Below are 288358 nucleotides of genomic sequence, written 5' to 3'. Positions count from 1 at the left end.
CTGAAACAAAATCTAATGAGCATGTTAGCCCACTTCATTTGAGACAACATATATTTAAATGACATGTATAGCTAGTGTTATGTTATAGGGTTTAAATCTCATTTATATATTCAATTATTAAGTCAAAATTAAACCGGAGCTTCCAGGTTCTGTTCCAGAAGTGAGAAAACATAATTTAAAATCCATTGATGTTTGTATGTATGTTTAGATAAGGATGGTTGTCTTTTGAAAAATGATCAAATATCTTTGTTTATTCAATATTTATGTCTTAAATGAACATCGTTAAGCCCTAGATGTTTGTGAGCTAAATGTCACGGACAGACCATGAGCGACCATGGGTGAGTGGGTCACAGCTAGTTCAAACATGTCTGTAATAACAGCAGGACAGAGACGACTGAAGCTGAAGTCAGACAGCAGAGATTACAACTAGAAAAATGATTTCTGAAAAGTTGGTGAGTTTTGTGGCTATGGACCATTACCAAGTTGCAATGGATTCCAAATAATGGAGTCTCTTCTGAGACATTTTAGGGGTGATGAGCTGACATGAAGACCTTAATGAGGCAACCAAAACAATGGCATCACAATTAGGTCAGCTTTCCTTAATGAAGACAAAGGACTGCCTTTATTAGTGAGGGCACTTTCATTACTAAAAAAAAGGTGTCACTTGGCATTTAACTTGTACAAATTCAAATCATGTGCCACGTGAAGCATTTTGAATCACCAGTGTTTTCAGTGATTCAGATTCAGATTCATTCTTTATTGTCCTCAGTGGAGGAAATTTGTTTTCACAGTCTGTACAAAGAGCATCTTCAACATGAATTCTACACACAAACTACATATAGTACACATATACAGACAATGTACACATATAACACAGGAGTGGCAAAATTAACTTGTCTGTGAGTTTAATGCTCTTATATTGCAGGGCACAAAATTTTTTCCAAAGCGTGCCTCTTTGTAGAGCAGCTGTCTGTATCTACGGCCACATGGGATAAAGGTGAAGCATGAGATGAGAGGGTGGCTGGGATTTTGTACTGTGTTAGTTGCTCTGAGAGCAGTGGCAGTATTAATGAGGGCTGGCAGGTTGGGAGTGGGAAGACCTATTATTTTGGAGGAGGTGTTAGTGATTTTAAGAAATGTATTCCTATAGGTGAGAGAGAGCATGGTGAAGTAGCAGGCAGCACAGTACAAGAGGATGGGTTCAATGATACTACGGTACAGGAGAAGCAGTAGGTGTGGTTTGACTGAGAGAGTCCTGAATTTTCGTATGACAAAAAGTCTTTGTTGACAGCGGATGTCTGTGATGTTGTGATCAAAACTCAGTTTATTGTCCATAGTGATGCCAAGGAACCTGAAGCTGTCAACAATTTATACTGGCTGGCTGTTTATGGAGATGGGGCAGTGAGGGGTGGAGAGTTTACGGCGTGTGTCCAGGATAGGTTCCTTTGTCTTTACTGTCTTTATGCCATTGGGTGAAGTGGGCAATGGATTGGTGATATGCTGTAACTGATTCTGTGTTAGTGAGGAGGGCGAGTATGGCTGTGTCATCAGAGTATTTTAAGTATTTTGTAATGGGAGAAGATTGCTAAACATTAGTGCTTGGGAAATCAACGGCAAATTGAAATCGGTTCTATTTTCTACACTGTTGTTCTTTGTAGAGCTGGTACATTTATAACAAGAAAAAAGTTTCGCTGCTCTCAGTGAAAAAAGCTTCCAGCTCTAGTCTCTCATCAAGGGTTTAACCTCTGTAGTTTGGAGGTTAACACCACAGACAGAGAATCTAATCTGGGTCTTTGCATAATTAAAAAGAAAATGAATGTGGAACAATTTAGGAATATTTTGCAGAGATGTACTCCTTTCATTGTTTTTGTTGTAGACCAATGTGGTTAAAACTGCATGTGTTCAGTCTCTAAACACAATGAGACACAAAGAGTTTAATGTTCTAATATGTCCTTTCCCCATCTTTTAAATTGTGTGCTCAAAAAATGAGGAGTACACAGGTTGTGTTTCATAACATCACCCGTGTCGCTGATGCTACATTAAACATTTAAGTGACAACAAAGCAGATGAATGCACATCTGTCAAATCACTGCAAACAAGTCTTCGAAAAAACCAAAGGCCTATCCAAGTATGGATGACCTCGTCGCCCTACTGACCCCGACACAGCAATCTGTAGATTCATCCGAGCAGGACATACAAGTGTCAAGCCCTGCGGTTCAAAGGTGAGAATAAGACTAGTGCCGTCCTGGAAATTAGACCAAACTAATTGTCCATCAGTCCACATTAATTACAGTGGAATCAAAAGCAGGCCTAGTTCACCCGTTCCAGGGCCATGACACCAGTCATGGGTGGGGGTTATTTAGAATTGGAAAATTAAATTAAGTATGCTGCAGTCCACTGCACGCAGAAGCAAATTCCCAATTTAATTAACAAACAAAGACCCTTAAACATAAAGCATACACTGTAGTTGAGTTATAACAAATACAGTGCATTTTTCCCGAAAACAGACTTTTTTGTGTACCATGATGTATTTCCAGAAAGGAATTATAGAAAAATACCAAATTATTTTATCCTAAGAATGGATGAATCTACCACAAAAGTCTGTATTTTACTGATTTTACCCAATCATTTAATGTAAATCTAGAGGTGACCGTGCGTTTGCTGTGGCAGCTCCGAGACTCTGGAATGAGCTGCCTCTACATATTAGACTTACTGAGTCATTTTCTGTTTTTAAATCTCGTCTTAAAACTCATTTATTTTCTTTGGCTTTTAATACAGTTTGAGGGTTGTTCTTTCAGTTTTGTATTATTGTATTTATTTTTTGTGATTTATTGTATGTTGTTATTTATTTGTAGACTATGTTCAGCACTTTGGTCAACAGTGTTTTTTTTAAAGGTGCTATATAAATAAAGGTGGATTGGACTGGATTGGATTTAAGTTTCCTTTTGTTGTTCTGAAATACATTCTGTCCAATATATTGTAAACACAACTTGACATTCGCATAAACTTGTATTTTCACATTATAAATCCCTTTTATCTGAATAGATTTACTTCACAGATCATGTCAATCAACGTGGCTTTATCTTTATTCATTCATGCCTATCCCAGAGGTGAAGCCTGACCCTTGTTAAATTGCTCATTGCCCAGGCTAAATCCCTGCGTCTATGCAGGAATTGTGATTAGCATATTAACATTAGCATATTAGCATGCTTATTGCTAGTTAACAGTCCAGACAACCCCCTCCGTTTCTCCTACTGCTGTCTGTTTAACTCTCAGGGATCTGCAGACAGTGAGTGCTCCCTTGGTGAAAGGTTTAGTGCTCTTGCTTTGATCATATAATTCCTCATGCTGATGGATGCACCACGCCTTCCTCTGTCTACATTTTGAACCACCTCTGGAAGATAAAGCCGCTGCTCTACACTCTTACTAACCCACGCTGTAAATCTAGAAATTCTCTGGCATCCTAGCATCTTATTTCTGTGCAGAAGAGAACATGTGAAGCACTTAACCTCAAAGTGCACTTCAGTCTGTAGTGCTCTTTCTCTTGAAAGTGGCTTGGACATGTATGGCGTATGTGCTTGGTTGTTTTGTTGACCCCATGCATATGTCCAAGTATGCCCTAAATGTATTGTGCTAGTGGCCGCTATCATTATCTCTGCTCAAAGTTTGCGGCCCAAGATTTGTGCCACGTGCGGCTCTGGAGAACTGCTATAGAATATCATCCTACAAGCAATTCCTCACAGTGTGGAATGCCTATTTTTGGCTGGACTGCTGCATTTTTCTGCCTGAAAAAAAAAAAAGAGTCAACCCCTCCTGACAGCAGTGTGGAGTAGTCACAGCCAGCTGTGAAGTGTTGCTTTTAAGGACTCTTACTTTAAAACATGTGGCTGCTTTGCTTAAATCAAGCTATTTGTGGCTACATAATTATAGTCTAGACATGCTGCTGCTTTTTAACATGGATCTGGAGTTACGTCTGAATCTACAGATAACATACACAGACTTTGTGCAGTAAAAACATGGAGTCTGGTACCTTGCCTGTTTTGTTTAAAATGACTGAGGGGTTGAAGGAATGGTTTTGGGGTATAGACTTATTGTCTTTCTAGATGAGAGGATCAATACCACTTTCATATCAAATACAGCCAGGAGCTGGTTAGCTTAGCTTAGCTTAAAGACTGGAAATGGGGGAAACGGCTAGCCTGGTTTTATCCAAAAAGTCCACCTACCTCTAAAGCTCACTAAAGCCCCTTTCCACTGGTACCAACTCAACTTGCTTCGCTTTGGTGCCCGTCCTCCGTTTTGTCATAGCGACAGCGCACAAAACTGCTGTGACGTAATCTTGTATGATGAAGAGACGCACGATTTGAGTTTAATAACAAACTGGATAAGGTCATCAAGTGCCAGACAAAATACAACCATAAAACACAACAGTTTGGCAGGTCTGGGGCACCTCTGGTCCAACAGCACGGCCCTATTGATAAATGAACATTAAAAATTACATTGTGTCCTACCTGTTTTACGATGACTGAGATTAAAACCCTATCAAGAGGTTGACTCGCTGACGGTCAGTGTCCGCTGAAGAGACACCATCTATTTTTAGGATTAAAACTGCTTTAATCAGTGTTTTTAATATCTGTTTGTTTTTGGAGAGGAGATGGCTGCAATGGTCATTCGGCTGCCGGTTGAAACCTCCTTAACGGTCGACACGGCTAAGAAATAGTCCAACACATAGCCCCTGTAAAATATGCTAATTAGTAAGCTTAGAGGTGGTAGGCAGTTTTTATTTGATTCATTTGAACAGAGCCAGCCGTTTCCCCCGTTTCCAGTGTTTATGCTAAGCTAAGCTAACTGTCTCCTGGCTTTAGCCTTATATTTATGGTACAGACATGGGAGTGGTATCAATCTTCTCATCTAACTCTTAGCAATTTTCAGTATCTTACCATATTTCCCAAAATGTAAAACTATTATTTTAAAGAAAGAAAAAAATCTGCGTTAGTCTCTTGAGGATATCTTGATGGGATGGCAGTTAAGCCTGCAGCTTAAGGGGCGGCTGTGGCTCAGGAGGTAGAGCGGGTTGGCCGTTAATCGAAAGGTCGGCGGTTCAATCCCTGGCTCCCCCTGGTTGCGTGTCAAAGTGTCCTTGGGCAAGATACTGAACCCCAAATTGCCCCTGGCGCTAGTGTGTGAATGAGTGTGAATGTTAGTTTCTGTTTAAGCACTTAGGCTCAGTGTATGAATGTGTGTGACTGGTGAATGCAGATGCAGATGTAAAAGCGCTTTGAGTGGTCGAAAAGACTATACAAGTACGGAGCATTTACATTTACATTCACACTGACTCTAAACCACTAATTTATTTATTATATTTCTTTGTTTCATCCCAGTCAGATCTTTGTCACTTTGGAATTTGGAAATGGTTACCATACCAATAGGCTAACCATCTAACCCACCCAGGGTGAAACATCGCAGTATATGCTATCATAACTCACACAAAAGAACATTATTTTAATTTAATTGAGTTTTCATTGTGTAGCACTACCATTGTTAATCATTTTGAGATGTTTTTCCAACAGCATTGCACCAACCTTTGATGTGAATATAATTACCTCCTTCTATTGATGTGATATTTCACAACCTGAATAATTTACATTTCAACTGTGCCATTTAGCTGGCACTCTTTCTCATTACAGGTATTTACTGTATAACACCTGTGGTCACAGAATACATTTGATCTAGATCTAGATAGATTCACATACCACATTGGGCAAATTGATTAGCAGTGGCGGCAGCATAGGAGAGTCTTCAGTTCACAGACATCATGAAAACAATTTAAGAACATGAAAATCATTACAACTGGTATTTTCTGGTATTTTCGTGTAAAAGAGTGTAGTGTCTGGGAGTGGGGAAAGAAAAGATCCAGGCAGGAAAAAGTTTTATTTTTGCGACCAGAGCTGCAGGATCAGGTCCAAGGAAAGGACGAGGAGGTGGAGGGAGGGATGTGAAGAGTCCACACTGAAGGAGATGGAGGACTGGAAAAACTAGTCCATTGCTCAATGAAAATATATACACTTTATGAACATTACTCAGACATACAAAAGCCCTGTTATCTTATTTGTTATGCTCAAGGTCATAACATGTCATCACAGGAGTTTAGATTCTGATTTTCCCTATAGATATTGCATCTATCAAAAACATATGGCTATGTTTAATGGCCAGCAATTACGTCTGAGAAGTAAACAATCTGTCGATATAAGACGGATTGAACCTACACCCCTGAGAGTGGTAAATACACTTAATGCCAAGGATAAACAAGCAACATATGTTGGTGACATAATCTTAATGTAGACACCTAAATAAATCTGCTTCAACAGGGATTAGGTTTAATTTATGGAGGTATTTTTTAGATATTGTGAGCAACATATTCAGCTGACCTATACAATACGGGTAGTTCTACAGTGTTCGTCCTTCATATTAGCGCTGACAGAAAGTAATGAATGAATCATCATTAAGATCACTGATCCCTTTTAGCCTTTAGAAAAGTTAGACAAAGTTAAATTGCTAATACCAGTCCGAAGCATATCCATTATCTTGCAGACTGTGAAGCCATGAACTATATGACCGCATCCTCTTGTACACTTAATGTAAAAGGGAAAGTCCATCAATCAAAGTGTCCTTTAGTGGGGCTTTGAAAGGCTTGACGTTACGCAAATAGTAATTTGACTCATCCTACCTCTAAAGGGGCCCGAGCGTTGTCACGTCGTCCCTGAGGTTCACAGCGGGGGTCTATACAGGCCCGACCAGGATTCCTGCATCAATCTGGAAGTGTCTCCTCGTTCAGAGAAGAGAGGCCTAATGGGAGAAAATGTACCACCTCATCACCACCTCCCAGGGCTGCCATAATGGAGCATCCATGGTCATTAATGGAGCGTACCTCCCACCTCAAGAGTCTCTATTCAGTCTCTGTCATCATTCACGGCCATCACTTCCTCAGAATTTAATGGTTTTGGAGGTCCCTTTTATCCCATTGTCTCTACGCCTCTCTGTCCCTTCCCCATTTAGGAGCCCAAACTAGAGGACAGGCCTGTTAGTTGGGCGTTGGGGCTGACCTCTGCGCCCCTTCACTGGAGACTCCTTCAGCTTTGTTTTGGGCCTCTGTCCCCCTTGCCAAGGCAAATCAGACCCCAGGCGGGTCATGGAGAGAGGGAGCCACTGGGGGTCTCATTGTCTTCCCATTCACATCATAGATAAGTGGCCCGGAGTGGACATCAGACGCTCCCTATAGCCACACACACTGAAGGGACAATGTCCACACAAAGTGACAGCTCCTATTGGGAGTGGAATGCATGTGAATCAAGAAGGTTCAAAGAAGCACGCCAGCAAACCAACGACATGGGAATATTTGATTGCCAAGCGCTATTTCTCCCTCTTCCATCATCTTCATGCAACAATGAGGAAGATTACAGTCAGAACGATTTATTGTAATGTAAAGTTCATCATATAGCATACTTAATGCATTAGGAAAGTGTTCATATGACGCTGAACATTGCATTTTCCCCCTGCTTTATTCAGAATATCAGTCAGAGATCCAACAGAACTGACCAGTACATGCTGATTCTAGGTTTTGTGCTTTAGGGGGCAGGAGAGAACCAGAAGAAAAGATTGGCTGGACCGCACAGGCAGGGCTGAGGGGTCGGAGCGAGCCTGCGGCAGGGGGGTGAGATTAGGAGGCAGCTGAGAGAGGGCACGCGGCCATCCTCCAGTACACATTCCCGCCATGGCCCGAGGCCAGGAGCTGGGGATTAATACAGACTAAAGAGAAAGGCTGGCGTTGGCAAGTCACCGACTATCATTTCCATGCATGTTCTACTCGGTTTTTTGATGACAATGTGCATTTCAGTGCATGCAAATCAGGGTGCAAGGATTAATTTAGAGGACTGTGACGAAACTCATGCCTTGCTCATTTAATCATAGATTCATTCAATTACCCTCTTGGACACTTGGCAGGCTTTGTACATTTGCAGATCCATATAAAATATGGGATATGTTGCTATAGTGTGCTCTCTAATTTATCAAATGTCTTTTTTCAGAGTGCTTCATAGCAACATATTCTTCCCAGCCTGATACTATCTTCTTATCTCTCATTTTCTCATCTAATCTCATGTGGTACTGTAGTGAGATTACAGCACCAACGCCTCCTGTAGGTCTACTGACCATTCATACACTCATCACAGGACATAATGCTGTTTTGTTAGCCCTGCAAAAAGCAGCTTAAGAGGTTCATCCTTGGTGGTACCTGCTGAGAGCTACCGCTGAACCTGAATAGCAGTCCATAATAGTTTTTCCAGTGTCTGGAAGGGGTGCCTTCAATCTAACTGTAGTCACATCTGCAGAAGAAGAAGAAGTGAGGTATAAAGGCTTAAAATAATCCTTAATGAATCATTCTACCTTTTCTTTTTTCTTCAAATTAAACAAATCGCTTATTCAGATTAACTACGTTCTAATGTTTTCATAGTGAGATGATGCAATGGAAAATTTAAATTAAGTTAGTCATCCTCTGTAATCATTTACTAGATGTAACATGACTAGCAGTTACTGTATACTGATGCTAAAGCTTCACAGACAGCATCAAGCTCACTTAAAGCTGGAGTAGGCAGGTAGGACAGTTTGCCGTGCTTATGACAGTCCTGCAACACGCACAGAGGATTTAAACAAATAAAATACCCTAGCCTACCCTAGCTTGAACTCCCAGCAAAGATGAAGCAGATAATGTGGAGTACATAGAAGTTTGATAGGCAGTGACAGTAATGATCAGATTGCTGATTACATCTCTTTAACAGATCTCAAAACAGTACATTCAGGTAGGAGCCACGCACAATCTTGTGAATCATAGTTCAAGACAATCAATACGGAAAAAGTGGGTTGTTTTTTAATAAATCACATGCAGATAGATTCCATGTAAAAGGTTAACAAGGAGGAATGGTTTTTGGTTACGTGTGTTCTCTTAAAGCAGCATTTAATCTAATCGTTTCTATTTTTGCACTTAAACTGGAGATCATTTGTGTAATCAGCTGAAGCAGGGAGCTTTTTTTACTAACTTACTTACTAACTGATATTTTAGTTTTGAAAACCTGTTCACCAGGTCCTATAGTGAACCCAGACCATCATCATCGTTATGTCTTTGCAAACATCATATGGGCTTGAATCTGTTCACATGCATAAGTAATTATTAAGTCATATACGCCACAGGATATCACATACAGTGCTGGAGCTGTCACGGTTCATTATCTTAACAGACTTTGCTGCAGAAAAATACATGTCAGGGCGTGCTCTTTATGTATACGTGTGTGGTCATCCTCCCCTGTCTTTAGTATTCAGACCCAGTGAGAGGACAGTCAGTGCAAAATCATACTTTTTGGGGGGCAATTTGATGAACTGATATTGTTAAGATAGACAGGAAACATGGTCCACAATGTCATAACAAAATGAAAAAAAAATTACTCAATTAAATATGTGAATTACAAAATAAATCTATGATGCAAAAGACATGTAGAAGATTAAATCAGAAATATTGGTGCAGCCAAGTGAATTTTTGTATTCCACTAAATATAATTGTGAAAGCACTCGAACAAGCAGATGCAGGATTATTTTGTATGTGTGATGTTGTCAGGCAGTAAGGAGCAAACAGACAATATTAGGAACAGCAGGGTTTTCCTTTATATGTTTTCCCTCACAGGTCCTTTGTGGCTTGGAGACGATCGATTTTAACACAAAACCGTGGCATCTGAGCTCGCCCCCTCACGCCTCTCTGCCACATCGACGTCATGGAATGTGTGATGTCATCGCCAGGGCACACGCTCTCACCTGGTTTCTGCAGCAACCAAACCACAGCTGTTTCCTCCCTGCACATGTCGCAAGACGCGTTCAGTGAAAGGCCTCATGCATACCTAGAAAAAAGTAGATATGAAAGAAGAGTTATGCACAGGTTAGATGCGTGTGTGTGCTGTGCGTTCTGTAATGGACAACAATAGGTTTTTCTTTTTTTAGCTTTTCTTTTTAATCTCAAACCAGCGTGTCCTGTGTGTGTGCCTGTGTGACTCACAAAAGTTAAATGTTCAGAGGTTTTAGATTCAACACCTTTCACTAACAGCTTTCTAATACATCAAAGGCTCAATTTGTGACACATTTTTGGTCTCGCTTGCACGCTCAACAACAAACTTGCTGGTAAAAAAACCACTAACACAAAATGCATTTAATTTTAAAGCTCCAACAACTCATACAGGGGGTATAAAGTTAGTCAAGAGGCAGTTTCCAACACGTGATCATAATAAAAGAAAGCATAAACTGTAATCATACGCTACATAAATATTGCACACCAACAGCCGACAATCTTCTGCACGTATTTTAATGCTTTTCTAACATCAAGCAATGACTTCCATTCAAATCTCTAGAATAATGCCTCTGCATTTCTGGCACCAAATGAAACCCTACTTGCCATTTGAAATTAGACTCAAAATAACTATAAAATGTAATGAAAATGATTTGTGCGTAAATTTGGAATGCGTGTTCCAATCCACACACACACCAATACCAAGTAGTTTGAGCACATGTAAAAAACAAATGCACACATCACAACCCGAATAAGTATTAATATTTCATATTATTATTAGAAGTCAAACCGATTTTATTTTACATAATTTCCTTTAGAAAAGTTTACTGTGTGTACAAATGTCTAAAAATATTTGAGACATTCGTTTGTATTTATTTACAGAATGTTAAATGTGTGCGCGCCGTAGACTATATAAAGCATGGACGTCTTGACATCACCCATAAATATCTAAAGAGCCGTGATGAAGCTCACCGTGGGCGGCTCCTGGGGGCTCCGTCCGTGGCAGTGCCTGACTCTGGCAAATCCAAAAATGGGCAAAGAGGTGGAGTTCAGGTGGGCCAAATGACTGCTGTCTGCTGTGGCTAGCCACCTGTGAGAACACCCACCTGTCACTTGAAGTCACCCTAATTATGTCTAACTTTAAGTTAGGGGCAACATGTAGTTTTCAGCGGCCACTAGCAGTGCAGTTTTTAGATTGCAACCATCGCCTTCCAAGCAAGCGAGTGCTCGTGTGCATGCTCGAACTCATGAGCGAGCAGATTTCTTCACAAGAGACAACACAACACAACGCAGACAGCATCCCAAAAAATGCTAGAAACTCAGGTAAACTCCCACTCCAATTTTACAGTAATATTTTTATCAGCTTGACATTAAACTAATCGATGCTCGTTACATGATAATGTTACATGATCAGCGTTAGCTCGCCTGCTGCTTTTAAACAACTATTATTTATTATTTAGCTGTTATTTAAAAACTAAATGTGTTGGATGATAACAAAAATGACAGACTGAATATTACAGAATGTTACAGTTGTATTACAACAGTTAGACCGCAGTAAGTAACATTACTTCCGCTTTGTTGTTGTCCTGCGCCGTTATTTTGCATTATTGTAAATTATGTGTGCCACGTAAGTTACAGCGACTGAGTAGCAGTGAACCTGAGTATCAGTAAAACTACTAAATTGCTATAGACTACAATAAACAAATAACTCCACATTCGCAAGCCATACTACTGTAGTATTTTGCATCGAAGCAACTGTTCTGCATTAGCTGACAAGCTAACGTTATCTAAAGCCACCTGAACCACTAAATCATAATATATTTCACATGCTTTGCAGTAATGTTAGTTAACCTGTCCAGTAGGATGAAAGCAAACTCTGTGCCAGCTTTGTTGGTTCCAAAACAAAGCGGAGGTCTCTCTGTGATTCAAGCCTTTCTGATGTGTTTTTGCCTGACGTCAATCTGATTCTCATTTGGCCTGATGGGCTTTAGCAAATAAAACTTTATTGTTGTTCCAAGGGAGAGAGAAAGCAGTTGTGTGGGTTATTTTTATGAAGCCCGTTGACTAAAAAAGTGATTTATTGATAAGTGATATCATCAAAAAACTACATAGCCCTTATATTAAAGAGGTGGTATTATGCTCATTTTCAGGTTTAAAATCTTATTTAGGGGTTTTACCAGAACAGGTTTACATGGTTTAATTTTCAAAAAACACCATATTTTTCTCACACTGCACATTGCTGCAGCTCCTCTTTTCACCCTGTGTGTTGTACCGCTCTTGAGCTACAGAGTGATTCATCTTACTTGTACAATATCTTTGTTGGGAGTTGCACATGCGCAGTTGGGACCAGGTAAGAACTACTAGCCAAACAGAAGCAGAGAAGGGCGGGTCGTAAGAAACAAGGTAGTGTGATCCAAATCAAAGCCGCTTCAGACTGTGACCGTAACCTAGCAGATGGTATAAGTTATTACCAGTCCACAACCACACAACATCATTCTTCCACATCTTACCATTAGGACTAAACGTTGAACTGTTGTCGGTGTTCTGACGATCTATGCTGCTTTGGCGAAAAATGCTACCATAGCGCAAATCGATAGAATCGACTCTACTCGGCCCTGCTCCGTTTTCCATTGCAGACAGTACCGACAGATAGTACGTTGCTTGTCGTCATAGCAACGCCACACACAACTGTTGCGACGTAATGTTCAATGCGACACACACACCAGCGATCCACACAGCTCTTAAAATATATAAAGTCTACGGTTAAAACGTTTCAAGATTCCTCAGAATGTAAAGACGGATAAGCGGTACAACATTTCTACAATGGAAACCCAAACAAAGACGAGTCGAGCCAAAGGGCCTTCGCTCAGACTAGCCTGATTTGAGGGCGTGCCTGACCTAGCTGCTTGGCAAGCTTTATGATCCGTTTTCATTGTGACGTCAAGTTAAGGAAGTGAAGGGCTGAACTACGAACGAGCTGTTTTCAAGCGGTTCAGAGCAGAGCTTTCTTTGGGAGATGGGAACTCCCTTTGGGCTGGACTTTGGGCTTTTTCACTTTGTAAACCTGTTACATGCACAAAAAAGATATATAACTCAATAAAGGAGAGGGGGAAAGCCAAAAAGCATAATATCACCTCTTTAAGATAATAAAGAGAACAAACCAATTTTTGTACCAGGCTGTAAATATGTCTGGTTTGGGTGGCCATTTGATGAACTGCAGATTTTTCAGCTCCGAAGGTTGCCACTTGACGTGATCAGATATGCACGGATTGAGTTTCAACTCAGCAGGCATTTGTGGATCTGCGTGGAGCTGGAGACCGTTAAAGGAGTCTAGAAACTTCACATGCACATGTAACCTGATCTGTGCAAATCTGGCGATCCGTGCAAACACGTTGAACAATCTGAAAATAAATACAAAAGATTAGTCTTTATTAGTGAGCTTTAGAGGTGCTGGTTTTTCCTGTCTTTATGTTAAGCTAACTGGCTACTGCTGGTAGCTGCGTGTTTAACAGCCCAATCTCATACCAGGGAGTCAATTACCGTTGCTTTGAGAAAGCCTGACAAAGCATCGGTATTTGACGAGTGGCATATATTAGGCAGCAAGTGAACATTTTGTCCTTAAAGTTGATGGGTTAGAAGCTGCAAAAAATATGTCTGTATGAGGAACTTTCAAGTATCTCCAATGTAATCCATCTGCCATCAGGTAATGTACTTATTTCAACCCAGAACCCAATGTTTTCCTAAATCTAACCAAGTACTTTTGGTGCCCAAACCTAACTCAACTGCATATTCTGTACACCACATACTGTACTGAAAAGGTGTTTCATTCAGACACTGAAGGGTACCTTGTGCATCAAATTTCAAAGCTTTGTCAGATTTTCTCAAGGTGTCAGTATATGCGCCCTGGGATCAATCTTCTCAGCTAACTCGCAGCACAAAAAAACACTTTGCTGCGTTGAGCACTGCACACTGCTTGCTGAGCTTGCGCGCACGTCGCGGTTGAAGTTCAACATAGTTGAACACAGTGGTTTTGCACTGAACCCGGTGGCCAAAATGTCAGGTGACTTTTCTGTGTCTGGTAAGAACAATATCGGAGCTTCATTTTCAAAGTGTGTGTGGCCTGTTTCCCCCCATCAGTCCGGCACCTGCAGACAGGATTAAGGGCTGCACAGACTGTATGTTCCCCAATTAGACAATCAGACAAAAGACAACATTCAGTTGACTTCGACCAGCTCTCTTGTGCACATTGTGTCCAAACACAAACAGAAAGAAATACTGTACGTTGTGTAACCATGCACTCAGACTGACTAACAGCTGGTAATGGCAGTTAATCAACAACCTTGTCTTTCTTTGGCGGTTAACAGACCACTCGGTTTGACTTCTAATAATACAGACGCATATTATCCAGGCACACTCGGCGCACACTCACGAGCACACGCTCACTACACTCGGCCTGCTCGGCCCTGCGCCAGGCCTTATGTGTAACTGGCATGACTGGTTATCTCCATGGCAACGGGAATGTTGGCCCTGGCAAGTGCCAAGAGAGCAGCTGGTAGGTAGTGGCAGATTAGTCTCCAAACAGATTTACAGCCAGTCAAGTACTGCGTGCCCTTTGAACAGAGGAAGAAATGATAAAGAAGCCATTAGAGTGAAAGAAAACAAAGACGGGATTGTAGTTAAACTGAGTGTGAGGAGGAGAAACCCTTTCCTGGTAGATCGGCATCTTGCTCGAGGTGTTGACTGTGAGCGAGGAGCTCGAAAGCCATTATCAAAAAGAAGCTCTGGCTTTCTGAGAAAATAATAAAAGGCAGCTTGGTGCTCTGCTGTGACTGAGTCAAGAATGAATTTCAAACCAGTTGATTAAAATGTGAAGTGGGGGTATTAGCTGGTCTTTTAAGTATATCAGGATAAAGATAATTTTATACCTATCTTGATGTGAAGGCAGAAACACCTGCTGATGAATGTGATATGACTGAAAGCTGCAGAACAGTTACAATGTTGTGGTGAGATTGTTTTCTCAACTAATGTTTCCAAGGTCAAGCGTGATCTTTGAACCTCAGCTTTTGAGCCAATGTGGACATCTTGAATACCACGACAACCGGGTGAAACACATGTAATATGACCAGTGTTGGATGAAGTATTCAGATCCTTACTTAAGTAAAAAGACACTGTAAAAATACACTGTTACACATCCTGCCTGGAAAATGTTGTGTATAATAAGGAAAATGTACTTAAAATAAAAACACACTTAATGCACAAAAAATGTCCTTGCGACTGTCATACATATATTATAGAGTTTGATTATTGTTACTCATGCATTAATGTCAGAGCAGGATTTTACTGCTGTAGTTAGTAGCTAATTTTTAACTAATTGTGTAGGACTACAGCTAATAATTATTAGTTCTCCATAGTGCACTCAGCCTTGCTCAGTGACTTTCACTCTCTGTCACTGTGCACTTTAAAGGACACAATGCCAAAACAAGGCCAAAATAAAACCTCAGAGGTTTTAAACAATGTTGTTCCCAGTATTTTAGCGATTGTGCATCGTTCTGTCCACTAACCTTAAATGCGCAGTAGTTTACACGCTTCTTAAAAAAACCTAACCTTGACCCCGCAGATGAATTTTTTAGACCCTTATCAAAACATGTTTTAGGCTATTTGGTTTTATTATTAGTCTGTAGTATGTTTTATCCTGGTTTCAACCTTGTAAAGCACTTAATAAAGTTTATTTTCAATAAAATACATTTAAACTGTTTATTGATTAATTTAAATTATTGTTATTAGAGTTGTAGATTAATCTGCTATCTTCTATAACATGGCTTCATATTTTGTATCACAATACCAGCCTATCCTCCCCAGAAAAAAAGACCAAATAGGTCATTTGTTCAGCACATTTTTACGACCCATGTTTATATTTATTGTGGCGGCAACCGCTAGTGGCCATATGATGGAAGCAAAGGAGGAGGTCAGGTGACGTATTATAAATTGAAAGATACCCCACATAAGGAAGTGGATGGATGGGTCGAACCAACCCGGACTTTCACGTCTCAGAACGGTGTTCGTGTCCCATGTGAAACCCATAGACTGTATATAAGAAATGGACGTAGTCATCGTGACGTCACCCGTTGGTTTGTGGACTGCTGTTTTGAAGCCTTGAGTTTGGCTGATAGGGCGCCGCCATGTTGAGTTTTTGCAACCAGCGGCACTGGACCTGCGTGGAGCTAGTTAGCTTGCTTAGCAAGGTGCATCTGTAATTCACGTAAGCTGTCATTTTAACAGGTCTGACAACTTTTTCTAGCAAACAACAGGCTTAAAACTAAATGTACTCACCAGAGAAAGTGAACAGCCAACTCCTAAAATGTTTTTTCAACTGTGCTGGTTAATTTACACAGTGCCGTGGGTACGAGTCACTCAACAGGTCGCCATGGTAACGACTTGTCAATCATAGATAATCCCACCCTGTAGCATACTCTGCTTTATCGTCTATTTTCCTCTAAATGGGACCATAATTTACTAAATGAACATCATGTTGTATTGAAGAACACATGAAACTAGCGATTGAGACCATAAACTCATCAGGAAAGTGTTTACTGAGGTAATTATTCAGGTGAGAAGTAGGGTCATTTTACCATTATTTATAATGCAACCAGACTTCTTTTTGCAACCAGAAGAGTCGTCCCCTGCTGGCCGTTCAATAGAATACAGGTTTAAGAGACTTCCGTGTTGGATTCACGTCTCAGACCGGAAGCCTGCCACTGTGTGAAACCAAGTAAATTTAAAAAAAAAAAGTTTCTAAAAAGTTTTTTAGATTTTTAAGTTAAGCGTAACTGACTCACAGTCGTGATTAACGTGAATGCTGTCACATGTGTAAAGTCATGTGATATACATCACATGACTTACTCAAGTGACATGACATAATTAACTTTAATCCAAACCACAATGTTTTCTTCAACCTAACCAAGTACCTTTGGTGCCTAAACCTAACCAAACAGTGACCGTTTCACAGTGTTTACCACCTCTTTAATGTCATGTGACTTGCATCATGTGACTTCTGTAAGTAGTTAAGGTCCGGTCGCTTGTTGCTGGACTATTATGGAAACGCTCATATGTGTCATTTTGGGAGGCATGGATAAATGAATTATTTTGTTGTTTAGGTTGGAGTACTTGTTGCAAAAAATGTGTGTGCGTCCCAGCGTTTGATCCGCATTCATAAACCTACGGACGCTTATTTTCATTTCCCTGAGGAAATTCAAGGGAATCCAATCACGTTTACTGACGGGTGTGTCAAGCAGGCCATAGTCTCTTTGAATGTCGTGCAGAACTCTTCAAAGTAAAAGCTCTCAATAAACTTGTCATAAAGCATTGCTGCACAAAAAGTTGGTGCGCTTTCATTTTGGAGGCACAATCACTTGAGAAGAAGTGATTGTGTGAGTAACTGTATCTGTCATGACTGAGATCTATTTCAGCCCCAGCTGCTATCAATTTATTTATTTTTCTGCTATCAAAACAATCTGGCCGCAGGCCGATGTTGTTGCTGGCGGCCGCCTATTGCTGACCACTGCTCTATTTTGTAGTTTTAATGTGATGACATCATAGAAACGCTGCCTCTGATTGGTGCGTACTGAGTAATTTGCCCAGACTTGTTGAGATCATAACATAGAGATCAGATAAATTGCTAAATTCTTAATAACTCTTGTTAAGTTTTGTGTTTGTTTTAGTGGCCTGGGCTAAATTGTTTACCAAGCTACGTAATGTTCTAGTTAACTAAGTGACCCGAGTAGCAGCCCTCACAGTAAACATTTGCTTGCTACTTCCAGCCTATGTTGAGTTTTCATTGATTGTGCACAAAAAAAAGGCGTTTCAGAGTTGAGCAAACTGTTAGGTAAACATTAAACTGTCGGTTACTTTAAAACTAAACTTAATGTGGGTGATCACAGGGACATGTGAATATTTGATCTGTTAACTGGTTGCCTGTCAGATTAATCGCATGACTCGTTATCAAGTAGAAAAGTTGGTGCTATCAAACATTGTCCATTTAATCAACTGAGACAGTGTTCTGGTGAAGGGAGATCAAACAGGCCGATAGATAGAGGGTTTCTGAAGTGATTTCATGGCACCATGGAAAAGAATTTTAAGTATTTTTGAAGCATAAAAATTCAGTAGTTTATGTTAATACACCTAAAATTAGATTATTTGGTCTCTTATTTTGAAATGTTTTTACATGAAAAATGACTTAATCCATTTTGAAAATCTAATTGATTAATTTGCTAATCTATGGAGCTGTACTTAGGTAGTTTAATTTGTAATAAAAAATATTTTAGAAGCTCCTCATATGTTTTGTGAGAAAAAAAATCTTAATCTATCAAGTAACAAGTAACTAAAGCTAAAGATTATTGTAGTACAATATTTCCCTCTGAAATGTAGTGGAGTAGAAGATGGCATAAAAGAAAACACAAACATAAAAGTAAAGTACGTAAAGTACAAGTACCACAGATTTGTACAACTCTTGAGTAAATGTACTAAATTACATTCCACCACTGAATATGACTGAACGCACCAAAGTAGCTGCTGGTTTGATATTGTGGTGAGGATTTCTCTCAATTACAAATTTCCCTCAGCTGATTCTTACAGCATGTTGGGCTGTCAGCAGTATGAAATTAAATGCCGTGGACTTGTTGTCTTAAAATGCTCCCAAGTCTTGTCAACAAACCATTAAACCAGCTGTGTGACAGTCCAAAGACAAAACTTCCAACCAAGACTTATCACGACTTCATCATTATTACGTAAATGAACACCAACATGCTCACAGTGAGTGCTCCACTGAGAAGGTGAGTCTGATCCGAATTGATAATTAAAAATATTTATTGATGTTCTTTTGAGAGGTGTCAAAGATTTAGTACAGTTTGTATTAGTGTAGAGGGGTTTAAAATTTATTTACACCTGTCTTAGTGTTTGCAGGAGGATCACACACCTCTGCTGTCATATTTCTGCTTCATCTGTCTTGTCCTTTTGTCACTGAAACAAGTGAGTCTGCTTGGTTTTATTTTACAGCTCTTGTAAGAAGAGTGAAACGGATTTGACTGATGTTTCTTGTCAATCCAGACTGGGCTGACTTAAATCATAAGCGTGACTTTCATCATTGATGTCAGGATGCATTAAATATCAGCTGTAGGTTTATTCAAATCAAATCACTGCCAAACCTCCAAACCCAGATGATCAGATGACCAAGTCTGCTTTATGCTTCAGCCACAATGTGCCATCATATTGACAGGTCCAGTTAGATGCTTTATTCTGATGTCAAGCCAGTGTTGATGAACTGACCCAAATTAACTTTTTGGGATCGTTTGAGACGACGCAGCTGCTCTCTGCGTCCTCAAATTCAACTTTGAAGTTTGAAACTTGCATTGTGTTTGTTGTGTTTATTAACACATCATTCAAAATAAAAGCCAATGCAGCAGGTAATAATGTCACAGTGAGCTATGCGTGCCCTCCTGGGTAAAGATACATTTGCATACGCAATTGTTTTTATGACTTTTAAGAAAATGCCAAAACACATTTCTCATTCTGGCATCAGATGATTTAAATTCAAGTCTGTTTCAGAAGAGTCGGTGTCCATTAGAGTGTTTTATGTCTGCAGCTGTCACTGAGTTTTATTGCTGCATCACAAAAAAAGTAGAGAGTATGAGCGATGGAGACATCATTTTGAATATTGCTGCTTTGTGTGCTAATAAAATCCTTAAAGGTGCTGATAAGTATTAGACAGCAGCTGATGTTTTAGGTTTGATTTGATCTAAGTTGTCCATATTGTCATTTTCTGATTACTGCCACCAGACTGTGAGGAAACACATCAGAAAAATAAAAATAAGGAGCGTTTGAAAAAAATCTAATAATATTTAATATGTAATTATGAATTATCATTAACAAATGTTCCTATGATTAATATCACATCCTACAACAAATGTTTCTTATGCTGCTAGCTTTGCCAAGCCATCTATTACCTAGCAGAGTGGAATTGATGAAGACATTGATTCAGTTTGACTCGCTGCAGTATTCCCAATCCAGTCTGACTCAGGAATATCTGTTCTCGCTAACAAGCCTCCCTCTTATGCAGAGCTCATCATGTTCACACTTTACTGCATGCTCCAGCAGCTCGTCAGTGGCAGAACAGATAAAAGGGAGCGTAACCAACAATGAAGGCGGTGATTAGCTCACCATGTAAATCTGTATTTAGCAGTCAGAGCTTATTTGTGCAACTTCTTCTAATGTTTGTGATGAAATGAGGGCTGGTAATTTTTGTCAGTGGGTGTTCAGCTGGCGAGAGGTCACAAACACCTCGCCGCGGGCTACGCACTTGACATCACAAACTCCTAAAATGCACTTGACATTACTACCATTATCTCTATGTCAACATGATGTGTCAGCTTCTCAAATATAATCGCCTTTATGTGAAGAAACTACATGCACACGAGAAGAAAATAGATAAGTAATGAGCAGGATTTTAGCCCCCCCACCCTGATGAACAATTAGGAACAAGTCTAGGCATGTCTGGCGAGTGCCCCACTGCCATCCCATCAGTGGGTCATATGAATCCACAGAGTGTTGGGAGTTTGCACTCTTTCTACAGACCAGCAGCTGCCTCGTGCAGCTGTCCGGGGATGCAGCTTGTGAAAGATTCAACAGAACTGGTCAAAACTACACACCACAAAATCAGAACAGGTGAAAAAAATGGCCACCACAAAGAGGCTTGTTGAACAGATTCATTCAAGGATCCAGGAACTGAAAGCATGCTGTGCTTCCAAAACGTCTGCCAGTTAATTATTAAGCAGCAACAGAATCCATGGATGAATTACAGAATGTGCCCACCGGGCACCGACCCAGGGGGTCGACAGAGGCTCAGACCCAAGGGCTCCCTGACCCCTTGGGTCTGAGCCTCTGTCTATAGTGACTCTTAGAAAGAAAACAACCACAAAGAGGTGCTAAACAGCTACAAAGAGACACAGAATGACTACAAAGACACACAAGATGATCACAAAGAGACGTAATACAACCACAGAGATATAAAATGACTACAAATAGATACAAAAAGACCCCAAAGATACATAGAACAAGCACAAAGACGCACAAAATGACCACGAAGATGCACAAAACAAAAGAAGAGATTTAAAACAACAAGAAAAAACGTGGCTGTGTCTCTTTCCGTCTGGGTGTCTCGCTCCTATGTACTAGGAATGGGTGGTTGCGATGTCTGTCCCCAGGGGCCAGTTCTCTCATAATCTGTCAATGACAGGATGGACAATGAGACCATTTATTTCATAGGCCTTAGGCTCAATACTCCACTGTACAGCACTCATCATGTATCAGTAAGAACTTTAAAATAAAACTTTTATGACATGGAAACGCACAGGAGCCAGTGTCTCTTAAAACCTTCTCTTATGTAATTCTGAGCTTGTAGGCTCAGCGCCCCAAAAGCTAATGAAAGAGCTTACAAAGAAGACCAGTATTCATTTTAAAAAGTTCCAATTTGACACATTAGGGCCTTCAGCTTGTACTAAAGGAACAGAAACAATGGCTTTTAAATTTTGAATGCATAGAGAGGATACTGCAGACAAAGATAAGTAAGGTGCTTCTGTACAATTGCTAGCAGCTACTACTAGCATAGCTCGACACTCTCATGGAGTCCACAGAGGCAAAACAAGATGGTGTAAATTTACAAACTTAAATTGTACCAACAACTTAAAACTTGTAAGTTAAAGAAATAATTTTGCATTTTAGGAAATACAGGACATGTGTCAGTCATCATAATCTCTTACTGATATTTATTTCGGAAGATCGATACTACTCTTATAACCAGAACAGAGGAGGGGATGTTTTGAAATGTATTTTTTCTTACGAATGAAAATAAATCACGAATTTCAGAACTTGAATTTCTACTATTTTCTTATTTAACTTATCAACTTCCACTCCCAAGGATTATAGTCTAGTGGACACAAGTCTAGCCTAGTGTTGCAATGGATTGCAGAATCCGTTATCCCACCCGGTTCGCTCACTGGAGAAAATATCTTCTAAGTATTGATAGGCTATTGAACTGTAACCAATCCAACACAGTCTCACTCCCTACTCGTCAAATGTCTGACGCATGGTCAAGGCCCTTTGTCGTCGCTTTTTAAAGACTTGGGTAGCCCTTTTGCATCAATTATTGACGTTTAGGGATCCACAGTCAAGTTAGCAACGCTTAGCAACAATAAATATGCAATATCCGGTTACACTTTCAAGATAAAACGTAACGTTTCGAAACATTGCCATGTTGAAACGCGCATAATTAAAGTCGTGAAACGTTGCAGTTTCGTTAGGTTTAGGCACAGAAAGTACTTGGTTGGGTTTAGGCAACAAAACTACTTGGTTAAGGTTAGGAAAAGATCATGGTTTGGGTTAAAATAGCTATGTATGTCAATTAAGACTTAAGTTAACTAACGTTAATGTCAATTTACCTCACTCGCCTAAATAAAAACATTTAATGTTTTGTTTCGCACGGGACACAAACCCTGTTCTCCTGCTTCAAGGTCCGGGTTCTGGCCCTCTATCCACCCCAATCACCTCCTTACTTTGTCTTTTCTCTTAAATATCATACTTGCCTTTACCATCAAAAACTGACACAACAGAGCTTCCCTCAATACATCTAACTATGACGTCAAAGGGATTCCTAGTGCGTCACAAACTGACGATTATGGCTCTTGACCAAGCGTCCATATGTGACGACTTGGGAGTGAGACCGGGTTGACCAATCAGAGCAAGACTACAGAGTGTTGATTAAAGACAGGCAGCTACGTCAGAGCCAAAGTAGCACATTTTAAAATAAATTTTATCCTATCAAAACCATGGATCGTTTGAACCGTGAGTTTTGTGATCCGTTGCACTACTTGTGAAGTAGCATTGATCACTTTGAGGGGGAGAATACATGTTGAAAATAATACAAATGAAAAGTAACTCAGCACAGTAGTAGTTAGCGTAGCTCAGCATAAACACCAGAAACAGCTAAGATGTGCTGGTCTGGACCTTTATGTTTACCATACAGATGTGAGAATGGTGTCAATGTTCTTATTTAACTCTCTGCAAACTACAACTATTTCTGTTGAAAAAATGTGTTGTTTTCTCTTTCTTTCCAGCAAAGTGAGTCATGGCTTGTCCTGAATTTTAAAAAGCCATAATGGTGTTGTTGTTGTTTTATTTGATCTGACACAATGATTTCATTATTTCACACCACATGTTAAATTTAATGAAAGAGATGTTTTGTTTGTGAGACTCCTGGGTGACAAAAAAAAATAAGGATTGTCACTTTTTATGCAAAACAATTGGGTTTTTTTTTCAAAAGGGAAAGCAGAGGAGGAAATGAGAACCACATTTCTTTAAAGTTTTGCTCTGCAAAGCAATTGCTCAAAATGGGAAAAGTGAATCAAAATTGATCTCTGTTTTGAATATCTGTTTGTAATATTTTCCGTCCAACCCCAGTTACCTGTTTTGCAGAATTTCCATATAGTGTAATTGTAAATTCATATGAATCAGTGTGTGGTTTGTTCTGGGAGAAAAGTGAAAAAGTACAGGCACCGTGATTTCTGCAGCAGTGGTTAATGGATAAACAATGGACTGCATTCTCCACTCTCCTTTCCTTCTTCCTTGTCTTTTTATAGATGCCTTTCTTTCTTTTTAATGTCTCCCTGCCTCCTCCTTTGACATAGGTTTAAACCCAGCCATATCATTAGGGAGTCAAGAGCATCTCTGTTGTGCCTGTGAGGTTTCCCCTCTCAGTTATATAATGATCTTCCCGTAGGCCTCTTCTGGTGTTGGCGGCGCTCCCTGCCTGCTAACCCCGGCCCAGCTTTGGCCCGGCTCCAGTCCAAACAGAACCCACTTTGTCCTCGACTCTGTTTTTGGCACCAGCTGTTCGTGCACGACTCCAGCAGCTGACTCCTTTGTTTTAGTTATACAGCCGGCTTTTTCTTCTTACATCACCGTCTTTTCTTTTTTCTCCTTAGTTTGATCTGTTTTTCAGGCCTCGCTGTTCCCTCTCTTTCTGTTTTTCTCTGTCTCTCTTTTTGTCTCATTTGTATTGACATTTTTTTCCAGCTTTTGCCTGAAGCACTTCCCCCCCCACACTGTCTGTAGAAGAGGCTGTTAGTGCTGTGATGTATGAGGGCAGCTGACGCCCACCTGCTTCCCAGCAGTCAGTCTGTAGGGTGTTTCTAAGCTCCACCATTGGCTATTGGCTATTCACTCGGCTCTACGGATGAATCAATACCAACTGTCACACCTGTCGCAGCTCCTGGTAAACACTGGCTACGGTCACTGCAGTGAAACCATTACTAAAAATGACTAATGGCCTTGTAATTGTATTTTTCTATCACTGCCAGCAATGTCTCATGATTGGTTATTCTTTTACAACTTCATGATAACCCACTAAAGCTGGATTAAGTTGTGTTTTATGGAGGAAGGACAGCGGCATCATTAGCACTGATTTACAGCCTCAGTAAGTGCTTTGAAGCAGTAAGATTCATAAGAGGAGGAAATTGGCTTAATAATTGAGAGCCACTGAGAGGCAATTCTCCAATAATCTTTCTTTTTGGCAGAATCTTCCTCTTTGCTATCTCAGCTTTGCACAGGTAAAAGGCCAGCTGGTGACCTTCTCCTCATTGGGAATAAATGACCTGACAGGCTGATGAGTGGTCCTACTAATGCCCCTGAAGAAATAATTTTTTTGTTTACAATGTTTCTGCCTCACAAATAGAGCTAACAAAGGGACACCTTTAGTCTCGTTTGGTGGAGCAGGCGGGCATGACGTCTAATATCTGCAAAAGACCTTGCAGAAAAGAATCAATTAAAGCACTTTTGCAGATGTGGAATTAGATCCTGCTCAACTGTCAGCAGTCAACGCTAATTTCCGTGTTATCGCAAACAACAAGAAGCCGCTCAAAGAAATACTGAACAGGACATCAACACTGAGGTCAGATGTCACCTCCATCTTGACTTCATTATTGCCTCTATACATGTCTCGGCATCAGTCACTCGCGGGGTAATTGAGCTGAAGGGTATTGATTTTTGATGTCCAGGCTAATTGTGTGTTGAATAGCTTTGGAAGTGGAGGACGGGACATGTTTATGGGCCGGCAGTGTCTAGAATTTTATGTGGTACATCTGTCAGATTAGGTTGTAAGAGTGGCTGCCACCTTCTTTCTGTAACAGCTCATTTTGTTCAGTTGATTTGTGCTGCAGGCGTCATGCAGGTTTTATGAAGACAAAAATGGCTGATGGCTCTGGGTTAAATATTGCACAATCGAGTGGCTCTTGAAGATAAACAGTTTAAAGTGTTGACAGCTTCTGTTTTGAAACTTGGGATGGATGATTCATCTTGGTATTGATTTGCCCAAGGGAAACCTGCATCTTCTATAGTAACAGTAAGTATAGTAACTTCATTTTTTTTTTTCAGACATCCATGTTCTCCACATCTAGTGCCATCATCAGGTCAAAATTTTAATTTTGCCAATAGTTTGGTTTAGGACCAAATACCTGCAAAACAAATAATTTTCCTATCATTACCATGTGTTTTGTGCTGATATGTATCATCAAACTACAGACATTTTCAGCTGCGCTAGCAAAGTGGTAATGTTGGTTGGTCCACCACTTTGCTGAATTGGATGGATTACCATGCAGTGTGTTCAGATATTCATGGTCACCAGAGGATTCATTATACTAACTTTGGCGATCCTTTAACTTTTCCCCAAGCGCAACCAACACCAACAGCTTAACTTTGACTTCATCCCACAGTTTTGTTTACGACGTTCTCATCAGCCTCACCTGTACCTTGAGTTTAGTATGAATTAGAAAATATTAGCATGCTAACATGCAAAACTCAGATGGTGAACATGGTAAACAATATACCCGCCAAATATCAGCATGTGAGCATTGTCATTGGGAGCATGTTAGCAATTAGCTCAGAGCCCAAACATGGCCGTACAATCATAGGTTGTGTCCGAAATCACCACTCAGTAACTACATCCTACCCCCTATGTAGGGAGTTGTATGTAGAGGACTATATAGTGAGGTCACTTGCATTATTAAAACAACACTTTTGGACAATACTCCAATCATTATTTCGGCACCGTTAATTATGTCATTGCCGTTGGACAGTGACAGCGGCTGTGGCTCAGGAGATAGAGCGGGTTGGCTGTCAGCGGTTCAATCACTGGCTCCCCCAGGCTGCATGTTGAAGTGTCCTTGGGCAAGATACTGAACCCTGAATTGCCCCTGGCGGCTATTCCGCCAGCGTATGAATGTGTGTGAATTTTAGTTTCTCACACTGAGCACTTGTGTGTGGCTCAGTGTGTGAATGGTGAATGCAGATGTAGTGTAAAAAGCGCTTTGAGTGGTCAAAAAGACTAGAAAGGCACTATACAAATAATTTTGCATTTACATTTACAGTCAATTGGCGCAATGCACAATGGTATATAGGGCTTGGTTAGTGACCATCGGTTGTACACTACTTTTCAAAATGCATTCTGGGATACAATGAGTGGACTATATAGGGTATAATAATTATCACCATACATTCAGCAGCCCTACAAAATGGTAAGCTCACTATATAGTGAGTAGTGGGTGATTTCGGACACAGCCGTTGTCTACCAGATTTGTAAATCTGTGCTGTGAAGAATCAAATTACGTTGCTGTTGTTTCAAATCACTCTGCACTAATTTATCTATTTTGCTTTATCTAGCAGGATTTCTGTGTTTGAGGATGTTGCAGTGCTTAAATTAGTTTTGTATTTGTCCGACTATCCGCCTGTTGCTGCTGCTGCTGCTGATATTGACTCTTGCCAGGTTTCTCACTGCATCCACACTTCTTATTGACAACTGTGCTATGACTCTGTTCCTGCCACTACATTATCAGAGTCAGAATCAGCTTTATTTGCCAGGTATGTGTACACATACGAGGAATTTGACTCAGGATTGTACATTGCTCACAATGTGCTTGCTCATACAAAAATACAATTAATTCAGACACAGGCAACAGATATAGACAGATTGAGAGAGCAGTGAGCAGAGTGCAAAGGATGCAGGAATAAATTATTATTATCATAATAAATATTATTATTATGTACATGTCGGAGGTGGTTGGGATATACAGGTACACATATACACAGTGCGATGGAGCATAGCACAAAGGATGCTGGAATAAGTATAAGTATTATGTGCAGGTGTTATGAGCTTGAGGTAGGTGGATTTGGTATACAGGGTTAAGGTTATGCAATTGCTTTTGTTCAGAGTCTTTTCAGCAGTTGCTCTTGTTTGCGCAGGGTACACTGTGAAATGACCAAATACCCACACACACACACACACACACACACACAAAAACGAGGCTCTAAACATTTCATCTGCGCGGGAGGGATAGATGCCACTTAACAGTCAACAGTCGGCCAAACTGCTCAGGGAGATTAGAGAGAAAAGGAAACTCAAACACCGACATGCTCCGATATGTTCCGCTAATGGTTACCTCTGCCCCTTTCTGTCTGTTTAAATGTCTTCGCCTCTGCCTCCCTTGTCTCACTCAGAAGCACTACTTACAGAGTGATGAGGAAAAGGTTCCTTCATGATGTACCTTGTCAAGATCAGGGAAGTGTATGAATGTGTGGTTTGTGTGTGTGTGTGTGTGTGTGTGTGTAAGTGTGTATTTTGCGAACATTCACACTCCTGCCTGTGGGGAGAATTTGCTGTGTAATTACAGAGGAGAGAAAACGAGACAGCGAGAGATGGGGACAAAATAGAAAGTGTGTGTGAAGCTGAGAGGAATGTGCTGATTAATGTGCGATCGAAGGCAGCGTCCCTAAGCAGCCCGCCTCATTACCATTCAGTCTGACCCAACACTCCCTTCATTAGGCCTTAAAACAGCCTGTTAAAATACTGCCCGTGTGTGGTATCCTCATTAAAGCTACAGATGATAACCAAACAAAGACCAGATTCCCTTTTGTCAGTTCAGCCTGCTGCGCCTCAGCCAAAAAAACTAAAGAAGACCGCTTTGTGGTGGGTCATGTAAATGGGTTGTTTTTCACCTATTATTATTTTTATTTCATTAATGGAAAAGACAAATGAAAAAGTCAGCTCACCAAAATTACAAATATAAAACTTGCAGTGTTTCCCAACTTTTTGTTTTTTTACACCTTAAAATTGCAGTTTTTCATTGAAATCACTTTTCAATAAATCACTTTCTTACTGCTTATTTGGCAACAGGCCGTAACCTCACGTAGAAATGAACCACACGGCTGTTTTCTCTGTTGCTTGGAACAACCACGATTCTGCTTCTTATGTGAAGGAATCGGGTCGGATTTTCTGCATGCCTGCTCCCAAGCCTCTTGTCTCACTACAGCTAATGTAGTTAGCACCACAACACATGAACTTCACGTAAGGATAAAAAATAACAATAAAGTTTTTTGTGCTGAAGCCAGTCAGGTCAAGGGAGAATCAAATCGATGTTGGGTGGAAACAGTCAACATCAGAAAGGCGGGAGTCCAGTTGGCTTTCATCCTATTGGACAGGTAAACTAACAATACTGCAAAGCATCTGAAATATATTGTGATGTTGTGCTTTAGCTGGATCAAGTTAGATAACGTTAGCTTGCCGGCTAACAACGACCAGTTGATGACGTTGTCTGGTGCAAAATACTACAGTTGTTTCACTTTCCACATTACTTCACCAGCTAACACAACTCATATTACTATCTTGTTACCAACCGGTATTATGTCAAAGTGTTGATTTGTCTGCAAGAAAGGATGTAGCAGTACAAAGCAAATGTGGAGCGATTCGTTTGTACTAGCCTATACTCTATACTCAAATCAGAATCAGAATCAGAAGGGGCTTTGGTGATAAAGTGCTACACGTAGACAAACATAAATATATAAATTGACAAAATATAAAACTATAGAACAACAATGATTAACAATTAACAACAAATATGTGGAATGTGCCAGGTTTGTGCATGACATGAAATGAAGTAAAATTTAGATGTGCAGAGACATTTGTGCTATTTGAAAAGGGGGAGTGTCAGTGAGGGACCCGAGCCTTGTTAAATAGGCTAGCTTCAGACGGGAAGAAGCTGTTTTTGTGGCGAGAGGTTTTGGTCCTGATGGACCGCAGCCTCTTGCCAGAGTCTGAAACAGTTTGTGTCAGGGTGGGAGGAGTCTGCTGCAATCTTTCTTGCTCACTTCAGACCTGGAGGCGTACAGGTCCTGAAGTGATGGAGTTGCAGCCAATCACCTTCTCTGGAGAGCAAATGATACACTGCTGCCTGCCCTTGTCCCTTGCAGTGGCAACAGCGTACCAGATGAGGAGGTGAGGATGGACTCAATGATGGCGGTGTAGAAGTGCACCATCTTCAGCTGCTGCAGGAAGTACATCCTCTGCTGGGCCTTTTTGGTGATGGAGGTGATGTTCAGCTCCCGCTTGAGGTCCTGTAAGATGATGGTGCCCAGGACGCGGAAGGAATCCGCAGTGGCGACTGATGAGTCACACAGGATGATGGAGAGGGTGGGGCTGGGCTCTTTCTGAATCTCCACTGTCATTGGGCTCCAGACTGTTTTGGCTGCAACAGGTCACCAGATGGTCAATCTCCCACCTGTAGCCGGACACATCCCTACCAGAGTTGAGCCCAATGAGGGTGGTGTCATCCCTAAACTTCAGGAGCTTGAAGGACTGGTGACTGGAGGTGCAGCTGTTGGTGTACAGGGAGAAAAGAAGAGGGGAAAGAATGCAGCCTTGAGGGGAACCGGTGCTGATGGTCCTGGAATCAGAGTTCAGTCAGTCAGTTTTCCCATCTTCACGTGCTGCTTCCTGTCCATCAGGAAGTCCGGGATGATGGTTTTGAAAGCAGAGCTGAAATCCACAGACAGAATCCTAGCGTAGGTTCCTGGGGAGTCCAGGTGCCATGGGCCATGTTTACTGCATCATTTACAGACCTGTTGGCTCTGTATGCGAACTGCAGGGGGTCCAGGAGTGGGTCAGTGATGGATTTAAGTTGGGACAACACAAGGCGTTCAAAATAATTCAGTCGACTTTCACAGTTGTTATGCTGAATTTTGCATGCCTGCCGACAGTTGCATGAAAATGCATAAAAATTCTGCTTTTAAACGCTATACTATTCTTTATGGGGTTCATCAATAGTGATAAATGATCAGTATATCTTTTATGAACGTTAAGAATTGTAAATATATTATTACACTGTAGGTTACCCGCCAAGATTTGCATCCACCTCTTTCCTCAGCATAAAAGAGCGTTGCCTCCTGCAAGGTGTTTGCAATTCACAGGCATGCAGAATTCGGCACAACACCTGGGCTGCAAAACGTCACTAGACCTTGTGGGAGCAAGGCCTGATAATTGTTTCTAAGCTCACAGTAAGCTCACGCAGTCAACCGGAGGTAGATTGTGTCTGACTTGACGGCGCTGTTTTTATTCCCCTATCTATCAAGTCGGCGAAAGTCAGCCACAGTTATCTCAAACGCACCTATTGACTCCCAGTTATACAGTGTGCCAACTTCGTTAGCTGTTTTCCAAAGTTAATATAGATCCTTATTAGCTAGCTTCCTTGCATGCTTGCTAATAACTGTTTTGAAGATGGGTCTCACATTGACAGCGTTGTGTTGGACAGATTTGTGCAGTGGTGTTTATGATACCAACCATTCAATTCACAGACAGGTCCATTGTCTGTGTTTGCAAGAGAGAGAGAGAGAGAGAGAGAGAGAGAGAGAGAGAGAGAGAGAGATCGAGCGAACGAGTGACATGATGTGCGGAGCGAATATGTGCTGGCAGCGCTGCAATCACAAACAATTTTAAAATGGATCGCCAAATTTACTTGGGCAGCTGTTGAACTACCTGGGCGGCCCACCCAAGTAAAGCCTATGTGTGGGAAACACTGCTCAGGTACAAAGCTTCTCCACTGTCTCAGTCGCTGTAAATTACGGGACCCACATAATATACAATAATGCAACACAACGGCGCACACAGTGGAAGATCCATTCACTACAGTAAAGTTACTTTCTGCAGTATAACTGTGGCAACAATCTCATTTATAATATTCAGTCTAGCTCAGTAACCATTTCCTTATCATCCAATAGGCTACATTTAGCTGTGCTCACTCCTGTGAAAGATACACAAAGAGTCAGTATTGTAATATTGGCCAAAATGCAGTCAATGTAACATTATCTTGCAACGAACATGGATTATTTCAACCTCAAGCAGATAAAAATATTTATGTAACATTACATTGGAAGTAGGCTATACCTGAATTTTTCTGCATTTTTTGTGATGCTGTCTGAGTTGTGTCGGTCTCTTGTGAAGGAATCTGCTCGCACACAAGCACACACCTGGGTGCAATCCAAAAACTGCATCGCACGTGGCTGCTGAAAACTACATAATGCCCCTTGCAGGAAAACTAATACATTTTTTAACAAAGAAACACATGACAATATGAATGTGAACAGAGTCGCTCATCGTGATGAACCCACAGCGAATCAGCCGACTTTGCAGTTCCCCTCAGCTCTACCTCTAAACAGCTTATTGTTTTGGGGCAACCTTTTGGTTCATTCTCACTATACGTCAGCCAAAAAACCCCACTGTACACTACCTGCACACTGACGGCAGACGGACACAGTTAGCAACTAGCTGGTGAACATGGCAGTGCATTTAGCAGCTAAAGAGCCAGATGTTTACCTTTGGAGTTGTTAGCAACCAAAACAGCAAAAAGGAGAGTGAATATTGGACTTCATTCATCAGGTTGCTTAGACTTTGTTTATGAGTTTGAGGAGTTCCACCAAAGAGTGATTTTCTTCTCAGTTCTTTTCAATTGAACAATTTATACATGTCTGAATAGTGAAATAGACATTAATTAACAGTGTCATTTGTTGCACTTGTACGTCGCAATACATGTGAAGTTAGGAAACAAGGAGGTAACAAGCTTTACACTGTTGGTATTTTTTTACTACTGGGAAAGTGCTCAGGAAAGAAAAGAAATGGCTGTTTCCAAGGTCAATAATGATCTTTGAACTTCAGAAGACAAATTAGTATTCTTTGTATTCCTAAACAACATTGCACAGCAGCAAAGAAACCAATCTATATAGATTTATAGACAGACATTCCGATTTTGGCCAGTGAGGTTATAAAAGAGCAGAGATCAAAATGACATTATTGATGTCTCAGCATTGTCAGTGATGATTTAACACCAGCATCACAGCACCTACGTGCTCCGCTTGGTCGTGACTTCACGCCATCACAGACACTTAGTGGATTTCTTAATTCAATGAAAGTGATTGAACGTTTGGGTGTAAATGTTATTCTAGCTGAAGAAGATCTGTGGAAAGTTCCAGCTGAGGTCCATCTGTCCATCATGCAAGAACATACTTGTGTAGAAAATTACAATAGAAGTGAAGATCCCAAAGATTCAGTTTGGTACAAAAGGAGCAGAACTGCAGGTCAGCATAGGCTGTCTCGACCAAAGTGGAAATGTTTTGAATAAAGGAGGTCAGGTCAAAAGGCAATCATTCAGCTTTTTGTATTTGCTTTGGTCTAAACTAGGGAGAAGGTTGTGCCCTCTTTAGCTTTAAACTCTCCTGACCTTTATAAATATGTTCTTTTTTTGGATGATGACTAAGCTAAATGTGAAAAAGCTGAGGTCTAGAATGAAGTTAAATTAAAAAAGTCACGTCCTCAAGTGATGAAACAGCCACTGTGTGTCCATCAGCAGCTGAAATGTGTCTCCTGTGAATACAAGCTGTGTCACTGAACCTCTCCCTGCTCATTCAATGTGAGACACGCTACCTAAAATGAAAACATTTCAAATCTGTGACTGTGCCGTCCTCTGTGCCACCGTCAGGTCACATCGACCGGTTGATCAATCGTGCTGTGGGTGCTGTCTGGAGGATATATCGCCGTGGTAACAGAGTCGGCCACGCCGGACAGTAGAGGGGAAAGACTGACTCATCACGCTCAATAAAACAAAGAGCAAACAACAAGTGCGTCAGGGACGGTTGTGCTACAGCTATAAATGTCAAAAGCATCATTTCCCAGGGAGCGAGGCGGTTGGATCACAACAGAGCTCTCCAGGCGGGATGTTATGACAGAGAATATGTTACAGACGGCTGACCTGATGATCATTTTCCATACCTGAAAAAATAGCTTTTATGTTGAAGTGATAACTGGTGGATGGAGAGAATTTTTGGTTTTGTGTTTTTGTGTGGGGTGGGGGGTCTCTAAAGAATTTACAGTTATTTTTGCCATTCAGTTCAATTTTTTCTATATCATCATAGACCATAGACCAATATGGGTAATGTCGCTAGTAGGACCGGTGCGCTGTGGATGGTCGGTGATCGTTCCCTTTGGCTGGATGAAGCCCAACGCACCTGATATGCATGATCCATGGTGATCCATGGTGAAAAATAGAAATGAATGGCTGCAGTGCTATTGCAGCTGGAGGCTCTCCGCAGCGCAGCTCAGCTCAGCTCAGCTCAGCTCAGTGCAACTTTCAAAATTCTTCCATCTCACGGAGAAAAGAAAGGTCAGGTCGAAATAGAGAGGCTGCCACAGCCATTGCATGAAGCCTGCTGGAACTTCAGTACATTAGTTACGTGACCTAAGACACATGAGGTTTTACAGGTGGTAAAGGTTGTGAAACGGTGATAGTTTGGTTAGGTTTAGGCAACAAAACCTCTTGGTTAGGCAAAAGATAGTAAATATGTACATTATGTACGCCACCTACAAAATGTTATTTAACTTTAAACACCACTTTGACTTTCTTTCACACAAGAGTTCAAACCTCGGTCTCCTGCGCGAAAGTCCTTTTTTCACTTGACTCATCTCCCCAACCGCCTCCTTACATGGACTTGGTCTACTACGTCACCTGACTTCTTCTGACACTTTACGGTGCGGCCTAACAACAAACCTAAATATAGTTTGCAATAAGCTATAATGATCAACGTATACAGCTAGTTTTTCTGATGAGGTTTATTCACATCACACAATCTTCCTAAGCAGATGGATTCTGTTTATAGGTGTAGAGGAATACTTCTGCATCTGATATATTACCTCAAGTGATGTCACCTGAGTCAGCATTGGTTGCAGCAGAAGACTACAAGTTTTGGAAATAAACCAGGTCTTAACATGGAAGGGGAGGGAGAAAGTCTTTTGTATTTTCACAGTGTACAAGTGGAATGAATTTCGATTGTAAAAAATGTTTTAACATTTTTATGTTAAAATTTTATGTCTCATGTTTCTGTTTTAAAAAAAGATCTTAACCTCAAATTACTGTTGGATTAAATCTGCCCCAGATTGTTTTGAAAGGGCTGAAATGTTGACACACTTACATTTTCCAACAACTTAATTTCCCCCGCAGCAGCCCACAGTCAGCCTCAACCTCAAGTTTCTTTATCAGAGAAATCTCCTTTTAATAATGCATCGAGCAAAATCCAGTCTTTCTTGAAAACAGTGAAAGTATCCGTGGGAGGTTTGGTGCCAGTTGGTGAAAATAATTCCCTTGTTTGTTTGACGATACAGGATGTTTTGAAGAATCAAATGCTTTTACATGTTTGTCAAGTAAGGCAAACCATAAACAATGCAACATAATTCAATGGAAACAAGTACTGAAAAAGTACTCGCTCTTGTGTTTTTCTTTGGTTTAGTGTCAACAGTAGAGCATGTTTGTGGATGTGCTGCCGATTGTATGTTTACTGTCTGTAAACTGTCACAAGTGCTTTATTGCGCTAGAGGTGTCCTGATCCCCCTCCTCTTTCCTTGTGGCTCAAGGATTTTCTTTCTTTTTTACAATCTGAGATGCTCGACTGCATAAAAGACAGGACTCTCCTTATTTGATGTGAATTCTTGCTTTTGTTTGATACTTGGGATGCTGATGAGATGCTCCGTGATTCGATTCAATACAACTTTTTGAAAAACAATCCTTGTAAGAGTAATTGTATGCAGCAGCAGATACAAACACGGTAGATAGGAAAAGAATGAAAAACACTGTTAATCACAAAACTAAAAAAGGTTATGTAGAATTGGTAATATGAACATTTCTTAAGAAACAATGTTAACTGTTTCTTTGCAAGAAATGTAATGTGAGTTAAATTTGCTGTGTGTTGTTAAGTCTCCCTCCATATATATATATATATATAATGAGGACACTTGGTTGCTCATGTTGCTGAATAAAATTGTATTCCTGATAAAAGTATTTGAATCACAAACATTTTTATCTGTGTGAGCATCCTTCAGTTTCTCTTTTGGTTTTGGTTTTGGTAGATAGAGGGAGCTACTCTCCTGTAGTTAGCCTGACTCTCAACCTCTGACAGTTTGGTGACATTTCATGAAACAGCCTCTTCTCGTTGTGTGTCCCGGTCACACACTTTCCACCGTTATACAATATGCAGCTCTGACGTTATCAGTTTAAACGTCATTCATTTCACACTGTGGTTTTAAGGCAAATAATTTTTTCCTGGCTCTTACACTGACCTTCCTCCTGTTCAATTTTTAATGAGAGGAGATCAGCCTTGGCTCTTTCACATCCTTTCCTGTTTCTGCAAGTAGTGGTAGTGGCTTTATTTGATTTGAGGACAGTTCAAATGAATGCTCTGTACTCCAAATGGCCATCTGCTCTAACCTTGTTTCATCGACCATAAACAGGCCGGCTCCATCAGTGAAAAAAGGTCCTGGCCAAATATTTGCCGCTCTTCGACCCCATTTGGTTTAGTGTGTTCTCTGTTTGCATTTCAATGACCCACGGTCAGTGTCAGAACGATGGCACGTGTGTCCCTGACGAGCTGTCCCCTGATAAGACACCAGCAGATGAGAAAGGGACCGAGGCCTTGTGAGATAAGTGCAGGGTGAAGGATGGAGCAAATGCAGACAGGCTGCTGGTTCACACACATGCACACTCCAGCGCTGCTATCAGTGTGCTCACACACATCACACACCTTGCTGCACCGCCAGCCAGCTCTGTGATAGCTGCTTCTTTTGCCTTGTCTTTTGTTTCCTACTTTAAAAGCTCGTATAATATCCTAACTGAAGTGTCAAGAACATGCAGCGGGAGCAATTGCTATTCATTGCTTTATAATCTGAACTGCACTTGTCGATAAAGTGACGCCTCCCACCCTCCTCAGCCAAGCATACTGTAGTGCCTTTAATCCGCAAGCCTCCTAATTATTGCTCATGCAAATCACACATCAAGGCTCACCAAATATTTTGTGAAAGAGAGGGAGAGAAAGAGAAAGTGTGAGAGGATAAGGGAATGCAGGAGTGCCTCTGTGCATGCACGGGTGTGTGGCACTTTTTTTTTCTGAATTGCAGCAGATATGGAATTAGCTGAGCAGGACAGGATTGTGCGGATTAGGCGGAGAGAATTTACCAAACGCAGACTCCCTATGTGTAATTCATTTTGGCGTCCCTGAAATTGCTACTGTGAGAAATTCTGCAGCTGCTACAGCAGCACTCAGAGTCCTCAAATAGGCACAATCCAGCCCCCTCTACAACCACCCACAACACCCACCACCACCACTCCCACGTTTCTCTGAAGCATGCATGAAAGCCGTTGGGGGTGTGATGCAATGGTTTGGTTTTTTTGTGAATTTTGCAGCTCCCAAAAATTTTTGCCTTTGTGGGGAATGGATGAGACATCTCACAGTTTGATGCCTCTCGCCCTAATCCTGTGGAAGTGTGTTAAAGGGTTGGTTCACCCAAATCACTGAAAACATATATTCCCACTTCCAGCAACACAGATTGTTCTGGTTTCACCTGCAGAGGTTTTCAGATATTTGCGACTGAGGCTTCAGCTGCCAACTTTTTTGATGAAGGTAAATGGATTAAAAAAAATTTTGTGCTCACAACATTAAGAAATGACAATGGACTGAGCACCGTGGTGGTCTCAGGTCTGCCAGCCCTGAACTACAACCTCCCCAAGTACCCTGCCTCTCTCTCCTTTCATTTCCTGTTAAATCTCCCCCTGTTGCTGTCCAGTAAAGGCAAAAAATAAAAGAGAAAACTGAGGAATTCAATGACAGCTTCTTTTTCCAGAAACAATATCATGGTAACCCTCCATAATTCACAGACCTCTGGACAATTTTCATCTTGAACTATTGTCTCCCCACAAAGTATACTCCCAATGAAGGCCTGCATATTATCCCAAGTTACCAGGATACTGTTCAGATGTCATTTTCCAGGGCAGGGAGCACTGCTAACAAAATTAAATTCATTTTCATTGCATTTTTACGGCAGGCAAATCCTGAGAAGGCAGAGATCTCAAAACTGAGTGTTCAGGAGGTACACCTGCAGCTACAATGTGCATAGGCATCCATAACTATGCTGTAACCTCTTATTGCACAACTATAAGTCCTCCTTAAAGGAATATCTGTCTGTAAATATAAATTTATGGGATATAGCTTAGCTTAGCTTAGCCAAGAAATGGTCTGGCAAATTTATAATGTGTATATTATTGTGCTTTAGAGGTGCTCGTAGGCTTTTAAAAAAATAAAAACTGGGTGAACTGACCCTTTAAAAGGCTGCTGGACTCCAGATTTCTTCAGATTGTGGACTTATATCATAGACAAAAACCTCACACACCACCTAAGTTATTGCAGACAGTGTAAAACATAAAGGTTGGTAGCACAGGCGAGTCAGTCATAAAACATTATTGTCCTGTAGTTGCAAGTTAAACACTGTTACATTCCCTCTCAAGGCCACTTGGAGAAAAATAAAATCAGTGCCCGGGTCAACATCAGAGAACAGCGCTGTCACAAGTTGCAGCTTTAAAAATACAGATGGATGATGAGGTGTAGCGTTTCATCCAGCGTAACTCATCGTCAACATGGCCTCCAACGACACACCTGTGAAGGGGATCATAAAGTTCCCAGCTGCTACCATCCAATCAATAAAAATAAATCTGAGAAGTGTCTCAGCCTGTGTGATGTGTAAATTCAGAGTCATTCGTCATGTTTCTCTCTGTCGCCTCCGCTGTGGCGCTCTCTCCCGAGCCCATTGAGGTCTACTCGAAGTTTACCCAACCCATTACAGCGTACAGTAAGAGGATTATATCACCAATCCCCTGATGTCACTGTAAAGCCACAGAGGCCTTAGCTCATGGTGACCCCCCCTCCCCCCTTCCAGCCCCTCCCCACCCCTCTCCTCAGTCTCAATGGTGCCGCCCATCACGATCTGGAAATCACTTCACAGGTTCAAAACATTTTCCCCTCAGGCCGGCGATGATAGGAGCTTCTGCACATGCTCAGTTTCAGTCTTTGGCTGTTTGAGTGGCAGAAGAACTGACACACTGGCCACAGGAAACCCAGGAAGCCACATGGTGTGAGCAAAGGTGCCATAGAAAGCCATCAAGCCATTTGTTCCTTGAAATTACCATTTTGTCATGTTCAATCAGTCAGATCAGACAACCCCACATACCTGCTGATTACTGCACACACCTTCTACCTTAACCTACAGTGAAGCTTTTCCACCAACCAGTACTGGAGCTAGATCCCAAACCAAAATTTTGCAGCTCTGACACAAACCACCATGTACAAATACACACAAACAACATTTGTAGCCAGCAAGACAATAGTGCAATAAGAGTAATGATATTTATGTTTTTTCAGAAGCTAAATTACAACAATGAAAAAAATTGTAAATAGTTTAGAGGTGAAGTAGATGTTAGAGCCAGAGCGTGAAGAGCTAATGGGAAATGCAGACTTATTCTAGGCTCACAGTCAGACATCAAAGACAGAATGGGAAAGCTGCACACTCATAACTGAGATGCAGGCATTTACTTTACTTAGTTCTAAAGACTGATGTTTTTGACGTTTATTTGGTTTGCAGAAAAGTCAATCACTTTTTCTAGAAAGCCAGAAAAGGTCTTTTGTAGTAAATCGTAGTCTTTCTTTAGACTAGACAAGTCTTTGAGTGCAACTTACTGGATAGTTTCACGTTGTCATCCCTTTAAAAATGATTAAAACAACAATCAGAGAATTAAGAATCACCTTTGCGGTTTAACTGCTCACAACTCATTGACATAAGTAGCCTGTCACAAGGGGTAACAAGACCTATTTGGGAACAACTGCTTTAGGGATAAATTTAGCATTATATTTTGTTTTTACAAATCCCATGAAAAAAAGTGAAACAAGGGATGCTGACATTGATGCACATTAAAGTCCAGTTCTTGTGCAGGGATGTCTACTCACTCAGCTTGTTGTACCCACAGACTGTAAAAAAAAGTGGACGTAGTCACCATGACGTCACCCATTGGTTTGTGGACTACTTTTGAAGCCTCGAGTTTGGCCATGTTGATTTTTTGCAACCAGGAACCGGACGTGACGATATTTGGACGAGGCAGTGACGCTAGCTAGCTTGGTTGGCTAGGTGCAGCTTTAACTGCGATTTTAACTGGCTAGCATAAAAACAGGCTTAAAACAAAACGGACTTATCAAGAAAATGAACAGCTGACTCCTACTAAGCTTTTTCACCAGTGTTGGTTAAATTGACACAGTTCAGTGGACACGAGTTGCTTCAAGCCTGATTGACAGGTCGCCATTGTAGCGACTTGTCAATCACAAGTTAGTCCTGCCCTAAAGTATACCCCGCTTTATCGTCTTTGGCGTTATTTGTAATGGACTTCTTTTTGCAACCAAAAGGAGTCGTCCCCTGCTGGCAATTACAAAGAATGCAGGTTTAAGTTACTTCCGCATTTCCAGACCTGGAGGTTCCTGCTTGGTTGTCACAGCAGTCCCTGGCTTTATGATTCCAATGAGAGGTATAAAGATTTTAAATTGGGGAAAAAATGACTGGACACTGGTTTTGGATAGGTATTTGATATTGGCAGATATTCTGGGTTTAATCTGTGTTGGGAGACAAAAAGTAACCAACAGCGAAACCAACAATTCATTTTCTCCATAGCGCTTCTATGCCATAAGACGCCCTCATAGTCCCAAAACAATTAAAAACACATTTCTAAAAAGCCATACTATAGCCTTTGGGTGACATGACAATGCATGTTTTCACACATATTGCGAACAAGGGCCAAACCCAGCTCTCTGTTGCTGTCAATGTCAAAGGCAAGGAGGACCAAAGTCATTGTAATTGGCTAACCTTGGTCTATGAACAGCCGTGCATTCGCCTGGTTCTCAGACCAGCTGTACTTTCCTGTCCAGCTCAGTGCTCTTAAGCACAGATGGCCCTCAAGAATGACGCCTGCCAGGTGACTGAGGCTTGGACTTTGCAACTCAGCATTTTGGTTGAGGTTAAGTGAAGGGTGTTCATTGTGCTTTGGGTCCAAGCGTCTGACTCTTACCTGGGATTAAGTCCCTCCATTAGTTAATCACCCTCACACTAAACCCCCTAAGCCCTGGGCTCAAACAATAGAAAACATCTCACACAATCAATCAGCATTTTACAAAGGCGGTGCTCAGAGAGATCGCTGCGCCGGGCGTCGTATTATTCATATGGGCAATAAATTGGTCATCTCTGCTGTGACATCTGCTGAGTTTTATCTCTAAGAATGAAACCTGGCATCCACATGGCCGACATTTTAAGCAAATTACTAAACACTTCCCCCCCGCCCTCGTGATCACTTTGTCGTCATTAAAAGGGTTCTGCTGCTTTGATGTCTGAGGAGTTAACACTCAGCAGCAGGCAGTAAATGTCCAAAACGTGGAGGGAACACGATTGCGTAGATCAGGATAAGAGTTTCTGTTCTTTTCAGATAGCAGTCCTGTATCACTCAACCACGCTTGACCAATTGCTCAATTTACCCAGAGTTCAAAGCAGCGGGTCACTCTGACCAGGTTTGGTGGACATCACAACAACATGAGCTCATCATATTTGGTAATGATTAACGTTTTCCCTGATATCGGGACATATCCTTTTGTCATAGAAAGCATATATTCAGGACTTTATGCAGTGAATGGTGATGAAAGAAATGTACGCAACAAATAAAAAACTGACAAAAACTGCAAATTAGCAGCTCAGTAAGCTCTGAAGTTTAATAACCCCCGAGATCTGCTTTATTCCTGCTATGCTCTTTTCCAAGGTGAGAGGGGGGGGGGGGAGAAGAGAAGCCATGGGAGAGTTTTAACTGTCTTCTGTAGAGGCATTCATAGTCTCTTTTCTGCTGGAATTGCTGGTGAGGAATTCAGGGAATGCGACTTCTCAGCAGAGATCAAAAGGGTTGTACATTAACCACGCTGAACTCTTCAGCCCTCCAGTGCTGCTCCCAGGGTCTGCCTCTCAAGTTCAAGGGTCCCGCAGGAGCCCTGTTGAATGCTCAGTGTCAATAACAGGTACGTCACATGGAGCGGTTACACATGAAGCTGCGGGCCACCCCCTCTTCCTGGCCCCAACGCCCAGCCAACCCACTTCAGCCTCACACAAACACATACTGCGAAATATACACATGCACATACACACCTGCCGCTGCCACTATTGACTTTCAGATTGATGAACACAAACACAGAAAGAAGCAGATTTCTGAGGAAAGTTAGAAGCCCAAAATGTTTTTTCCTGTGAAGGATTAAAGCATGCAGAGGACAGGACATGACACACAATCATCTGAAATTCCTAGGCTGTAGTTTTCCCAGTTATTTGAACATTGCAGTTTTGCAATGACTGAACATCTATTATGCAAGAGCTGTCAGGTCTTAACCCGAGGTGACAACTGTTCTTCGGATGTGCTCTCAACACCAGTCTAACACATGCAGTATTTGAGGCCTGAAATTGATTTGGCTGATTTGTCTTCGTCGGACACTTTGAATACAGCCGGCAGACTGGGTGCCCCCCATATCTAGGAACTGTCAGAGCAGGCTGCAAATGAGTGGGGCTAAAGATAAAACATCCAGATTAGGGACCATAAATAAGTGATCTTTGCACTGGGATGCCTCTGGTCTTTTCAGTCCACCTGCTGATGACTGTTAAAAGCAGTCATTCAGATCGCATTAGTTAATGAGCAAGTCGGAAAATTCATTTCAGTCAAGGTAAATTCAATTCACTTTATTTCAGACCAGAACTCCACCTAAGGAGAAAATTAAAGAAGGGGATACTTGTCAGATACACACATCCAGCATTCACAAAAACACACACACACACACACACACACACACATAATACAGCTGAGCCGGTATAAGTGTCAAATGCTACAACTATTGTACGTATAGTATCTCTTTGCGGAGGCCTTGGCAGTATTCCCAGGTAGTAAGCAGCTACTACTGAACAGGACTTTGGATAGGTGCCATGTTTTGACAGTGAGGGATGGCGACATCCATGCAGCAGCTGTGGGTCTCTGTCACAGGGCAGAAATGGGAGGTAAAAGGGTTCACTGGGTGACGCTATGGTAGAGGCGCCCTCACTTGTAAGAGGCTCAACCCGCTTCCTGCTGGGGGCCTGAACAGATTTATGACCCCGCAAATGAAATGTTAAAGCAGGAAGTTCTGAGGAGCCCGAAACTTTGGCGTAGACATTTCTCTCTGCTACGCTTGAATTTTTTTTACATATATCCAATAGCTTGTGTATATACTGTCCGATAAAAACTGCAAAACATGTAAGGACCCTGTTTTTAGGAATACATTGGTCAGCACCTCACCACATAGTTTTAAAGCAGTGGTTCTTTTTCACGTTAAGTACCCCTAAACTGACACAAATTAGACCCTGGACCCCCATTTGATAAGATTTTGTCCCAGGATCACCATCTGATAGGATTGTGGCTTTTAGATGTTTTATTCCAGAAAAGTGTATGAACTCCATGACCACCCGGGAACCCCCTCAAGGAACCCTGGGGGTCCCCGGATCCCACTTTGAGAACCACTGATTTAAAGTATAGTAAATTTAAAGTATGTGTGTGTCTGTATGTTTTTGTACATTGTTGCCCTCTCTGGTGGCGAGATGTAATTGAAACAATGTTTATAACTACAACAAAGACGACCTAGAAGGGTTTCGTATACAAACACTACTGGATGCACACGCAGCCAGGGGGCAAAAGCGCTTTGGTAGCCGGTCAGAAGACTGTAGTCAACCACTGTAATCACATAGATTACGCATTGTTTGTAAATTCTTGTTGACTTAATAATAAACTGCCATTTCAGAGTTAGATCTGTTTGTTTGTGTTACATTTTGCATATTAATAGAACATGCGCGACCGCGCTGCAGGTTAGCGAAACTGGACGTAATGTTTTTTAAGTGAGCTGCTAGCCAAAAGGCTAATGGAAGAATGAGGGAGAGAGGTGTTCTTTCCACAGCTGTGAGGACTGCCATTTGGTCTAACTTAGCTGTGTCACACTCAGAGATGCAAAGAACATGGTCTTCTGTAAACATTGTGAGACCAGCAAAAAGCTGTCTACCGCGCATAATTTTGTATTGAAGCATCTGCTAAGAACGTGAAACTTGTAGGGTGTAGAAAGAAACTCCGGCTGCTAACGTTACTGCCAGTGAAGCATCCACTCGGCAGGACAGAGTAGCATTGTGTTTTGTAAAAGCACTGAATACTCCTCTTATAAATGCATGTGCAAAACAGTAATGTTAGTTCAAAAGTCGAGAATCTTGCTTGATTTTGATCTCACAGTGGCGTTAAAAACGTTATAGGTTTCGTTAAAATCATATTCATTGTTGCTGTTATGAATACGTGATCAGTAAAAATTTTGGGAGGGACCTGCTTTGTTTTTTATTATTTTTAAAACGCCCACATCCATTTCCCATCACTTTTAAGGATGGGGTGCGGTGGTTGAAAGAAATTGTAACGGAACGAGTAACGTGACTATTTACTTTAAATACACAGTAATAAGTAAAGTAATATTATTACTTTTTAAATGAGTAATAAGTAAAAAGTAAGTCATTAGAATTTCTGAGTAACTTGCCCAACACTGCTGCTAGATATGCTGTAAAAACTGATGTGCTGCGAGGACAGAATGCTGCTTTCTGCACCCTGGTTGCGTGCGCATCTCGGTGATGACGTTGCACAGAAACCCGTCTATACATAGTGAATACTGTATTCACACATGCATGGCTAACAAGAACCACAGATTTGATTTTGAGCTAGTGCATCAAACATTTGATGCAAAAACAAAAAAGTGTAGATTTGCCTGTTCGGGGACTGTTGAATGCTGATGAAATTTAGCTAGCTTGCTAATTCTGTGACAATTAGTGACTCTCCATTGTCCCTGTTAAATAAACAAATACAAAAAAATAAAAATTGCCTTCTCTGCCTCATGTTTGTATCCACTTTCTCACACACCTCTGGAGCAACTAGAAACCTCTAGTGTCTTGCTCAGGGACACATTGGTGGACGTGTCACAGTGGGGAGTTGAACCTGGGTCTCTCACACTAGGTCATATATTATGATTAAGTCTGCACAGGGTGTTTTACATTGAACCGGATTCTCTATGCCGTTCTGTGTCTGACTTCTTGGCTGGTTCAATCTGCTCTGTGCTGCTTGACAAGGTTCCTGTCAAAAATAGACTTGCTGCGTATTCTCCGTGGAATGGAGAGCTGCTTCTGGGACGAGTTGCGTTTATAGATAAAAAAAAACAATTGTGTTTTTCTGATCATAACGACCGTATTATTATTGTGTCCACCTACATTAGAGTTGTTAAAAAATGTTTGGCAGCATAATTTGTCATATTTATTTATTTAGTTGTCTGATTTTAATCCTTATCAAAACCAAAGTCAATCTTTTTGAAGTTAACAGCAGATTTTGGTGAAGGGGCCACCCTTTGTTTACATTAGTTTTACAGACTGTGCCTTCACGGATACACAAAATTATTGTATTTAATATTAGAATAAGAAAGATTTAATTTCTAACAAACTCAAAGACATATTTTTTATCAATAAGATTTTATTTAATATAATGTTATATCCATGGACAGTCAATAAGCATGTTCCTGTTTTACTTTGCATACTCAGATGGTTTCTGATCAAAAGCTCCTGAAAACACCTTCAGTGGCTCATGGGGGACACCGGCACACTCTTGCATGAATATTTGACAACCCATCAAAGACAAATGAACAGGGTAAAATGCAAAAGAGGCAACTCATAATTATCAAGGGCGCTTTTTGCCCCCTCATTTTACAGGCTTTTTATGAACCTTCAAGGACACTTTGGCCCTGAGCCCTTGTTAATTACTGACCTGTGTGTGTGTGTGTGTGTGTGTGTGTGTGTGTGTGTGTGTGTGTGTGTGTGTGTGTGTAAATGTCTTTATGTCTGTTTTCCTCACTTATCATGCAGTCTGGTTATTAGATGACTGTAAGCCCTGCAATCACTCTGACAGACGACGGTCACGGAGGGGTGGGATATATTTTGCTGATAGTATAGGGTTTCACTCAGGTGTGCACTTTGAACCATCTCTTTCGGGAGAGAGCAGGTTTAGAAAAGTTTACATCTGTTTGTGGTTGTTTTGTGTCTTTGTCGTAATTTAGCTTTCTTTTTGTGGTCATTTTATGTACCTGTGGGTCATTTTGCGTCTCTTAGTGGTTATTTCACATACCTTTGGGTCATTTTTTGTCTCTTTGTGGTTGTTGTGCGTTTCTGTGTGATAATGTTTCAACTCTTTGGGTAATTTTTTGTCTCTTTGTGGTCATTTCGCGTTTCTGTGTGATAATGTTTCAACTCTTTGGGTAATTTTTTGTCTCTTTGTGGTCATTTCGCGTTTCTGTGTGATAATGTTTCAACTCATTGTGGTAATTTTTCATTGCTTTGTGGTTGTTTTGCATCACCCTGTGATACTTTTGCGTCTCTTTGTGGTTGTTTCATGTACCTTTGGGTCATTTTTCATCTCTTTGTGGTAGTTTTGAGTGTCTCTGTGATAACTTTGCGTCTATGTGGTTGTTTGATTGACTTTCCAACACGAATTGTTAACATTTGTCATTTCATACTAAAAAGGCTGTGGAATGGGAACCATAGGCCCATATCCAGTAGACCCATTGAGTAATGCATCCATGATACTAATAAGCCTCGCTGTGACTCTGCCCCTCCACCTCCCCCGGAGGAGAGGCTTGTTCTTACAGAAGAGAATAACATGAATGACGGTGGCGGGTCAGGTTTGTGGACAGTGCAGGTCAGGGCTCAGCTGAGGTGGCCTCAAGCCCAAAAACCCAGAGCTGTGAAGTTGTTTCAGTCTAAAGTTAGTAATGAGATGCATACTTGTGTGCACGGCAGAGACACAGAGGGCCCTTCATGTACACAGCATCCCTGAGTCTCCTCCTCTGTGAGCTAACACAGCCAGCCATTCACTGTCTGTCACACTGCAGCACATGATCCTTACACCCACAGCCCTTCTAATCAGCCTATTTATGAACGTGGTGGCATATAAAAAAGACATTTCGTCTCGTGGCTGTGACTACGCACAAAGACAATAATTGATTTATTCAGTATAAATAATAAAGGCTTCTTCATGAGTTCAAGGGCGTTATTCCCCCAGAGTCATCGGTGTGGACGGAGTCATTTACTGAGTGGTGAATCATCAAATGTTCTCTCTTAGTTGACCTTTTCCTGCTTCTGCATTTGATCACTTGATGGCAAAAAAAAGAAACTGTGCATTAATTTCAGACGCTGCAGAGTTGCACTCTGTGAACTGTCTTTTTAGCCTGAGCTGTCATTTGTGGATGCACATGATTCTATGCTGCTTCTCCAGAACTATACTCATCCTGAACAACAGGCGCTACATTAGATGGGAGATGCCTAAACGCCACAGCGCTGAAAATTACAAGCTTTGATCCAGTAGTGGTTTCTGTGTGTGTGAGTGAGAGTGAACTGTTTTTTAGCTCTAATGTCACAAGGTCTCTGCCCATCAGATCCCTAACTAACAACAGTGGGTGGAGAGAGAAGCTGCTTCTTTTTATTCTCGTCGTCTCCACAATTTCTGAGACTCCACAAGTCAAGTGAGCTTTCCTTATTGAATAAAATGGATGGATTAATGTGGCTGCACATACTATTAAATCAGTCCTGTGATGTCATGTTCGATGCAGAGTGTTTGGAAATATGTGGTTCCCTCCATCTGTAATCAACTTTTGTCAGCAGTAGATTGCATGCAGCCCCTCAACAGAGCTGCCTACTCAGACAAGAACTGACGAATCAGTGAAATTACTGTGACCTGGAAACCCTGCATGCCCTTTTGCCCTAGAAAATCTATTTGCGCTGAGGTTTTCCAAACTTCCGATCACAGGTAAGATTTTAATTTAACATCAGTCTTTCTACGCAGGATATAACTTATTAATATATTGTTTATAACACATTGTAAGCAAATATAATGGCGTATTTGAGTGTTTTAATATGTTCATGTGTCACCTTTAAAGCATCTGTAACTGATGTATAAACAGTTAATGAGTGATTGGCAACACAGTATGACATAGTTATTATCATATGTAATCATATATAAACAATCAGAAATGAAACAGTTATAACGGGTTATAAATCATCTATTAACTGTTTCTACTAATGAACAAGTTATTTATAAAGGCAGATTTATACATGGGTTCAAAAGACATCTTGAGCTTGAAAGTTCATTCTTCAAGTCGCTATGTTTCTACAGTAGCCCAAATGGAGAGTGCGTTTTGTCACTACGTTGAATACAAACGAAGAAAAGAAGGGGCAGTAGTAGTTGTAGTAGTCATCTTGTTTATTAGAAGAGAGAAGTGACTGGTGGTGCATTCATGTGGTGTCAAAATAATTTTTTTAATAATGTTTTTTCCTCCTTTATGCAAAAAAAGGAATAAAGTGTAAGAAGTATCCAGAACAGTATACAAATATATAAGAAAACACAAATAATAAAAACTTTGCCGGGATAGTCTATGTTATATTAAGATATTAAAAGAGGCAAAATGTTGAGCGTGTTTTTTATAGGCTCTGATAATGTTAATCCAACATATCTTTGAAGTAGCAACCATGTTGATTCACACTGAAGTCGGAAGAATAACTTCACAACTCTGGGAATGGGACCATCCGAGGAGCACGTGAATGCACCGTGAGCCGTTGGTCGCAGTTTGCAACCCTCACAACTAGATGCCACTAAAACTTAAACCCTCCTTATATTTACTTACAACTACACTGTAATGTGTTTCTTTCATTATTTGATGACATATGTCTTATAAATGCTAAAATTGATGCCAGTATAATGCCAGTATTTCAATCTGCCCTAACGGGGGAACGAGGAGCACAAAGCTAAATACTAACCTGCTCGTCTGTGAAGTGAATCCTCCCAGTGCAAGCTTCAAAAGGCTTGGTCATTAATAATTCTGATTTGGGAGCTGGTCCGCTTGATGTTTGCAATTCTGATAACCAATGCTTGAACTGCAGGAGAGGACAGAGGGTGGGATGGGGGGTGGGGGGTGGGGGGTGTTGGGGGTGATTTGGTGTCTGCTACTGCAGTATTTCCCAAATTAAACCTCAAAATGCTGACACCCTCTGGAGCACTGCAGCCACAGGGGATTTCACCAGCTATCCTTACAAATATCCCTAAATTATTCTTAAACAAATTGGTCTGTGTGTTTTGTTGATGCATATTTCATGCACCTTTCTTAATTCATTATGGTGAGTCCTGTATATTAACATCTGACTCATTACAGGAGCCTGTTAATTAGCCCACTTTGAAAATATAAAAGTGATAGTGACTCTATAAAAAGTAAATGTGCATTTCAAGTAAAGCGGAAACTGCTGTTATTTTAGGTCCATGCAACAAGAACATGCTCTACATTCTGCGAATGCGTGACAACCATCTTTCCTAGAAGTGTCAGTGGGGTGATAAACGTTGCAAGGACTGTGGCGTGAACTTAAAACATATGCACAACATGGCCTCCATTCAAGATAGTGATTTTTCGCAGAGTTGCAGAGTAAAGTGGTTCACCACAATACATTGCACGCTGACTTCTCCCTGTAAAGTCTATGATGCAATTCCGTATTCTGTTGTGCAATTTAAATGTTAAAGCATGAGTCTGTAGTATCCTACAGCAATAAAGATACGAGGCAGTTACTTTTCTTAAGCCCCCAAAGTTGCTTTTTTATAACTTTAAATGTCTCAAAAGTGAAGGCAAGTTTGTTGTTTTCTACATTTCAAATTCCATCAGCTGTAAAACCGGCGTCAGAAAGCAGCTCTGAGTGATGTTAGTTTGCTTAACCAACATTCACACCCTCACCTGCTGACCCATTCCCAGGGAGAGACCAGGGAGGGGGGCAAAGAGCAACAGTGACACCCACTAACACAAACCCAGCAGGTAAACTGACAAGCGAGATGTGCCATCCTCTCATGGGCCGTTATGTTAGCCCTTAACAACACACTCTATACCGTAAACAGAGAATTTAAGCCGAACAAAATGATTCACTGCCTGCAACCTGATCACCCTTTCTTTCCCCTTTCTCATGGCCCTGTCTGAATGTCAGCATCTGTGTAAACGCTAAGTTAATTCACTTGCCAGCTCCCTGTGGTGGGCGTGGAAAGAGCAGAGGACGAGTGAATCTCTTTCAGAGCATCCTCCTGGATCAGCTGCTGCTGCCTCTGATGCTAAATACAGTGAAAAGAAAAGTCCTGTCGTTTTATGGTTTTCGAGGAGATACCAGGTGACATTTGAGTGCACATTTCTGGTATGCATACTGCTGCATAATTTAAAAGAAGAGTGTTGAGTCAGATGTGGTAATCTTTTCCCCCTTCAGTACAATACACATTTTCATTGAGGTTAATGGAGCGATATAGTGAGTGGTTACACTCTTTGCTTAGCAGAAGTGAGAGCCTGGCTGACCAGGGGAGGCCCCAACGCAGACAGTATAATTTCTAAGTGGCACCTTTATAAAAGCAGCGCTTGTTTTCACAACCAGTACACATGCATAAAGAGAGCGCGAACTTCCCCTAACCATGACTCAGAGTGAAGATGCTGAAAAAATTTGATTAAGCAAAGCTGAATTTTTCAATACCTATATGGCTGTACATTTTCCACAGACATCAACGGCATCTTGTGTTTTTTCTCTGGAATCCAAAAATACCTTGTTGAGTTTTATGTAGCGCCTATTGTATGAGAGTGTGAACTGACTTTCTTTGTGCGATGGTGTGAAATGAGTTTAATGTACATGGTTGACATCTTGTCAAAATGTAACCACATTTTAGATGAACAAAAACATACATGCTTCTTGAGAGTCCAGTACCAGGGAATAGAAAGTAATTTAAAGTAAGTGATTACATGAAATCATTACACTTAAAATACAATCTTGTGAGCAAATAGAGAAAAGTATGATAAAACATGGTCATCTTTGCATATAAAGTCGATGCAAAGATGCAAGTGTACACAAATTTGCCTTGATTGAAAGTGTTTCGACTTGAACAAGCCGCATGAATGTTCAAAGACATGAAAAGGGGAAAGGGAAAGGGGTCTGGGCAAAAAGAACAGAAAGAAGTTGAGGTCTTGTTAAGTTTTGAGATCTGTCAGTCTGAAATGTAACACAAACACAGCAAAATTAGCTTAGCTTAGCTTAGCTTAGTTTAGCTTAGTGTAAAGTCAAGACGCAGGGGGAAACAGCTAGCATGGGCCTTTCTGACATTAAAAAATAACTAACATGTTATATGGCATTTGTTTTATACGCACATACAAACAGAAGTGGTTTTATGGGAATTGTGTGATGTAACTGGTTTTTGGCAACCAGCCGTCAAGCACAGTGACTCCCTGGAGTCTTGTTTACATTTCTGTTTGTGTACAGATTATCAAACAAGATACAACATACCTTTGGAGGTGTTAGTAGATGTACTCTGAACTTTGGACAGAGCCAGGTTAGCTGTTTCCCCCTGTTTACAGTATTATATCTTTAGCTTTGGCCAAGCTAAAAGTTAAAATAATTGACTGAGAAATGAGAGTGGCATCAGTCTTTTCATGACTCTGGACAACAACGCAATAAGCATATTTCCCAAACTGTTTTCCTTGTCTGTGTCACAATCACTGCTTTAATCATCATAGTTTAATCTGCAACCTGCAAGATAAAAAGGAAAACTAATAGGGTTTGTCTGCAGTGGATGGACACTTAGGGTTAAGGGTTAATTTACTATTTTTATCATTTCCTCTTGGTCACTCTGATAGAATCACAACACTAATATTCATCTTATTTGGGATGTTTTTCCTCTTACTAAGGCATATGGAAAAACAGAGACTGTTCTGGGATAAATTCCAATTACTACTTCGTCATACATCCACATTAAAATGCAACACAAGTGAAAAGCTCAGCAGACATGGCTGTGAACAGAGCCTCTATTTCAAGCAGGGCTCCCAAACAGAGTCTTTTGATATAGTGCGCTGGAAATGTGGAGCGATTTAAATCTATACAATGTGTGACAGCTCTGTATACTGTGGCTTGTTCAGCAGTGTTTAGGGTGCGCTAGCAGCATTAAATTCACTTTCGCTTGTATCATCGTTATTTGTGACTTTGAGCCAAGCCTTTGATTAAAGGCCGCTGTTTAAATTTACATTGGAACTTTATAGCTTTTTACTGTGCCTTACAGTACAGAATGTTATTTTAAGAAATCTTTTTAACCCAAACAAAGTGATGGGTTTAAATGAAATAAAAGTGCCTGGCTGGGCAAGGAGATCGGTGGAGCATGATTCCTGGAAAGTGCTTTCCCATGTGTGGGCGGGCAGATCAGTTGAACAGGAGCAAGTGGCAGCCTGTGCTGGTGTTTGACTTAGGAGAGGGCATACTTTTGAATGCACTCCTGCCAAGTTACAGGCACTGAGAGACCTCCCACAGCTGTCTGGCTATTTTATACACCGAGCCTGGGAACACTGGGTTAGCTGCTCACCTGCAGTGTACAGCATGTCTGGACACTTTTTAATCTACAGACTCTCTGCTTCAGGGAGTTATGGGAAGTACTGTACCTCTGAGATCTGAGCGAAATGGGGGAAGATAAATCTGTAGGATGTATAATATTACTTGATGGGGAGATAACAAAATGCAGGCACACAGAAACATAAAGGTGCACACCCATTCACGAACGCACACACGTATAGGCACATTAGTCTTGTCAATGTGGACCAGATCCTTTAGATAAAGGGATTGAATGACTGGAGGTCTGAGTGGTTATTTTAATTGAAGATTTGCTGATGAAGACATACTAATGCTTAATGGGCCTGTTCTATTTTTATCTCACTACACCCTCACTGACCTTTAGTAGTAAAAATAATGTGCAGCTGTAGAGTCAGAGCAAACTTTATCACTGACTTTAACTAACATTAAATAAGTCAGATCTATGCAGCCACATGTAATGGAAAATACCGGTGCACGCTGTCACTTACTTGGTAATACTATCTTTAAGTTCAGAAAGCAGTAGATCAAAAGCTAACATCTTGTAGCAGTGTACTGTTATTGCACACAGTTTGACAAAAAGTATTTTAAAAAATCAATGGTTCAATTAAACATTTTGCCTATGCATGAACTATATATGCATTTTTTACAGTAACTCTGCACAGGAAAGGTGAAATACTGTCCTTTTCGTGCATGAGTTTACAAGTGCATTTTGAGAGCTGCAAGTCATGCATCCACCGGGTGCTGTCATGGGTTCAAAGAGTGCAAATTTGTGAATGAAGCGCCTTCCTTTTATGGTGCTGGTGAAGTTGTTGAGTTGTTGTATGGTTTCCTCTCTTCAGTTTCAGCTGTTCTCTCTCCTTGTCAATGAATTGTAAAACCACTGCGGCATGAGTTCACTAACAGTACATGTTGCTGTATTTCCATTTATTGTGTTCACGATTAAGCAGCCCAGCCTATTGTGATAAAGCAAACAAAAGTTAAAAAAATGTAAATATTGAATTATTTGTGCTTTCATTAAGTTGTTGCCTCGCAGTCTGGAACACATATCAATGAGGAACTATTGTTTAATCTAATTTAATCTAATCTAATCTAATGTTATTTTTAATTGTTCCTGGTTGAGATGATTCATAAAAGGTTTATGTCTTTCAGCTATAGTGGAGACTTTCCTGTTCACAAAAAAACTTTTACTTTTCTACCTCTACTAGAAAGGATGAATTCAACCCTGTGATCAACCGTCCCCATTTCCTGAATAATATTTGAAAAACTGGGTGTAGGCCTATGCATCATTAGGGAGTGACTCGTAGTTTCAGGTGGTTAGATCTTTTTATGTAGTTATTGTTTCACATTTAAGACTTTTGCTTCGATAATCACTTTTGAGTCAGGGAGACACTTTTCTTCTCCAGGTACAGTAAATTTTTGACAGCATCTGAATTCATCAAAGACTCTTCTAACTGGAACAAAAGATCTTCTTGGCTCTACAATAAAGACACATTTTCAACCCGCTTTCCCACATTGTAACTTGTTTAGCCAACAAACAACAATGTCACACAGTCATCTCCTCCCTCATCACTGTGTTTTAATCTTTTTTTATTTTAAAATGGTATATTTTGTGAATCAGAAAATGTATTGTTTTCCATAGTTGGACACCAGATGTCTCCGCCTTCACTGTAAAGTCCATTCTCAGTGTATGTGCACTGGAGGTCTCAACATCACACTTTGAGGTTTCATAGTGAACCACGATGGGCTTCTGAACTAGTTGTGATGGCACAAATAATGTTCCTACATATGTGTTAAACCAAGATTTAGGGTGAGCAATGAGACACTTTCCCCCTTCAGTTGATGAATGTGAAAAACCGCCTTCCAGGGTCAAACTCGACTTGATTTTTGTTTAAAGTCCAACATATAGATTGTTCCAGCTGGATAGAAAAACTGGAGCTTTGCTCGGAGAGGCCCAAACAGGGGCTATAGGTTTTTCAGATTTCAGCTTGAGCATTAGTGATGACAATGCCGGCTCTCTGATGAAGCCTATACTGGGTTTGAATGCAGGTGAGAAGTCACACCTGATTTTCTGCAGAATGAACTCTGCAGCCGGATCAAGGCTTGAGAGACGTGAACGAGACCGCAAGTTTCTCACCTCCTGGTGTAAAACGCAAACAATGCCGCTGCAGCCCAGTCAGAGTGAGGGATTTAGCAAGTGGCAGATTGTTGAATGGGAGCGAGCAGACTGTTGGCGCTGGTGAACAAACAGAGCAGCCACATCAAAAGGCAGAGGGCGTGAACCGAGGCTGGACAACTGATGATGAGGTCAGATAGTCTGGGCATTTTCCAACTGAAAAGCTCTGGATGATGATGATGATAGGAGCTTCACTTATGTATCATCATTCATTTACACTGATGGCTGTAAGAAGATCAGGATTTAGTGGAACACACGATGGATTAAGAATGACATGTTTTGATGTCTTTATACATCTATATATTGTAGATCTACAACAGTGGTTCCCTAACCAAAAATAGCCAGGACTTAGTACCAGGATCTACTTTTCAAGGAACTAAAAGGTTCCTTCAGCCCATTGTTGTGTGCATTTCCACCACTGTCTAAAGACCTGCAAAGATTAGGCAAATTAACCAGCTCACGTATACGGCATACAAAGCCGTGGACATGCATCATTATCTAGTAACCACGATACATGAGAAAAATGTATGTGAACATCATATTTGATTAGAATTCCGTATAATGAAAAACTATGGGCTAGACCGGTAAAATTAGCTTTTTTGTGTGGGAGTATAATGACGAGACGATTAAAGGAGACCTATTATACTGCTTTTCCAGTCTTATATTGTAGCTCTGTGACTCCAGTCTGGAAGCTTTGCAGGAGTCAAAGTTCAAAAAAAAATTTTCTGTCTTATACTGGCTCTTCATGCAAGCCTTCATTTCAGCCTGAAACAAGCTGTAGATGCTCCTGTCTCTTTAAGCCCCCCTGTTGGGCTTCTGTAAATAGCATCACAGAGTACGGTCTAGACCTGCTCTTTTATGAAAAGCGCTGTGAGATAACTGTTGTTGTGATTTGGTGCTATATAAATAAAATTGAATTGAATGTTACCAGGCTGTGTTGTGGAAAAACAAAGCAGCTTCGTTTTGTTCTATCTATGGTGTTGTAACCCTGCTGGTTTTCAAACTAACTGGCTTCTGTACACGTGTGTCTATTGTTTGCAACAGCGGTTGTCTGTGTCGGGCTTCATACCACTAGGGGGAATGATCACCGACCCTTCGCAGCGCACCAGGTCACTCCTGCGACCTCATCTCCCTCGCCCTATACGCTCCAGCACCCGCTCCCTCTCTGGTAGACCTACTATAGGTTGTGTTGGCAGTGGAACTGGCGGTCAGTGGCTGTTCCCTCTAGCTGGATGAAGTCCGATGCTCCTGATTTTATGCATAGCCTAATCCAATACTGGAGGCTCTCCACAGCGCCGCCAACTTTCTAAATTCTTCCATCTCACCAAGAAAATAAATGTCAGGTCAAAACTGTGTAGAGAGGCTGAATGAAAATTAACCAAACCTTTTAACCCTTTATGATTCGATAATATACACAGGGTTGGGGAGTAACGGACTACATGTAACGGCGTTATGTAATCAGGATACAAAAAAAAGCAACTGTATGCCATTACAGTAAGGAAAAAATTTACGTAATCTGGGATTACTCATTGGGATTACTTTAAGCAGAAAGTTTCTATGAAACAGAAAACTCAGTGCTATTTGCCTCCATGTGTGTTTTTTTATAAACAGTAAATGGTATATGCGTGTTTCTGTAAAAACACAAAGCTAGGGAGGGACGTGTCACAGACACTGATTGGCGTTTACAATTGCCAGTAGCGCCGAATGTGAGTTAATGTTACGCCCACCCACCCCATCATGTAGACTCTGTGCGAACTAGTCCCTGATATCAGTGAGTGAACACGGCAGCTGGTCAGGGACTGAGTAAAGCCTCCCAGACCGACCAGTTGGACCACTAGGAATACAGTAACGTACTGCGGTGGTTTTCTTGCCGGGTTTGGCTCTTGGCACCCCGGGGCTGAGTAAGCTAATAGAACTGCTAGCAGCATAGGTAACCGACCGAGCTAACCAGCCACAGATACAGGCAGATAGGCTACAGTTAGCGGTTTAGGAAAAAGTAAAGCTGTCCATCAAGAAGCTCTGTGTGAATCATCTCAGTACTGGATTCCCTGTGTTCGGTCTTTTTTATGCCGTGTTCCCTGGAAGGATGCTGAGCAAATTGCCCGCTCAATCATCAGGTGCTGCACCTCGCCATCACTTCCTCCTAGCCACCCTGTGCTTGGGTAAAGGTGTAAACACCTTTATACAGTCTATGGTAAACACAAACAGCAGCAGGCTGTTAACTAACTTCAGCAACAACTAAAGCTATCCAGCAGGACACTCTGAATCACAGAGTTGAGGAAGAGCACAGGGGACATCAGAGAGAAAACTAGAAAAAAAATCTCCATATTTCTAATATTTCTCCATCAAATATGAAGTTTTACCAAAATCAGTGAAAAAAGTTATTTTTCAACAGTATTCAAGGGGCCCGGTCCCAGAAACACTGTCCTTCAGCAGCAATCTTTGCATTGGACGCTAAATTAATACAAGTGCAGAATGAGTAATCAACATTTTAAAATGGTTTTCCAAATGAGAAACTCTTAAATACCTATCAAGAATACCTATAAAACAACATTTTTTGTCAGTGATGGGCCAGATACTGCCATAGTGGTGACATAGTGCAAAGCACATAACATTTAAACATGCATTTTGGGAACAGGAGATTTTGTTATTCTATGTTTCTCTAAAAATACACTGAGCAGACAACGCATCATTGATACTCTTGTCTTCATTTGCCTATTTGGCATTGAAGTAATCCAAAAGTAACTAAAAGTAATCAGATTACATTACTTTGTTTTGGAGAGGAGACTGACTTTGGCTACATGTAGAAACCTCCTGACTGATGAAAACTTGAAAACAAGACCCAGACCCAGTATTCAGCATAACTCCATCAGCTGTCAGCTGTAAACACACCGCTGCATGCTGGCTGCTATTTCCGAGCTATAAATACAATGTAGACATACGATCTGCATGGTAAACCTGAAGCTAGCACGAGCAGTTGAGTTACATAGCATAGCATAAAGGCTGGTATCGGGGGTAAAAGCTGTTTCCAATCTCTATGTTAAGCCAAACTGGGACCAGTAACTTCCTGGCCCCATCAGACTTTTGTTTTGGCGACGTAGCGATGACTTTGGTGAGCAGATCATGGACATAGCTAACCAGGTTCTGTCGAAATGGTAACAGCTGTTGACAGGCAACCAGCAGAGACTCAAGGAACTTCCTGCTCATTTTATTAAAAAATAAATAAATAAATAAACTAGTTAGAGGTGCTGGTAGGCGTATTTGTTACCCTCGGACAGAGCCAAGCTAACTGTTTCCCGGTTCCACACTTTATGCTAAGCTAACAAGCTGCTTGCCATAGCTGCTTTTAATGATGGACGTGATACAGTTTGTTACTCTCTACTCTAACCTCCACTGTCTTTGTCTTTCACTTCACCTTGTTCCCCGTTGTGATCCAGCAAAAGAAGAGAATGACTTGTCAAGCTCAGTTAAATTGACATTTAAGCAGGTATACTGGACTGTAAAGAACCGCAGGACATGACTCCACAGGCAGGCTACTCATCACAAACTTCACTTTGTTACACTACAAAAAATATTATGTTTCCTTAGAGCTTAAAAAAAGCTCCTTGGAAACCTGCCGTCATGTTTTTCTAGATATGCATGACTAAATAAGCAAAAATCAAACTTTGGAAAAAAATCTTTAGCTACGTTTTTTTCATTCAATCTGCTTTTTCATAGGTGCAGTTCGTCGTCACATTTTGATTCAAAAGTTACTCAACTCTGATTGGTGCCTGGGCAAACAGTCCAGCCCATTTAAAATCAGCGAGAAAGAAAAGAACAAGCATGGAAATGTTATATATAAAATAACCACAACTGTTAAAACTTTAGGAGAAAACTGTGTGTTGATGCAGGACTCCATCACTGCTAGTAAGAAGCTAAACGACAAAATAGGTTTTCGTGGCCTTTAAACTACAGTTTGGGGCTATGAAACAAGTTTATTACAAGCTACAGGAAGGTGATAACCCCTTTTTGAAGGATTACATTTCAGCTTGAGTGTATGATAGATGAAAAAAATCAAGACGTGATAAACACAGTGGTTTGTTTTCTCTTTCTAGTCTATGCAGATACCAAAAACTAAACATCTTGGGTCATAAAAAATTCCCTGTATGTACACCTGTTAACCAAGATGAATCACAAGTGCATGAGACTTTCAACATTGCCTCTATGCTTAAACTCTGATATAGACCTAGAATTTACTGGCTACAAATAGCCCGGTTTAAGGCCATATATTAAAAAATCATTACATGTTATAAAAGCCTGCACACATCAGCCGTTACAGCACAACTGTTTGTTTTTTGTCATATAAACAAATACTTTGCTCATATCCCACAATGCAATGTTATGTTGTTACATTAAGACATCTACAGACATGGACTTAGAATAGACATATATTAAATGTCTTTTCAATGTCAAATTGCTCAGTGATGTGACCCAAAGTGGTGGGAAACCCAGTCATTCTATACCAATCTGGGAGTGACGGCAGCAGATTGTCTTTGTTTCCTGGTTGCTGGGTGGGCATCCAGGTCATTTATTACCTGAAGTCCTGTTGTAGTTCTGTGTGGGATGTGAAGCAAGACAGCGCATTCCTGTACCTCAGAAAAAGTGAGTGGGAGTTGACAGGTTTATTTTAATGAGGTCTGTGTTTGTTTTACCTCCTCTCTTTTCTTTTAGCTTCAACCCCATCTCCAGATGAAAGCAAACGAAAGAGAAATCAGACAGCTTGACCTGGTAGACAGTTTGTGGCGGCTATCGCTTTGTCTTAGGGGAACTGCTCAGGATGAGTGTTTCAAGTACAAGCTGAAAGAGGGAGGTCTGCATGTAAGTTACAAGAGATGTTTACGAAGGGAGATTAAAAAATGTGACCGAAGGATGTCCAGTCCAGTGAGCATGACTAACCACTCAGCTGACCACATCCAAAGGTTTCTGCTGACAGAAGTGAGAGAGATGTAGTGTGAAGTCCACGACAAGAATCAACACCAACACCTGCAAACCTGTAGACTGAACTGAAAGTGCTAGACAGGCAGATGATTACTTTAATGTTTAAACACATTAAGCCAGAACTTTTGTTTAAAAAACTGACATTATCAACAAGATGTAAAGAAGCACCAGTTCTGCATCAAAGACGTGTATTGTGTTGCAGAGATATATGCTGAAGTTAGCATGATAACCAGTTTGCCCCAGCCCCTCCCGTGTTTTAATATCACATGTGCCTTGAGAGGTGATTGTCTGATAGTATATCTCACGGCTCCCCCCTGTAGTTTCATCGGGGAGATGTGCGGCGACTTTGCTACGTTACACAAGTTCTCTTAGCTATTTTATTCAAATAAATAACAAAGGAAATTTTCTTACACCTATTTTTCTTATCAAACATACATCTTCTGAAGTCAAGTTTCTCTCTTTCACCGACTAAATTGGCTTGTTAGTCTTTCCACTGTTCCAACAATCACCAACTCTGGTTTGGTCAAAATAAATCCTTAATTTACTGAGTTAGATACACGAGAATGTGAGAATATTCTGGCTCTACATGCTATCACTGCTTCTCTTATGCCCGATACCTGAATGTATGAATTTGACAGGAGGAGAAAAGTCTCAGTTCTTACTCACTGTCCCGCTAAAAAAAACAGTTTGTCATTTTGGGAAATACTCTTGCTTTCTTTCCTGAAGAGAGTTAGATGAAAAGCTCAACACCACTTTCACATCTGTACGGTACATTTGGAGCTGCAGCCATGAGATGGTCTGCATAGCTTCGCAGAAAAACTGGAAACAGCTAACCTGGTTCTGTCCAAAGGTCACAAAATCTGTCCACAAGCACCTCTGAAGCTCACTAATTAACATGTTTTATATCTTATTTGTTGTACAAAAAACAAAATGTAAAAACAATAATGTACTATTTAATGGGCAGGGTTATGTGTTGGACATAAGCAGTAACTTCCTAGAGCCTTGATACCTGGCAACAGCTCTCAGACGAATTTAAAAAATAGTATATAATGTATTGATAAATTAACTTTAGCTAAACTAATCTAACAGGAAAGCCAGAAAGTGAATAAGCATATTTCCCACAATGTCAAAGAATAATTTTAGTCTAGAATTTAAAGGATAATTGAATTATCCTTTAAATTCTAGACCAAGTCCCGAGTCAATTATCATAATTCTAGTTTATACAGCTTATGACTTTGGACTTATGTGGCTGTCGTTTATTTTACTTATATCACTGTAAGTGCTGAGCTCTGGGAACATTGCTCGTTGCTTTAAAAAGTCAAAAGAGTACAGGAAGCACAACAGTTTAGGTGATGGTCGGCTTGTTGGTCTGTGTTGCATCCGAAACAAACACTTCCGCCTCCTTTAAAAAGACACCGGCAACAAGATGGATAACATTTTAAACGAGGAATCTAGAAGATGATCAGAACGCTTGTGCTGTACAAAGATGTCATGCAGCTTATAATGAAAGTTTGAACCAACAGACATCAGATGCTGTTTTTCCTGTTTTCATCGTTTCGGTGTGTTTGCTGTAGATTTGTTCACAGTGCCCGGTACAGTGTCGGACAGCAATGGCAACTTCTGCAAGGATGAGAGTATGTATGCATTAGAACAGCTACAGAGGACATACTGCACAATGTAAATCTGTGGGTTTACTCTAATGGTCTGAAAAGATTTTTTTTCCCCCACTGTTATCTGGACCATGCTGAGCCTCTAACCAGGCAGTTTGTCTTATTTGTTTTCTTACTGAATCAGACGTCCTTTTAAAAATGTTGCTGACTTCCCAAAAATCAGCAATACCTCTGGTGAGTAAAGTGTTATCATTACCAGTAGAAAACTATTAGCCAAACTATGAGAAAATAACAGAAAACAGACGTCAAACATTTTCAAAAGTCCAATAACTGGAATATTTGCAGGACAACACCTTATTCATAAAGCAATAACTCAGTGTTGTGGTTGGTATTTCATAATAAGTGCATATTCAGTGTCCTGTCTGGGTAAATACCCTTGTGAGGAGTGTGAGGAGCTCATGTACAGTTACACTTTCACTCTCACTCTCGGCAGCTGTAAACAGGAGGCAGTGATGCAGAACTTCAGCTTCAGTGTAATGAGCATGCTTCACTCGCTTGTTGGACACTAAGAAAAACACACGCTTAGTAAACATCTGCCATTGAGACAAATTTATTCAGACAAGCAGCTTTTTCAAAACATTCAACAGTGTAAAGTGCCAGAGAATACATACAACGTGCGCAAGGAATATTCAAGTAAAGATGTATGTGGTTTAAGAAACTATTGCAAAACAAATTCCATTCCTCTTTCACCTCATTGTGGTTAGACTTATAGTATAATATTACAAATTCTCTATGTATTCTGGCCCAGAAGTCTCATGACACCAGCAATTATGCATTTGTCATGTTGTGAAAACTTGAGTAGACTGCTCTATTTAATTTTTCAAGGGTGTGAAGATTTATAGACTATAGAAATTATTATATCTATTCAACTTGTGCTTTTATTGAAAAAATGTGTCCATTTCTGCATTTCAAGTGAGCCAATTTCACGTCCTGAACATGTAGATATGGCAGTCTATAAGAAAAAGAGAATGTATTGCATATGAAAGTGATCAGCACTGTCCCTTTAAGCAGACCAGCATGACAGTTGTAACACTAGGTACTTCCCGACCACAATGTAGATCACCACAGGGGCCCATTCAGGGTGTATCTGTGTCCTCTCAAAGAAAGGAGGAAGTAGAACCATACAGTATATATGTGTGTGTGAATCAAATACAACACTGACTGCTTCTTTGCATCCTTCCCATTTGGATCGGTATCTTCACTTGTCTGAGTGCGACAGCTGCAGTAAAACCTGGGACAGTACGAGGGTCTGCAACACCACCCACCCTGCAAAACAGAGAAAGGAGAAGAAAAAAAACACGTTTAAGTACTGATATGACTAACTGTCGTTTCATAATGCAAGTTATCAAGAAAAAACTTTCAGCTCTGCAAATGAGCCACTCGTTTCAGTTTGAGTTGGGAGTGTATTAGTAAAGTTGCTGTGAAATTCAGAAACAAAAAAAACCCAAACACTCATCTTTGTCAACCTTAACAGTAGAAACACAAATGTGCACAAAAGCCGCTGTATCTGATCAACAGGTTTAGAGTAAGAGAAGAGAGAAAGAAAAAAAATGATCTTGTTTCTCACAGTGAGTGGCCACAGAGCGTTCCCCCTTGTTTCACTCTTAGCTACATCCACAAAACAGAGTTTTAAAACAAATACAAACTCCGTCCACATCAGCGTTTTAGCTGCATATCAGAACTGATGTCCGTCTATATTAAAACGACTGAAAATCCACATCTAGTGGCCATTTTTTATGTTTTTTGCATGGACCAACAACGAGGTGGAACTGTTAAAACTAAAAGTAACACAGGAGTATAAAGCCTGTCTGAACTACAACGCTACCCTGGAGTTTCCAAACGAAAACGGGGTCAGCAGTGTTTCCAAACTTCTCCGATTGAGGTCTTCGGATTTGCTGGGTTAGTCTAGCGTTCGTTTTTCTAACCTAATTCTTGTCTCATTTGTGGTTTGATAAACAGTAAATTCATCAAATTCAGTGCCGCATATTACTATTTTAAGTTACTGTAGCTGTCATAGCTATTGAGCACCCCGGCAAGAGGGTGAGGCGGTGCATTGGTTGCCGACTAGTTTTGCATAGCCAGATCTACTCACCTAAATGATTATTAGGAACACCTGTTCAATTTCTCATTAATGCAATTATCTAATCAACCAATCACATGGCAGTTGCTTCAATGCATTTAGGGGTGTGGTCCTGGTCAAGACAATCTCCTGAACTCCAAACTGAATGTCAGAATGGGAAAGAAAGGTGATTTAAGCAATTTTGAGCGTGGCATGGTTGTTGGTGCCAGACGGGCCGGTCTGAGTATTTCACAATCTGCTCAGTTACTGGGATTTTCACGCACAACCATTTCTATGGTTTACAAAGAATGGTGTGAAAAGGGAAAAACATCCAGTATGCGGCAGTCCTGTGGGCGAAAATGCCTTGTTGATGCTAGAGGTCAGAGTAGAATGGGCTGATAGAACAGTAACTTGACTGAAATAGCTGCATACCTTGTTACAACCGAGGTATGCAGCAAAGCATTTGTGAAGCCACAACACGCACAACCTTGAGGCGGATGGGCTACAACAGCAGAAGACCCCACCGGGTACCACTCATCTCCACTACAAATAGGAAAAAGAGGCTACAATTTGCAAGAGCTCACCAAAATTTGACAGTTGAAGACCGGAAAAATGTTGCCTGGTCTGATGAGTCTCGATTTCTGTTGAGACATTCAGATGGTAGAGTCAGAATTTGGCGTAAACAGAATGAGAACATGGATCCATCATGCCTTGTTACCACAGTGCAGGCTGGTGGTGGTGGTGTAATGGTGTAGGGGATGTTTTTTTGGCACACTTTAGGCCCCTTAGTGCCAATTGGGTATCGTTTAAATGCCACGGCCTACCTGAGCATTGTTTCTGACCATGTCCATCCCTTTATGGCCACCATGTACCCATCCTCTGATGGCTACTTCCAGCAGGATAATGCATCATGTCACAAAGCTCGAATCATTTCAAATTGGTTTCTTGAACATGACAATGAGTTCACTGTACTAAAATGGCCCCCACAGTCACCAGATCTCAACCCAATAGAGCATCTTTGGGATGTGGTGGAACGGGAGCTTCGTGCCCTGGATGTGCATCCCACAAATCTCCATCAACTGCAAGATGCTATCCTATCAATATGGGCCAACATTTCTAAAGAATGCTTTCAGCACCTTGTTGAATCAATGCCATGTGAGAATTAAGGCAGTTCTGAAGGCGAAAGGGGGTCAAACACAGTATTAGTATGGTGTTCCTAATAATCCTTTAGGTGAGTGTATGTCCACACCTCGATTCAGTGCTATGCCAGCCAGTTGCCCCTCTGCAGGCTTCCAGAAGTTAGCCAATCAGAAGAAAATGGGCTTTAAGGGAGGGCGACCTTAAAGAGACAGGAGCTAAAATGGATTGAGAAAAACGTGCTTTTTGAACATTAAAAACGTATAAATATTTCACAGTAGACACCCAAGAAAATATGAACGTAAAAATGAACATAATGCGGGACCTGTAGCTTTGAAGCTAAACTTTTACTGAACAAGTAATTATGGGATAATATGCAACAGCTCAAGCAGAGTCAATAAATCTGACTATGTAATGTTAATGACACAATTTGGTTTATAATGTTTGCTAACATTACCTAACATGGTCATACCAGACCAAGCTTTAACACTCCTCTAGTTTAGTACGGAACTGAAAGACGGTGAGATTTCAATCAACTTTTCATTCAGCTTTATTAGTAGGAGGAACACTGTGTTGTTTATTCTCTCAAAATTTGCTTTAAAGTTAAAGAAAAGTTTTTAAAAAATCATCTTATCACACACTGTTTTACAGTATCACATAGTGTTGTAGTTGTACTCGAGACCGGTCTGAAGACAACTCTTTGATGGTCTTGGTCTCGTCTTGGACTCGACCGCATTTGTACTCTGTCTTGTCTTGGTCTCGGACATTGAGTAAGACCATAACTCTGGGAAAATCAATAAATTGCTTTTGCATTGTCTGAACATCCATACTTTGATTGGATGTAAAACATTTTGCTTCAAATGCAACCAATAACCCTAATTAAGAATGTGTTGTTAACGTTAACGGCTGTCAGCCCTCCCCGCGATGGTAAGCATGGAAAAGGAGTTTTGAATGAAGATGTTTACGTTGATTTTAGCTCTTAGTGTTTGTATGTGGGTGTTTTTATGGGAAGGTGGATCTTTCAGATCAATTTGAGAAGTACCTACGATCTCATTCCACATTTTATTGTGTGTCATGTAATGTGGGGAACTGGTCTTGGTCTTGACTCGGTCTCGCCCTCCCTCGATCTTGGTCTTGGTCTCAGTTCGGGCAGTCCTGACTACAACACTTGTATCACATATACACTTAGTTGGAAGTTTATCAGTGGGCACAACTAACTAAAACTAATGCAATATATCTGACCTTCATGAAAGTTACAATGTTCCGTTTTAGAGAGGTGTTGATTCAACTTTATGATTAGTTTGGAGGATTTAGTTTGTGAGAGGTGTTTTTAATATTTAATATCCTTACTGCTACAAATGTAGTGGACAAAATAGTAGAAACACCTTTCAGTATAACACAACACAAACTACAGCCATCAATATGACAATAAAGTTGAATCCACACCTCTTAAAAGGACTGTTGTATAAGAATTAATCAGTTTTAGCTAAGTGTAGCTACCTAATAAACAACTCAGTGTTTATTCTTTTGTTTGTTCCAGCTCATCTTTTAAGCCATATATACATATGAGTTATACAGTCAAACTGAAAACTTTGTGGTTTTTATTACTGCATAGTCCCATCAAATGCAAATGTCCTATGTTTCGTTTTAACACGTCTCCCCCAAATTAAGCCTGACGTCTTTGGTGTCTCCCAGAATTCAAAACGAGACCCAGGGTTTCAGTTTGGTTACACTGCATTAGTTTCTAATGACTCACCCTTAAGTAAGGGTAAAACATAATACATAAACAACATAAACCAAGTTGAACACATCGATGAACTGAATCTATATTCATTTTAGCAGACTCTCAAACAGTTTAGAGAGTAGCCTTTAGTTGTAAAGCTAAGGGCAACATGTCAGAGTGGCACTGATGTTGTGATGGACAGCTCTGTGACTGATGAAATCCTCCTCCACTTCCTGTCACAGCACCTAAATCTGTGTGTGTGTGTGTGTGTGTGTGTGTGTGTGTGTGTGTGTGTGTGTGTGTGTGTGTGTGTGTGTGTGTGTGTGTGTGTGTGTGTGCGCGCGCACGCCTGTTGGGGAAAGTCAGGAATGCGTACATGCAACACGTTATATTTCAAATGTGTTGAATCGCCTTCAATTCAAACAACAACAGCAGAGGATGCCACCTTCTTTGCAGGTAACAAACACACACACACACACACACACACACACACACACACACACACACAGAACAAATCTAATAGCTGTAACCTAAGATAGGAACTGACAGCCATCTTGGTAAACATTGATGCGCCTTTAGTGTTCAGGGTTTGGTTGCTGATGTCAGATGTAAACATGGCAGGAGTGCAACATCACCAAAACGTGCATAAATTTTTTTCTCTCCCAAAACCCTCCCCCCAAAATGTAAATATGGTGGTAAAATGTATAACAGAAAAGTCAAAAATTCTTTGTGAAAATCATAATTTTTTGAGAGGGTGCAGAAGACTTAGACTTTATTGCCATTCAACTGCACATTCACGATGTACATTTGAGCGAGATTTCGTTGCAAGGTCCAAATAAAAAACAGAAGACAAGTAAAAGAATATATAAACATAATTATATTCATGATAAAATAGAATAAAAAATATAAAAGAAACAGAAACCAACTAAAAAAAAGTGCCTTTTTTTCAGAAATGTAGTGGCAAACAGAAAAATTATATGTAGCAGCAGGATGTATTATAACGGTAAAACGGACAATATGATGCAGATAGTTACAGTTACTCAGTAAACTGCAATAAAGTTCACAGTGTCCATGTAAAGTGACTAGTGTCGTATGTATGGGAGGGGGGATTATTGGGAGTTTAGCAGTCTTATGACGTGGGGGATGAAACTGTTGTGGAATCTGGCAGGAAGTTCAGCAGCATCAAAGCAGAACAACCAGAGGGCAGCAGGGAGAACAGTCCATGGTGGGGGTGGGAGGGGTCATTTGTGATTGTCTGAGCCCTGGTCAGGCAGCGTCTGCGAGCTGTGTCATGGATGGAAGGAAGTGCTGTCCCGATGATTCTCTCCGCTGTCCTCACCGCTCTCTCTACACATTTCCAGTCTGAGGCGTCCCCATACCAGACAGAGATGCAGCGGGTCAGTATGCTCTCTATTGTCCCTCTAGAGAAAGTGGTGAAGATGGGAGTGGGGAGGTTTGCTCTTCTCATCCGACGCAGAAAGTGCAGATACTGCTGTGCTCTCTTCACAAGAGCAGAGGTGCGGAGGGACCAGGTCAAAGTGTTTGTGATCTGCACCCCCAGGAATTTGATGCTGCTGACTCGCTCCACTGCGGCGGCGTTGATGAGGAGGGGGGTGTGACTTGGCTGATTTTAACTGAAGTCATCAACAATCTCTTTTTGGTTTGTTGACATTCAGGATTAGATTGTTCAAGAAACGGAAGCTGAAGTGCGATATCTCCCAAATTTAATCTTAATTTTTTATAGCTAGGAGTGGCACTTGTCACAAAAGAAGCAAGTTTATTATTAACTTCATGTGCTTTCTGCTACAGTAAGACATTCCTCACTGTGTGTAATGACATAAAATCCAGTTTAAAAGGATCTGCTCCTATAAAGAGGTACAGTGATTGAGGATAATGTTGGGGGCCTGGGGAGAGGCAGTTAACAAAAAAGAACGATCAAAATTAAAGCAACGGAGGACAAGATAACTTGAGTGTCCTTAGTATACACAACACACACTGCATTTCTCATAATGAATGAATGAATGAATGTGTAAAATGGTTGACTGCCTCTTTAAATAAAATAATAAATCAAAAAATGTTTCAGTTAAAAAAACAATCCAAACTGACAACAATCAGCCTTACAGTATATTCAAAAAACTTAAATAGTAGAGGAACTCATGCGTCGCATGTTTTTACTCCTGATACGTTTGGTGCTTCCGTCACTGTCCCATATACATTTTAAAGGGCATTATATGGTTCACACAGAGGTTGACTTCTAGGGCAGCTCAGTGGCTATAAAAGCAGTGTCAGAGAAAGTATATTTCCAGGGGGCTGACTGAAAATTAAAAGAATGTGGGTGAGGTTGTAACTAACACGACCAAACTGGCACGGTGCCCTGCTGCCTACTCACGTGATCTCGCCCTATTTGTGGACGTTTGGTATCTGAGTGCTGCCCGGCTAAAACTGGCACTGAGATGAAATCCTCACACCGGCAGTCAGTCACATGGACCTCTACAGTATGCAGCAAGCTCTTATGGAGAGGCAGCCGCTGCACACTCATATCTGAAGCTGCCGATGTATTGCACTTTCATTTATGCAGCACTACTATTTATATATGATAACCAGCATCCAAATTAACTGCTGCTAAGACACACACACACACACACTGAGGTGCTTGCTTGAGCTTATATGACATTTTCCCACCGTGACTTTGGTTCACTTTGTGGGAAATCCCATTTCATTTGATGTAGATTAAACCAGGTCACTTGATAACAACGGCGCGCGTAGGGAAAGTCTCGTCTATACAATAGGTCACACAGGGAACAGGCTGGCTGCCGTCCATAAAAACTCTAATGCCGTGATACCTGCAGGATTAGAAGCAACACATTAGACTGGAAGCACCATTCAAATTGAACTGTATTATCCAAAATGAGGAATATGGCTAGGAGCAGTGCAAAAATGTAAAAAGTAAGTCGTTGTTGAGTGTGTTCTCCCTCTCTACATGCTGGCGTCTTCACAACTACCCAGTAAATCACGGTCAATAAATTACTATTTCTGACTCATCTGTCCACCACAACTCTTTCTTCCAGTCCACTTTCATCATTCACACATAGCTCTAAGTTGTAAAGCAGAGCAATAAATGGTGTTTACTCAAACTTGAGCCCAATCAGGAGGCATAGGTGCATCCAAACATGACTTAAATAAGGAACAAAAGCCATTCAGGTGATAAAACAGTCTCGCAGCCAAAGGTCCATTTAGGAAAGATCTTCACAAGCAGATGGAGTTTGCTCAGTTGTCCTGGAAGTGCAGATCTGCACTTTAACAGACTGATAACAGACTGAAACTTGGTGAGATAGTTTTGTCAGGTGCTGTTTCCAAGGTCAAACATGATGTCAACGTCAACTTTTAAGCCAACCTTTTTGGATTGTACTTTAAGTCTCAAAAACCATTCAGTAAAAGTTCTCCTTCACCCCAAAAGATCTGCTTCATTGGTTACTGGGTCATGGAGAATCGGGCGGAATAGAAGATCTGCAATGAGCTGCTTCTCACTAGTTGAATGAAAGCAACGTCAGCCCGTTTGAGTCACCGGTTACTAAACAAGTCGAAGTCCAGCTGCTTCATATCTCCACTGTAACATGAACCAGCAGGAATGTGCGATGGCTGCTGATGAATGCTAGCGGCGGCTGGCCGGCTGCTCCGGTGACGATCTGCGAACCGTCTTATATCAACAACAAGCTTACTACCTGAAAACCTCTTGACCGGACTGACAAACCTGAAGGCAACAGTCGGCAGAAACAATGCTGGATGGAGGTTAAAGGTCGGATCTGGGCCACCTAGAGCTCACTGACTACCAGGATGAGATCTCAAGAGTCCTGTACACTTAGTCAGAAAAGATTCTCAGTAAACAGCAAAGCCAGACATCTCAAGCTGCAGATGAGCACCATTTTGTTTACAGATTTTATGCGACGTACCTGAAATTCAGACGTCTGAAGCAGAAGGGGAACCTCGTCACTTAACATGTGATGCTGAGTTCAGGGCCAGGCCTTCCTCAAGAGCTCCAGCCTCATGGGCAGTCTGTATTTGAGAGATTTACCCGCTAACACGCCGAATGACAGCTGCTCCAGAGGAAAGCCAGCACGCAAGGGGAGCTGCTCGGTAATGGGGCACTTCCTAAAATCCTCCATTTTCAAAGCAGAGATTTCTCCTCAAACTGAGACGCTGTTATCCAGTGGAAGCGTCTTTCTCTGCCAAACAAGAAATAAATTGGCACAGACTTCTCCGCTACTCTTTGTAATGAGTCAGCATTGCTAATGTTTCTCTTCACACAGCTGCTAGCCTCAAAAAAAAAAAAAGTCAATTTTCTATTGCCAAGGACCACACAGGGAAAACCAGGGACGTTTTAGTGGTCTCTTCCTGCCTCTCTTTGAGTCACATGAATAGATACAAATGAGACCATAAGGAGAAATGAATGCACCTTTTATATTTCTTTGAAAATCCGTTCAATCAGATGGAAACTAACAGCTGATGGAAGCGGCGTGTCAAATCAGGCTGCTATCAGGTTCAAGGTACAGAGTCCCCTCCTCGATGTCTTTTTACACGAGGAGCCAGTGAAGTCATCACAGCTGCCGTCGCTCTCCCATAGAGGCCGAGTATAAGGTCGTCCCTCCAGCTGAGGGCCATAAATCCAAGACGTAAAACGGGAAAGACGTACGCTCCACTCAACAGGTGCAGGTCCAGAATGAATGCTAACCCGTTTTTCTTTTTTTTTTTTCATCCTCTGAAGGAGCAAGGACAAAGAGGAGTGAGACAGGAGCATTCAGCCTTGAGAACTTACGATGCTTAAGCGGCCGTAATTTCAACAATGATAGTCCTTCATGAAACCTCTGCAAATTAAAGACGACGGACAGAAACTTGGCTTGTTTGACTCATTTTGAAGCTGTAATTGTTTTGTGAATGCAACATGTGAGGAATGTTCACAAACACACACACACACACACACACAGGATCTCAAGTGAAACGAGCTGAGAGATGAAAACCCTCTTCACGTTCATTTGTAACACGCTGTACTTCCTCTTAATAAAAGATCTGTCACCTGATCTGCATCTAATGAAAGTGAAATAGTGACCATGGTTGTGTATTGCAGTGCAGACTACAGGAGATGAATTATGTATGAATGCTCATTTTATAACATATCTGCTGATCCACATTTAATTTCCGTGCCACTTGACAGCTCAACTGTTATTCAAAATAAACACGCAGACACTGAGATATTAGTTTGTTCTGTCCTTTGAAACAAGTTCAGAGGGAGAAAATAAGTATCTTAGTCTTAAAATGATGCTTAAGACTGACTCTATCGAACGTTTATGGTTTTGTCCCTCATGAATCACGGCAGCTTCTTGGATTCACATCCGTTAGAAAATCTAAACTTTATTTGAAACTTCCCAAACAACCCCTTTTAGCATCATTTACGTCTTTGCTGTATACTCAGTATGCTCCAATGTGCTCATGCTCCCTAAAAACTGGCTCATCTGACAAACTCACTTCCTGTAGTTTTACTAATTGGCCCCGAGGCATGATCCTTCTTCATTCAAGCGACTTCCTCAATAAACTTTTGTTCACGTCACATGGGATGGAGAGAGATGGAGAGATGGGAAAGATTAACGTGTTTATGACTTCCGGAAAAAAAAACTCACGACGGTTTTGTTGTTGATCATGTGAGGGTTACAAATACTGTGCATTCACAGTATCGTATGGTCAATTAATCGATTAGTCTGCAACTAATTTGATAAACAATTAATCGTTCAAGTCATTTTAAAAGCATAAATTTGAAGGTTCCAGCACAAATAAGAATTTGCTGCTTTTCTTGTCTTCTCTTAAATTCTTTCAACTTGAAACCTTCGGCAAAAAAAGCAATATGAAGATGTCACATATACAGGCCAATACAGAGCAAATGGTTAATCAAGAATAAGTGGCAGGATAATTGGTAATGGTTTGTTTTTCAGAAAAAGTTTCCACAGTTGACGTGATCTCTGCCAAATGATCTGAACACATCATGAATACTTGAGTCCAGGTAGCCAGCTCTCAATAGAGGAGCAGAAGTATTTTGACGTGAGTAAACCAAGGTACATGGTTGCTGACAAGCCTAAAAGATTCTTCCTTTTCCGGGCCAAAAACTATGTTTTCGTGTAGAACTCTCAATATCTGTAATCAACTCAAAATATAGATGACACAGAGAATCAAGAAACAGTTTCCTAAAACTGTAGAAATGAGTGATATTTTTGTTGAAAGGCAACAAGTGCAACAACAAACCTCTACTAAAAATAACTTATTTTAACTCAAGTTGAGCTATGTCACTCACCTCATAGGCTCATTTCTCAAATCCTAGATTGAGAATAGTTTACAAAATCACCATAACCAATAAACTACACCGGGAACTATTCAGTGAAATCTTTACAGTATCCGGCCTCATTCAGCAGAATGGGACACAGCCAGACTTTGATGAGCTTGGACTGCCACAACAACACATAAGGACGGGTTACAACCAGGCATAGCAGCTCATTTTGCTTGCAAGGACCAGAGCTACGGATATACTGACAGATTGTGAGATACACCAACTGGTCCATGAGCAAGCCTCGCTTTAACAGTGGACAGGATGCCAGCGCCCCGTTGGGTCTGATGGGATTAAGACTGGAACTCAAGTTGTGCATTCAGAAATATGTTATTGAAAGAAAAACACTATAGGAATCCATTGTAACTGATATACATTCAAGCTAAATACATTGAGTGAACTCTGAAGGACACAACTTCACACTTAGTTTATGACCCAATGTGACCTCTAATTTGATAAACCACTGGTATTGTCCAGTGTGCACAGCTTTACTGACTTCCTCTGTAAATGAGTACATTTGTTATACATGACAGTAGAAAAAGAAGGAAGAAGAGGATGATTCCTTTGGACAGCTCACCATGCTTACCCAAAGTGACATAAGACTGACTGTTCTCAGGGGAATTCATGGAATTTTTCCCTGTTTATTCTTCCTTCATCTTCACTTCCAGTCAATAAGAAACATGCCACACAAATTCAATAAATTAACAACCAAGCCTCACATTAAGCATTGTGACAAGCGAGTGTTTATTTCCTGTTGTAAGAATGACACCATTATCATTCACAGAATATCAGGCAAAGAATTTAATTTGGGTCTTTCCCCTTCTTCTGCTAATTTGCTTCTAGCAGAAGCAGAGACATGACGTAAAACACCGAAACAGCTTTTCGGCCTGAAAATGCAACTGAATTAGATCAGTAGAAACCAGAATTTGAGTTTAAACTTTAGGAAATGAACGTTCTTGTTCTTTGAAGTTAAAAGCTTTCTCCTCTTTACATTGACAGCGTTGACATTTTCCGTGAAGTCTGATCTGGTTGACCCAACCGTGAACCATCTGATGCTGTAGATGATGAAGATATATATGATTTATCTAAATGTCACACAAGACTTGGTGTAGTTTTTGTGCCCAGAGGGCAGCAGCTGAAGCCCTGCATGCTGAGGAACAGGAATAGTAATATAATAATGAAACAGAAACAGTCTAGGCATGTTCTTGAAAGATACCAATGTGACACATGATAAATGTACTTCCAGAACATTAAAAATTATATTTACATAGGATGAACTGGGGGTAACTATGACTCTTCTTACCCGAAATACTGAAATACATATACAGTCAATAAATCTGTTGTGTACACTTCCTGTGAGAGTTTTAAATTTATGGAGTCAAAATGAGGAAGTCTTATTTCATCACATTAACTGTTCCTCCAACACAGCTCTTACACTTTAAAAAAGGGGTCATGACCTTCCTGACCGGACCGTCTGGACAGCCATGACGTCTCACCCCACGTCCAGACTCCTGTAGCCCTTCCTCTTACACGTCCCAGCTTGCCTGTCTGTCATTTTGAGGAATAAGCAATAGCTAACTTAGCTTCACAGGACGGTGGAGTTTAAATGTGAGGCACATTAATCAACAACTGTGGTGGGAAACTCAAGGGACGTGCGAAACTGGAAGCTTCGGTGTCCTACATTTAAGACGGGGTTTGTGATTAATTGCTGCCCCTTCACAATGAAACTGTAGGTTTAGATGTGATGTTTCTTTATGGACATTTAATTCAGCCTCTTTTATCTGGGTTGCAGAAGTTGGAGCATGTCTCCCATTCATTTATCCGGCCGCCTTTGAACTCTCTCAAACATTGGAAGGCTAAATATTTACACGTCGGCCTTTGCTTGTTTAATGTTAAAGACACACTCACACAGCAGAGTAAATTAATGAAAAAAAGCTTTAGACAAAACACCTCCAGCGGCTGATGAGTACCAGGCCACTTTACAGTGCCGGTCCAACAGGTTCAACCTCCTTTTCAGGGCATGGGAGACAGTGACCCCGGGGTCTGCTCGGGGGCTCAGCGGAGAAGCACCGCCCTGCTGACATTGCTGTCTCTGTGAAAAGAGGCAATCTGTGCATTTAGAGTTGGCTCAGGCCCAAAGAGATTAAACGGAGGTGGGCTGGAATACCATGTGAGGGCATTACGGACAAAGACAGCAAGCCATCTGATCAGCTGCGAGCACACCATTCATGATCACAAAAGAAAGAGGTGTTTAACAGGCGTGTTAGAGGGGGATTTTATTTTTTTTTCTTAATTGAACAGTGCTATATAAAGATGTATATAAAGAGTTTGAGGCGGCAGTGTCTGTTTTCTAGCCTTTTGAAAAACAAAAACAAAAGAAATACAGTGTAAGGAATGGATTCAACTGTTTTGCGTCAGCTCCTAAAAGGTGCTAATAAAATAAATTATTATTATTTTTATTTCAATATATTATATCTACTGTATTTCTTATAGGCTTGGGAACCAGACCAGTTACATTAGATGCAAGCTTTTTAGACATTTTTAAGAATTAACTGAAGACCTAATTAATGACTACTTTTACTACTTTTTTTTCTTTCTGTGTTTTGTTTTTAATGACATATTGTAAAGAACATTGAGCTGCATTTCATTTATGTATACAAAAGTTATTATTAATTATTATTTATTAATTATTATTATTATATCAGAGTTACCTTAGAGACTCTGTCCTACCCTGAAGTGGATTTATGCTTAAGTTTATGCCATCCCCAGTCAAACTTGTTACCTGAAAGAGCAGTTTGTCAAACACATTGGTTAGTACACAAGAAAATACGAATAATAAAGCAATATTTTACTGCTGTCTTGCTTGTCCAGGTATGTATGCTAAGTCTGATCTTACATTTTAACCACTTTTAGTACAATATCATGTACAATGTAGCCATCAAGTGCCTGTTTAAGACTTTATTTTAAAAATAAGTCAGCTGGAAACATTAGGCTTAATCAGGTAGCTAGCTATAGTTGAAATATCTGCTAGCGACAGTTGTTATTTAGCCATGAAATTGACAGTCACCGGCTAGAAATGAGAATGCTGCTTTTGTCATCCTCTGTGGAATCAAGTCATTAATTGAACAGTCAATTAATCCCATCACCTGTATTTAGTGAATGTCAAATGGTGTGTCAGAAGTGTTAAGCTGCTTCCTTCTCTTGTAGTGCTACCAAAACTGCCCCTGTGACACTTTTCAGCCTGATCACCTGGCAATTTACTCGCTGAGCCAAAATGGGGTGAGAAGAGAGTTTTGGCTTCAGATGCGTACTGCAGAAGAAAAGGGAGGCAGGACTGAAAGAAGTCTGAGTCTAAGTCTAGGTTCTGCTCGAGGTTCCTGCTTGTTAAAAGGGAGTTTTTCCTTGTCACAATCTCTAACTGCCTGCTAATGGTGGGAGCTGTTGTGTCTCTGTAAATAATATTACAAAGTCGAGACCTGCTCTATATGTAAACTGCGGAAAACTTCTGTTTTGAAATTGCGCTACATAAATTAAATTAAAAGAATCAAGGCAAGTGAGCAGCAAAGGGAAAGAGCTGCGAGAAAGGATTGACTCCACCCTCTTACTAGTAACCCTTAAATTAGTTTACATTTAGAGATCTAGCTAATTCTCCCAAATTAAGAATCTGTTTAACTCCCCAAAGTGAAAAAAGTGCCTGGGTCAGTCAGAGAGGAGTGAGAGTTCAAGGGAAAATAATCAGAGGAAGGAAGCAATTACTGAATGTGATCTACTGTCAGGTATTTGCTAAATCTGTCATAACTGCTTTTGACACAGCCTTGTATCAATATAAGGACCAGTTTTAAGGCATCCAAGAGCCTTTTCTTTACATTCTTCAGTCAAAACACCCGTGTATAATGGCATGCATTATATAGTATAAATGCTTCATGTAATGTTACAGAGTGAAACCAAGCAATCTCACGCTTGGGGGCAGCAATCTAATCTGTGGTGAATCAGCAGCAACTGAAAAAGTCCAGTCCTGCTTCTCCCTGATAGTGAATAGAACAACAGCCATCAGCAGGAAGAGGAAACAATGTCCAATGTCACCATAGAGGAGAGAGGAGGATAAGACATGTTCAATTCTCCAAAATCTAAGGGTTAAACAAAAGGATCCGCTTTGTACATTTGTAACAATGAACAGGGAGTTTCAAAACTGTCTCCTCGATCCAAGATGTAGAATTCATCATGAATCTCAGACAAACAAAGACAATCTGCTGTGTGAATGAAAAGCTCATGCGACATGGCACAGCACAGACGCTTCTGGGACGAGGCATTTTTTCAGTCTGGTGCTGCATTTGTCTCATTTGGCAGAACCTGATGATTAGATTTACAAGTACAAGTGCTTAATGTTCTTCAGACAAGGAAGAAAAACACTTTCTGGCACAAAAACACTGAACGGTTGAAACCAGAAAATGTTTAATTGGCTGTTTTACAGTGTTTGGATCAACCACACGCCACCCTCATCCAAACTAAGAACCCTAAGCTGTTACTGTCTGAGATGCTCCTGAAAGTTAATCCTCTAGAGAGGCGTCAGTCAACAGATTAAATACAGTATATCTACACAGTAGCGGCAAAGTAGAATTATCTAAAAAGTTCCTGGTTTCTTAATTTATAATGTGAATATTTACTGAGTTTCTTAGTTTTCTGTCATTTTAAACCGAATGTCTTCAGGTTTGGAACTGTTGGTTGGACAGAACAAGAAATTTGAATACATCAACTTCAGCATAATGGCCATTTTATTAACAATTAATTTTATTGACCAAGAAAATAAGCCTTAATTTTCATTATCAATTAATTAAGGATGCACCGACCCAACCTTTTGTCTTCTCAACACTTATACAGATACCTCAATTTAAGGTATAATCCGCCCACACTGATTTAACATTTTACAGTCCTTCCCCCAAATTTGAAAGCTGTATACATCACTGTGTGGAGCATTTTATGTAGCCCAAGGCAACATGATGCCAGTGATCGCTGTGGCGCTAAAAACTGAGTTACAATGAATGAATGAACTGATTGTGGAAACACTGAATAAAACTACATTTGGATCAGTCACGTCACGGTCAATACCAGTCCAGCATTTGGGATGTGTGTTCACCTACAATTCATTTGGTTTCATTATTTAATCCTTACAATGCAAGAAAATAGCCAAAAAAATTCACAAATATATCGATAAGAGAAATGGTAAATCCTGCATTGTTTCAGTGAGACACAGACACCAAATATGTTGAGGTTGCCCTGTACAGTGGACATAAATGAGAATCTAATGATCCGTACGGATGTTGCAATTTGTAAATAAAAAATGGTGCTATAGCGGCATAAAAATAACTTCTGCACAAACATAACATCTGAATGTCTGAGAAAATCCTACAGGACGGCACCACTAGATCTGTCATCTGGCCAGTGTGTCGTCCACCTGCAGGGTGAGGACAAAAATGGAAAGAGGGTCGCTTTAACATCCTACAGTCTACACCTGACAATACTAGTGTAATGAGCCATTGTTTTCTAAAGTATCTGGTAACTTTGGGAAGGTGGACGAGTCACAGAGGTCACCTGTAGGTCAGTGTGCTCAGGAACCTGTTCACTGATTAAGATGAAGGATGCTGAGCTCATGAGGCAGGGGAGGTGCAAACGAGCTGGGGGCCCCGGGGGGCCCATCTGTTGTGGGCAAATAAACGTGGGCTACAGTGAATGGGAAAACAGCCCTGCTCTTCCCCTGCGAGGCCCAGCAGACAGCTCCATTAATCAGGACCAGGATGAGCCTGCTGGGCGCACAGTGACAAGTCAGCAGCGCCACAAACCCTCCTCCTCACACTGTATCTCCATTAGAGGCTGGAGGTGTCATCTGGCTGCAGCTTCTGTTCCTCTGTTGTCACTATCGATGTTTTCACAACTGTCCTCCAAGAATAACTGAAAAGAGTGACACCGGAGGAGCAGAGGAATGATTTATGAGCTGCCATTAATGCCACCAATAAATAAACATTTGTTTAGGAGCTACGATGGTACCAAGTGACTAAACAACTTGCTTGACTCCACTTTCTGAAAATGAGGAAGGTTCACAAGTAGACGTTTTATTTTAAAGGGGACACAAGACAAAAAGTTGCTAACTACTTTTTTTTTACGAGGCCAGACAAAATAACCTAGCTACTAACATCAATTAGAGATACAGTACTTTAAAGCTGCACCAAATGAATATTTTTATTATTAAATAATCTGTCAATTATTATTATTTATGTATTAGTCTATATTATATACATACTGTATTTAACATTATATTGTATTGAACGTGCGAAGATTTCAATCAATCAATCAATATTTATATAGCACTTTTTGTGCTTCACACTATAAAAACAAAGACAATGACAGAAATGCCACACACACACACACACACAATAAAAACGCGAGGTGATGAAACACTATCATGAATGGCCATTACCAGCAATGGATTTGGAAAATGGCCATGCGATGGACTGGCGACCTGTCTAGGGTGTACCCCGCCTTTCGCCCGATGTCAGCTGGGATTGGCTCCAGCCCCCCGCGACCCTGTACGCAGGATAAGCGGTTGACGATGGATGGATGGATGGATGGATGTTTTGGAAAATGACTGAAACAAGTATTCGATTATCAGAATTAGCAGATTGACTATTTGATCAACAGACTAATCACTTCAGCCCTAAGGTACTTATAACTATATGTGCAAATATAAAAATAGCATACGGTTGAGGTATTTCAGACATATGGATATATCCAATAATAAAACAAGTATAGACGGGAGAATTGAACATGTAAGTAACAAAATCGTCAACTGGCATTTATCCAGGTCAGTAAGAGTGTCCCTTCAAGTTGCTTTGAGTAATGCAGTGCTATTTTCAGTGTGAGTGTGGCCTTAGCCCCAATTGGCAGGCACGTCTCCTGCATCACTGGCAGTAAGATAAGACACGTCCCCTCAACAAGGCTTCAGAAAAAGAGAAAGAGAGGCGGGAAGAAGGGGAGTTTGGGGTGAGAGGGAGCGGGCAGAGACAGTGGAAAGGAAGATGGTGGAGCACTTTAATAGTACAATTCAGCAGAGGTATCAATTCCCACAGATGGCAAGCTGGCTCCTATTGACTTACATAGGAGGGGAGTATAGAGGCAATCAAAACCTCCCCTGGGACAGACAGTCAGCACATCAAAAGGGAGCGGGATCAGTGTGCTCAGGGCTCCCCATCAGGAAGAACGAAGGCTGAGCTCTGTGAAGTGTGAAGCGAATCTACTATAAAATGCCCCAAAATTGAATCAATCTAGTGATTTCTTCTTCTTCCTTCATCTTTTCTTTCATTTGTGTCATGAGAAGATAAATTACTCTGACTGGTGTATTGTGGGTCATCTTGCAAACTCTTGAATTTGATCTCTAAGGTTCCCTCAACTATTTTACCGCCTGCTTCTATTCATTCAGCCGCAGACGTGCCTCTAGTGTTTTCTTTTGGAGGCTGGCAGCTCTCACACTTTCTCACCAGCCGCTTTAAATAACACAAGAAGGGGAGAAAGCCGTTTCCACCTAAAGATCGGACGACCTGGCGCAGCAACATATCATGTCTCCATTAAAACTGTTACTCATTTCAATACTACCATGACAGTACATCCCAGAGTAAAACTACATTAACTGTTTGCAGGTACTTTTAAATTAGCAGAATTAGCAGATTGACTAAGAGTGCATTTTAATGACTTTTTTGTTGTTGGGAAATTGCGTTTTAGATAATTAAAGTTGACTATGGCATGCTAAAATTTACTAATTTTATCATCATCATTTTTTTTTTATATATAAAAACATGTAGTCTATAAAGATAAATACATTCTGACAGACAGCAGCCTGACCTCCAACCCCTAATGAGCAAGTGGTGGTAAGCGTTGACAAGACGCTATTAATATTTTATTAACGGTGCTTCAATGATCATTAAAATGCACTCTGAACTCCGCTGGCAACATGTGATCTTGTGTTGTACTGTCTGCTTCTCTTTGTAATAAATATGCATGAATTAGAAAAAAGAACTGGCAAATATTTCAGACATGGACTTCCTTATACGTAAATGTATTCGTAACTTTAATCTAAATAAACTTCCACGTCACATTTCTGTCGAAGCTACGATGGCAATCGGACAAGGTCGAACCAGGTAATGTTTTAAAATCAAGATTAAATACTGTTATGTCAGTGTAAAGACTGCAGCAACACAATTTAATTTTTTATGCGTTAACAAAATAATTGTTTTAATAAACCACAAAATACTGTGATGAGCTTCAAGTTGTGTAGGACATTCTTCCCATGTTGTCTCAAATGTGTTTTTCCCCCCATGCAGTGTGCAGCAAAAGAGAGAAATAAAACAACACGTGTGCTTCATGCCAACTGCTTATAGTATGAATGTCCCGCAAAATGCTTTATTTAGGCATCTGAGCAAGCAGTATTTTAATCAAACAACTACAACAGACAAATGTCTTGGACACGTTTGGATTTGAAGGTTAATAGGCAGAAGAGAATTTGTTTTGCCCTAAAAATCAGTAGCAAGTGAAATATCTGTCTCACTGCTGTCTGTTTTTGTCAGCAAGAAAGCTGAAAATAAGTTGAAGTTAATGTTTTTCATGTCGGTACCACAAATGTGCCGATTTATGAGCTGTTATCTGTCCAAGTTGACTAACAACAACAACCTGTACAGCTGCACCAATCTGCTCGCTTGTTGCTGTTTTCATGGTAATTTATCTGTCGCAATTTCTTCTTGGCTCTGGCACAGGAAGATAACGTCCCAGTTCCTAATCCCACCTACAACGCTCTGATTGGTTTGGTTGTTGGACAATGGCACTGCATCAAAACACACAGCTTTCCACCTTCATTTCACAGAAGTAAACAGACGCAAGAGTGAAAAGACACAGGATCATCCAACAAAAAAACGTTTAACCTGGCTCATGTTTACTTCAATGCAGCATAATCTGGCAATACACCAATCAAATGACATAAAAAATAAAATGTTTTGTAACATAAGCACCATATTCTATCATATAAGGTACTTTAAAAGTAAATATTGGCTTCCAAATAGTAGTGGAGTAACAGTATAAAGTAACCACAGGGAAAGAGAAGAACCTTTGTTTGAAAGCCAAAAAGCCATCAACGTTACAGATTTCCATGTGTGAAAAGGGTTTATGTGGTAACACATCACTCATCGTACTTGTATGCGTCGGCTTCATTGCAACACATGTGGGCTTTACCTTCCACTGCTGGGGGGCAAACAATAGGTGTCTAACCGTGTTGAGCTCCTCCTCTGCTCTGTCAGCTTGACAATGAAATTTGAATCCCGCTTATTAAACGCGTGGGTTTCCTTTCAAACTCAAGTTCTTCCACTAATGCAGCGGCAGGACACATAAACACAGTATGTAGGTCAGTAAAACAGTGTGTGTCTGCACTCTCCCGCCACGCCTGAGGTGAACTGACAGCAAAATCAAACATTGTTTGAGAGTGTGACTCATCTCACCCGCAGAACATGGGAAGTGAAACAGGGATAGCCTCCTCCTTCGTGTCGCCCTCCATGCTACCGTTTGTGTGTGAATGTTTTATGTAAGTGACCCCAGCTAACGAACACCACCACAGTTTGCACCCACATTTACCTGTTGGGCTGCACAGGCTGACAGCAGCTCGGGATCAAGTTTCCTCTCTTATGATTGACAGAGTTAACTCCGACCTCCTGAGTGTTTATCGCAGCATGTGGCATAAACTGTGGCGGGCTACTTGGAGTGAGTAGAGAAAGCAGACAGGATGCTAGGGGGAATTCAACTGGGGCTCAAGAGGATAAAGATGAAGAAAGTCTTAAAGAAATTTAAAAAACTTTTAAAAGATACAAACAATGTTGATTAATTATTTTGAGCCAAGTAATCCTTCCACAGGGAATACAGATAATTTTATTTGAATGCTTTCTGTTAATACAGACAGATGAGGACAAGCAGCTACAACCACAAAAAACCCCATTAAAACTTGACAAAGTTTAAAAGAGAAGAAATGTTGGAGTTTTGTGATTTTGGCTCTGTAAGGGAGGTTTTTAAGATGGAGGGCAGCGCTTGTTTATCTTTCATGCAGCTGGTCATTATGAAATAAGTTTTTCTTTTGGGTGACATGCTTAAGCTTAAACTTTTTTTCTGCCCTGAAGGAAGTTGGTCTTTTCTAACCATCAAGGTTAAGCGTCTACACCTCTGTGAGGCTTTAGGCATCGCGGTGCTTTTAGCTAAATGCTAATATCAGCATGCTAACATTCCCACAATGACTATGCTAACATGCTGATGTTTAGCAAGTTTAATATTTTCCATGTTCACCATCTTATGTTAGTGGATTCGCCTGCTATCATCTCTCTAATAAAAGGATCAACCAATCAACTTCAAACGTGGCGGGTGTGTTGCTGTGGTCCTGAGGGAGTGCAGTGTCGCGTTTGGTGCAATTGGAAGCGCTGAATATTTAGCAGTATCTCCACCACTGTCGTGTTGTTTCAGTGTTATTAATGCTGTAGGTGAGGGGTCAGCAAATACATTTGGGTGTCTGGTGAGCTCAATCAGTAGTGCATAGGCCTTTCAATTGAAGGGTTGTGTGTTCGGTCCTCCCTTATGCGCAGGGCTTGACATTAACTTTTTTGCTCAAAAACCAACATTTTTGTTGTTGGGAAATTACATTTTAGATGATTAAAGTTCACTATGGCATGCTAAAATTTACTAATATTATCATTAGCTCTGCTTTTTTAGTTTTTTTTATAAAAACATGTTGTCTATTAAGATAAACACATAAAAAGAGTAGCTTCTTATGGTGTAAAATAAAAGTGCTGCACGGGTGTAGAAGATTCAAAAGATAAAAACTAAACTGCTAAAACAATTGAATCAGAAACATTGTTTAACTATTGAATTATAACAGCAGTAAATACTGTATTACAGAGTAGGAAAATGATCTGCATTAGAAACAAAGAGCAAACAAGATCAAATTATTTTTGTCTGTCTCAGTTCTACCTTTTCACTTCTCCTGTGCATTTTCTTGGCCACGCACACTCACGCACTGACTGGACGCTGTGTTGATGTGTGTGTGCATGCGAGCAGTCGCGTGTGATGACAGAGATCATACCATCAAGTTAAAAGCAGATGGGGGGGCTTACGGTCTACAGCAGGGTACATTGTCAGTACAGCAATACTCACACGCTGCAGTGTGTGGTATGTGAAGTTTTTTCATTTCTCCCCACTTGTGTTTGCTCGCCAACTCTGCTTTCCAAGTCTTTCCAAATCTTCATTCAGTGACTTGAACTTATTCACCCACATGTCTGAGGCCTTCAGGTCAGCAGCTTGTAGCTCAAAATCTCTGACGGAGACACCGGGGATGTAACTCAGGTCGGCGCTGTCCACTGCACACTCGTGTAGATGGGTGATGAACTTAAAAAGACGAGTGCGCTCACGAAATTCTCCAAAGTGCGCTTTGAATGACTGCAGGAGATTAGATGTGAAGCCCGCGAGCTGCTGAAGATCAAGAAGTTGAGCAGGGTCACTTGCTGTGCATGCATATTTAAACTCTCCCAGTTTTCCAAAGTGTAGTAAACGACCTGTTTCAATGTTGGCGATGAAGAGTTCCAGCTTGTTTTCAAATGCAAACACTGCTTGTTGAAGGGATAAGACTGTATTTCCAACGCCTTGCATTTTCACATTGAGCTGGTTCAGATGTTCAGTCATGTCCACGAGATAGTAGAACTTAAGGAGCAACTCAGTGTTAGCTAACTCAGGATGCTCGACGTTTTTCATTTCAAGAAAAGTCCGGATTTCGCTCAGACAAGCCGCAAAACGGCTGAACACCTTCCCTCAACCAACTCTCATTGCTGTGCAGAAGCAGACCAGGATAATTATTCCCAACTTCATCTAGCAGTGTTTTAAACTGGCGATCATTTAAAGCTCGGGCAACAATAAAGTTGACCACCCGAATGACTAGCGACATCACCTCACCAAGCTGCTCGCCAAACATCTGAGCACAAAGCGCCTCCTGATGTAGATGCAGTGAAAACTTAGGATTGGTTTATCCATCGGTAGATTTTTTTCTTTAGCGAACTCAGTGAAAGACTTGAATAAATCCTCTTGTTGTCCCTTTCATAGGCAAAACAGCAAGACTTTCCTTACGTAGTGTGACAGCATACCTTGCAATCACGCTGAACTGGGATAAATGGCTTACGTCTGTTGACTCATCCAAAGCGAGAGAAAAGAATGGTGCTGCATTTATGTCCTTCACTTGTGTTGCCTCACTTTGATTTGCCATCATGATGGTACGATCGTGAACAGTTCTTGCTGACAGAGGCATGACTTTTATTCGTTTGATTATCTTGTCTTTATCCAAAAAGTCGTCAAAAAGTTCATTGGCAACATCAAGCATGAATGTTTTGGCATACTCCCCATCTGTGAATGGCTTTCCATTTCTCACAATTGCTAAAGCACCAGCAAAGCTAGCCGAATTCCAGTCACCTTGTTGTGTCCAAACACGGAGTTGCTGCTGACTAGCTTGCACTCTGCACAGTAGCTCTTGACATGCTTTCTTCCTGCTGTCCCCCGCAGGATATTTCGATGCAAATGTAGTATGGTGTGTGTCGAAGTGCCGCTTTATATTTGACCGTTTCATCGATGCAATTTTATCATTGCATATTAGACACACTGCAGAATCTGCTCTCTCCACAAAGGCGAATTCCTCATCTTTTTTTCTTTTAGCCATCTTCTTCATCAAAAGTGTTTCTGCAATTAGCTAGCTAGCTGACTACTTGATTAAAAGGCGGGAAGTTTATTTTCTGACCTCACAACGACCCGTGTACGTTACGCATTATCCAATAAAAATTTGGTGTTGTCTCGGAGTACAGCTGTGATTGGCTCCAGCCACCCGCAACCATGAACATGAGCGGTAGGAAATAAATGGATTGAAATACATGAGAATGTTTTATATTTTTAAAGTTTTTTTTTTATATTATTATTATTTCAGATGCTTGTTGCCAAAGTGGCTAGTGGGAGTGACTGCGTTACCCGCCACGGCTGAAATCCACCCGCATTTGGCGGGTTGGCGGGTGTTAATGTCAAGCCCTGGTTGTGCGTATAGTATTTTTTTCCCCTCTTCAACAAATTAACTATGAATGGACTGTTTCACATGCTCACGATAAAGCATGTGAGCCCTGGCGATTGATCCACATCCATCAAACCTATGGACAGTTATTTTCATTTCTCCAGGCAGAGGAACTTCCTGCTCTTCTCATTCAGGGGAATCACATTTCCTAAGCCTTTAATATTTCTGAGTGGCCTTTTATTGTGGCCAGCCTAAGGCACACCAGTGCAATACCCATGCTGTCTGATCAGCATCTTGAAATGCCACACCCGTGAGGTGGAATGGATTATCTCGGCAAAGGAGAAGTGCTCACTAACACAGATTTTGACTTGATTTGTGAACAATATTTGAGAGAAATAGGCCTTTTGTGTACATAGAGAAAGTCTTAGATCTTATTAGATCTGTTGATCTTATTATTTTGTTCAGTGTATATGCCAATCTGTCATGTGACATAAATTAAAAGTCAGTTACAGCTAAATACCAAAGATAATTGTGTCAACATTTGAACTTCCTTCAAAATACAGCTGTATCTACTGTCTGTAGAGCCAGTACACTGCAACATTCCTCTCCTTCATCAATACTTGGCTTCAAAAAGCTGCCCTCCTCTTGGCACACCATGCTGAGCGAAACCTCCCGTGGGAGAATGAGCTCTAATCCAGTCCTGCTTTGATAAAGATCGTCGTAACAATATAGCACATGACAATGCTCTCTGCACTCTGCTATGCACTGACGTACCCTGCAGCTACAGTATTCAGCAGCTTTTTCAACCATCAGTGCTCCATCTGAATGCAGACGGACCAACAGATTGAAATGTTGGTTATGTACCAGAAAATGCTTGTCAGGAAAAACTTTCTATGAGATTGCGGTGGTTGAAAGTGAACACTGATTTTGAGAGCGAGGATAATATGCAGTGGAGTTACAGTATGCTGGTTATCTGGAAGAAAACATCAAGACAATAAAAAAACGTTTTAAATGAGAGTTTTGAATGTAAACATTTTTTCAGCTCTTGGTTTCTTTGCTTTCTTTATCAAATTATATATTTTAAAAGCATATGAGGTTAGCCAATGACATCATTCTCCAGAGGGACCAATACTGTTACATAACAGCCAGACACTGCTATGAATGCCCCACAGCCCTGCTCTTTCTCTCTGACGCTCCAGACAGTACAAGTCTACTTACTTATTTAAATCTCAGATATTAACATTTAAGTTGGATACTGATATCTAGTACATTACTTACAAATGATGATGACTAATCTATACCACCTACAAGATATAAATGTGATGAAGACTTCACTTGTTTAGGAAGGGCCTGATCTGGAATCAGATTTATTGGCCAAATAAGTGTACACACACAGCACAAGGAATTTGCTCTCAGTGTACTTACACACACAACAATTTACAGAAAGACAGAAACAGACCTTCAGCTAAAGAGAAGGACAACTACGATGAGTAAAGATAGGTAATAAACATAGAAGTATTACATAAAAGTAGGTGACAAGATAGTGTATAGATCTCTCTCTCATATATATATATATATATATATATATATATATATATAATATATATATATATATATATATATATATATATATATATATATATATATATATATATATATATATATATATACATACATACATATACACACATATACACACATATACATACATACATACATACATACACACACACACACACACACACACATATATATATATGCGCTGCAGCGGTCTGTGTGACCAGAGGGCTCTGTGAGCGGGCGGCTGGCCGGCCTTGCAAGCTCCTCCCGCGGGTTGCCGCAGGCTTCCCTTGCCGCCACTTGCGGAGCTCCTCAACTCCGAAAACTTTCAAGCGCATTTTTGTTCCACTATCACTTAACGTCAAACTGTCAGTATTTGAAATCTACACAGTTGATTTCTCACCTCAAAACTTCTCAGAAGTGGATTTAGTGATGAAATAACGAATGAAAAAAATAAAAACTTTCTGTTGCTGGCCTCTATCCGGTGCGCACAATGATGATGCAGTGAATAGTGACGATTCTCTATGACCAATCAACAGTCTGCTGTGTTTTCACGTCACATTTTAGTATCGCCTCAGCTCGCTTGGAACCTCAACGGAGGGGATACGAAAAAAAGTACCTATTAGCAGGTACAGGTACAACTTTTCCACAGTGGAAAACCAAAAAAACACGAGTCGAGTGGAGCTGGTACCGTGCAGTGGAAAAGGGGCTATAGTGACACAGATAGGTTACGGACGTAAAAGCTGGACAACAAACAAGCTGTTTTTAGGCAGTTCAGGAGCAGTGTTTTCTGATGGAGATGGTAACTCCATTTGGAGTGGACTTAGAGCTTTTTCACTTTTGCTTTGCAACCTATTACATGCAAAAAAAATATATCTAACACATTAAAGGAAAAGGAAAAAGCCAAAAGCCAAATATGACAACTTAAAATGATTGAGTTTTCCGTCAGGTCATTTACTGTCACCATAACTGAACCCCTGAAAGAGCGACAGCTAATGCTAGCTAGACCCTCCATATTTCTATTATCTGGGAACACTGAGTGTGTGAGAGATGTCAATGACAACGAAAAGTAACATTTGGTTGGGTATCAGTGCCAACGTTAGCAAGCTAGGCTAACTGCCTCCCGCTTTCCAAGCAGATGCTAGTTAGCCTAGCTTGCTAGCTTCTGTTTTATGAATGGAATACAAAGTTTAAATTTTGTAAAAGTGACCGACATCTTAAATTGATAACGTTATATAATCAGCGATAGATGTGCTTGTCTCCATGAACTTGACTGTTAGGCTCCTAGCAGCGGCAGATCTCAAATGTTAGTCAACTGTTGTTATAAGAAATGCCCGCCCAGAGGTTTGAAGCTACATGCTAAGTCCACACGCGTCCAAAAAAAGGTTTAAACCTCTTTTGAAAAAAAGAAAAAAAAATGCATAATGACTACAGTATCATTGTAGATTATGTTTCCTTAACACACACAAAAGTGAAAAGTGAATTCAAAGCAGTGCTGAAGTATGTGTTACATCCAGGTGGACACGTGTCACATTCTTCAGCAACATTTTCCTAAATACTCTCACGGGGTGAAAGGAAAACACTGCGCAAGAAAGAATCTGGCAGGCAAACACAAGTCGTCACCGCCAATGAAAACACACTGACAGCTCAGAGACAGAAACAGAGCATGCAAATGAGGCAGCGTATTCCCAAAGAGGAAAGTGATGTCATTCAATAATGCTGTAAAATGAGACACAGACAGAGAGAAAAGTCTAGCGAGCAAGTGGCTACAGCTCTGACTTCACGAGTATGAACCGCTTTAATCTATTCCAGCGTCCAGCTCTGAAAAACACACATTACATAACAGCAGACCTCCAATGTATTTCTGGGCCTCTAAAGTATCCGAGAAGTATGTGTGCAGTCGTTGTGGCGAGGCAGCGAAGTTTGGCTCTGTGTAAAGATTGCCTGGAAAACACACAGATCTCTAAGGTACACTCTAACTTACACAACATTTACTGCAAAGTACAAGGTCTCACAAGAAGAATCAGACAAGCCGAGAGCTAGTCAAGCAGAAAATTTCCTTTCTTACTCAACAAACAAAAAATACCTATAGGGACTCCACTGTATTCATCAATATGATAAGAGTCCAACAACAAAAAACTATCTCTGTCACTGTCAGCTGCTTCAATTTGTTGCAGCTGACGTTGATCACTGATCATTGTGTAAATGTTTATTTTCTTTATAAGTACAAAATATAGACCCCAGACTGGCTCATTATCTAAATTAAGCTGCTTTAATGACAGTTTAATCATCATTTATTAAGCAAAAAGGCCAAATATATGCTGTTTTTAGCTTCTCAGATGTGAGGATTTGCTTCTTTTCTCAGTTTTACATCAATATAACTTGAATATTTTTGTGTTTTGCACTGTTGGTCAGACAAAAAAGACCTTTGACGACGTCATCTTGAGCTCCCGGAACTCGAGAGGGTCTTTTTTTGACATTTTAAAGACTAGATGATTAGTCGAATTCAACAGCAAATTAAAGGATAATGAAATTTCATTCTAAAGCGCCAGTTTGTGCCTCTCATGTGATATCTTCAAGATAAATCCATACAGCAACATCCAACTATGCTGATTAAAAAAACATTACTGCATGATAAAAAAGATTTTTTACCTGTTTCCCATGTTGCACCTCTGTTCCAAATCCAAACAACGATGGTGGCTACAGAGCTGCAGCTTGGGAAATAAGTTAATAATCTTCTTTATCATGCATGATGACTGTGGAAATTAGTATTGTTAAACAGCCTTATGGGTTTGTATCTATGTTTACTTCTTATCTTATCTCTGTGACTTGAATGCAACACTGGCACATTAGAAGCACAAACTACAGCTCATTACTAACCTCTTAATCAGATACAGCAGAATAGTTCTTTATCTACCTGACGCTGAGCCAGTTTGGACTTGACTCAGGTTGTACATGACTCATGAAATATTAACAGGAGCAGCTGACAGTGTTGTGAAACTTCTGACAGATAACTCCACCCAGTGAGCATATTTTTTGTGGTGTTTTGCAGGTGAAAAGACATTTAGATGTCAGGGTTAAAACGTGAGAACTTCAGTGTAGCAGGTCCAAACTGCACTGTGAAACGTAGCCACAGAAATGTGGTTTGAACTGGCAGTTATTTGTAACCAAAACATGTAAAAAAAAAACAACAAAAAACAACAACTTTAAAACTCTCACTTTTCACCTATATCAAGCCTGGTTTTAAAGTAAAATGCCTCTCTGTAGATGTCTTTTGACTGACCAAACCATACTTACTGGGTTCCGATCCTAGATTTCCTTTGCCATATTTATATCAGAGCACCTTCTCCACTCATGGATTCAGTGTTTTCCAGGACAAAACTTCAGCAGGGTGGGTGCATGTTGTCATGGAGGCTTGAACCCACATCAACCAATTACTGGACAGTTTCCCTGTTCACAATACGCCCAGTCGTGCAAGAGTCCACACACAATGAATCCACACTAATCTCATCTTTTGTGGTCCTCCCATGTCTCAGACATGCTGCTCCAACATCTCAGCTTAACTGCTTTTATATGCACTCACAGGCCAGGAAAATAAAATTTCTAGTTTAGAAATATTTCTTCATCTGTTGCACACAAACAAGCTCCCATAATGCATAAAATCGGGGTCCGTGAGCGATACCTGATGCTAACACAGAAGCCTTTTATCCTCTTTTGTTATGATCCAAACCACTACTATCACACTGACAGCAGAGATAAAGCTTCAAGCAGCACAAGAATCTGTGGTCCATGGAGAATAAAGGCTTGGAAAGTATATACACTGTGAGCTTGAGGTATACAACATGAGGTAAGCATTTCATCAGTGTGATCAGATGAAACAATAGACCTCTAACAGAACATGCGGTATAAACATCCCCAGCTCTAAACTCTGCAGTATTAACAGGAGTTGGACAGACAATGGAGAAGCCAGACGAGAATAACACTTTGTCCTGAGAACAATAGTTTCAGACAGGTTGTATCACGAGAGGTTTTATATTGACATCAGATGAAACCTCTGCAAAGTCGCTGTCCTTTTAAATTAAGTTTTCATTAGACAGGCTGAAAGATAAAGAGATTTTACTTTCCAGAAAGATCAGGCCCATCAATCAGTGTAATTAAAGAATTACTTAAAAGACGATGAATACAATCGCTGGCAGACATTATAAAGAGCTCTTACCGCGCCGTTCAGCCCGTTTTCGTTGATGCTTTCTTGCTTTTATATTCCCTTTTTTCTGATGATCAGTCGCGCGTCTCACAGACACAAATCTCGACCTCACTTCCATGTGCTCGCGACCAGGACCACGCGCTCAGGGGAGCGCTCGGGATACGGCGCGTGACGTCACGGCGAGACTGGAAAGCCCGTCGGAAAATCAGTGCAAATCAGTAACAATAATACAGGTATATTATAATTATATACTAGATAATATATAATGCAGAGACTTAACTCTGTGTGGTACACAACTGAGATGTTTACTTGTTATTTAGGATTTTTATTTTGTATTATTGATAAATTTCCATTAATGTTCCTACAAAGATTTTAATTTCAAGTGTTATATTTACAATAGAAATAATACGTTTCTTGTAGAAAAAAAAACAAACATTTGGACTGTGTAAATTGTCTGAAGAGCCTCATTATCACCATTACTGTTAACCAACCTGTGTTATCATCATACACTTAAATCTTATCTGACACATATGAAGTGATTATTTGATCAGAATCACAATAAGCTTTGTTGACCAAGTATGTTTAGCCATACAAGCAACTTTCAATGTACTTATGAACAGCTCCAAGAATAATGTTTAGGTGGAAGATCATGCAGAAATATAAGTGCATGCTTGAACTGAAGTTGAACTGAAGTGCTTTTTAGAAGCAAAACAGGTCTAATTCAGATGGCCAAATTCCCTCTTTTGCCCACAAAACAGGTACAGAAGAGTTATTATAGACCTTTCAAGTGAAATTTGATTAATTGTAGCATCAGTAGTGTTGAAATATCTGCGATAAGCTCTTACTTTGGTTAAAACATGATAGTGGCAGTTTAAATGCTTGTATGCATAAACCAGAGGTCATGGTCTGAGCTTACCTTGTCTTCTTTATGACCATACAGCATCAAAAATGGATTCTTCAAGTGAAAATGGTAGTAATTTAAACCCTTAAGACACTGTAAGTAGCTGGGAGAGGAGCGAGCTTGTCTGAGCATCATGACACCTGAACACAACCATCTTAATCCATGTCCATCCTTTTATACAACATACATAACCATTTATGTGGTTTGTCTCCACTCTACCGCAACATCTAACCCCCCAGCACATATTAATGCAAGTCTATAAAAACGAGCTGTGAAGAAATGTGTGAGACATGTTTTTGCACTACAAGAACAAGGACACATATTCAAGAAAAACATTTTTTTATATTTCAAAAAGAAACTAGGAACATATTGGAAAAAACAAAACACTGGGTCTGAACATCCAGACAATTGAGAAAATACATTTTCTTAGGAAATATTAATTATATACAAAACATAAAAATGTATATTTTAGTTGGGCCCTCAACAGGGAAGCCCCATTTTATATTTTATTAATAAAAATAAACTTTTAAATATTTAATCCACCCATAACTTCAATTGAGGCAGTTTTAACATTGAAATCAAACAAGATTCCAAACAACTTAATCCATTTTGCATTTGCATGCAACAAACAACTGTACACCCCAAGTCTTGAACTTGCATAAAAAAAAAACAAAAGGCCAAAAAAGTCTACAATTCAAACTTTAAGCACGAGAGCCCTGCAGCTGCGAGAGTCTCTGCTTTAAAAGTTCACTTTTCCTCCGCAACTGTTCTTTGAGTGAGAGGAGTCTCTGTTCGTCCGTCTGCATGCTGTAAATGCACTCTGTAGCCTTCTTCAGGATCACCACTTTAGCTGCCTTCTCATTGTTGGCCACCTCTGGGATCTCGTCCCGCAGGGCGAAGAAGCTCAACTTCAGCTCGTTCCTCCTCTGGCGCTCCAGTACGTTATGAGTCCTTCTCTTGTCATAGTCCTCCGTGTCAGACGTCCGCGGGCTTGAACACTTGCGGTTGCTGCTGATCTGTTTGAGGACCCTGCTGTGGCTGCCTCCGCTGCTGCTGTTGTTGCTGCTGCTGCTGCTGCTGCTCTCCAGCTTCATCCTCTTGACAGCCGGCTGCTCGTGCCTCATGGATGGATGGGCGGCATAATTGTGCTGGTGGGTGGAGACATGGCACCTCTTCAACACGAGAGGGCTGGGATGCCTGGTCTCCGAAGGGCTGGGGTCGCACCGCTTCACCGCCTGCCTCTTCTCCACGGTGACTACGTCGATCTCCTCCTCTTCCTCCTGGTCCTCCTCCTCCTCATCATCATCTCCATCCTCATCTTCTGCAACACACAAAAATAGCACAACAATCAAAACTCTGCCTCAGCATCAAGGTTGAAATACATTCACTCAGCATGCCACAGTGGGAAGGGAGGGGGTAGTCTCTCCTTCCACATCAGTTGACTTAACGTTGCAGCCATACCCTCCAGCTAATCTCACAGCAGCCTACAACATGACATGGGTGGAACAGACAGCATGTCAACCTCCTCCTGCCTGGAAATCTGACTGCAAATCACATGCATTAAAAGGAGAACTATCCTTTAATTCACAACAGTGAAAGCAATCCTTGCACACTCAGCAGAGGGAAATTCCTAATTGTACAGTGGGGTGTGCCTGCATGATGAGCGCACGTTCACAGCTTACCAGAGTCGCTGCAGCTACTGCTGCTGCTGCTGCTGCCGCTGTTTGGTGGCGTGTCTAGTCCCAAGTCCTTACTAGGCGGCGTCCCCGGGCTCTGCTTGGGCGTCTCTGCTACCGGGTACGGGAAAACCACAGATGGATCAATGCACTCCGATGCGGATGTGTTCAAATCTTGCAGGTAGTTGCTGTTCAGCCTCCACGCAGCTGCACCAGCGGGCTCCGCGCACTCACCGCCCGCCGACTCCTTCCTCGCAGCGTGCAGGGAGGCAAGCCGCTCGGAGACCACCTTCTCCAGCTTGGCCGCGGCGGAGAAGCCGCTCCACATGCAGTCCTGGATGATGATGGACTTGAGGAAGGTCTGGGAGTAGTCGGCGTCGCAGATGATGCTCTGGTTGACCACGTCGTCGCCCAGGAACTCGGTCACCATTTCCAGCTGATCCGCCGTGGAGGGGAAGAGGCTTGACAGGGACGGCCGGCGGCTCGGGGAGAGGGGAGGGGTCGGCAGCAGTTCAAATTTCTTCCAGATGTCTTCGCTCGGTGCCGGAGGCTGAAGCTGCTGAGGGTAGAAATCCTCCTCCTCGTTGTCGTAGTAGAAATACGGTTGAAGAGAGTCGTAGTCGTAGTCATAGTTTTTACTCGCTAAACTTGAATGCAGCGGCATGGTGATGTCTCTGGTGTCTTTATCCTTATTGTGAAGCTGGTTGAGGGAGAAAAAAAAAGAAAAAACAACAACATGGGTGTGATTAGACGTTTAATCTAAAAGAGGTCCGCAGGTTCAAAGCACACAGCAGCTTCTTGACACTGATCCTGCTCTGCAACAGTAAGTGTAAGCAACATCACATGGTCACTCCAAAACATCAACCCTGCTTGCACGTCTTGCATGCGTGCACCAGTGCTGCTCCAGCAGGTGCTCACAACTGGTTAACTGATAGTAAATCAAGTGCAAGAAGGGAAACCCCACCTTCACAAAACTGCTACTGGCGACAAGCTAATACAGTCTTTTTTTTTTTTTTTTTTTACTAAACTGGAGTGGGAAGGTGACGCGCAAGCTCCAGAAACCCACTCCCTTCCCCTTACCTTTTAGATTTTAAACTGGCGGCGGAAAAAGACGGGGCGAAATTGACCCAAAAGGCGCAAAAAAGGGCAGGAAAGTTATTCCAATACGAAAGAAACATTAAATCCTTCCACGGAGGCGTTGCAGTCTTATTCAGTGAGGCTGTGTGAAGCATGCATGGGGAGCTGAACGGCTGCACAACCGACCCGATGAAGACGACGCGCACTCTGTCATCGGCAGCGTGAGAATCACAGCTGTGTGCTCCGCCGGCTGCAATAAAAACGGCCGCAGCACTACTCTGCGGTATCCTTCCGCTCGTTTTCCCGCGAAACACTCGCCGGCCTTGAAAATCACACACGCCCAATGTTTTTTTTCTCTTTTATCACCCTAAATAATCTCCACACGACATTAAGGTTGATTTAAACCCGAAAAACATGTTTTCATTGATATTTGGTCACTAAATTATGCATTTTGTTTTTACGCGAGGTCTATTTCGGTGGGAGGGGTCATAGTAGAGCAGAGCTTCCATTGACTGGAGACATGCAAAAAATACAAATGCAAGTAGTAGTAGGAGATAATTAGGGCGAGTTATTTTACTACAACCCCGTCTAAAATATCACTAAACATCCCAAACTGTCTCAATAATTCTGCTAAATCTCGTCGTAATGAATCATTAAGTGAGATTTTCTGACTGAAACTAAAGATTAGACTGGTTAATTTACCTGCTTTTGCACAAACCAGTCGCTTTTTTAAACTTACACTTACACGTGACTGTCTGCATACATGCTATAAAGAACTTGGTGGCAGGTTCGTTCACAGTTTGCAGCAGCAGTTATTTTAACAATAATGCAGCGCACAGCTCACAGGTGCGGGAGCTTACCTCGATCTGTCTGCAAGCGCTGACAGCTCTGAATTGGCTGAAACAGGTGAATCAAACACGCTGAATGCAGTTTGTGGGTAATGTGTAAGCTAACATGCACAGAGTGAGAAATAACGTTCACTCCTGACCGTCTAGCTCAGTGGTTTGTTTTGTTTTTTAGGTTGGACCGATTGGCACCAATTAACTACAGGAAGGAAGTAATTAAAGGAATCAGATGTGTACCGCTCTTGGATGGAGGTGCGCTCTTCTGCTGTTATAGGGAGGGGGGATTAAACAGGCTCCGAGCTCCCTCTGCTGGACGAAGTGCTGCTGGACTGGACAGCAGCCAGGTAGGTGCAGGGTCACACAGATGGAGCTGACCTTAAAACGCCACAAAACAGCCATGAAGTGAGAGATTATTGACTTAAAGAAGGTTAAAGATACTGACATGTGAGAAAACTATAAATGGCGCAGTAACAAAATAGTGTGGTGGAGTGGGTTAATAGAGCTTTTATTGGGGTTACTGGGCCACTTCATTAAAAAGTTGACAGATGTAACTGAGCATGCAGCCTTTCTGACAAAGTAGGCTGTGCTATTTATAATAAGCTAAGAAATTATTAGCCATATGTGATCCACCGATTTTGACAATCTATTAAAATGACACCTTAGGAGCTGTATAACTTATTAGCTAAAATGAGATGAAGGATTACTTTCCCTTTTTTTCAAGTATGTCTTAAAAAAAGAAATGAATAAACAGAATGAGGACAATGCATTTTGTCACTGAAAAATACTTTAAAAAAGAATAACGAACAATTAGAGTGAGTACATATGGACATGTGAGATAAAGGGTGTAATTTCCACTTTTCAAAATCATATTTTGATCAGCCAAAAATATTGCAGTAGATTAAAGTGCTCTTTGTAGTAAAGATGGACACAAAACATTATTTAGTTTAACGTTTCACTGTTTATGTTGAAAATAGTAGTTAGTCAAACATCTTTTGTAACCTCACATGGTTGGACATGAAATATAAGTGACATTACATGTGACATATGCATTAATAAAACAGCAATTTACACATATTTTTTATTGTGAGAACTAATTTCTTTATAATAAATTGTTAAAAAAACTGCACCCTTTAGATAAGGTGACTAATGTGTACATATGTAAATTAAGTTTTTGAATTGTGCATGGTTTTCTGTGCTTTTATTCTGTATATGTTTTGTTCTTATACACAAGCCTTGATCCTATTTACTCTGTACTTGTTTGAGGATTAACAACATGCACAGTATGTAAAAGTGTAGCCCCACATTTAAACAAAACACCTGCAACTTTAAGGCTTTCAAATAACTGGCATTGTAATGAACACTACAGACTGGGACCAGAATCAAGTCATAGTTTTAATTAAATGACATAAACTTTACTAACTCCAAATAGATAATTTAGTTGGTTAGTTAAGTTAAAGTTTCTTTATTTAGTCTAATTGCCACGATTGGAAGTTGAATGCAAGCATGAAAAACCTGACAGTAAATTTAAATAAATGCATCTATCTTTTCTTCAATGTTATTTTTAATGACCCTTTTAGGTCCTTTTAACTTATAACTCCATTAAGACTGTGATTTGATCATGAATAAGGAGTGTCTGTAAGCTCACCAAGGGACATGTGGTTCACTAATGCTCACAGGCGTCCAAGGCTTGAGGCTTCACAAGAAAAAGAAAAAAAAATCAATAATTGAGCTGGCAAATGGAGGAGAGCAGAGAGAAGGAGACAGGAAGTTAAAAAAGGAGATAATGGAGATACATATCTCCTGTTATCAAGTCCTGAGGAAGTGGAGAAGAAAAACTGAACTAACACCCTCTGTACTCATTCCTTCATCACTTTCACTCATGTCTCTCCTTTCCGGACTTTGGGGTGCCGTGCGGAGGATAGCGATCATATACTCCGGACTCATGTGTTGTGGTCATTGTGTTTATCGGCTCCGGATGTTTCTTGTGTTGCTGTGTTTGCCTGGAGAGACAGAGGGAAGCTTTGAGACTGGCTGGCATCGTTTCCTCTGTGGAGACTGAAGGTGCTCGGGAGAGGTTTGATTCTCTCTCTCTAAGTAAAACTGGTTCTGCCACTTTTGATTGAGTGTTTATACAGTAAAGTGCAAAGTTTCTGTTTTCATAAACATAAATTATTTTCCATGTAGTTTGGCTAAAAGTGCTATAACATGTCAGAGGTTAATACTACGTTGTATAAATTATATGGATCCAAGTCGGCCATTAAAGTAGATTTACTGTTGATTTATAAAGCTGCAATTTTCTTTTCTGCCTAATGAGTTCAGAAAGCAAATTGTTCTGCTAACTGTGTTGACCCCCACAGCTTGAGATAACAAACATCACAATAAAAGAATCACAATGCACCAACAAATGTACACAAATCAGTGCAACAGCTGGTTTATTCATATGTATAGCACATTTCATACTCAAAGACAAATCAAAGTGCTTTTATAAAGGACATAAAATATTTAAAATATGCAATACTATGAGAAATAGTATTTAAACCAGATAAACATGCATTGAGACAGAGAAAATAAAAATGAAAGAGTGGAAGATGAAAAGTTAAAAGCTAAAGAGCTTTTGTGATATCTTGTTTACGTAAACTAAGGCCAGACCGGAAAAGATGCATGATCGTCAAACTACTGCTGTCTACTGTGTACAACAATCCCAGCGTTAACAGAAAGAAGGTCACAGAAGAATAAAAAGTGACAATCCTAATTTACCTTCAGCTTGTTCGTTTTGTCCAACCAAAAAGCCAAAGTGGTAAGATTTTTAGTTTTCAGCAAATTCTCATCGATCTATAATCCAAGTGGTTGGTGATAAATTTGTGCACTACTTTTTGCAAGAAATCCCACTCAGGCAATGCACCGTCTTTGATGTGAACAGTCAGTTATGTTAACTGTTACAAAGGTACAACTTCCAGTGGTGGTGCGAAATAATAATGATTCATACAGGTCTGAAATCTCTGCTCACTATGCAGTGAACTAATGTGAGAAAATGACACCCAACACACCACAGAAAGAGAGTTCCTCACACTCAAAGAGAAAGCAAAACTTAACAGTATTCTTACATAAAGGAAAATATCACGCAGATGCCACCCGAACACACATTTACAGCCCCACACCCTTAAAATCTAGAGGTTCTGGCTGATTAAAATTGATCTTTATATCCAGCACCTGATCTACCACCATGCACAGGGCAGATCAGCATTTCCACTGAAGATACAGTTAGATATGTAACTGTTGAATGATTCATTTTCACATTTTGGGCACCAACTTCCTTTCTGACTCAGAGGCTGCCTCTGTGAACTTCCCTCATTTCTGACCACAAATCCAACGTCCTGTGTTCTGTGGCCTCATATATGCAGCAAACTCCGCCTGCTCTGTCTATAAAGCTCTGCTATGTCAGTCCGTGTCTTGTGTGTGCGCCACAGATGAGGTGACATAGTGCATCGAAAACTAAAGACAATTCAATGGTGTTCCTCAGAGGCTGTGGCAGCATTTAACAAACATGCATTTAAATTAATTCATGAAGCGAACACCTAACACATCAGCAGACACATATGGATAAATAGAGCTCCATCTCTTAGAGTCAGGACACAGTTCAGCACGATGCCTTGGTATGAGGCAGAAAATCAATAGTTGTTCAGCTTATTCGGCAAGAGGAGGTTGCCAACTAAGCAGTCAATAGTGAAGAGCTAATTGTGTCATTAATTATTGACAATGACAAGGGACAGTTATTGACATAGCTTGTAACAGCTACAGAGCCTAACCAGCACAGTAACACACTGAGAGTTTTGTATTTTGTTCTTAAGATTTTGTTCGTCTCTTTGTGTGTGCATAGATTTCCTGCCGGTGTCAAATCTAAGACAAACACAACTGAAAGAGGGAGCCACTATGGAGAAGTACTGCGTTCATCCTCCACCCACTACATGTAGGAATCCAGCCAGCTCTTCTTTTTTTTATTATCAACATCCTTTAAATATACGCACTGTTTCATTAAAATGAAATGAATCTGGAGAAGAGAAATTACATAATCATATATTAAATGATGTAACAGGGAAAGGTAAGACAGGTCTCGCGTAGGGACAGTAGCTCATGCGTCTGGGTAGCAGATATTGGTGTTCTCTGGGAATCTTACAAGGTTGAGTCTTACAAGAATGTTTACAAGAACTTACTGGCTCCACAGATTAGAGTACAACTCATGGATAATACTAGATTCCAATATGACGTAGCAGTGGAGAATAAACATCAGATGGATTTGTTGTTCTAGCTTAAGGCCAGTTAAAGATGACCTAAGAGTGGGAACCTGCAGGAACTAGTGGGAAGACAGAAACACAAAAGGGACCAAAAGATGTTATCCTTGAGATTTGGTGTTGGCATTTGACGTGTTCACATGTTGTGTGCTGGCACTGTTATCTCCTTGGCCTGGCTCAATAAACCATGCTATGTTAAATCATCATCAGCCTCTGAAACTTCATCACACCTGAACCTGGCTCACAATATTTCTTCAACAAATACCATAAAACAGCTCTGAAGTTAAAAAAAGGAAACAAAAATTGTTTATTGTTCTTAACTTAATAATGTCAGTATAACAGGATGTAAATGTAAATCTCCATATAGTAACTCTACTCTTGAGTGATGTTCAGCATCCTTTTAGGGGAATATTAACTGTAAATATAAATATTGATTACATTTGTTAACCTGAAAAACAAAGTTGTCAGCCCTGAGTTGAAAAAAACTAAACTAAACTAAAGTTGAAATGAAGTTCTATATAACTATATGTATTTTTAACTACCTGGCCCTAAGGTGCACTCCGCCATTTAACTACTATTATTATAGAAAGCACAACAAATTTCATCGTAAATCATATATACATATGTGTATCTCTGTGGGTGGGTGTGTGTCTGTGTATGTATATATGCAGAAAGAAACGGTATTAGTTAACTGTATTATTAACTAACAATTTAAAAGTTAAGTTTCCTTAATAAAGACTTTCTACTTTATGATAGATAAAATACCTAGTAAATGTAGATAGCTTTACTAATCATCTTAACTACAAAGATTACTGGTCTTTACTGCCTTTCTGTTTCTAAGATTGAGCCTTAATTCCACAGTTTTGTTTTAGCGGACTATTAACTTTATATAAAAATGATTTACCTTGAAAAACATGCAGAGGGGGTGTTACCGCATTTGTATGCAGCCTGGAAGGAGTGCCTGTAGACACAACTCAGGGCAGTCAAAACAGCAAACAATTTGTTGGGTTGTTAATGAAGAACATAATCAACATCTTTTAATAGTAATTCTAGCCAGCTGCTCTTAAGAGTCCCTGTGAACTACTTAACTAGTTATTTATGTCATAATACATGATTCATGATTGTTGTGATTTCTGACTCGTTTGAATTATCAACAACCAGCAGTCACCTCCACGCTCCTCAGTAATAGAAAGGTGGAACAGTATGTGTTTTGTTGAGAGACCGAATTTATAAAAGCCATCTGAGCACCTGTTACCACAGAGCCAATTCAGTCCTCTAAGCGCAGTAGGAACAAGCATGTGATACACCATGTGGTCACCCTGCTGCGCAGTACAAGTCTAGTTCTGTACACTTGACATGAGGTGGGATCAGCTGTTCCACGAATTTGTACTTTACCAAGAAAACTGGGTGAGCCAGTATGTCGAGTCCTTTCCACTAGAAACAGACCACACCTGCAGCATGGGGACACAAGTCATTGGTTGTTTATGGCAGTAACAGATGGAGTTGTGGTTCAGGTGTGCTCTGTTGAGAGGTACAGGTCGTGGTGATGAGGTGCCAGGGCAGTGCTTGTATTGATAATTGTTGCGATGAAGATGCCAGCTGTCGAATTTTGTGATCTTGTTTCTGATTTGGGGTCCAGAGCCAGAAGATGCAAGATGATGAACCCCCCATCAAAAAACCTGCAGGAGAGGAGTTAAGAGGGGGAAACATGGAAGAAGAAATTGGGCAAGCAGCCATCATATTCTGAGGGCCTGTCCTTCTTTGTTGTAGTTGTATTATCATTACGCATGATGATGTGTTCTGCAGCAGCACAAGCTGTGTGGAATCTGAGGAGGAACTCCTGGAAAATGAAGAGGTGAGTGTTAAACGGCTGAAGGAGAGACAAACTCAATTGACTGTTAACTCGTATCAGTGTTCTCTGACTAATGTCTGCTAGTTCCTCTCTCTCTCTGCAGTTTAGTACATGACTAACATGCCAGGATGTGCTCCTTCAGTGACAACTCAGTATCAGCTGCTTTATTTACTGCAAGATCTGTCTGGAAGGGAGACAAGTGGAGCTTTCCACCCCCTGAAATGCAGCTCATCTGTGTGCTTACAAGTCATGTATTTATTTAAATTTGTCTTTTTACAACAGGGTTGGATAACGAGAGGAAGTTTGTAGTTCCCTTTATGCTTGTCACAAAAGCAAACAATATATACTAAATGATATACAGAAACAGAGCTCTGATCACCCTCCTGTCCTGGGCCATGCACATGCTAGCTTGTGGTGTTTTCAGTTAGGATGCTTTTTATTGCCCCTCTGTAAAAGTCAACACAAACTTGGTACAGGAATTTAGCCTTCTTAAGCTTCCTTTAGAAATACAGCCGCCAGCGTGGAGATTTGAGGTGACTATGTCAGGTTCTCTGTGATGATTCCCAAGAACGTAAAGCTGTTCACCTGGTCCACCTCACTTCCACTGATGGCAGGCGTGTGTATCTTTATCTCCTTTGTTTCTAAAATCAACGATCAGCTCCTTGGTTTAACTGACATTGAGCAGTATGTTTTGTTGTTATCTGTGCACCACTCAGCAAGACTGTTGATTTCCTCTGAATACGAAGTCTCATCGTTGTTTGAATTGATGGTGTCGTCCACCAACTTCCCAACAGAGTTCTCTCATGTCTGTGGTTGCAGTCTTGGGTGTACAGTATGAACAAGAGGGGGCTGAGCACACTGCCCTGGGGGGTTCCGGATGTGTGGCTGCCAATCTGAACTGTCTGGGGTCTGGTAAGTTAGTGAGCAAGTCCAATATCTAGTTGAAAAGTGTGGTACTCAGGTCCAGAGTACTTAGTATGCCAATCAGTTTCAGGGATAGTTTACATCCAATTTTTAGCCATGCTAGCAGCATAGCTCTCCACTTTGGTCCAGACTGAAATATTTCAACTACTTTACACATTCAGATGACATTTTGTACAGACAATCCTAATGATTTCTGGGGATCCCCTGACTTTTCATATTGCACCAAATACTAATGACATTCACATCAGCTTCAGCTGTACTTTGTGTTACGGATTAATAAATGATGTTAACACTCTCCACAAAGATGGTGAATATGGTATACCTCCTACCATGTTAGCATGCCAATGTAGCATTCAGTCACCACTCTGCCTAAACACAACCTCACAGAGCTGCTAGCATGGCTGTAGACTCTTGTTTGAAAGCTGCTCACTAGCTGGTGTTCTGTCTAGATAACAATGATGTTTTTAGGATGCCCATCTATTCCCAAATTGGCATCCAAGTAAACAACTTAATAGCCCCTGTTTTTGCTAAACCTTGTCAGCTTGCTGCTGTGATGTAGACGTGTACTCCAGGACCCCATGACATCACTGCTCGGTGTGGTCAGAGGTGAAACACGTTTGAAACTTTACCAGAAAGGGCAGTGAAACACTGCTGGTCAGCCTGGTGTTAATTTACTCTTTAAGTCAGACAGAAAACCTGAAACGACAATAATAAGACTCTGAAAGGTCAGGGGTTAAATTTTTAGACCCATTGGGATCCAGTGTAGTGAATGCTGCTTAAGATTGTGCTCCAATAGTCGTCAGCAGCATAAATATCAGTGGTTGAGAAAAACTGGTGATGTGACAGAGAAACCACACTTTCACTAACTCACTGAAGGAGGCGTGCATTAGTGGTGGTGTGTTTAATTTGTGATATTTTATACAGAAGATAAAGTATGTGTTTCTTTTTGAGCATGAAATCTGTGTTGTGGGGCAAATCACCGTTGTCTAGAGTGTCTTCAGATTTAATCAATTCTTTCTGGGGTTTATTTCTGTAAGTAACCAAAAGTGTTTCAGGACAAACATGAGTGTGACGTGTGTGAATGCTTTTTGTGTTTGCTTGTTGTAGGCGAGATGTAGCTGTGTGGGTAAATGGAGTGTGACAGTTATGTGACCAGGTTTGGTTGTTTATAATTTTCTAGGCTGAACCATAGATGGATTACTCAATAGGCCTACTGGGCACAGGCCCAGTGGCCCAAAGGACAGAGACTCTGTATAAAGTTAACATTTCTCTCTTCAAAGTCAAAGAGCTTAATCAGAAGTATGGAGGTCTTGATCATGTTTGGATCCCAACCCTTTAATATTCAGTATCTGCCTACAGATAATAATAATAATAATAATAATAATAATAATTAATAATAATTAATAATGATAAAAATAATACATACAGAAATATAAAAAATATTATGTACAGGATGTGACAGATGTGTGATATGTAGTAGTAGTAGTAGATAGTGGTAATAATAACAATTAACACAATCTACAATCTATACCTATATTTATTTTTCTATATATCTTTGTTTATTTTGTGTTCACTTTATAGATGCACAGTGCACATAGGCTAACATAAGTTTATGAATCAATGCAATGTGTAAGCAAGAGAGTAAAATTACCCAGGTCTGAGGATAGGATCTAAATCATTCCCAGGTATTTTTTGCTAGGAGCTGTTGGCTCCTACATGGCCACCAGAGGGTGTGTTGTTTCACCTGAAAACCTGCATTTCATTTCATTAACAGGGAGATAAATATAAATCTTATTTATATTACATCACAGCAGTATTGCTCTGTTTCCTTTGTTCCTCTGTGTGAGATGAGTTAAGCAACATTTTAAGTTTAATTTTAATCACTGTTTTAAGGTATTTTAAAATTCTTCAGTTTTCTCAAAGAAATGATTTTCTTGACAATTCATAGACTTACTGAAGTTAGAGCACTGTCACACACACATCCCAATTACAATGAATGTGAAATTAAAGCAAATAGGTGTTTAGATTAGTGTGATAATATTGTGACATCTGGAAAACTCCTCTGCTAATGTGAACCCCCCCAAAATTGTTTCCTTCCCCAATATGACCAAACCACATTATATAATAAACTATATAAATATTGCAGGAGGGTTTAATAATCTGGGAAACTTGTGAAAACAGTTTTCCAAGCCATGGAAAATGAATACCAAAATGAACATGTTCAAGCCAATACCAGTGATCTTATCCAAAGTTGCCACCTCCAACCGCAACTGCAGGAATGAACAACACTCTGCTGAACTACATGAAATTATTACATGCCTTTGGTATGAGAGACCCGGGTTCAATCCCTCACTTTGCCACATCCACCAATGTGTCCCTGAGCAAGACACTTAACCCAAAGTTGCTCCAGAAGCGTGCGATCTCTGACATGTATAGCAATCGTAAGTTGCTTTGGATAAAAGCGTTAGCTAAATGAATAAATGTAAATGTTTTACTGAACACATTCTTTACTCTTATACATACAGATATATATTAACTACTTTAAGGTCTAAGGTTAGTTAGATACATGCTGCACTAAACACACTTCTTGACTTGAAAAACCTGCTTGTAAAAGTACAAAAGAAAACCCTGTGTGCATTTAGCAGTAGATGTAATGAAACAACCCTGACATGAAAGAATGACATTATAGCTTTAGGATTACCCTTGCAAAGTGTACTCGCTGGTAGGGGCTCTTCAGTAAACATCTGACTGCAGTTTAAGCTATGAAAGAGAGGCATGTCTGCCAGTAAAAGGCTGTGTCAACCTCCCTCAGGCACCAGGCAGAGGCACAAACAGCTTTTAACTGAACATTACTCAGGTTGTAAACTTACAGTAAATCACAGCCCTGGTATGTTTCCATTTCATGTGAACTGTACACGGACCATATTAGCATATCTGTGTGTGAGTGTGAAAGGGAACGAAGATATGTTGTAGAATGACAATGTGTGACATTAATAGCTAAATAAAACAAGCAATTTAACAAAAATAAATGGTCAAACTACAGTTTCTGAGGACAAGCATTAATGTTTATGCTTAAACAAAGGTTGCAAAGGATATATGAAATTTGCACTTTATGTTTTCCACAATTAGATATGTCTGACCAGTGAAACTGCATTTTATTGGTCCTTTGAGCACCAGTTAATAAGTAACTCAATAATTATTTATAGTATGTTTGTCTTTGTAAGGGAGAGTTTGTAGACTTCCTGGTTGACTAAAGGCTAAACCAGGATGAATTTTTAATTGATTACAATCAAATTAGACTCTATTGGCACAACCACTCCTTTAATGTAAACACTTGATATCACACATGTTACATTAACAACCGCAGTTGTATGTATCAGCTCACACAGGCTATCCCCATATATGGTACAAGATATTAAGGAAAAATAACAACACATTACAGGGTGTGTCCTTCTTGTGTACCCGGTGATCACACACATTTTATACTTTGATTGATTCCGCAATACAGTCAATATTTCATGAGGAATCACATGTTCTAAACAGTCCAGCATATTCAAGTAGATACACACCCACTCACGGATACTTTTTAGCCCAGAGTTTGTGATGCAGATGTGTAAAATTTGCCACGCTGTCAATTTATCAATTTATCATGAATTTGTCTGACAGAGCTGAAAAATGTCAAATGTGATGTGTTAAGTACAGTTTTACATCAGTAAAAATCAGTAAAATAAATAGTAGTTAAGTAGTTATATCTTGTAACCAATTTTACTTTGTCCACAAGGGGTCAGTGTTTCTTTATTTAGTGGCATATCAGGGGTTATCTGTTTATCCTATATGTAGACTAATTTATGTCCTCAGATGTATGCCACAATGTAAATATAAAACACTTGTATGGCACCAAACTACTTTCCTGCGTTTACATACATGTGCAAAAATTAAGTATATTAGGGTGTGTCCCCATGTAAACAAAGCTGCCCACTGTTTTATTCAATTCTTTGTACCAGACTCCAGCTACATTTTACATAAATTAGATACAAAAATGATAAATGTGCGTGTGTTTATTCCGCATGGCATGCCTGCTGAAGACCAATCAGAACAATACTTTTGTGTAATGTAAACACATATCATGCAGTCCTGCGCGTGTGAGAGAGAGATAATAAAAGCCAGGTTTCGACCGACTAGCTGATGATGTCACGGCCGGGATGCCTGGCCCACGTGCGGGCAGCAGTTGGTTCCAGCATCGGGGAGGGTCGACAACTAACCGGACTTGCGCAGCACAGGCGCAGTCGAATGCGGCGCTGGTAAAAAAAAAAACCCCCGAATCCAACCCGTTTCGGATTGTTGCGTTACTTTGTGTAAACCTACACCGGCATAACGTGGGGAACGCTTCCTCGCTCAAATTCGGCGCTGTTTGATATCACCTCGCGTCTCCCCCCACCCCCTTGATGATGACTTGCGAGGAAGATGCGCCGGTCTGAAATTTCCGTTGACCTTCGCCTCAGCTCAGCCGCACCGAAGCTTTGTGAAGCGCTGCCGCTACAGGAGCGCCCCTGCTCCTGCCGCTGCCCCTTAACCTCACACTCTCGCTAGAAATACAGGTGCTTTCACCGCCTTCTAGCCGATAATTTTCTTTTTAATCAATCAAGCTCGAGGCAGATGCCCCTCGCTCTGTCATCCCGGCTTGTACTATGGTGGAATTTCCATCTCTCAGTCCTTACTGGCCTCTCATCCGCTTTCTGGTGCCTTTGGCGATCACCAATGTTGCCATCGACCTCGGGGAACAGGTAACGTTTCTGTTTTTGCTTGCTGGGTGCGTTGTTTTGTAACGTTAGGTGAAAAAACGCTCAAGACTGCAGCCTTGCCTCTGCTAGCCGCGGCTAACCGCTCTAACGTTTTGTTTATTCCGCCTGTGTGAGATTTATGTTGCCAGACGCTGCAGCCGCCGAGCATCAATGTCTGAGCTCCAGAAAACACCGTTTCTCCACGCTGACACTGAACATGTCGACCGTGTTTTGTCAAAGACGGATCATGTCTTGTGTTGCAGCTAGAGCTAGCTTAGCTGGCAGGCTGAAAGGAGACTGAGGATCTCCATTAGGTTTAATATACATTATTTAGGAAGAGGAGTGGACTCTTCGCAGCAGAGAAAGGCCCTTGTTTATTCAGAGGAGATATTTTAGTCCCCAGAAGCGTTGAGCTCATGCGGGTTTCAGCGTTATTTATTACCCAGCCTGTCTATGATTCTGTTTGTCTAACGTTACTGATAAGATGATAACTAAATCTGAATCAAGGCCGGGTTGTAGATTAAAGCAGGTTATGGAGCCGGCTTTAAAAAAAAAATTCTTTAAATTGGCATATTTTCCTGCGTGGACATTTCCTGTCCTTTCTCAGCGATATGACTGATCTGGTGGTTGCCCTCTCCCAAGAGACCACGGGCAGACGGCATGTGAGGGTAAAAACACACTGAAGCTTGGAGATGTTAGGATTAAGCTTATGTAATGGCTCTGTTAGCTGGTATAAATAGCACACACGGTCCTGCAAAAAAAGAGAAAAGGCAGCTGTTGTAGTTCTGAAACTGAATGGAAATATTTCTGGGATAAAGTGTTGTGGGTGTTCCCTGTCCAGACATTAAAATGGTATGCACTGCTTTGCACAAGACCAAGGTCTATCTTTTTATTGTGTCTGTAAATCATGCAGGTATTCACTTTTTTTTAATGTAGTGCTGTGGTGGAGTAGCACTTTCCATCTGGTCAGAGATGAAGTTAGGCTAAGTCATGGTCATGTGGGCTGGTCAGCTGCCCAACCCCCCCCTCCCCTCTTACCCTCATGTGCTGTCTCATTCCCCTGACACCTCTCACTCTCCTGTAATATCTTTTCCAGGCGCTCAACAGGGGCATAGCCACCGTCAAAGAGGATGCAATTGAAATGCTGGCCAGCTATGGTCTGGCCTACTCCCTGATGAAGTTCTTCACCGGGCCCATGAGCGACTTCAAGAATGTGGGCTTGGTGTTTGTCAACAGCAGGAGGGACCGGAGGAAGGCTGTGTTCTGCATGCTGACCGCCGGGGTCATCGCGTTTGTCCTTCATATCTTGATAGGTGTGTGTTTAAGGGTTGTTTGTGCACACGCGATGACATGCTGTGCTTAAACCGCATCCTGTAAAAGTGAAGTTTTAGTATTTGTGGCAGACCTAAAGTTTCATTTCTGTAGCACCTTCTGACAGCTTTCTTTATAGGGGGAAAATCACAACCCTTGCTGCTCAAAACGATGGAAATAGAGTGGAAATGTTCTCTTTCACGTCTACTCAACTGTGCTCTCTTTTTCCTCTCTAGCTTACACAGATTTAGGATACTACATCATTAATAAGCTCCACCATGTGGATGATTCTGTGGGGCGCAAGACCAGAAAGGCTTTCTTATACCTGGCTGCATTCCCTTTGTTGGATGCAATGGTGAGTGTACACTATAGCAGGATTATTCTACATGAGAAGTCAGACATTTTATCATGCAGGCATGGATTTAAACAGACCTGACCTGGAAATAGCTGGTTTTTAATCTTCTGTCCTTGTTGGCTTCAAGTGATGGCGCTTTAACGTCTGGCTCACTTCCATTTAATGTATGGTTGTCCTCTAAGGCTGGGTATTGGCACTCGATACCTTTTTAAGGTATTGACTGAAACAATCAAGTAGTATCAAAACTTCCCCAGTTTAATGGGGAAAGTCCTGCATCCTGAATCTTTTTTTTCCTTTTTTTTTGTAACCAGATCTGAAAAAAATGACTTATTATTATGCAGCCAATCACTGCAAGTGTTCTTCGATTTTAATGCGACTTGTGATTGGCCCAGTACCGCAGCAACTACAATCCATGCAGTCTGTGGTGTGAAATTGAGCGCAATGTGTTTGACGCAGTTGGCAATTTCAGCGTGCCGAGATGCCACCAAAACATAAAAAAATATGGCTATACTACACGCATGTGGCGTATGATAAAAATAAATGCATGGAAAAACAGCAAGATTATTTCTGTAAAAACTGGGAATACGAGGGGACATAAAGCATCTCGTGACACATGGAGAAAAATTCAGGGTGGACAGCTGCTCCCTGTTCAGTTAAAATTACACTGCCCCAATACATTTGTTTTTTATGCAATAAATACTTAAACTTCTACTTAAATACTTTCAAAATGTAGTCCTATAAAAATCATTTGATGGGGTAGAGTGGTGGCATTTTACACAACTGAATGCTTACATTCACATGACGGGTATCGAACTTTAAGGGTATTGGTACTGGTATCACATTTTTAAACAATACCCTTGATACTTTACTGTCATCCAATCTTGCCTGTTAAAATGGCCAGAAATAGAGCTTTTGTTTTTAACACCTGTCCATTGTTGTGTTTTTGAAGGCGTGGATTCATGCAGGGATACTTCTCAAGCACAAGTACAGCGTCATCGTAGGCTCAGCCTCAATATCTGATGTTGTGGCCCAGGTAACCGGATCTAGTCCTTTATTTCATTTGTAGTCTGTGATTTTTGTCGTGTTTTTTTTTTTATTGTCGCTGTTCTTTCCTGCAGATTGTGTTCGTGGCCATTCTCCTCCATAGTAACCTAGAATGCGTGGAGCCTTTACTCATCCCGATCCTTTCCCTGTATATGGGTGCCTTGGTCCGTTTCAGCATCGTCGGTCTGGGTTACTACTGTAATATTCATGACAACATCCCAGACTCCAGTGGACTTGATGTGGGGGTAAGTGCTGCCTTTTTACTGTAAAACTGTTGTGAGTGAAAACAGAAATAAACAAGGTGTGTGGACCTCCACCTTACACACGATGCTATCCTGCTGAGCCACCTAAACCAAAGGGCAAATGGAGTTGAATTTTGCAGTAATAAAATAAAGACTGAAGCTTTGTCTTTCCTAAAACATGAGTGATTTATTGGATATGTCTTGATCCCTGCAGGGCGATGCCACTATCAAAAAGATGCTGAGCTTCTGGTGGCCCCTGGCCCTCATCCTGGCTACTCAGCGCATCAGCCGACCCATCGTCAACCTCTTTGTGTCTCGCGACCTCAAGGGGACCTCTGACGCTACAGAGGTGGGTGGATCAGGAATTAAATTCACCACACATTTTACATAGAATCTGGATGTTATTAATAAAGTTGCCAGAAAGTACTTAATAGTAGCTCTAGTATAATTATAGACTATCGTACTGTAAGAGGGGCTTTACAGCTCTGTGATCCCAGAGGACAAATTTTTCCCTTAAGTCATTGCAGATGAAATGCCAGATGCTAACAACCGCCCTCTGGAGCTTTCTGGTTTACAGAGACCCTAACTACTAGAGACAATACAAAGCTGTTTACCAGAATGAACTGGAAATCATTGACAACACTGGCTGCCAGTGGTTTGGGTGATTCACCATGTCCATGTGGAACTCAGGGCATGATTACACTGAGTGAAAACATTCCCACATGGCGCTACTGTTCCTGCGTTAAAGCCTGACACTGCCCGTTGTTGTTCGGTACACAATAACAAGCTCAAGGCTGCTGTCCAGTCATAAACTTGTGAAAAGCTGCGCGCCGCTGGGAAAGTGAGATAGACATGTTGCTTTCATGTCAGCTATTGTTAGACACCTGTCATTAATTTAGATGTGTGTGCTGCGTGTGGCATTTTCAGCTTTAAAGTGGTGGCGCGCTGATGACTTATGGCTGCCGTGTCTTTGTCATTCCAGGCCGTGGCTGTCCTCACAGCCACATACCCTGTGGGACACATGCCCTACGGTTGGTTAACCGAACTGAGAGCAGTATACCCTGCCTTTGACAAGGTAATTCAGACTCCCCCCTACTAGTGTTTGCTGCATTGATAACCGTTTATTCCAGATTGGTTTGCTTACGCCGCTAATACTTCTCTTAACCAACAGAACAATCCCAGCAACAAGATGAACGCGGGCACCCCTGTCACCAAGACACACATTAAAAAGTTTATATTTGCCTGTCTGGCTCTGTCACTCACGGTAAGATGAGATTTTAGTCACATAATTTTACTGGTTATGTTCTCAGAATATGGCGTTAATTAATTAATCCCTACAGAATAATCTGCAACAATTTTGATAATCGATTGATCATTTTAGTCATTTGTTAAAACTGCTAAAAACTTCTCTAGCTTCTTAAATGTAAGGATGCACAGCTTTTCTTTGTTATTTCATTATAAATGAAAACTTTGATTGCTTTGGGTCTTTGAACTGTTGGTCAGGCAAAATTTGAAGACTTCTTTGGCTCTGCGAAGCTTTCAGAGGCATTTTTTACCATATATTGATTTTTTTTTTTTTTTTTTATTGCCAACACAATGTATTAAAAAATTGCAGCCCTTAGGAGGTTGATTGAAATTATAAAAATATTCAGGGAGGTTGTAAGTCTTTTTCTGCACATACTGATGATATTCGAATCCGTGCAACAAAAGATTAAGAAGTTGAAGATGCACCACCAACATGCAGGATGTCTTCCCCAAAACACAACACACCTAGACTTTGTTTACATTTTTCTATTTCTGCTGTTTCACAGATTAGAAGATAGCGTGTGTCAGTCTGGGTACAGCTGTATGACTGACATAACCAGTCCAGTGAAACATGTTTGACATAATTTTTGCAAAGCTTGCCAAAGTCACTGCTGTCAACTGTCAATCGACAGTTAATTGGTGGTACAGTTGTATATTAATGTTCAAAGGGATGGGGGTTCACAACTTAGCTGCGGGAGTGCTGAACCTTTCCTTTGCCGTCCTGAGGCGGTTTCAGGTTGCACAGAGAAGGAGACACATTAGGATGGAATTTGTGAAGAGGTTTTTGTGTCCCCCACTGCCCAGCACTCTCAAGTCTTAAGAGCTTAATAAAACAGACATTCACATAAAACGTATCAGTTAACGCATTCCAAAAGCCCCTCGCAGGTGTACTTTTCTAGTAAGTAATGAGTGCTGCAGTTACTTTGTGTGTGCTGCTGCTGAGTGCTTTTGTTTTACATGTTTGGATAATTATGCCAGTGGATCTGCAAGAACACTTTATGGTCCAGTCTCTCAGATCATATTTGCCTTCAACGTTAACACTACGATGCAAAGCGGATTTCTGTAAGTAAATATTAGCGTTTGCCCCTGTTAGTTGGCTTAGCAGACAAGCGGGACATTTGTGGCGAAGGTTGGGTTTTTTAAGGAGGAGGAGGAGGAGGAGGAGGAGGAGGAGGAGGAGGAGAATAGCACACCAGATGTGGAATCCCAGAGCTGTAAACATGTATGTGGGTGTGTGTGCTCAGCACAGCACAACAGGAAGATAGGTATGCCTTGTGTTGGTGTTACATAAGCTAGCAGCCCTCATGTCAGGCCTTGTTCTGGTTACAGATGAAGGAAAGACAACAGAATGAAAAACAGCAGAGGAGGTAGATGGACTTGTATTTGAGAAAGGAACTGAGTAATGGTCTGTAACAAATAACTTAAGAAAACAGACAGTGAGTGTGGAGTGTCACCTTGTTTAGAGACACCACAGCTGAGTCAGGTGAGACAGCGGTTTGGTTTGAGCCACACAAATGAGTTATTGTGGGCCTCCATCTAGCTAAAATAATGATAGATGGTAAGGTGTTACCAAATGAAATCATCAGCTGCAAGTAATCTATTCCTATATTTTGGTTGACGGGATCAAAAAACGCAAAACCACATGAAAGGCTTTTGCGCAATTGATCATTTCCTATTTAATATGTAATTGTTGAAGAAGAGTGAGACAGTGTAATGTTTACAGAACATTTTAGTTTCAGTGTACTCAAAATTTTTATTGTAGAGGTTTCGTCTTGTGCTGTGTGTCATCTTTTCTCCCGCCCGTACTTTCTCTCACCATGAAATTTAAAATGTCAGCAGCATAAAATAATTTTACACTTATTCATTTAGCCAACGCTATTGTTGGAAATAAGATACAATCCCCAATCCACAGTTAATCAAGGAGAATAAGTGCCACAACACTTGCAGACACAAGAAGAGACACATTTTAGAGCAAGAGAGATGGATGGAGAGAGAGAGAGAGAGATAACGGCACATTTGAGTAAGTAGGTCTTCATGTGACTTTTAAAGGCATAAAAAGTTTTTGGTGACTGGATTAACATAAGCACCAGTCCATCTCAGAGGGAACGGTAGCCCTGGAGGACTGATGACCAGTGCCTGTAAAAGGAGTTAAGTGTCATCCCCAGTCAGAAAGGACCCGGTTTTTCTGATGTTACATAGTGCCAAGCGACATACTCAGTTAAAGTGAGTTGGCCATCAATCATATTCCCCAGATTTCTTGCAGACTTTGTTGGTAAGAGCAAGGTGTAGCTGAACTGAATACTAATGTTGTGCTGAACAGAAGGACATGCTGGAATCACCAACTTAGTCAATGAGAGCTTATTGACTGAGATCTGCGCTGAGACAGTAGGGTCGTCTGGCAGGAAAGACCGACAGAGCGGGGTATCATCAGCATAGCACTGTTCGGAAAACGATGTGAGCAGATGAAATAAGCTTAATTGACAGCAGACTGGCAGTTCCACGGACCATGTGAAAAGGAGGTAGTACAAGTGAGTGAGGACTGCTGGGATGTTAACATTATGTTGCCTTTTTGCCTAGAGGCGAGATTTGCGTTGGCGTTAAATGACAGGAATGTTCTGGAAACGCGTGTAGAGAAGAGGTAGGCATTGGGATTGGGAGGTCTGGCAAGACAGCTTCTCGGGGTACAGGTAGATTTGCAGGTCTTTACACAAATCAACAAACACAGGAGGGGCTGGACATCAGGACTGATGCTTCACCATTGTCCATTGTTTAAAACTGAAAAAGTGCCAAGGGCCAGGCATCACAAACACAGATGTTTTGCTCACAGTGTGAGTGGGGTGACTGAGTTAGCAGTGTGGTGGGTCAAAGCAGAACCAGAAAAAGATGTAAAATAAGTGCAGACAAACTATCTTTCTCGTTTTGAACAAACTGATGTAGTATTCATGTTCAGATCAGACGCGTTTGTACCTCTGTTTAGCACTCGCTATCATGCTAATAGCTTTGAGAGGCTTTGGTCGTGATGCACGTGCCTCTGCAACTGCTTTTAGAAACAATAACATTGTCCGTCGTGTTTGCTGGCTCGCTTGTTTTATGTGAATTTCAAAGGCCCACATTCAAGCCGAAACCCCTTGAGTTAATGAACTAATGTAATCTAATGAGGCATGCTGGAGCGACTCTATTGTGGTGCAGCGAACGCAAAAATTAATTTGCTTTTGTTCATTTTGTGTCCAGCTTTGCTTTGTGGTGTTTTGGAGTCCTCATGTATCGGAGAAGATCCTGGTTGATGTCATTGGAGTGGATTATGCTTTCGCTGAGCTGTGTGTGATCCCGCTCAGAATTTTCTCCTTTTTTCCTGTGCCAGGTAAGACACTTGATTAGATGTTTTTCAGCATCAGTGTCCCGCTTGATTTTTTTCCTTCCTGCTATAGCTTTAACCAGGGCGTAGCTTGGACCAGTGGGGTGATGTTTCCACTTTGTGTGTTTGCAGTGACTGTTCGGGCTCATTTGACTGGATGGCTCATGACCCTGAAAAAGACCTTTGTGCTGGCCCCCAGCTCGGTTCTCCGCATCATTGTCCTCATCACCAGTCTAGTTGTGCTGCCTTATATGGGGTAAGTCAACACTTCAGAGAACACTGTCAGGGTCACAAAGGTCAGCACTGTGACTCAGGCTTACTGTGTTATGTCATACAGTATTGTGTGTCCTTCTGGTAAAATGTATGTTCTTCTTTTTTATTCCTGAAAGGAGGAGGCTTCACTTCAACACTAAAACTGTAAAATCATTCTGGACAAAAGGCAGCAGCAGCGACTGAAAACTTCACACAATCCTTTTTGTATTTCAGGGTTCACGGGGCCACACTTGGGGTTGGATCCCTCCTGGCCGGTTTCGTAGGGGAGTCGACAATGGTTGCCATAGCAGCCTGCTATGTTTATCGACAACAGGTGAGGACACTTACCTGACACTTACGTACCCTCCACTACAAAGGAAGTTTAACCTACTCAGATTTAAATTTGGGGGTTATCAAAGGAAATAAGGAGTGTAAAGAAACATTAATGGTCAACTCGTAACACCGTTGTGGCCCTGCTGACAGAGTAAATTCGTAACTCTACAGTGTTCTTGTTGCATGACTCTTCTTTTATCTGTGATATGGAGAGAGGGGTAATGAGCCGAGGTAAAAGTGAGATTAAAGTGGTAAATATAAGAGAAAGAAATCCCAAATTAAGTAAAAGTAAAGTAAAAAAAACTTGAATATTCTCTGACATTAGTCATAAATGCATGACAGTAACAGACATTGGGCCTATTCAGTAGAAAACAGAGTGGTTTGAATTGTTTTTTTTTTCTTGTACATTTCTCAGGGAATTTCTGAGTTTTGTTCTTGCAAATGTACCACTTTTATCTCTTATTATTGCACCCCTCCTCTGGCTACATATTGTTTGGACACAAACTAGTTTATCTAAATATGTAAAAACAATTCGGGTAATTCCATTATACACATGAGCTACTTCGAAATTGACCTGTTAAAGAATTAAGCTCTACTCCCTAAAGCACAGAGGCGGTAGTGCTACCTGCATGAATGTGATGATGTTGTGTTAAGAATGACCGATGGGGTGTGTAGCCTACACTTAAAATAGTCTATTCATATATGTAAGGTAATATTGAATTAACCATGACGATAACCTGCTCAGAGCAGTTTAGGGAAGCAACATCAATTTCCATGACTGCATATCTTTTTACCTTTTTAGTAGAACGGGTTCTTTGGGAAGTTTCACCCGTCATCACAAAGTTACTCCTGAATATACCTGGAGACGCCAGTTACCTTGCTTCATATTACAGGCCTCAGGATTTTGGTCACTGCAAACATTTACATTGTACACACCTTATTCCCTCCTTTCTGAATATCCCACCCATCAGCAGCCATTTTAAACCAGGTGTGTCACTTCGCTCATTAGGGCCACTCTTTTCAGCTTGAATAGGGATGTTAACTGAAACTAATTTATAATAAACACAAGCCACAAAAGACATTTCATTCAGAAGACCTTTCACTTAGAACAGCTGTTAGTCTATGCAGCTTGATGGAGTCTAGAATATACAGGGTTATATTAAAGAACAGTATTCTAAGAAATCAGTCTCAAAGCGACACAATCTTCACAATCATTTATCGAAGAAACAATGGCGTAGCTGGCAGATGTTTCCAGCTTGCTAGACTTTGTCTGTTTCTTACTTTAAAAGGAATAGTCAACATTTTGGGAAATGTGCGTTCTTGATTAGAGTTAGATCGATACCACTTTCATATCTGTCCAGTGTCCATTATGAAGCTGCAGCCGGCTTAGCACAAAGTCCAGCCTGCCAGCATGTCTTTTTGAATTTTGATAAAAATCATAATCACTTTTTATTGTGGTCAGTAATGAGATTATGATTATTTAACATGATTACTCATTGATTTAGGAAATGTGCATTTATTAACTTTTAAAATGGAATGCTTCATTAAAAATACAAATATACATTACGCCATGCATTATGGTGTCAGAGAGCGGGATGCTGTCCAATCTACGTGTCATCTTGGACAGTGTCTCCCACCCACTCCGTGACGTGCTAATCAAACAAAGGAGTACTTTCAGTGCAAGACTCATCCCTCCAAAATGTGCCACAGAGCGCCACAGGAAGTAATTTCTGCCTGTGGTGATAAAATGTTTCAGACTGTCTGACTCTAAAGTCAACCTTGTAGTGCAATACTTGACAAAATGTGCAATATACTCTGGTTTACTCTATCCCAGTACTGTAGTTTTTAAATGTTTGAATCCATTCCACCTCAACACTACCAGTAATCGTTGTTGTTGTTATTACTATTTATTCATTACTGTTTATCATTACACTTCTGTTAATACCGTAAAATTACTGTACATATCCAATCCTTTTTTATATTTGATATTTATTTTAGTATTCAATTTTGTATATTTTTTCTTTGTTTCCTGCAACTGTAACACAAGAATTTCCCCTCAGGGATCAATAAAGTATTTCTGATTCTGACTACCCCAAAAGTCCTACATTGAAATAACTAACGAAATAAGAAATAGTTTTCCAGCATTATTTACTTTAAACAGCATCTTAGAGCGCAAGAGGATGACCGCAACCCAGTGTTTGCCCAGGTTGACTGCTTGCTGGGGAAGGGGGTCACGCGGTGGTGCAGGTCACAGGTGAACTACTCGTGCTGACTCTTTGTTACGAAACGCTGAAATTCAAACCTGGTGTGCTGTCAGGAGTTGCTGTGATTTGAACCAGAACAGAAGTAGTAAGCACCCAGGCTGTATGACAAGGGTAAGAAAAATATAAATAACGAGTAGAAATTTCTACTGCCCGCTAGGCTGATTTATGCAGTGTAAGATGCCGTAGGCTTAAGCTAATAATGGTGACTAATGGTTATCTTATATCTTGACTGATAGCAGTCATAACCCCGGGTCAACTAAACTGCCACAGCCAGGTTGAGAGGAAGTTTGTGCTTTTAGAGAAGGACGGGAGCCACAGCTGGAGAGGAAAGGGGTTCGCTGGATTTATAACTCAAGACATATCGAGAGCCTCACAATAATCACACATTGTTTTATTATGTTTTCACTATTGTTGGAAGCCAAAATTGTGAAATTTGATCAATTGCTCAGCCCTACTTTGACCCCAAGGCCACCTACCAGCACTGCCAAAGCTCAAGAGTTAAGTTATATCTTCTTTGTTTAGTTTGTACAAAATCTGACGAGATATAACTGCTGAGCTGGTAGGAGGATTTTCTTACCTTTGGACAGACCCAGACTACCTGATTCCACTTTAAGCGGTAGCGATCTAATGGACATATCTCATTGATCTCATCTAAATATGTACTCACGTTCCCACTAGAGCTACCAGAGTACATATTTGGGAAATGTTTCAACGTTCACTTTTTCAGAAAGAGCAGCGACACCCTTCTCGATCTGCTCTCTCAATGCGCATCAGTCATTTCCCAGTTTGAAATTTACTGTAATCACAGCCATGTTGGACTGGATTACTAGTTATATTGTGGCCTTCCAGTTCCTTATCAAAGTGTGAGATTGGCCTTGGCTGGAACTTTTGGCAGTGCTAGATGCTCCTTTTCTCAGTGACTTTTTGAAGGATTGTGCGTTTTTTCCTCTTCTTTCTCGTCTCTGCAGAAAAACAATGACATGTCCAATGAGCTGGTGGTGGAGGGCGAGGACTCTGCCCAGATGAGCGAGGTGTCCTCCAGGTCTCAGATGGACGCCATCGAGGAGCTCCAGGAGGAGGAGGAAGAACATGAGTGATCTCTTGACATCAGGGGGGAGGTAAAGTCGACCTCCATGTGGAACTTTGCTGGAGAGGAGACAGCCGAGTGTGACAGTGCTGGAAAGGAGAGAGCGAGAGGACCTGCATGGTTTGGTTTCAGAGGACAGACTGAATTTTAAATAAGTGACGAAGTCTCCTTCACGTCGACCTACACACCATTTTAAACGCACACTGTAAAGAAAGCCATGCACCTCGGTGTTCGTTCATCAGTGTAAATACCTTTTGTCTTCCGACTTTTTCAAGTTTTCATAGTTTTGCATCATCACATCAGCAGGTTTATTAACCACTTTACTGTGTTTACTGGTAAACAAGGGAAAATGACACAGGAGAACTTTTCCTCCTCCGCAGCGAGAATGAAACGTCTGTCGAGTGGTATTGGGAGTTGCCAAAATACAGATTTCATTATTTTATTTTTATCAAAATTAAGCAGCAATGCCTTGCTTGAATTCAAATATAGACATGTTGTGGGACTTGTTGGGTTGTGCAATCGTATTTTACATACAACTGTGTACAGATTATTGTTGTTTTATATAGGTAATGGAATGTGTATATTTAATTTCCCAGAGGGGTCAGGAATCCCTCGTTATATTACTGCGTGTGTTACAGAATACAGTTATGATTGTTCACTTTCCATGCAGTCCGGGAGTCCATCTACTTTTGTTTTGCTAAGCATTTTCCTGGTAGTAATCAGACTGTCGTATGTACTGTATATACTGTATAGGCATTCTTATTTGGTAAATAAATAGCTTTATTATTACCTTGTTTTGTTGACACTGGCTTTAAGTCCCAGGTGTGTGGGGTCCTTTTCTGCAGACCTTACCCCCCCCTATGTAGAAAAGGATTTAAGTGGTAACGGTTCCCTTTAACACAAACTAGTTTTACACTTACGATCAAGGTGACAAAAAGCATTATAAAGCATATTAAACTAAATAAGGAAATATTTCCTGTTTTGAGCTATGCATGAACATTTGTTTTGTCATTGAAGGACAAAACAAATGTACAGTATCTACATAATGAAGTTATGTTTAACTCCGTTTAGACATCATACTACAACACTCTAATCGCCAGACCGTTATGTGGATTTTGAAACAAAGTACAGTCAACAGTTTAGGAAAATCCATTGTATTCAACCATGTTTTACAGACGTCATGTCATTTTCTGTAGCGCAACTTCTGAAACTTCCATCAGTTCAGTATCAAGTTGATAAAATGAATCAACCATCAAAAATTGTACTTTCATTGTATCTAAATCCAAAAATCTGACAGTGCAAGAACACTTCTGCAAATGGCACAATGTTTTACTGTTACCGTATCACCTTCACCTACTCTGGAATTAGGGCAAGGAAATGGCCTCTTACCACTAATAACCAACATTCATTCTTATTGTGCATTATTTCTAAGGCAACATGGAGGACCAAGCGAGTGTTTACTACTGAATTCCAGTGGCTGGTGTTTGGGACTGTTGCCAGTATTTGCAGCAACATTGGCACATTTTTTTCCCCCCTCAGAACAGCTTGGTTAAAGGCAACATGTTACACATTGAGTTTGACACATACGCACACACAGTTGCAAACATATACACACAGACCATCACAAAAACCTCTGACACAGAGGCTGCGATTAATCCTCCAAGTCCTCCGATCGTCATCTGGTGTGAGCTGTTGTTGAACCTGATAAATCATCAAACCCTTCATTGACTAATTCAGTCGTTTCACTAACGACTGTCACACTTAAATGCTTTTTTTTTTTTTTAAATAATGAAAAAGAATAAATTAACACACAAATCAAAGTGCCCAAATTCCAGTATAAACACTGACCACCTAATCATTTTGGCGCTGTACATAAAAGGTTGGTCAGGAGTCAAAATGACACCCTGCAGACTAATTTGAACCAAACTCAGATAATCCCACAGTATCAGATGCACATATGTACACGTACCCAAATAGAAAACTGTATACAGTACAGTGTGTACAGAAGTGTGTAAATCACATCTTGTACAGGGTCTCAAATCAGCATATATATTTTTTAAAGAAATAGATTGAGATTTGGGGATATATTTGCTTTCTTGCTGTGAGTTGGATATGAAGATCAACACCACTGAAATGTCTCTACTCTAAATATGAAGCTAGCACCAGTTTAGCCAGATACTGCCAACAGCGGTAAAACAGCTAGCTTGGTTCTGTCCAAAGGTATTAAAATATACCTATCAGTACTTGTAAAGCCCAATAATTAACGCATTATATCTTGTTTGTTTATCCTCATCGTGACAACAAGACTGCAGGAAGTGACTGCGCGCCGCCAAGAAATAGTCCGTAAAACCACGTGTCATTTTTCCACAGTTTTTGCTCAAATTAAGCAAACAAGAAATAATTTGTAATTACTGAGCCTTAGAGGTGCTGGAAAGTAGCTTTTTCCATGTTTGCACTATTTGTGCTAAGCTAAACAGCGGTTTGCTATAGCGTCATATTTATCAATCATCTCATCTTACTCTCAGCACGAAAGCACATTTCCCTAAATGTCCAACGATTTCTTTAATTGGCGTAAATCTATTACTTCTTGATCAACCTGAGGAGTGTTTTGTTTGTATGGCAGATTTCTCTGCACTGGCGATCAGCTCGAGTTGAGCTCCTTATGCAGTTCTGCAGATTCTACAACCGGCACGTTGTAGTGGCGGTCATCCTCTGTGACGAGGCACACGGACGGCCAGTCGTCCTTATGGTCGTCTGGGTAGTAGGTGACAAACTCCTCTGTGTCAGCCTTGTACAGTCTGTAAACTTGAATGGTGCGCTGCAAGGCGTAGCCCAGCAGGAACATCTCCACCTGCACAAAAAGCACAAAGCTGGGAGGTAATTGCATGGTTACAGAACAGCCCAGATCAAAACACACCCTCGAACAAACAGCACAATGTTTTTCAGCTGCTCAAGCGCATGATATTTACGGGTGGGGTTTCTTTATGGAAACGGCGCTTGTAAAAGCTTCAATCCAAAAAGTCCAAATAACAATTAAATCTGCGCTTGCCCTTCCTGAAACCTCCTCCACCCTGGGGCAGGGGCAGAAGCATTACAGCCAGAAAACAGCACAAGCGGCGGCATGTTTTACTGTTCAGGTTGATGAGAAAGTTACACGCCTAATCTCATGACATCAGTTGTTTTTGTTGGTTACCAAGCGTGACAACGGTTTATTCCGCAGTGATTAATTCCTGGATAAAATAAAATCCCAGCAGCTACTTACTTTCTTTCTAAGTGTTGTTTTCCATGACGGGTTAATGTAAATGCTCCCTTCATGCCATGAAACGACATGTCTAAATGCCTGAGCTTGCGTCATATAAATAAATAAATAAAAAGATGCCCTGGCTTCTCTTACCTGCTCCAGCCCGGCGCTGAGGCCCACGTGGCGGAGGTGGTTGGAGAGGAAGGAGCGTGGGCAGACGGATGAGTCTCGAGCAAACAGCAGCCAGCAGAAGAGCGGGACGTCACCGCCGCCCTGCATGCAGCTGTGCAGCTCCACCGCTCGGCCCAGCATCAGCAGCTTGAGCGCCTCCAGCAGCCCCAGCTCCTCTTCTCCTCCCTGAAACACTTGCTCGCACAGCTGCTGCCGCTCCACAGCGGAGGAGCAGTCCACTGCTGCCTGCCACTGGAAACAAAGCAATGAAATGAATCTCAACTATTTTGCATTTAATCACTGAAGTCATTTATCAAGTACAAATGTCTGCTAGTTATAGCTTTACAGATGTGAGGATTTGCAGCGGTTTTCTATTTACTTTCACTGTAAACTGTTATTGTCAGACAAAAAAAGCAATCTGAAGACATTTTAGACTACGTGATTGTGTGTTTCATATTCAGTAACTGCAATAATTTCTGTCCTGAGCGAGGTACAAGAAGGAAGGCCATGGGGTCCTTTGAATCAAATTTCTCCTGGAAGCATGGATGTAGAGCTGAAACAATCTATTAATCAGTTAGTTAAGTGACAGTAAATTATTCAGCAACTATTTTGATAATAGATTGTTAGTCATTTTTGAAGCACAAAAGCCAAACATTACCTAGCGCCATCATCTTAATTATGTCTCATGTCTTCTTGTCTTAATGTGACAGTATATTTAATATCCCTGTCGCACTAAACAAGCAATTTGAAGAAGTCACCTTAAGCCTTTGAATATTGTGACGGGTATTTTAAGCATTGTGACATTTTATAGATTGATCAATGAAGAAAATAATCAGCAAATGCATTGATAATGAAAAGAATTGTTAGCTGCAGCTTAAATTATGAGATATCTTGTGTGCAAAGTTGGCATGTTGGCCTGATGGTAGCAGCAGATGAAAAGGTCAGGGGGTCGCCAAAACATTAGGATTCATCCTCTGGGTGCCATGATGGAAATATGGCTATTAAAATATTTACATTGTTGTGATAAGCAAAAGTACTGGTCAAGGGGAAATTCTGACCTGGCAGTGTTAAGAAATAATTAGAAATATTCATGGTCCCTCGACAGCACCATAAATATATTCACACAAAGTTTCATGGCAATCTGATCAACAGCTGGAAGATATCTTCATCGGAGCAACGGGTTGGAGAGACTAATGCAGTTACTTTAATAAGGCTTCGTATATAACTTTCAGTCTGCTACGTTACTTACTGTACTGACAAACTATATCAAACTATAGCTGGCTAGCCTCCTTGCTAAGACATGATGGTTGTCAGGGACAGGGTTATATTAGAGTCATATTGAAAAGGGAAAATGACGGGAGAAATTTGTTTATTAAACAAGTTAGCAGCTTACCGTGAAGACACCGTCTGCTCAGCTGTGACGCGTACTGTGACACAAGCGCAGATCCTACTGAGAGTACTGTAACAACGTGTTTTATGCTCCAAAGTTTTTCGTCAGTGTTTGTGTCTGTTGAGAACATGGTTTTGTTGCCCTCCTTGTGCTGGTTTATAGTTTTAACCATTGGTGAGGTGGCTGTTACATTTCTTGAGCGCAGCTGTATTTGTGCATACTATTTTATATGCTCTGGTCCCCTGTGTTGAATATAATCCAAGGTTTGACATCGCTGAGAACTTCTCCTTGGTTGCTTTCAATTGGCCAGAACATCTCTCAAGACAAATGCCAGTTCACTAAGCTTACATCAAATGTACATCGGACCGGATAAACTGGAAACCAACCCTACCACATACTCAAACATCACCGTTGCGTAACAGGAAAGAAGTTATGTCATGTCCAACACCAGACATCATTTTTGAATCTCAGTCTATTTGTCTGACCATCTCCTTTAGATGCAGAACAGGAATGTTGAAAAAGTATAGTAGTGTAGTAAATGATTCATTTTCTGACTTTACTTCTTCAAGCAATTTGTTCAAAAAAGATAGTCAGATATTATGTAACAACAGAACTACAGCCACAGACAAAATCTGTTTATCCAACCGGTATTTAATAGGGGTGACACGAGATCTCGCGATATTAGAACGTGACGATATTTCTCATCGAGGTGTCTCACGATATCAGCATGACAGACTGCTGGAGTGAAATTATCACAGGAGATGCCCCTGCCACTTTTGAATCATTTGTGTGGCAGCATTTATGAACCTGGTGAAAACAATAAACGGGACAGACTGACAGACGAGCCACGAACAATTTGTTTGCAACATTTCAAACTGCACCTGCACTGTTTAGCATTTTGTGACTCTCAGTCGAATAAAAGACGATATATTTCATCATTGAAGATTTCTTGACTATAGTATATCATCTTGTTCTCGTGGACCCAATATCGTGTATCGTCACACCGCCGTAATATTTACATTATCTGTAGAACAAGCACAGACCAGAACAACATTAACACTCTGAGTCTGTTCTGAGTGCTACCTCTAACTCTCCTAAAGCAACAGAGGTCTGACTTTTAAAAAACGAGAGTGCAGTAAACACCACAATTCCTTTCAAGCTACCAGTGACAGCAACAGACATTACATTCTGCCTGGGGCCTCATACTGTTATAGTGACGAGACACAGTGGTTTTAACAGCTGAAACAGTTTCTTTGAGGCTGAGGGTTCATCTATCCCTCCAAATCCTTTAGAGCATTACTAGGCTTTGTGGTTAATGACACAGAGAAAGAAAAGCCCTTGAGAGAAGGAGCAGTGCAGCATCTAGAAGCTTTAAACATATGTAGCAATCACATCTAAAAATCTGTGAATGATTAAGAATACCCTCTACGCCCACGGATGGCAGAAAAAAATACTTCCTCACATGTTTCTGAGTCACTACCTTATTTCGGAGAAGCTCCATGTAGCCTTTTAGCTGCAGGGTGGTATCTGCAGTCCCATCTCCCTGCAGGCACTCTCCAGGAAATGTCCACTGACTTATCAGACCTTCCTGGGCCTCCAGTTGCTCCGGAAGCTGTAAACACAGAGATTTAAAATGTAATTTCAGCTGTTTAAAGGAGCTGAAGCCCTGACATTATTAAAACATGGTCAGTCCTTTTAGAACTATATTTTTGTGGGGTTTTTGTGTCTTTTCTCTCATTTTATGTCTTTTCTTGCGAAACCCCTCACCTCCAAAAGCAACTGTCCAATCAAAGCTTAGCAACCACAGCTAGAAACAGCAGGTCTTTCCAAAATCAAAATTACAACAGCAAGTGTGGCGGGAATGAATGAAACAGTGTGTTAATTTGCTCCAATGCAAGTTGCAATCGTTAGCCTAGCTAATTAGCTTACTACAGCAATAACCTTTGCTGTGTCTCAATTTGCGCACTTCCATACTTAAACTTACTATTTTGAGTGCGTAAGTGCGTTCACACTGAGAAGTAAGGCAAAATGCTGCGAGTACCCGGATGGTACGCTCATAACGGCCAAAAAGTTGAGTGTGGAACAGTGGACACTTTTCACCCTCAACATTTTAGCTACGTAGCGGAAGGGGCGGGACCAACAACACGGAAGAAATGGGAAGCAGCAGACACAGACAGTATATTACTGGACGAAGCCACCCCGCTGATTTGAATGGAGCAGTGAAGCCAGTTTTGGACCAATAAAATACTACTACAGGGCCACTTCCTGTTGGCACCAGTGTCTACTGCGCATGATCGCGCAGCATAACTGTGGTTTAATGACGTAGAACAACGGCAGAAACACCGTAATTCTGGTAGCTGTATAAATGCGCCAACAAAAAGTTTCATGGCTCAGTGTGTTTGTCTGACTCGGATCGTCACTGTTTAATCAGCCCACCTACAATGTTCACCTGTCAAACACACGGATCCCTCCATGCAGGCTTTGGTCGGCTTCACTGTCCGATCTCTGGCTAACCCCCTTGGCAGCAGAGAGAGAGGCCAACAACAGAATGTCTTTTACAAGTTTCGTACTCTATTTCATCACTAAATCCACTTCTGAGAAGTTTTGAGGCGAGAAATCAAATGTGTATATGTCGAATATTGACAGTTTGGCGGATCAAAAATGTGCTTTTGTACGTTTTTGGAGTTGAGAAGCTCCGCAAGTGGTGGTGTGGGAAGCTTGCGCCAACACGCCGGAGGAGCTAGCGAGGCCGGCCAGCTGTCCGCTCACAGAGCCCTCTGCTCCCACAGTCACACAGACCTCTGCAGCCAGCTCAGAGAGTCGGTATGGCTGCAGCCACCCGTCAGTTTTGAACGCAGCAGCAGAGCAAAACACAGCTGCAAGACAGTTTTAATGTTCGTACTGCTGTTATTCTGTCATTACATTACACTAATTTAAATTAAATGAAGAGACATCTGGCTCGTGATGTACAGAAAATTCTTGGCTTGTGAAACTTAAAAAATAAATAAATTAACAAGAGAAATATTATGAGGGGGACTGTCATTACTTTATTTGTCATTATTAATCATTATTCTTCAGACATTACATTAGTAAGTGTACAGTTGTGGTTACAATACTTGCTTTCTATTGCTTTTATACACCAATATACCAAAGAAAATTACTTGTAAGTGTGAACTTGGCAATAAACCCGATTCTGGGCATTTTATTTTGGAGCTCTGCAGGCGGCCTCTAGTCATTTCCGGTGCAGAACAGCAGTTTTTGATTTGAGACAACACTACCCTGTCAAAAATAACGCACTAGTACATAGTGTATGCAGTGTATTGCATGTTAGTATACTCAAGGAAGTACCCGAATTGAGACACAGCACAAGTGTTACTTTCCAAGCAGCATTTCATTAGCTAACTTTGTGGAGTGAGTGTAACGGTGAAAGAAGTCCTGTTCTGACTAGCACATCTTCTGTGTACCATTTTGTCATCATAATTTAGGCTAACGATTGTGGCTCTATCCTGCTCTTTATTTGATTTGGGTAAGCTGCCCTCAAGCAACCCCAGCCAGAGCTTACCAGAGATAACATTGTCTTAATTAGCTAGCAACAGATACATGATGCTGAAGTTAGCTTCCGACTGATCCTCAATTTGTTGCATCTCTTACTGTGAAAGCTGCGAGGCATTTTAGGCAAAGCATTAGCACTGTCTGAAACACACTTTAAGATTTATAAAACCTTTGTTTTATTTGTGAAACCTTTCTTCTATAGGCATTTTATTTTTTGATCTAAAATAAAATAAAGGTTTTACAAATCTTAAAGTGTGTCTCAGACAGCTTCAAGGCTTTGCCTAAAATGCCTTTCACAGCAACAAATTGACAATCAGTCACTCAGCAAAGTTAAGTTTCCCTTAACTTTCCCCGTAACTGCCGAATCGGCAGCTAACTTCAGCATCGTAACAGCTAAAATAATCTGCCAGCAGCAGCTGTCATTTGAACTGGCAAAATAAAAAGCTGTTACCGTTGTCAGAAATAAATGACCCATTGTTTAAAAATGACTGTAAACTGCTGACCGACAACAGAACGCTTGACAGATGTTGCAACGGGCATGGGGCTTGGCTAACACTCAATTGATACCATCTCGTTGAGTGAGCATTTACCTCAGTGATGTCCTCCTCCTGCAGCCATGCGGGCAGCTGGGTGCTGTGGGAGAGCACCTGGAACAGCGTGGCTCTGAGGGCACAGTAGTTGTCGCCCCTCACTCTCCTCAAGCTGCCAAACCTCTGGGACATCTCTTTATAACCCTGCAGCAGCACACAGGGGACACCACAGGAAATCTCTTAGCCATTAACGTGAAAAAACAACAACTGGTTTTTAACTGAAACACTTCTTCCCAGGAGCTGCAGCCACCGACCTTTCTGATGAGCGCACTTTTGGCGGTATTTCCTTTCCACTCTCTCTCACTGTAAGACAGAATATCCATCGCCGGGGCCAGACTGCATCTGTCCTCCACCTTTAAATCTGAGTCAGAGAGAGGAGCATAAGATGACATGATGGACAAAACAAAAGGACTACGCTCTATATTTTACATGACACAACAAAAGTAGTGTTGTTTTGAAATCTCTGATGCAATTTCGCCACAAAGATGTGATTGGGATGTACTGACGTGTAGTTTCTAGCACAGCCGGTGGTCCTGGTTTATTTTCTTGTGATGCTGAGAGCTCCTCAGCTCCTCTGTACAAGTCTTCTTCACTAAAGGGATAAAAAACAAACAATACACAACACTTAACGCATAAGGCTGGCATTGCTGGCATCATGCATTTACTGAACTATTTGAAGGTGAACCACTGAGCTGACGACAACTGATGTTACATAGCGCTGAAATTCAACAGTGGAGTTCTGTCAGAAGATGTTGTGACTTAAACCAACAGTAAGTAAGAACTACTAAGAGTAGAGGAAAGGTCCACCAGCTGCTGTGCTAATTTATGCAGTGTAAAGTCCCGTAGGCTTAAGCTAATTATGCTGACGAGCAGTTAAACTATCAAATATTGACTTATAGCAATTATAACTTCCGGTAATCTTGGCCAGAGCTGAACTTGACTGCCTCAGCCTGGCTGAGAGGGAGTTTGGGCTGTTAGGGAGTGGGCGGGAGCCACAGCTGGAAAGGAAAGGGGTGCGATGGATTCAGACAAAACAAGTGCATTGTTTCGAAGCAGAACAACAATCTTTTTTTTAATCTCGCTTATCTTGTTTTTATAATCGTTTGAAGGCAAACTGAAAATAAAATGTGATTAATTGCACAGACCTAACTGTCTGTGTATCAAAGCCTGATATATCTTGTTGTCTAAAACACTGTAGTTTATTTTAAGTTAATCTCCCATGCGTCATCCTGTTGCTGTAAATATACACTAGAGCCCCAAATGTGTATTAATCCGCAGCTGAAAATAGTCACTATGAGCAATGTTTCCTAAAACCATAGTGCCCACCTATTTTAAGAACTGACTTCTACTTTTTAACCAAATTAAAATGTACTGCATGTTTGTATCCCCTGTTTAAAGAGTTTTGTCGTCAGTATGAACGAATGGTCTTGGGGTTGAGTGTCACAGATAGAGCAAGGAACTCAGAAAGTATGGAGAGAACACATACAGTAAAACATCAATCTTACCCTTCATACCCAAAACAAATTGAAAATGATTCTTCAGTTTATTGGATTATCTTCCAAACCATCACAATAAATGACAAAATAGCTACATAATAAGTTTTTTCTCATGTTTTTGTACCAAAATCCCATTTCACGTTCTAGAGAACTGTGTATTCTTAGTGGTTACTTTTGAGGGAACAACACATCCAACGATGTCTCAGCGGATGATATCTCGTAAGATCATGTTGAGTCTACAGTTTTAATTAGTCCCTCCGTGTGTTGTGCTCTACTTGTGTCTCAATCTGTCAACGGAAAAACTGACTAACACATGATATGGGATGAATCCACATCTCAGAAACGATCATAACAAACCTGTTCCTCAGGCCACCTTGAGCAGAGTCTTCCTTCTCTGTAACATCGGCCTTTACGTCAGCAGATGGGCTCCCTGCCGGCTCCTCCTCTCTTCCAGTTACCTCCTGAATCTCAGCATCTTTCCCAGCCTGAGCGTCGGTGGAAGCGTTCTCCCCCTCCTCCTTCATCTCATCACCCTGCTTCGCTTTGGGAACATCTCCATCTTTGTCCTGCCCTTTCAGTATAATTTCCTCCCCAATATCCTGTTTGGTGTTCTCCAAGGAAGTGACCTCCTTCAACCTCGTAGTTGCACATTCGGGATCCTGCTTTGCATCGTGATCGGACTTTGAGCTGCAGAGAGAATTCATCTTCCTGCTTTATATATATATTTAAGTTACTAAATACTTTTAATGTGCAATATTCTGGTTTATTCTGTCCCAATACTGCAATTTTTAGCTTTCAATATTATCAGTACTCATCATCACTATTTAATCATCATACTTCTGTCACATACTATAGTATACTGTACATACTTCTACACATTTACTCTAAGTGAGCAACTGTAGCAAATTCCCTCGCTGGGATCAATAAAGTATTTCTGATTCTGATTTGGTGTCTTTAACTCACATTATGAAAGCATTCTACAAAATGTGCCACTTAAATGACATCTTCTATCATGAAACATTTAGTTGTATATTATTAGAAGTTATGAGGAAAAACAGAAGAATAGTAGTGTGCACTGTACGCCCCCTAGTGGTCACAGGGAGGCTATCAAAAACACAAGTGCACAGTTTATGTAAACAAGTGTCTTGTTTTGATGAACTCACTGACCTCACACTGGCGTCTGCCGGAGCTGTGGTCTCTGGCTCCTTTACAGAGTTGGCGGCGTGTCGATCCTCACCGCTGTGGTCGAGTCCCGTGGGCTCTGAATCTGGAGAAGACTCGGAGACATCGTGGCTTTTTATGACTTCAGGACCGGCAGGCTTGCATGCTGAACAACTCCTGTTTTCTGAATCCTCTGTCACAGCACTGGACACAGGATGACAGGAGAGGTTTAATCATTTCCATGTAGCAAGCTGATGCGTACCACTGATGGGAAAAGAAGCGCTGATGAGTGATATGGATAGAATATATATTTATAGAACTAAATCGGATCAGATTTTCTGTTTTTGCCCCAGTGTATGACCAGTCAAGTTACTTCATTACACCCATAACTCACATACTGCCAGGACTGCTCTTTGATTTTGCAACACTGCCCTCAATGACCTTATACAACCATAGATAAGAGAGGGATAATGATTAAAGCAATGGTGACCTCGGGACAGCAAACAACGTCAAAAAAACCCCAAACAGCTACAGGCGTATAATATACTTGGATATCGAATGTTGTCTAGTCTAATCTGACCCAGACGACCTACACACACACACACACACACACTTATATTTACTAAAGGTTTGCTGTGTTTATATGGTTCTCAGTTATTTGTATTTTTTTAAATGCAAGTCTACATTTTTTATTATGTTTATCTATCTATTTTAATAACACAATCCTACATGTTTCTTATTTCACACTTTTCAATGTGCAATGTAAGCATCTCATGCCAATAAAGCCCCATTGAATTTAACTGAATTTGTAAAAACATTGTAAAACACAAGAATAGTCAGGAGACCTTCTTCCAGTATAAATATTCTCCATGGTCTCGGTTCAGGAGTGAAAAATTGTGTGACAGGTTGTCCAGTTCAGTGGTTCTTGATTTATTTACTTTAAGGGGTTGCAAGCTAAAGTTACCAACAGGTTGCAACCACTTTGACATAAAGTTTGTTGTTTAAGTCAACTAAAAAGGTAAAAAAAAATTTTAAATCAAGCAATTCACCAGAAAATGAAGAGGAAAGTCTGAAAAAAAACAAAACTAATTTTGATGAAGCAGGGGAGTTTTTCTGCTTCCCGACCTTTTAACATGCCTTCAACGCCTCATATTTAACCACCATATTTGGAGCCACTGGTCTATAGTCACTTACTTTACGGTTTATTAGACATCAAATATAAATTTGAATGACAGATGATAAAATAAATAATGTATTGCTCAGCCCCGTCCCCTGTGACAAGGACCGCTACAGGAGGTCCTTCCTGCCTGCTGCAGATTTAACCACGCAGGCAAATTTTTTCTTACTGTTTCTAACCAACATCCAAAACAGCAGCGGAACTGAAACTTTACAGTTTGTCTTGCCATGTGACTCACCGGCTCTGAGACTCTTTGTCGATCTCCTCACTGAACGCAGAGATGGACCACTTCTGACAAACTGCTGCAGCGAGCCGGGTGTTTGGCACAGATAACACTTCTTTATTTTGAGAAAACTCCCCTGATGGCTCGGCTACAGCGTTGTCAATAGTAACTTCTGGAGCCGACAGTTCGTCGTTATCATGAGCAGTGTCCAGTGTAACGTTCTCTCTTGTGTTTGTCTCAGTGTGGTTTTCAGGACAAACTGCCTCATTAGTTAGTGAGCTGCTATCAGGGATTTTCTCCTGTGCTGGGGCAGGACGTTCTTCTTCTGGTGTCGCTTTTGTTGTTGTAAAAACCTCCCAGTCAGCTGTGGCGTGCTCTGTCTGCGGGCAGTTTAAAGTGCATTGCAGAACTTCAGCTTGTCCACTGACTGCCTGAGGGAACTTCACATCTTCATCTTGTGCTCTGGTGGGGAGTTCAGAGGCCTTTCTGGGAGACGGCGTTGCTGTTTGTGAGACCTCCTTCTGCAAGGGTCCATTCTCCTGAGCGTTATTGGGCTCAGTCTCTCCAAACCCCGCACTCTGCTTCAAATCCACAACCTCAGCCTTTACCTCCACCTTCACACTGGCCTCATCATGCATTTTCCTGAGTGACATAACACAGAGAAACATCCTTTTTAAACACTAAAATTAAAACCCCAACTCAGTTGCAGCTTTGATATCTTGAGAAATAGTGTTTTCATAACCACAAACACAGACAAGAGTTTGCAGCAATCCATAATCAAAACAGTCATCAATATGAATCTCTCCGCACTAACCAGTAATGTGTGAAATGACAATGAAATATTTCTCTTCCTGATGCCATTTAAGACCTCGGGAAGTCCCCTAGCCCTGTTAGTCACCTCAGCGATCCATATGTCACATAAGACACCCTACGCAACCTTACGGGAAAATCTGAATTTAAAAACAAAAAACCTGTTATTCAGCAGCGGGTCACATCCTTAAAAGGGGTTTTCATGATCTCAGATTTGTCTACTTTCTGCCTGGGAAGATAAAATGTTTGCCTGAGTCAGAACCAACGTTTAAACACAAAATTCCCACAAACAGACAGCACACAAACGTCTAAGCTTCCATGTTGGCAAGTCTCTTTAGAAAGTGTTCATTACTTCCTTTTATGAGTCCGTTCTAACATTCGCTATGAACTCAGTCAGAAGGAAAACGTTTGAATATGTACCCTAAAGTCACTGATTATCTTTGCCACTCAATTTAGAGCCACACAAAAAGCTCAGGGCATCCTACTGGACTCGCAGCACTCTTCACACAGGGAGTTTACTCTGCTTCTACCAGGATCGGTGTTACCTCCCTAAACGTGGCACTAACTGATACACAAGGTCTCTTATTCCAGAGGAGCTTGTTATCAGGTTCCTGGCTTCTTCAGCCACTTTCTCCCAGTGGGTTTTCAGATATTAAGAGAAATCTTCTGTATTTTTTTTTATTGCGGCTGGAATCTGTGCGCCATATTAAAGGCTTACTCTCCACATCTGTGGGATCTTTGAGGATTTAACCTGCTGCTGAATAACATGTACAAAAAATCTTTTAGATTTTTCCCCTTAAGTCTGCATACGGAAACGCTGTGTCACCAAATCATGTAGTAACATACAGAGTGGAGGGAAAAATTTGGCTAGAGGTCTCTCAAAAAAAGGTAAATATTCACCTTGTGTCATGTCCTTCAGGACCACAACTGCCCACTGCTGTGGGCACCGTGGCCTTTGGGTCTTCTTCCAGCAAACCACTTCTTTCCTCCGCACTTCCACAGGGATTCTCAGCTTTACAGCAACAGTTCCCCATCTGCTCGCTCCCTCTGCTTGGGAGGTCAAGCAGGTTGTAGGCTGAACGGCGACCTCTGGTCCAAAGCAACCGCAAGCGACCTGAGGAGTCGCTGAAGCCTGTAGCTTTCAGGAGTCCATGATGATCAGAGTCAAGCTGCTGCTAAAGCAGGAAACAACCATGTTTGCAATGTGCAACATCACATAATTAATTAATTAATAAATAAACACTGTGTGATATAATGGGTGTTACATTACATTCTGTAACCCATCAAACATGGTGATAGCAATGATACACCTGCGACACCAGAGCTTTACGAAAAAGATTGGTCCTCGCCTATAGAACAGCCTGCCAGAGGAGCTAAGAGTGTCTCAATGAGTGAATACTTTCAAAAGAAATCTTAGAAACCTTTTTAACCGAGCATTTCCCTAACCTGCATAGCAACTAGTGATTACTGTGTCCTTCCCCCTGTCTCCTTCTGTCCTAATGATTTTATTGCTTGTGATTTTACTCTTGTGTTTGATTTGTTTTATATGTACACATCTGTGCCTATGTATTTTTATTTCACTCTGGACTCTGTCCTTGCATTGCATTCAAACACGAAAGCTGCTATACAACCATCTCTGTATGTAAACATTATATGGTCACAATATTTGTTAAAGCTAATACTGAGGGGGCAGTATTTGAAATACAGTGTGTGAAAACGTACAAAAACAAACATGTCATTATAGCAGAAATTCCAATTCAGGTCACAGAATTTGGTGTAAAACCTGCTGCTACGTTTTCACGATATACATTTAGTGTAAAATTAGCTTAAATCATGGCTACACTCTTCTGTTAATACAAGGAAGAAGCAATAATGACAGCACAGCTATATTAATAATAACCAAAAACAAACATACCTCGACTGAGTTTAATCACAGATAAATTCCGCGAGCTTGCACTCATGTGGCTCCGCTTTCTGTTTCACTTCAGGTTAGCTGGAAAACAAGCTGAAGTTAGCTCGCCAGGCTAGCTGAGGTAAACTTAAAATATAAACATGCGCAACTAAAGACTCATCGCCGCTCATGAGAACCACTGCTGCCACACTGGTTACCCTTCATAATGACTACACCGCTCTCGTTTAACGCGGTACATTTCACAAATAACGAGTATTTACTGTATTTTATGCGGAACATATGTTGGTGCGAAACCTTAGCATAGCCAGAGCAGCAGGTCAGGGCTCGGTCCGAGCGCATGACGTCATACTTCTGTGCGACGAGAGCTTTTGCTGCGTTCAGGTGCTACTCGGAAAACTCGCAACTCCACGTTAACCGTGGGGTTAAGCAAAATGTTAATGCTCAAACAGCAATAATATTTAATTTAGTGGATTGATTGGTTAGTTGATCAACAGGCTTGGACTGCTGGTCAGAACCCCCCCCCCCTCCCAGCGATTTGAAGACGTCACATTTTTCACTATTTTCTGACACGATAAAGACTCAAATAATTAATCAGTTAATCAAAAAAAGTAATTAATTAGATTCACTGACAATAGGAATAGTCAGTGACAGCTCAAGAAAATGTATATGCAGTATAGGCCATCATCCATCCATCCATCGATCGTCAACACTTATCCTGCATACAGGGTCGCGGGGGGCCTGGAGCCAATCCCAGCTGAAATCGGGCGAAAGACGGGGTACACCCTCTCCAGCAAGGGCCTCAAAGATACCTGAATAATGACCTGGCCCCTTACTCACCAGACTTGAATCCTACTGAGAACCTGTGGACCCTTCTCAAACGTCAGATTTACAGTCAGGGAATACACCTCTTTAAACAGCATTTGGGAAGCTGCGGTTGCTGCTTTCGCAAAAGTTGTTTGTGAACAGATCAAGAAACTGACAGACTCATGCTACTGAAAAGAAGGGCGGCTTTATTGGTTACTAAATATTTTTGAAAGGCCACAATTTATCATTTTGTGTCGTTACACTTGCTTTAAAAATTGAGAATAAACAAGTTTATGGAAATTATTTTTGTAATTGAGTTGCCTAATAATTCTGCACACTTACATATTCTCAAAACTCACTTTAGTTAAACATTCAGGTTTGAGATTCAATTATATGTTGGATTGACTTAAAGTATTGTGCTTGTTAAACAACTAAATTAATCCTGAGGAATACAATTCCTCTAATAATTGTGCATGCTGTGTACGATGTCTACAGCTAAACCCTATCGGTGAGTTTTCTTGCTAAATTTTATAACATGAAATCTATCTTGTGGTTTTGTGTGGCAATGCTTTTATTTACACAGCATGAATTTAACGGATGTGTGCTTTGCAAATGGCCCCAAATTTTTCCAGATATCAGAACAAATTAATGGCAGTTCTTCACCACAAAATATATATATGTGTATATATAGACAATACTAAATAAGGGGTAATATTTGTAATATTTTCAATTAAGTGGGCAACAGCAGAAGTGCAGTAAAATAAAGCAAAGCAATTTTTATTTTCAAGTATTCTTCAACCATCTTATACAAGTTATGAAAATGATATTTTACAGTATATACACATCACAAGCACTTCATTGCCTTGTAAGGAATTTACATCAACACCTGTTTGTTGCATAATTCATGTGCCAAAACAGCTGTGATTCTGAAACACTACATGTTCTTCAGCTCCTGTATGTGAGCAATCAGCTCCTGCGGCAGTCCAAGCTCTGACACGAGACCCACGCAGCGCTGCACAAGGTTGTTAAGGCTCTCACTTGAGCTGGACGAGGAGTCAGTGGACTCAGAACAGAGCTTCGGATGCTGGTGAGGAACGCCCAGGTCCATTTTGTCTCCTCTCTTGCAGCAGTCCGCTTCTTTACATCCCTCTCCGCAGCAGCCGGGCTCTGCCTGCTTCACCTCCAGGTCCTCCATGCTCTCAGAGACGACACTCACGCTGGGAGGAGGATTCTCCAGAGCGTTCCTGATGCCATCCATAACCGCATCTTCATGCTGTGAAACCCGCTGCAGCAGGTCAGTCACAGAGGCTGGGACGGGGCTTTCCGGATGCTGGATCTGGCACCAGCACCATACAGCACTGTGACGTGAGACACAAAGAGGCAACAGTGTCAGATACAACGGCACAGAGAAGAGACTGGGACAGGCATCTGCTGGACAGAAAAGAGCTTTCAATAGTGACCAGAACAAAAGAGGCCCGTGATGTTTCTGTGCAAGAAAGAGGTGGAAATACTACAGTTAGGAGTGTTTTTAAAACAGTGCATAGAAATGGAAAGGCAGGGCAAAAAAAAAAAAAAAAAAAAAGTCATTTAAGTTAGGGCTGGACAATTAATCAAATTTGATCACATTTTCAAAATCACAAGAGGTGCAATATTTGTTAAAGGCGAAATGTTTGTCAGAATCCCATTTTAAATGAAATGCTGTCGAGCTGCAGAGACGTCCTGGACTACACATAATATTCTACAGACTTAAGAAAACATCTTTGTCTGGTACAGATCCTAGGAAAAGTCACACTACAATCATTTTACTTTGTTTTTCAATGAAAATGAGAATAATAATGTAAAAATACCTCTAATATCACAAATCACATCGCCACTGCAATATCAGTCAAAATAATCACAATTAGATATCTTTTCATTGAGCCCTAATCTAAATGATCAAAATAAATTGTTCCAATATATGATTAGGATGAAAAAGAAATCACACTTTAAGCTGTCGGGCTGATACTAACTAGACAACATGATTTTTAATGTTCAAAAAGGGACAAATACACAAATATACAATAAACAATATATGGAACTGCTCAGCATCACATCCATGCACATTAAGTTCTTGCTTGAATTCATCTTCTGTTTTTACTCATTCATTTCTTAGTTCTGATTAGGGTTGCTAAACTAAAGATTATTTTCATTATCTATTATTCTGTTGATTATTTTCTCCATTAATCAATTAGTTATTTAGTCTAGAAAATTACGAAAAATGTCAGTGGTTCCCAAAGCTAAAGGTGTTGGGTTCAAATGTCTTGTTGTGTCCACAACCCAGATATATTCAGTTTACTGTCAGTGGAGTAAAGAATCCAGAAAATATTCACAGGCAAGAAGCTGGACTTTTTTTTCTTACAAAATTACTCAAATACTCAACTTTGTGGCAGCTCTGGTTCTTCATAATTTTGCCATTTTAAGAATGTATTTTATTTATTTCAAGTTGTTGGTTTTTTTTTTAAACTTAAAATATGTTTGGCTTCTTTTGTTAAATGAAAAAAAAGCTTTTTTTAGAAGAACATGTTTGTATTGCAATAATATTAATTCTAAATATAATTAATATAATATTGTAAAAATTTCACACGATACCCAGCACCCTTTTGCTTAAAGCTGGGGTATTCAATGTTGGAGAAACAAGCAAGAGAGGGCAAGATTTTAAAAGTTTCCAACCAAAGACATTTCACCCCTTCCCTTCATGTGTTCCTACAAAGCCACCCCCAAAATTATATTTTCAATAAGTTCATGCAGCTAGGCCAATAAATGAGTGCAGTTGATACTGAGTTGATCACTATTCTAAAATAACAGCTGTCCTTATTAGCCAGGCTACTTGCTGTGTTTGCGGGAGAGGGAAAGGGAATGACGCTGAGCGCAGCTCTATAATTAAATACGATTTTACCCATTTTAAATAGGAAAAAACAGAAAATCAGTATGTGGCGGTCAGCGTTGATAATGTGGTGGGCCGCAATAAATAAATGATGTACGGGAGACACTGGGGTATCTGATCTGGATTACCTAAACCAGTGGATGTCAACAGGTTTTGATTGTGACAACTTTAAACGAAGCAATGTTAACATAAATTATGAGCAGTTTCATCCAAAGAGAGATTTTTCCTTCTTGGATTGTTTCGTTTGCATGACTTTTTAGAAGCAGAACGATGTGAAAGTACGCAGTATTTCATGAGGGGAAAAAAAGCACAATATTCATATTAAATCTGGAGATAAACCACACATGGGATCAATAACATGATGGTTTACCTTACGACTCCTTTGAGACGGCCCACAGCTACAGTCTGAGCTGCTCCTTCCCTGAACCCCAGGTTGAAACCGTCCTGAAGTGAGGCCTCCTCCCCGGCATCAACTCCGTCTACGTAACCATCCTGTCCGTAACACCAGCCAGGAGGGGAAAGGCTCACGTTAGTGACACTAAAACTTAGTAACCATCCTGTCCGTAACACCAGCCAGGAGGGGAAAGGCTCACATTAGTGACACTAAAACTTAGTAACCATCCTGTCCGTAACACCAGCCAGGAGGGGAAAGGCTCAAGTTAGTAACACAAAATATTAGTAACCATCCTGTCCGTAACACCAGTCAGGAGGGGAAAGGCTCACGTTAGTAACACAAAAACTTAGTAACCATCCTGTCCGTAACACCAGCCAGGAGGGGAAAGGCTCACGTTAGTAACACTAAAACTTAGTAACCATCCTGTCCGTAACACCAACCAGGAGGGGAAAGGCTCACGTTAGTAACACTAAAACTTAGTAACCATCCTGTCCGTAACACCAGCCAGGAGGGGAAAGGCTCACGTTAGTAACACTAAAACTTAGTAACCATCCTGTCCGTAACACCAGCCAGGAGGGGAAAGGCTCACGTTAGTGACACTAAAACTTAGTAACCATCCTGTCCGTAACACCAGCCAGGAGGGGAAAGGCTCAAGTTAGTAACACTAAAACTTAGTAACCATCCTGTCCGTAACACCAGCCAGGAGGGGAAAGGCTCACGTTAGTAACACTAAAACTTAGTAACCATCCTGTCCGTAACACCAGCCAGGAGGGGAAAGGCTCACGTTAGTAACACTAAAACTTAGTAACCATCCTGTCCGTAACACCAGCCAGGAGGGGAAAAGCTCACGTTAGTAACACTAAAACTTAGTAACCATCCTGTCCGTAACACCAGCCAGGAGGGGAAAAGCTCACGTTAGTAACACTAAAACTTAGTAACCATCCTGTCCGTAACACCAGCCAGGAGGGGAAAGGCTCACGTTATTAACACACAAACTTAGTAACCATCCTGTCCGTAACACCAGCCAGGAGGGGAAAGGCACAACTAATGCGATGAATACGAGCGCGAGAAAACATACTGGGGAGTAACTTCTATGATATCCACGCAAAATTGAACATTTCTTTAGTTGGAGGTGAGCTAAGGAAGCTAACAAAGCTACATTAAGGTTAGCTTTACCTTGACTCGCTTCTTCATGTTGCATGTCCACTCTTTACTTTGCAAACTGAGGTCGTCCCCATTCTCGTCAAACACGTCTTCTCCGTTGTACGAAACAGCTTTAACCCAAGACATCATGAGTTTAAAATAAAACCTTTTTATAAAATTAATGTTAATACTTCATCTGATCAACATGTCGAGCAGCAACGTCAGTCACTGACTGCTCAACGGCAAGCTTTTACGTCATCATCCTGCGCTACAACTGCAGCCCTGCCTCCTGAGCCCTTGGTCTGTGAGCCAATGGGGGTTGAGCATGAGTAGCGGCGCACACGATCTGTTGGTGAACAAATCTGAAGCTTTTATTTTCACTAAAAATCTTTCGATTTGAATTGAAATTAAATGGTCTTGTTTATTTGAGAGACTGAGATCTGTATTTTGAAAATGGAAGAAAGACTAACCTGTTAATGGTAGAATAATATTTTTTTGAATGATTAGCCTACCTACTGTGTTGTGACAAGGTGTGCTTTTTGTCATTTTTAGTGAATCCAAACAATACACTTTACCTCCGCAATGCAAATTGAGGGTAAATATGAAAAACAATAAATTTTAACACTTTTCTTACAGTTTACAGCCACTCTGCGTCATCATGTTTTGCTTTTGCACCGCAGGACCTCCACAGCACACACCCATGCATTGCTTTCATTGTTGATAATGCTGATTTCCACAGCTCGTTGTTCATTTGCAAATTAAACTTGTTGTAAATCTCTTGCATGGCCTCAATCCATGTCACATTCAGTTTGTGAATTTACATATATATACATATATAAGTATACAAAGAGGCTACATGGGCATTTGTTTTTGCAACTTATATTGATGTATTGTAATATTTGTATATATATTACAGTACATAGCCTCAATATATTATAATTCGATTTCTAAAATATTGTTTTCATGTAATTATGTTTTGTGTACTTTGCGTTGTGCTGCCACAGTGATGGATTATAGTACTGGTTGCCTTCAAAGGATGGCATTATTAGATTGTTAATTCTGATGCATAAATGTGTAACCCGCATTTTACTATTGCAGCTGGTCAAGGTGGAGCCTTCTTACTTCAGGAATCAGGATAAATATGAGCGGTTGTGAGGTGATTAATTGGAAAGGAAAGGTGAAAACATTTACACACTATTTACATATGGGACTTTTCTCTTATCTTTGCTTTTTGTTTGTGATATATTAGATTTTTTTATACCCCTTTTGGACAAATATAACTACCTCAGACTTGTTCCTAAGGTGGCCACAGTACTTAGTTACATTTCACAGCTGGAAATTAAGGGACTACATGAGACTGTTTTTAGTTAGAGGAGTGACAGTTAACTGAACATTTTTTTTGCTCTGATACCAAAAGGTTTTGGTTTGACTTTCACAAATGGATCTCTTTGAATCTTGATAACATTAAGTTGAATCAAGCAAACAGCTAATTTAATTGGTCTTGTTTTAATTGTGAATAAATAGCACATCAATTGTTGCACATTGAAGAAGGGTTCTTCAGCCTCTTTTTTCTCACATGAACCTGCGCCATGTTTGATGAATGCTGCTGTATAAAGATGACTTGTTTTATTTTTCAGCCTTTTCAATTGTTTGTGGGTTTTTGTTTGTTTGTTTGAACCTTGCACATAAAAAGGTAACGCTGAGGAGTTTCTTTTAGGGTGTACTTTTCCTTTAACGCACACTTCCTCTGTGGTGTTTATGGCTAATCTGTAAAGCTGCGGTACATACTGCCATCTAGCGACACATCAGATAACATTTTACAATCCTGCAGGGGGCGCTAGTGCCTCGCTCTAAAACTGAGTCTGGTCAACGACACCAAACATCCTCCGGCGTCAGAGCTCAACTGTGTCTATAGATGATCGGTGATCAATTTTACCCCTAAACATATACTACCTTTCTTTTAGATTTGTGGAGTTTATATTTGTCATCCTTACAGCACTGTGGCTGTTTTGTATTGTTTGATTTATTTTATAGTAAAACACATTAAACTCACACTATTTCATTTTAGGTTATGGCTGTTTGGCTATGGATGTTTTTAAAAAACAAACAAAACATAACTGTTTTCTAAAGCAAAAACTCTAAAAGTCAAGATGCCAAGAAAAGTTTAAATAAGGCTGAGGAAAATATCTGTATCGTTGCTGTGCATTAAAAACTCCATGTGTGATGAGTTTTAGGTTTTCAGATAAAAAAGGGATTATGGATTTAAACAATTCTCCTTTGTCTTCGAAAAAATCTAAAAACACTGAATTATCTTTTTAATGTCACAAAGCTTAAACAAGGCTGTTTTTCATATCTTATGAAAGAATGACAATTTGGAGATTCAACAGCTACTAAAAGTTCTCAGATTGTGTTATTTGTATTAAAATGCCCATGTGATCAATGTCACTTGGTAATATACGGTGATTAGTTTTCATTTAGATTAAATCAAGTCAGAAAGGAACTTTAGCCTCTTTAGGGATCGAGGTGAACAGTATTGAACTTACACAAACGAAAATAATAAGAAAAAAACGTGTTATTTTGCATATGCATTATGGTGACATATCCACGTTTTAGACAAGAAATCAAAACCGTTTTCTCAAACAAATGTTCCAGACAAGGAACATTCCTTCTGAAAGATGTTTTTTTTTCTCTACAACACTTCCATACAGATGTTTAGTGCAGCTTGGACGCTTCAAATCACTGTCTAGTGCATCTTTACAGCTTCCTGTTTAAGTTTTCAAATAAGAAAACGTCGTCCATCATGACAAACACATTCATATTCATTCATCAATAATGCATCTCACCCCCACCCCCCCTTTTCTTCACTGTTGAGAGAGAGAGAGAGAGAAATAAAAAACAAAACCTCCTTGTTTTATTTTCCGGTTTTCTTCATGCTTTATGGAAAACACAGGAGAGAGCGGGCGGCGGGCAAATGCCTTTCACCTTGTTTGAAAGCATTTGCAGCTGCTGGACAACAATGGCCTTGAGACCACTCCGAGGCCACGGTGGAGCTGTCTCTGCTCTGGAAATGGAGTCGGCCCGGAGGCCTCATTCATTCACGGCAGCCACACCTTCAGTCCCCTCGCTCAAAGAGTCAAAACAAGCAGCCGGGGCAATCACCTGACACATTTCCATCCAATTTCCACTGCAGAATGTGTTCATTTTCAGGCTAATGGCATGTCATTTTGCTGGAGCCTTTGGTCAAGAATTAATCCTGGAATCAAAACAGATTTTCCGGGGAGCAATCTTCCATCAAGTATTGATTTTTTTACACTCACAGAGCCTGTACTCCCTAATTTAACCTGACAGCCAGCAGCACAATGGACTGGGAGCACCTTGGCATCTCACAGAGGGAGCTCTCCTCCTCCTCCTCTCCATGAAGTGAAAGAGAGATTGGGATGGAGGGGGGAAAAAGGACTCCCAGATGTATAAAACAAAGAGCATTGCTTACAGAAAACACAGAGATAAAGCGTCTGTCTCTCTGTTTTACCTCTAATTATGTTTTCTAGTATAGTGCAACTTGGGCAGGTAAGGCTGAGAGGGAGAATGGGAGAGTGTTCTGGGGCCATCAGCTATCATTATGTGCCTGTTGACATCTCCCTGTCTTTGAGTGATTCTCATCTGTGATTTCCCCTGGCCATTTTCCGCAGATGCACGAAGAGGGGTTTCATCATGGCCCCATAAAAAAGGACCAAAGTGTCGGTACAGGCGCTCACTAATAAGAAAGCAAAGATGTGTCCGACCATGTCACTCCTCTCCCATCCATATCTGCTCTCGTGATGCCTTCAGATATGCAATCATTCTCCTTTCTCCCCCCTCCCGCTCTCCCTCTGCATGTGCTGTAAGTATACTATACAGTACGCAGAGGTCAGCGGGATGAGAGGATGATGGAGGGCAGGGCCGGTTATTTTCCTCTAGCTCTTAAAGCTGCGATGACCCATGAGCAGGAGAGTTGCTCTTTGCCAAAAGGGTTTTCCATGTGCTGCTTACAAACTACCTGACAGGAGGGGAAACTATTTCACTTTTCATCTTCTACTTTTAACTCGTAATCATCCATTTTTGAGGAAAATGTACTGTGGTGTGTCTGTTTTTGCTCATATTTTACATTAAGTTGCCCATTTGTGCAACATTTTGAAGTACTTACTGTAATTATTACTGTACATCCTGCATTCAAAACCGTACTTAAGTAAAAGTATGCAAATATTAGGGAGAATACAGGAGAATTAAAGGAACTCTTCATCCTTCAGTTTATTGGAAAAATTCATTTTCATAAAAAGTAACTAGTAACTAAAGCTGTTAGAAAGTAGTGGAGTAGAAGTATGAAGTTATATAAAATGGAAAAACCCAAGTAAAGTACAAGTATGTTGAATATGTGCTTAAGTACAGTACTTGAGTAAATGTAGGCAGCTTCATAGCACCTGCTGAAAACATAGGCTTTACATAGGCAAAGAAAAGACGTTCAAAAGAATAAAATCAATTAAGAAAAAACAGATTTCAAAATTAAATAAAAGGAGATAAAATACTATTACAGTGCAGTAGCACTCTGTAAGTTACCTCAAATGCAACAAAGGGGAAAAAAGTGCAGTAGAGAAACCAATCAATGACAGGCACAGGAGAACAGCGGAGTTTTTTTAAATTTAGAGTTGAAAGTGGCCTCTGAGATCAACAGGAAGTTCCATCGGTAAGCAGCGTCGTCGCTAAAAGCAGCTTGACACTGACTCAAAGTACAACCAGTTGACTGCTTCCTATGTTTGTCCCGAGTTGACTCAGGGATTTATAAACTAGCAGCAGCTCTTTGAAATCAATTCTTTAAGTAACGGGAGGTTTAAGAACAGGAGCAATGTGATCAGCTGTCTTGGTTTTCTTATTATCTCCAGTAAGGTTTTAGGATCGAGTTCAATACAGTATCTTGTGATAAACAGACATTGTTGTTAAAGCAGTTGTTTACAGTATATATGCGTTTTTACTTTTTGGGCGGCTAAAGAACACTGATAATGGACTTTGGATATTAAACTAGTTCAACACACTTATAACCTTTAACCTCTGCTTCATTGGTGGTCTTTTTGCATCTCTTTCTGTGGTATTTCGCAGGTGAACTGTAACTTCTAAAGTTCTGTTGTTGGTTTAAACAGTTTTATTCATGTTGCAAATGAAGAAGGCTTTCCAACGCTTCTTGCCACAGCAGACCCACTGACACATCTCTTCACAGATGTCATATAGATTACTATAATACTGTAACACTGACTCCTCACCATTGCTCCTCATGACCCTTTACAAACCAATGTCCACTTACAGTAACTGCAGAAGCTGGGAAATGGCAAAAAATGGAGTGAGAAAAAGTTAGATACAGATAGAAAGCGTTCATTTTAAGCTGACCTACAAAATGCACCTGTACTGTACGCTGCCTTTGAATAATCTACAAACAAAATATGCTCTTCTCTTTTCATGTCCATTTGAAATATTTAAAAAAAAGAAAATATTTACTGTAAATATGTAATCAAGAGGTTGATTAATCACATAAATTCCCCCAGAGTGTAAAACTGAGGTGGCGGTTAACTGCTACTCTGCTAAACTAATTAGCTTTTGCAGGAGTTTATCTTGGTTTCTTTCTCCATCATGATTGAACGTCTCATTTATTTACTGTATTTGCAATAACAAACTAAATTCCAAAAATAAAAACAATAAAAAAATGAATCTCATGGTCATTTTCACTCACTCCCTAGGTAGAGAATTCAAAGCAAAGTTGTGGTTTATGTTTGACTTTTCATAAAATGAGATGTCATCATTTAAAATACACTTTGGTATTAAGACTGCTTAAAAGTTAAGCACAAAATAGTTAGTGGTAAAGTCAGGAGCTTCTGTTTGAGGGCAAAACTCATTTATATTTTCCAACCTGATGAATTTCAAGTGGAAAATGTTTTCAAAATCAGATAGATACACTTTACTGCAAATTTACTTTAAAAGCACACAATGTAACGTGTCGTATTGAAGCCAAAGCATTTATTTTCGTGCGCACAGTTAAAAACACGTTTCCCTGCACAATGAAATTCTTCCTTTGCCTTCCACCCTGAATGCCGTTTGACAAGGAAACGGGAGGCATAACACATACAAGAAAATAAATAAATAGAATATCACACTTTGTACAATACACAGAGTACTATTAAAAGTATTAAAACTCCATAATAATGGTGTTGATGCTCAAGGTCAACACAAATACTCTCTTTTACAGGCAACAACAAGTGCATAGCTATTGATTAAATACAGACGGTGGACTGTAACTCTTAAATAAACTATTCCCTTTTATAAACATGTTTTCTGATGGTGGTTAGGATCGTCATGACCTTGTGTTTATTTTACTGTATTCAGAAGAAATGTAGTCACTATGTGCACGACTACAAGCCATAAGAGCTGGACATGAATTTAAAAAAAAAGTGATATTGATTGCTTTCCTTTATCCTCCACAGTATAGAATGTGCAGAATATGTGCAGGAGGCAGGTGGAGAGCGGGTGTGCAGCAGCAGCTCTTGCAGACTCACCTGTGTGTGTGTTTGTGAGACTTTTTTGGGGCGAAAGATTCTCGCTCAGAAACACTAAGCAGAGTTAAGGCTGTGAGAAAACAGAGACATCACAGCCTAAAGACATGCATTCGAAAACCTGGGCTGCTAGAAAGTTAAATGGGCTATGTGTCGATGCAATCAGCTGCTCAAGTCAGACAGGTGTCTCTGTAAAGACCTGGGCTATTAACTCCTCTACTTGCAAATACCTTACAGTGTCATTGCTAATAACGCTGAGGGGGGAGAAAAAAAGGCAGAAACAGCAGCAAAAGCAAAAGGGATCATATGCATGGCCAACCTGGATTGCATGTGCGGATTGGTAATTGCACCCCCAGAGGCATCTGGGTGTGCAGAGCAGCAAAGTGGGAGACGCCTGAGCAGCTCGGGCTTCACAGCCAGTGTACCAACATCTCAACCTTGAGGAGGAAGTGAAAACAAGAAGGTGGAGGAGCGGCGGGTGAGGGATACACAGACAGTTCATTTACCCTGAACATCAACCCACCGCGCGTTGTCTGAAAGATAAGGGAAGTGAATGCTTCATGCCTGATGGAAAACAAAGGCAGCAATTTAAAACCATCTGCATCCAACACATGCACTCTCTCCCTCCACCCCTTTGTTTCTGTGTCCTGACTGATATTGAAACATAATCCATTTGGAGCGCCGACATGTCATAATATTTCTATCCGGCCTCTCTCTCCCCATTCAGGACAATTTCAGGTGGTTGCAGGTTGAACGGGGAATGTTTCTTTATTGCAACAAGTCAGACAGTCTGCTGAAGACTGGAGTTTGATTCTGTTCACTTAAAGTCCTCCTAAAGGAGAACTCCGCTGCTCCTGTTAGCCTCTGTAGGGTCAGAAAATAAGCCACAACAGTTAGAGATCAATCTTTACTGGAAACATCACACACCACAGAGGCCTCAGATCACTGTATTACTGCTTTTAGATCTCTGCTAAATAAAGAAAAAAGTAGCTTTAATTTCCCTATTACGCTTAATATTATTCTTTATGCACTAAGTATGATACTTTACTTTTCATTTACCTAATGTTGTCTAATGGCAAGCTGCATGTCCTTCCTCTGTTGCTCACATCCTACTGAGATTCCTTCCTTTTTGTCCAGTTTTTACTTTGTTTGTTTTATGAGGACAAGCGCATACCGTGGACCAATGCCACATTTACAGCCTAAACCAGATTTAGCACAAATACGCACGACTCAGCAGGAGAATACATGAAACACAAACAGAAATACAGGGAAATCAAAAGGAGGTTTTTTAAAAGGGCACCTTACAGTCTGTTTAATAATTTCATTGTGGCAAATTGAACTACAGTACAACCTGAGCTGAAATAATCCATTAGGACCATAATGCAACACTTGTGTAGTGGGACCCCCAACTTTCAAGTTTTAGTCTCTTTATTTCACTTTATGTTGTGCTGACATGTTGCATGTGTTTAGTCTTAAGTGACTCATAAAGTATCACCAAACTAATCTGCAATTATTCACATGATCACAAACTAATTGCCACCCAATTAATCTGCTGCCTGGAGCATTTATGTCCTCTTGATTGTCTGGGGGCCCAGCGCAGTTGCCTGCTTTGCCCAATTTGTAATCCAGGCTTGGGGAAAAAATAAACCGCAGGACATTTCACCAAATCACTGAGCTCACCAGGGGTGTGGTTATTTGGCCGTTTATGGATAAGTCTAATATTGGCAACCTTAATTAAATATTAAAAAGTTATAGTTCTCTTAAAACATTGCGGCAGTGTTGTTGTAAGCCTGTCTACCTAAAGCTTCTTGAGGCAAATTTGTGATTTATGATATTGGGCAACATAAATAATTGTGATCTTACTACTGTATCAGAGGTTTTAAGATTGAAAAGCTCTCTTAGGCAAACTTTTGATTTTGGGCTCCCAAAATAAAATTGTTGTAACTAAATTAACAACTAACCTGTATGAGAAGTGCCATTTAAGGTTTAGTTAACTGGTTGATTATAGCACAGCAAACATTTTGTCTTGTCACAGTGGGAAAAGCTCAGGTGTTGAAGTGGCGCCTTTACTCCTGTTTGTTTTAAATAATTGACTAAATTACATGTCTTCAATTACATGCTGGTAAAAGTGTGAGGAGGCTTTAGGAAAAGGAGACTTTCTTTCATCACAATCTTTTCTTTTTCGAATTAAAGTTGTTAAATCTGGTATAGTTTACTGTAAAACTTATAGTAAGAACAAAACTTTTGTGCATGGCACATTTATCAGAATCACATCCAGGAATGATTGATAAACCCTGACATTTACTCCATAATTCTGCGTTAGGATTTCTTTCAACTGTGCAGTTACTCTCCGTTCAAACGATGTGCTACTGCAGAGAGACAATAGAAAGTAAACTTTTATCAGCAGCAGAATACAAACAGTTTGAGAAAACAAATATGGGTCAGGAGCTGCATCTGCACAATTACATTGTTAATGGGAAAGACAATGAAAATGGTGCGGGCAGAAAACAAAAGAACATCAAATAACTCACTCGAGCTGCGTACACCTCAGCCATCACCACTCAAAAATACATCCAGTGTTTTGAAATGAAGGGGGGAGAGAGAGCTGAAAGGAAACGAAAAAGCATCTTGAACATCAGTTTTCAGTCTAATGTTAATAATTTATGTTGTCTGTGCTTTTTATTATTATTATTTATTTACTACTTTCTTTTCAGCAGCCTGCCCATTTTTCAAAGGCATCATGGACAGGGAGGCCGTATCAAACTTTTGAGTTTAGTTTCAAAAGGCTTTCTCCCTGTTTATTTATATATTTCTTCTTCTTTACACTTGTCTTGCTGTTATTTGGTGAGGCAAACACATGAAGCTTTGATGTGAAGCAAACCTGACATGTATTCTTCTCTACTGACCCCAAGGAAATCTAAATAAATTGCTAAATATTGTATATAAGGCTCTTTTTGTAGCCTCTTCTCTTTTTAAACACATCAAATATTCAGTTACAGTCATTAATCTATCCACCATCAGTAGCAATTGTCAAATAAAACGACACCTTAAATATGAGAGTGAGTACAGGATGATTTAAGCTGCACTTGACCATGACCTCGCAGAGAGAGAAAGTCAGCACGAGTTTGATTTTATTTGATGTTTTCAATAAATGTGTTTATGTGTTTGGTTGAAAAAGATGAAAAGAGAAGTCAGAGATGTTTTTATAATGTTTATGTGTTACTGAAAACTTTGAACTCTATAGCTAGGAAGGTATTCTCTATTTTTCTCAATTATAAATCAAATATAGTAGATTTCTTTATATGTCACTTATAGGGATTAAATGGGTCACTGTTTTCTGTTTACTGATAATATTTACAGTAGATTGAAATCAATGATAAATTAATCTATAATTTACCACATCTAAATATGTAATTTCAAGTTTAACCACACCAAATTATATGATTTTCACTACAGAGTCAAAAGCTGGGATGGCTGCTACTCTGATTAGCTAATTACCGTTAGCAGGACTTTAATCTAGATGAGTTTTTTTCTTGAATTTTAGTAACTGCCTCATTTTGATATTTGAGAAACTAGATTTTCCACGATTGTGATCAATGATACATAAATCTACAATTTCATACATTTCAGTATGTGATTTAGAGGTAGCTTAACTGCACTAAATCCTGAATTCCACTAGAGTCAAAAGCTGAGATGGCAGTACTCTGCTAAGCTAGTAAGCTTTTGCAAGAGTTTAGCTAGCTTGTTTTTTTTTGTGAATCATAATTGGATTTAGCTACTGCCTCATTTGATGATGTGGAATAACAAACTGAATTACCAACATGGAAATCAATAATAATAATAATAATAATAATAATAATAATATATAATAATAATAATAATAATAATAAATTGAATTTGTATAGCGCTTTTCACAAACTCAAAGTCGCTTTACAGAGCAGATAAAGAAACATGACAAAAAAAACAAAAAAACCCAGCTAGGGATAGGCAGAGGAGAAGAGATGGGTCTTAAGGCGGGACTGGAAAATGATGAGGGACTCAGAGGTGCAGATCTCATGGGGGAGGGAGTTCCAGAGCCTGGGAGCTGCCCTGGAAAAGGCTCTTTCCCCAAGACTGCTGAGCCAGGATTTGGAGTAGGTGATGAGTCGTGTGGCTGAGTTCTGGACCAGTTGGAGTCTTTTTATGTAGATTGAGTTGATACCAAGGAGTAGTGAGTTGCAATAGTCCAGCCGTGAAGAGATGAAGGCGTGAATGAGTCTTTCAGCAGCAGAGGGTGTGAGTGAGGGTCTGATTTTGGCAATATTTCGAAGGTGAAAGAAGGAGGTTTTAATGACATGACGGATGTGTGGCTCAAGGGAGAGGGTTGAATCAAAGATCACACCTGGGTTGAAGGCCTGGGGAGATGGGGAGACAATGGTGTCGTTGATGGTGAGAGTGTGGTTGTTGGCTTTGCTGAGAGTGGATTTGGAGCCTATGAGGAGGAATTCTGTTTTATTGCTGTTTAGTTTGAGGAAGTTGTGTTGCATCCAGGTTTTAATCGCTAACAGACAGGAGTTGATGTGGGACAGGAGGGGATTGTGGGGGGATTTGGTGCTGAGGTAGATCTGGGTGTCATCAGCGTAACAGTGGAAGTTCAGGTTGAAGTGGCGGAGTTCTCTCATTAGTATATTAGCAATTAATTATGATTTAAATTACAATTAAAAACATTTAAATATATGATTAAAAGGCAGATTAACCAAACCAACTGCGTGAATTTCACTAGAGTCAAAAACTGAGATGTCAGCACTCTGCTAAGCTAGTTCATTTTAACAGTAGTTAGCTTTAAGTTTTTTACCGCTATGATTTAATTTAGCTTATGCCTCATTTAGTTTCGTGGAATAACAGACATATTGAAATCAATAATAAATTGATCTACCTCAAACCGCAATGGGTTTCACAAGTTCCCCTGGAACCCCGACCCACTAGTAGGTCTGTTTTTCCCCACCGTTTTGTTCACATAGAGCCTAATGTTAGCTAGCTGTCACATGCTGTATTAGCTAACGTTAGCACTCGTTCAAGAGGACCTTGCCAGATCAGCTTAAAGTCAGTTAAAAGTTAAGTTTAACCAGCTCAGTGCTATGTGAGAAAACAATGTCAGAGAGAAAAAGACTTACTGGTAATTGCTGTTTGAGAGTTACAGGTGAACTAGTGGAAGCCTTTGCCTTAGGTTTGCGGTGACACCAAAATCTTCTGTGCTGATGAGAAGACAGCTGGTTCAAGAGTGACGTTCTCTCATTAGTATATTAGCAGATTATATATATACTTCACCCCTCAGACCCCTCCTCTCATCATCAAACCGGTGACAGAATGTTCAAACAAAAAAAACTCAGTGGAAAAAAAACTGTCACTAACAAAATGACATAAAGAAAAAATCTGAAGATTGTCATTGAAAAACACATCAGAGTGCAAAAAATATCAAATTAAAATGAAATAATGTTTGGCTGTGTGATGCCTGTGTTTTACTTTTCAGTGAAACTATACTATACTTTATCCTATACTTTTTTGAGCATAACTACAACTTTTTATATTTTGCAATACAAAACTTTACATGATAATGTTATGCTGACATGATAATGTCTAACCCCATACATTTAACAATGTTATCAAGATTAGAAGCTGGTTAGAAGTAGCTAACCACAAATCCAGTAATTCTACTTGTCACTAGGTGAAATGACAATTAACATTACTGCTACTCTACTTAGCTTGTTAGCTTTAGCTGTATCAACTATAGCTAGCTGTTTTTTCCATCATGATTGGATATATATGCTTGATTTAGTTATATAAATAGAATTACCAAATTTGAAAAAATAATAAATTAATCTGATATAGATAAATAAAGATAAAGGCAGCTTAATCACACCAAATCACATAAACCAAAAGCTATTAACTGCTACTCTGCTAAGCTTGTTAACATTAGCAGAAGTTTGGGTTTTCTCCATTATAACTGAATTTAGCTAATGTCATTAATTATTTGGAATAAATAACTGGATACTGATGCTCGTTATAGACTTCAACAAGAGGGAAATAGATATAGGTATAGATAGAATAGGATATAGAATAGGTTTTAGCTAATGCTAAGCTTAAGTTTTAGCTAATGCTAAGCTTTAGTTAAGGGCTAGTGGCTATCTTTCACATTATCTCATGGAAGTTATGCATATATGGCATAATAGTTTTTATATACCAAAAAAGAGATTTCTCAATTCAGTTTTGAGCAAATATTTACAATGTTATGGCTTTATAGGGCAGAATCTATGTATCTTGAAGAAAAAAACCATTCCACTGAAACAGGACACACAATTCATGTCAAACAATTGTTTATTACTAATTATGGTACAAATCAATGTGACATACTTGAAGCTTTTTTTGGAAATACACAAAGTGCTGCTTAACTGACCAAACAGATATTGCTCTATAGATTAAGTACAGTTTTCAGTCTATAAAAAAATGAAAACCAACCTCTGCAGGCTCTTCAGCTTTGGTTTCGAGTTCTTCAACTATTAACAAAACGTCAAACCAGTTTGTGTTAGTAAAATTTCACAAAAGCATCTAAAGGTGTTTAACAAATCATCCTAATTGGGTTAATAGCAAACATCACTGTAATCTCCTTTTCCTCTATGCGGGTCTACAGGTCTGTGAAAACTGAGGTGAATGTCACAATGAATGAGAAATAATGCAGCAATAATAAAAAAGCGATGAGTCACACGTGGCTCACGAAACCACTACACGGAAAAAAATTAAATAAAATAAATAACACACATGCCTCTCCCTCCAAATTGAAGGTGAACATCGACACACACATAGTGCAGAGTAATAATCTGTCTTTTCTACTGACCTGCTGCTGCTTGTATGGCGTTTGTATGATTCACTCAAGAAAAGTACTGAGGTAAACCTTGGATGAACTACTGTACATTTCTACTGTTCAATTCTTTTATTTCAGATTTTTAAAGATTGTCAACATCATGAATCTATTTCTCTGTACAATGTGCATAACTATAGAGCTTTGGTCCAGCATTGAAAAGTTGAATGAAGGCATAACTCCTTTCTGTGTCTTCTTAGTTTTTGGTTTTGGTTACAGCTTTATAATTAAGCCTCAGAACAGATCCATATTCTCTACCTGGAGGAGCCTGCTGCGCTCATATGTTTGTCTGGTTGGTGGATGCAAACATGTAGCTTCTTGGCCAAAGATTTGCCTGAAATACATATTAAAAACAATACAAATTAAAAACAAAACAAAATCTGATTTAAGGTGGAAACAGAATAAAGAAAACATAAAATGTGTTGCTGTAGATGTGCAGATGAAATTAAGAATTATATAAAAATCTGTGTGCACCAAAGAAAATGAGTCTTTTCTGCAAAACTTTCTTCCTTCTTCTACATGTAAAGCTTCTTCATGTGTTTTCTGACATTTACTGAGTGTGTGTCTGTGTGTTTTCCAAGCAGTGAGGAAGAACACAGCGCTGCACAGGGGACTGAAAGACTGAGATAACCAATGTGACATAGAAGGACAGATATCGAACAAGACACATGATTCTGAATAAATTGCATCAAATTTCACCTCACTTCAAATTAAGTTCACTCGCTCTGACATGTGACACTTATTCTCAACATTCACCTCTTTTTTATTTTTATTTTCCTGTGAGGGTTTTTGTGAAAGCCAAATATTTGTAGTGACGGTCAGGGAGGTTCTCGCCTGGATTTTGACATTTCTCAAAAGGTAATACCGTGTAAAATGAAATGTAGAGTGATGGAGAAAAAATTCATCATCAGTGGACTGATATTACTTCTACCCATGTACATTTTGATAAAACAAACAAACAAACCACAAATACATGAAATATTAAGATCATTTGATAATCATTTCATAGTTAAAATGGTTGATTTAAACATCTGTAAACCTTCACTTAGCTGAGTGGACAAAAGAGGCAACATTAATCTTTGCAGAACAGCAGATTTGAGTTGAATAATTTGTTATAAAAACAGCTAAACTGGACTGAGCTCAGTAGTTTGGTCAGAGGCTACAAACAGGCTTCAACCACATGTTTATTTTAGGGTGAAATCAAAGGGTTATTTGTCAGTGATTGTGGCAACATTCAGGTAATAATGTTAATTTTGAGTTGCCTGGTGAAATTTATCATACCCAAGGTTGCAAATAATCCGTCTTCATGTGGTTTGAGTTGAAGCATGCAGAAGCAGATTTACTGAAACAAATTTCATCCAACACATTTTCTAAATTGTCACGATAATGAATTAAAGCAGACACTGTTGCATCTGTTTGACATGGTAAGTGTTTTTTGTGTGTATTAAACTAGACCCACAGAGTGAAACACTTTAGAAAAAATATGGGAGAAAAGCCATGTGAATAAAAATAAATAAAAATGTAAAATCTTCACCAGTCCTTGAGCTGTAATTTATGTGTTCTTTGGCTATCAGGCTTTGGCAACAGAATGACACAGTAGCTCAAAACAAAGCTGCAGTAGACTTGACAGACACTGAAACCCCTCTTCCTCCTCCTCATCATGTGAAAGTCCTTAGTTTACTCTCCCTCCGTCCGTCCTCTGAAACAATCTCATGAGATTATTAATAAATACCTGTAAAAGTTGTACAAAGTTACACTGTGACTGAAAATATCTGCAGATGAAACACAAATCAGAGATCAGAGGCAAACAACATTATTACGCAATTGTTTAACAGCAAAGGTACATTTTTTTTGTCCAAAAGTGAACTTTATCAGTGAGATTTCAATTCAAAGACAGCATTTTCCTTTTTTTCAAAGATATTTACATACAAACAATGAAGAAAAAAGTAAGCGAGACAAAGATAAAATGTATACTCGACCTCACACATATAGCTCAGATTTGCCAGTACAAATGTAAAAATTTAGAGCACATTTACATTACAAAATTATTCTTAGTACTCAGATGCAACAGACTTTGGTAAATAGTGTTTTGATTTGGTATGATCTCTTTACTAAATCCCTCCTCGTGGGAACCAAAATTTGGGCAATAGTCTGGTCTGTAAGGCCAGGATCTAAAACTCTTTGAAACAGCACACCGTATGTTTTTACATAATTCTCAGATATTAATCTCTTTTTTCATGTTTTTGGTTTCGCCAAGGTCATTTACATAGCTGTGGTAATCACACTGACAACACATAGTTTTTGTTTGCAAACTCATGACTTTTCCATCCAGGTGACTTGGGAACATTTTTCAGTTCTCATTTCGAGATGAGTTCATCCACCTTTGTTGTTTTTAATGGTTGCCACTTTTCCACTCCACGGTTTTTGCTCGTTCATTTCGGGAGCTCCTCTAGAGAATCAGTAAGAGGGTCCATTGGAGCAGTTGGGCCGATGTCGGGCTGTTTCAAACGCTTTATTGTGTTTTTCAAGGCTTGCCTCTTGTTGCAGAACCAGACACGCACCACCTCCCTGTCATAGTTCAGTTTCTCCGCTATTTCCGTCATTTCCTGTCCGGAGGGGTGTGTGTTCTTCTCAAAGTGGCTGTTGAGGATCTCGAGCGCCTGCGGGGTGAAAGAGGTCCTCCGCTTGCGTTTTTTGGAAGGCTCGCTGCCGATAAACTCAGTCAGGTTCTGCATGCCGGATCGGTGGCGGGCCTCAGCCTCGGCCATCCAGCGCTCCAGAACGGGCTTAATCTTCTGGGCGCTTTTAGGGGTGATGTCCAACTTCTCAAACCTGGCAGGATATAAAAGGCCAGGGTTCAGTTTGCCTGTCAGACTGCTACCTATAGTGTTCTCTTGGGCTTCCTGTGGTAGGAAAAAGTGGCTTCTCAGGATGGTGTGTCTGGGGAGAATTGAGAAAAAAGAATCTTAGGTGCCCTGCCAGAACAAGGGATAAGCTGCCTGCTTTTTAGTCTCCTCTACCAGAATGCCACAGGGACTGAGACTAACATCCAGGTACACATCCGAGCCAAACTCCTCTGTATTCTGGAAACACCTCAGCTGCAGCAGCTGGAGGTGAATGTTGCCAGTTGTGTGTTAATTTTCTCGAGGAGGCTGTGGTTCTCTGTCCCAAATTGGCAATAGTGGAGCAAGGAGATAGTGCCAATGGCTAAATCAGGTCCAGTTGATCCAAAGACATACCAAACATCTAACTAAATCTTAAATACTGTACTTTAAAAAGATTCTCATAAATCAACAGAAAAACAAAACAGGAATTACACCAAAATATCCCATTTCTTTCCCTCAGGTGATAAAAACCAAAACAAAATCCACTAATGCATGCAGTTAAATATGGCACCATCATTTATTTACAAAAAGAGCTTGAATTATTAATCAAAATGTACATTTAATACATTTTTCAAACTTTCTTTCATCCTCTAACAACGTCTCATTTTATATTTAATAAGAATACATTTACACTCTAATCCTGAAAGTTCCTGCAACTATACGCCTGCGTGACGCATAATTCTGACTTCACATATACTCAAAGTCACAGGAAGAATGGAGAATGAAGCTTTTTCTAAAAACCCTGCGAGCTGGCAGCCTAATGACTCTGTCCGGTGCTCTTGCCTGTGATATGAACAGATACTGTGTGTGGTATCAGGATTAGATACGATGAAGACAATGGTCTTAAATTTAAAGTAAAATGATTCCTCTCATGTCTGTCTGTAATTTGGTGGCTCATCCTGACTTAATGCAGGAAAGGATAATATTCCTTATAATGTGTTAAAAATACATTTCAATTCTTAATTCAACATGTTATTCAAAGATTTTATTTACTGTGACCAATGGTGGAATTTTGAGGTCAATACCGACATTGATCTGATAGCAATGTATCAGCAGATATTAGTTTATTAACAATACATAACTGTAAATGAAATATCAACACACATCTTTGATATTAAATGTGTTATTAAAGATTAAGTGACACTTTGAAGGCGCACAGGCAGCAAGGGGCAGTCTCTTCTGAGTTAATATCGTAACATTGCTTTAGATATTTTGCATTTATGGCGATGTAAAAGCTACATTGATGATGGACTTTATCTGAAGAAAGTGGAAACATAATGTTGGTCAGGCTCTATTACTTACAGAATGGCCAACAGTGCCTTCAAGTTGAAGTGGTGCTCACTGACTGGATGTTCTTTGGGCTTTATTGTTTGTTTCATGGTCATTTAGTTTTTTCACTGTGTTACTTGAAAGAAATATACGAGGATGGCATAAGATAGACGTCCAGTTTGACTCGAAAAAACGGCTTAGTCATCTTTTAGTCTTATTCGTCATGTTAATAAGACATCTGGGATGTCAGGATGTCCCGTTACAAAGGAGGAGTGAATCCGGAATTGGTCTTGTGTAGCAGTGATAGGCTATAAGGGTGGTGATGGGACAGTGGATAAGATGCTTGCCTTTGGTGTGAGAGAACTGGGTTCAAATCCACTGTGAGACACCATTGTGTCCATGAGCAAGACACTTAACCCCTAGTTGCTCCAGAGGCGTGCGACCTCTGACATTTATAGCAATTGTAAGTCGCTTTGGATAAAAGCGTCCGCTAAATGACTAAATGTAATACGCGATTGGAGGGAGTTTTGTCTGAAACTGCCTGGTTTTTGAAAATGCCATCAAACATGAGCCTCATCACTGGAGTGTACTGCAACACCAGTGCAAGTTAGACTCATGCCTCTAGGTTTCTTTGTGGATTACTTGAAAGAATATTTCAATAAGAATAAAGAATCTTTTTGTTTGTTTTACCTGGTGTCTGTGTGACTTCGGTGATTTTGTATATTTGTTCTCAGGACAGGAAGTATTTATTTTTGCCTTCATTTGATAGTGGAAACTAAAGAGGTGACAGCAAACGAAGGGAGAGCGAAAAAGGGATGACTTGTAACAAAGATCCCCGGTTAGACTCAAACCAGGGACACAGCAATTACATTTTCAGTGTCTAAGACAACTAGGACACCAGGATACACCCTCAGGCCTATTCTACCAAAAACTCTCTTGATTTAAGTGAGATTTCCAAAATAAATGAAGGTTAACTAACATAGAGGGAGAGTTTAACTCTTATAAAAGCTGCTCTATAAGATCTGATTTTTTTTAAAATAAATAAGCGTCAGATGTAACTAAAAGTGTTTCAGGACAAACATGAGAGTGGCGTGTGTGAATGGTTTTAGTAGAATAACTCCTGAGCTGACAGCTCTGACGCAAAGACAATCTCTGAGGAGGCTCAGCTCTCTGCGGACCAAACAATGCACACAAGACATTTTTAATGGCGAGATGAGCGGCTGCAGTAAACAACAGCGATGGCGAGATGCCTGTGCATGCATGAACTTCCTCTGTTTCTACACCTTGTTGGTGCATTCCTCCTTGTCGATAGGCGGTATTATTTATCACCCCACCCCCCTCTAAACAGTGGAAAGAGGAGGACTCCATACTGCGGGGAATACATTAGTAAATATGAGGAGTCACCAGAGACAGGACATTTCATGGATCAACAGGAACCGCAGATACTAAAATGAGTTGAGAGCTGCTCAGCTGGGGTATGTACTCCTTCCACTAGTGCATCAGCACGAGGGAGAAATGGCCCTGAACACACCTCCAGCCTCTCTGGCTCTTCTTAAAAGTACCTTAGGAGGCGGCTTAGACATGTTGCGTGTTTAGGTCTGAGCTCCGTTTTCCTCGAGGGTTTACACTCATGAACCAGTGAGAGCTTTCTGAGAGGGCGAGGTGATACATATGACCTAAAATCTACAGAATATGAAGATAAATGATCAGATTTACCTCAGTGACAATTAACGTGACAATTATTATTTATACTTCAGCACATGAAGCTCATATTTCATGTTTGTTCACTTCAGATCCGTTTGTACTGTTTAATTACAATATGACCATTTAAAGATAATGAGCAGCTGACTGGTTGGTGGAAAAAAGTCACATTTACTGAATCGGTGATATAACGGTATATACAATGAGACAAAATCCAAACATGTATTACATTTAAATGTTAATGTAGATATTATATAATGTAAGCTTTATAAGCTGTCACTTAACCCTAATGTCAGGTACTGAGAGGTTTGTTGGTCTTGTTTACTTTTAAATATTGAATACTGATTAAATATTTCCAGATTTAGATATAAGTTTAGCTAATTTTAGACAGTATTTTATTAGGCAAAGTTCTTTTAAGATCACTTTATAGTAAACATTTTCTTTTGTTTAATAGGAAAAGGATTTTGCAGAAAAACCTTTTTGGATTTTAAGAGTTTATAGGCAATATTGAAAACAGTGGAACGATTACCTGACCTTGTGATAAAAGTAAATTTGAATCTGTAAGAGATTCATAAGTTAGTTTATTGTCTAGCCCTACTTAAAGCTGCTCATATATATGTCTAAGGCGATGCTTTCATAAGCTGGCTATGTATTCCTGGTTGATTATTTATACCATATGATTATTCTAGCACAACAAATTCTCAGAAGTGTGAAAATACGATTTAATGCAAGTTACTTACACATTTTTAATTCTAAGGGCATCTATATAAAATAAGAAATGCGCGTAAATACAGTTTTTAATATTTATATTATCTAAACAAAACCAAATGTGAGCCCAAAGAGGACACACTACACATCATTGGTTTGATGATGCCTTCATGTAATGCCTTGTTTAAATAAACTAATAAAGTGCCTGGAAACGTACTGAGCAATGAAAGGAGACAAGATGGTAGCATCTGTCAGTGTCTGTTCACTGTCTGGGTTCAGAGCCGGAGCCCCAGAGCTACCGTGACGTCCCGTTTCTCCTCAAACTTCATGTCTATGTTGATGTTAACTAAACTAAAGCATGTTTAGTTTGCCTCTCTACTTAAAACATCAGGATGTCAAATCCAATGTCATACAAACAAAAAAATTGTCTTAACGGCATGAATAACAGCCCACAGAGTGTTTATTTTTTGAAGCTAATGGCTTTTAATGTATGTTATAAATATTTGAATTATTCCTGGCTGTAAATATTTCATGTGTGATTTTAAGACTTTCAACATTAGTCAGAGATGGCTGGGCCTCATAAGAACCCTGGCCTCTGTACTGTTTCACATTTTATCGCCCGTCTGATGTTGATGTGATGAAATTTTTAAAAGCGCGTGGCAGTGCCGTGTCACATAAACAGTACAGGTCATCAGCAAAGCACATGCATTGCAGAGGGACATTAAAATTAATACAGGAATAAGAACTGGAATTTGACTGGAAACGACAAAACAGGCTGCAAATGTGTGAAGCTGTGTGTGTTTTGGGCAAATAAAAGTTGTTAATAATGTATCCTTCAATTACATTTTAGAAAAGACACTTAACATGAGCTTCCATTTGTCTACTCTTTAAATTAATCTTACACTTTAAATTGTTTTTTATATTGTAGAATAAATGATTTTACTATTTGTGTCTCTTGAAAGTAATGTTTGGGCATGATGCAGCCAAATTATTCTGACTTGAAAGGGAAATGTGGCTCATTTGGCATCCTCATGCAAAACGTTAGTCAAGTGGAACAACAGGAGGGATGAAATACTGATTGTCTGATTGTCTCATTAATATATAATGCACCATTTATGACTAAACTGTCCTCGTGGCAGCAGTAAAACATGGCAATCTTATTAACAGATCTTCGCCGTCAAGCTCTCTCATGTTCAGGCGGAGCTACTGGCAAAGGGCCTTAGTAATTATTAAATGCTTTAAGTGCTTCGTGTAATACTTGTGTATGTATTTTGCATAAGTAACGCATGGCTGTCATGTCAGCGGGTAAGAGGGAAGGGAGAGGCAGAGGGGGTAAGTACACACATGAGAGCTTCATTTGTCAGGGTGCTGATAGTCAATTATGTATTTTAATACCTTACTAATGTCTGTTAAAAATACATGGCAGTTATGAGCACCGGACAAGTCAGTGAGGCTCTGCGACAGAATAAGGACATGTTGAGTTTTACCCTCTGTGTTTGTTCTTACCTGCAGATGGCAGACTGGCTGTACGCCGGCCCCTCAGCGGCGCTGAGTGCCTGGCCGACCTGAGTCTGTGTCAGGCCCAGGGACAGCCGGCGGATCTTGAATGCTTTGGCGAATTCACGAATCTCCTCCAGGTTGACCCCGTCCACCTCGCTGGGGGCGGTCTGCGGGTCTACAATAGAACAAACACATCTCATTTTATTAGCCCTCTGCTCCTCCGTCGCTTACCTCATTTTCCAGAGTGAATGAAGCAAACAGCCAGACATATGTGATCATGATCTTCTCTAAACAACTTTAAAAAAAATAGTGCCGCTCTGGGTCACAATTTATTATTTCTTTTTGCCCCTCTGCTGAAAACTGCATGTATCTGAGAAATGCTTTGACGAATAAATTCATTTGAGGTGTGAATGCAGGCATGTCATGGCTCTGACTTGCAAGTGTGAATCTTTAATCTCACATACAAAAGCATATGGACAAGACCCAACAACACATAACTTGTTAATTCAATGGATTTATAGCTCTTGCGCAGACCGACTCTCACATAAACATTAAAGAACGTACAAAGACATTATTTCATCCATCTGACCCTTAGTGAAGACAGTTCAGGCCTTCAAACCACCAGCGAGCCTCATGCACAAACGATACCGAGCTCCGGCTCCGCCAGAGACTCTCTGAGAGGCTGTTTGTGAATCTCCACATTTGAGCAGATCTGAAAAACTTCACTGAAGCATTTTGAAGAATTTCCCTGCTAATAAAAAGTGATTTCACATTGTACATCAATGTCAGGTGCCCTGGCATCCTGCTTACTAAAGCAAAGTTTGTGCCTCTGAATTATTCATCTTGGTCATTATCAATGAATTATTAAAGGAATCCTCGAAGCGTATTTAAGCAAAAATCTATGGGGCTCCCATCTTGTTGTGCCTCACAAGTGACGTGTAGCGTATGCGGCGTGCTCCAGACGTGTGAACACTTGTGAGACTCTGAGTCGACTAAATGGGAGGGATATGCACTCACAGCTTCGGGTCCCATCATATCCACATTGATGAGCATCTCTTTCCCAGCAGCTATCTATCTACTCTAATGGCACTCAGGAGCAGCGGTTCTGACCCGTTCTAACCCCTGGATCCATATTTGTCTTTAAATGACAGAAGATTTAAACCCTTCTAATTTAAGTTGCAATAATGAGTGGTTGAGAAAAGCTTTCACAAAACAGAGTACTGAATACAATGTTTAAAAAGCTGAATCGAAACAAAGATGACAACAATGGAGACAATCAATTTCGTTTCTTCACAAAATGCTGCTTTTCTTCACAGCAACAATAAACTAATACGCTAATAACAGGACAATAATAAGATACACACTCAGTTTCTCTGCTGAAAAGGAAAATGAATTCATAAATTACAGGCGAGATGTTATTATGTGGCAATACTATTTGGCACACAATGAAGTTTTTGTCTCTGTCTGTGCCCCACCTGACGTAAAAAATGTTTTTGTTTTGTTGAAATGTTCATAATACATCTGAATTAATCTAAATGTTGATGGAGTTTGTAGCAGTGACCCCTCTAGTTGAGAACCAGGAGGATGAGAAGTCAGAAATCTTTCCTTCACAGTCTTAAAAACGTAACAAGTAAATAAGTAATGTTCTACTGTATGTTATTTACGCCCGATCTGTAAATTATATACAATATATTTATAGACACAGCTGGTATTAATGAGCATTATCATTATGTATATTCTGCCTGTGATCGGATATCAAAATGCAAACTAGTTAGGCAGGTCTGGGGCATGGAAAGCATCATACTGTTTTGAAATCACTTCTTGCGTGGGAAGACTTGATGGCTAGTGCCGCTAGTTTTCCAAGCAGCTTGAGCTAGCAGGAAGAGTAAGTTGACTTTTCAACTTTTTCTTAAAACAGTTATAATTTGTATTTGAATAATATAATTAAAAAAAGTATCAAATGAAAATGTGAGAACAATGCTCACAGTGATTTACCTGCAGCTGAGTTTTAAAGTGAGTTTTAACTCATTGTTTAGCTGTCAAGCGCCAACTTTACTGTTTTGATTCACTCTCACTGCTCTCAGAGCGTCATAGCATGAACATAGTGGAGCATTTAGTAGCTAAAGAGCTAGATATTTCCCTCAGGAGTAGGTAGAGACCAAAAACTGAGCTAAAAGAGAGCGAATATTGAACTCCAGATAAATGATAATGTACCCATAGCACCTGAAGTTATGTTATTACAGGTTTAAGAATGTGGTCACAGTGCACAGATTACATTTACACCTGCATTCTTCCTTATCCAGATGGTATATACAGATGCAGACTCCAAGTATAAATGGGGTGAGGCAAGGCAGCCAGTGCTGCTGCTCACTGTTGAAATTACACAACCTCAAGGCAAAATATTGCTGACATTCTTCTTTCTGATTGACATTTTCCCATCTGATTATTTTAAATAACAGTATCACACATTCTACGCTTTTTAATCTGTTTCTGGCACATTGTTTGTGGCCAGTGAATGCAATGACATTTCATCTTCTCTCCTCTGCAGACGACTCTGATTCTGTCACGGGATTTTGCTATGTGTGTGTATACTGTAAGTGATATTGAGAGGAAGTGATATGGCTCATACTCAGCATAAAGCATTAATTCTATTTACCTCAGAACTGAGCCACAGTGATTTTCTGCAAACTCAAAAATGGTTTATAAGATATTTTCCAAGCTACAAGAAAACACAAACTAAACACGGTGTCTACAACAAGTTGATCAATGGCGACTTGGTTTTTATTAAATTTAGTGGCATTGTAGCTGCCTTTAAAATGAGTTTACATGGAGTTTAGGGGAATCGACTCTGACAAATGAAATTTATCTGAATAAAACAGAGTTTTTAAAGGCAATAGCTGCATGCTGACAGGCTGCGGCCCAGTGATTTATAAGTCTCTGCCAAAGGCCCCCGCATTGAGAGAATGAAACTTATGTTCATTATACATAACACACGCCACTTTGGATCGTCTAATAAACCAAAGATTTGACAGGAAAAAAATAAAACAATTGCAGCAGGCGGGGATCAGTCAAAAGCTGTCCACACAGAGTAATGTAGATACTGTGCATCCGCCATGTTGAATCTTTAGCCAGTGATGATAAAGGGACAGTTCACCCAAATTACAAAAAGATACTTTTATTCTCCGGTTGGTTTCTTTTCATGCAGATAGTTTTGGTTTTATATGCGAAGTTTTGAGGTACCTGTCTCTCCACAGCTTTGCCTCCCCCTCAATATAATGGATGTATTTGTGGTATTCAAAACATTTAAACAAATCAACAACAGCAAGTCTTTCCAGAAACGGTCCCTGTTACTCTGGATCAACATGTTGCCAACTTTTTTCATAGGGACTATTTACTGAGGGGAAAGTAGTTCCAATGAAAACATTGAGATCTGTGCATCGTGTAATTTCTGTCTGTATTTCAGTCTATATTTGTCCTGGGAAATTTAATACATCTGATTTTTATCATTCATTTACTTGATTATAGTCTTATTTTCTTACAACAAACTAAAAAAAGCCAGAGCAGCCAGAATAGTTGAACTAATTTCCAACTTATTGTAAGAATTGTCTGGAAATGAGTATCACTCTTTGCTCTATCATCAAGAACAATTTCACAAAATGCTTTAATAAAGCTGACTTTATCGGAACTCTTCTCACTGCACAGACTTATTCACTTGTTTTAAAGAGTAAGTCTGGTGATATTATATATTTACTGTCATAAAATCTCATGAAAATACCAAAACCAACAATGAATTGACGCTGTTTCTTGATATGTGTGATTCATCTGTGCTTTATGGCTTCATTGTTGTCTAAAAACTAAACACAATCACATAATCAATCCCACAGACACTCTCACTTGAGCACCAAATGTGTATTAATCCACTGCTGAAAATAGTCCCCATCAAATTCACTATTTCTAAAAATTCTAAAAATTAAAGTATATATTTGTGGACCATTTTTAAGATTTACCTATTTAGTAGAAACTAATACTTTTGGGGCTGAGTGCCACGGATGGGGTAGTGAAGATAAGTGAAAGTACTGAGAAGCAAACTAATGCATTTTTGGTCCTTTCAGAAATCAGAAATGGGATATGTAATATTGCCAGTTTATCTTTTAAGAAAATAAGACTGCTAGGACTCAAATGACAGACATGTAGGTTATACATGGTACCTGTGAGCACAAGAAAGAAAATTCCATTAACCTCCATTGTATTGGGTTTGAGGTAGAAGTCTAAAAACTATCTGCATGGCTAAATATTAATGGAGGTTACGTGACAAAATATGTTTTGCTGTAATTTGTGTGACCTAACCCTTTAATGGACATTCACGTTCGGTGAACTTTATCTCTGGTTTTGTTTTTGTGAGCTGTATCGGACACTTACTGCTGACCAGCTGCCCCACGCTGAGAGCCGAGGAAGAGGAGGAGGTGGAGGAGGAGGAAGATGCCTGGTGGAGAGGACTCTGTCTGTGGGGCATGTGGAGCAGGTTGGGCTGAGATGATGTGGGGCCTGTCTGACCCTGCTGCTGGACACATACACACAGAGCTGATATTACATATTGACAATTGAAAATCCGTTTTTCATTCCTCCACTTCATCACAATAATCATCACTTACAGTAATCATGTCATTCTGGTGATTGGGCCATAATATTAAATCTAATCAACCAATCAACAGCTATTAAATTAGCCACTTAGAAGCTGAATATAATGAGATTTACCTTGTACCTGATAATGAATAAATGTTGATTACTGCCTGCAGTATTTAGACTGACAGAGCAGAATATAGTATCAATAGTCGGCTCAATAGACTGCAGTGTGTTTTACTATTGTAGGAGACAGTTGAGTGCCGGAGACTCCACTGCCTCTAAGAGCTTTACAATCGCTTCCCTGCACAGTAAAGAAGACTGCTCATGACAATTAGAGTCGCCTCTCTAGTGATGAGACCTGAGAGGATGCTAATAATGGCAGCCTGAATCTGAAATAAAAACATGTGGACACAGCAGTCCCCATATCAAACATAATTCATGATCCACAAGCTACGTGCTCTGATGGCGAAAAAAACGATGTATTTTCATGTTTTATGCACATTTGAATTGCTTTTACAAGATCAAGATGGTACGTCTTCACTTTTAAAGTGAAAAGCTGTCTCAGATAAGCCAGGCCCGCTTCTCCTCTACTTCTTTGCAATTAATTATTTTCTCTGTGGCATGTGTTTGTTTGGATGGTGGGGGGTGTCAACAGCGATGCACACACTGTCAGGACTGTTGACAGGCTCGGAGAATTATCTAGCTTCACTGGAAATATTCTAGACTGCAGGCTCTGACAACCGTAAATTATGCCCGTGGAACAATGTGTACATGCGGGCTTTGAAGTGGAGACAAAGTATAAACATTATTACAAATGCATTAATTCATTCAAGAGTATGATCTGGTGTTATCAGAGAGCCACAATTAGGTGTCCATATGCTGAGAGCTCAACGATTGTGCACTGTAGGAGCCTTGAATGTAAACTTTTACTCTGTAATTCTGCGCTGACAACGTCATTATCAAGTCAATAACATTTTCACTGTCGTGTGCATTGTCTGACTCCACACTGTATAGATCTTCAAATTGGGAGGAGAAAACGTTTGAGCTGAGGGTTTCTACACTCACAGTATGAACTCAAATTTAGTGTGCAAAAAAGAAAGAACTTGTGTGTTTTATGCGCCTTCCTTTAAATCAAAACAATATACTTCTTGTTCAGATCAGAGAGGACAAATCATAAGGCTGGAGAGTGTGATTGAGGAAGGAGAGATGGAGAGATGGAGAGTGAAACGGAAAGAGGTGGAGAACAGAGGAAGGAGTGTTTGAGTTTTAAGTGGGGTGATGAAAAGTGTTGCTTTGTTTTTGTTTTTTTGGAGGGGGGTTGGGCTCTGCAGGGTGCAGACTGAGACTGAGTCTGAAAGGTTGGCTGACAAGTGCCTTCCAAACATGGCACACACACACACACACATTGTGAACAACTGCACCAAAAGCTACAATTTTCCAAGTGGAACGATGCAAATGAGCGTTATGAGTGTTGAAGCGGGAAAAATACGAGGTGTTTAGCATACAGCAGACAAGCAGTGCTGGAATATTGCTTTCATGCATAAACTCCACTAGGTGTTGCTCATTCATTCAAAGTCAGCTCTTCATCACCATTGAAACATCAGTTTAAGTGTATAATAAGCTGCTCTATACAAGATATCTTCCTCTATATGTGTGTGAATGTGTGCGTGAGTCGGTGTATATGTTACCTGCTGTCCAGGCTTGATTGGTGACAGCGTGATTCCCTGGGTGTTGATGACAGGCAGGATCTGATTGCCGATCACCGTGGCGATGATCTGGCCTTGAGCGTTGGTCAGAAGCTGAGGTGTAATTGGCTGTACCTGCAGTGCTGGGTTGCCACCCCCTGATTGGCTGGAGGGCCCTGCAGAGTTGGGCATCAGTGGGATTGTTCCAATTATCTACAAAGGGGGTAGAGAGGAGACGAAATCAGCTGGGTGGTTTTAAAAAGAAGATGGAGCAGAGAGGGTAAATGCTACTGGAGGTATCAGCCGTAATGATCTCTGCCGCTGTGAGTCTTTTTATGGCTTTCTGCGTACGATCGGAGCCGGACATTTCGCCGTGTTATGAGGCTAATCAGAGCGCTTGGCTTTCTAGTTAGTCTGCGTGTGATTTTGAGAAACAAACATGCGTAAGTGTCTACTGATCATCTGTCACTGAGGTGGTTTTATAGGCTAGAGCAAGTGAAGCCAAAGCAAGACTGCTGGGAGCGCACTGCAAAGGTCAGCGCTGAATACCTGTGTGTGTGATGGTGCACACCACTGACTGTATTATCTATCACCAGGCCAAGCCTGGGATGAGTGTGTGTATGTGTGACTGTGTGTGTCTAAGTGTGTTTTTTGCTTAAGTGTCTTTGTCTGTCTCTGGTGAGAAGGAGTGAGGCTGCTGAGAGGCCGAGGCCCCCATTTCACCCTCTCTCTCTTCAAACACACACACGAGCAGAAAGGAAGAAAGTGGAAAGAAAGAGCAAGAAAAGAAACAATAAAAGGGAGAAAAGAGGAGCATCAGAGAGCGAGACAGGACCCTGTGTTTCTAATTCAACTCTCAGGGTCCCAGGGGTACTTCACCCCTCCTGCACCCCCCCTCCAGCCCCTGCTTTCCTCTCCTCTGTGGCTGTAATCAGGAAGGGCAGATCAAAGGGGGTGGCAGAGTGTCACTGCAGCGTTTTAGCTCTCAGAGCTGCCAGAGTGTGGCCAAGAGTGGCGCTTTAGGGGGGTCTTAGCGCCTCTTCACCATGATGAAGGTTAATGTCATGTGGGGACTGGTTCTTAGCAGCTCCTGAGCAGCCATCACCCCCTCCCCCCCCTCCCCACGGCCCGCTGACATCGCTCCTCCACCAAGCCTCATTACACCAGAGAGCACCTTAACATGGATGAGACGCCCATCACTCTAAATTTGCCTAGTTATTTGGCAACTGGGCTACTTTTGCAAAAAATTTGCAAGACTATTCTACTTCTTCCAGTTTATATTTTAGTGCATGCTTCTACATACCCCACGCAAAGCAACACAAAACTACAAACAGCTTCTATATAGCAATAACCTAGCCTTTACTGGCTCCCTAGTCTCTATCGCCACCACTGCTAATGTGCTCCAGCGTGTGAGTCGCCTCCCCCTCCCCTCTCCCCCCGTCTCTTTGACATAATAGGGACGGATCAGTGAGAGAAAGGTGGGCCGACAATCTGTAATTCATCCCTGCCACGGCTCATTTGCTTACGTTGCTTCGCATTAGGGGAGAGATAATTTATCTCTCTCTCCGCGCCGGCTTTACAAATTCCCTGTAATGCTCTCCTGCCACTTAGCATATTTTATTGCCCTGCCTGACGCTCTACCCTCCCGAGTCCCACTGATCCCGCTTTGCATGCCGCTGTGGCAGGGAACTTGTTCCGCTCAATTATTCATCGTCATTGGACTAAGTGGTTGTTCTATAAGCATAATAAAAGAGCAGGCAAGTGACAGCTTAGCTATCGTCCCTGTCCCACCATGCAATCCTTCTTCATCTGACTATCTCAGGCAGATATTTCATGGCTGTGTGTCAAGGTTCTTCTGGGGCTGGAAGGGTAGAGTTTATAGAGTAGTCAACTGTTTGAATGCACTTTTGTAGACAGAAGGGAATACTTTGTTACACACTTTACTAAAGGGGAGTATTTAATTCAGGTTTACAGAGCATTTATAAAAGTGTGCTTGAGTTTATGGATTAATATAATTAAGGCTGGGTATCAAACCTCAATACTCTGAAATGTGTCTGTAGCATTTAAAAGGATTAAAAATTGAAATAATTATTTACTTATTCTTTTAAAAGAAATGTCCAGGTCTAAATTTGATGGAGACTCTTAAGGAGTAATTTCATCATAGCATCATTTCATAAATAAGCAGCCTTCAGGAACTTCTCTCATTCAGTCTGTCCTTCTCCTCAGTTATCTGTCAGTGTCTTCTCCTTTATTTGGCTTCCTGTGTTTGTTTCCCGCTTCAGTTCGTATGACATGTGAGTAACGTGCCTCTCTCCACCCAGCAGAACTCATTAAGATTATGCTGCTCTTGTTTCCACAGAAATGTCATCTCATCTCTCCAGCCAGGGCAATCTGTGTCTTTAGCCATGGTCGCCAAGCAATATCTCTGCACCATTTTCTCTCCTCCACTGTTCATGCGGTGAATTGAGACCCGAGAGGGAACATGTTTGGGAAGTTTGGTCTAAAGTCTGAGAAAGCTAACATTCAGAGTAAATCAAAGCCTAAAACAGCAAACTCATAATGGTGCACAGGACAGAAGACATTTCCTGGGTACAACAAGATACAGACACAGTAGATTCAGGCAGCAAAGATTAGCTGTTTAACAGAAATTTGTTGATCGAAAAACTTTATTTACAAAAATGTTGACAATTCATTAATAGCCTAAATTATTTATTCAACAAAAACATCGAACATTAACTTGTTAAAGCATTTCAAATGTGAGAATGTGCTGCTTTTTTGTGTTTTATATCATTAGTAATTTAATATATTTGGTTTGATGATAATAATCAATAGTTGCAGCCCTTCAGTAGATTAACAATCAAGTCAATAGCAGTTTATGCTGAGGTTACATGTGATCAAAGGGCTGGAAGCTTCTGTACAAGGGGAACACTTGTGTTGTGGTTCAGCTTCACTCACTTTATTAACTGTGCTTGTGTTCCTTACCTGATGTTCTCTACATTAGTGCCAGCACCATCCAAAGGCTGGGAAATGGTTGGATGGCCTGACAGCCCAAATTCAGGGAGGAGAGAGTTTATATTCACAAAGCCATGACAATACGGCTTTCCCAAACTGGGATTTCCCACGTATACAAACCATTTCAGGAGTGTCTACGTGTTTTAGGAAGTATGGTCCGCCCCTTGAAACAGCCCTTAATGTCCTCATTTACCAACATATTTTTTTGGTATTAAAGCTGCAGGGAAAGTGAGAATCTGCACTGAATAGAAGACGCTGACAAAAATGTCACAGATTTCTTCAGTTCAATTGTATTGATATAGCGCCAATTCCTAACGGAAGTCATCTTATTGCTCTTTTCATCTAGACAATACTCTTTGTAATATTATTAACAGAGACCCACCCTGAGCTGGCACTTGGCGACACAGGCAAGGAGAAACTCCCTTTTAGCAGGCAGAAACCTTGAACAGGACCGTAACTCAGGGTAGGCGGACGTCTGCCTCAACCGGTAGGGGTAAAAAAATCAGGAGTGAAAGTGACAATATTCTGGCTTTTATCCACAGCTGTAATCGGTGTTGTAGAGGTGGTGAGGACAAAAGAGCCTCACTGATTCTCCTCGGGATAAAAAGGCTGGGGCCCAACATCATTAAGGTTTAAAAACATATTAATAAAGATGGCACTTTTCAAGGTCTCCAGGGCTCTCGCTTATGAAAAGGTCTTTTGACAGAGTTGTCAAAGAAATCAGGAGGTCCAAAACAGCATACTCCAAGAAAAGGTGACTTTTCACTGTACTCTACTACAGTGATGAGTAAGGGTGGACTATTATGATACAGTACGTAAATTGATATCACAGTAACAGAGAAACTAAGTAATAGCTCCTGCGGTGGAAATGGTATTGCCAAATCTGTACTGGTGGACGCATTTCTACTGTCGCATAGTATGTACAGTCATATCGTCCAACCCTAGTGATAATACAGACTGTTTCCTAATTTCCAATTAAACACTACACAGACCAGATAAAAGCAGTTCTGTAGTAAATACAAACAAGTCTTGATAAAAGCCGTTCCACTGCTTCCTGTTTTGACGCTTTTCCATGCTGACATACGTGTTTGGTGGACCTCCAGCCTTATTTGGGGTATGTATTAGCCTGTATAATTTACTCAGCTTTGGGGGGAAGGGGGGACAGGACCTTCTGATAGGGTAGTGCATGTTTCAGAGCCCTCCGTCTGAATAATGCTGTGGAATAATGAGGTGGGGAGCAAAGGCTGTAGCCCAGGGCTTTGACCGTCTCTGTGACCTGATTATGTCAGGGGCTGTCAGACGCCAAGACACTACAAAAGCACAGAGCACCCCATCAAGTCCATATCCACAGTGATCTGTCCCCAGTGCTCCAGGCACCTTGTGAGCCAGGGAAGTCCATACTGTCTCATTAGCGATGTTTAGCATCAAGCGCTTGCACGTGGACAACACTTTACGATAAACAATGAGGTACTGTCACACTGGTGGTACTGATAGTTACTCGGATAGCCTAAATGTCAAGATTAACATTAAAACTGTTTTTTGCATGTTTTCTAGTGCTAGGAAATGTCAGCTACTGAATCGTTTCACCATGTTTGTATTTTAGTTTACACTAACTGCAAGTGTTTAAAGATGAAACAGGGGTTAAGGTAAATAACACAGAGTGGCATGAAAGGGCACATTGTCCATACAATTCTCCTTTAATATGTGCTGTGTGCACCTGCGATAAGATGATTCATTAGATAGGGTCCCACAATGACAAGCATCATCGTTCAAGCCTCTGGCTACTGATGGAACAATTCTGCAGCCACCCTGTAAATATGACAAGGTCAGCATTTTACCACAACAGGCGCATGCGGATAAGAGAAAGAAGGGCTTTGTTAACTCCCAAAAAAGCTTAATATATGGTGGGGTGGCTACTAGAGTGTAGACAAACAGCTTCGAGACAACACACAGACCCACCACTAGAAATCTATGAGGAACTATCAGAAATACTATACAAAGGATTTATTTACACATTCATACATGATAGATGGTCCGGCAACATCTCTTATAGATCTGTTTTCTCTCTGTGGTATTTAAAAGGGTAATTACAGTATTTTTAAACCTTGGCCCCACTTTAAAATATTTTGGCGTCCAAATGACTAATAGGTACAAACAGTTTTGGTACTGGTCCAGTAGATCGCCTCAGCTGGCAGCTGTTTTTAGAATGTTAGTGAACTCACCTGTCCCTGTGCGTTGGTGACCAGCTGCCCGGTGGCTCCTTGCAGGTTTGACAAGGTGTTTCCAAACACCTGAGAACCGGCGATGGATCCCATGGCTGCTGCCGCTGCTACCGCCGCCTGGCTGGCCAGTGGATTCAGCTGGCAAAGGTAAAGAAATCATTCATCAAAACTGCATTTGTAAATGTCACTTGTGCAGATGTTTATTAGTATAATGCAAATTCCTAAAGAAAAAGCAGGTTCAGGAAGGCGCAGTGCGGGGGGCTTCACACTTTGATTCTTTGCTGCAAAGACCAGAATAGGCTAACTGCAGTGAGGTCTCTATAGTCCAGGAGAGAGGGCTATGCAGTCCATCATACAGCTCCCAGAGGTCTGTGCTCCTGAACCCAGTGGGAGGCTCAAGGGTTGGGAGGAGCAGTGAGAACGGGAGGGTGAATGTGAATAAGTGGCCATTTTACCACTCTAAGTGCTTCCTCTGGCCCCCGGGGCTCCCCACGGGCCGAGCAGAATCTCTCCACCCGCAGCAATGGCCCAACAGCATCCCGCTCTCACAATAGAGCGGGGCAGTGTGGCCATGCATCACTGTATCGCCAACCTCTTCAATACGCTTCGACTAAGAATTCCTCCTGCGTCACAATGTACAAGCACACTGTTACTTTGGAAGAAGAGGAGGAGGGTTAAAATGACCATCTTTGCCTCCGCTATAATGGACTCATCTGGTCTGGCCTGTGGTTGTGAAAAGAGGCTCAGTGCGTCGGGGAGAGGGTTGTAGAGCCTCGCCACATCGACGAGATTACCCATATAAATCAAGCTAACCACTTATTAGGGGGCTGAAAATGCACTGCTGATTTGGTTGTACTGCAGCAGAGCAAAGTCTTATTAGGTTGAGTAAGTAGATCAAAGACCAAGAAGAGATAGGAGACCTCCCAATTACTCAACAGAATAGAGAAATAATAGAAACACTGCTTAGAAGCTGGCTGCCTCCTCTCTGCTGCTAATACAGTCAAAACTGCTGAAATTAGTTTGTATAAAATGTTTAAAATAACACAGTAGTGTTTTATGTGCAATTATGTTTATGTAAAATACAATGTGCTGAAAAAGAAATAATTTTACTGAAAGGATCAACGTTTCCACACTGTCTGTGCTCTGCAGGGAATTCAGCTTTGTTCATCTGAGATCATCATCTTTTATCTTACCCCACCACCATATATTATTACACTTTCTGAAATCAAATGATGAAAAAATGCCACAGAGCGATCAATACTTTTTCATTGACAGTAAAGGTTAAGCACATTAAGAATGACACTGCATTTGTCTTATGAAATCATATTTCATGTTGGTGGCCTCAAATTGGCCGTGATTGATATTGCCTCCCCTCGTCTGAAAGTCATCCAGTTTTTCCTCGATAATCGCAAGATTGTCTTTTATGAGTCCAGCGGTTGTCCTTCGGAAATCTTAACTTCTCAAATGTTAGAAAACCACAAGCCTGATTCTGACTTTACATGCAAAGGTAAAAGGATTACAGAACTTCAATCAGTACGTTCCTGAACATTTATATACTATGGGGTAATACGTAAGATAATTTGGGTGGTCTAACAACTAAGGAAGAATATTGTTCATTAAACTCAGAGATTGAAACAGTGGAATATGCATGCACTTATCAATTTATCCCAATATTTAAATGTAATTCCATAAAAAATGTGCAAATGTTTTAGCTCCCAAAAACCTGTATTTTGTATTACATTAGAGTTGTTGCTAACTAAAAGACAAGAGTTTACTACTGTATCTTGTAAAAGCATCAGCTGCAGATAAGTCTTTATCCAAAGATGCATCTACTTTATAGAAAACGTTTAAATCATATAGAGGTCTTATTCGAATACAATATTTAGTGCTGCAGTAAAGGCTTAACACCGCTGTTCATTTCTTTGAATGTCATTTTGATTATTTAAATGTGATTTTGAAAATATTAGCCAATATTGAAAATATCCTCAATAATATTGTGACAATATTTTCTCTTCCTTAACTGATTTAGCTTCAATATCTGGATAAATAATATTATATTTTTATTACCATCCTTATCACAATAGCCAAAAATGTGGACACACATCTGTGATAATTATACATTTATTATGGGAGAAGATGGCAAACGCAACATTTTGATGGAATAGACAGACAAACAAACAATCCTGGCCAAGACAAAGTGAGTGCTGGATGTTGAGAGATCAGTCAGGAACTGATGCTCAGCACATAATTTCCTCTTCACTTATGACTGGAGAAGTAGTAGCTGAGAAGAAGAAATAAAACCTGGACCAGCTACTGTGGTAGTTTATGTTTTGTGAATATAAAAGACCTTCTTAAGTACTGATATAGAAGGTCTTCAGTCCATGTTGGTGAAAACACAGTATTACGGGTGTTGTGATGTGGACACAGAGATGGCCAACACGGCCAGTTAAACACAGTTAAACAGAGGCTACAGATAAACACACAGATAATGTGATCTGCTCAGACGAGCCCGCCCTGAGTCTCCCTGAAAGTCTGCTGTGCTTGGTGTCATTGCGTGAGTGATAGGTTGTTGGAGAAGCGTTCAGATTTATTTGAAATATTATCATTGCGTTTCATTCGATGATAGCCCTTTCAGGTGCTATGTTATTCTGGTAAATCTAGGTGAAAAGAGAGCAGGCTTTATTGCTGCATCTCCTGGCACTGGGTAATATGGATAGCAGTTGAAAGGAGAGCCAGGAATAAGGAGAGGCGAGGCTGTGTTCAACACCTAAACAGGTGATTTTCCGCCACGGTGACTCCTCTCAACACCTCGGCGGGAGGCACAAAATGACAGACCTGGCCTAGCGTTTGTACTGATTGCATGTGTTGGAGGAGATAAACAGTGATCTTCCAGGTTGCAGAGCCTGCATGTTAACCATTGTGTTTCATTCTTTTCATTCGCTGTGAAAAGGGCGTCAAACGGATTTCCAGCAGCATAGACAACTCTGGTCAGCCACACAAATGTTGGGACAACACAGATGCAAAACATAAACTGAAGTCAGTGTATTTTTGTTAAAGAACTGTTTGAGGTGTTAACGTTAAATTCAAGAAATATTAGAACATTTCAGTTTTATTTTGTCAACACTGTCTCATGTTTACTAGCAGCAAACCTTAGCACTGCTCAAGCCTTCACTATATCATGTGGCATCATCTTATCACCTTTAAGTCAACACAAATGCTGTCACACGCTGCAGTTTAATATAGCCAAATATACAAGGCTACACAGGGATCAACACAAAATAAATGCCTCTGAGAGGGAAAAAAAGCCTGCAAATTGATAAAAATGCATCTTTTCTCAGCACGGGATGGAGGGGAGGGAATCGAAACTCCACCAGGCTCTTCGTCGCCTGTTTGACCATGAGGGTCACCTGGTGCAGCAACCCGTGTAATCTCAGGAATAGAGGGAAAAATAGCGTCCCCGTAAACCGTGGAGAGACCCCTGGAAACCAAAATTGTCTGACACAAACTAACTGGAGTTTATTCTTGGTTTTGCTCTTTTCATGTGGCCGTTTTAAACTTAATTGCTTTTTTTTGTTCTGGGCCTGCACAGGACAAAAAAGAGCAAAGATAAATGGACAAAGTGGTGCAGACACCAGCAGGCAGGCAGATTCGTCTACGCTCAGGCTTCAGCAGTGTGTAAAAACTTATTTTTTGCTCATCTATGATTCAACAACAGAATCAAACAGTTATCTAATATATCAGAGAAAACTGAAAGAGAATAATAAACCTTCAAAGAATCATTTAGCATATTAGTGGTTCGTAATGTTTTTAATTGACAATGAAAGCAGTTTAGTGTAAACTTCTGTCTAGAAAGTGACTGAAACAAAAATCCTTTCCTTTTCAAAAAGTCTCTCAGTATGATAGAAGCTGATGTGAGAAGTGTGTTTGCTACCATTCAACGTCAAAGTGGGCCAAACAGTGTAAATTAACAGTCAATCGCAGTATTGTTTCTGAGAAGAATGTCCTTTATCTCTGGAACAAGTTTCCCTCGTTCATCCCGGCCCCACATCTCTGTCTCCTTCCTGCTCTTTTCCCACTCCGGAGTGAATGTAATCAGCTGTGACATGAGAAAACACGTTCTCTGTCTGTCAGGACTCTGCTAGTCTTCCGCTGACAGTCCTCTGCTGACCCCCCCCCCACCCCCCAACCCAAAACGGCCTCTCCCCCACCTCCCTGTCTCCCCTCTCTCACATCCGCTGTGCTTATGAACATCAAAATGCCATTAGGCCCTCCAAAACACCTCTGGTCCCTTGGTTGGCTGGGCCTCGCACTGTGGTCGTGCACTCTGAGCCCTCAGAGCGCCGACTATTGCTCACCACTGGGCCTCTGCTCCAGCCGTTGTGAAAAATAAACCCCAAAAAGAGCCATTCTTGAGGAAAAATATTGGGAAGTGAAAGACGGATAGAACAACTGGGGCAGATAACACCCGGCAAAATACAATAACCCTGCACCCGGTGATGGTCAGACATTGTAATTGCTTAAGGCAGTGGAGGGATGGTGGTGGCAGCGGGTGTGGATGTGGAAGTGGCATGGCGGATGCTAATGGAGTGATGTCATATGAAATGTCAGAATGACAGCTAGTTAACTGAGGAGGTTTGGCTGATCAAATAAAACGCATTAACTCCAGGAAATGGATATCGCGGGTGGCTTCAGAAATGGTCACATCTAATGAGGCAAAATGCAAATGAAGGAGGAAAAGAGTCGTGAAAACGTTTAAACTAACTATAAAGGGATGATGGAGTGTCGGACAGTGGCCGTCAATCTCCCTACTCATTACCTTCATGTGAAATTAACAGCAGTTTTAATCATTACATAAAATCTGCTCCAGCCCATTTGTTGATAATTGTGAGTCGCAGAGGTTCAGAGTGGGTTCTCTGTCATCAATCACAGCAGCAGTACATTTCCTCTGGTTAAGGGACACTCCACGAGCAAAAATATAAGTTATACTACATTCCTCTTACACTATTTCTCTTCCTGAGGAATGATCTGTAATATTTAGCTGTTTCCAGATGTATTAAATTTGAAACTACTTGGTGATTAAGTATCTACAGGAAAGTGCTGACCATTTCAGCTCATGATGTGACATATTTGGTGCAGTTATTTCTGTGCCACACTACTGTTGGGTTGGAAATCATAGCAGCGTTAAACCGGTGTTGCAGTAAATCTACTGCCGCTCTGGCTATGACTTTAAAGTGGATACCTGGCTACGTTTTTGGTTGCTGTGAGAAAATGAAAAATAAAATCATTGGAGTCAGGAGATCAGACTGTAAAGGAATTACGAACACTATTATTTCGGAGTATTACTGAAGACTCTCCCCAGCCTTCGGATGACAATTACCTCAAATATTCAATATGTAATAACATATATTTCTTGACTTTAGGAATTCTATTTCCACTGCACCGACTACATCCCATTCATTTTCGTTTAGGTGGAAATGGCGTCTCTTTTCACTCTGCTGTTGTTTGACATATAAATATAGCATTTGAATGACTTTAATATCCTCCTAATCAATGTCCAGTGATCTTTTGATGTCCTCAATTCAATATAGGAAGGGTCATCCATGCCGCAGCTTTATAAACACAATAAAGGTAAATGATTACTCTCCACGGTGGTGTCCAAAAATACGGCCAGTAATGAAGAGAAATGGAGGAGTTTGAGAGGGAGGCCTGTCATGTGTCATTGGCCAACTCTAAGCCCTAAGATTAATCACAAGAGAGGGGTTCTGTGGCTAAGATGTGGTCACCCTTGATCAATAAATCCGCCTCCCTCCCTTTCCTTCCCTCCCTCTATGTCTAGCTGCTTCACTGTCCCTCGCACTTTTTCTCCCAAATATACACAATCGTTGACACAAGCTAAATCAGCATAAGTGGAGAGATGAATTGATGACATTTACAGCCGTATTTGTATTGATTACTCAGGTTTTGACTTCTGAGGCTCCCCACTTTACGGAGTTGACTTAAGAAAATGCACTGTTGTTGCATTCTAGTTGAGTCTATTTACAAAACCATCAATTGCACATTCCCACTCCTAATGAAAAAGGGCATAAAATAACCCAACAGAAAGAAAAAAGAAAAATGCTCCCCATGGAGTTCAAGGCAGCAGAGTACAGTTTAGAGGAATTTCAATTCACACAGCCCATTATACATTGCAAAATATATACCAAATCTAGTCTCCCCCAACCACAACCGAAAACACTGTGGAGAAGAATTTCTTATAATATTCTGCAGGGACCACAAATAGGACTTTTGACTTGGTCTATGAGGAGGGCATAATGCAATAACATTGCATTAGAAGGGTCTTTTTACAGCGTGGAAGCGCTGCACGGCTGTATTCCTTGTGTGAACCCGGTGCTCTGTTTGCGGTCACTAATGGGCATCAGAAATTACAGGCAGTGGAATAGCGCCCCGCGGGGGTACTGGCCTCCTCAGCGGAGCGGAGCACTTAGACAGTGTCTGGGAGCCTGCTGGAGGAGGAAGGGGGGAACTCAATGTCATAGACCTGCCTCATAATTAAAGAAACCCTATTCCTTATCCACTGTTAGGTGAGCCTTAGCTTGGTGCTCCATCTGAGGGCTCCCCTGTGGGCGTCTAATGCGTGTTGCCCCCAATGTGCATGTGGGCTGATCAGGGAACTCTGCCTTTCTGCTGGGTGTCTTAGCTGGAAGCCCTCTGCCCACTACAAGAGTAACGGGGCCAGGTTTAGAAGAATCACAGACCTCAAAAAGTGAAGAAAATATCAACTTGGTGAGGTCTGAAACCCCAACAAAACCAGTAAGCCAAAAAGGAAATGCAAGCAGGCTGTAGGTGTAATTTTAAAAGTTAAAGTGCCTCCACAGTTTCCCAGTTGATGCTTCTGAAATATGATAAATTTAAGTTTCTCCTTATTTATAAATTCAGGGCTCATCGTTGGCCCTTAAGTCTGTAGATTTTCTTCCTGCCTAATCCCTCATTTGAAGTAAATAAAAGTAGTAGAGCTGTCATGGTCAGGTTGTTTTCCTCATCTAGCTCCCATGCTTTATAATTATTCATATGAAATGTGGTTCTGTTGATGGGCAACAGTCTTATTTTCTGCTTCAGTCAACAGTGCACATTTGTATTTCTAAATTGTGGAGCGCTTGTTATGTAAGGCAATTTTCTGCCTTCTTAAGAGCCGGATCTCCTGTGCATTAATAAGAGGCTAGGCTGAGCTGCTGGAGAGCTGAGGGCCTGTTCATGCTCTAAACCACACAGCCAAAACTAGCAGCACTGCCATTTAAACACACAGTCTGGCACCACATGCCATTTATACATATTTAAAAGTTTTATTAGAAACAATGTGATTTTAAAACAGGTGTTTTCATGGATAATAGTGTGGTGATGGCGCATAGATAAGATGCTTGCCTTTGGTGTGGGAGACCTGGGTTCAATTCCCACTGTGAGACATCCACCATTGTGTCCCTGAGCAAGACACTTAATCCCTAGTTGCTCCAGAGGCGTGCGACCTCTGACATGTCTAGCAATTGTAAGTCGCTTTGGATAAAAGCGTCAGCTAAATAAGTAAATGTAATAGTTAGAATGCTTTAGGGTATTCAGAGTTTTTGCATCTTCACCTAAAGATGAATGTTAAATCGAAGAATATGACTTTACCAGAGCAGAAGCCAAGATTCAGGAAATACTGAGCTCATGAATCCAGATTCACCCAGCACCCTAAGGTATGTTCCACTTTGTCCCACATTTATTCACTCACCTTTATTTACCCAATTAATTATGTTTTCTGACAAATTCTCTCCAAACATGAGGCTTGGACAAATACTAAATCCATATATTTAATGTGTATTTTCCCCCCAAATGAAAAGAAAGGTAACAATTCTGAAAAATATCAGATTAAGGAGAACATGACCTTAGTGCTCTCATTATTTTGTATGGCCCAGTGCTATAAAATAATTACTTTTACTTTCATAAGGACTCATAATTCAATTGTAAAAATTGTACTACCATGTAAAAATGTCAGGACTACAAAAAACATTGATATGCACATTGTGGCTAACTGCAAGAAATCAGTTGCAAAACATTTGTAAAATATTTCAATTATTAAACCTTGAGATCATTCTCCAAACCACAGTTGAGTTATGAGACATACGACAGATAATGGACACTTTCCTCAACTTGAGTGTTGCCAGTTTCATCGACAAGCCACAGTATGAGCCACTGGGTCTACATATGAGCATGTCATTTTAATTTTGATTTAATATCCCGTGGAATGATGGCGGGCCGTTCCGCTAAATTGAATAGACGTGGGGCTGATCTGGAAAATCAATTAATCGATGTGCAAGGCTCATTTAATACACATGTTAATATAATGGGAGAGACGTCCACCGCCCATAAAAAAAGAGACATTTGGAGCAAATTGGACAGTGGTGATTTTAACAGCAGTTGACATAAGTAAAAGTGCACTGCAGCGGAAAACAGTGACATGAGTGTCTGAAGGGGCCTCAGCTGGAGACAAAAGCAGCAGAGATGGGCCCAAGATTTGAGGAGGGTGGTGGATCGAATGGGAGGAGGAGGAAGAGGAGGAGGAGTAGGAAGGGGGGAGAACGACAAGGAGGTGAGGAGAGATAGAGAGTGCAGACAGCCAGGCCTCTGAAAGGCCATTGTGGTTGGCAGTCGCTGACCTTGGTGACGATGGGTTTTCACCAGAGGCTTCTAATGAAGGCTGATTGCCAGGGAATAGTGAGGGAGCCAAGGGGTAGAGAAAGGAGCGGGAGGGGGGCAAGAGAGAGTGAGAAGAGGGAAGAGAGAGAGAGAGAAGAGGGAAGAGAGAGAGCGAGGGAGCGAGGGAGAGAGAGAGAGAGAGAGAAGGATAGAGGAGAGGCTCAGGTAATTGCAGCACTTGTGGGTCTGAGGCCCCGCGGTTCTGTGATGTCGGGGTGCAGTGGGGAAGAAGAGAGATGTCTGTGGACGCTTTGGTGGTAAATTGTGGAGCACAGGGATAGGAGGCAGGCCCCTAGGCTGTAATTACCCCTATGAGTGTGGGGATGGAGAGTGGACAGGCCCAGTGAGGGGCTCTGACAGCGATCAAGGAGACGACTGCGAAGGGGAGTAGAGACAGACACACAGACAGACGGCAGGAGTCTGGCGGTGGAGGAAGACAAGATGCCTCCATCACCGCCAGGCCCCCTGAAAACCAGCCAGCCAGCCAGACACTGGACCAAGGTCAGAGGCTATTAGCTAACACATAACATGCTGGTGACAAGACAGCCATGACGAGAACAGCAGAGAGACAGCGCAGCGTTGCTGAAGAAGCAGCACCCAGATGGAGACAGACATAATGTAGAAGAAAAAAAAAAGGTATTAAAAAGCGACTAATTAGATCAGAGCCATAGCGAGAGAGAGCGAGAGAGAGATGTTGGGGCTCCACTGGATGGCGCAGCTGGGTCAGGAAGGTCGGGGGCATACGAACTGGAATAAGAGAGTTGATAGGCTGGCCTAAGCTTCCCGCTGCCACGGATCAGTATGTACTGCCTCTCCTCTCCCTGCCTGGGCTGATGTAACTCACTGGAGTGGCAAATTACACCAGACCTACAGCTGTAGCCCGACATTATGATTAATTTGATCAGTAATTTCTCCTGTTTTTCATTTTAATCGCCGCGACCATTCTGCTGTGGCAGGTCTTTCAGATCTAATTAAGATCAATTCCGGTGTAACAGACTTGGCGAGCGCCTTTACCCCGTCAAATCCCTGAGCTCTCCGGGCGTGGAGAAAACCCGCAGCTCTAATCAATCAACTTCCAGCAAAATCCAGCGGGCTCCCGCAATCAGCCCATTAACACACTTAAGCAAATTTTATAATCTCCCCCCGTCTATTTGTCATCCCTGTCGTGGTTATTTCAGGCAGCCACAGGCCGCATCTCACTGTACTCTGCATGTTGGAGAGCAGAGAGGGATGTGGGCGGGGTAGAAAGGTAAATTCTTACTCCATTTAACCCCATTAGCTGCAATAATCTGAGTTTAGACCATCGACTCAAGGGGACACAGTCTGTTGTGGTGTGATTTGTATTCTAATAGGGATATTAATGAGCCCATTAATGAATTTTGTCTCACAAATGAAAAACACCAAACACTAAAAACACTAGGGATGTAATGAATGCTCAGGATTTCCTCACTATGGGTTTATGGAGAATATCACACACCTCCCATGAGAAGAGAATTACAATGGGATATTAATTGGAACATAATGAGTGTTTGTCTCTCTGCAGCTCTGCACTGTATTTTCAGCAAATAGTTGAATGGCTGGGTGATTCTGCGCGTCTCAATAATGACAGCAGGAAATAGGGGTGTTATCTGTGTAATGCTGATTGTATTATGGTAATTATGACTCGACTTTACTGCACAGACTAGTTCCTCTGGGTGCAGCGAGCAAACACCAGAAATGCCCTTCTGCATCTTCAATTTAAAAGACAAAAAAAGCTGATCACTGTGTCAATTCATATGTCTTTATGAGAAAGTCTCTGCTCAGGGAGCCCTGATTTAAAAACTTGTGTGAATTAACCCGTGAGTTGCTCAGTGAATCTGGGACTGGAAATCCAATCACCGACCCAGGCAGTGCACGGAGGTGGAGCTGCTGTTTAAATCCTATTGCAGCCTTGAGTGTGTGCTAAGGCTGTGGCCTGTCCTTGGCGAGCCTCTCTCTGGGTGACATACTCTTTGAAAACACCAGCACTGACCCAGAGAAACTAAACCTTTTACGGCCATTCTGCTTCTCCCACACACACAAAAACACACGCCCACACACATGTTCCATAATCCTATTTGATAAGGCAATATCTTAATGATACCTGATGGGGCCCCTTTGGCCCCTCTCAAGGGAGGTCTGTCCTCAGTCATCATAATCAGCCCCGCTCCTTCTTTTAGAAAACGACCATCTATATAAAGCTAAGGGTCTCAGTCTTGCAGTCAATGCAGTGAGCTAGTTCTAAAATAACCCTGCTTCTGCTGTCTTTATGTGTCAGAGAGAAATTCACAGATTCCAAGAAATCTACCATTTTCCAGATACTTATAAGTTGTAATGTTTCTGTTATCTAAGTTATTTGTGCGTCTGATGCAAGCTTACTGTGGGAATCTGTATGTTGGTCAGTTGCCCTTGTATTCACAGTCAGACTGGACAGTGTGTTTGGTGCGATGTAGCGGCTAGCCTTTGGAGCCCATTAAATCCAGAGGCTGTTTTTCCTGCTGAGTCTCACTAGGCCGTGACAGGGCCGGAGAGGGCTGCAAGGGGGGAAACAAATAGCCTAACTCATCCTGGCCATAAAGAAGGTTGCACCACAACCCAATAAGGGTCTGACGCTGATGAATGTGACCAGGGACAGAAAGGCGACCCTGGCCAGTCTCCACCAGAAATGAAACCACAGGGATATAAACTAGGTTATTATCGTCACACAGTGACAGCCAGACGGACAGAAGGGCAGAGATGGATGGACAGACAAAGTGACTAAAAAGGAGGTTGAGTAGGAAGAGCAGCAAAGATTAAGGGGCTGATTACGGCCAGAAAACCCAAGGTTAGATAACCTCAGAATCCCTCTTGAATCTGCCGCAGGAGGATGTGAATCGTGCCTCTTGCCTGGTTGTGAGGCCTGATGTGCTCAAGTGCGTCAAGGCTTCAGCAACAAGATGCATATTCTAATAGCTCTACATAGACAGAAGAGCTGCCAGCATCCATTCAAATACTGCCACTTGATAAAGATCAAGTGCTGACAGAGAATCAAGCCTTGTGTGTACTTCTTAAGCACAGTGTTTTCAAGGTTGACCTGCCCAAAATCATCAATGACACCATTTAGATGCTCATTCTTTCTAGTGTTGAGGTCATTAACAAGTGAATTTGCAAAAAGTAATGCTGAGTCTTACATACTGGATCAGTATTGCTGTAGATACTGGTGGACAGACTGGTTAGTAAGTAACCAATCCGCATGCTTTGTCTTGGTCATTTTTCATTATAAAAAGAAAAACACATAGTCAACATTTGTACAAAGAGTAAAAAGAGAACTGGTATCAGATCAGCATGACTCTAATTGAGTTTAGGTATCAGAATCTGTTTTAAAAAGACAAAAAGTTGGGTCGGTGCAGACTTACTGGCAAAGGCATGGGTGGGGTGACGGGCGAAGGAAGGCTGCGGGCTGGCGACTGGTTGGGCCGGTGGGGCGGAGACTGCTGTGGCTGTCCAGAGGTGGAGGAGCAGGTAGAGCCTGGAGATGGGACCGAGGTATGCTGCTGGCTGGGCGGGGTCATGTGATGCTGAGATGGCAGCTGGTTCTGGGTGTTGGGGTGGGTCTGTTGGTGATGGTGTTGCTGCTGCTGCTGCTGCTGCTGCTGTTGCTGCTGCTGGTGGTGGTGCTGCTGCATCTGTTGGAGCTGCTGCAGGTGTTGGAGCTGGGAGTTCAGTGATGAGGTAGCTGTTGATGAAAGGACAGCAAGTTGTTTGATTTCTCTTTGTGCGTGAGACCTGAACACTTTACAAAAGGTGCAACAAACACAAATGGATTTGGACTGACAACATTTGTTTTAGCACATAAACAAGAAGCCCTCATTATCTGAAGAATATGCTCACACCTCAGATAGAAATACATGTACACAATATGAGGTGTGGGATGCATAGGGTCAATAGTGAGAGACATGTAAATAGCATGGAGCCTCAACAAGGTCCTCCAGGGTTTTTCAGTCAGTGAATTTAATTTAGCTAGTTGGAGGACAAAGCTATCAAGCCTGGCTGATATAATTGCTTTCTCTGGAGCCAAAAGTCTTCATTGTCACTTGAAGAATGTCAGAATCTTTGGTTTAATGGCTGAAAATCTCATAGGAAAGAGACATCCATCATCAGTGGAAGACTTTAGAAATAAATCCATTACCTAATTGGATCCAATAATGGCATGCCATTAGAACCTCATTTCTACATTTAAATGCTTATACATTTTTATGCAGTTTAAAAAAAATGGCTAGCACAGGCTGAGCCAGGCTACAACCACACCAGCATGCAAAATACTCCCATACTCCTCAAATATAATATAAAATAATATGTTGGTGTGGACACTCAACCTCATTGTAATTTTCTCAGCAGTTGACTCAAAATCATCTGAATACAGAATATACCAGATCTTCTATCAGTTCACACATACACACACACATCGTGTTTGAATGTCAGAAGAAATCCATACCACAACCTAGACAACAAATAATGTGTACTAAAGGTGTAAACTGTAATACTATACGTGGAGAACTGAGATAAAACACATCAACTAAGCTGACCTTCAAGCTCTTTAAATGGAAAAAGGACAAACTGAGTTTCCATACAGATATAACAGAGAGAAAAGTGTTCACTGTGCTCACATTCAGGAAGCCCTTTTTTCAGTCAAATGCCAGAAAATCCTTAAAAGAAACTATATGCTACATAGTCGTTTGTGTGAAGTAATTTGATTAGGTTATTCACAGGTCTCGCTAAATTCAAAAGGCATAAAATAAACACACACCAATGATTTTAAACTTTAAAATATATCATTCCTACAATGACTTCTACAGCCACAGACAGTTAATCAGTTTGAAATATTGTGAGACTTGTGATGTTACACAGCTTTGTATAGAAAACAAAAGAATACGAAACAAAATGAATACAACAGATGAACATCCAGGATCCCACATGATTTTTTTTTATATAAAGGTAACACAAGCTTGGAGGGGTCAAGACCTGATCTGTATGTTGACACTGGACTGCACTATAGAAAGAAATTGAAACAAATTTCCCCCTAAACTGAGGCCAGGCAATAACTAATGATGAGAAAAGTATTATTTCTATGAATACAAAGAGTCATACAGGGTGAAGCATACAGCACATATACTGTCTAGAACAACTAAATCAATCAATCTTACTGACTGAAAAATACATTTATTGTGCATTATATAATAGGCCATTAACCTAAAATGATTTTAAAAAAACACACTGAAAAGTTAAAAATAAAGCTAAAAACTGAAATTAAAATACATTTCTCTCTGAAACTAATTTAAAGATACAAATCTTCTCTCCAGGATTTCCTCAGTGATAAAAATAAAAGTGTCTCTACCTGCAGATTTGGTTTAATTTGACATGTAAAAACATAGAGAATAAAATTCTTGAATTATTACTGTAAATGTACATAATGTATGTATCTTGTAAGACCCCTCACTAGAACCCACTATCTACAGCTTTACAAGGAAGTCCACACACACAGTTTCCTATTAACGTGACTTATAATACAAAGGACAGAAAAACAAACGTTGGTTCAAAAGAGTGTTTGTGAACATCTACTGATAATGCAACTCAGCAATGAAGACAGGCGTAGACAAGCTTGTATACATACAGGATCAATGTACTTCAATAATTTAAGTATGGTTGCCTCATAAAAGATGAATAAAACATCAGGGCAGAGAAGTCTTTGATTAGTGTGGTCACTACGACTCCAGGACAGGCACAGATGAACATTTGATGAAGATCAGATCATCCTCCTCTTCCCCCACTCTGCAGCAGCATAGTAAAAGAAAGCCAGCGTCTCTAGGCCAGTAAACAGTACACTTTTACATTTCTTCTACCTCCTGACACGTTGACACCTCTCTCACACCCCCACCATGAATTATATATCATCTGTGCAAACGGCAAGAGTCCAATTCTTACTTGAAATGTTGGGGCAAGTTGTCTAGCAAGCGCTGAGCCCCTGACAGGACCAGGCTCTTTTCCTTTGCAACTTCACAATGACAAAATGTTGAGGCCTATTTAAAGATGGAATAAAAGGGAACAAAGACGGAGAAAACAAAAGGGGGGTAAAATGAGATTTCTGTCAAGAAATTATCGAAAGCAGGCGAAGATCAAAGACGATTGGAGAATTTCCTCCAGCACCAACCATTACGCCGAGGAACAAGAGGTACAACAAAAAATATGAGGCAAAAGAAAACAAATACAGAGGGAATATGGAAGAAGCCCCATGTGGCCTTATTATAAGAGCTACACCGCAGGTACTATATTCTTTAACAGCAGTGCTTTATAAATTCTGTCATCTTGTTAAGACTGTCAGGACCACTGACCCTCCCTTCCCCTCTAACTGGGCAACTGGCATTTTGAAGCTCATTCTTTTAACTACAGCTGTCTGATTGCTTTGGTTGAGCACATAATCCAAACGGCTTGTCTCAGCTAATTGTTTGCGCTCCTTCCTCCAGCAGACACAGGGCCGAGGATGAGAGTGGGAGCTCCACTTCTGATGGAGAGAGGGCAAAAGGGTGCCGGGATCCTATAGTGCTCATTATATCTCCCACTGTCTCTTTGTTGTGTTTCATATTCACTAGTTCGCCGACTGTGAAGCAAGCAGCGCTACCACTTAGTCATCACGCCCGAGGGGTGTGAGAGCAAGGGTCCCACTTTCACTGCTGTCACAACTCGCCTATGTTAATGTTTATAATGAGGAATGAGCCAGATCATAGAGGAGAGTCATGCAGCTAAATGACCAGATACAAGCTGAACTGTGGCATTTTGTGCTCCATTTAAACATTTAACAACAATCATTTGGGACTATGAAACACCAGCACTGACAAGTCTAAGGCCTCCAACCTCAGCGCTTTGAAGAACTATCTGCCATCTCTCTTTCAGAGCTTTTTTTGCTTAGGTGCCACAGTAGAAATCAACTGTTATCTTTGACTGTCCCGGCCCCGGCTTCTGAAGTACTGGAGGACGAAGCGAGACTGATTGTCAGAGGTCGAAAGGCTAGGTCAAAGCCAGCTCATTCGTCAGACAAAATGCTATTTTTGTTTCCTGTGCGGTTGAGGAGTGAAGAGGGTGGGGGGCAGCCTGCTCTCTCATTACCACTGCTATCTCAGTAGTCCCTGCCAACCCCCCTATTACGGCACTTTTCTCTCTGGGGCTGATTCGAGCTCAACTCCTTGTTTTCCTCTCAATGCACAACACCTGCGTTTACAACTATTCCCCATGAGTTATCTTATATATCGTTTGTCTGTGTGCATGTTTGTGTACAAGTGTAGTCAGGGTAGAAAGCAATTTTTTACACATCTGCCACATTGATAAGGTGAATTATGGGGAACATGCGGGACATTTATGAATGAAAAACTGCCGCAATACACAGCAACATATGTATGAAATGTGTGTTTTGGTACAAGCTGCAGTTACACAGTACATAACATACCTAACTCATGTCAAACTAACCGCCGCTGTAAATTTATTGGGTTAAAAGAAATACAAAAACATATATATATAGGATAGGATATGAATAGGTGTACACCATATTAACAAAAGGCCCAGCCAAGGCCAACATGAAGAAAGACTGCAGTATCAACAGTATTCACTTCTACACAAAAGGACTTTGACTGTCTTTCACTCCATCAAACTGTGTGGAGACAGTATAAAGACAGCAGAAAGTACAATCTGAAGAAGGTGGAGATCTCATCTCATGTCGAAGGAATTTTCTGGGCATCAAAAACTTTAAAACCGAACTCCGTACTGAGTTAATAAGAATGAATAAAAGATGGATACGTGAATTATATGCTTTTCCTAAAGATGCGGTTATTGCTTTAGAAGTAGTTCAAATAATGTATTCGACTCAGATTATCCCTAACTGTTTCTGTACCATCTGAATGCTGTGAATTAAGAGTTAATCAGAAGCTGCAGAGGAGTTAATGAAACTGTCTAATGTGACCCACCCTGTATTTTTAGGAACTGCTGCAGTCTAAACACAGCTGCCATTCGCTAACAAGAGAGGTGACAGGGGACAAACAAGCTCCCCATTACTGCTCTGCCTCACGTTCCACTATGGGAGTCCATAAACCACTGTCTCAATTGCCTTTTCAGTGAGTCACACTGATAATTACTCCACTGGAGGTAAGGAGATTTAGACTATGAGATCTGGTAATTACAAAGGTGGTCAAAGGAAGGTCATTTTTACTCTGTGGATTAGATCGAAGCACTTGTACACTGATGAAGTGGATTAACATCACTGTTCCTGCACTCACTCCTTTAGTTCCCTGTTAACTTTTATCACTGTTGGTCACTTGGTGTCACATTTGTAACACTCGTAACAAAACATTAATTATTTTCTTTAATGATCAATCTGCTAACTGTAGTTTTTCAATAAATAGTTTAGTCCATAAACTGTAAAGAATGAAAATAAAAAACAGTGTTGGGAATTTAACATAACTTTGGAAATTCGATCCATAGATGACAATAAACCATGTAACAAAATTTCACATGAAACTTCAAATCAGATGATTGGCTTATTAACAGGGGTGGAAGAAGAATTATTAGCAATATTGCAAAATAAATACTCCATTACAAGTAAAAGTCTTGCATTGAAAACGTCACTTAAGTAAAAAGGTATTATTACCAAAATGTACTTAAAGTATCAAAAGTAAAGGAACTCATAATCTTAAACAAGGCAGATGAGAGTTACATATATTACAGTACATTATTGGATTATTATTACTGATGCATTAATGTGTAGTGTGTAGTGTTTTACTGTTGTAGTTGGTCGATTATACTATTTTATATAGTGCTGGATAGTTTAGTGCATCATATTTTGGAAACTTGTCATATATTTTGTATGTAATTTTAATTTGTATAATAACTACAGCTGTCAAATAAATGCAGTGGAGTAAAAAAGATTTACAATATTTCCCTCTGAAATGTAGTGAAGAAGAAGAAAAAGTGCCATGAAATACTCAAGAAAAGTACCTTCATTTTATACTTAGAGTAAATGTACTTAGTTACACTCCACCACTGCTCATCACTTCAGCATTAGTTACTTGATCAATTCAACATATTTGTGTATTGTTTAATGTATTTTAATGCTGGAAGACACAAGCAAGGCAAAGTTAAAGAAAGGGTGTCTAAAGAAAAAGGTTTCACAGGTTTTCTTAACACAACCTGTAACACAAATTTGTGTTACATTTATTTTAACAGCGAGTCCAGACAATTGGTAATCACGTTGAAGGGATGGAAAATAGATTCCTGCCTTGGCAATGGCTGGAATAAACATGGAGAAAATGAAATGTTAAAAGAACTACTGAATAAAAACATTACTCAGAACCACAGCAGGCAATATCACTGTTTCAGTCCTGCTGCAGGAGACTCAGCGACTAAAAAAAATATAGACAGTTAGGATTTGAGCGGAGTCGAAGGATTTCAGAGAGTAAACCACATCGCTTGTAGGGATCCAGAGATAATGCTTTCACTTTGTGATGCAAGGCAATATCAAGCTGTGTTGGAGAATTCTCACTCTGGGGGAAGCATTTCAAAGAATCAAATCCCCTCCATGGAGATGTTACACATACAAGAAAATCCCTGTGTGCTCGATAATGTAGGCCTTTTGTGTGTTGCTTATGTTGGGGTTACTGATTTCCAAAGTGTGGTCCAGGGACCTCTAGGGGCCCTTAACAGAGATCCAGGGACTCCCCAAAACAGTGAGACATATTTTAATTTTCCTTTTTAATGTTTCCTTCCTGAGTGAGAATATATAAAGATTATTATAGACTGCAGCCCTTTCTGCCTTTAAAGAGGTGTTATTATGCTCATTTTCAGGTTCAAAATCCTAATTAGGGGTTTTACCAGAACAGGTTTACATGGTTTAATTTTCAAAAAACACCATATTTTTTGTCATACTGCACATTTCTGCAGCTCCTCTTTTCACCCTGTGTTGAAAGCTTTGTTTTAGCTATGGAGTGATACATCTTGTGTCTAAATGATCTTTGTTGGGAGTTGCACATGCGCAGTTCCTATTTAAGGACTACTAGCCAATCAGAAGCAGAGAAAGGCGGGTCAGCGAAAAGATGGTAAACAGCTTCAATTCAGCTGTAGGCTACATGTTGCCGACCAGGTTGGCAATTTGGACTGGAGCAAGAGTTTCAGAGTGGTGAGTTATTAATCTGTAACAAATGTATCTTTCATCCATAAAGTTTTAACTGAGCTCTGTCTCCACATCACAGTAACAAGTTCGTGTCCATTGACTGCTTGGAGGCTAGCTAGTGTTTGGAAGGGAGAGGAGAGGTGTGTGTGCTGCAGCTCAGTGGTTCCACCAGTGTTTTTGAGGGTGTGTCGGACTAGTCGCTCAGCGAACATTATGACGTATTTTCATTGTGACGTTACAAGAAAGGGAAGTAAAGCCTGGACTACAAACAAGCTGTTTTCAGGCAGTTCAGAGCAGTGTTTTCTGTGGGAGATGGGAACTCCCTTTGGGCTGGACTTTGGGCTTTTTCACTTTGCAAACCTATTACATCACAAAAAACATATATAACTCAATAAAGGAGAGGGAAAAAGCCTAAAACCATAATACCACCTCTTTAAATGACTTTAAACTGACTTGTGCTATGAAAATATGTGCTACTGAGGCTGAAAGTGAGCATGTTTTCTTTCCATCTGAAGATTATAGACGTTAATTTCACAAATTAGCTGATCTCTCTTTGCTTGAAGGTTAATTAGTGAAATGAGTTCACTGTCTGATATTTAAGAACACCTCTTGGCCCTCTATGGCACAAGGCTCATTGAATAACATGAAGCATTTCGTTAACTTTCAGTCTAAGAAAGAGTTATAAAAACCTCAAGCTCTTGTTTTTATACAAGATTTGTTACTGCCACATACAATCCTCCTGCTCCTCAAAACACTTAAATCTTAAATCAAAATAATGAGCAAAGCAACCAGATCTCTTGTCTACATCTCCCCGTTTTTGGACACAGAGGAGTTTCACTCTTATTTCAAATACTACGTGGACAGTATGCAATACTGCGGTGCCCAGTAAGGGGTCCCTCGCTTTTGCCCTTCTGTATGAGAAAAGAGCGTGTCTGCCTGGCAGGACAGACTGGGTTATTACAGTGTGTTCATGGTCCCATCATGTGTCGTCAGACCAAAGCGGAGGCCGCGAGTAAAAGCCTCATGCAAAATTTATGTTCATGCGGCTGTTTCAGTGGGCGGAAAAATCAATATTGCGGGCCTGATGCACGGAGATGACTGAGTGCTCTCTGACTGACAGTAAAAGCTGAGAGAGATTGAGGGGCTACATTTACTGCTCTAGAAATGGAGTGGAGTAGAGTTGCCCTAATAGTCTAGTTCACCTTAAATTTGAATTTCATTGTGGATTATTTTGGGGACAACTTGGATACTGAGGGTTTGAAGAAATTACACCATTAGAGAAAAAGAGAACAAATCAAGAATGAGCAAGCTCGTTTTCAAATCATCTAAAACACATCTTGCAATGTGGTTTCTGAGCAGCTAAAGTATTGTATATTATGTGGTTATTAAGCCTCTCCTTCCTTTCCAACTTACTCAGATATAAAATCATTGTAGAATAATCAAAAGACAATGTGGGTATGAGGAGAACTTCATAGGGCTTTTGTTCTGCGCTGCTTCGCTTACATATGCTTTTGATAGCGTGCCACATACCCACAGTGCATTTGGGGAGGAATGTGAGAAGAGACCGAAAGAAAGTGAGAAAAAGAAATTCAGTGGGATGAAATAACCCCAAACAATGGGATTTGCTTTCCATTCTTCTGCCTCCATCTTCTGTCTTTAATTATTCCCTTTGGTTGTCTGAGGGAGCGTGTAAGCACTTTCACACAGCACAACATGCCCAGCAGCACAACACTGTCTGCCTTAGTGATGTGGAGACTTCTGAGTGACACTGAGCCTCTTGTGATTATTAATGCTGTTTAATACAACACAGAGCAGCCACTATGACTGAGGGAAAAAACAGATTTCAAAATGCATGCATTCAAAATGCAATGTGAATGGAATTATGTACTACATGAGCACTGCACTTGAGATACATTTTCCCCCTTGCTACATAAACAATGTGTACACCATAAAATGAAGTCTAATGTTTTGTAGATGCAACACTAAAAATGTGTGTTTGATAATAACTACCAAGTGTGCTCTATTTTGTACACAGCGTTTATTGGAACCTCAGCTGATCCTGGTGGGATCCTTTGTGCCGGTTTAGTAGTTTCTTCCTGAATCGCATATGAGATATTTGAGAGCCCAGAACGATGTATGATGAATGAAGTAGCATACTACTTATACGCTTATCGTGCTCACTGACTAGCAACAGGTTCAGCAAAGGGCAGCGGCAGTAAATGAAATTCCGCACCGGGACAATATATCATCAAAAGAAATGTATGCACCCGAAACTTACAAGCCTTCTCCAGATGCGGACAAGGTGCCTGACTGGGGTGGGGGGAGGGGGGAAAAGAGGTGGTGGTGGTGGTGGGGGTTGGTGGGGGTTTACTGGATGGGTGAGGAAGGGGAAGCAGCAGATTTTGTTGAATCAGTTCTATTTTCATACTGGCTGATCTGTGTCTTTTAACCATTTCACTGCAGCTGGAAAATGAAAGTACCAGGGCTAATTTCACAGTGAGAGCTCACTGAACAAAACCCCCCCACGGTCTGTGGAAAAAGCTGCTAAGTCTACTTTGTCATTGCGAATTACGGCGGTTGTAATTCAGGAAACAGGCTTGTGTGTGTATGAGGGAGAAAAAAGTAGAAAATATATTCAGAAAAGAAAGGCAAGAAATCGCTTTTTCCCTCTCTAGCCTGAGATGTACAGTGAGGTTTACTTCTGATCTGTAAGTAACAGATACCTCTCTTCAAACATGCCGTCCTGTACTGATGCCACAGGATCCATCTGTGATGTGTCTGCAGTTAGTCCAGAAATAGCACCCCTGGGATTTACACACTCCTCAGGCCTCCCATGGGACCTTTTAAGCTGCACTGATACTGTTAAAAGCCCCCACAAATCTGGCCCCCAGATACCTCAGCCATTAATTAAGGTAATTAGGCCCTGGTCAGCAATTAGTAACCACAGATAGCTTTTAGCAGTGGCTAAGACGACCCTGCTGGTGAGGGGTTTGGTTCCATACCATCTGCTGACAAATGTCACCACGGACTCTTTGGTTTCACAGACGGGGAACTGGAGAGCCGTGTTTAAAAATGACCTCTGTGTGATCCAGCCTGGCTCCCACACTCCCATAGCCTCTCTGCTGCTGCAGGTCCACTTTGTTTGTTCTTTCTTTGGTTCTTTTCTCTTTCAAACATGGAAGAGCGAGTTCTATAAAAATCCATACATGCTGTACACGACCAGAGCGGGAATAGGAAACATTCACTGCACAAGGTATTGATCAAAATTAGAACATCTGGTTTGAGTGTAAGTAGTATGGATTAGAAAGTAACGCTACATTGATTTGCTTGTATTATTAAGTCCATGATAGATCCATGTCGATAATATGTTAGTTTACATTATGTTATATATAGTTATTTTGAAGTGAGGAGATCAAAATTGTGCTTTACATGTAGTGTTGTAAAGAACATTTTCACAGACACAATATCATTTACAGTACTGTAAATTGATTACAACACAATGTGAAGAAACAGCCATTAACATCCTATTAAATAGAGTTTTAAAGCACCAGCTTTGCACAAATTCAAAGGAAATCCTTGACAAAAGCAAAGACCTACTGAATAAATGTGAGAAACACTCACATACAAGTGTGGCATTTATACTAATATTAAAATACAGCAGTTTGTGTATTTCATCCTGTGGCAAAGGTGTTTGATATAAAGCGCTGAGAGTAGAACAGACTGATAAAAACAGCCTGAATACACACATTCAACCTTAGAGAACAGATCATGCAATAACTCACATTACTGGGGAATGGGAAATAAAGGGTGCAGCTGTGCTACTTTACACAATTCCACATTTGAAGCAATCGGTGATAACACCATTTTCATTCCGGTTCAGTCCCATAAAATTACCATTAACATTACAACTCATGCAGAACACAGATAAATGTAAAATGTCACCCAGTTCTGCCAGGCGGGAATTCCAGTTCCACAAGATTACCATCTCTGTCTGCTCTCTCCCACTGCACCTTGTCTAATATTTCATTTACAACATTTCATAAGTTCATTTTCCCCTCACTGACCATGTAAATCACAAATCAATTTTCATTTAAAATGCTTGACTACAGATTGTTGCTGAAAGCTTCTGAATTGCGCCTCAGCAATATGGCAGACCTTTAGCAAATCTTTCGGAAACAGTCTGGCCGGAAAAAAAGGGGTGGGGGTGGGGTGGGGGGGACGAGATGTAATTTCTACAAAACAACTCCGGGGCCAAGTGGTCAAGGCATTTACTGGAAGTGTTAAAATATCATGAAAACAAAACACTTTTTTATGTATCGTAATTTATACCAGATACAGTACTCCCTCCAACTTGTGATCGACTGATCCACTCAACAGGAACAATAAGCTGATTAAGTGAAGATGAAAAGATCAACACTATTGATTGTGGATAGTTGTTGGGGGTATCTAAACAAGACATGCAACAAGCTTAAATACTGAATATTAATTAGGGATATCAGTGTGCAGACAATTTTAGATAATTGATGTTTTATTAAAAAATATCCACATAACTTATCCTAACAACGTTTTTTAATTGTAAACTTTTAATTTGAAAGTTGAATGGACAAAACAGGATGCATGTTTCACATTTAAAAGCTTACAATAATTACCAGGGAGAGGGTAATCTGTTATAGCTCAGGAGCTAAGGGAATAGAAAACAGCTGGATTAAAATGGAATAATTTAGCATGTTGCTAATCATTCATGTAATTGGAAGCTAATTTGAAAATTTTTCATGTTGGCATTCAAAATCCTAATTTGGAAACATATCCTCTCCCACTACACTCCTACTACAAAACCCATTTAAATAAATGCATTACACTCTCTGCATTCACAGTGCAGACACAGTGTGTAATGGTGAAAGAGTGTCCTGTGTGTTTATGGCAGGAGGTTTGCAAAAAGCCTCCCTCAGTGTTTACCAGTGAGGGCAGATGTCAGGGTTTGCTGTGGAGGAGCAGACACAGCCACATCTGATTAACAATATTATTGTCCTCCTCCACACCGCCATAAAGACTCATACACCCCCCCCCCCTTTTTCTTTTCTTTCTTTCTATTTCAGGCTCTGGCAGCGTGCTGTCCTGTGGCATGGCTGAGCCAGAGTGACACTGCCACCATCCACATAAACAAAACACGAGCCAAGAGCCAGAAGGTTAAGACAAACAGCACTGCTGTATCTCACCAGACAGAAAACATAAAAATATCTTGGGATACACATATAAAAAAAATATATACTGGGTATTCAAACACACTCTGCAGCATTTTCACTGTTATTTTTGTGCAATTTTAAAATATATGCAACTTGAATTCAGAACAAATCATCAGCATGTCTGCAACAAGTGAAACACCAGGGGGTAAAATTTACTTACATTTCAGTTTCAAAATCATGTGTCTCGTGGGAGTATCTGTGTTCATATGTGCATGTACAGTTAACCTACGCATCAGCCTCATTGTAAATTTGTGTTTGATTCTACCCTCTCATCGTTCCTCTGTACATTCTGATTGGTGATTTTTTTTCTTCTTTCCGTCGCCAAACTGTCACATAGGCAGTAACCTCACACGTTTCCAAGCTGCTTATTGAAGACAAACAATAAACCATTGGCAGATATCAATGGCAGAGATGAGAACCCGGGTGCCATATCTGCTGGGACTGCCTGGCGAACCTGCCTCTGCCTGCGCTTCATCTCCAGCAGCACCTCTCACTCTCAATTATTTGTCTGCTGTCACAACAAATCAATCAAATTACCGCTCCAGGACTGTGTGCAGCTGCTCCTATTGCACCGCTAGTTGCATTAGCTTTGAAATGTATGAGGTCTACATTTTATCACTGTTATTTATTTAATGCAGCTCTCTCCCCTGCGAGTCACCTTACAACCACAGCAAAGTTAAATCATTAAAGGACGACGTGGAATACACACAGCTTGAGAACACTTCAAATTAAACAGCAAGAAGGGAGAAGGGATGGGATTGGCCTCTGCTGTGTATAGATGGCAGATGTTGATGTGAGGAAATGTGGACTGCATGCACTGGGTCCTCTTAATGTACTCCTCTGCTGGCTGAATGGGCACACAAACAATAGCTTATTTATTTTCTTACTCCAAAATGATTGGACAAATATACACATGAGAAAAGAAAGCCCACAATGAGCAACTAGTGTGGCTATAACAAGCCCAAAAAGGATGCTTGAAATTCTCTAGCTCCGATAATGTAATGGGTAAAGGGACACAGAGGTACTCCTACAGCAGACAGAGGTTAAGTCAGTGGCCCGGCCCGGTGATCTTACCTCTTAAAGGAGCAGCAGTCAGCTGAGGCAGAAGAGATGCAGTCTGACATGTCTAACTAGTGTGGAAACATTTGGCTCTACCTCCAGGAGCCCACCCTTTGGTGGTGTAATGAGCAGAGTGATTTCCCTAATTTGTATCATGCCAACGCCCGCAACCTGCGAACGACACCGCTGAGCGTTTTCATCAAAACGCAGACATGCCTTTGATTGGCACTGACACTGGGTCTCATTACTGCAGGTGAGTGGGATGTCGACCTTTATCAGGAAGCTTGAGTGCTGTTTTGTGTTTCCTACGGACGAGTACAGAGGAACAATGCTCTCGCCTCGCCATTAGAACTCAGTTCTCTGATGTGATGCGCTGCCTGGCTTTCTGCTGAGAGCAAATAAGATGGGATATGCTTATTAATATGAAAGAGCTGCAGTAAACTAGCTTCTTGCATTACCTTTGAGTAAGTCATAGAGAAGAGGAGTAGACAGATGAGACTTTGTTGTGTTCCTCCCATTGGGCATTGCATGTACAGTGCTTTGATACAACTAGCTTTACAAGTATGGTAATCATGCTTTGCTTGTTATAAAATCATGTGAAATCTAAACCTATTAAAAATGCAGCAGAAAGACAAAAGTCTGTACATGTTTTGTCTGCATCAGTCGTACATGTGATACTGTGAAATTATGTACGATTTTTTAATTCATATGAGCCGTCATATTTACAGACCTCTAGCATGACACAACCTAGTTTTTGCCTCTGTGAAGTCAGCTAGAACTGTGTGCACTCTGTCACAAAAGATAACTTTCTCCCTTGTTTAGTTTCATTGGGAATTTGTTTTTACTGCATGTTTGCAGGCATAAATCATTCTGACAAATAACCAGTTACACTGGTGCCTGTGTTTACTGAGTCTGCCACAAGATGCTGCTCAGTTTTATTTAAGCAACTGCTCCAACTTTATAGCACAACCCCATTACAGTGATAGTTATTCATCACAGTCTGAGAGAGCTGCCCTCCTAAAGCTCACAGCAGTCCAGCCGGTTCCCTTCTGTCAACATTCATTCTTACAGAGCCAGCTTTGATTAACATGATCAAAACATGTGATCAAAACCCTGTTTGTTTTGATTTTGTATTTTCATTTAATTTCCCTCATTAACACTGAATATGAAAATGTATGAAATGCAACAAACATTTTGACAGAAAAACCTAATTTTGATCTAATATAACTTATTTAACATTTCACTCTTACACAGACTGAGACTACAAGCATCTCATATTAAGAATACAATTCCTCCACCCACAACCACCCATTCCCCAAGACAAACTGCCTTATTAGTTGGTCATTAGCCGCCTCATTACATCTAAACACAGCCATTGGCTGGGCCCCTCCTGGAGTCTCATTACTGTGCCTCACAGTTGTCTTGTGTCTGATCTGACGCTAATTAGCTAGCACCGTGAGTGCTGTAAAGCACACTTGCTCCTGAGGTCGTGAAATGAGCTGACTGCTCCCTGGCGACAGCGCAGAGCTGTATTATATGTGTGATTAATCAGGCCTGGAGACCCGTAGGGGCTGGGAGGGGAAGCGAGGGGGATGCGGGGCAGAGGCTAGAGCTGCAGTTGTCTGACAGAGGTGCTGTGCCAGCAGGCCTCATTCAGCGGAGCTGTGATGAACTCAGACAGGGGAGAGTGGAGGAGCGCCGCATGGCCAGAGGGGCCCGGACACAGTCAAGACATTTAGCTTCACTCGTGACTTGTGTCACTTTCTCTCCATGGAGGTCCCTTCAATGCATCCCCTTCAGATAAGAGGACGTGCAAACAGGCAGTCTGTCAGTCCATACGCATAAAAAAAGATCTGCCGCAGTGGCATTTCTCCACAACAGTTTTTTTTCGTTATCTCTCATGGATGGGAAATTTTATTAGGACATTGGATTCTAGACTGTCTGTTGGTTTGTTTAGCAGTAGGCAATAAGGATGTGAGAGGTGTTTGTTTTAGCGTTCTGACACACTGACAATGTGTTTGTCGATCAGTTCATCAGATCACTGAAGCCTGTGGGTTGTCCCTCACACACCAGAAGGAAGATCTGTTGAAGTGTGAGTCAGACGGGCCTGCTGGGCCCATTATCGTCCACTACTGATGGATACATTGAAGGGCTCGCTGGATAGATGCAGGTTTATTAAAAGCTCTGCCCACAGCGATGGCTGCTGTTATTTATGCATGTTTGTGTCCATTAGGCTTCTACCTTCACATTTCCTCACTCAGGGCATCTGTCCATCCATTTCCCCACATGAAGGGAGCCTTCCCTGCACTTTGTGCTGCACTAGCATTATTGTAATCTCCATCCTAAAAACACACTGCTTTACATGTAGCCTGGCATCTTTTCACATTAGTGCGGCTCTCTCATCCAAGATTTATGACTGATGGTTTTCCCATCCATCCCTCAATCTAATGGTATAAAAGAGACAATGTTTTAAACATTAAAATGAAAACCATTTACAACTATGATCAAAAGAGAACACTTGGGCATTAAAGTTTAAAAGGCAAGGATAAGTACAGCCATGTGGATGGACAGATGAGGTGGAAAGAGATAAAAAAGTGAAGTACAGTGCACTCTTATGCACAGGAAAGAGGCATAAAGTGCTTTTGCGCTGCACTGCAAAACGTTGACCTGTAATTAATATGGTTGTTCCCCTGGGCAAGTTGATGATAGCAGCTTTTTGGGATACAAACCACTGAAGGAGTCTTACCTGGTCAGAAGCTTTGTAAAGTATTATTAAAGAAAAAACAAAAACTGTTCCATGTATACAATAGAAGTATAACAAACTCTTATTGGGATCAATATCTGTTGTATTTATTTCTAATAGTTCCTGATAATTCATGTTCTATGACTCATTGTGTATAATATAAAAAAAACCTTCATTAGCCACATGACTTTTTAAATTTCAGCTTCCTAGAGTACCTTCTGCTTTCTTCCTGGCATCATGCTGATCCTGTTTTGTCAGGAACGAGTTTTTCTATAGCTGCATTTCAAACTTGGCCCTCTTTCTTACCTTGCAGGTTCTGGAGGGGGAGCGTCATGATGCCCCCTGCAGCAGCAGCAGCCACCAGGCTCTGGATGTTGGCTGTGGGCAGAGAGAGAACGAGGCCCTGCTGCCCGCCCAGGTGTCCGCCTGCGTTGAAGGGTATGAGGATGGGCTGGTTCATGCCTGGTGCCGCACCGGACATCACGCCGCCTACTGCGTTGGCCAGCTGCTGGGCCACAAGGAGAGACTGCAATAGACACACACAAAAACACGCATGCATAGCATCATTGGTTATATAATCTCAGATGGGTGTTTTTTCTTTTTAAATGTGTTTCATATCACCAGAAAAATCATTATTGTGTCATCATGGCCATTTTTGTAGTTGTGTGTAATATAATGTTCTTTTAATCATGTAAGCTATGAAAACAAAGACTGTGGTTGAGCTCTAATGTGAGTGGAGTTTAGTTGATGAATATAAAAACCATTTTACATCCTGGGATGCTTAATTAAGACATGTAAAACAGTAATGCAGATGTCACTAAAGTGACTGTATCACTAATGAATGTGTTTTGATGAATACAGCTGTTCTGCAGATTAATTCTGTGCTTTGCTGTGTGACAGACAGACAGACAGTCAAAAAACACTGCCGTTGGTACTGACAAAGATCAAATCCAATCTTTGTGAAAGAACTGAGAATTTTTCTTTCCCAGAGATGCAGAGTGATTTCTGTTTCATCCCGTTGAACCAACCCCTGGTACCAAAGGAATGTGCCTGAAATACACAGGGCTTTTCGAAAGAGTAGCAGTACTTCACTCTTTTGATGAGGGATATAACACATCACTTTCGTCTCTTCATGTATCCATTCAGTCATATTAGTTAAAGTGGAATCTGTGCAGTCATACCCATAGAGGAAAAGATATGTTATCAGCAGTATCGCTCTGAGATATTTTCCACAGTAGATCTCTTCAAATGTATTTTCCAAGGAAGTGGGTTTGGAAATACACCAACACATTTTTCATTGAGCGCTTTGAGCCACAAGTGGGAAGGTTTGTATCATGGCTGAAATCTCCATGAATACACAGGGAATGACATTTCATTCATTCTGATAAAACCGTTTTCAAATTATGTCAGCGTTTGAGTATGTCAAATGGAATTTGCACAGGAGGCACGAGACAGGAGATACTGAAGATGCAGCAAAATCCAATAAAATTACTGTTTAAACATTGAATTGAATTGTTTGGAATAAAATAATACAAGCACATTGTCAGCTTGTGTTGTGTCCATAGTAAAGCAGCCTTTAGACGTTGCTAGGTAAGCCTGGCTGCGCTGTGTTGACTCCTCCACTGTGACTTATGTTCACAAGGCTTTAACTCCAATTGTCAGCTATCTGCTTCTGTTTTGCATGGTGTGTCTGCAGCTTGCACAGGATGCAGAGCGGGCTGACTGGTGCGAAGACCCCACCATACTCCCAAGCCTGGTGCTCCTGGGTGACAGGCGTGTCACTGTGATAACCCTGCATGGTGCAGAACGCCTGCACCCACTCCGACATACATGCGATCACATTTTAAGAGGTACGGGGTCATGTGGGTTTAAAGCCACAAAGCACAGAGAGATCTCAGGGCAAAATAGCTGCACTGAGAGACAAATGAGTACCTGTTTGTGTTTCTAAGCTGTTAAAAGAATAAAAAAGCACAGAGGGGTGATTGTTGCTGGCAGGAGTAATAACACACATGGCATAGGAATCCTCTTTCTCAACATTTGCTTTGATACACAACAACAGTGCATAACAAATGACAATGTCTGACGCATCTGAGAGCATTCAAAATGACATTTGCCATTAAATTTAAAAAATGAATTAATAATTCGGGAGCTCAAAGAATCCTCAAAGGACAATAACAAAGGCATCCCGTTTGTTAGCTGCAAGTGACATATGTTTAATCTCGAATTTTAAACTAAATGTAATCTTGAATTGAAGCAGCATATAATCAAAGACACCCTTTGAACATTTCATCTCAGAGTCAAACAAAATGAGATTGCCAGGCTTGACAGCAAAGACAGCCTCACATAGAAGGGAATAACATTAAAAGACAATACTGCAATTATCAGATGTAGCCCTGATTTATTTAACATTACAGGCAGCTTTGGAGAATCAGGCAGCTGTTGAGACACGCAGGCAGCAGCTGAGAGAAAGCTTTTTCTTCTGAACATGCAAGAGCTCTTTGTCTTTAGGCTGTTTGTTGTGCCAGTTTAAGACTGATTATGATCTCGATCTAAGAACGCCGTATATGCACATATCAAAATAAGAGATATGAATAAACTTGAACATAATTAGCTCAACTGTGCAGCCACACAGCAAGCTTTTACTACGAAAATCACTCATCTAGATGTACAAGCAGTTCACCTTCTGCCTGATACTCGCACTCCTCCTCTCCATAGGTGCTGTTGGAAAGCTGCTGTACAGTGCTTGGCAGTCCTGACAGCTGCATGTTGAGAAGCGATCTCCTAGGGGCCACACAGATGCGCAGAGTGGGTGTGTGTTGGACTATGGATGGGGAAGCAGCCCCACTCAGGATTGGATGTGGTACCCAGCCTCTCTGCCCATCAGGGGAGAATAGGCCCTTCTATCTGCTTGGCAGCTCTGGCACTGAGAAATTGCCCATAATCACCCAGATAGCAGACTTTTGTCATCCTAACTGCGAGTGGGAAACAGAAGGAAGGTGGATTCATGTTGGGTAAACTACCATTGGATAATGGTTGTTCGAACAATATCCGGCTCTGGAGCGAGAATCTATCAAAACATATTGATCCTCGAACAAGAGAATTGGGTATGGCATGCGGAGCGCCTTTGTTTCGGAAAAGTGTTAGCTTCACAGAGACTGTACTGACAGCATTAATATATTAGATGGTGACTGTTGAGAGCCGCCTGCTGAGGCTCAGACTCTAACTGCTGCCTGCTCAAGATGCTTTCCCCTTTTGTGTTTATTTCTTATCTATTACGAAAACAGTGGCTTCGGCCATCGCGGGGTATCTATAATCAGAAAAGTGGTTTTAATTAAGATCATTCTTTATCTCCACTTGCAGCAGATTGACTCCTTCACTGGGGATTTCTCACCATACAAACCTGCCAAAAAAACTGAATGGCTCTCCTTCTCTCATATTTCCTCTTTTGTTTATCCTGATGAGGATTGACTGTCGCTGAGTAACACTGAGTGCAGGGAGAAGGGCCTTATTAAAGACTGGTGAAGGAAACCTGACGCTGTGTGTGTGTGTGTGTGTGTGTGTGTTGAGCGGTGACATTGAGCAACACTAATGAGATAGATGTTCATTAACCACTGCCGAGCCACCAGGCCAATAAATCCAATCAGATAGGACAATGCCTGATTAAGCCATTAACAGGGCTGCAGGCTCAGGCTCTTTGCTCCCCTTCTTGTTTTGACAAGGCCTGTATTGTCAGCTCATTAGTGCCAAAACTCAATTACATCTGAAGATGATGTATGATGACAAAATACTTTACGATTTCACATTTTAGAGGAAATTATTCACGGTGTAGATTTCGGCGAGGGTGTTTTTTGAGCCCACGCCAAACAGTGAGGAGACTGCTCGTCATTGAAAAGAAGGATGCCCAAGCCATCCAATCCAGGAATTCAGTCCTCCCTTGACTTCTCAGGCTCCCCAGTTTGTCCAATCGTTTATCATCATTACAGAGTCACAGTGATGGTTACGGTACGACACTGCTAGTCAAACAGTGGATATAATTCATAGCCCAGAATTAGAAATCAGAAAGTGCTGGTAATGTACATTTTACACCTACATTACTTGACTTGTAAATCAAAGGTCATTTGAGGAGAGACAAGGAAGGGACTGTGACAATCAACACAGTCAGACTTGGAGGGTTTATGACTTTGCATTCATATATGGACCTATGCAGCATAAAATGTTTCGTCAAAATTCTCACTGGACCTGACGTAAGTATTGTGCCTTCATGTTTGGTGTCACCTTCCTTCTGGACTTCTCTAGGAGTGGAGCAGGTGGTTGTAACATTTGCCTTAGTCACTTCAATAACTTTAAGAGGCCTGAAGTCAGTGAGTCACCATGAAAAAAGAGGACTTTCAGATAAAAAAATGACTATTTATTACATGTGACAAAAAAGTCAAGATTTCAGTCATTGATAGCAACTAACAAACCCTGTAATGCTAGAGACTTAAAGAGCCCGAAAACAAATGTTCTCAATCAGCTTCCTACTATAACTAATGGGTTTCTCCACAAACACAATATGTTCTGCCAAAGTTAGAACAGTTTTAGTTGTTTCACATGTGAGACTTCACTTTTCCTTTTTTCCTCTGGTTAAAAGTGGGTGGGGTTCATTTGGAATAAGCTGTTCAGTTGGCACTTTTTACCTCTAATATGGCACAGTTTATCTTGGCTACACAGTCCTGACACAGCTGCTGGATTCAAGAGCGCAAACCCTTTCACATTTGTCTGACTAACATCTTATTAAGCCAGTTTTCTTTTAATGAGGTTCCAGTAAAAGCCTGATGAAGAGGAAGCTTACTCTTTAAAGCTGATTACAAGCATCATAACTCATATACATTTCAATTATAGGAGGGAGTTGGGCTTTTGCAAAAACTTCCTAAACTTCCAAATTACTAAATGCCTCATTCAAATTATTAGCTTACTCAAAGTGTCCATATTATAACTGATAAACCAGAGAGTGTTTTAAGTTTGGGTTCAGTTTGTTGCAGAACCCCTCACTCACCTGTGGACCCATTGGGAAACCTGGGTGGGACTGGCCCAGTTGGCTCTGCTCAGAAGGACTGCTGCTGGCGTCAGACTGGACCGAACCATCACGAACTCCTGGGAGACAACAAACAAACCCACCTTAGATCAACACAGACAACATAAGTAGATAAATACGCAACACAGACGCGGTGATGTTACAACACAGAGTATCGCGCGGCGCAGAGGAGGGCAGTTGGGAAAGAAGGGGAATTTGTATTTAAGTGCTTTATCAATAACCGCTGTAGCACTGAATAAATTACCAACCAGCAGAGAGGCTCATTGATGGGGGATGATGCATACTGGCGGGTCCCCGATGGCCCAGATTACCGCTGAGAGATAGAGCTCCACCGCAAACGCTGGAGCCATATTATTCAGCCATTTACATCACTGAGTATCACTCATCTAAACCCACTCCCCCCCTCTGCTCTGAGCCTGCAGCCACGAGACACAATTAGACCTGTTTGCTATGAGGGCAGAGTGGAGCGGAGCAGACGGGGACATGATAATAAGGCTTGCTGATGGCTGCAGGGAAAATAAAGGACAAGTACGATTGGATATCACAGCAATTCCTATCTCACAGAATCTCTCAGCAGCGCCTGTGTGTAAAAGGTCTGAAAGACTACTTTGACCCTCACCCTTTGACTTCGACTAGATCACATGATGCCTTACGGTTGACACAAAGGCTTGTGGAGCGCAAATACGAGTAAATATTGCAGAAAGAGCTGTCAGAAGAATGAAGTGTATCTGTCTGTATCTGTCTGTGTATCTGCACCTGACTATGCACAATGACTTCGTTTTATTTTCTGGGAGCATCCACTTAAAAAAACAGAAAACTAAGAGCTGGAAGAATTTAATGTGAAGGGCACTTAGATCTTACTAAAGCAAGAATGTGCGACAACATGAAACAAAACAATAGTCTTGTCAACATGGACAAATATCTGATAATGGTAATAAAAATAAAAAAATAAAAAAATACAGTAACGTTCACATTGATTTTTGTGATTTCATATTTGCTCAAACTTTAAAAACAATATAAAAGAAATTGGCAAACACCCATGCAAACACCCTATAAACAAGCTAAAATGCACAAAGCAAACACATTGATTTTCATGAGAGGACTTTGTAAAAGAGAGCTGAAAAGATGTTGTTTGATGGTTCAGAGGATGAATGTCTTTTGAATAAGTTGTTGAAGGTGAGGGTGTGGAGCTTTAGAAACCAAATGTGATAAAACTATGTGCTACTATAAACAAGGACCCTTGTTCCCTTACAAGGGTCCCTGACAGGCTGTCAATACAGTAGATAACATCTACTCACTGATTCATCTCGCTCATTCATCTCTGTGCTAATGACAATTTCAGGCCCATTATTGACGCCAACGGCCATGTTTTACCACGTTTTAGCTTTAACCTCGGTGAACATAGCTGTCTCTGAGCAACCTTCGAGCAGTTATCCAAGTTATTTAAGCATTTTCTTGGATGAGATCTGTCTTTTTTGTGTGTTTTTACATTATACTACATTTTGGAGAGCAAGTGTCATCAACACACTTATTCGTTGGATTTTCAAGTTTTGTAGAAAGCACACTTTCTTTGTCCGTTCATAACATAACAAGTCACTGCGATTTTGTCATTTCTGAACGCAAATTATGCGTTTAAAATAAATAAATCACCATAGTCATACTGTTTATATTAGTTAGTAACAGAGAGCTGAAAGCTGAAAGCATTGTTTTTTTCTTTTCTTAAATGCCTCACATAAGTTTAAGCCCTGAAAACCAATTTTCTCACATGGCCTCTTGCTACAAGTGATCCTCTAGGGGTCTTACATGAACAAATGAACATTTTCTGCCAAAGTTAAAACACTTTGGGTATTTTATTGGAGAGACTTTTGTATTTTTTGCTTTTCTCTGTGCACTTCTTATTAGTTTGTAGTGGGCGGGGCTCATTGTCATGTACTACATTTGAATCCAAATCCGGTGATAGTGTTGTTTCTGTTGCAAGGCTGCTGTCAGTTTAATCTGAACCAACCACACCCACACAGTCCTGATGAAGATGGTTAGATAAGTTTTTGAGTGGGATTCTTCCAATAAATACTTTGTAAGAATGTTTTTTCAACTTAAACTCTGATTGTTAATTCTTTAACCACAAATATTTCATGTTACAAAGAAATATGTAGGACACATAGGTATTAAATGTGCTGTAGAGTTATCAAGAGACTACACAACATGTGGTGAATAAAGCTATTTTGTTCTATTCTCTCAACAAAGCATGAGTAAACTTCTACTATTTGATTGAGTTTTGAAAATTAAAGGCTTTAAGAAAGTACAGATGAGTTCCAGGAGCTCCTATTATGCACAGTTGCACAAAACATTGACGTATTTATTTTAAAAATACCAATGACATGAATTCACAAAAAGTGTATGTGCCATCTGTAATTTCATAAGCATAACTCTGTTTTGAATGTATGAAACAAAAATCCACACCAAGAGTGAATAAAACACTTTTTAAAAATGTACTGTCTCCTTCATAGAACAGCTCTTCCCCTGAATAAAGTGGATTTTGTAGATGAAGTTAAACCAACCATGTGGAAACGCGTTTGAAGGCCACACAAATGCGTTAAACTGCACAATGAATTAAAAAAATGTAATCCCATTTCCACTGTAAGATCAATTTTCTTAAATGGAATATCGCAGCTTTTTAAATAAAGAATAAAGCCCTGATGTATTGTGTCTTTTTATTCACTGGTGAATGAATGAATTTCTTGTAAAACGTACAGGGCATGCAGTAGTTTCCTTTATAGGACTTCATACAAAACGTACTACTGAATAGTCTTGCCAGCAAGATCTCATTGCCTGTCAAGAATATTTATGCTTTACATTTTAAACTCCCCTCCGCCAACTAAAATCATTTCATTTTTACATAAAATCCAAATAATTGGTGAATGGCATGACCTAACAAACCTCAGGCATTTGATGGTTGATGTGAAAGCCCAAGGGGAAGCCTGCTTTTCTAGCTGGTTTCTACCTCTGACTGGCTGGCTGGCCCTGCTTCTCGATGAAGGTCCACATCCTCTCGCTTATCAACCTCACAACGCAGTGGATATTTTGACAAGCCAGTCTCTTTTCACCAATTATTTCACCCATTATGGATCATGTTGTGCACAGCCCCACCCTGTGCAGTCAGTATCTGGAATTGAGATTAAATGTGAACATGCAGGACAGACTTCGTGGCTGTATTAGAGTCAATATAAAGTATATAAAGTACAACATCATCATAATTTACTTTATAATTTCACATTTATTTTAGAGAGTGGATATTGTGAGGCCATACATTTTCTACTGGATTTCATAGGTAGGTCTCAGGGCAGTTAATTCTCACTTTGGATGTTATCGAATTAAAGTAATTTCTTTTCTGCAGTCTTTAAACTGTCTGATTTTCATTTACAGCAACTCAAACTTTCCAACCATCTTAAAGGCACTTCTCTAAAGGCCTTTATACACCAGTGAATTATGTAGTTGTTATCATAACAAAGCCAATTAGCTAAATGAAGATATTCAGAATGAAAGTTTTTAACATCCTATCAATAGGCTCCAAACAGTCTGGTTCATGACTGTAGTTAAGATATTTGTTGTGAATAATGTATTCTATCTGATAAACAGCGTGGGAGACTTTCTGAATAACGATTCCTTGATTCCTTTCATTGCATCACATCACAATAACTTAGAAAGCTTCATCCCCTTGCAAATATCTGTAGCGTTAACACGTTTATCACAGGCGGAATAAATCAATAATAAATAAATACACATGCACATCTGCCCCCAAAGGATTTGTGTAATTTCTTTAACTAAATTAAATAGCTGACAGCAGAAATATCCAGGGAGTCAATCTTCAATTCTTTTTTTATTACTAGAATCTTTGTACATGTTTTGCTTTTCTTAAAAAAAAAAAATCCATCCTTATCCAACATGAATGATTCTTAAATGGATTTCCAGGTGGCGTTTAATACTATATACAGGAGGAAAAAGAAACACTTTACTAAAAAGAAAGTCCTTTGATGCAGTGATTATACAGAGGTTACACAGTCGAAAAAAAATGAATGAATAGATGTATTGATGTGAGGAGGAGAGATGAAAGAAGAGGCCAAACGGATGAAAGAACAGGCGATTCAACATTCAACGCAGCTTTACATTTATCTTGGACATTCAGTCTTCATATCTCTTTTTTAAAATTCCTGAGCAGTTTAATTGTTGGTGTAACCTCAAATCACATCTTCATTACGAATAACAAAAACACTCTACAGCCCTACAGTATCTATGTTTTTCATGCCCTTGACATTAAGAGGATGAATTTAATTACATGAAAGAAGGCATATTAATTCAACACTCATGCTGACATTGATGGATGGATATTCTCAGTGAAAATACTTTTTTTTATGTAAGTGAAATAATTATATTTATTGTAGGGCACAGAGTGCAATTTGATGTGACTTATGTCACAGAAATATTGCCAATATCCACCACTATAAATTCTCTTTCATTGATCACCAAAGTGGCCACTGGAGAGCGACTTTCAATGCCACACAAGGCAGAAGGTCTCTCTGTGCTGTGTGTGTGTTGGGTGGTTGGAGGTGGGGTGGTGGTGGGCAAAGAGCTATAGTTATTTGACTTCATTCGGCCTGTCTTAATGCAGGGTGCCCCAAGGACTACACCACAAAACAATTAGCCTGGATTTCATAAAGCAATCAGCATGCCACCTTGTCTAATGCAACCGCTTCATACATTGACAGTCTGAATAAAATGGGTGTTATTGAAAGCTTTGTGTTCATGTTAGCTTTCGCCTCGGTGCATTCATGAATCAATTTTTGCCCATAAAAGAAGCTTTAACACTTAAGCTATTTTAGTGGAAATGCATTATGTAAGTTGTCAAACGTACGAGAGAGGCCTGGTAACGATTCAGGCTATTCAGAATGAACAGCCAACCCCCATTTTTATAATGGTCCTTTAGAAAATGTCTGGCTGAGTGCATGTGTTTGCTATTAAGATGGTGTCAATCATTTTGCTGCTGAAATCTAATCCGTTGAAAATAATTTCACATGTGAACACATTTAAAAAGACTGAAGATTATAAGGTAATTACAATCTTAATTATTATAATAAATTGCGATTACTGAAGTAGAGGTAATTATAGAACAAGAACATGCATAGTAATCTGATTTTCATCATCAAACGTGTGTTGGGCTGTTGATTGAGAGCATTTACAGCGATCTGTGAGCTGCTGAAGCGTAAAGGATGGGCCCAGATAAACAACAAGCCACATCATACACGAGGTTTAATTCCATCAATACACAACCAATTGTCCCAGATTGTTTGACCATTGATTTTGTTAGTACTTGGAAAGTTGATGTAAAAGAGAGCGCTGAAAGAGAAAGAAATGCAGAGCGACAGATCATGTCACTTTCATTTCTCTATCTAAAGCTGCATGCAGTCCAAAAGTAATGTTACATAGCTGTATGGATGAGAGCAGCTTTATTTACTTAACTCCTTGTAGAATGCAAGAGAGCCAAAATCACCAGTGATTTACCTCTGTGTTTCATTACTACCACCAAAGCCCTCAACAATAACACAGGGCGTAATCTGCTGCCAATAACTCCAGGTGCTCTTAGTCAGATGGCTCCCTCTGGGCTGGCAGGAAAGTAATACTCCGTTCAGAGGCCAGGGTGGAGAAGCTGCTAAGCATAGCTCAATAGTGTTTCTGGGGACAGAAAATCACCAGAGACTGACTTTTGAGTGGCTGCCTGTAACACTATTAGCTACATTATGGCTACTGCTGCTGCTAGGAGAGCTGTCATTTCCTTAATTAAGAGCCCAGCGCAGGGAAAGAGGGAGAAGAAGCCACAGCACTCTCTCCGGGGCCCAACATTAAAGTCTGATTCCTCATCGCGCAAGGGCGTAGACCTTACAGGGGCGAAAAAAAAATCTATGTCATTCATTATTCTGCCACAAAGTGGAATTATGTAGTTAAGGAATTACATAGGAAGTGGTGCCGTGGAGTGTGCCAAACAGAAAGGATTTTACACCTCAGCAGTTCTGTGACTATTTCTGAGGTGACTGTAAACCACAAGCAGAGGAGGGAAGACTCAGAGGACAGAAGACGAAGGGCAGGCAGAGAGGAAATGGATGCGGCGGTGTAATGGATGTCTCCACTGGCTGGAGGTTTTAAATGTAAACAACAGAATAGTACACTCCAGTTTGCAGAAGTAAGTCCCCAGTTTGTGTCGAATGGGTGGAGAATCTGCATGCAAACAATGCTTAAAGCAGTAAGGACTCGGTGCTCCAACACTTATGCTCTTACTCAGGGCCACAGGTCTTCACCAAAAGGCTCTTTGACACGAGAGTGCTCCGCTCCAGCTCTTACCTGTCTCTCCCTTGATGCTGGAGTGGAGATAGAAGCAGGCACAAGCACAAGAGCGACCAGAGGGAGGCAAATTGGTGAGAAGAGGCAATGCCCATTTCAAAGGTCAAGAAGGAGAGATGGTGTGATGGAGAGAGGAGGATGGAAAAGGGAAGAGGAGTGGAGGAGCAGGAAGGAGGGGAGCGGAGGGCTTTTGTGTTGCATCCTCACCGGGGACTTGGGACACTTTGCACATGAGCACATCTGTTATGGTGTGCCCTCCTCATTCCCAAAGCAATGTCAACGTGATTAGCTCAGGGTTGAAAGAGGCAAATAACAATCCAAATTATTCTTCATCCTTTTACGGCCATCAGCGAAGGCGGGACGCTGAGATGAAGACCAGCTTTAGAGAGCTGTAAGCCTTTTAGGAGATGCCTGCATCACTATTGCTCCTCCTCCTAAATTACTTAAATGATATTTGCTGTAAATTGGATTCTGCTGCCGGCAGCCAGCAACACTGTGCTGAATAAAGGCCTTCCTCTCACTCTGTTGTACATCTTTCAACATACTTAAAATGTGTGTAAACCCAAGGTTCTTCTGACTTCAGCTGAAGTGATTATCAATCAGTGAGTTGATCAGCAGTAAATGTGTCGATTTGGATAACTGATTACGTTCAAGCAAAAATACCAAAAACATTTTGTCCCAGTTTCTGTAATATGAGCATTTTTCTATGTTTTATACCATGCAGACAAAACCAGACATCACAACACATCATCATGTTGTTTTGGAAATAGTGATGTACATAGTTCTCTATAGTCTTGATTTTATAGACCAAATGTTTAATTGATTAATCAAGAAAATAATCTGTAGTTTTAGCCCAGCATTTTTTTGTGACTGGTGCTGAAACGCTTGGTCAATTAATTGATTTGTCAATTGACAGTAGATTAATCAAAAACAATCAAAAACAATTTATTAAGCCAAAATGTCAAACATTTACTGCTTCCAGCTTCTCAAATATGAGGAATTTTTGTTTTACATCATTGCAAAACTAATTAATTTTGTATTGTTTGTTGGAGAAATGAAGCAGTATCATTTTGGGCTCTGGAAAGTTGGGGTGAACATTTTTGACTGGCTTTAGTAGAATGAAAATTTCATGAAAGATTCATCATTAATGAAAATAAGTTGCAGTTGACCTTTAAACTAGTATCTCGAAACTGTTTGGATTTTTGTCCATCATGCGTTGCATCTGGTCAACTGCAGAACATTCAGAAGTAGCCAGTGGGGTGTGAGGGCAGTCCAGTTTGAAGAGTGTGTGTTCATGTGTGTGTGTGCGTGGGGGGCTAGACACCCACATGTCATGCCTGACACATCAGCCTGCACCCCCAGGCTATCTGGCACTAATGCTGCCTATGTCCCACTTTCTACCCCTTGCCCCTCAAAGCCTCCTCTGCTCCCCCCTCCTCACCCGTTCCTTCTGTCATACAGGCATAATAACAATAGATCACACCAGCGCTGCAGCACAGGCTCAATCACTATAGGATAACATCAGGTGATACAAGCTGCACAAGAGTATATCTTACCTCCACTGAACCTGAGCTAAACAGAGTTTATCTGGAAATGAGTTTATCTGTATTAGCTGTTACTATATTCCCCTGTTGCAGTGATATTAAGAGAACTGAGTGGGTAAAGGTGGAAACAAGCAAATAATCATGTAGCTAAAAGACACCCTACCCAACCCCACTCCTCCCAGCACATTATTCTTTTGGAGCAGACAAATAGTGGAGGGAGGGACGTCAGGAAATAGTATTGCTTTGAAGTACATAACTCTATTCTGGAGAAAAGAATCATCACAGTGTTATTCCACATCCTCAGATATAAAGGGAAAAAACATAATAACTTCTCGATAGCCTGGATCTCCACTGCCCTATACTAGCTCCCCCCCTCCTCCGCCAGCCCACACCCCTGCCTCATCCACCATACACCCACTTCTCCTGCCTCAATCTTTGGTTTCAAAGGAAGCGAATCAGCCAGAAGGACAGAAGGTTATGCATTAGTACTGGTCATTGCTCAAAGAGCGAGCGTTATAAATAATAAAGGCTTGTGAAGGACACAAGGGCTGTGGGATGCATCTCTGGTTCACGCCACACAAGTCAAAGACAAGACTGTAATTTCTATTCCAAAAATGTGACCCTTGCAGCTTCAATTACATCTCAACAACACCAACCGTGTCCGTGCCAGGAGATGTGATGCCTCTTTGTTAGCTCTACATGAAAGGCTTATTGATATTGGTTATGGAGAGCATGCCACTCGTTTTTTTTTTTGAAAAAACTTAAAGAATGTGTATAACTAAAATAAATGCATATTGAAATTCAATTTATTTTCTTCACGGCTATTCACCTACAGAACTTGTAATGTGCTTTTCTTTGTAATACTTTCTAGTCAAGGTAAAAATAATCATCTTACCTTTAAATATACAAACAACAGGGGGATTTATACTGTCAGTTTTTCTGAAGTTCTACATGTTGCTCAAAGTCATTTCTGTATAACCAAGCATCTTTGAAACCTGATGACCTTTGCTGCTGTTTGCATCGAAAACAACAAGTCCGCCTTTTGCTCATCCCCCATGTCCTCCATGCCACGCAGTGATTGTGTAGCTGTAGCCATGGGCACTGCGGGCACATTAGCAAATGTATTACACCTGCTTTATAGGCATGCATTAGGCTTGTTTTCAAGTTTGCGCAGACAGCTGAAATCCCCATAATGAGATCCACCTCCTGGGGAGAGACTTGTTCTCCCTCGGTCTCCTTTATCCACTCTTATTTACTCAGCGTGGCCCATTCAGCGCTGGGTTCGTGCTACTTTATTACTTAACCTCACCGCACAACATTACGAGGCTCTTTGCATCAGCAAGCAGCCTCTCCCACCATGCATCCTGCTCACTAAGCTGATTACACAAAAATAATAAAGAACACATGCCTCCAGCAGTGTGTGTGTGTGTGTGCGTGTATGAATTTGCAAATGCAAAAGAGAATTTTGCACAAAAGACAGTAGTTTTGTCCCAGTAATAATATGAAGTATGCATTAAGTACTGTATGTCAATATCCTCAATATTTAACAAAGATTTAATGTTAATTCAAAGATTTAATACTGTTTTTCTGTCCTTTCCAGACATTCTTGAAGCTGCTTCACCACTGTCCACTATTAGTTTAAATGTTTTCCAGCTGCGAGAAGTTCCATCTTTGTGTACTGCATTATGAAACAATAGTGTCCATCAACAGCACACTCAAAAATCAAACATACGTAGTATTTAAAGTGACATCTTTGACTTCCAGTAAACTGAATTTGGTCATTTATAAGTTAAAAACTAAATACAAAACCCAGTTGGATATATAAAAAAGTTAGTGGTTGGTGAAACTTCCGCAACAGTATAAAGATAGATTTAAGGCCGGAGAAGTATTGAAACAAAGTCCTCTCCAAAATAAAGATGGTCCTGTGTGGCTGACTAGTCCGGATTAAATGAATTTCACTAATCCAGTTTATGATCTGATTGTAAGTGAAGCCTAACAAACCTGGAAACACATATAAGCATGGTGCAGCATTGCAGCACATTTGATGTATTTGACGTGGATTTTTTGTTCTGAATGACCTCCAATACCAGGAATCAATGAAACATTCATTTTGGGGAGGGGGGTCTCTAGGTGACCTTTGTGAAAATGTTCCACCATTTTGGCAGAACCCGTATAAGTGCAGACCATTTCATGTAGACAGTAAGTGTATGAAATGAGTGCTCCTGTCGTTCCAGCCTGGCTCTCTTTGACAGCATGATGATAGAAGCGTCACATCCTTGGGAGAGTAAATGCAAACTGACAAGAGATGAGCCTTTGGTTGCTGAATATAATACGGAATTGTGCTCTGAGTGTCTTATTATCTTGTCTGTTGATGTCTAAAAGGGGGAGATTTGCTTGAGAAGAGAAGACAGAAACTGTACGCATCCAACACCATCTCGTCCTTTAAAAAAATTGCTTGCCCTACAAACCACAGCTTTCCCACCTAATGTCCACTTCTACTTGGAATAAATACAAGGCGGCAGGATGTTTGTGGTGCCTCGTAGCCCCTGTTAGCTGAAGTGGAAGACTATTTGCACAGGCAAGCTTTTAGGAGGAGAACGACCCTTTCACCACCACAGTAAGTATGTGGTGGGTGTAGAAGGTGGACAATTTACTGTAGACAAACATGACCGCTACTGTCATTGTCTCCCACTGACTTCTCCTTCTCATACTGGTACAAACCCTTATACACAGTATTAAGGCACAAAAACTAAAGTCATACATTGACTCTGCAGGGAAGAAAAGTTGTGGTAGGCTCTCTAAATATAGAAACGCATGTATGGCACACGTAATTGCAGCACAAAGTAAACATGCAGCGATACTAAAGTTCATAGGGTGAAGATTTTGTAGCAATGATGATTCAAAACGGTTCAATTTTGTCATGCTAAAAAACAGACATTGATGTACACTGCCAGAAGAGACAGTAACCTACAGGGTTGCATATTCCTCACACCTTTTGGGCAAAAGAAGCACAAGCGACAAGAGATACTGTACAACTCTGTCTCTGGGAGTATATGACTAATTATCTGCAGGTTGTTCTCAGCCGAAGACTTATCCTCAAAACTGTTTCAGTCATGAATCAAGAGATGCACACTGTCAGCTAGCTGTATATGCATGCGTGTGCACATAATTAAACTATACTAAACTAAAGATGTTCTCACTTCCACTGCATTTAAGGTCATTATTGTTCTTTCGAGACAATAGAAACAGTAATATTTGAATTCTAGGGGAGCAAATTAAGTCTCTATGTGATTTTCATTTCCTAGAATCTATTAGTGTGTGTGCAGCTGTCAATCATGAAATTGGAGCATTCGATCGGAGAGATTATGCAAAATAACAGAACAAAGTTTTCATTTTTCTACACTCTGTGGAAACTGAGGAATCCAAAGTATTCTTTTACCCCTTGCTTCTTTACCACAATGCAAGTAAAAGGGAGGAATCTTAATATTGCGGCTTCTGCACAGTTCAGACCCACATAAAGAAAACCACTGAATAAATAAGGCCTAGTTCATAAGCTCTATCCAGGGTTGTTTTCATATCAGCGGCATTGACGTTGATAATAGAGTGGTGAGAATTGCAAACTTAATACAATCTCCCTGCAACCATGAGACTTCACTGCAAACACAAAAACAAGCAAATGTGGCTCAAATAACTACAACATAACATCCAACTGATGTATCAAACCAAAAGATCCTATCTACAGTCTAAAATGTTTGTTTGGCTATTCAAAACGTCAAAATACCTTCAGATGCATTATTTCTCATTTTGTGTGGACATTGTATATCTTCAAAATATCAACTAGCTTTAGTCTTTGCATTACTGGTTAATGCTCAGATGGTTTTAGAGAGGCTTCAAAGACACAGTTCAACTCATAGCAGGCAATATAATCCATCCAATCATGTGCAGCTTAAATGTTAGTTTCCAAAAATGTTCACTCAAACTTCAACTAAATACCAAACAAAAGACTCTTTGCAACAAGGAGACCAGTGACCAGCCACTATCACCACACCTTTCCCTCCTGTCTGGTAGCATTTAAGGAAATGTATAAAACATGCTGAGCCTCTCTTCTTCAAACCCCTACTCTCTCTTATTGTTGGACTGTGACACATCTCCTCGTCAGTCCCTGCCTTTCTCTCTGACAGGTCATGTGGGCAGCGGTTCCCAAACCAAACCTGCCGCTGGCACAGCCTAGGGCTCCGCCACCGGGCAGAGAGAAACCATCCCCCCACAAAATTCACAAGTTACACTGGAGTGGCTCCGACCAGCCACATGCAGTATGAAGACATGCCATCAGGGAAAACCGAGCCCAAAATAGACCCAAAAAATCTTAGGGTTCCAGATATTAGCAGCATATTTAAGAACCTATATGTTACTTGCATGTTTCTCCTAAGTAATTTGTCATTAGTAAAGGAGCATTCGTTATGTAAAACTAAAATAACTTCAAATATAAATAAGCAGTAAAGCATTCAGCAACATTTAAGTGTATGTGCATGAGGGAAAAAGAGAAGCAAAAAGTAGCAAGTGAGAAGCAGAAGAGGAGTCAGATAGAGACTGATCAGAAACGAAGAAAGAGGGAGAGACTTGATGCTTATTAAACCAAATTGCAACACTTCTGAGACAAATCCTACAGTACACAGTCCTTGTTTAGAAGACTCTATGATTTAAAAGACATCTGAACTCTCACTGATGAGGGTTGAGAGTAATATTTGGCTATCCCACCTCCAAACTCTTATTTTATTTCATTCACAAACATTTGACAAGCTCAGTATAAAGGCACTATACACTATACTCTGCCACTTCCCAGGAAACACACACACACACACACAGATCCAGACATAATCAGATCCCATTAACAACTTTCATTAAAATCTTGAAACACAAAATATGCAGTGTTTATTGCAGTATTCATAACCAGCAATAAAACAATGACATGCCAAAGCAGACAGACCATCACAAGCAGAGGAGACAGGAGAGTTTGTATAAATATTCCAAACAGAAACCAACATCTACACATTTTGTCACCTTCCATCCATACAAAGAAAATGTATACTATAATAATAATAATAATAACATTAAAACTAGACGAGGTTATGTTGAGCAAATCAGCTTTTTATAGGAAGTCCATCATATTTGTCCTGCACAATATTTACAATGGGCTGTTAATACTGAAATTAAGCAAATAAAATGGAGGTCTTTGTTTTAAAAATGTATTCAGTAGAAATGGATGCATTTCACAATTATAAAGGATGAGACCACATAATTTCCTTGAAATTAAATATATAAATTCAAGTTTAAATTCTGCATATCTCTCCACAAGGACAAATCTGATAAAATCTTCAATTACTAGACACTGTAATTTGATGTAAACACAAATATTCAGTTTGTAGTTATTGAAATAAACATATACAGTATCTCTCATGAAAGCATCTCATGAAAAAAAAACAACTTTTCTCATTACAACAAATAATTAGAAAAAGAGCTAAAATGGTAATTTATATGATTATGCTTGCTGATTCGTAACGAGGCCCAGTGATTGAATTGGTCCACATGACTGAAACAGCTCATAATAAAAAAAACACACACACACCAATTTAGGCAAAATACTAAAATAGAGTGTGAACACTCAATTAAAGAGATAACTGCAAAAATAATGAGGCATGCTGAAATAGAAATTGGCTAATTTGCAACTGAAGATGCCAAAAGACTGTAAATAACTGAACAAACTGAAAACTAAAAATAAATAACTGGAGGAAGATAAGCCTCTGCAATAATCTAGAAACTATAATATTATATATAATGTGCTGATGATAAATACCATATTTAACAGTTAGTTATTATTTATTTGAACAATTTGCTTTTAATTCTAACAATGTACAAATTACAAATATATCACATTCTCTATTTGAATTAAGGAAAAACTACATAATGTTACCAAACACCACCAGAGTTGTGAAGGTGGGGTTGAAGCTAAATACCCTGACAGGTAAAAAAGGTTTTTAAGGGTCTGTCAAACTTTTTAATACATTTTTCAAAAAGCTCATGCAAAGATGTTACCAAAAAAAGAAAAGCATCAAAATGATCCACAAATGTTTTTTTAACATTTAAGACAGACAGTACAATATAAATGTACTGCATCTTCAAAAGGAACAGCAGTATTATTAACCTGTTGTCTTGACCATACACTTTCAACTAACCTGACTACAAAAATGAAGTCCGAAAGTCTGAAGGTGCATGAAACACTTTAACACACAAACATGGCATTAAATACAATTTATCCATAAAGATATCCAAGCTTTAAAAGAGCCAAACACAGACTTGCTGGTTGCACTTAAACTTAGTTTTCTGCCTGACACTGCTGACACCTGTCCCAGCACCGGAAGCTTTCTGTTTTCACCTCAACATCCACCGCTGCCTAAAACAGACCTCAACCTGCAGCTTTACGAAGGAGAAGGGACAAACGAGAGGTGAGCTGACTTACCGTACAGCTTGCTGGGAGTGCCCTCTCTGTCCGTGGCCTCGGAGGGCAGGAGCAGGGGCTCGTCGTTCAGATCGCTGTCTGGGCTGGCCGCTTTGTCGTCCGCCCGGAGTTCTGCCGCGCTCATGTCGCTGCGCAGGGAGAGCAGCGGCTTGCTCAGCTGCCCAGTAATCATCGGATCCTGGAGGGAGCTGGGAGCCCAGGTGGGAAACAGGGAGGAGAAAAAAAAGAGAAAACACCCCTGGTTAGATGTGCTTCTGCGTCTCACCCTCACCGGCTCCTTCTCTGTGTCTCACTCTCTCTACCCAGCTTCTCCTTTCTACTGCTCACTCATCACTCTCCCTCTCTCTCCTGCTCCCTCCCTCTCCTCTCTTTTATCTGAGGCTGGTGCTACCCCGCTGATACTGCCGGCTGCTGCCTGGTGAAGAACTGTTACGGATCGCGTGGCTTTACCATTATATCCTGCAGCCCTAAAACGGTGATGCATCCATCTCCACGGGCTCATTACTACCTGACATGTGCCTCATCTTCAGCAAACACTAAGCTGACAGCAGTCTACAAAGGTGTCCATGGGCTGCACGCTGATAAATAAATGAAATGTAATTCTACATCTAAAGATATGAGGGAAAATAAACACCAGTGATTATATCAATTTTCACATAGTTGGGGACACAAGATGAGATCAAAGGTGACATCTCGCAGCAGAGTGTCAGGCAACGTGAACTTAAGGCCTGATTTAAACAAGAGATGAAGTCAATGATGTTCCCAATTTTTTCTCCCAATTATTTTCATTTTTTGTGTCAGCACTTAGAAACGAGAATGAACAGCATCTACGTGATTAGAGTTGAGATGAGAGAATAGAGTATTATCTGTCTGAACATTTTGGAATAGAATAAATTCAGCAAAGTGAAAAATGATAAACTTTAAAATAAACTGATATTTCACAGTTTAGAGAAAAAAAAAAACATGTTTAAGAGAATTTTATGAATGCCATCAGAGGTGTTGCTTCCATCAGGACATCTTATCTAAAGGAAACTCCACTTACTATTATTAATTAATAGAATACAGTCTACGGATATTTGTTTGACTTTTACAAACATTAAAAGGAAAGTTTCTTAAAAGCCTTTGAAAAACTTGTCTTACCTAAATAAAGCTCCAGAAGAAAAGAGTTAAAAAAAAATAAAGAGTTTTCAGAAAGTCCAAATATTGAAGTCAGTCAAACAGCAGCTAAAACACGCCACCACAGCAGAGAGACCAGCTAGTACATGGTTTCTACTGAACCAGAAGCAGCCTCCTCAACCTTCGTGTATCTGAATGACCACCACAGGGTTCAAGCCTGAGGTTGCTTCATCACACATGCACTGGAGATGTCACCTCCTCTCTCTCTCTCTCTCTCTCACACACACACACACACACACACACACACACACCCTCCCACCTTCACTCCCTCTGTCTCTTCCCCCTTGTGTCCCCTGACTGGAGAGCTCCTCAGACAGTGTTCACCCACCTCAGGCTCTGAGACACAGACACAGAGCAGCAGGACTACGGCCCTCTACCTTATTTATGAATTAAGTCCAACCTAAATATATCTGAGAAATGGACAGGTGAGCAGCGCATATAGGCACAGAAAGGAAAAAGGAGGGTGAGTCTTATGTTGCCCCTGCGGCCATCAACACCCGCCCCGCTGCCCCATCCACTTCTATCAGGGTGGTCGATGAGTTCCTGTCCAGAGGGGTCTTTAATGTGCTCATCACGGGAATCAGGCTTCTTTGATATGACACATGATAATCTATGAAAATGTTAATCAATAGAAATAGTTTAAGCTGTCGTTAGGAACGTGAGCCAGCTGGTCAATACTCATATCCCTGGTAACAATGTCCCTAGTCATCAGGGCTTCATTTGTGGAGCACTTAAATGTGGGACACTGCGCATCAATGCACCTCTCTGCCCGCCGAGGTAAACACATTTTCCCCTCTGTCTGAGCCTGGCCACACTCTGCATGCATTTAGGTCCACCCCACACCTCCCACCTCCTCTCCTTTGAGTTGCTTGATAGGTCCACTGGAGGGCAAAATTAATACCTAATTGAATCTTGCAGTCATCAAAATAATCAATAGTTTTTTATTATTTATTCTTCACAGTCTGTTGACTGTTTGAAAGCTCAGAGGGACAGGGGAGAGCACAGGCAGCCCTGAAAGTTCTACCGTTTCACAATGTAATTTTCACTGGGGCATGAGAGTTTGCAAGACCTATAAAAAATGAGAGCAGTGGTTTTTGTTACGAGGTGGGGGGAAAAAAATAAAGGAAAAATGGGAATCTTTGCCCCAGCAGCTACGATGAAAAATAGAATAAACAAGCTACTGACACTTCAGAGAAGGGCAGGATCCTTTCTGTCCATCCCTCCATCTTTTTCCCTTTCCCCTTTTCTCCTTATTTCATCATATCAGGAGTGTGGCGGTACCTCTCTAATGCTGGCATTTCTCTTCCTGACAGACTCCAAACAAGTGCTGGGAATGAGATCAGAGCTCTAATCTTCCCCTGGTCTCTGAGGCTCGAGGATAAGGGGGCAACACATATCTCACCATCTTAGGCAGCTGTTAATTACTTCATTTCAAAACAGACAGCTTTGCCTATTTGCAATCATGCCTCCAAATTGGGCGTGTTTATCAATTTAAGCTCAGGGAGTAATGCAATTACACATAATTGGATAACTGTAATCTTATTGTAAAAATCCGTAATAAAAGGGGATATTTTAAAAATTACCATAAGAAATTACATTACTGATTCTAAGCAGTGGATGTGTAACGGATTAGCTTAATTTTTTAAGGGAACCTCTGGTTAAAGCGTGGTTATAATGTGAGTTTGAGCACGTGAGAGAAGGTTGGCTGGAGCAGACATGAGGGAGATGGTTTGTCTCGTTTCTCCTCTGTTCGCTCAGACTGGCCACAGCTCAGGAACAGGTTGCAGGAACAAGGAAAAGCACTTGATCACCCCCCCGCCTCCCGCTCACCAAACACCCCCAGTGGCAGAACAATCAGTGGTTAGCAGAGAGTCCCGAGTGTCATCAGATATCCATGCTAATAGCTAGTGGTCTTACCACTGCTGTCCCAGTGTGAGGGACACTGGATGAGACCGGCATACTCCTCTCTTAAAGTCTCCTCTGTTTATTTAATGGAGAAAAAACAAAACAATCAACACTCTTCATAATTGTCATCATGTTGATTTATCTTATTCACAATGATTTATAATATACTATTTATATCAGTATTCAACATGGACTGCCCAAACAGCTGCAACACTACATAAGAGAATCTACAGCTATGTTTATACTATGGCTGGGCGATATCACTCATAAATAATATCTTGATATTTTTAGGCCATGTCGCGATATAAGATTTACAGTATATCTTAATATACACATTTTGTCTCAAATAAAATACTGTACATTCTTAAATGTAGAATATGATGCAGTGCTGTAGATTAAACTACCCAACAGAATATGAAGTTATTAAAATTAAGCCCAACCTTAAACATCTACAGAAGTAAAATGCAAGCAGTAAAAAAACATCATGTAATAGTAGAACGCTGACAGGGACCATTTTACTGCACAATGACTACTTCAGTAAATTTTGCAATTATACTTTTATCATGAGTATTTTCATTCATTTAGTGATTTTGGTATTAGTATTTTTGCTTGAGTAATGGACCTGAATACAACTCTGCTTAGAACACACCCACAGCTTAACTGCACCTGCGTGTTATTGGCCGGGCCCTTTAAGGGAAGAGGCTTTGTGGGAAACCTTTGTGTGTGACGGAGTGTAGCTGTAGTTACATTACTTTAGTCAGCCATAAAGGTGTAGATGAGCTCTACTGAAAGGCTATGTGTTGTGTTTGCTGACACAGAATAAATTAAAAGTCCTTGTTTTTGTAACGTTTCTATGCCGTCTTCTTCTCTTCACAGCAGAGTTGGTCCAGACTGTGAAAAGATTGCTAGTTAGCAGCTACAACTCAGGCTAAAGTCAATTAAAAAAGCCTAAACCGGAGGAATCCCAAATATGTTTCGGAGCTGGAAGCCGCAGTAGAGTAATCGGAGCAATCAGGTGATTTATTGTGTTTCTCTTGGGATTTGTTTTCACACAAAATAAGAAATCACAGTGATTTGCAGCTGCTAACGAGCTGGCTTTTCCCCGTCTAGAAGAGTAGAAGGTGCTGTAGTGTTATTACATAAACAGGACTTTTAAAATTAACGCAACACACAGTTTTTATTACACTGCAACCTGAGCTTATCTACACACTTTACGGCTGACTAAAGTAACCACCCCTCAGCAGCAACCAGTGGAAACCCTGAAAACTCAAATATGACGATATGGTCATCTGCTTTAATCACACATTAATTAATATTAGCATAGTAAATATATGCAAAATATTCAAATATATCATATATTTACATACAAAATGTGTTTGTACTAACAAGAAATATTGCAAAACATCCACTGACATACATTTAAAGTGTTGAAGAAAGCGTTTTAATCCTAATATAATCATATAATCATTGTAGCTGAAGAGAGTACAGTTGCATACTAGTAAAGCTGCAATAATTAATTAATTGATAGACTATTTTGATAATCACTTCATTGGCCAAACAAAACAAGCGACTTGATTACATCACCTTGGGCTGTGGGGATATTATAACAGGTATTTTTCACTATTTTCTGGAATTTTTTAGACAAAATGTTTAATCAATAATGAAAATGATAGCTAGCTGCAGTCCTACATACCAGAAATTAAACTTTCTCGCACACAAACTAACTCTGGAATTCAAGCAAAAAATATATATAAATAAAAGTAATAATTATAAAGAAACTAGATTAAATTTTTTGTTTCGTTTTCCAATATTTTCTTCAATATGTCTCACCACCAGGTGAAATTAGTGACAGCTCCCCCTTGCCCCCTTTTCCTTTTTACAAATGAAAAGAATTAATTTTAAAATCTACCCAAAACACACCTCATCATGTGTCAGACTTCTCTGTCAGGCTTCACACGCTATTATAAACATCAATGTAATGTATCGTTGTCAAATCATGTGTTTGCCTTGTCAGGTTATGAGATAACAAAAGTATTCAAAGCACAAATTATTTAGTGTCTGCAAACAACTTCACACTTACTGAGCTCTAAAATGTATTTAAGTAATTTGTTATATGGAAAATGACTGTAAGCATGTATGTTAAAACAAGACATACATACTCGAGATCTTTCCTTTTATTTAACTTTATTTTAAGAACTAAATACTGAACATTACATATTTTTAAGGGCCAACAATTATTGAGAATCCAGATTTACAGGATTAACTGTTCTGCTGTTTTACTCTACTGTATTGGGCAAACATCCCAAGACCTTAGTGTCTAATGTGGTATGGTCGATGATGATTTGTCTCCCCCTTAGGGTTATTAATCAAACTGTTCCTCTCTCTCGTGGTAAAAGGATCTTTGTGTAGTTCAGCACCAAAGCACCCAGTCTACTGGTGCTGTAGTAATTTCTGTGATTTACTCATGAGCAATGCAGTAGCTTTGTATTGTTTTTTCTGTAAAATTACTAGCTACTCTACTCTCTCTGTGCACACTGTTTTGGAATAGCAGGCCAGTGGTATAAGTAGTCAAGATTTGAGGTGATTTTTCCCCAGACTCATTATTATGATCAGCAGTTATCCCTCTCTACTCCACTAAAGCGAAAATGCTCCCCAGTGAATGGTCGGCGGGTCAGTGAAGGCTGAGGGCTATCAAAGCAGTGTATTAAAAGGAGCTCTTTGAAGCTTGTAAACCACGGTGCCCAGCAGGTCCACAACAGATAGACGCCTCGGATTGGTCAGGTGTGTGTGTGTGTGTGTTTTTTGCTAGATCGATCCACGGAGCTGACATTCTGGAGCATCAAAGCTTTCACCACACTAATCTGACTCCTCCTATGAGGGCAAGGGTTGTTTTTGTTATTTTCCTTTTTTCTCATTTGAAATGCTTATACCTCAGAGGGGCTCCTGCATGCTTATGATATGAAAGCAGACTAACCATGTGTTTTAATGGTTTGAAAGGGAATGAAAACATATTGAAATCAAGCTCAGACACTGTATTTATCAACTAATAAATGATGTAGAGAGATGGGGAGAGCGGCAGAGAATTACAGGGCCATCCATTGGCCATAGCACTGACAGCAGACCAGTGACACCGCAGAGATTCACACACCGCTGCTCCTCAAAGTCAGTTTTCTCTCACACAGTCTCTGGAGACCTGTGCCACATACACACTCATGAAAGGTGTGAAAATCTGATTTCCCAAAAAGGATCGGTAATTCTCTGCGAGGGTGGAAGCCACAATCAATAAATCATTGCTAAGTAGATTGTAAAGAAAAAAAAATGATTCCCCCTTGGTATCAGCGCATTAGGATTCTCCTGAGGATGGATGAGGCGAGATGGGGGTGTGAGACAATCTCAATAAAGAAGAGGCAAATCATACCTTTGGCATTCATCTGGACTCTGGCAAGCAGCTGTCAGAAGGGTGACGAAGGACCAAAAGAGACGACTAATATCTGAGGGATTCATTTGAACAGTGTCCAGGAATGTCTGGAAATATACAAAACCAATAAGATAACTATGTTTAAAACACGCTACATCATTTAAATGTTGAGATTTTGATTTCTCACTCAAAAAGTGTGTTTATCTTTTTTGTTTGTTTATCGAGGGAGGCAACAAGTTCAGAGAAATCTGCGACAACCACCCAGTGGTGGAAAGTACATTTATTCAAGTACTGTCCTGTATAATTTTGAGGTAAAAGTTGCATTTTATCCTCCTGCTCCTCTACATTTTAGAGGGAAACATTGTACTTTTGACAAGACATTTATATGGCAGTTCAACTCTTCAGAATTAGATCTACAAAACCTGACAAGTGTAAAAAATACGGTCCATTGTTAAAATGAACTCTACCTTGTCCAGCTGTAACATTCATGCCGCATACATGTTAATGCATCAGTTAACACTCTACTGTATAATAACGTTATACATATGATATATTTTGCTAATAATACTTACAAGACATTTATTTGCAACTAAGTATTTGAATATTGCTGTACTGCAATTTGTACTGGGTGGTGGAATAAGTATTCAGATACAAGAGGCTTTTTACAATGTTGTATAACATTGTACTCCATTAAACATTTTTGCATTTAAACTCCTAATTTAGTAAAAGTATTACCAGCAAAATGTACATAAAGTAAAAGTACTCATTATGCATTAGTTACCCCAAATCTAATTATAAAATCATATATTTAGATTAATATCATTGGATGCATTTAAGTGTAAGTAGTATTTTATTTAGCTGGCTGTAGTGGTGCTTAATATACTGCAGGCTAGGCTTTTTATTTCATAAGCAAATCATTAACTAGCCGTCAGATAAATGTAGCTAAAAAGTACAATAATATATCTCACTGACGTATAGTAGAGAATAAGTAAAAAGTACCATAAAATTAAAATATCAGAATCAGAATCAGAATCAGCTTTATTTATAAGGTATGTGTACACATAGGAGGACTCTGACTTAGGATTGCACATTGTTCACGATGTGCTTACTTAGTATAGAGAACACATATATAACATTACACACTATAAACAAAAACAATGTAGACAGATTGAGACAATACTACAATGAGCAGAGTGCAAAGGATGCCTGGGTAAAATTATCATTATTATGTACAGCAAAATTAAAATATTAAAAAGTGCTTTAAACAATGTACTTGAGTCTCTTAAATATATTAAGTTACTTTTCTGCCACTAAAAGATCTGAATACATCACAGCAGCCATCAACTGTTTTATCCACTTATGTAAAGTATGGATGACTAATAATGTAACGTTAGCATTAGCATTAATTTATTTTATTTGGCACCTGTTCAAATTGTTCAAGTTGACATAACAAAACCTACTTGAATATTTCTGGTTTACAGAATATCCTGCCAGAGCAGGTTAAGACGGGGTTTAGACTTTAGCCGCAGAGGGAGAAAATGGGCTAACGTTAACGTCAACTAAGTTAAGCTAACTGTGTAACGTTAATGTTAGAAATGTTAAAAGTTAAGTTAAAATTTTCCAGAAACTTGCTAACGTTAGTTACCGGTCTCAAATATGAACAAAAGTTAAAAAATAAAGTTATAACCGAGCAACAAGCTATTTATAGGAGGAAACTCTTGTAAATATAAATACCACAGTGGAAACACACTCTCAACTCACCTGTGCTTTCTCCTCGTTCATTACTGCCTCTCCTCTCAACTTGTCGTTGTCTTTCAGTCAGAAAGACTTCAATACCCATGATGCCTCACGGCTTTCTTTCAGTCATGTGATTTAACTTATGACAGTGGGAGCAGGCTTCGACTACAGACATCACTTTGTTGTATATTGGATATTTCTGACATGAAACAAACCTAACTGCGGAGTTGTGGACCTTTAACATGCATTTATTAAACACGTATTGAGATATTATAACTAACGTTATTCTGTTCGGATACAACTAATATAACAATGGCGGAAGTGGAGGACCAGGTAAGCAGTGCATGCTAGCGTTAGCTAGCTAGTGTTGATGTTTTACACGTATAGGTATCAAAATAAATAAGATTTGTGATCGGGGAATATTGTCAGCTGCCTTTCAGTTTGAGTTAGCTTGTGATTTAACGTTGTAGCATTGAAAACGTGAATGTGTCATGTGATGATAGCCTCACACTGTTTTGATATCTGTGTGTTGTTTTGTAAATAAAACACTGTAGCTGTATTGTCCTGCCTAACCTCCACAGGCTGTGTTTGAGTTAAATTGTATTATATTGCAGGAAAGCTTTAAATGTGGCACAGCTGCGTGCTTTGGTATTTAATACATTAAGACAGATTGTTGAAACCTATTCAAAATGTGTCTTCATTCAGGGCAGAAAACAAAGTGAGGAATTCACAGATGAGTCTGAGGTAAGAAACACATTATCACTTTGGGCTGCCCTTTCTTTTTCCTGCAAAGAGTGAGAGGGAATTTATAGCGTTATAAGAGTCAGGGGGAAAACATTACACCTAAAAATGTCATGCAGTTGCACCAGTATGTCAATTTAAAAATGCATCGATATCAACATATTGACAATGACAGGGGTGGGCATAGTTCTGCCAAGCATGGATGATTTCTGAACTCAAATAAAGCTTGCTGCCTACTGAAAGGACTGTACTACATAGCCAGCCTTTATCAACACAACCTGATCCCAGAAGGATCTTTGTCAGGTTTTGAGGGGTGTCAAACACTCATGAATTACAGATAGCTTTCCAGATCCATCAATATTATGACTGAGCTTCGGTACGTTACAGTACACTTGTGCTTCCGAGAATCACAAGTAGGCTAAATAAAATATAGCTTTACACATCAGCCTGGCAGGAAGGGGAGTTTGTCTTTATGCGAAGTAGAGAACAGAATGAAATTTCAGGGAAAGGTTGCAGCGGACTCTTGCACCTCTCTGATGAAAACAGTTAAGAGTGTGTGAATGGAAAAGGGGGAAAATTCCAGGCTTGTGAATAGAAAGAGTTCCTACATCCTGTTTTCTGTGTGTGTGCAAAGTGTGTTCAGTACTGTAGGACTAGAACACTCACAGAGAAAACAAGCACTAGGGAGTGTGTGTCTCCTCCAAGTGGCTGCAAGCAGCTGGTTATTTACTTAGAGTGGTGCACTATAATGTAGCTTGCTTGGTGTCTGCTGCTGCTGTTACCTGGTTGACAACAGCTTCACTGGATAAAGGCAGTGAGGGCCTGTGTGCTTCACACTGTGCTACTCACAGAAGAAATGAGCAGGATAACAATTTGTCAAAACTGTGCTCTTGAAAGTCAGAGACATGCTCTTCGCTACCTTTTGTAATTTGGCCAGACTAGTCTCATTTGTAATTACATCATACAGTAATAAGCCCTGTTTGTTGTTTTTGTTTTGCTTCCTGAACAGTTCACATAGTCTAGGGAATAGGTTTAATTTTAACTTTGAAGCACAGTGGATCAAACCCTTAGCAGTAGATGACACATGGTAATACTACAGTAACAGACTTATTGCACCTCTTCTTCCTCACTTTAGCACTGAAAGTTGTCAAAATGATCAGATTTAATTGACAAATTCACACTGAAGAATCATCAAGTCAGTAAGGAAGTACCTGAACAATGACTCCAACCTAATTGAAGGATTTTTTTTTTTTTACATATTACATTATAATATGTGTGCTTAATCGCAACTTTATTTAAAGTGGAAAGGGTTCCATTTTCTAAGATAAATGGTTATATGAGATTGTGTCCAAATTATGTCATAATATTTGCTTTGATGTAACAGCTTTGCAGCCAAAAAGTGAAACAAAAGACAGAAAAACATGCTGAGGTGTGTGTGGGGGAGTGGATTCATTACAGTCTTAAATGATTAAAATTCAGCCAGTTCAGTAGTTGACAAAACTTCAATTAATTTTATTGTCAGTCACACAAGGGGCAGGCACATATGTAATGAAAGGTCAGCGGTTTCCGGCAAACACATTGGGTCATACATAACAGAAAAAATAAAATAATAATGAATATAAGAATAAGAATAAAAACACCATAATATCAACATTATTTACAATTTCAACATTATTCACAAACTGCAATGAGTAAGGCAGTATGTATCTGAGGAATTGGAATAATAATAGGCAACAAAGGGCAAGTTACAAGATATTGAGACATATGATTTTATTTAATAATTATGGTCCTGTAAAAGCACAAAGTACGTGTTGCAAACATCTTCAAGGAGAGTTTAACATGTCTGTTTAACATGTCTCCCCAAAATTTCTCATAGGTGTTTAAATGGGGTTGAGGTCAGGTAACTCTTAAGGTGGCAGGATGAGTCCTTATTTTCTTGACATTGAAGAAGACATCCTTTCTCATCCTAAATGTGAGTTTGTGGTCTTCAGCATGTATTTGAAAGCAGAGTGTCCTTATTGTAGGCAGAAGGCTTGGTTCAGCATGTTGTCTTAACTGCCAATAGGTGAAGAATATGGCAAAAATGGTTACAACACAAAGGCCAGCTCCGTAGTTGACAAAACAAAAGGCAACTTACAAGAGATGGCAAAAGTTTGAAAATGGTTAGTTTCTCTCCAGGGATGAAGTTTGCCTTTGTTGTTTGATACACCTTTGAAACCCGTGACAAATGCCCTCGCATCAGAAATCTCACAACTAGAATACACAGGAAATAGCCTAGATATGGCGTTGTTGAGTGGGAAAGGATTGTTTTTGAAAATAACATTTTTTCCACGCTATTGTCCCCCACCTCCAACCCAGTAGCACATAATGGCAGACAGCGTTTTGAGTTGATGCACCCTCTGGGCAGCCACAGACTGTGCAGCATTGGTTATAAACTGAATTATGAGTAATATTCAGGCTGTGACTGGCCGCAAATGTTGGCTCACACCTGAAATGTAACACAGTAGAATACTTTAAGTTTGCTTTATGAAATGACTAAATTCATGTATGTCACTGGGGATGAACTGTCTCATGAAAAAATTACTTTATGCTGCATTTCACGCAAGGTAATGGAAATGTGTCTTTGTGCATACAGTCTATCTCCTTACACACACTTTCAGAATTTCTTTGAAGAGAAGCCAGAAAACATGTAGGATTGGCCGTTAGTGTGGACCTGCTGGGTTTAGTGTGTGTTGCTCAGTGGCACTGTGGCAGTGATGGTGGGCGTTGCGGATGTAAAACCAGCCTTCCAAAATGTATTGGGTACATATTACTTATGCTGCTGAAGATTGTGATTATAAATCCTAAATTTGATCTGACTGTCGTGGGATGGATAGATAGAGAGAGACATATATATATATATATATATATATATATATATATATATAACATTTACATTCTGCAAAAGTTGAATTTTCTCGATGAGCTCATGTGATTTCACCTTTTCAAATTAACTTAATGTAAGCAACAAAACCTTAAAATGTGTCACCATGTAGTAGGGCTTGGTATTGCATTGTGATGATATGATAGTATTAAAAACCAATGTGTCAGATGTTTTGCTTTATGCTTGTGAAGAGTTGTCTAATGCACAGAGGAACACAATTAATTGCATTGAACATCAAGTCAATTTAAGTAATTTAATGTGATTTTGCCTGTCATACATTTTGAAATTGGAAAAGTATTCCTATTAAAGCTCTAATATTGATTTTTAACTGTTTGAGTTTCCTTAAAAAATATGCTTATCTCAAGCCTATTACACAAGTGGAGGGTTTTCTTGTAAACTAACAAAAGTTGTCTTTACATTCAGTGTTTCTCACCAAAACACTCCATATCCATTCCATGTCAACTCCACCTGCGCTCATTATTATTATTACTACCTTATTCGCTACCACTATTTATCATTACATTTCTTTTAATACCGTAAAATACTGTACATCTACATACTCCCTTTAGATTTAGATTTTTAGATTAGTATATTTCGTTAAATTTTCTACTTACCTACTTTCTATCATTATTTTTTATTCCTTAATATCTTGACATGCAAAGTAAGCAATTGTAAAGAATTTCCCCTCGGGTATCAATAAAGTATTTCTGATTCTGGTCAAAAACTCGACAGGTCACCTTTAAGTTGGTTTGCATTGAAAGCACATGACGTCCTATCACGACCTCGTCAGACTCCTTCTCACTTTTTTTTAAGAAAGTTTGAGGACAGAATTTTCTGGACATTTAGTAAATGTCAGTTTTTGTCAATGGCTGTCAAAGAACATTGTGAACGATAACATTTGGGAGAGGACGCTGTGCCGTTGTAATGAATCCCTTTTAAAGAAAATGTTAACAGTGAGAGCCCATCTCACGAGTCTACATTCTCATCCAGGAGGAGGACAGCGAGGAGGAGCCCAAGCTGAAGTATGAGAGGCTCTCCAATGGGGTGACAGAAATCCTCCAGAATGATGCAGCCAGCTGTATGACCGTCCATGACAAGGTAGAGGTTATGATATACCACCACAAGGGCATTTCAGTCTGAAGTCCGCCCATCGCAAGTACAGGTTTCACATTGTTTATGTACACATGTGAGAGATGTCCTCTTGAAAGCCGGTTTTCATGCTCCCTGTTCAAGGCAGCCCATTCTTTTCTCACCTTTCCCTGCCTATCCTCTCAGGGAGGTGCATCGAAAGACAGCAGTTGCCATTGTCTTCTCCTCTTTTTATTCTCACTCTTACATATTTTTCAGCTCCTCTCCTCTGTTTGTCGAACGTTGATATTTTTTAAGAGGGCCACTCTCAGCGAGATGGTTAATCGTTGTGGCACCAGCAGCACACATGCACGCCTGAGCAGAGCAAAAGTCACCCCCAGTTATGTCTCCTCACATGTTTTATTAACCACTATTGATTTTCATTTATTTATTTTTACTTTGAGGATTTGCCCCCCCCCCCCATCAAAATAGCAATTATGCCAGAATGAGAGACATTGCTTTGCTGAAATCCTAAATTTGATCTGACTGTCGTTCTTCCTGGGATTTCTGTATACCTTCTTCCACCCAGCTACCTGTGTGGTCACACCAGCCCCCACCGCCGCAGCAAACTCCCACAGCCTTAAAGCCACCAACAGCACACATTGCCTTATGTTGCCTCATAATTTAAGTGTCTGAATCCGAATTTCATTTGAACAATTCCATTCTGATAAATCCCTTTAAAAGTCGCTCCGCCTCACAAGGTTGAACCCTTTATTTATTTATTTTTGGTTATTTTATTTGGGGAGATTGCAGGGGCTCTGTCTGACATGCTCAGCTGTGCCTGTAAATATAAGCATTTCATTATAGACTGCACTGAAGCATGGTGGGCTCGCCACACATCCACATGCTGGTCTAGAAGGGAGGGGGATTAGGAGGAGGGCATGGAGCAGGGCTGGGGTGGAAGAACACACACTTAATCTAATGCCAAAAGCCCCCGTTTCTATAATTTTTTTTTGTCCCAGTGGACTCTCTCACACACACACACACACACATTCACACAAACACATGCACTTTTGTTGGAGCACAAAGCATAGAAACCAGTTGCTGCTCAGTAGAAATAATAGCTCTGTGTTGGGCAGGAAGGTGATTGGGTTGCATAGGGTGCATGGGAAGAAGTCAGATGTACAGTGCATTTATTATGCTTAAGCATTTTAATTTGAGGGGGAAAATGCCATTTCACACTGTGTGCTTTAATAAATAGGGCTTTTCCACCCACGGCAATTTCACAGTTTTGCCTCCAAGCCCACAGAATCCCCACTCTGCCCATGTCGCCCCTGCTCCAGGAAATATTTTTTTATCCTCTACCACAGCCTTCATCAGCACATGATTTTTTTTTTACAAATGTCTTCTGGTTTAATTTACATTACACTTGTCTCCCTTCAGTTTCTTGCCCTAGGTACCCATTTTGGAAAGGTCTTCCTGCTGGACATCCAAGGAAATGTAACCCAGAAGTTTGAAATTGTGAGTGCTTTAAAATCCTTTAGATTATAATGAGGACATTCTTTAGGCCTACTGGTACATGTTATTTATGTTTTAGCCATGCTTAAGACTAATGCTAATATTTTTAATCATATGACGTATTATTAATAAAATTAACTATAAATAAGGCTAATGACTTTCACAATCCCCTGACTTCTCATCTAGCGCCACCAGTAGGTTGACATTTGTGACCACTATGTTTCTAGTTAAACAAAAAGGATCTTACTCTTTAAATAAAGGTCTATCTCTGTAGGGATCCTTTCCACGATGTTGTCAGACACTTATAATAACAATCTGAGCAAAAACAAGCACCCTAGTAGACGTTATCTGACAGGGCGCAATTGCCCCCAAAGATTACATTGCAGCCGTGTTTCACTGCTGCAGCACGCTCGCTCAATACTGGACCAATTTTGCCAATTTATAAAAATGTTGTTCCCATTAGTCACAAAGACACAAAAACAAGTTCCAGGTTAAAAAATACAGAAGTCATACTGTAAGAGACGTCAGTAATGTTCCCTTCTCCCTTGATAACAGTGACCATTAATATTAAAGGAATAGTGTTCATTTTGGGTTTTGAAAAATCCTTCTGCTGTGTTTTTGAGAAAGATTTGACTTGAGGACTGTATAGAATGAATAGGACATTCATGTTTTTTTAGTGACATCTCTTGCCATGAAATTTGAAAGAGACATTCAAGTTCACCTGAGAATGACTTGTGACAACCAAGGTTGATCCTCTGACTTTTCATCTAACCTCTGCTGAACTTTGTGTTTAACGCTAACACGCTCAACAAAGAGAGTGAACATGGGAAACATTATACACGCGCTTAACATACATAATATCTATTAACATCAGCACGTTAACCTTGCTGTGGGCATGTGGCATGCTAATGTTATCATTTAGCATAAAACACTGCAGCCTCAGAGCTCCTGGCATGGCAGTAGACTCTTAATCTTGTTAAATTCCGAATAATAAAGGATAATAGTAAAGTACTTTACTGATAGTTGTCTTTTATTGCACCTTTATGTACAGAATGATTTTTTGTTGTAGGTTTTGACTCATCCACAGTGCTGTCCCTTAATAACTGAAGCTCTTTATCATTCATACAGCCCTATTTATTATTGGTGACTGTAATACTGTGTACTTCACTAAGCCAAAGATATAATTCATCATACTAATCATATGTTTTATATTTAAATATATCCTAGTATCAAACTTTCTAGAATGATGTGGGCCTTAAAGGGTCATTTTGGTATTTATCAACCTGGATGTTATTTTCTCATGTTTTTTTGGTGTGTGACTAATTAGGACAACATTTTTTTGAAATTGTGTTGAGTGAGCGTGCTGCTTTTAGCATCAGCGAAACAGCAACATAATCCTTGCGTGCAATTTCACCCCGTCAAAGGACGTCCACTGAAGTGCTTGTTTTTGCCATTGACAGGCTCTAATTGTTATTACAAGTATCTGACAAAATTGTGGAAAGGATATGTACAGAAATGGACCTTTTTTTTAAAGAGAGAGATCCTTTTTGAAACAGTTACTAATATCGCTGTCGTCAAAGCTACCAGACTCCATTGATAAACACAGTAACTCTACCTCGCAGAACACGGAGTTTCTGGTCTACCGCTGCCTCAGTCGCTTAGTTTGTTTGTGTTATTGTGCGACTTTGTTGTTTTTGTTTATTTGTGTCTCTTAAGGTTGTCAGACACATATAATAACAATCTGAGTCAGCACCCTGTCAGCGGCAAAAACAAGCAATTTGGTGGACGTACTTTTGACTCAATACTGGACCAATTTAAAAAAAAAAAAGTCCCCATTAGTCACATAGACACAAAAACATGGGGAAATAGGGTCCAGGTGGAAAAATATAGACCTTACCCTTTCAGAGATGTCTGTACCGTTCCCTTCTCCCTTGATAAAGTGACCAATACTATTAAAGGAATAGTTTGACATTTTGAGAAATACATGTATTCACTTACTAATACTTGTTATGCTAAAATAAGGTCACATAATATTTAACAGACAGACATGAGGGTTGAATCAAATAAGCATATTGATGTTCAACTATTTCTTTAACACTACTCATGTTTGGAAAAATGGCATGTATTGTCAAATATTTCTCAAAAACACAGCAGAAGCACTTTTAAAAACCATAATGAACACAATGGGACCTTGATATTAAGTACCATAGGGGTGCATTAGAAAATGTGTTGAAGTTATAAGCAGCAATGATCTTGCATATCTGATTTAGTCCCTCTGCTCATTTGATCTGGACTGAATGAGTGCTGAACAGTGATTTAATTTGCAAACCAAAAAGCATTCCCTAATCAAAAATATTCCCTAATCAAGGCTGATTTTGCCGACACAAAAGGGGCAGTTTTACATGACTGTACCTGTAGTGTCCCTGCTGAGTACACTGATTCAAGTGCTACTCACCTAAAGAACTTACTGCCAGTTATCAGTCACTGCCTGAAAGAAACAAGGAAGTTGTTTCACTGAACAGAAGAGACACCACTGAGTTCTGCCTAGATGTATTTGTGATGTAGTTTCAAAATGAACAAGTCAGAATTCAGTGAAAAGCAGATTTAATATGTGTACCAAATACCCAGGTGAACCTAATGCACTGGAGAAATTGTAAATAAGCTAAGAACTTTTTCTCCTGGAGTCTACGCAGAGGCACAGTCAACCCTTTAGGGATAGCTTTTAAGTAACATTTGCTGTAATTTATGCCATTTGGTCGATCCTTTTATCTAAAGTGTCATGAATGTCTAAAATTTAAAAGCACCAGCAGTGAATTGGGATCCCCTAACCTCCACAGAGTTAATGCCATGCTCTGTGCATTGACACATATGGGTCTATGCATCCATCACATACTCAAATCTTTTGCCTTTCGCTTATTCTGGCGTTTCACTTAGTGGGGTAAAATGTCAGCCAGCAGCATTTGATATTAGCCCGCCTCTAAAAAAGATGCCTTGATAATTGTGTCTCTGCAGAGTTCAGTGAAGATCAACCAGATCAGTCTGGATGAAAGTGGAGAGCATGTGGGCATCTGCTCCGAGGATGGGAAGGTGAGATCTCTCTGCTCATCACCGCTGGTTACTGATCCTTGGGCCTGCAGAAAAGACATCGCCAATCAGCAGTTCTCATCTTTCATAATTCATCCTCAGATTCATATAAAACTCTTATCAGTGTTAAACTTTATGCTAATGATGTGGAACTTGAGGTGTTTAGTAGTGAATTTTTAGAAGGCAGTTCTTCCACAGTCGGAGCAATAACCCGAAGTTTTATCGGCACCGTATCTACACATAAACCCTTATTTTTATTTCATTATGCGGGAACTTATAAAAAGCTTGTACCAGTTTTGAAGAGTAGGGGAAAGTATTGCACTCAGATCTGTTGAGCTGTCAGTCAGCCATCAGCCGTCTATGGATACCCTCTCCATGTTCCCCACCTTGCTGTTATCTTGTCTCTTCTCATCATTACCACCATCCTTCAGTGAGAAATCATGGATTTCGCAGTCAAGATATGCTCTCTGATATCACCCTCCCCCCCTACATCCAGCACTCTGGTGGCAAAAAAACAAGATCTTGTCGCACAAAAAAGTGGAGCAGACAATTAAAATCAATGCAACAGCAATTGTTTGCCCTGAACCAGTTCAGTTGGCTGTTAATCCTTTGAAAATCTCACTTAATCCTTAATCGCCGGTGCGGTTTAAAAAATAAAGATTGCATCAGAGTTTTATAATATCCCCCTACTTAAAAAAAGTGTCTTCTTTTTCTTTGGGCCTCATATGAAGACAAACCGGGTGTCATGCACTCTAATGGTACATTAGGGTTTGTTGTAGCCAACTGAGGCTGTACTCAAGTCCAAGATGAGGACTCCTGTTTCTAAACCCTGAAGGGTTCAAAGAATCAACTTTTCCACTAATTGGTGACCCAGCGGAAAAGTTGGGAGCCAATCAAAGTCTTTTCTGACCACAACCCCCCCCCCCCCCCCCCCCGGCCTCGGATAGTTGCAGAGGCAGCAATTAAAGGAGAAATTTTGAGTTATTCACCTTTGCTTGCCATTCTGCCGTCTCATCTCTGTTTCAGGTGCAAGTGTTCGGCCTCTATACAAGAGAGGGCTTCCATGAGAACTTTGACTGTCCCATCAAAGTAAGTTGATGTCTGAAAACGGATGTCTATTAGCATGCAGCTGTTGCTATTACCTGCACATAACATAACAAAAACATCAGATTTTGACTCTCCAAAATAGTAAAACCTATACAGCCTAATCTGCTCCTGGTGTATTGTTTTGCAGGTGGTGGCGTTACATCCTCAGTTCACCAGATCAAACTACAAACAGTTTGTCACTGGGGGCAACAAGGTAGGTTTGAGTAATTCTTTTCACTTGAGCTGTCATTATGTACATTTTTAGACATTTCCTGCCACAATAATTCATCCTGATTGTGTCCGGGTGAAACCGAATCCTGCGAACCTTCTCACTTTGGCTCGGCTGAAGGCGATGCACAGGCCTTTGTCTGGTGTGAAAGGCTCTTACTTTTCTGTCTCTTTGCTGGAGTGCTCTCGGGAAAGCTGCCCATTTTCACAAAGTGCTGTTCGCTCAACAGTGTTTGAAAGGCAACGCTTCACAAGCACAGCAAGTAGATGTCATTATCAAGAGGGTACATAGTCTTAGGGTTTCCGGGGGGGCATACGGTGACCTCTTACCTGAGAATTGTCTGCAGTAGGTATGTCACTACGTAAGGGAAAAAGTATCTTAGACGTTAGATTTGTCTCTTTTGGGGGGGTGGGGAAGTTAAGGCACCTACCTATTAGCACATGCCCATTACTGTACATAATGGTAAACTGCTCGGAAGTAGCGTCATTGCAAAAGCATCCGTAAATAAAGTATACTGACATTTATACAACAGGGGTGAGGAAAAACAACTTTTTTATGAAACCCCATTGTTAGTGTTGCTTTGCCATTTTCTTTCAATTGCCGCTGATTCCTCTCAGTTCCAAGTTGTGAAGGCCTCCACAATGTGCCTGTGATGAAAATCAATAAGCCTCAACGGGAGCCACATCCTGTCAAAGGAAATTCAATTTTGTCTCCACAGTTCTTTTGTCATATCATCTCTTTGTACAGCAAACTGTTTATTAACATAGCCCAACTGCTGAATTAAAGAGCCTATACAACCTTCTCTCGGCATCCTTGGTAATATTATGCACTTTTTTGGGGGCTTTTTTGTATTAGTTTATATAGTAAGGACAGTAACAATGCAGGGAATGTGAATGACAGGCTTTGTCCTCTACAGCATGTACAACAATACAAGGCCTGAACATTAAACTGCAGTTCATATAAAAATTCTGCAACTGCCTTGATGCCACACTGCATTGTGGTTTTAAAACACCAAACCTGCACAACACTCTCGCTGAACGTCCACACCTCTGCTAGAAATAAATACTTGTTTCTATACTTTGCGCCTCCCACAGTGACGACAATAAATGGTGTGTTTCCTAAAGGAAGCCGTGACCATTATGATGAGAGTAAGAAGGATGTATGAAATCAAGCTTGTAATGCGTCAAGTGTTCAACCCTTTCTTTATGGCTTTCTTCCACTTGCAAATTAAGTCGACCATGTGAAACTGTAAAATTACTTCTTCCACCACTGAATGTGAAGCTAATGTGATGTTTCTCACTTAGATCGAGTCTAATGAACAATCTGTCTTCAGCGTCCTTGTGCCTAAATGCTCTGAAGTGGAATTAAGATCTTTATATAAGGACTAAAATCAGGTTTTACTTCATCATTTTGCAGCATGAATGAGGCAGTTTCACACAGTTTAAGTTAAATCTATAAGGCTATTTCACTCTTTATACCAGACGCAGCTCCTGACTGGCTGTTCCAGTGCAATGTGCTGTTCATCTACTGCCCTCTGTAGGCGAGGCTGCACAACTGCACCCCTGAGTTGCTGTTGATTTGAGATGCAAACAGTGTTTTCCTGTTGTTTCTTCCTCAAAGCTGCTTCTGTATGAAAGAAACTGGTTGAATCGCTGGAAGACCTCTGTTCTACATGAAGGCGAGGGTTCAATCACTAATATCCAGTGGAGAGTTAACCTCATTGCGTGGGCCAACAATGTGGTGAGTGATCAGTCGCAGGAGACAATAAAACATACAGTCTTGAATGTTAAAATGCTGAAAAGTGTTTTTCCTGATTTCTTTAAGGGAGTTAAAATCTACGATATCGGTACAAAACAGCGGATCACAAATGTGCTGCGGGATAATGTCAGTCTGAGGCCTGACATGTACCCCTGCAGCCTGTGTTGGAAAGACAACGCCACTCTCATTGTTGGCTGGGGAACTTCCATTAAGGTTTGCTTCTTTTCTCTTAAACTACATTAATCATCACAGACACTTGCTACTCCAGTCCATAATTTTCTTATTTCTCCTCAGATTTGCGTTGTGAAAGAGCGAAATCCTACTGAAATGAGAGATCTGCCCAGTCGTTATGTGGAAATAGGTAATAAATACACTGCACATTATAATAAACTGTGTAATAATAAACTTTAATTAAAAAGCGCATCTATCTAAACAAAGGTTACAAAGTGCTTTATAACATGAAAGCCAGAACAGGTTAAAACAGCAGTGAAATGAAATACAAATAAAGCTAGATAAGAAAAGGCTTAAAATGTGGTTGGATAAAATAAGACAAATGAACTTAAATCAGGTTATACGATACATTTATATAAGGGAATAGTGATGTGGGAACATTGCAGTTGACAAAGTCTCATGGTTGCCATGATGATGCAGTGATATGTAGAATATCTTGCACTATAACAAGAAGATGGTGTATTTGATGCTCTTTTGTTTGGTTTCTCTTTCTGAAACAGTGTCTGCGTTTGAGACTGAGTTTTTCATCAGTGGTCTGGCGCCGCTGGCTGATCAGCTTGTCACCCTGTTCTTTGTGAAGGAGAACTCTGATCACATGGTAATGGTGACTTCTTTTACATATGTATTAATGGAGCACATAAAAGTTTTTACTCATTGTGTGTGTGTGTGTGTGCAGGACGAGGAGTTTCGTGCGCGGCCTCGCCTCGACATCATCCAGCCTCTCCCTGAGAGCTGTGAGGAGATTTCTTCAGATGCGCTGACTGTGCGCCACTTTCAAGACAACGAGTGCAGAGACTACCGCCTCGGTGAGACTATAAAAGCAGCCCTCAGAGAAATGTCACCAAGCGTTTTACTGCGCTCTGATTTCATTATGCTTCAAATATAAAATGTCAGCCGTAATGCGCAATAGGCAAAAGGCAAAAGGCATAAATGTATTTTCATTAACAGAGCATTCTGAGGGAGAGTCGCTCTTCTACATCATCAGTCCCAAAGACATTGTTGTGGCCAAGGAGCGAGACCAAGATGACCATATCGATTGGCTGCTTGAAAAGAAGAAATATGAGGTCTGCGCTGCTGTATTTTATGAATGTTGCAAAAGGTTACAGTCCACGATTATATCGTTTTAACTGTGTGTCCTGCTACTGTGACAGGAGGCTCTGATGGCTGCGGAGATCAGCTTCAAAAACATCAAGAGACATGATGTTCAGAAAATCGGGATGGATTACATCAACCACTTAGTGGAGAAAGGAGACTATGACAGTGCTGCGAGGTAGGTTTGACATGTGCGAATGTACAGTACATTAATTCAATTGATAAGTTGGACAGTTATTTTTTTTTTCGACAGGGTTCGTATCACAGAATCTTTCTATTTAAAGTGCTAGATTCAGATAATAAATGTAAAAAGTGAGTGTTTCACTCATTAAAGATATGAAAATTGTAGAAAGACGGAACACTTAACTACAATTACCAAAGTTACTGAATGGATGAGATTTTAGTTTTAGTTTAGCTGTGGATATTTTTTTGACAAAACATCTTAACTCAAGTTTCTCTCACTAAAATTTTCCAGAGCTTTAAGCAGTCCATAGAGTTTATATACTGTACGTTCATGTGACGTATAATGTTCATTCCTTTTTAATTGACGTGACTCGACTGTCCCCTGCTGACAAAGTCAAAAAACAGGATCTTCTTGTTTCATTTGAATGATTCGAATGCTTTTTTTTCTAAATTCAGGAAGTGTCAAAAGGTTCTTGGAAAAAACATGGAACTATGGGAAAATGAAGTATACAGGTTCAAGACCATCGGACAGTTGAAGGTGGGTCAAGGGTTTTGGTTCCTAAATGTTGTGCCTTTTCTTTCTCAGAGTAACAGTCTCATATCCACTCCTCTCCAATTCCAGGCCATCAGTCAGTATTTGCCCAGAGGGGATCTGCGTCTCAGACCGGCCATCTATGAAATGATCTTGCATGAATTCCTCAAAACTGATTATGAGGTACTTTATCCCCGCACTATATTCTTGACATCCTGTGACGAGTCCGGTGTTCAGCTAACGGTTCGTCCCACTTCCTCTTCTGTCCACAAAGGGTTTTGCCACGCTGATCCGGGAATGGCCTGGAGAGCTTTATAATAACATGGCCGTTGTTCAAGCAGTCACCGATCACCTGAAGAGGGACCCCACTAACAGAACCTTGCTCACCACATTGGCTGAACTGTGAGTGACTTTAACACGTGAACCAGTTGAATTAATGTTGAGGGGAAACACAAGTTATCAGTTTTCAATATTGCAACAAAATGAAAAGGTTTGTGCATAATTCTATATACATTTGTATGGAATTCAGCACTTTAGATCTAGATTGGAGTTTTAAATTAAGTTCTGTGTATTTGGTTGCAGAATATTTGTCTGTGAAGATGTATTCACTGAAGGGTCTGTATGGTTTAATGGTTTTATGGTTGAAAAAGACCGAATAAAAGTAACCTGTCGGTCTTTCATGCTACACAGGTACACATACGACCAGCGGTACGACAGAGCCTTAGAGATCTACCTGAGACTGAGGCACAAAGATGTTTACCAGCTGATCCACAAACACAACCTTTTCCGCTCCATAGAGGACAAGATCGTACTCCTCATGGACTTTGACAAAGAGGTAAAAAGCCAGATGATAGACTGAAAACATTTAATATTTGCAAATTGTATTTACTGAATTTATTTTTCAGTGTCAATCTGTGTTTTTCCAAATGAGTCATTTATTCTCTAAATTTACGTTATCAGAAAGCTGTTGACATGCTTCTCGACAATGAAGACAAGATATCGGTAAGTGTACCTGGCTTCTCTCAGACTTTCATGAAGGACCTGGTGAAAATCCACTGCCTGCGCTGATCCTGTTCCCCTTCTTTGTGCTAACAGACAGACAGGGTAGTGGAAGAACTGGCAGACAGGCCTGAGCTTCTGCATGTGGTGAGTTGAGATACATATCACTTTGAATATAATCATATTAACTCTCAAAATAGAATTCAGAAGCAATTTGACTCACCTTTTCCCCACAGTACCTCCATAAACTGTTCAAGCGAGACCACCACAAAGGCCAAAAATACCACGAGAGACAGATTGTCCTGTATGCCGAATACGACCGGCCAAACCTCTTACCTTTCCTGAGAGATAGCACACACTGCCCGCTTGAAAAGGTACAATTCTTACATGTCATCCTACCTCAAGTTTCTGCAAGCTACAAGACATGAATTATGTCGTCTTTTTCAGGCTCTTGAGGTTTGTCAACAAAGGAACTTTGTAGAGGAGACTGTCTTCTTGCTCAGTAAGTGTTAAGGATTTGCTACGTTTAAGTGTGTTTTGAAATGATTAAAAGGAAACTAACCCAGCATGCGGCTCCCAGGCAGGATGGGGAACTGCAGACGAGCTCTGCAGATGATCATGGAGGAGCTGGAGGATGTGGACAAGGCCATAGAGTTTGCTAAAGAGCAGGACGATGCAGAGCTCTGGGAGGATCTCATCTCATACTCTATTGACAAACCACGTACGACAAAGACTCCTATTGACTCAGTAATTCTGATTTGTCTTTCTTTGTCATTTCCTCACTTTCACAAACTTCCTTTGTCTCCCCAGCATTTATCACTGGCCTCCTTAATAACATTGGTACTCATGTGGATCCCATCCTGCTCATCCATCGCATTAAGGAGGGTATGGAGATCCCAAACCTCAGAGATTCACTAGTAAAAATCCTCCAGGACTACAATCTACAGGTTAGACATGTTTCTTTTAGATTAGCTTCTATTTTGTCTCACTTGAAATCTTTACGATTTGATGATTAAAGATTAGTATCTCTGTGAACACTGTTCTTCCCTAGTAGTGTAGCTTTGATTCAGCTAAAATAAAAGCTAAATACAGCCACAAGCAGCAATATTCAGGGTCCAAGCAGATAGAGAAAAAGCGCAACATTTGACATTTTCAGAGCAGACGACCATAACTTTGACTCCTAAGCCAAGCCGTTTCCGAGAGAATTGCAAAAAACCTAAACTTGATTGTCACAGCGCCACCTTGAGGTCGATGAGTGTTATTTCATGCACCTGAGTAGTGTGTGGAATTTGCAACCCACCTGCGTTTTGGGCTTACAGTTTTTGCTGGACAAACAGTTTTAGCTGAGAAAAAGAAGAAAAACGAGAAGGACAACTAATAATGAGGACAAAAACGAACCCCTAAAAAGGATTAGAAGATAAATATTAAACCAGCAGAAAATTTAAAAATACACTAGTATATGTTAAATGCACGAGTAAACTAAAATATCACAGTTAGTTAGTCAGTTGGGGGTTTCAGTAATACTTTTTTAAATATAAATTTTAAGAATTAATTAACTATTCATCATGTTGTTTCATTTATTAACCAGATTTTGTTTCCTTGTTTCTAAGATTCTTCTGAGGGAAGGATGTAAGAAGATACTGGTGGCCGACTCCCTCTCCCTGCTCCAGAAGATGCACCGGACACAGATGAGAGGAGTCAGGGTCGACGGTGGGTGCACTTTCCCTGACGTTCGTGAAGCAGTGGAGATTAAGTCATTTTAAACTGTACTCATACATGTGGTGGTTTTCTTTTCAGAGGAGAACATTTGCGAATCGTGTCTTGCTACCATATTACCGTCAGGTGGGTTGTCCATGCATTTGTTTGCGAGTATTCTAGTGCTGTGTTGCATTTGAAAGCTATTCATTGCTAATGTTTTTTTGCATTAAACCTGTGATTCAGACATGGCCAAACCCTTCAGCGTGGTGGTGTTTCACTGCAGACACATGTTTCACAAGGAATGTTTACCATCCACAGGAACAGTGAGTAACGTCCTGTCTGTGCTACTCATCACTTTATTTCTTCTGTTCATGAACTATATCTACCCGCCCTATCTCAAACATAACTTGCCTGTCCTATGTTGAGACCCCTTTTTCCTCCTTCCTGTTTCAGGTTCCCGGGGTGCAGTTTTGTAACATCTGCAGTGCGAAGAAGCGCGGGCCAGGAAGTGGAATCCTGGAGATGAAAAAGTAACGGGGGTCTATGCACTCAAGGTGTTTATTATTGATGCTTTCCCCTTGTGTCAGTGCATCGATCAATGAATATCATTTTCGCTCAGTCACTGAACTTAACCTGAGCTAAATATTGCAAATGCAAAAACATTTATATTGGATTGTCTCTGTATATTTACATCTAACAACTGTAAAGTGTTGTACTTGTTCTGCTTGCTACTGATGTGATTTTTGTGGTGAAATGTCTGAAAAATAAAATCACATAAAAACTGCTTGTGGTTTGTGTCTGATAATTGTGTCTCCTCCATAACCCACTTGAAGCCAATCCTGTCAAGTAAGCCAATTAAAAATGTATAAGAAGAATGTCTGCTCAGGGTTTGCGGTGGAAAGGTACTGAAATGTATATGTAAAATTGCTGAATCACAGTTAGATTGTCTGTTAAATAACTCAAAATGGGCATTGTGACCTTGTGATGTGAGAAAAGGTTCAGACTTAAAAATTAGAAGATGAGATAAGCTTGTTGGAAACTGATTCTGACTGTATTTTGGTGTTTAGAGAAGAACAAGTCAGTGGCCTGTCTATCTGAAAGTCTGTATAAAATGTGAACTTGTATGTTGGTATTCATATAAATATATTTTACATGGTTTGTCCTTTTTTTGCCTCCTTTGTATCCTGTTTATTAACTTTTAACACCAACCTGTGAAGAGGAAATCACCCATTTGTTTGCATCTGGCACGTTCACATCACAACGACGTCCTTCAGTGTGTATTGTTTGCCTCTGGTGAGTAAGTGAAGTAAATTACCCTCTCGCACACACACTTCCAAAACTATAATCTCCACTTTTGAGTGTGGCCGGAGGGTTGCTACGTCATATCCGCCGTTTCCTTCCGGAAGTACAGTTAATTTTTATTCACAGGAAAAAAACAGCTGTTGTTGAAAAAGAAAACATCAAAGTGAGTTTCATTGGCGAATGTGTTGCTTCGTCTTGCCGCAGACATTAGCACCGTGCGGACTACCCTGTACAGCTCCAGCTCTGCCTGTCTGGCTGCTGTTTTTGCTGACTTGAGCAGCGAGGCTCGGTTTTGGTCATTTGTTGCGAGTTGGCTGCTGCTAGCGTTAGCTCACACCACTGTGGACTTCCAGCTAGCACACACCAGCTACTCTTAGCTAGCTAACTGACCACCTCTGTTTCTGTCAGCACAACTCCTGCTGACAACTATCTCCCCGTCGACTGGCAGACAATCGGTCATTTATGTAGATGGCGAGTAAGTGAGTAAATGTAGATCGTACGTTGTGTGACTCGCTAGCCACTTGGTTTAACTGCGATTTGTCAGTGTTTATGCCCAACGTTAGCCAGCCTTCTTGCTTGTGTTAGGGAAACCAGGTAACAGTTCATCCATCTGGGTATGGATTACAGTTTATACTAAAATAAGACTGATTTTACTTATTGAATATGGATTTTTGTCATGTCGTTTGAATGCTATCCTGGAGAAAGTGCTGGAACAATTGTGACTCCTAGCCAAATTATTCAGTAATAATGTAAGGATTAACTCTGCTCTGCCATTGCTTTATTATGCTTATTTTAATTAGTCTTTATGTCTAATATGTTGACAGAATGCCAGCCCCAAAGAGAGGATCATCTCCTCATGATCCTCAGCCCAAGATGAGGAAGTTGGATGACGATGGCGATGCTCTGCAATCCAAATCTGCACCAGCCACTAATAATAAGTCCCTTAAAACAGGAAATATGCGGGAAAAGACAGCAGCCCCACGGACTAAGAAAAAACTGTCTGCTTTAGTGGAAGGGGAAAATAAACCAGCCAAGTCATCCAAACAGAGTTCTCCTCCGAAGGATCCCAGCAAAACCAGTTCGGACCCACCTGTCAAAAAAGCCAAGCTTCTGAAAGTCACAAGTGCCTCCTGCGGAGAAGCTCCCTCACAGAAAGCTAACCCCAGAGCTTCCCTGAAGCGAACAGCCTCCACAGAGTCCGAGGATGAGTTGAGTAGTGATGGTAGTAAGACTGACCTCTTTAGAGAGAGGGATGATGGCGACAAGGCCCGCTGCATCCGAAAATACTCAAATCGAGTCAAAGCTAAGCGCAAGGCTGAAGAGCCCTCATCTGACCCACAGGAGGCGAGCCATGGGTCAACATCTTTACCCCCAGACCCTGTTCAGATGGACCACAATTATGGTAGATTTTCAGATTCATCAAGTGTTCAGAGCCTGGGTGAGGCTACTCTGGATGAGAACGAAGAATCTGCGCAGTCATCCACCGGGCAAGAGAGACAAGAAACTTCACTTAATGCAACACAAACAGAGTCTAAGGATACTTTAGTCTCTAAAGATGAAAGTAAACACGAGGACTTGAAAACATTCGAAAGTCAAAAGCTCTTAGATAATGAAGCACTAGCATCACGTCAAGAAATATTAGGCTCCGTCACTGCAACAGCTGCACATACGCCTTGCATCACATCTGCGGCAGGTGGAAAAGAAAAGCAGGACGTTACAGAGTCCATCAAAAGCCAAAAGGATGTAGATAATGAAACAATATCATTGTCAGTGGAAACACTATATTCTAGTTCTGGAGAGGCAAATCCAGTCTGTAAAATTGAAGCACAGGCCGACTCAGCTCATAGTCAGGCAGATGTGAGCAATGAAATTGAAAGAAAGGAGACCACAGAGTGTGTTTCAGGGGAGATAACGCTGGATATAAAATGTAAAAGTATGGAAGAAGAGCATAAAGAGGAGGGAGTGATTGAAACAGCCAGTATCTCTGCAGGACATAGTGTTGAAGGTACAGAAGATAAAGCATTGTCAGATGAAACAAACGCACCACCAGAAGAGATCCGGGTAGGAATTAGTAATCCAGAGAATCAGACCGAGGACATTCTAACAACATCAGAGTCTGTTGGCAATCCAGAGACTCAAACAGATCTCAGTTTCAAAATTCAAGTTACTTTCAAAGAGGAATCAAAAGCTGAACACCTGCGAGATCGAGTGAGCCACGAAGTGCCAGATACAATTACCAGCTCATGTGACGGTGTGAATAAAATAGTCAGAATGTCTGAAGAAAAGTTTGAAGAGAGGAGAGGAGTTGAGTTCTTGTCGACACAGAGTGTTGCTCGTCCTGGGTCTTTTGCTGAGCTACATCTGAGCCAGGAGGTGATGGACAAGACCACTGAGCCGCTTCATGAGCAAAATCAAAGAGAAGTGCTCGCCGATTTTGTCACAGTCTCAGAGGGTCAGATTGGGTCGCAGAGTGAAATAACACCAGAGGAGAGGTCTGACTCAGCACCTAAAGAGGATGTAAAAAACCCGGGGAACCATACAGTTAGTGACCAAACTACAGAAACACCTGTTGAAGTCGAAGAAAATTCTACAAGTGTAAAAAAGGAAAATGAGATGGATTTTGAATGTGCCTCTGCACCAAATAATCCAATCAAAATGGATATACAGGCTTCAGCAACTTTAGAGCAGGATATTTGTGATCCAGCTGGAACAGTGGACTTACAAAACCAAGAGAGCCAGGAAGTCCATGAATGTGCTACAGACATATCTACAGAACTGAATGAGGACCAGGAGGTGAGCTTTGAAAGTTCTGGTGGACCTGAGAGGCAGACTACAATGACATTAGAGATTTCTAATCCTGCACCTACCGTGGAAGTGCAAAGCCAAGAGAGCCCAGACGTCAGTGAACACACCACAGACAAATTTGATGAAGTACAGAAACATTCAGTTGCAAATTGTCAAAGCACCACAGATGAAGGCGGGGTTGATGCTGAATGTGTTGCTGCTGCTGAGACTCAAAGGCTGACTATGACGAAGTCAGAGGAGATTTCTGTTATAGCACCTCCAGTGGAGACGCAGGTCCAGGAGAGCCAAGGAGTCACTGAATCTGCAACAGACATATCTGATGAAGTACAGAAACATCCAGTTACAAATTGTCAGAGCACCACAGATGAATGCAGCGTTGATGCTGAACGTGTTGCTGCTGCTGAGACTCAAAGGCTGACTATGATGAAGTCAGAGGAGATTTCTGTTATAGCACCTCCAGTGGAGACACAGGTCCAGGTGAGCCAAGGAGTCACTGAATCTGCAACAGACATATCTGATGAAGTACAGAAATATCCAGTTGCAAATTGTCAGAGCACCACAGATGAAGGCAGCGTTGATGCTGAACGTGTTGCTGCTGCTGAGACTCAAAGGCTGACTATGACGACATCAGAGGAGATTTCTGTTGTAGCACCTCCAGTGGAAACGCAGGTCCAGGAGAGCCAAGGAATCACTGATTCTGCAAAAGACATATCTGATGAAGTACAGATACATCCAGTTGCAAATTGTCAGAGCACCACAGATGAAGGCAGCGTTGATGCTGAACGTGTTGCTGCTGCTGAGACTCAAAGGCTGACTATGACGACGTCGGAGGAGATTTCTGTTATAGCACCTCCAGTGGAAACACAGGTCCAGGAGAGCCAAGGAATCACTGATTCTGCAACAGACATATCTGAAGAAGTTCAACAAGGTCTAATGATCCCAACTCTTGAGAGTAATGGAAATGAAAACAAGTTAATTGACAGAGAATGTGTCAGTGCAACTGAGAATCAAAGAGAAGTGGATTTGCAGACAACAGCAACACCAGAGGAGACCTGTGATCCAACAACTACAGTGGAAACACAAAACCAGAGAGATCAGGAGGTCAATGAACTCACTGCAGACATTGAAGTACATAAAGATGTTATCACTGCCAATAGCAAGAGTGAAGAAATTGAGGACATGGTTATCACAGAATATGTGGATGCTAGTGAGAATCAAAGAGAAATGGATTTGCAGACAACAGCAACACCAGAGGAGACCTGTGATCCAACAACTACAGTGGAAACACAAAACCAGAGAGATCAGGAGGTCAATGAACTCACTGCAGACATTGAAGTACATAAAGATGTTATCACTGCCAATAGCAAGAGTGAAGAAAACGAGGACATGGTTATCGCAGAATATGTGGATGCTAGTGAGAATCAAAGAGAAATGGATTTGCAGACAACAGCAACACTAGAGGAGATTTCAGATCCACCAACTGCAGTGGAAACACAAAGCCAGGGAAGCCAGGAGGTCGGTGAACTCAACACAGAAGTTCAAAACGATCTAGTGACTGCAAGTTGTGTGAGTAAGGAGAACGAGGACAAGGTTACTGCCAAATGTGCTGATGTTCCAGAGGTTCGAATAAATATGGAAACTGAAACTACGCCAGAGGAGATTTCTAATCCAGAACCTACAGCAGAGCAGCAAAACCAGGTGGTGGGGGAAGTTGATGAACCCATTATGGCCTTATCAAATGAGATTCACAAACCTCTTCCTATGGCTAATACTGAAAGTAAGGATAATGAAAACATGCAGACAGAGCCTAGTGCGGAGGATCACCTAGCAGATATGGATGTTATAAGTGAATCAATGGAAAGGGTAGATTCTGTGATAGCAGAGGAAACCTCGAGGCAAGTGATTAATGAGGTTAAAGAAGAGGCTGCAATCATTTCTTCTGATAAGGCTGACAAAACAGTCAGTAATATTGATGGACACGGAGAAGGAACTGGAAGCAGTGAAGTAATAGTTTTTGTTTGTGGCCAACCAGATGACCTAGATATTGTAATTCAGGCATCAGAAGAACAGATCAACACGGTTATTCAGTCAGAGGTCGAGATTCATGAAAACCAGGTTGTGTATGAGCCCATTAGTAGTCCAGAGAGCAATGATGACAGAGAAATATCTGCAGCAGCAGAGAACCACAATGGTGTGTCTTTACTGGACATAGCAAGCACAGAGACCCAGCAGATGGCAGGAGACTCAAACACTAATGATGAAAAGAGTGAAATTTTTAACCAACGACTGGAAAATGAGGAAAGCATCAAGCAACAAATTTGTGCCTCAGATAACCAGGAAGTTGAAACAATCAGTGTGCCAGAAACTAGTGTCTCTGCACAGTTGGAGCGCAGTAACATGAGTGTGGATGTGAGACAAGTTGCCGTGATCAGCTCTAGCGATGACATCGGCATGCCAGATGGCCAGTCAGAAGATGCCACAGAGAAAAGTGAAAGTAACGGGTATCCAGACTGCGTCAGTGCTGTGGAGTTTTCGGAACAGGTGCAGGAGGACGCAGGAGTTCAGGAGGTTGCAGACGTTGTGGTGACGACGACTACAGCCCACACTGAAGTTGAAATACCAGATAGTACATCTCAGGAGTTTGTGATCTTGGAACCAGTCCCCAACAGTGAATTTCACTTTGATATCGTCACTCAAGCAGCCGCCGAATCGGGGTTGTCGGTCTCGCTTTCGGAGCACGTGAATCCCGACAGCGCTTTGGTAGGTGAGCTGGAACATGACAGGATTTTAAATGGTTCCCAACAAACTGTTTTCCCTGAGGCAGAAGTGCAGCTATGTCAAACAACTGGCGAGGACAAAGACGCTACAGTGACCAATTCAAGTGAGGTATTACATCTGGAGGCCAGACTTGGGACAGGAATTTCAACTGAGGAAGGCGTTGAAGATACTCAAAATGTTGTTCCTTGCCAGCAAGCATCAGCTGACATGATGGACATTAATACCTCAGAGACTGAGGTTGCAGACTCTCATGCTCAAGTCACAAATGAAGACTGTGATGCACTGGTGATAGAGAATGCTGAGGGTAACTTGGACCTACAAGAAGTGCAAATTCTGGAGGATATAGAGATCGGTCGTGAGATTGTAGTAGCAGAGGAAGAGAACGAGGAAGATGGTGACATTACCATAATAGGAAAACCCCAGGAAACACCTGAGGCAGTGCCTCCTGAAAAGTCTGAGGAAAAGGTTAATTATGTAAATAAAGATGACACTTGTGGGACCAGCTTGAAGCAAAGCAGCGCAACTGAAACGACTGGAGATGATAAAAAGGAACAGGAGGCAGGAAAACCCAAGAAACAAGAAATGAACACCCAGGCCAGAACCAAAGCCCGTCTGGCAGCTTTGGCTGAGCAAAAGGCGGCAGCAGCTAAGAGAACGGCGAACAGACAGCAGCTAAACCTCTTAGCCCTCTGTCAGGAAATTGCAGAGGACATCGCTACAGACAGCATGCTGTTGAAGAGGATAGAGGAAGAAAAACAAGCAGCAGCAGCTGTGGCGGCGGCAGCGGCAGCAGCGGCAGCCAAGGATGAAGCCAGCAAGATAGAAAATCCACCTGTTGACACGCAGGATGCAGACACTGTTAATGTTGCGACTCCTGCTGGACCAGAAGGGTGCTCTGCTTTGGCGACCCCTGCTGAAGAGGCATCTGCTGCCCAGCCCTCGACAACTGCTTCAGCTGAGGCAAAGCCTGCTGCAGAGCCCCAGAAGAGGCGTTTCTTCATCACGCAGGTTTCAGTGCCACTGAAAGCCCACGAGAAAAAGAAGCTAACAAGATATCAAAGACTAAGACAGGTTGAACTGCAGAGAGAGAAAATGTCTTGGGCACGTGTAAAGAAACTCAAGTCTGACCAGGCAAATCAGATGTTTTCTGACATAGATTGGCAAGTACCCCTGTCTGTATCCTCTCCATTTTCAGTGAGTCCTGTGACCACAGCTCCTCCACCTGCAGCCAGTCCACCTAAAACACCTCTTCCAAGTCCTGCCTCAACTAGCAAGCCTGCAACACCCAAAGCAGAAGTTCCCAAGATTGACACTCTGACAGCCGAACCCCCTCAGACTGAACCCGCTAAAAAAGAAACCTCCAAAACTGAACCCAGCACACCTGAACCTGCCAAAACTGAAGTCTCACAAACTGTGCCTCCTCGTACTGAAACCCGTAAGTCTACAAGGCTAAGTAAGGCTCAGATACCCAAAGCAACACCTACTCCAGGGCCCGCCCCAAAAGTGACCAGATCAGCAGCCAAGAGGACCCTCCCGGCAGTGCCCCCTCCCATGCCCAACGGACTCAATGCTCAGAAACCAAAGCCTGTCGAGTACAAGCCATACAGACCGAGGCCCAAGTATTCCTTTGATGACTTTGAACTAGATGATGACCCATTACCAGTAGCTCCAACAAAGCCAGGCCTTCAGTCAAGGCCCACACAGCCAACACGACCTAATGTCCAGTCAAACCCCACAGCTCAATCTAAGCCTACAGTTCAGTCAAAACTCCCAATTTCATCACAAATGGCGAACCAGGGCAAACCCAAAGCTCAGACCGCACCTGGTGGACAGATCTCAGGTCAGTCAAAGCCCACTGTTGCAACAACACCCCAGTCAAAGGCCGCAGTGACTGGCACAGCTTCTCCAAAAGCTCTTCCTTCTGCTCAAGCTCAGTCAAAGTCTCCCGTTTTGACCACACCTCAGTCAAAAGCTGTTTCAGCTCCTGGTCAGTCCAAGCCTGCAGCGTGTGCTTCTCCTCAGTTAAAGCCTACTGGTAGTGGAAGTACAGCTCAGCTCAAGCAGTCGGCTTCAAAAGCATCTCAGCCAGCCGGTTCAACCACATCTGAGACAAAGCCTGCTGCACCCATTGCTGAAGTCAGTTCAGTGTCTCAGAAAACCCACCAAAATCCACCGTCATCAGAAGATAGCAAGTGCAGGGTAACTCAGAAATACATTTTTGCCACAATGTGTGTCACAAACAGTATTGTCTGATAAAGATGTTACTTATCCCCTTTCTCTTTCCCACGTAGGTTACAGCTGACCCACTTTCATCAGCTCCCACCACCTCCCTTCCCTCTGAAGAGAGCTCGACAGTGTCTGATGGCACACAGCCTTGTGAACAAAAGCCTGCACGTATGTGTTTATTTGAAGTTGGCATGATGTATTTAAACTTCCGTCATGTTGTTGTCACATTACTAGATACAGGACTGATTCTGTCTTCAGGATATCTTTTAGTTAGCGATTCATATTTATATGCTTAAGCATTTAATTATTATTTGTGCTGTTATTATGGAATCTAATTGAAAAACATCCTGCTATATCTGACAACAACAGTTTTGTTACATAAGATTTGATAATAATTATCTGGAATACTGTTGAATTGATGTGTCACTGTTGTTACTTATTACATGACAACATAGAGCTGAAAGAGTTTATAGTCTTGATTTGGTCATGTAGCTGTGTTACTTCTCTGACACTGTTGATATGTTATAAAATGGAGTTAAATTGTGTATAAGAAGCTTACCTTTTTCTTACAGCCACTTGTGTCGATCCCTCTTCAGAGAATAAGACAGAAACCAATAAGGCATCCGAGAAGACATCAGAAAAAACTTGTCAAGAGTAAGGAAGTTTCTTACAAGTCATTTGACATGATTTCCCTTGTAGCAATAATAATCTGAAGTAGCGTGATGGTGTGTTTGTATCGCAGCACTGCAGAAAAGTCACAAGATGGCGGGACTCCTCTCTCTGATGCTTGTCTGCAAAAAGAGGTCAAGAAACTAAAGGAGGCTGACAAAGATGGCACCCAAACCATTATTGTGAGTGAATTCATTTCTTTTTCTGTACAGTTTAGAACAAGTACATTATAAACTAGATGTCACACTTTAACATCTTCTGTAAATCTGAATTATATCAAGAAATTGCAGGTTGTGGCCTTCTTCAGGCAAGTCTTGTATATGTTTGTGGTCTGTATTGAAATGAAAGGAGTGATCCCGTTGTTTTCTTTCGCCTCGTAGGATGCAGGACAGAAGCATTTTGGTGCTGTGGCCTGCAGCGTGTGTGGGATGCTCTACTCCGCTGCCAATCCTGAAGATGAATCTCAACATTTACTCTTCCACAACCAGTTCATCAGCGCTGTCAAATATGTGGTGAGAGGAAGTTTCCCTAGATTACATGTCTATTATTAGTCTTGCCTGCTGTCTCACAATATTGACTCATGATACACAGATGCATCCAATGCACGCTTCTTTTTCTGAAAATACACAGAGGGAGAGCGTTCACACTAATCATGGTTTGAGTAGTTCATTTGAACTTTCCAAATAAATGACCACCACCCTCTGAAAATGTGAGACTTGGTATTCTTCCAAGCAGTCTGCAGTGTGGTACATTAAGAGGGAGATCAGGTATTAGTCTGTCTGAGAGGGATGTCTCCTCAATATTGGCTGTGGAGCACAATTTTAAGGATTTGTTTTGGCTCTCGACACCATTAAAGGGTAACTTTCAGCCTGTTTTTGTGTCTATGTGACTAAATGGGGACAACATTTTTTGAAATTGGTCCAGTATTGAGTGAGCGCGCTGCGGTTGGCAGCAGCGAACCAGGACTGCAAATGTAGTGCTGCAATTGCGCCCAGTCAAGGTATGTTCACTAAAGTGCTTGTTTTTGCCACTGACAAGCTCATATTGTTATTATAAGTGTCTGGCAACATTATGGGAAGGATCCTTACAGAGATGGACCTTTTTTTAAGAGTAAGATCCTTTTTGTTTAACCAGAAACAGCTACTATATCTCTATCGTCAAAACAGTAATTTCCACCCACTCACTGCTGGAATATTGTCCCAGTTTGTCACATAGACACAAAAACATGGGGAAATATTATCCAAGTTGAAGTTAAAGTAAGCCAACTGAACTTTGTCTAATAAAATGATTAATGAATGTGATCACATCCTGAGTGTGTAAAACATTACTCTCACTGACTTTTGTTATGGCAAAAGGGCCACTTAGGATTCTGATTGCTGATATTCTTATTAATAGTCAATACAGTAAATGGTCGTTTGCACATTTGGTGAATATGGTGAATTTGAAAAAATGTTAGCACATATGAACTGTTACAGCAATAGCAAATGAAGAACATGAAAGCCTCATTAGTACAATAAAAATGTTGCTCAAGAGTTTTTCTTGCATATTGTATATGTACCCCTTTGTCCCTATATTTTCCAGGGATGGAAAAAAGAGAGGATTCTGGGAGAGTATCCTGATGGCAAGATCATACTTGTGCTGCCAGATGACCCCAAATATGCTCTGAAGAAGGTACAGTATATTTACAGGGGCTAACCTTTGACATCAAAGGATTGTTTAACGGTGGTGGGTATCACTAGCAGCGTTTACGTGTACAATATTTCTTCAACCCGACTGAAATCATTCTGATTAGAGATTCCAACTTAACGCTACATAAAGTCATCTGATGTGCGTTTACATGCCCCATTTAATAAGAATATAACTTTTTTGACATTCCTGTTTTTCCGCCTGCTGTGAATTGTGTAATTCGTCAGAAATATAATAGAAGGATAAGAAGAAGAAGGGTTTCTGACTGTTAATACAATTTTCCAGATGGACCTGGGTATAGTATTTGCGTTTCTGCTGTTCTGTTTTTCTGGCATTTAACAATCCTTAAATCTTCTGATGTCATTAGCCACAGGCCGATGTTTGGCCACCGCCAGGTTTCTGTCCCTCTCAGAAACTCTTTCATGTCACCTAATGTTACCGCCACATGGGCAGAAAGAGAGAAAATGCTGAGGACAGCCCTGCTTAAGGAATTAAAATGCATTTTGTTTTGAAAGTGGAAATGTAATTGCTGTCTTCCCTCGGATAAATTAGAATGGTAAAAGAAACACATGGTTGTTGTTCTTTGTCTGTTTTAGAGCCATATTCAGGGTTTGAAGGATTGAGGGTGCCACATGCTGTTAGATGGTAAATTGGTGACTTTGAGCTATATAAATAAAAGTCACTTTACTTGACTCCAGTTACATAGTCAGCCAGAACAACACTATCAGCAATGAAGTTGAAGGCAATACGATGGAAAATAGTATCCTATATATAGTACACAGTAACTTTGTTTCTCAGGTTGAGGAGATCAGAGAGATGGTGGACAATGACCTCGGCTTCCAGCAGGTGGAGACCAAGTGTCCCTCTCAGACCAAGACCTTCCTCTTCATCTCCAATGACAAGAAAGTGGGTGGATGCCTTATTGCAGAGCACATACAAGAGGTATGAGACTGCAGTATTGTAACAGCCAGGAAATGTGTCAGCACATCCTCACAGATGTATTTTTATAATACAGTGAGGAAAATAAGTATTTGAACACCCTGCTATTTTGCAAGTTCTCCCACTCAGAAATCATGGAGGGGTCTGAAATTGTCATCGTAGGTGCATGTCCACTGTGAGAGACATAATCTAAAAAAAAAATCCAGAAATCAAAATGTATGATTTTTTAACTATTTATTTGTATGATACAGCTGCAAATAAGTATTTGAACACCTGTCTATCAGCTAGAATTCTGACTCTCAAAGACCTGTTAGTCTGCCTTCAAAATGTCCTCCACTCCATTTATTATCCTAAATTAGATGCACCTGTTTGAGGTCGTTAGCTGCATAAAGACACCTGTCCACCCCATACAATCAGTAAGAATCCAACTACTAACATGGCCAAGACCAAAGAGCTGTCCAAAGACACTAGAGACAAAATTGTACACCTCCACAAGGCTGGAAAGGGCTACGGGGAAATTGCCAAGCAGCTTGGTGAAAAAAGGTCCACTGTTGGAGCAATCATTAGAAAATGGAAGAAGCTAAACATGACTGTCAATCTCCCTCGGACTGGGGCTCCATGCAAGATCTCACCTCGTGGGGTCTCAATGATCCTAAGAAAGGTGAGAAATCAGCCCAGAACTACACGGGAGGAGCCGGTCAATGACCTGAAAACAGCTGGGACCACCGTTTCCAAGGTTACTGTTGGTAATACACTGAGACGTCATGGTTTGAAATCACGCATGGCACGGAAGGTTCCCCTGCTTAAACCAGCACATGTCAAGGCCCGTCTTCAGTTTGCCAATGACCATTTGGATGATCCAGAGGAGTCATGGGAGAAAGTCATGTGGTCAGATGAGACCAAAATAGAACTTTTTGGTCATAATTCCACCAACCGTGTTTGGAGGAAGAAGAATGATGAGTACCATCCCAAGAACACCATCCCTACTGTGAAGCATGGGGGTGGTAGCATCATGCTTTGGGGGTGTTTTTCTGCACATGGGACAGGGCGACTGCACTGTATTAAGGAGAGGATGACCGGGGCCATGTATTGCGAGATTTTGGGGAACAGCCTCCTTCCCTCAGTTAGAGCATTGAAGATGGTTCGAGGCTGGGTCTTCCAACATGACAATGACCCGAAGCACACAGCCAGGATAACCAAGGAGTGGTTCTGTAAGAAGCATATCAAGGTTCTGGCGTGGCCTAGCCAGTCTCCAGACCTAAACCCAATAGAGAATCTTTAGAGGGAGCTCAAACTCCGTGTTTCTCAGCGACAGGCCAGAAACCTGACTGATCTAGAGAAGATCTGTGTGGAGTAGTCGGCCAAAATCCCTCCTGCAGTGTGTGCAAACCTGGTGAAAAACTACAGGAAACGTTTGACCTCTGTAATTGCAAACAAAGGCTACTGTACCAAATATTAACATTGATTTTCTGAGGTGTTCAAATACTTATTTGCAGCTGTATCATACAAATAAATAGTTAAAAAATCATACATTGTGATTTCTGGATTTTTTTTTTATAGATTATGTCTCTCACAGTGGACATGCACCTACGATGACAATTTCAGACCCCTCCATGATTTCTGAGTGGGAGAACTTGCAAAATAGCAGGGTGTTCAAATACTTATTTTCCTCACTGTATATGTTAGCATACTGAGCCTTGTGAATGCTCACAGGGGTACAGGGTGATTGAGGAGCCCGTGCCGGAGGGTTCGGAGGGAGAGAAGGTGATGTTTGAACGTCAGAGAGCTTGGTGCTGCTCCACGACGCCAGAGCCGGCCATCTGTGGCATCAGTCGCATCTGGGTCGTCGGCATGATGAGACGCCAGGGCATCGCCTCACGCTTGCTCGAGTGCCTCAGGTCAGTGTGTCTTCAAACCACCAAGATTTCATGCCATATCACCTCAAAAGAAGTTGAGCATGATTAACAGTCTTTTTGTTATCTTACGCAGGAACAACTTTGTATACGGTTCATACCTGAGCAAAGATGAGATCGCCTTTTCCGACCCTACCCCCGATGGAAAACTCTTTGCCACACATTATTTTGGCACTTCTCAGTTTTTGGTTTATAACTTTGTGAGTGGAACACGCTCGTCCCGGCCCAAAACTGACGCAGTATGAGGATCTTCAGGAAGTGTAACAGTGGATTTAACTTAGACGCTCGCTGACCAGCGGGAGGCAACAACACTAAACGGTGTCTGCAGTGTTCGCATAACAATTCAAAAAAACAAAAACTTTAAATTACTCCTTGGAGAGGATACACATTGGTTTCAATCTCAGGATGAAAACAGCAAAATGTTGTTAAAAATTTTTATTAATTTACCCTTTAAACCCTCCCCGAATAGTATTTTGGAAAAAAAAAAGAGTATTTTCTTTATAATTTTTTAAGTAAACAATTGGTTTTGTTAGAAGAATCGAGTTCACATGCATGACCTGACAGCAATAGAAAACAAAGAGCATTTCATTGTTTTTCTTTTAGTCCCTGAGAAGCATAAGGTCGACTGACTCCATAAAATAAAACGCTTATTTTAGAGTTTTGTCCTCATTCTGTTTTAATGTTTTTGTTAATAACATGATGATTTTTTCATGTTCATCTTTTTGCGGTTGACAGCGATGCGGTCATCGTCTGAAGTTGCCTTTAAGCAACATTGATAAAGTGACAGCTGCACGACTTGTAGTGATCGGTAAAGGTTGAAGTTCAGTCCCCTTGATTTCACTGTCGTGTTTTGTGGTAACATTTCAAACCAGGTGATTTAATCTGATGGACTCATTTCATGAATCTGGTTGAAGGGACGTGGGTTAGAAATGTAGCTCGGGCATTTATTGTGTGCTCTAATTTTCTTAGATCACCTTGCCTGAAACGTTTAGTTTTCCAAGTCTGAGCCATATACTGTACACCATTTAGCAGGGCATTGTAGCCTATACTGTATGAGTGATGTCTATTAATTTCACTAAGGCTGTCTATTGCTTTGTTTGTGCCTGAATGAATAATGTGTGACTTAAGATGTTGATTTCTTTTTTGTTTGTTTTTCTTAGCCATACATTATGGCTTTTTATTCAGTTAGTGTAGAGCATCATCTTCCTATTCCTTAGTTACAACAAATTAAAATGTATATCCAACGATCACGTAGATTTATGCATACTATAACAATTTATAATGAAAGATGAGCAAGGTCTTAAGGCTTAGGTGTTAACTGGTATTTGAGTGATGGTAAATGTCATCTGGGTTCAGCCTTGATGAATGCAAACAGGACTATTTGTTCAGTGATAAACACGAGGGTTGGAGCTGAATCTCTGCCTCTCTCAACACAGATTTACAGTATCATTGTAATCCATCCCTTATTTTCTTCTTCCTTCTTGTTCAACAGTTGCTTTTAGAAAGATGTGTCGTGTAAGAAAAAGAACTTTGATTTATACGAAGCTGTTATGTAAATATTTATTTAAATAATAAACAATGTAAAACAAACAAACTACAGTCAAGTGTGTGATTATGTGCTCGCTCTAAGCTTTTACTTTTCTTCAAAGGTGAACTTCTGACCATTTTACTATTAACCCTCTTCAGTGTTGTTGTCAGGGCTGTTGTATTGGTCACCAATGCCATCTAGTGGACGTTGTTTTTGTACACGTTTGTGTGTCAGTGATTTTTAATTTTTTTTTTATATAAAATTATAATTTATTTCCAGAATGAAAAATGCTTATAATTCTAAATTGCAGTTATTTGCACTATATATTTATATATTATATTTGTGTGTGTGTGTGTGTGTGTGTGTGTGTATATATATATACACACACAAGTGTTTGAGATAAGTGTCATATGATGGAAATGTCTGGCTGCTATGTTTACTTTTTGTAGTTGCAGATGTAAACACTGCATTCCTCGACACTCCTGTCACAACATGGGCCAACACAGTGGCAACTTCTGAGAAACAAAGCAACCTTAGAACAACATGGATACTTCCTCAGGCAGAGAGTGAGAAAACAAGAGTTCTCCATCCTCAGAGATCTGATACTGATCTGTAAGACAACAACTGAGCTGAGCCTCCTAAGGCATCTTTAACACAACGATCACCTTGGTATTTTGACTTTTACTGACACCGGGAGCATCTCGATCATCTGAGTTTCCTTGTGGGACTAAATGCACAGTATGTTTAATCCAAGACAGGATCCATGGAGATGATTTGGACTGAATTTAGTCTGGGAAAAGCTCATTACAAAGTAAAAAAGACTCCCCACATACATGCACAATTTTATTCTTACACGTCAATTTAAAGAGACATATTTTGTCACAGCTGCCACATTGAAAAGCATAAATCCATTTTTTCTAATTATAAAGGTCTGGTTATTGTAAATATGTGTTAACCTATGGTTACTTAGTGAAAAACAGTAAACCTGTTATTTACACTTTAGACAACGATATACAAAACAACATTAAATCAAGCATCACACTGAGTATTTACTGACCATGTCTGAACAAAAATTGACCCATTCAGTCAGTGCAGTGGGGATTGGCCTTGTTGCCTGACATCTGTGGGGATCCATTTTAAGAGATTTAAAACAAGAATACAGTAATGCTCTGGGTATGCGTTTTGTTGACAGGAAAACTCATAAGTAGAAAAGAGCTGCTCTGGAGTGAATGGCAAATACACAATCAAGATGTTCCAAAAAGACACTAATTTTACAAGAAACAAGGAGCAAAAACGAAGAAATTGATCACAAGCTCCTAACATACTTGGTAAAATGAAGGTTAATCCATTGGCTTGTGCATCTGTGATGTTGTTAGACATTCGGTAGTTAGCTCATTTGATAGTGTGTTACGCCAAGGCTATTGCAACATCAAAATGTAGGCACCAAATACAATATATTATACTGTAGCCCAATGAGTACACTCATTTATACAAGAATAGTCCTTGTTTTTTGATTGTGTGTTATAAAGCTGAAGGAAATGTCCTCACAGGATGGGACAATTCTGACCACAAAAATTGTACAGTAAGTCCAGCATGTCAGGCTCCTGAATCCTTCTGTTCATAACACCCTGACCTTTCCCAGGCTGCACAACTACAGCCTCACCATCAGGTGGAGGCTCTGTCAACGGGTGCACTTTGTTATCCTTCATCTTAAAGTCAGTAATACCAACAACTGGCAGCGAGCCATTCCTATCTGCCCCCATTTTGGTGTCCCCTGAATTGTCCTTTGGATCTGTGATACTCTCACCGCTCTTGCTAACTATGCTCAGGTCATCCTGACATGCATCTGAGTCACTAGCATGGGGCAAAGAAAAGTAGGTGCACTTCCTTGAAAGTGACTTATTGTCTTCCAGGTCAGACTTTGTGCTAAAAGGGGGACTTGAGGCGTTCTCTTCTGCATCCTCGCATTTTGCTCCGCCTTGAGGAGAGCTTGTGAAGGTTTTGTTTATTCCAACTGGGTCTGAAACAGACTTTCTGATCAGTGTGTTCTCTCTGAGGAGCCATCGGACACTCTCTTCAGGCCCGACTTGTGCGTTAAAAGCAACGCATCGTGTTGCTTCACTTAAGGTGTCCAGTGCATTAGTGGAACTGAAGTAAGACAACTCAGACATGGCTTTGGACCCAGCTATGTGGAAGGGAGAGAAAATGCTTGAGTGTTCTTTCTTTTTCTGTTTTGGCGCAGATGGGGGCCTTTCATTTGCTTCCTCATCAGGATTAGCATCCTTCTTGCCATAAAGCCTTTCAATTGTTCTTCTCACAAAACCTTTGGTGATGGACTTACGTGCTGAATCATCTTCGCCGCTAGACAGCTCACTTGAAGTCTGAGACTGATACCCGCCACTAGCTGAGGTCTCTGCTCTTAACTTGGACAGCTCTGATGTGTTCGGGCTTGGGAAACATCTCTGTCCGGGCTTTACATCTGTGCCACTCTTTGCCAGGAACATTTCCCTGATGTATCTGACCCTGTTGCCTTCAGGCTCTGAGGTTATAACGCCACTGGAATCGTAGCTGAAAGATAATGATGACTGAGGAGCTGACTGGGCGCTGAGAGCTGACTGAGATGGGGGCAATTCAGAGGGTGAATCCTCAACATCCGACTCAAGACAGGCATGTCTTTGCGAAAAACATCTCACAGGAGAACTTTCTGTTGTATTTTTTATCTTCTGGGCATCAGCAACTTGCTTTTCCAGAAGAATTACTCTCTCTGCGACAGATTGGGATGTTATTTCTTCAGACTGATGCTTTAGTTTTTCCACAACCTTTTCACATTTTGTAACTTCAGACTGTGTTACCAATGCAGGAGCTTGCTGATATTTTGTACAGCTCTCTTCTAGGTAACCGTCCATATTAGCTTGTTCCTCCTCTGAGCTTGACTCTTTTTCAGAGTAGCTCAATTCTTCAATCGAGCTGCTCATTTGTTTATCTTCAATCTTTGGTTGTTCTACATGTTCTTCACAGCTGCTGTGGTCATTCCCACTATCCTCATCTGCATTAATGATGTGACACTTTGCTAAACTATCAGACTTTATTAAACTGCTATTGTCTTTTTTGGTATATGAATCCCCTTCTACAGTATTCTGACTTTTATCACAAATGTGTGTATTATCCCCGTGGTGGTCCTCATTGTCTGAGCTGACCTTGTCCTCCTCTGTCTCTTCTATCAACGCTTTACATGTTTGTTCCCTGTGATCTGGAAGATTATCAAGGTGTTTTTCATCCTCCATGGTCCCCTGCTCTTCCTCACTGCCAGACAAACTTTCCCCAATGATGACCTTTAGTCTGTTACATTCAGCCTCAGGTTGCTCTTCCTCTGAAAATGGCTCATCAACATCTGAGATATATGTGCATTCATCAACACTGGCATTCAGTCTCATACAGCTTCCTTGACTCTGCAGTTCCTCCTCTGAGTTAGATGGGCTTGCAGGGTTAGACAAAGCATCTTTGTTGCTCAGCTCCTTACATCCAGCCTCTGGTTGCTCTTCCTCTGACAAAGACTTGTTTTGACTGTATGGGCTGGATATTCTTTCTGTCTCTCTTACATTGAGTTCTATGTCATTATTGGAGCTTGGTTGCTTGTCTTCTTCCTCCTCAGAGTGACTTTCAGGGTTGGACAAATCATCACTCTCCCTGCTCCCATGTTGTATCTCCTTACATTCAACTTCTGATTCCTCTTCTGATCTAAGTTGCTCATCTGCTTCCGAGCTAGACACACTTTGCTCAATGCTCACTTTCTGCTCTAAATCTTTATTGGCACTTGACGTGTCCTGCTCTTCCTGTTCTGAACCTGACTCAGCATCATGGGGGAGCTCCTTGTCAAGGATACTCATGTTCCCCTGACTGTGCATCTGCAGCTTATTGCCTTTCATGTCTTGCTTCTCTACCTCAGAGGTACAATTGTCTTGTTCAAGATTTGTCGTGCTGCTGATTACGCCATTCATGTTTGCCTTTTCTTGGTTGGATTCGTCTTCATTGTGGCCGTGCTGCTGTTTTTTCTCGCCCTGATTTTCTTGATTTTCTACCTCCATACATGCCTTCATAACCTCCGCGTTCTCATTTACAGACAGTACTGTACTGTAAAGCTGTCTTTCTTCTGGTATCTGCTCATCATTAGGTTCAGCTGGTCGAAATTTGGCCGCACTGTTCTGCCCATATTGGCTATCCTCTTCTTTAGTTGCCTGATCAGTTGTTTTGTCCTTCGCTGTCTCTGTTATACTACCCATGCTGGGTTGTTCTGGCTGGTTAATGTCTGTGAATTTTTTAATGATGGAACTCAGATCAGCATTAGCTTTCTCATCTTGAGTAACATCTTTGACATTAGCAGCACCCTCTATGGAGAAATGGGATATCTTGGCATCTTCACTGATCCTGGCAGACATCTTTTCTTTATCGTCACTGTCACTTTTGACACCCATTGAAAGAGAGGCCAATTCGTCCTTGAGCTTCTCAGGTATGTCAAGATTATCCATGATCTCATCAATTACATTTTCATCAATGCCACAGTCTTTTTCAGGACTCACTTCGGTTACGAGTTCTTGCTGTGAATCATTTCGTGTTGAGCTGCGACTCTTGCATTTGTCGCTGAGTTCCTGAAAGCCCTTCCAGCTTTGCAGGAGCTGCTTCGAAGCTGACCGCTGTAAATCTGACAAACTAACTTTTAGCTCGTGGGAATCCTCAATGCTGGCAATTTCTCTGAGAGAATCAATCATTTTTAAAGCCTCGGCACAGCTGACATTGTTTGCATTCAGCTCTTCCATGTTTATGTTAGTTATGCCTTCCTTTAGGGTCATGACGGACAGGAAAGCGAGGAGAGCTTTAGATGATGAGCCAAACGTAGAAACCACATGAGAGGAGAAGTCAGGCAGGCTGTTGGACTTTTCCAGACATGAGGGACGTTTCTTCTGTGTAATTTGTCTAATTGACTTTATTGAGTAGCAGATCTCCTCAAGCACCGGTGTCATGTTTGGCTGATTTGCGATGTTTAATGGCTGTGGCATTGTTTGTGCTTCTTTAATGGATATCTCTTGATCTGCTGTCATAAGTTCATCTGTCTTGTTCGCCTTACTGTCATCACTCTGATTTTTGTCCAGTTCAGCTGCTGATTTTATTGACTGTGGTGTTTGGTGACCTTTTCTTTCAGCTGATGTTTTCCTTTCCGTCTCATCTGTTGACTCTGACGCACTGTCTGAGGAGAGATTTCTGGAGAGCAACTTCCTACTTGACTTGTATCTGACAGGTGGTGACACCATGTCCAAAGACTGAGAATATGGAGATAGCTTCTTTTGCAATTTTGATTGATAAAGCATCTGCTTTCTCTCAGTGGAGGGGCTAACGTTCGGCGTTGCACGTTTTTGTATGCCAATATTTGGTGACATAGTTTTATCATGGTGTAATGATAATTTTGGAGAGTTATGAGGACTTTCTGAAGAAAATTTCTTGGTTTTGGATTTTCTCTCTGGAGACTGACTGCTCATAAGTTTGACTTTTTTCACCAAGGGTTTAGGTGATGATGCCTCTTTCTGAGTTAGAGATTGTGTTGCATTTGTTTCAGTCTCTTTAAATGGAAGATTGCTTGGTGTTGGAACCTCATTTGATGAAACACTGGTTGATGACATTCTCTCTTCAGACGTTGAACTAGGATGAGATGTAGAAGTACAACATGTCAGACTACTTTTCAAATTCAAGATGCTGTTTGATTGCTGTGTCTCTTCTGGTGGGGTTTCATTCAGTTGTGTCCCTGTATAACAGATGCCGTTCGGCAGCACATTATCACCCACTGTGTTGATAGGAGTAGATGATGGCCTTGTCTCTAAAGTGGCATCGCTACATAAAGTATATTTATCCAGACGAGCCTTTCTGAGAGACATTTTCCTGTCAAGAGACAGATTACTGACCAAAGGGGCCCTTTTAATAGATTGAGTTCTTGGTAATGGTGCCTTCCCCAGCGTGGAAGGAATGTCAGTCTGAATTGATGTTGTCATTTCTGTTGTGTGGTCGCTAGGTGATGTGGCCTTGTCAGATGTAGGACTGATGGATAATGGATGATTATCTGACATTTGACTGCTCACTGATGAGACCCTGTACAATGGGCTACTGGCAACTGAGGATACATCCATCGCATAATATTCAGTGTTTGATAACTCTGTATTTTCATCAGGAAGTGGTGGTGGTGGTGGTAGTGGTAGCTCCATTGAAAGTATATCGGAAGGTGTTGCTTCTTGAAGTGAGATTTGGATTGGACTTGATTTATTTTCCACTTGACTGCTTGAAGCCATTTCTGTTGAGGTCTTATTGGATAGTGGGATTGTTTCAGAACAGATATGATTTGGGAGAGGCTTTATTTCTTCTATATTATTCTGAGCTAAACTGTTGTTGTTTTCTGTGTCTGTAGTGGTTGTACAACTATGGACGATTTCCTGATTCACTGTGGTTTTCTCCATTGATGCACTTGATAATTTGTTTTCAAAGGACTGGACTCTCTGTTTGACAGAAGCTCCTTGCACATTCTCAGGCGGTAGTTCAGTTTTGAGAGTTTGACGTGTTTTTATTTCTGACATCTTCTCCAAACATGTTACCTCCTTTGCCACAATCATCAAGCCGTTCTTGTTTTCAGACTCCCCACACCTGCCATTTTCTGTTTGTACAAGAGTAACTGCCTCTGTTTCTAAAGTTTTGCTTTCCTCATCTGGGTAAGTTGTGGGGTTAAGATTGGCTTTCTCCAGCCATTTTTCCACATATTCATAAGTAACAGAGCTGGAGGAGTTAAAAGCAGACAGTGATATGCTTTCACCAACATCATAGGACTCGTTTAAGTTCTTTTTCTCCTGATGAATTGATGTCTGCCGTGTCAGTGTACCCCGTGGTGGACTTACTTCGCTGGGAGCAACATTCAGCCTGCTTTTTTCAAAAGAAACTGTCTCGCTAGTGTTTTCTTTCAATGCTGATGGAATATTTGGGTCTTTGAGAATAATTTTTTTGGTGTCATCCGACTGTTTTGAGCTTTCTGTTGTAACACCCCCATCTCCATTTTGTGTTAGTCCCTTTTTGAACTTCATCATGCTTTTTGTTGATTTTGATTTAGTCCCATAAATTTTCTTAATGAACCCAGCGCTGGAGAAAGTTTTCACTTTCTTACGTTTCTGTGTTGCTCCTGTTGAATTTTCATTTGGTCTTCTTCCCGGTGACATTAACCGACGGACACGTTTGTTGATCACTTTGGGTCTCGAGGACACCCTCTTATCTTTATTGACCTCTCTTTGTTGAGGCTTATCTTTGCCTTGAGTGGGCTTTAAGAATTTTTGCTGGGCATTTGTTGTTTGAATTGCACCAGTCTTCAATGAGGGCAAAGTTAAATCAGATGTTACTGACATGCTCTCAGCTCTCCAGATGCTAATTGACTCAGAAGCTGTTGATGGTCTCCAGAGCTCGGGTTCAAAGTCATTATTGGAGGAGAGGTGTCCAGTGTCTGAGGTAGCTGGCCTGCAAAAGGGAACCCCAGAAGCAGACATATCCTGTGCACAAAGGTTTGCAAGGAAGTTATCATGGCAGGTCTGCTGTTCATATATATGTAAGACAGTTTCAGTGACCTCCTCTCCAGATTCAATCTGTAGAATTTCAGTCATCCCTGCTGATTTGAAAGTGGATACATTTCTGACGTTTATATTGTTGGCATCCACAGAACAAAGTCTTCTAGGTTTGGGCACTGGTCTAGCGCTACTCTGTTTGACCATGCAGTACTGCTCTGTCATGGCTCCATCTTCTGTCTGCTCTATGTACGAGTAAGAACCAACCATCCCTTCCTGAATCCCATCTGCCGTCACTGAATTTATGCTCTCCATAGAGGCTTGCTTTTTTCTAATTTGCTTGTGCCCCGGTGTAGGAGCTCTCCTGGGGGACACCACATCCATCTGTGCTTTGATATTATCCTCTTCATTACTACTTTCGCTGAACACTCCATTGCCAAGCGATGGTGGATCCTCGTCGTTGTTATCCTTAGTTTTGTCCTTGTTGATGGTGTCAATGGAGATAGCAGGACTTTGTAAATCCAGAGAGTTTGACTTTAGTGAGACGATCTCCTGCTCTGCCACAGACTCCGATAAATGGCTTGCATTGCACTGATTGGCCAAACTTGAGCGTGTCAGAGTGGTTGTCCAATGGATTGTTTCCTCCTCCTTAACTGTCAGCCGCACCCTCATCTCCACTGTCATGCTACCATCTTGGTTCACGCGAAAGGACTTCTCAATGTCGTCCTCTGTGGGCAGCGTGCAGTCCTGCCCTCCTGCTCCATCACCAAGGCAGATGTCGCCCTCTGTTTCTGCTACTGACTCCAGTACACGGCCTGATTCCAACTCAGCAGAGTTTGTGTGGTCACTGGGTAGGTCACACGAACCTTCTGCGATGGAGTTATGGATCCGATTCACAATATACCTCTCGGATGAGGGGGAGAAATTTCTTGTCTTTGAAGTATATGATCGGGACTTCTTTTTACCTTTTCATCCAGTCAAAAGAGCCGATCAGGTACGAAAAAGGTTCATATCGATAATTAAGTAAAAGTGTCCAAAGGTTTCAGGTAAGAATTCAAGAAGAAACCCAGTATGCATGAAAGAAGAAGAAAGAGAAAAAAGAAAAGTTAGAAAGATAGTACAGCAATTCAGACAGACAGTCACGTAGACAGTGTATGTAGGCCATCCACGGTATTATGCGTAATATCATTGCCTCAGCACTTTCCCAATCTTCATCCCATGAGAGCAGGTAGATTACTACAGACCCACTGTATGTGTTATACGATCCACTGATGAGCGTACATGTTCTCATCAACTAAATAAAGCAAAATGATTACATAGCGAGCCATTAAAAAACATATATGTAAACTTACGGTTTAAAGCCTTTAGTCTTCTGAGGCCCATTCGGTTGGTCAGCAGCTTTGTTGGAGCTGGTGATATCTGTGCATGGTAGTTTGCAGGCTTGAATGGCTCCTTGCCTGCGGCCACTACAATCCCAGAGCACAATATCAAGCCTGGAAAACCATCCACCTGCAGTGGACAGAAAAATTAAGGGATTTGTCACTCTAATGGCATTTTTGTAGATTGAATAGGAAGAAAATTATTAACCTTGAATCTACATATGTTAGGGAGTGATGTAATTGCAGATTACATGTATATGTATGACAAGTCTAAATAAATGTATTTTGTTAAAATGGCACTTTGCAATTTCGTGTTGAATTTACAATAGATCTTAGACCCAAAGCCTTACAGTGCACTATCCCAGAAGGCCTTTCTACGTATTAAGGTGAGTTGCTAAAGGAGCTTAACACTTTCTCTCCTCATGTGATGGTTTTTACAGTCCAAGTGTTGTATTTTTTGCATTGACAGAGGAGAGCACTCACACGTCTGCCATCAGAAGTGTGTAATTTCACCACATGAAACTGGATGAGCTCTGAAATATATTCCAGGATGGACGCAAAAGTGGGTGTAGTCCTCTTGTGAAGCGCCACACTGTGTTTTACAGTGGGGTCACCATTGCGAAAAACCAGTAGCCTCCTTGGTGTGCGTACAAACACCGCCTCCTTCTTGTGGATGTTCCGGCCAGGGAAAAACCTGGCCTGCTGCACTGTCTGACGACGGGAACTAGCAGGCCTGGTGTGGTACCAGGGGGGGAGCTTCTTCCTGGCCAGCATCAGGTTGATAGGTTTTACCTTACGGCTGTCAGAGCAGATGTAAGATTTCCCATCCTCCAGTTCATCCAAAGTATAGATTGCATGAACCCCCCGAGGAGTGGTGATGTTCCTCACCCCAAACGGCAAGGGAACCTTTTTAGAGAGACTGTCCAGGAGTGCATCAAATGTTTTGAAGGTGCGGTTGTTGATGACCATGCGCAGACCGTTGAACTGAGGATCTCCACTTTTGTAGAAGCAGACCCTCTTTGACAGGATAGGGTCAATGATACTTGGGTGGCGTGGGGTGCCAAAGGTGTGCCCACTCCCTGTGGACTGGTCATGGGCAACCCTCCGAATCCCCATCTCATTCATGATTGCTGATTGTCTGAAAGGGGAGGAAAAGACAAATAAAGAAATTAGAAGGTTTCCTGTTTTTTCCACTTTATTGATTGAGGTTCTGTGTGGTGGACGATACAATAAATGTTGAGACAATTATGTTTTTTAATCCTTAGTAGAAAAGCTTCCACAGAATCAATGGTGTGGAGGCCCTGAAGGTTTCTGAAGTTGCTTCTTCACATGAAACATTGCACATTTTTACAGTAAACAATAACTTCAAAGATATCGTCTCTTTGTTTTGACCAATTTTATAAATATATAAAGAAAATTGTATTATATAACATAATAACATAATTATGAGAGGACTTAAACATGGTTTGTTTATGGTTTATCAAAAGAGATATATGCTTGTCATAGGACTTCTGCAATTGAGCAAACACACAAACAAAATGCCATGTTCAAGACAGCTTGAAACATTTCTAACTTGTAAACAGCTGAATGACGTCTTGCAAACATATGTTGTTTACTTTGTGCGACTGTGTCTGTTGGGTGATGTGACCTGACTTCTGGGAAACCTGCCACATGAACGGCATCTTCAATTATTTGATTACATGGGTTTTAACAAAACCTTAGACCCTAACATGTGATACAGAAATGTTTGGCAGATTATTCTCTTTTACCAGTTTTATGATTTACTGAAGTAGTACCTTTAGCATAATTATAATGGTATAAGAATAATTTTCTACAATGTTTCAGATTTATGCTTTTAATGTAGAAAATGTTTATAACATTTTTCAACAATTAAAACAGTCTAATGATCTATGAAAACGGAAACCGTATGTTGTATCACATAACTGATGTCTCAAAACACTTAAAATCAATTAATCAAAACTTTTAAAACATTGAATTGCGAAATTGTTGAGCCTTTCACATGAAAGATAAAGTGATAAATTACAGAATGTTCTTTCCATTGAATATATTAAATGTCACTTTAAAAAAAGATATTTAATGGTTTAAGTTGTATGTATTATTTAATATGAGCAGTATTGGTATTATTTGTCAGTAGACCAGCATTAGTTTTTTTTTCAGAAATACTTATTTGTAGTAATTGTTAGTGACAATAAGAAAACAAGATCTGGCTAAAATTTATGGACATTGCATTTCTAATGCGGCAGGTGTAACACATAAGTACAGATTATCACTGGAGGCGGTGAATAAACGAGCAAACAGACAAAAGTTGAAGGATTTTAAAGTGAACTCACCTACGCCGGCATCATGAAATTCCCAACCACTTTGAAAGAATCCATAAAATATTATTTCCTGCTCTACATGATGACTTGCTGTTGGACTAACTGCACAGCAACAGCGCAGTGTATTTCGGGAGACACCATCATGGTTAATTTGCTTAATCTTTGCTCAAAGTTAATCTCCACTGCAAGTGCAGTGCTCGGAAATCCTCTTCAGAAAGGTGTGTGACACAGATGCATATGGAGCTGTCATAGCAGGGCGAAGAGGTGGAATAGGAACCTGAGATTTGTTTATTAGATGTTTTATTATGTTAAATAGGCCTGAAACACATTTGCAAAGAAGATATCCCTGGGAATATATCGTCAATGAGGTTTTTGCTAAACCAAAACATTTTAAAAGAAAAACATTTTCAGCAAAAAAGTCACAATGACTTACAAGTGGAAAATAAAAAATATAAGAAGACAAAGGGAGCTCATATTAAACTGACACACGTTTATGTTTTGAGAGCAGTTTAGACCTGTTGTATTAGAGTATAATAAAGCATCATTCAGTGTTTTGTACTTGTGTTTTATTCTTATTTGGGACTTAAATAAGAGCAACGCTGCACCTGCAGAAGATTGTACAAACTAAAAGGAGAGCGAGATTTTCTCCACCAGCGGCAGCAGATGGTAACTTGTAATATTCGTGCCAGGTTGTAATCTCGTTGAAGGCCTCTTTAGATAATAAGGATTAAGGAGCTGTCCATTCGCAGGACGCTTTTAGAAGAGCACTTGTCTTCAGTGAAAGAGGTAAACATTCACCTTAATAAATCTAAATAATGAGAAATCAGATTTATTATCAGTTAATTAAGTTATTTCAGAGATTAGTATTGTCTTTGGAGATCCTGTGTGATCTGAACACATACAGTACATGTTGGTATGAAATAAGAAATAAAAAAATTACATGTTCATTCCTTTAATTGCATAGATAAAGACTTCTACCAAAATAAATGTTCTAGAAATACAATTAAGTTTAGAAGGGTAGTGGTGTCCAGTAGATTAGGTTGAACTGGATTAGTGGGGGTATTAGCCAGTCATGTATACACTTAACCATGAACTGTAACGAATTGCATAACAGTTACTAAAACTGAGTCTATTTCTGTAGTGAAATGGGATTAGCCAACAAGGGGTAACTTCATTCCACAGTAAACCTGGGGCTGAAGTTTGGGAATATACAAAAGTTATCAGGTTTCAGCTCAGTATAAAAGGATGAAGTGATGACACTGTCATACTGTTTAGTTTACCGCTGTAAAAATATCTCAGGTGTGTATGAAAGACACGATATGTGCTGTAGGAAAGAATCCCTGCTGAGCACGACCAGACACAAATTCAGGAATGCCAACGGGAGTGCCTGGCTGATGACCTGTTCCCAAAACAACAAGTAGCACAAAAATGTGAAAAATCCTTCAAAGGAAACTGGGGTGGGGGGGTGGGGTCGAGGGGGGGAGACAATGGAGGAAGCCCTCAGAGTAAACAGGTAGGTCTGAGGCCTGGATGCCGCTCATTCCAGCCCTCCACTGCAGAGATAAGAGAAGCAAATGTTGAAACCAAGCGGGAAAAAGCGGCTGGTCACACTGATACAGCAGCAGAGATCCTGCCAAACATACCCGAATCAGACTGAAAATAGGCCTGCGCTGAAGCTCTGCACTCAAAGTAGCATGACAGGTAATAGCAACAAATGTCTAAAGCTCCATTTGTCACATAACCTTCCACGTCACAGAGTTATAACGAACCAGCTGGTGATATGAATACTGTTATTTTTCCTTCACATGATTACACGTGAAATCACACGCCGCCATGACAGAGATATCTGTCTCTGCGTTCCGGGTGTATTGTCACCCCTGCCATGCTCTATTTTTAAGTCCTAGCGCCTATACTGCAACTAATTGGCGCCAAGTTAGATTCAAACCTATGCTGTTAATGGGAAAAAATGTGTGATATGTTTTGGCCCTTGTCCCCTTTCTATATTTGGCCCAGCGTCCTCTATGCAGCTGCTCCTCCAGATCTGTCTGCCTGTGTTCCCATCAAACACCTCTCTTCAGTCTGCATATTGCCTCAATTCGAGGGAAGCCAGCTTCAGTCAGCTCTTGCTTAAAAGGGAAGAAATACATTGGTGACCACACAGAAAATGAAAGCAGTTTATTCTGAAGTTGTGCCGCGTTTAGCCTCTGTAGTGTCATTTTAAAATAAACTGCCCAGCTCATTTTGTAGCCCTTGTAAGAACTGGTTAAAGTTCCAAGCACTGCAGCTGTCAGGAATTCAATTATAAGTGATACAGCTGCACTGTGACCAGCAGCAGTTTTAAACATTCACTTCAATTAAAAAGCAAGGCAGCTGATCCTTATAAACTCCTCTTGCACCCAAACTATCTCTTCAAGTTTTTGTTTTACAAAATATAACACAATGTTGATGAATTCCATGTTTCCCATGAGGGTAGTTTAATGTGAGCTCAAAAAGACTTGGCAGACGTTGAGTCTAAAATATGCTTACTATTCAAAATTCCATTCAAGTTACATGATGTTACACATTTTTTCCTCCCTTAACTTCCACTGGAATTCCCAGATTTTGAATGAATCCCTGCCAAACAGGACTCATAAGGTCACAACACCGCCTGTCCCCTCCCCTCCAAAACCCCTCTCACAGCAGTCAGAGGTCCCCACCCCATCCATTTTGAGCGCTCTGTATCAGCTGTGCCAAGCTTTTAATCTGCCTGGTGACATCCCAGTGTTTCCTGCATGGGACAGAGGGAGAGATAAGCACACTCCTCTGTGCGGTAAATCACTCCACACTCCCACTCGTTCACTGATATGACCATTATTCAATTAGGCTGCACTCAAACTGACCATAATTCTTTGTAATTACAATCAGAGGGTCTGTGATTTTTTTTTCTTCACATTATTTGTTGAATTGTAAACATTTAAAAAAGGGTATTGCCAGCACATATTTATATTTTATAATTTTATTATAAAGGACTGCCCAAATTAGCCTACCACTTTTAAGTGAATTTCCTCTGCAATCCAAGAAACAAGAGCAGAGACACTGATACAAAGACAAGGCATTTACACTTGAAAACACTACACTGAACTGAAAGAGGTTTGTCAACCTCTGACCTTAAGTAATGTTAAGGAGGGATAACCCACATTGCATCCAGCAAATCTTGACATTATGACTAATGTTAGCTAATGTTATATTAAAGAGGTGGTATTATGCTCATTTTCCGGTTCAAAATCCTATTTAGTACCAGAACAGGTTTACATGGTTTAATTTTCAAAAAACACCATATTTTTTGTCATACTGCACATTGCTGCAGCTTTTCACCTTGTGTGTGAACGCTTCATTTTAGCTATGGAGTGATACATCTTGTCTCTAGATGATCTTTGTTGGGAGTTGCACATGAGCCGTTCCTAGTTAAGGACTCCTAACCAATCAGAAGCAGGGAAGGGCGGGCCAATGAGAAGAGAAGAGGGCCAATGAGTGTCGGAGTAGCCTCTTGGCAAGCCTTAGCTTTCATCTCTGTGAAGTCATGGGGATGAAAGGAAGCAGCTGGACTACAAACAAGCTGTTTTCAAGCAGTTCAGAGCAGAGTTTTCTATGGGAGATGGGAACTCCCTTTGCGCTGGATTTCGGGCTTTTTCACTTTGCAAACCTATTACATGCACAAAAAAGGTGTATAACTCAATAAAGAAGAGGGGGAAAGCCAAAAAGCACCATTATGCCAAGCCTGTATTTTGGAAAAAAAACAAAACATGTAGGCCTCCTTGTGAAGCCATTTCATTACAATGCTTACTGTAATATAGTAATATATCATAGTAAGCATACTTTAAGCATAAAAGAGTAAGCACAAAATTTCAAGTAGCATATTATTTTCTGTTGACTGTCAACATTAGCTAGAAGGTTAACTAGCATTAATTAGCAAGCTAACAGTTAGACTTAACCGACATAACTGACAGAACAGACACATTAGAAACAGAGACGTTTGACGTGGAAATCGATTTATTTATTAGCTATAGGTTGTATGTTATTAAGAAGCGTTAGCCAAATACACACATTTTGCAATCACATTGCTTTGAGTAATGTTAAATATTAGTAAAGGGATAACCCACATAGCACCTAGTTTCAATGGCTTACCATTAGGCTATTGCTAATGTTAGCTAACGTCACCATAGCCAATTAAGCCATACGTTCTTGAAAAAAACATGTATTATATATATATATTAATGTGCGTGGTGACCCATGGTGACATGGTTAACTTGTTAGCTAACAGGTAGCCTTAAATGTATACAGCACTGATACTACTTTTTCAGTCTTGGCCAAAATGGCAGCTGACTTTAGAGACAATAAATCAACACAGGAGCGAGACATGGACTGAAAAAATGCTTGTATGAAGTAAACAAAGACAAAATGTTCACTGGCAGATTAAAGCATTATGTGTCAAGTTAGTGTCTTTTGAACGTCTGCAAATTGTGAGAATACAGTATATCAACAACCAAGCCTCTGAACAGCAATATAAATACTGATATGCACAGAATGTGGACTATTATTCTCCAGAGGGCAGTGGCAGGCCTCTTCACCAAAGGGCTTGAAACCACATGGCTGTTAGCTTTGGAGGACCGGGCGGAGGGCCAGTCCGCTGACGGGACAACCTGGCTACGCACGACCCAGATAGCAGCCCCGGGTGAGGAGTGATTTATCCGTCTGTGCTCGCATCAGACAACCTCACTCTGATTAAGGGTCAGTCACTGAGCGACAGAGCTGAGTGTAGTGGAGAAGGCGAGACAGGCAGCCTCCCTGTGTGAGACACTGGCATCCTGACCGCCACACAAATGGACTTTCCAGACGCAAACAGCACATGTACAATGAACACACACACGTTCACCAGCAGGCATATACACAGGAATGTGCACGTAGTCATAATTTCTCCTATGTCTTTTATTCATTAAAACTAGCTGATTTATACACACACACACACACACACACACACACACACACACACACACACACACACACACACAGCAGAGCCAAGATAAAGACTCATTGAGCTGGCCTTGACATATGCTCAACCCGATAACAAAAGGAAGTGGTGAATCTGAGTTGCCCACTGTTTGCCTTGTCTCTGTGGGCTGTTAAAGATCAGTGTTCCTGCTGTACAGGGTTCACAAACAGGTTACCATCTCCATCAATTATAATGGAGATCTATTGTATGCATACACTTCAAGGAACTTCTGCAGGGGTGACCCATGTCACTCTTTCATGTACTCGTAGTTGTAATTTTAAGTAAATTCTAAGATGAGTAGTTCTGTTGATAGTTAATGGATTTAAAATAAAATTATTGATTGATAAAATAAAATATATGATTGTGAACTCAACTGCTACTGATTAACTTACAGTTACGGCCAAATCAGCAATATATTTTATTTATTAACTTATAATAGTAAGGACATGTATGAGGAAGCTCTTGTAAAGATGGACATTAGTTTGAGGAAAATCATAGTGATTTGTTGGTAGGTATGTTTTCATGTAATGCTTACAGTCCATTACTATATCAAAAAATGTCCCATTCCTTTATTATTTTGAGAGCTGATTCCAGTTTTCATTGCATCTGCCACCTCGCACATTTAAATATCACACAATTTCAGCCCTATAATGCTACCCAAATGTAAAAAAAAAAGTCACACAACCCCAGCTGCTACTTCACTTATACCCTTGCATTTGTAATATTAAATCTGTTGTCCTTACTCCCCCTACACCCTGTGATGTCCTGTGTTGGTTTCTCTTTCTTTGGTTTCCTTTGTTGTAGTTACTGCTGTTGTTCACAGTGACCATCTGTGACTAAGTAGCTGTCGCTCTGAGGCCTCATCCACACTACTCCGTTTTTGTTTAAAACAGAGTTTTAAAACAAATACGATCTCCGTCCACACCAGTGTTTTAGCTGCGTTTTAGAGTTGATCTCTCTCTCCATTAAAACGAATGAAAACGCACGTCTAGTGGCCGTTCATGTACACTGGGCATGCGTGTGCCGGTGTAAACATGATGCAGATGGTCTATTCCGTAGTTACAGAAGATTTGGCGAAAGAACAAAGTAATGCAGACAAAGAATCAGACCAGATTACAATAACGAGCTGGGACTGTTACTGAATGTGACACGGGAGTGTGGCGGTGAAAAACAGAGTCGCTGCAAAGTAAACGGCGACATGCACAGTACAAGTGTAGGCGGATAAGTGTTATTTGCATGGTGCAGAATATTTTACTAAAAGTGCCAAGTCAAAAACTCTGTCAGTAGCATCGTATTTTCTGCTTTGCATGATTTATGAGACCCAATCAGAGAGCCGAGCGAGAGCGTCTGCGGCATCCTTTCTAAAGTCCTTCATTTTTGTCTGTCTGCACTGAAACCCCTCCCCAGAGTTTCAAAACAAAAAACAGGGTCGGCAGCGTTTTCAAATTTCTCCGTTTTAGGTCTTCGTTTTCGCCGTTTTAGTCTGGACGGGAGGTGCAAACGTAGCACGAGGTCTCTGTCTTCAAACAAAAACACAGTAGTGTGGATGGGGCCTGAATCTTCCTTCTACGTCACTAATATTTAAATCATGTAGCCTACAGCCCTTTTGCTTGAGCAAGAATATCAACTTCTCTTTCCAGTTCAGCAGTTGAACTGTGTGTTGAAATAAATTATGCTTTCAATGTTGCTCTTTGTGCTCAGAGTTTAGAGTAAAAGTAACTAAAATGGTTTGCATCTTGTTTTGAGATACTGACATGACCAAAATGACAATGATGGGACATTTTATTCATCACCGTGGACAAGGGAGAGGTTCAGGAAAATAAAAGCAGCATGATCTGTAATGGGATAATAACTACTCTTACAAGAGTTTACCTGCAAATAATAGTTATTCCACTTGTAAAGGAGCCTCACAAACACTACATTTTAACATGTAATGTACTATTGTTTAATGAGAAAATACCTTCCAGATTAATTGCAAGGGGTCCTACAAACATGTTCATATCTCAAAAGACAGAAATAAAATGATCCTTGACAAAATAAAACAGTATTACAAGAGACAATTTAAAAAAAGACAACAAACAAACAGTAATCATTTACTGCAGGGTGGTCATTATGGACATGGCACTTTATATATGTGTAATATATAAGTATAAATACAGAAAATGTCATGTAGACTTATTATAAAGTTGGAGTGACTATGTTGTAAAGCTGCCATAAATAATGCAAGTTTATAAGTATGTTTGTCCATCAAACTGTATATCTGAAGCTGTATATGAGTGGATCTTCATTTGGATCTAAACTTACATTAAATTTAGTATTATGAGATAATGAGATAACATTTTTACAAACTTTAAATGTCTTGCTGTTTGCTGTAATTGTTCTCACCATGTTGCTCAAAAATACATTAATACACGTAGGCCTATTTTGTGATGTCCGTTTTGTTTGAATTGCATTATAACAAACCATTTTAGTGACACGTACAAGTAACGGTACTTATGACAGCGGAGCCGGGGCTTGAAAAACCCGGCTGTGCGTGACCACAGCAGGACTTCTCTGAGGGATTACTGGGTCGTGCCTCGACCTCACCTGGATCCATGGGACAGCAGGTTCACATGCTCCCACCTTCCCTCACTCTGTTGCTTTTTCCCAAGGACTCTAGAGTGACGACGCTCTGCAACTCCAAAGTTACTAGTTAAATATTATGAACTTTTAACTATCCAACTAACCTATATTTAATGTGAGGACTAAGCGAGAGTTAGCAGGGGTCAAGGTCCTTTTATGAATCCCACAAGAAGCAAATATTCCAGCAAAGGGACATAATAAGGGACATAATTACATAATTTGTACAACCCTTTAAATAGTCTGTAAATAAATCTAATTAAACTACTTAGTTGATACATCAGACTTTATAAATGTTTGCAACTATGACATCTCATTATAATTAAGTATTTATCAATAAGCCAGCATGCCAGGAATAATAGATTAAACTCTGCAGTTACACATTTAAGAAATTCTGTTTTATTTATCATCAGGGCTGAATGTTTTACACCTGGCCAAGGCCATTCAATGTAATTATATATCTGTGATTTTATTGTGTAAAATAGATACGCAGAATGAACATTATAGTTTAAAAATCGACCTAAATAGAAACATTTTTCTATTTCTAAAAGTTATCACACTATCAGTCAATTCTTACACATTACTTTTTTTTACAGACCCACACCAGGTAAAGGTTTACTTTCACAGGGAACTTCATGTACTCCTGTGCACAGCTGACCCCTGGTGGCAACAACCGACAATGCAACTGATGTCTTCTCAGCATCTGGGAAACTGCTACCACCCCAGCTATTTTTAAATTAATAAACATCAGAATTTCACGTTTAGAAATTTAAAGTATGAACATTTTTGGTGAGTATAAGATTGTGTTACATATTGTAATCTGTTTTTGACAGAACTAACAGGACAGAGGAGGCCCACGGAGAGGAGACAGGACCTGCAGAGGGAGGAACACACCGTCAGCTTTTGGGGAACTGGAAGTAGACTGTTTGCTATTTCAGTAGAAATGTGTTTGATATTTGTTTGAAGTTCATACTCCAACAACATGACCACAAATACACTTCCTGTGTAAGAGACAGCTTTCAGACGGATTGTGTTGTTGAAAAAGAAAAATACCAAACAGTGTCTAGACATTGTTCTGGCTATAGGTTCACTCAATTTAAACATATATCTAAAAATATGATACTGTAACTTCTTGGAGTTTTCTGATCCAATTTTTAGGTGCCAGAATTCTCACAAAACCAGAAATGAGTGAGTTTAGAAGTTATCATGTGGATTTGAAATGGAGGACGTTTGGTTTTTATATTCAAAAGGAGGAAGGAATCACAGAATTTATATTTTCATTTATTATTTAATACAGTCTATGAAACAAATATAAATAGATCAGTGTTAACTATGTGCAAACTATGCATAACAATTAAAACAACTTTACACACGTGGTGAAATGTCATCCATCTACTATATGATGATTATATGTAATCGTAATATAGTGTTTTCTAAATAAGAGAACAATAAAACGTGTCAGCTGCTCACATACAAACACATACGGACTCGTTGACACACACACACACACACACACACACACACACAGACAGACCGACACACACATACAATGAGACAACAAAGGGTAGTTGACCTGGGTCATGACACTCTGGCATCTCCCCCTTTATTTAGACTATATTTTTATGTATTTTTATTTTTTAGGAAGTCCTACCGGTGAGTCCCAAAATGGTGCGAGTGGTGTGAATTTCACAGAGCATGGCTTCCTCTTGGATAGAGGATGTTCCCAGCCAATCTTTCATGGATGGAGCAAACAGGACTCATTGGAACGAGGAAGTGGGGACAGGTGCTCTGTGGAAGATTTAAAGATCCACAGAAAGAAAAACAGACAATAGTCCACATTTATCTTGCACCTCAGCTGAGCCTCGGTGTAGTACTGTCATTAAATTAATTCAGTTTCATTGCAAGTCATCTGATTTCTAATCATATAAATCAGTGGTTCCCAACCTTTCAACTGTTTATCCATTATTTTAGTGATCTATTTCAACTGTTTGTACTCATTACGTTTAAAGTTTTAGCTTACTATTGTAACTGTTTATTGTTATGTCACCATCCACTGTCTTTGCATTTATAGACATTTATCCATTCGCCTACTATTACCCAACTTTTTCAAACATTTCCTTTACTTTTAGCAAACAATTTAAATTGTATCCATAACCTTCTTTTCAATAGTTTATCCTTTACATTCTAACTATTCTGTTTCCATTACTTTCACAATGTTCCCTTTAGTTAACTATTAAACTAACAGTTTATTCATTAGCTACTTTTAGCTTTTTCAACAGTTCATCCATTATTTTTAGCTAGGATTTTCAACTGTTTCTATTAGGCTACTTCTAGCTATTTCACCATTTTCCTGTTACTTTAGCTAACAATTTCAACTGTTCATCCATTACTTTCAGCTAACTATTTCAACCATTTTTCATCACTTTTAGCTTAGCTAACTGTTTCATCTTCTCTTCTCGCTTGATAATTAGTTTTGATGCACTCTCGATTGTATTGATGTGTTACATCTGGATATATATTTGCTGTTTTTGCAAATTAGTTGAGCTACTCCACAGTCTTTCCTGGAATAAATGAACTGTTTACTAATTTATATAGTAATTACATAATGACATCAGGCTATAACGTTAGGTTACTCATTAAGGATGTTTAGTTTGTCATAGTGTTCTTTGCTGCTAAACAGCATTGCTCACTTTCCCTACATGTTTCCTAAGAAGGGAGTTCCAACAAGAGGACACGAGGCTACAAGAGAGCAAAGTGTGGCTGTACTCACACACCTTTTAGCCTCCCAAAGAAAAACACAGTGGAGAGGAAACTGACTGCTGATGTAGTCATCTTATACTCACTGCCCGCCTGGACATGAGCTAAAAATTGTCCTGAATGCCACAAGGGGATTCAAACAAAAGAACGGAGCTGATCAGGAGAGGCCTGGAGTTGATTCAGCTCCCTGACTCAATTCCTGACTGTGAAACAAATGTGCCAGCCAACTTGAAAAATGTTCTCTGGCACCCGCCGACCATTTTACAACCAGCTTCTCTTTGTCTTATTGTACTTGTTTGTGTTGCAACTGTTTATCATATCTACATGCCATTTTACACTTTTATTTATTATGAACACTCTTTTTTGTTAAATGAAGCCCTGTATTAAACATAAATTTAGTTATTCCCATTTATCAGCTTTACATTTCCTTTCAAATAGCCTCAAAGTTTGAATAAATGTTTGAAGATCTCACATTTGGGCCTATTGTGGCAAAATGAAAACAATATTTTATAGGTGTAATTCAATTATACAAAGAAATCATGATGTCAAATGCACAGTTTAATTCATCATTCTTTGTATTTCAGAAGACATAGGCTACTGACAGTCTGCTGATATTTGGTATACATCTGAATTACATAGATCAACTTCAGTGTAAAGCCTTTTATTGTAGAATCAAACCAAAAACCAAAGACATCTATGTGTTACGCGTCACATTTCATTAGCTATTGAATCAGGTTGTTTTTGTTGGTTTCTCAGGAGAACAATAGCTTTGTTTGTTATGTCCTTTAGATGAGACTGATGATGACGTTTACTTTGTGTTTTACTGCACAGTTTATGATAATTGTGATAAATGCTGCAAATTTCAGAGTTCTTCTGGTAACTTGTTTGTTCTGTTTTTGAAATGGGCACTTGTACGTAGATGACACAATAAGACAAATTAACTACTAACTTACAAATTGCTGTATATTTGACGAGAATTTTAAATAAAACATGATGGACCCACCAAAGGGTCTCTATGGGTGTAAGAGGTAACATTCTCCATCAGATATGAAAAACAAGAACTCATGGAAAGCCTTGTCACACCTTATGTTTCTTTAGCTCTGCAGCCATGCATTACAAATACTTTAAAAACCATTTGTGAATAACCCTTGTGAATTCTGAGCAGCTGGCATCTCGGCACAAAAAAGTGGTGGGGGGTACCTGTTCAATTAATCATCTATTTATAACTGAATGTGTGACAAGAGCAGAGCTGGAATCAGAAGAAAAATAAACTATTGAGTCACAGCGCCGAGTGGAGATTGACTGGATCCACTATATATAGTGGGAGCACAACTGGACCGTGGTGTGACAGGCAGAGACCATAAAAGCAGGCCAGAGAGGGACAGCATATGCCTGAGATTATAAGCAACCAGCCCTGCTTTAGGGGACACACCCTCTCCTGCAGCTGTCTCACATGCTGTATTTGCAATTTGCTATCAATGACTTAATCAGTGTGGGCCCTCGCAGCCTCTCCGTGTCTGTCTCTCAAACCGGACAGGGGAATCTTCACGTCAACGAGTTTGCAGAGAGCATTTATATTTACGTGTGTGCATTACTGGGTTGTATTTATGATGAAACCAAACACTTTTCAAACACAGATGCAGATTTTGAGGTTGTTTTATGGGCGCGTGTGTTTTGTTGTTGTAGTAACCTGAGACGAGGCCTGTCCTGTTGGTCAGTAATGTCTTCGTTGACATTGACTCAAAGAATAGCCCAAATTAATAATCACTAAATATCTTTATTTTTGTAATTGCTTTATTTGGGGTTAGGGCAACAACTAACCGTTATTTTCAATATTGATAGACCTTTTTACCTTTTAATTAATCATTGAGTCTATAAAATTGTTATTGTAAATGTTCCCAGAGCCCATGTGTTTGAACTTAAAAACCTAAAAGATATTCACTTTACAATAATACAAAATATAGAAAAGCAGTACATGCTCACATATGAGAAGTTTGGCATTTTCCCTTGATAAATAAGATTAATTGGTCACCATTTTCTAATAATGCATCCATTTATAAATTTTTATACATTGTAATTAATGACTTTATTAATGGTATATAAATAGTTTGATTATCCTCAGACCATATAGCAATTAATGGGAACAAATTTGGGGTTGCAATTGTAGAAAATCCCTTTGTCTGGTGTTTATGCTTTCTTTTAGGCCATAATGCAGCTATTATTGTTGGCCAGCCATTAATAAATGCTTAACAAGTTGTCAGTAAATGGATCTTAATGCTTGTTTTTGCACACCCACATCTCTAATGGATCCAGCATTTACAATTATTGTTCAAAAATGTGTTTCTTTATTTACTCTTAAGAGTAAGAAATTAAAATCAATCAGGCATTATTGCTTGCGCTTGGATTCAGTGGTATATAATCTGTCCATTCAGTGTTTTTTCAGGATGTACAGAACATATTTAACCATAGCTCACATGCCAATATAATGACTAATAAACCCTCCAACTGAGCTTCACTATGTTTGCATCTGAATAAATCTGATATTGATGGTTTATTGGAGGCTGAATTAAATAAATGGAAGCTGGCTTTGTGGGTAAATGAAGCTGTTTGTGAAAGGCGGCTACCTGAGATGAGATTAGAGCAGTGCCATGATTAAGTGCTGCTGTGTTAATGTAGCCGGCCGTCCCGCTGTAATCTCTGAGTGACTCTCTGCAAACTGCTGGCAGCGAGGCCCCGGGACACACACACACATACACACACACCTACACTTACACACGCACACACACACACACACACACACACACACACACACACACACACACACACATACTACTGTAGCATTGGGAACACCATGTAAACCCTGATGACCCTGAGGTTTGAGCGGCGCTCTCTCTGCTCCGACTGAGTTTCTTGTTTTTACTTGGAAACATCTTAGTGCGACTGCTTACAGGAACACAAATGTAAATACTGTAAATAACTTCAAACACAGTCGCACATAATTAAAATGTTAATTTTCTCATCAGTGTGGATTTATATGAAGAAGTCTGAGTTACAAAATATATTGCTTGAGTCTATTGAATTTACCTGCATATTTACACATATGCACTCAAACAGGTAAAATTTACCTTAGATTATTTTCCTCTTGTTGTTATTTGTCACAATTAGTCTTGAGAGTAGCCACGACCTCTTCACAACATATTTTTTGTGTGTGTGACAAATAAAACGTTTGGTTTCTTTTTTACCCAAGATACCCATTTAAACGATAAAATGAATTTAATTCAACAGAAAACAAAACACAATCATACTATTTTCCTCCCACAACAGTAAAATTCTCATACTAATATTTACAACATGCTTTTATTTTATTATTCAACACCTTCCTGTGTCTTTAAGATAAACTTTGAAATGCCAAATTCACTCAGCGAGCTCTTCCTCGTCAATTAGCCCAGATCAATTAACGTGTGGAGATAATATCATGGCTGACATGGGGGGTCTGCCTCTCCCTAAGTCTGCGCAGGTGACCCCCACCCACACTGCTGATGCCTCAGGGATCGTGGCCTGAGCCTGTTGTTATGCACTCATTAGCCGTAACAACAGGGAGGATAAACCTGCCACTCAGCTGCAGACAGAATTTAAACACATTCACACCAATTACAGTGGATTTTTCTGCATGGCCCAAAGGGAAATAAGTCAGGTTTGAGTACGTGGGAAGTAAGAAGACGTAACAACACCCTACACATATCCGACATACTTGTTGGGAGTGAAAACACGTGCTGTTTGGACATGAATAAGACAAAGTGAATGTAGATTTTCTTGACACCAATATTACGACCGTGGGAAGAACTAGCAATATTTACCTTGAGCTCCAACCACTACTTCTCCTACATAAGAAAATATTTAAAAAACATTTAGCGCGAACAAAACGCATGAACATATATACCTCTGGAACATGTTTCCTCTGAAGTGCTAAAAATGGCTCGTGAGGTCAGGGTGATTGACCCCTCAAAGAAGAACCTCTTCCTTTTAAAACAGGGAAAATCTCTATTTATAAAATTGGACTCTTCCTCAGCTATAAATACCATGAATTATTCTCAAGGTTTGATCTCTTAAAGATTTTTTTACCTGATAAATGACATATGGTGAAGCCACAGGCTGGCGTATGTGGATAAATATATCACAGGGTATATCAGTATACCCACAGAAATAAAACCTGATGTCATTGCTATGTTATTATGCATAGCTAGAGGATGGATGTTGAAATAAACCTTATGATCAGCTGTGAAAATACACAAAGTAAAGTGTCACCATTGATTAACAGAGGTTTAGTAGACCACAGTGAATTTTAATGGCCCCTAGCATTAATCAGAAGAGACTAAATCATTTACAGACAGGATGTCCGGAGCATAAACTGCGCTCCCATGCTGCGAAAACAAGGCGCCATGTATAATGCAGACACTGAGATTACCTACACTCTGCCCGGGCCAGGAAGCCGGGTCGCTGCCCTGCTTCCAGGTGAGCAACTGGTGCTGCAGGGTGCCCATTCAGCTCCATGTGGAAGTAGGAAAAACAGCAGAGATAGTGCCATATAGTACAGCACCAACACTGAATGAATGGTAATGTTGTTCCATATAGAAAAACATCTGAAAAGTAAATTTGTTCTCTGAGCATTTTCATTTGTTTTCATTATAAACTCATAGACCAATCAGTACTATCTGCTTGATAGAGCTTTTGATTTAGAAAATAAAACATGCCCTAAAATAAAATAAAGGCGCATAAAGTGTGCCTGCACTATACAGAAAGAAAGTGTCGTCCAAATTTGAAAGAATGTGAAATAACAAATACAAGAGAAGTTGAGTCAATTTGCAAAAATTTATTTCTCAAAAGTGCAAAAAGTATAAAAAAAACACCTTCGGTATATACACAAATTTTAAAATAGTGACTGTACACGTATATTTATTATCACAAATTAAATTCATATCCCAGCAAGGGAGGAAGAAAAACATTAAAACCAGTGTTCATGTTAAAATATTCATTTCTTAGACAGGTACAGTACAACAGTATTTTAAAAAATTAAAACATTTTTGTTCAAAGTTAGCTACAGAGATTTGAGGTCAGATCATATGTCCTTGCAGCAGGGTAACAGGCCAGGCAGGAGGTTAGGAGTTGTTGTAGCTACAGTAATACACAGCTGTGCTGGCGTCTGACAGCACTGATGATATGAGGCTTTCAGGTCCTTGCATGCCGGCCTCGTGTGGCCCGTACGCCAAGCCTGTCATGTCCGCACGTGCTGAAGAGGAACTCAAAT

At 40.6% G+C, this 288358-nt stretch overlaps 9 protein-coding genes and 2 long non-coding RNA genes across 18 annotated transcripts in view; 3 read left to right on the top strand and 8 right to left on the bottom strand.

Moving 5' to 3' along the window:
- Positions 1-9576: 9576 nt before the first annotated feature.
- LOC119899813 lies at positions 9577-11021 on the bottom strand. The gene is made up of 2 exons (XR_005443918.1): positions 10853-11021; positions 9577-9938 (listed from the first exon to the last, which is right to left on the bottom strand). It is a non-coding gene; the product is annotated as an uncharacterized LOC119899813 (long non-coding RNA).
- Positions 11022-61028: 50007 nt separating this feature from the next.
- On the bottom strand, positions 61029-90806 carry LOC119911483. The gene is made up of 2 exons (XR_005445866.1): positions 90680-90806; positions 61029-61772 (listed from the first exon to the last, which is right to left on the bottom strand). It is a non-coding gene; the product is annotated as an uncharacterized LOC119911483 (long non-coding RNA).
- A 993-nt stretch (positions 90807-91799) lies between these two features.
- Positions 91800-95270, bottom strand: myca (MYC proto-oncogene, bHLH transcription factor a). 2 transcript variants are annotated; one of them, XM_038730378.1, is made up of 3 exons: positions 95182-95270; positions 93251-93944; positions 91800-92889 (listed from the first exon to the last, which is right to left on the bottom strand). In XM_038730378.1, the coding sequence occupies exons 2-3, from the start codon at positions 93906-93908 to the stop codon at positions 92270-92272; spliced, it is 1278 nt and encodes a 425-aa protein (XP_038586306.1). In that variant the 5' UTR covers positions 93909-93944; positions 95182-95270; the 3' UTR covers positions 91800-92269. The 2 variants fall into 2 exon arrangements, with proteins under 2 accessions (XP_038586306.1, XP_038586299.1); XM_038730371.1 differs by lacking the exon at positions 95182-95270 and adding an exon at positions 94325-94466.
- An 11184-nt stretch (positions 95271-106454) lies between these two features.
- Positions 106455-119354, top strand: ankha (ANKH inorganic pyrophosphate transport regulator a). The gene is made up of 12 exons (XM_038730359.1): positions 106455-107015; positions 108109-108325; positions 108560-108678; positions 109628-109711; positions 109797-109967; positions 110179-110313; positions 110947-111039; positions 111136-111228; positions 114501-114630; positions 114757-114880; positions 115111-115210; positions 118442-119354. Exons 1-12 carry the CDS (start codon positions 106920-106922, stop codon positions 118568-118570), a joined length of 1491 nt encoding a protein of 496 aa, XP_038586287.1. The 5' UTR covers positions 106455-106919; the 3' UTR covers positions 118571-119354.
- Positions 119355-119698: 344 nt separating this feature from the next.
- On the bottom strand, positions 119699-134612 carry LOC119911453. 2 transcript variants are annotated; one of them, XM_038730347.1, is made up of 11 exons: positions 134287-134612; positions 133272-133546; positions 131577-132203; positions 130168-130365; positions 129358-129687; positions 128011-128096; positions 127759-127865; positions 127505-127648; positions 124843-124974; positions 121955-122224; positions 119699-121411 (listed from the first exon to the last, which is right to left on the bottom strand). In XM_038730347.1, the coding sequence occupies exons 2-11, from the start codon at positions 133403-133405 to the stop codon at positions 121202-121204; spliced, it is 2238 nt and encodes a 745-aa protein (XP_038586275.1). In that variant the 5' UTR covers positions 133406-133546; positions 134287-134612; the 3' UTR covers positions 119699-121201. The 2 variants fall into 2 exon arrangements, with proteins under 2 accessions (XP_038586275.1, XP_038586267.1); XM_038730339.1 differs by having other exon boundaries at positions 133272-133543.
- Positions 134613-135838: 1226 nt separating this feature from the next.
- Positions 135839-139797, bottom strand: otulina (OTU deubiquitinase with linear linkage specificity a). The gene is made up of 3 exons (XM_038730327.1): positions 139581-139797; positions 138381-138502; positions 135839-136445 (listed from the first exon to the last, which is right to left on the bottom strand). The coding sequence occupies exons 1-3, from the start codon at positions 139695-139697 to the stop codon at positions 136022-136024; spliced, it is 663 nt and encodes a 220-aa protein (XP_038586255.1). The 5' UTR covers positions 139698-139797; the 3' UTR covers positions 135839-136021.
- Positions 139798-152455: 12658 nt separating this feature from the next.
- pou6f2 (POU class 6 homeobox 2) lies at positions 152456-228439 on the bottom strand. 5 transcript variants are annotated; one of them, XM_038730321.1, is made up of 12 exons: positions 228387-228439; positions 226626-226732; positions 223220-223282; positions 220127-220314; positions 205637-205734; positions 200908-201127; positions 184763-185082; positions 172620-172757; positions 167389-167598; positions 165497-165638; positions 161084-161252; positions 152456-153348 (listed from the first exon to the last, which is right to left on the bottom strand). In XM_038730321.1, exons 1-12 carry the CDS (start codon positions 228405-228407, stop codon positions 153249-153251), a joined length of 1776 nt encoding a protein of 591 aa, XP_038586249.1. In that variant the 5' UTR covers positions 228408-228439; the 3' UTR covers positions 152456-153248. The 5 variants fall into 5 exon arrangements, with proteins under 5 accessions (XP_038586249.1, XP_038586230.1, XP_038586248.1 ...); XM_038730302.1 differs by lacking the exon at positions 152456-153348 and adding an exon at positions 153760-155954; XM_038730320.1 differs by lacking the exon at positions 152456-153348 and adding an exon at positions 153760-155846.
- A 49-nt stretch (positions 228440-228488) lies between these two features.
- Positions 228489-246288, top strand: vps41 (VPS41 subunit of HOPS complex). Its single transcript, XM_038730291.1, has 28 exons — positions 228489-228695; positions 229068-229106; positions 233017-233124; positions 234538-234615; positions 237625-237699; positions 238723-238785; positions 238931-238996; positions 240632-240751; positions 240836-240982; positions 241064-241130; positions 241501-241598; positions 241677-241806; positions 241949-242064; positions 242152-242270; positions 242732-242813; positions 242898-242990; positions 243082-243209; positions 243498-243642; positions 243768-243809; positions 243903-243953; positions 244043-244180; positions 244254-244308; positions 244387-244527; positions 244617-244753; positions 245417-245516; positions 245604-245648; positions 245748-245827; positions 245958-246288. Exons 1-28 carry the CDS (start codon positions 228675-228677, stop codon positions 246036-246038), a joined length of 2565 nt encoding a protein of 854 aa, XP_038586219.1. The 5' UTR covers positions 228489-228674; the 3' UTR covers positions 246039-246288.
- A 608-nt stretch (positions 246289-246896) lies between these two features.
- On the top strand, positions 246897-261421 carry LOC119911381 (mucin-17-like). Of its 2 annotated transcripts, none has more exons than XM_038730270.1 (10): positions 246897-246969; positions 247631-254588; positions 254681-254783; positions 255188-255269; positions 255358-255466; positions 255665-255796; positions 256866-256955; positions 257769-257912; positions 259623-259807; positions 259899-261421. In XM_038730270.1, exons 2-10 carry the CDS (start codon positions 247632-247634, stop codon positions 260065-260067), a joined length of 7971 nt encoding a protein of 2656 aa, XP_038586198.1. In that variant the 5' UTR covers positions 246897-246969; position 247631; the 3' UTR covers positions 260068-261421. The 2 variants fall into 2 exon arrangements, with proteins under 2 accessions (XP_038586198.1, XP_038586206.1); XM_038730278.1 differs by lacking the exon at positions 246897-246969 and adding an exon at positions 246998-247281.
- A 1473-nt stretch (positions 261422-262894) lies between these two features.
- Positions 262895-271434, bottom strand: LOC119883738 (oxygen-regulated protein 1-like). The gene is made up of 6 exons (XM_038694405.1): positions 270793-271434; positions 270283-270439; positions 268776-269895; positions 267983-268160; positions 264548-266281; positions 262895-263965 (listed from the first exon to the last, which is right to left on the bottom strand). Exons 1-6 carry the CDS (start codon positions 271432-271434, stop codon positions 262895-262897), a joined length of 4902 nt encoding a protein of 1633 aa, XP_038550333.1.
- A 16474-nt stretch (positions 271435-287908) lies between these two features.
- sox17 (SRY-box transcription factor 17) overlaps positions 287909-288358 on the bottom strand; it is a 2088-nt gene continuing 1638 nt past the window's right edge. Inside the window, exon 2 of the mRNA XM_038730259.1 lies at positions 287909-288358. This exon is cut by the window's right edge and continues 756 nt beyond it. Coding sequence (XP_038586187.1) covers positions 288210-288358 — 149 coding nt within the window. The 3' untranslated portion in view covers positions 287909-288209.

This window comes from Micropterus salmoides, unplaced genomic scaffold (assembly GCF_014851395.1).
Source record: "Micropterus salmoides isolate LMB-PRFRI ecotype aquatic unplaced genomic scaffold, ASM1485139v1 Ms_hic_scaffold_1, whole genome shotgun sequence".
NCBI classification, from domain to species: Eukaryota; Metazoa; Chordata; class Actinopteri; order Centrarchiformes; family Centrarchidae; genus Micropterus; species Micropterus salmoides.
The sequence above is the reverse complement of the archived record's forward strand: the minus strand, read 5'-3'. Positions and strand labels throughout refer to the sequence as shown.

What these genes read in the sequence shown, in the direction of transcription:
- myca (XM_038730378.1), bottom strand. Translation starts at nt 93,908, where the DNA reads ATGCCGCTGCATTCAAGTTTAGCGAGTAAAAACTATGACTACGACTAC. An exon ending in CAGTAGCTGCAGCGACTCTG is followed by an intron (nt 92,890 to 93,250) that starts GTAAGCTGTGAA and finishes TGTGTGTTGCAG; the next exon opens with AAGATGAGGATGGAGATGAT.
- ankha (XM_038730359.1), top strand. Translation starts at nt 106,920, where the DNA reads ATGGTGGAATTTCCATCTCTCAGTCCTTACTGGCCTCTCATCCGCTTT. An exon ending in TATCTGATGTTGTGGCCCAG is followed by an intron (nt 109,712 to 109,796) that starts GTAACCGGATCT and finishes TCTTTCCTGCAG; the next exon opens with ATTGTGTTCGTGGCCATTCT. An exon ending in CTCCTTTTTTCCTGTGCCAG is followed by an intron (nt 114,631 to 114,756) that starts GTAAGACACTTG and finishes GTGTGTTTGCAG; the next exon opens with TGACTGTTCGGGCTCATTTG.
- LOC119911453 (XM_038730347.1), bottom strand. Translation starts at nt 133,405, where the DNA reads ATGGGGAACTGTTGCTGTAAAGCTGAGAATCCCTGTGGAAGTGCGGAG. An exon ending in AAAGTGCGCTCATCAGAAAG is followed by an intron (nt 127,649 to 127,758) that starts GTCGGTGGCTGC and finishes GTGCTGCTGCAG; the next exon opens with GGTTATAAAGAGATGTCCCA. An exon ending in AGGAGGAGGACATCACTGAG is followed by an intron (nt 124,975 to 127,504) that starts GTAAATGCTCAC and finishes CTGTGTTTACAG; the next exon opens with CTTCCGGAGCAACTGGAGGC.
- otulina (XM_038730327.1), bottom strand. Translation starts at nt 139,697, where the DNA reads ATGATGTCTTGGGTTAAAGCTGTTTCGTACAACGGAGAAGACGTGTTT. An exon ending in ACATGAAGAAGCGAGTCAAG is followed by an intron (nt 138,503 to 139,580) that starts GTAAAGCTAACC and finishes TGTTACGGACAG; the next exon opens with GATGGTTACGTAGACGGAGT. An exon ending in CGTCTCAAAGGAGTCGTAAG is followed by an intron (nt 136,446 to 138,380) that starts GTAAACCATCAT and finishes CTCACGTCACAG; the next exon opens with TGCTGTATGGTGCTGGTGCC.
- pou6f2 (XM_038730302.1), bottom strand. Translation starts at nt 228,407, where the DNA reads ATGAACGAGGAGAAAGCACAG. An exon ending in GTTTCCCAATGGGTCCACAG is followed by an intron (nt 201,128 to 205,636) that starts GTGAGTGAGGGG and finishes TGTCTATTGCAG; the next exon opens with TCTCTCCTTGTGGCCCAGCA. An exon ending in TCACCAACGCACAGGGACAG is followed by an intron (nt 167,599 to 172,619) that starts GTGAGTTCACTA and finishes CCCCCTTTGTAG; the next exon opens with ATAATTGGAACAATCCCACT.
- vps41 (XM_038730291.1), top strand. Translation starts at nt 228,675, where the DNA reads ATGGCGGAAGTGGAGGACCAG. An exon ending in AGACCATCGGACAGTTGAAG is followed by an intron (nt 242,814 to 242,897) that starts GTGGGTCAAGGG and finishes CTCCAATTCCAG; the next exon opens with GCCATCAGTCAGTATTTGCC. An exon ending in GTTTACCATCCACAGGAACA is followed by an intron (nt 245,828 to 245,957) that starts GTGAGTAACGTC and finishes TTCCTGTTTCAG; the next exon opens with GTTCCCGGGGTGCAGTTTTG.
- LOC119911381 (XM_038730270.1), top strand. Translation starts at nt 247,632, where the DNA reads ATGCCAGCCCCAAAGAGAGGATCATCTCCTCATGATCCTCAGCCCAAG. An exon ending in CCAAATATGCTCTGAAGAAG is followed by an intron (nt 256,956 to 257,768) that starts GTACAGTATATT and finishes TTTGTTTCTCAG; the next exon opens with GTTGAGGAGATCAGAGAGAT. An exon ending in CGCTTGCTCGAGTGCCTCAG is followed by an intron (nt 259,808 to 259,898) that starts GTCAGTGTGTCT and finishes TATCTTACGCAG; the next exon opens with GAACAACTTTGTATACGGTT.
- LOC119883738 (XM_038694405.1), bottom strand. Translation starts at nt 271,434, where the DNA reads ATGAATGAGATGGGGATTCGGAGGGTTGCCCATGACCAGTCCACAGGG. An exon ending in ACACTTCTGATGGCAGACGT is followed by an intron (nt 270,440 to 270,792) that starts GTGAGTGCTCTC and finishes TGTCCACTGCAG; the next exon opens with GTGGATGGTTTTCCAGGCTT. An exon ending in ATCTGGAGAGCTGAGAGCAT is followed by an intron (nt 268,161 to 268,775) that starts GTCAGTAACATC and finishes TAACTCCTCCAG; the next exon opens with CTCTGTTACTTATGAATATG.